The sequence below is a fragment of the Vulpes lagopus genome, chromosome 12 (assembly GCF_018345385.1).
Source record: "Vulpes lagopus strain Blue_001 chromosome 12, ASM1834538v1, whole genome shotgun sequence".
NCBI classification, from domain to species: Eukaryota; Metazoa; Chordata; class Mammalia; order Carnivora; family Canidae; genus Vulpes; species Vulpes lagopus.
In genome coordinates, this window is record NC_054835.1 from 56,539,061 (window position 1) to 56,818,976 (window position 279,916).

A 279,916-nucleotide genomic window follows, 5' to 3' on the forward strand; every position below is an offset into this window, starting at 1 on the left:
TGCTCCTGCACCTGGAACCCTGACCCGATGCTCCAGGAAGGAGACCCCACAAAGCCCTTCGTGTTCCTATGAACCCTGCATGGACTCTGGGCAACCCCAAGACCTCTGTGGAACTGACTTGTTGGCCCATTCTAGCCCGGAAGCTTCTTCGTGGGGTCAGGCTGGGGAGTGGCTTGGTGGTTTGGCAAGGATCCGGCACAATGAAGGTGCTGGCGTGTTGTGGAGGGAGGCCCCTCAGTGAGAAGGCAGGTCCTGCCAAGCAGTGGGCGGGACCCCTGCGACTTGAGAGTGGAGCCAGGCTGCTGCTTGTCCAGGTCCTCAGGCTAAGGATGTTATGGACCAGAGCATTTCCAAAGAAATAGTGAATAGTGACATATGGGAGTGTGTGTGCACACCCACTCATGTGCACATGCACACATGTGCACACCGACCGCACACACGCAGCCCTGGCGTGGACTATTAATTACTGTCATTTCACCAAGGGCAGAGGAAGGGCACAGAGTGTGAGCATGAACAGGAGGACAGGTGTCGTCTCTGTACAGAGAGCATCCTTCCTGCTGTGTCTGGCCTTGCGACAAGCTGGTGTCCTGCTTCCTGTCCTGCGCCAGCCCTGCCTTGTGCCCTGCCCCTGGGAGCCTCTGTCCAGGCTGGACACCTGCCAAGGGGCTGCCGTTGGTGTGTCCCTGTGTCCGGTGCTGGCCCCTGGGTTCCCACAGCAGGGAGGGAGCCCCCTGCCCCCGCTCCACCCCCGGGGCCGGCTGTGACACGTTCAGGCCTCAGGCAGGGAAGTGGGGGACTTCCTGCTTGGGACATTTCCAAGACAGTCTCGGGCGTGGGGGGAGATGCACCTGCTTTCAGAACCACTGCTCTCTGCCGATCCCCACAGACAAGTGGGAAAAAACTCGTGTTTGGAAGCCAGAGAGAGCAGGTCTGGGTTGTGCATGGGAACCTGAGCCAGGACAGTCTGTTGTCATTCTGTGACAGGTGCCCCTTGATCCTTTCTCCCTTCCTGTGTGAGCCGATCTGTGACCGCAGGAATGAGCTAGTGAGGGATGGGGCCCCACCCCTCGGCCGATGAGCCCACGGGTGGCCGGTGGATGCGCTCAAGCGGCAGTGCCATTGAGTGGCTTCTCCTGCCACCGGCCTAGACGCAAATTAAACAGGGACTCGGGTCTGCACAGAAGCCAGCTTTTCCACTCAACATGGATTCTTTAAGAGGGCAATTATTATTATTTTTTTTTTGCTAATAATGTTACTTTTTCTTTTTTTTCTTTAATTGCAAATCCATAGGAACCTTTTGAATTAGGTTTCACGGTAAAGCAGGAAAAGCCTGTGTCTGTGTTTTTGTATTGAAATAATTGTGGGGACGCTCGGGTGGCTCACTGGTTAAGCATCTGCCTTCAGCTCAGGTCGTGATCCCGGAGTCCTGGGATCGAATCCCACATCAGGCTCCCTGCATGGAACCTGCTTCTCCCTCTGCCTGTGTCTCTGCCTCTCTCTCTCTGTGCATCTGTCATGAATGAATGAATGAATGAATGAATGAATAATAATAAATAAATAAATTTTATAATAATAAATAAATAAAATCTTTTAAAAAGAAAAAAAGAAAGAATTGTGATGCAGTCACATGCAGTTGTCAGAACCAACACTGAGAAATCCCTTGCACCCTTTACCCGGTCTGCCTACGCCCCCCATAACACCTGCCAAACCATAAGGCCCTGGATCAGTCAGCACCAGCCCACCCATCTGATCCCCCGCCCCTGTTTCCTTGCACTCATTCCTGTGACCGGGTATTTTTCTCTGCGTGGTTCCCCCCACGCAGGGTCATGCATCCACCCCCACGGCCAGAGCACAGCGTTTCCACCTCCGGCCCCTCCTCGTTGCCTTTGAGGCTACACTCCCCTCCTGCTGTCCCCACCCCTCGGCACTCTTCTCCACTTTGGGAGTTTTGTCATTTCGAGAGTTTTGTCATTTCGAGAGTTTTGTCATTTCGAGAATGCTCCCGGAACCGAACCCCTCAGTCTGTGACCTTTCGGAGACGTGCGCCGCGGACCCCGCGGTGCGTGGCCTGTGGCAGTGCAGCGAGTGCCACGCGGCGCCCGTGTCTGGCTTTGCCTGCCGTGTGAACAGAAACTCCGCGTCTCGGGGCTGAGAGCCCGAGAGTGCAGTTGCCGGGTCGGTTCGTCGCACGTTTGCTTTTCCAAGCAGCGGCCAGACTGCCCCGGCGAGGGCCCGTCCGCGTCCCCGGGCACCGGCCTGCTCCCTCTGTCGGCCTCCCCGAGGGGTGCGCGCCTTCTCCCGGCTGTCGGCCCCCTGTGCCGCCTTCCTGGTGAAACGTCCCTTCGTGACTTCTAACTGGAGTCTTCGGGCGCCTCGCTGTCGAGCCGCCAGTCCCTTGTCCTGTAGGTACTAGCGCTCGTGGGACGTGGGGTCTGCAGCGTGTCTGCTCTGGACACAGAACCGTGGGCCGCTGCGAATCACCCGAAGGGCCGTGAAGGCGTCGGCACCTTCACATCACCCCCTTTCCTTCTAAAACTGCGGGTGGGTGCTCTCAGACCATGGCAGTGGCCGGTCTCCAGAGGCCTTTTTGGTTTCGAGGGAGCCCCTGTGCTGTCCGGGGTCCCTGACAAGTCACGGTGTGGCCGCCGGCCTGACGTGTGAGCACAGGCTGTGTTTGAGGGGCCGTCCCCTCTCTGCTGTATCTCCCTTAACCGGAGTCACTGTCCTTTTTTCAGTATGTGTGTGGTTGTTTTTGTTTTTTGGTTTTTTTTTTTTTAAGATTTTATTTATTCATTTGAGAGAGAGAGCGAACGAGCAGGGTGAGGGTTAGAGGGAGAGGGAGAAGGGACTCGCTGCTGAGCGGGGAGCCCGACACGGGGCTCCATCCCAGGACCCTGGGATCATGACCTGAGCCGAAGGCAGATGCTTCACCCACTGAGTCACCCAGGCGCCCCTCAGTACGTGGTTTTTATCACAAGATTCATGGTTTTTATCATAAGAAAATACTTCGTCATTGTCGTGGTGAAAATCCAAACAGAAGAGAGGGGAGTCAGGCGTCTCCCGGACCCTGCGCCCCCCCTCCCAGCGCCCCCGGCTCCCCGGAGACAGCTACTCTGACCTGCTGGGTGATCCCTCCGGACCTTTCGTGGTCACGGGGAGGCACACACGTGTGTAATGACGTGTGTTTCTGTGTGTGCAGACCACACGCTGCTTCACTCCGTCCCTCGTGCCTCATGCTCTCGCCGGGCCACCAGACAGCCCCGCTGCCTGCCCACCCACCTCCTTGCTGCATTTCTTGATTCTGCTCTTAACCCTTCTCTCTCCCACTGAAGAGCACCCTCTGTCTGCAGGGCCATGTCCTTCCATCTCCCTGGGCCGCAGATGTTTTTCCCATTACCCTCTATTCCTTTGTTCAAGTCACACCTGCTGATGCTCCCCGTGGGCCCTGGCTGTTCTAGGAGGGTGGGTGGAGCCGCACGTTGTGACGGGGCGCGCGTCTTAGCTTGGTGGCCAAGTGCGCCCCCCAGAGATCTGAGTCCCCCCAGACCGCATCCCCCCCTTGGGCCCCACGACCTCTCAAGTGACCCTTGATGCCCTGAGCCAGCCCACCCTGCAGCCCCAGCTTCCAGAAGCCCCTCCGCCTCTGGGTGAGGAGCTCCGGCCTACAGGTGGGAGCCCCATTGTGTCCTTTCCACTTCGAACGCCAAATAGCCCGTTTCCTGTATTAAATCCTTGTGTTTGAAACAGCTGAGATGATCTCCTTCTTCCTGACTGTTGTCCCAAATGGTGCAGGAGGAGGGGGCGCGCATGAGGGGTCGCAGTCTTCAACAGGGTGATCAGGCAAGGCCTCACTCGAAGGATTTCCAGGAGAACATTCTAGAAAAAGGGAAGTGCTAATGCAGAGGCCACGGGACAGGCGTAGGTTCAGTCTTCAAGACACAGCATCAAGTCAGTGCCACTGGGTGAGTGCCCGAGAACGGAGGAGCTGGACGGCTGTGGCAGAGAGACCTCGGCTCGCCGGGCACTGTGACCGCCCGTGCCTCCCAGCCCCCTGCGGCCCGTGGCCCACGTGCTCTGCTCCGGCCATCTGCCACGGAGTGATGATGCCACCTCTGGGGGTGGGGAGGCCCTCACCCCGGACGGCCTGGGTCGGTGTCACCCCGTGGTGTGGCCGCTGCCCTGGAGAGCCGCCCGAGCCTCAGGGGCTCCTGTGAGTGGGAAGTGAATCTGTGCTGCGTTGTGCCATGACGTCGGGGTTTGTCTGTCACCCCTGCAGAAGGGAGCTCATCCTGACAAATGGCCAGAGGTGGGGGCAGGGCAGCCAGGCCCCAAAAGGCACCAGGGGTCCTTCGGGGCCACCAGCTTGCAACTTCGACTCTGCACGAGATGGGAGCAGCTGTCTTCTGTCTGTCACGTGGCTTAGACTTTTTGTTTGACTTTGAGCAGAAAATTTTTTATGACATGAAACATATTTTCCTTTCCTTAATTGCCTCTGGCTTTTACATCTTATTCAGAAAGGACGTCCCCAGGTGAAATTCTCCTACATTTTCTTCGGCTTCTTTTGTGGTTTTATTCTTTACATTTAAATCTCTGGCGCATCTGATGTTGGTTTTTGTGACACGATGACTTCATTAATCCTGAATGGGTCTCCAGATTTGGTGGCTCTAGGACAAAACTCACTTCCAGCTCTTTAGAACCCTCTTGGGGACGCCTGGTCGGCTCCGTCGGTGGAGCGTGCGACTCTTGATCTTGGGGGTCATGAGTTCGAGAGCCACACTGGGTGTGGAGATGACTTCAAGATAAAATCCTTAAAGAAGCCTCTTGAGAAATGCTTAGGGACTGTGGCTGGTCGGGGCAGGAAGGCAGAGCTGGACGGCCGCCGGCAGCGGGGAGGTCCGGAACCAGCCGGGCAGCTGCCTGTGGACAGTGAGACAGTCGTAAGTGTTGAAATAGCACAGGAAAAAATTGCAGCACTAATGCCAGGCAGGCCCGGCGTCCCCCTGGACACCTTCCATGGTGGCCCACTGCAGCCAAGAGGGGCCTCGCATGGACCCGAAGAGGGCTCTTCCCCGTGGGACCGTGTCCTCGGGCCTGCTGCTGCCTGCGCAGGTTGTGCAGCTCGCAGGCCCTCCCGTCAGCATTCCCAGGTCAGCATTTATTCAGCAGAAACATGCAGCCTAATAACCAACAGGCTGTCTTCCGAGAACAAGTGATTTATTTTATTGCCTCATTTTTAAACACTTCAGCGTGCCTCCCAAGAAGCTGTTTGGTTTGGAAAGTCACAAGAGAAGATGCAAACTGAAGTGGGGAGCACTTCTCTGCACTTGCCCGGGACGCCAGCCTGCTCTGCGGGAAGGGTGGGGGCACGGCCGTCGGGGCCGCTGGACTTGGCGGACCATCCTGCGTGGGCTCTGACTCCCCAGTGAAGGTCTGAAATGGCACATGGGTTGTTGTGAAAAGGAAATAAAGAGTATGGGTCTCTCTGCCTCTGGAAACAGGGCGTGCACGTGGATCAGGTTCAGGGGGTGTCGTGGTGTTCGCCTGCAGGGGCACCTACCTGGGGGCGACAAACCAAGGCAGGATGGACAGGGCCTCGGTCGCCGACACTCGCAGGATCCCTGAATGGGACATTCTGCGCTCTTAGCCATCAGCCCTTACCTATTCTCTGCTGTTCCCAGAGCGGGAGGAGGCTCCTGGGAGGTGTCACCAGACTCTCTGGAAGGCCGCAAGGACCGTGAGAACAGGCAGTGAGCCTCGACGACTTCCCCAGCTTACATCCCGTCCTGTCGTCCCAATAGCCTGGTCTTGACTTGTCTTCTCCAGAGTCTCTCGACCTCGGCACTGTTGACATTCCCGGTGGCATAGTCTCTTGCTGTGGCATAGTCTCTTGCTGTGGGAGCTCTCTGGTGCATCGTAGGATGTCCAGGGGTATCCCTACCTCTACCCTCAAGATGCCAGTGGCATCCCCTGGTGGTGACAACCAACTGTGTCTCCAGACATGGCTCACTATCCTCTGCGAGGGTAAAACCGTCCCTGGTGAGAATCACTGTTCTAATCCAGCTCTCTTAGGACTGGGAGGAAGAAACTGAGGCCCGGAAGGGCTAAGACGTGTGCTCAAAGTAACACAGCGAGTCCATAGTGGTGCAGCTGGGGCTTGGCCTCTTGCCCTGGGCTCCCAGACGGGTGCTCGGTCCACTGCAAACAAAGCAGCAGTTGTGACGAGCCTGGTTTTAACAAAAGGTGTAACTGGAATTCATCCAGGGTCCCATTCTCCCCTAGAAATCACTGAGGTTGGGAGCGCTCGGGCGGGGCAGAAAGCTGACCTCGTCAGCTGTGCGGAGAGCCAAGAGCGTTTGACTTCCAGGCCCCAACGCGGACCCTCTCCCACCCGACCCTGCACAGAGAACACAGCCGCCCAGTTGGGGAACCTGGACATTTGGACAAAATACTGAAGAGCCCCCCTCCCAGTGGTGCCAGCTTTCGTCCTCAAGGATTTTCTTTTGCTTAAGCTTCACGATGGTGACTTCATCATCATCATCATCGATAAATACTGCAAACTCCAAGTGCATGACGTGTTGTTGCTCTTGTGAAACAAGTGGCCTGCAGTCCGCTCAATAAACACCTTCCCGGGATATCAGATCATGTGTTGAAATGTGTTCTGGGAAAGGCCGTTGAAAGGAACCCCCAGTAGGAAGCCTTTCATGATGCCAGATTTCCCTTGTGATTACTTCCTGATTTTTGGTTCAATAAATGAAATTCAGCATCGTATGGAGTTTTCTTAAAGCACCAACACATTTATGTGGAGGTGGGGCTAGAAGGTGTGTGTGGGGTGTGTGTGTGTGTGTGTGTGTGTGTGGTGCGGGGAGTGGGGGGGTCAGACGTACCCTAAGGGCTGAGTTTGTCTATACTGGAACAGGATACATAGATTCAGTCACGCGGGTGATTTTGCAATCCCAGAGTTAGCGGCTCTGGCACCCGATATGCGAGTCAGAGGGATATTACAATCAAATGAGCAAACATCGGTTCTATTTTCAGCCCGGGTTCCTGCCTCCCTGGGGATGCCATCTGACAGCGCCATGTGGGGGCTGCTTACCTCTGTCCCAGCACCTCGAGGGCCCCGGGGTCCGCGCTGTGCGTCCTGCCTCTTGACGGCAGCGTTCCTGCAAGCCCGGCTGGACGTCTGCTGGCCAAGAGGCAGGCAGCCCCGGCGTGGCTGATTTTCTTGCCAGGAGCCAGTGAATGTGGGGGGGCTCCAGTCCTCAGCTTTGCCACTGACGATATGACACCGGGGAAGCTCTCAGACCCCTAAATGGATGGGGTTATTCTCTGGATGCAGTGAGCTCACGTGCATCGGGCCTGGCACACACGCAGGAAGAGTTCTAGAACTATTAGCCGCCGTGCGGAGGCAGATAATGACAATGATGCCAGGCTGACGCCAGGCCCTTGCCGTGGCGCACGCTTGGAGGTGATCACATCCGACCCGAAACTCCCAGGGCTCTGGGCTGCAGCTGGGACCCTAGAGCCGCTCCCGTCGCGCAGCCCCAGCCCCGCTGGGGGCAGTCACAGGCTCTCTGCTGGGCCTTGCTGTCCTCTGGGGGTCTTTCACAGCTGATGGCGTCCGAGGGAAGAGAGGGGGTGAGGGAGTAAAACTCGGCCTGCGCGTGCACCCAGCGGGCGCTGGCAGCTGGTCCTGCCGCTGCGGTCCTGGACGGGGCCACAGGATGGGAAGGCGGCCCAAAGCCCGCTGCGTGTGGCCACCCGGCCCCTCACAGCCCAGCACAGGGGGGCTCCCCTGGCAAGGCGCTCAGGCTACCTCCAGGGTCCCTGAGACTTGCAAGCTACTGAACACGACGACGATACAGAGGTGAGCACCCTCCAAGGCCTATTGCTGAATTGCTTTAGATCATTAAAAATCAGCGAACCTGGCCCCACAGACTGGCACTCCCTGCTGGAGACGCTACCCTTGATGGGGGGTTTCGCCTCACGCCCTGGAGTTCCCAAAGGGCCAGCTCCAGGCTTGTTCACCATCCAGCACTTCTGGGCCTTCAGGGTAGATGCAGAGCCCCGGCGTTGAGCCCCTGGCACCCACGAGACTTCTGTCCTTACACCTGGTTTCTGGGATGGTGGTCGTGGGGACAGCTCACTGTGCGTCCTTTTGTGGACAAGGACAGCCAAGCAGCTGCAGTGCCGTGGCCTGGGAGGACCCACGGACCAGCCAGGCTGCTGCATCTGCCACCGTCACCAGGAAACTCCCAATCCAGTGACTTCTGTCAGAGGCTGCCGCTCTTCAACACTTCCTGGCAAGGCTCCCACAGCCCCAGACCCTTGGGAACCCACTGAGAGGCTGTTAAACAGAAATGGCTCAGGGGAGCCCAGGGTGTGTGGCCCTGTGCCCCAGAAGGTTCCACCAGCCTCAAATGACAGCTTCTTTCCAGAAACAGAGCCCATCGTCCCCAGGAGACTGGAGGTGAGTCAGGGCGCAGGCCTGGTCTGCAGAGGCACGTGAGTCCAGGAACCCCCTGAACTCAGCTGGGAGCCTCAGCAGGTGCACGGTGGCCCGGCCTCGCAGCAGGGGCAGTAAACCGATGAAGAGAGCTGAGGTCTCGGGGTGGGGAGCTGATCGCCAAGGACAGTGGCCTCCTCGCAGTTCCAGAATCCTCTGGGCCGGTCCAAGGCCTGGGCACCGCCTGGGCTGTCCCAGGTCACCCCGGGTGGCTTCTGCGGTGGGTCGCGTGTATCTGAGAAGGTGCCGCCCGGGGGCCCCAGGGGCTCTGTCCTCTGACGAGGACCCATGTGGGGTTTCCAACACAGCCACTCCCTGGCCCCCTTGGTAAGAGCCATAAATTGCTCTTTACTGTTGCCACTGTACCTTTATTCTCGATCCCACATCCTCCGTGAGATCTGTACTTGATTTATATTATGTTTGAAAACTATCATGCAAAATTTCAAACACATGGAAGAGTACAGAGCCACATCTCGAAGGCCTCCATATCCATCACCTACATTTAACAGTTGCAGACACTCTGACGTACTCGGTTCGTTCTGGAAAAATCTAAATCATTTTAAAGTGAATGACTGTCTTTGTGACATTTCCACCTAAAGTATTCGAGGACACATATCTTCACAAAGTGACAACCAACAACATGGACCATAATGCCCTGATGCCGTTTACCGGCCGGTGCATACCCACCGCTGGCTGTTCGCACCAGGACCCGATGGAGGACAGTGTCGTGCGCCGACCAGCGTCTCGTGTCACTTGTCATCTGGAGCAAGACCAGCCCACTTTGGTTTTTATAACCTCGACCTTGGAAGAGACTGGGCTGGGTGACTGGCGGAGCGACCCCCTTGGGGGTTTGATCGTTTCCGCTCGCCGTCCGTTGCTTTGTCGCCGCATGTTGCCATGAACAGGACGTTAGATAGGAACGAGGTGTGAGTGGAAGACCTCTGGCGGGAATGTCTTACGGCGGACACGCCGCACGCTGCCACTGGTGCCTCCACACCTGGGGACCCCAGGCTGGTCCCTGGGCTCTCAGTGCCAGGAGAGTGTCTGCAGCCTCGATTCCAGACCTCAGACCAACCTGTTTATGATGTTCTATCAACTTGGCCCCTTGAGAGTCCACCTCGGGCCTCTGAGCTGCTGCTGGGGGTTCGACTGAATCAGAGCAGTGAGAAGGGACGGTGGCAGCGTGGGGCAGGGGACCCAGCCAGGGCTGGTGGCAGAGTGTCGAGACCCAGGGCAGAGTGCTGGGGGCGAGGGGGAGGCAGCGCTCGGGAGGGAATGTGGAGGCCGGAGGGATCCGTGCAAGGGAGGGACGGGCAGCTAAGCTCCGTGAAGTTCAGGGCAAGTGGGGAGCTGGGGGCTGAGACAGCGCATGGTGAGAGCAAGGTTTTCCAGTCCGCCCGTCCCAGGCCATGATTGTCTAGCGGTGAGGCCTCGGGGAGCCGAAGTTCTCAGAAGCTCTTGCCCCTTATCTGCAAAATGGAGCGAACAGCGCCCACTGCCCAATATGGGGTGGAAGGTCACCTGGGCCAATGCCCGGTCTCTGGTATAAATGTGCTTTGTGAGCAGCTAACACACCAGCCCTGTCCCTGGAGAGCCTCTCTCCTGCCTCCCTACCCTCCCAGAGCAAGTCGGGCTGGCCCCTGCCCCAGGGCCTTTGCACCTCCCCATCTGTGGTATCCTCTCCCAGATCGTCCCTTCTCCGACTGCCTGATCTAAATGGCACCGTCCATCCAGGCGCTCTGGCACTGTCCTCCTGTGACCCAAGTGTCTTTCCCCAGCAGACTCCCGACCCCCGAGGGCAGGAGCCTCAAATGCTGTGTTCAGTGCTATGGCTCTAGAGTCCAGAAGAACCTCTGACGGGTGGGAGCGGCTGGTGGGGCAGTGGCTGAAGGTGGGTGGTCCAGGTCCTCAGGTGCGTGCGAAGGCTGTGGGGGCGGGGGCCTGGGTCTTCAGGCCCTGCAGGGGTCTTGGGGCTGCAGACCGTGTGGTCCTGAGCGCCGGCAGGGGCTGGGGCATTGGAGTCCCCCCCTGTGGGCCCCGAGTGAGCCTCTCACCTGCCCGTGAGGACCTGCAGGTGAAACCCCGGAAGGCCCTTCGGCCCGCAGGGCACACGGCGTGGTGGCCCCTGTGTCCTCGCTCTGCCTGCCGCCGCCCCAGGATCGCCACAGATCCAGCACGTTTCACGTGGCGTTGACGCGTCAGCTCCTGCTGGGACCCCTGACCGAGGGCCACGCGGGCCACAAAGAGAAGAGGAGGCCCGGGGACCCCCAGGCCGCGCTCCTGCCGCCAGCTGTCCGCAAGCTGAAGCAAAGCGCAGTCTCCGCCAGCCGGAGGACACTCGAGGTGGGGAGCGCCCGTCGGGAGGGTGACAGGAGAGCCGCAGGACTGGTCGCAGCAGGACGTAGAGATGAAAAGCCCAGAAGCAGCGGGTCGGTGGTGCACACAGGCCGCTGTCCTCCCAGGCCGGCTCCTGGGGGTGAGACCCGCGCCCCGTCCCTGAGGGCTGGTCTCAGGGCGCATGGGACGGTGTGCCAGGGGGGCGGGGGGACGGCCGGGAGCCCCAGGGGCAGCTTCTCCGTGCCCACGCGAGCCATGAGCTGTGGGCTGCGGCGGCCCGGTGCGGGTGGAGCTCCGGTGTGAGGCGGCCTGGGGGCCCCGGGTGCAGGTCCTCACCCCGCCCCGCACACGCTGGGCACCTACTGCATCTGGGCGCGGCTGGTGCACGATGCCTTCAGGGTCCAGGGAGATCCTGCGGGCACTTAGACGCTGTGGTCGGGGCGGGAAGGGGGGCGGTGGTGAGGGCGCCCGTGGCTCCGGGAGCCCGGAGACCGCACCGGCGAGCGAGGCTCTGGCCCGAAGGGCGCCGCGGATGGCCCACGGCCCAGGTAGGACCCCAGGCGGCCTAGTGCTCCCCGTCAGCAGAGGCCTAGGTTGCAGCCCCCAAGCAGATCGGGGGTGGAAGGGACCTCCGGGGCCGCTGACTGTCCCAGGCTCCCGTATCCCACCCCCGCTGTGCTGTCCTCGCCTCCCTGTGTGCCCGGTGCGGGACCAGCCGCAGTGCACCTGCCCGCGCGGTCACCTTGCTTCCCGCCCCCCGGCTTCCCTGCTGCCACCGGCAGCCTTCGGTCGGGCATGGCGTGTGTTTGTACGTGTGTGGGCGTGTGCATGCCTGTGCACGGCTGTGTGTGCATGTGTGTCCCCACCCCTGTCCCCTGTCCCCGCCTCCTCTGAGGGCTCCAGCTCCACCCTCCGGGAGCTGCCTGGCCGCGGTCCCGTGGGCCACAGCGCCACCTGCTGGGATGCAGGCCGCGGGCCGGCCCAGACCTGGCCTGAGGGGGGCGGGCAACCCCTCGCCCTCCCCCCTGGGCCTGGGACGTCCTGGGACCCCCCCAAGGAAGGTCTGTTCCTTCTCCAGCTCAAAGATGGGAACTGAGGCCCGGAGAGGTAGAGCCAGTAGGTGGAGGGCCTGGGATTCAGGCCCAGGCTGGTTGGCTCCGGTCACCCATGGCTGCCTTAGATGCCCCCTCCCCCAGGAAGCCTTCCGTGACCCCTCCACATTAGGGTGGCTGCTCCCGCTCTGTGCTCAGCTGGCAGCCTGTATTCCCCATTTTAGTTCTCACCAGGTTGCTTACCTGGCTCAGGTTTACCTCCCCCACCCACTGTGAACTCCCGAAGGAGTCGCGTCTTGTTCACCTGCCCTCTGTAGTGACCCAAACCTTTAACCGCATATTTTTTATTTAATTATGAGGGTCAGAGAGCGATGAAGGAGCAAGGTCAGAGGGTGTCCCAGAAGCCCATCTCTTACTGCGTTTGCTTGGACTCCCCCAGAAGTGCTCCTCCCAGGAAGATGCTGAGCTGGGCTCTGAGCAGCGTGGGGGGCAGGACAGCAGGCCTGGGCTCCCACGCGGCTTCCAGGCCTCACGCTCCCCTCCCGCCCCCAGAGCCCAGGGCTCCCCACCTGACTCAGTCTCCAGCGCCCCCTCCAGGGCTTTGGGACTGGCCCGTCCCGGGGCCCAGACCCTACCATCCTGAGAAACAGCCTCCTTGGTGCCATCATCTTAGCCCTTGGCTGCGTGACATCGGCCTCCTCAACGCAGTGCGTGGCCAGAATCGCGTCCTGGCGCCCAGCCCGTGTGCTGTCACCTGCTTCCAGTTGTTCACCCAAATGCCAGTCTAGACACTGCTCTGACAGGGTCACGGATGTCCTCGGGGTCCCCAGGCAGCTCACCTTAAAATAGGGAGATTCTCCGGGGGGCCACACCTAAGCCCCAATCCCGTTCCCACCTGGGTCTCCACCGCAAAGTGAAAGGAAGGAAATATTTGCAAACACAGTTGCCTTAGGGTCGAGCCCAAACTCCTCCCCGGGTCTCAGAAGACCCCTCTGGCCCTGGCCCCGCCCGACTGTGCCCTCCTGGGCCGCGTTCTCCCCCTCAGCACACCGGGTGGCCCTCCCTGAGCACATGTGAGGCTCTTACCTCGGCTGCCAGGGCTCAGCTCAGTATCACCTCCTCCGAGAAGCCTTCCTTGGTTCCCCCAGCCTGGATTCAGTGCTGCCTCTGCTCTCCTGGCACCCCGTTACCCCCCGACGGAAGCCCCTGACCGCACCACACGTGTGGTCTCTCCGTCCCTGCCTCTGTCCGCCTGGGCTGTAAGTCCCCGGGGCAGAGAGGCCGTCACCGCTGTCGCCTCTGCACCCCGTGCCACGTCCGCCTTCGTCCCTACCTGACATGACGCCTCCTTCATGTGCGTGTTGGGTGCTGCCCGGGGTGCCGCCCGGTTCCCACTGGACACCGCTCCAGCCGCGCCCCACGTACTCCCGCACGTTGTATATTTATTTTCACTCGGCTCAGCATTTGCATTTCCTTCGAGTCTTCCTCTTTGACCCGGGGGTCACTTAGAAGTGGGTTGTTTAGTTTCCAGGTGTTTAGAGACTTTCCCGTTGTCTCTCTGTGGTTGGTTTGTCGTTTGACCCTGTTACGGTCAGAGGACGGGTTCTGCGTGGTGTCAGGCGTCAGGGGCGTGCGGAGGTTTATCTGGAGCCTCAGGACCGGCGGCTCTTGGTCGGTGTTCCCTGGGCACCTGATAAACATGAGTCTTCTCCCGGCGGGTGGGCTCTTCTGTATCTGGGGGTGGGATCCCCGGGAGGGGGTTCCTGGGGGAAATCCTGGGGATGGGATCCCGGGGTGGGATCCCTGGGGGTGGGGGATTCTGGGGGGATTCCGGAGGTGGATCCCAGGGGGGACCCCGGGGGTGAGATCAAGGGGGGTTCCCAGGGGTGGGATTGGGGGGAACCCCGGGGGTGGATCCCGGGGGGGGATCCTGGGGGTGGATCGGGTAGTCAGAACCTCATATCCCCGGAGGTTGTCCGTCCCCCTCTCCAGCTGTGCCGGGGGGCCCAGATGTATCTGTGGGTCCAATTGTCCCTTCAGCTCCGCTGCTTCGTGCACTTTGAGGCTCTGATGCTCGGCGTGCACACTCGGATTTGGGATTTCCGTGTCTCTGGCAAATTTGCAAATTTATCTCTTTATCATCATGTAAACGTCCCCCTTTGTCCCTAGTCATTTCCTCTGCTCTGAAGCCCACTTGATTTCATAGTCGTGTGGCCACTCGTGCTTTAAAAAGGAAAATCGTCGGTGTGGCGTGTCTTTTTTCCATTCGTTCTGTTTCCAGTTCACTGGTGTGGCTGGGTTTGAAGTGAGTTTTGTGGAGGGTCGCTGGGGGTGGGGGCGGGGGTGGGTGGGGGGACAGGGTCACTGGGCGACGGGCGTCAAGGAGGCCCCGTGACGAACCCTCTTACACTGTTGGTGGGAATGTGAACTGGTGCAGCCGCTCTGGAAAACTGTGTGGAGGTTCCTCAAAGAGTTAAAAATAGACCTGCCCTACGACCCGGCAATTGCACTGTTGGGGATTTACCCCAAAGACTCAGATGCAATGAAACGCCGGGACACCTGCACCCCGATGTTATAGCAGCAATGTCCACAATAGCCAAACTGTGGAAGGAGCCTCGGTGTCCATCGACAGATGATGGATGAAGAAGATGTGGTTTATGTATACAATGGAATATTCCTCAGCCATTAGGAACGACAAATACCCACCATTTGCTTCAACGTGGATGGAACTGGAGGGTATTATGCTGAGTGAAGTAAGTCAATCGGAAAAGGACAAACAGTGTATGTTCTCATTCATTTGGGGAATATAAATAATAGTGAAAGGGAATATAAAGGAAGGGAGAAGAAATGTTGGGAAATATCAGGAAGGGAGACAGAACATAAAGACTCCTAACTCGGGGAAAGGAACTAGGGGTGGTGGAAGGGGAGGAGGGCGGGGGGTGGAGGGGAATGGGTGACGGGCACTGAGGCGGACACTTGACGGGATGAGCACTGGGTGTTTTTCTGTATGTTGGTAAATTGAACACCAATAAAAATTAATTTATTAAAAAAAAAAGGAGGCCCCGTGACGAAAGGGGTGCTGGGTGTTCGATGTGACTGGGACACCCCGACCTCTACCTCTGAAACCAGTACGAGGCTCTATGTTAGTTCAGTGAATTGAAATACAATTTTTTATTTTTATTTTATTTTTTTTAAATTTATTTATGATAGTCACACACACACACACACACACACAGAGAGAGAGAGAGAGAGAGAGAGGCAGAGACACAGGCAGAGGGAGAAGCAGGCTCCATGCACCGGGAGCCCGAAGTGGGATTCGATCCCGGGACTCCAGGATCGTGCCCTGGGCCAAAGGCAGGCGCCAAACCGCTGGGCCACCCAGGGATCCCTGAAATACAATTTTTTAAAAGATGAAGTGAGGTTTGTGAGCAGCCTCCGGCTGGGGCCTGCGTTCTCCTACCGGGGCCGTGTCGCCTTCCGTGAGCCTATCAGGACCGCGTGGACACCGAAGGCTTAAGGCCGCCCCCCTAGCGAGCGAGGGACGTTCGTGCCGGCTTCTCCTTGCCCTGCTTCTCCCCTTGCCCACCGTCGCAGTATTTTAGGGCCCCGTCTTGATTTCTCTCTGGGGTTTCTGAGAACTTCCGCACACACACACCTGGCTACTGCCACACGCCGCGCATCACGACATGCTGGCCTGAGTGTCGCCGTTCCGGCGGACGTGGGGAGCTCGCACATCTTCACCCACGGGGCCCTGTGGTCCCCCCGTTAAGAGTCAGCAGGATCAGACGACTGTCACCTTGGCCTCGCCACATAGGATTCAGGACACCCACGCGGAGGAAGGTCTGCTGTGGGCAGCACGGTCGTGCTCCCGTCACCCCCACTCCTCCCGATGCTCCAGGTGCTTCTTTGATCATTTACCTTCTGCTTGAAGACTTCCTGTGGCCATTCTAGAAGGATAGGTCTGCTGGCATGAGTGCCTTTCGTTCCCTCTTTATTTCTCTTCGTCCCTAAAGGAGATTTCTGGAAGGTGCGAGGCCTGCAGCGGACGGCTGATTCCCTCAGCGCCTTTGTGGGCCGTGGCCCAGCCTGGCTTGATTGTGAGCCTCCGATGCCCCATCGCCTGGGGCCCCTGGGCCTGGTCAGGGGGTGAAGGGGGGCAGAGGGCAGGGCACCTGGGGTCCGGTCAGGGGGCGGCCGGTGTGGGGTGCACAGGGCAGGGCACCTGGGGCCGTCATGGGGCGGCCAGGAGGCAGAGGGCAGGGCACCCAGGGCCCAGTTGGGGGGCGGTTGGTGGGGGGTGCAGAGGGCAGGGTGCCCAGGGCCCAGTCAGGGGGTGGCCAGGGGGGACGCAGAGGGCAGGGCACATGTGGTCCAGTATGGGGCAGCCAGGGAGGGGTGCAGAGGGCAGGGCACCCGGGGCCCAGTCGGGGGGTGGCCGGGAGGGTGGTGCAGAGGGTGGGGCGCCCAGGCCCTTAGGTAGGAGGGGACCCCAGCTGGCTGGCTGGGGCAGAGAGCCCTCCCTGACCTGCGCCTCTTGCAGTGGGCTGTCCCTTGGACGGCGGTGTCTGTGGGTGAGTAAGGGGAGCACTTGCCTGGCCACTCACTGTCGGGGCCCCCAGTCCATCCCCTTGCTGGTTCTGCCTGGCAGGCCTGGTGTTCTGGGAGCCTCTCGCTCGGTCCAGGAGAGAAAGAGCCAACTTGGCTGCCTTCTGTGCCGGGTGGGGGCTTGGGAAGTGCATGCCCTGGTCTGGGGCGTGGGGGGCGCAGGGGGGCCTACAATACTTTGCGGTGAATTGTTCCTGACTCTTGGGGTCCCAACCGGTTCGCCTCCTCCCTCTGCTCTTCAAGATCCCCTTTGGGCTGTCTCTTGTGTCATTCCAGGGTGTGTAGCCATACTTAGCGGAGAGGGGCGGGAGGAGACGAGTCTACACCGTCTTGTCCAGACTGGAAGTCCCTGGTATGTGACGGAGTGTCTGTTTGAAGGAAGGTGGTGGACGCAGGACCCTGGGCCAGGGAAGACCTTGCTCTGTGAAAAGCAGAGTAAGCGCCTGGTGCCGGAGCCCTGAGCTCCGGGCTGGACGGCAGGGCCAGCCTCTGTCACAGCCCCCAGCCGGGCTGCCAGGAGCGGCTACACCGGCCCCGCCACGGCGTCCGAGGGAGCGCTGCGCATCGGCCCTCCGCTGAGAGCTGCTGGCCTGGGGACCGACCGCCACCCGCGGCCCAGCTTCGGGGCCTAGACGGACCGGGAGAGGCCCCAGCAGACACGCCTGGAAAACAGGCCCCACGGGGGGGCCACGGCCGCCCCCAGCTGACGGTCGCCATGGGATGGAGGGGTGTGTAGGGGTGGGTGTGAGCCTCTCAAGTGGCCCCCCAGGACGGGAGCTCCTTCCTCCCACCCAGACGGCCGCTCCCTGCTGCCCCGGGGCCCAGCCTGGTGACCTGGGGGCCGCGCACCTCCGGAGGGCTCTGGACGTCCTGGGCCGGTGTCCCCTGGGCCGTAAGCTCGAGGCCCGGGCATTCGGAGCTCTGGTCCCGGTTCCGGAGGAGATGGCTGCTGTCTTCCAGAACCCGGCAGGCCCCTGCTCCTCGCCCCACCCTGGACCCGCGTGTAAGCGCCTGGAGTGGGGGGGGCCCGGGCGGCTCCCAGGGCGACGTTCCGGGATGGGAGCAAGAAGAGAGGGAGACCGTCTGCAAGAGGCCAATTCTCTTCCTTTCTATGCCATTTCTTTCCCTAGAAAGTGCCTCTCTGTGCCCAGCTCTGTGCCGCGAGGAAGGCGGGAGTAGGATGGGGCGCGCAGGTGAGTCTGCGGGCCCTGGACCCCAGCGCGACGGCAGGTCATGGACCCGGGGGGTTTGGACACGGCCCGTCTCACAGTCAGTCGGCGCCCGGCTGGGCCGGGAGGGCTGGTCCCCTGTGCTGCCCCGAGGGGAGGCACCCCCACCCCCTCCGTGTCTCCCCCACTGGGCCCACCTGTGGCTCCCCAGGCCTCCGGCCCTGTGGTCAGCTCTGCCCTGCTCCGCATCCCTGAGCATGGGCCGCCTCCCCGGACAGGCACCCCCTGTTCCCCGGAAGCCTGTCATTTCCGAGGCTGAGTCACCGCTGGCTGGCTAGACCGGTCAGCACGCCGCCCGCACGGGGCACCCGGGTGGGCTCCCACGCCTGAGTTCCCTCACCCCCCGCGCCCCGCGTCAGGAGCCACCGGGCTCCCCTCACTAGGTTCCAGCCTGTGCAACGGGCTCTCCTGATGCTCTGGGCTTTGGGGTGAAGCCTCCACATTTCAGAGAGGGCGCTGGACGTACCCATGCAGGACTTGCCACAAAGTGGCCGAGCAGCCCCGCAGAGCACTGTGGGAGAGCCCGAGGCGTGCTGCTGCCTGGGGCCCGTGCAGGCTGGACCTCCGCGCTGCCGTGTGACCCTCGGCCAGCGACTTCACGTCTCTGTGAACGGGACCGTGATGGGGCTGCAATGAATCAGGGCATGGAAAGCACACAGGGCAGGCTGGAGACAGAGCTAGAATCTGGAGGCGACGTGGGGGGACGCGGCGTGGACAGGAGTGAGGACCCCGCAGCCTGGAAAGGGCGTGACATGACGTGTTGGTTTAGACCAGTCTGGCTCTTTTAATCTGTGACGGTGAGTGGAGCCGAGCAAAGGTGAGGTGGTTCTTAGTGCTGAGGACACGTGGCGTTGGGGGCCTGCCCGGGGTGTTCCAGGGTGGTGGGGGTGCCTGAGCCGCAGAGAAATCGAGAAATGACCCGCTGAGCTGGGCCCTGCAGGAGGCTGGTCACGCTCACCGCTCACCCTGAACTCCAGCCTGTGGAGGAGGCCGCCCAGCTGCCTTCCCTCCACTACCCTGCCTCTCCTACCTCCCATCCCCACCCCTCCCATCCCTATCTCCTCTCTGTCCCCCTCCCCTCCCCATCCCCTCCATCCTCATCATCTCCCCCATCCCCACCACCTCCACCCTTCTCCCCACTGTCCCCATTGTCTCCCTGGGCATCACCTCCCTCACTCCTGTCCCCTCCTCTATCTCTACCTCTACATCCCATTACCACTTCTTCCCAGTTTCATTTCCTGGAATAGCCCTCTTTGCCCACCCCCAGCTGTTTCCTGACCTTGGCGTGGTCCTCCCTGAAAGGCACCCATCCAAACCATCTCCTACTTGGAAAAGTCCGGGGCCTGGCCCTGCCACACCCGACACCCCGGGAAAGAGCCCTCAGCTCCTCTCTGCCCCACTGGGGGCTCCTGACCCGAGGGAGGCGGTGTGCAGTTGTGCTGCCAGGTGGGAAGGTGTCCCCAGAAGGCAGCAGGCCTGGTGCTGGGTCCTTTCTCAGTCCTCGGCACCACCTTGCCAGGCAGGTATTGTCATCCCACCCGATAGATGAAGAGCTGAGATGCAGAGGTTCGGCAGCCCCTCTGAGCTCAGGGGTCAACAAGGAGCTGCCTTCCCAGGAGCCCCTGGGCTGCCTGGACACCTTGCAGGGCCTGGGGGGGCGGGGGCTCTCCTTCACTTGCCACACTCAGCTCTGCCCCAGAGCAACCCCAGCCCAGTGATCAGCTCCCCCAAACCGACGGCCAGGCCACAGCAAGAAGGTGGGCATCCTGGGTTTGGGGGAGTATTTAGCTCACATGGACGTTGCCTCTGGGGGTGGGGGAGCGATCTGAACCTCAGTCCGCAAAGGCAGGAGGCCCAGAGCAAGCCCATGGCCTTAGTGCCCACAGAGCTGCCCCCGAGCCCCCAGCTTCGACAGGAGACTGTGATTCGGGATTCCTGCTCTTCCCACACCCTCCCCTTACTGTCACGGCCACCGTGGGTTGGGCCGAGGCTCCAGGCCTCCTCGTAGGCCCCTGGTCACTGCTCTGCCTGGGTCCTGCTGAGATGCCCTCACCGGAGCACGGGGATCCCCATGCACCCCAGGCCACCTCCCCAGGGTGCCCTAGAGCTGTTCCCTCCAGGGCGTGGGGCCAGCCCCTGCTAACCTCCCACCGACCTCTGTCCTCTTGTCTGCACACAGAGAACCCCTCTCGCTCTCTCTCAAGGCACCCCTCCCTCCTGCACCCCGCACCCCCACGCGGCCAGCAGAACTCTTCCTGAAAGGCAGGAGGGAACACTGTTTTCCATCAACGTCTGCTTCACGCCCTGCCCCGAAATCCTGACACCTTAGGATCGGGGTTTGGGGAACTAGAGGGAGAACGTGTGTAAATTAAAGTCTTGGAAAATCCTCCCCACGCAGGGGCCCTCGGGCAGCCCGCTGGTCCCTGGGGCTGTGGGCCTTCCCGTGAGCTAAGGACCGGTCCGCCGTGGGGGATCATAAGGCGATGTAGCAGTGACAGGACTGCCTGGGTCGGTCCCTCTGGGGGGTCCCATGTTTGTCTGGGCGCTGGAAGGGGCCACATGGAGTAACCTGGGGAGCGCAGGGAAAGCCAGGGGCCCGGAGAGCTGATCTCAGCTCACGTAACGTTGCGTTTACGAAAGCGACCTGAGGACAGCTGCCACGACCACCTTCCTGTCCAGAAGGCGAGTTTGCAGGGCGTCCTGGGGGCCGCAGGTGTGAGGATGAGGACGGTGCTTGGCAGCTCCCAGTGCTCAGAGGGGTGGGCAATGAATTGTCCCTTTTTTTTTTTTAATTGTGGTAAAATACACACCAAGTTTGCCACCTTAGCCGCTTTCCAGCGTGCTGTTCAGGGGCCTTAGGTCCACTGTCACTGTTGTGCAGCCCTCACCACCATCCGTCTCCAGAGCTCTTCCATCTTGCAGAACTGAATCGCTGAGCCCCTGAACCACTAACTCCCCAGCCCCTGCCCCATCAAGGAATCCCGCTGCTCTAGGGACCTCAGAGAAGGGGTGTCCTGCGGGGTCTGTCTCTGTGGTCCTTTTAAAGGTGGGCTTCCTGTGTATGTCCCCAAGTCCATCTTCCCGGCTCTTGCTCACCTGCTGGGAGGACAGGAAGGACACTGGCCCTCGGGCCCCAGCCTGGAGCCTGTCGGGTTGGGGTCACTGAACTGCACAGGTAGGACTCCGGGAAAAGGGTGGCTCAGTCGATTAAGCATCCGACTCTTGATTTCAGCTCAGGTCATGATCCCAGGGTCATGGGATGGAGCCCTGCATGGGGCTCCGTGCTCAGCGAGGAGTCGGCTTGAGGATTTCTCTCCCTCTCACTCTGCCCCTCCTACTCACTCTCTCTCTTTAAATAAATAACTCTTTAAAAAAAAACTGTCTCAGGGATCCCTGGGTGGCGCAGCGGTTTAGCGCCTGCCTTTGGCTCAGGGCGCGATCCTGGAGACCCGGGATCGAGTCCCACGTCGGGCTCCCAGTACATGGATCCTGCTTCTCCCTCTGCCTGTGTCTCTGCCTCTCTCTCTCTCTCTCTCTCTGTGACTATCATAAATAAATAAAATAAAAATAAAAAAAATAAAAGAATAAAAATTTTTAAAAAAGTGTCTCAAGCATCAGAAAAATGGAGAACCCATACAACAAACACCTGTTGATATTGCCTGGTGCTAGCAAAGGTGAGCGTCCCGCCATATGTGATTTATGATTCCTGAATCACATATAAATGCCCTCCCAATAAATGTTAACAACACAATGTCACACATAAAACTGAAGGTCACTTTGTACCCCCATGGGTACATTCTTCCTCCTTCTCCAAACCTATTTCTTATTGTCTTTGCATTTTAAATTTCATACTTTTTAAAACTTGTATAAATATCTGTAAGCAGTACCTAGCATTGCGCGTGCTGACCTTCCTGTTCACATCATTCTACATAACTGGCTTAGTTGGACTTTCCTCTGTCATTCAATTTTATGGTTTTATTTACCATGTCTCCCTGTCTCCCCTTCCTTTTTTTCTGAAGGGTTTTCGAATTCTTTTTTTTTTTTTAAGATTTTATTTTTTAATTGATTTTTATTTTTTAAAAAAGATTTCCTGTATTCTTTGACAGAGAGAGAGAGCACAAGCAGGGGGAGCAGCAGAGGGAGAGGGAGAAGCAGACTCCCCGCTGAGCAGGGAGCCCAATTTGGGGCTCAGTCCCAGGACCCAGGGATCATAACCTGAGCCGAAGGCGGATGCTCCACCACTGAGCCACCCAGGCGCCCCTGGGATTTTATTTTTAAATCAACTCTACACCCAACATAAGGCTCGAACTCACAACCCTGACTGAGATCAAGAGTCTCAGGCTCCTGCTTCTCCCTCTCCTCTGCCTGTGTCTCTGCCTCTCTCTCTCTCTATGTCTATCATAAATAAATAAAAATAAATTGAAAAAAAAAAAAAGAGAGATTCAGGCTCCTCGGACTGACCCATCCAAGCTCCCCATCACCATTCTGTTTATCTTTCTCTGTTGGTTTAGAAGCTGCAGGAGGGACCCTTTGGGTATTTAATACTTAAATTTAAATATTTTAAATTGAGATATTTATCTATATATTTAAATATAAGTATTCAGCTATACATTTTTATAACAGTTGAAAGTTACTCTGTATGTCTCTCCTCCTTTGGGAGCTTGAACTTCCCACTGAACATAATCCGCAACCCCCGCCCCCGCCCCCGCCCAGGCTTTGTTCTTACTTCCAGAATCTCAGTGTCACTCTTTGCAACACGTGGCATCAGTTACTTACGTTCATTATCAATAATAACTCAATTAACCAACATAGTTCCGTGTTCACCCTTGTTTCTTGCAGCCTTCTCTTCCCTCCCGGCTTGACTTTCCTTCTTGCTCAAATTCACCCTTTGGTACATTTTCAGGGATGCTTTGTGGGAAGAGAACTCTTTCTTAGACTCTGCATGTTGGAAATGTGCTTTGTTCTCACTGTTGAGTAATAGCTTAGCTGGCTCTAGAGTCCTAGGATGGCAGCTGGGTTCCTTCAGCCCTTGGGCGGATTGCTCCAGATGACAAGAAACCCGCTGAATTCTCATTTCTCTGTAGATAATCTTTTTTTAGATTTTATTTATTTATTCATGAGAGACACAGACAGACAGAGGCAGAGATGCCGGCAGAGGGAGAAGTAGGCTCCATGCGGGGAGCCCGACGTGGGACTCGATCCCGGGACCCCTGAGCCACCCGGGTGCCCCTCTCTGTAGATAATCTTTTGGTCTCTGATCGCATTTCAGACTTTTCTCTGTGTCCTCAGATGTGCTGCAGGTTTGCTGAAGTCTCTAATTATGAACTGGTGTTTATTGCTCTGGCACCGCACATTTCCTTTTTAGTTTTTGAAAGCTTTCGGCAATTCTGTGTTAGAACATTATTTTTTGGATCATTCCTTCTAGTTTCTTCTGAAGCCGCTGTGAGACATATTCTGGAACTTCTTGATCCACTCTCTGCATTTCTTACCTGTAACTTCTTGTCCTTATCTGTTTCATTTGTTTATTTCTGGGCCACATCCTCAGTGATGCCTGCCAACTCCCTCATTCCTCAGTGCGTCCAACAACACCTATTCTATCTGTCGAGCATTAACGTTCAACAATCATGCTTCTCACGTTCAGTTTTGCCAGTTGATTCTTTTTCTTTTAATTTATTTTTATTTTTATTTTTTTTTGCCAGTTGATTCTTTATCATGAGCATTCAGTTTTGTTTCATTCAAGCTGGTTTTGCTTTGATCATTTTAAAATTTTCTATGATGTTCCTAAACACTTTTATTTGAAAATAATTTTCAGGGGTGCCTGGGTGGCTCAGTCGGTTAAGCATCTGATTTGATTTCCACTCAGGTCATGATCTCGGAGTCACTGGGCTCCTTGCTGAGCATGGAGTCTGCATGTCATTCTCTCCTTCTCCCTGTGCTCCACCCCCATGCCCTCACCTTCTCAATCAACCAATCAATAAAATGTGTGAAAATCATTTTCACATTTCTCTATTATTTCCACGTCACCAGGAGCTATTTCGCATCTCCATGGTTGATCTTAATTGTCTTTATCAGCATTAGCTTTGCCCACGTTTTGGGGATCAGGTTTGTAGGCTCGTCTTGAGTCGATGTTTCTGTCTCCCCAATCTCTCCCCCTGTCCGTCTACCCTGATTGTCCAGCTGCCTCCACCTGGCCTCCTGGGGGACCCAATGCAGAACAATGAAGCCATTTGTTGCTGGCTCGGAGTGTCCATCTCCTGGGGGGATGTTGGGCACCCCTGGGTCCCATGGCTCAGAAACTATGGCTGGTCTCTTCCCCTTCTCCAGGCACGTGGCTGGGAGCCCTGCCCTGGCCCTCGCACAGTGCGACTCCAGCCCGGGCCTCCTTTTGGTGCCTGTTACATGGAGACAGGGATCTGAATTTTTCTTCCAGATTATGTCTTTTAGGTTACTCTTTTTATAGTTTATCTGCCTTTGCTATATGAGACGACTTGGAAAATGAACTTAAAGTGCCATCTATTTTTTTAAGCTTGAAATATTTCCTTTTATTATAAATCCATTAAAAATAGAAAACCAGTATAAATTTTCAGTTTCCTGGAATGTAATAGGTTTGAAGGTTAACTTTTAGAAATGAAACCTCATCAAGCTGACCCAAATGTGAGCTCAGCTACACTTTTTTTTTTCTCCTCCATAGTGGCAAGCCTCTGCCAGCTGCATGCAGGCAATGGGTAATAAATTAGTGATCCCATTTAAAAATTGGAGGTAATAATATCTCCTTGAAAGATAAATGGTGTAAGTTTCTATTAGAAGCCTCTTTGCTCATTGAACTTAACTTTTTTTATAAACTATTTTATTGAATTACAGTATGACACGGCAAAGGGCACACATCCTCAGTGGGCCACGTGACGAGCTTCTGCACATGGACGTACCAGGGTGGCCTCCATCCAGTCCTGAGCAAGCCTGTGGCCTTGGGGAGGTCATGATCCCCATTTCATGGGTAAGGAAGTGAAAGAGCAGAGAGGTTAAGTGCTTTTTCCAAGGTTCCCAGCTAGGAAGAGACTCAGCCAGGCCTCACGGTCCCACGTCCAGGGAACGTCTGAGAGGCCCACGTCATTGCTGGTGGCCGGCGGGGAGGGGACGGTGGGTGGGTGGTGGCATTTACACAGGAAAGGAAAATTTCAGAAGAAAGACCAGTCTTTGAACATCTTAGTCTCTTATAAAAGAAGAAAAGCAAACACAAACAAAACCAAGAAACTCACCTCTTTGCATTGTTCTCACTTGTCTCATTTTGCTTCTAACTGGTGGACTTGTCACGGGCCAGCCCCAGGCCCCAGCCTGGTGTCTGGGAACCCCAACTGGGGGACGGTCACAGCTCCTCTCCAGGGCTACCAGCCTGGGTCCGGGGACCGAGGCCAGAGTTTCCAGATTTAGCAAGTAAAAATATAGAATGCCCAGTTACATGCTAATTTCAGATAAACAATAATTTTTTAAAGTATATGTTTATGTCTTAAATACTATGTGGGACATCTCATACTGCAAAAATTATTTGCTGCTTACCTGAAGTTCAAGTCTAACTGGGCATTCTGTGTTTGGTCCTGCAACTTCGCCGAGGGCTGAGCGGAGTGCGCCCAGAGAGTGAGAGGGTGCCCCCCGACCCCGTGACCCACGGGACCTGCAGCCCCAGCCCCTGGCAGGCCCCGTATTTATTCATGCTTTTAATGAAAGCAAATTTTAAGATTCACTTTCTCTGGAGAACTGTAACATGATGGCCCTTAGGGGAAGTGGAGACACCTGGCTTTTCTCAGCCTGGCGTGTCCGGCGTGGGGCTCCGGTTCCAGCAGGCCGACCCCACAGGCCGCCAGCACTCCAGGGGCGGAAGTGTATGGAGCGCCTCTGCACCGGGCACTGTGGCGGGGTGGGGGGGCCACCTCCACTCTCACTCACCCTCCGCCTGGTGATGTGGGAGCACTGCATACAGTCCCCCAACCGCACAACAGCCCAGGGCAGCTGAGGAAACTGAGGCACAGATATTTAGGATCATGCAGAAGCTCCATTGGGCTGATATCTAATGGCTCTGGGGTGTTAACCCAGACCTCGGGTCTCCCTCCACCAGACCAACAGTTCAGGCCCAGGGAGTGCTCTGGAAACCTCCACAGCCAGACGTCCTGATGGAATGGACTGGTGGGGGGGGGGTGGGGGGCTGGTGGGAAGCTCTGAAGGCTCCTTTGGAGGTACCAGTGGACAGAGATGAATCTGGCTTCTCCCCACAAAGAAAGTCAGAGGAAGCTCCCCTGTGGGAAGAGAAGCCCCAGGAGGAGGGGGAGAGGGAGGAGGAGGAAGGAGAGGAGGGGGAGGAGGAGGAGGGAGGAAGTAGAGGGGAGGAAGGGGAGGGGAGGAAGGGGAGGAGGAGGGGAGGAAGGTGGGGAGCTCCCATGGTTCCCAGGCTGGAGGGTCTGCTGGGAGCGCAGGGTGGCCTGAGCAGAGGCGGGGAGGTGGGATGGACTCCCGGGGAGTCAGAGGGCTGAGCTGCAGTCCGGGCCTTGCCTTGGGCTTTCCCATCCATGTGGCTGGGGATTCCCAGCTACCCCTGAGCGAAAAGCACGGGTGCAGCGTCAGTGAGGATGCCAGCCCCGGGTTTTCCCATCAGAAAGCTCGTCCTGGCTCCTCCTGCAGGAGGGCAGCGGAGGGGAGAGGAAGAATGGGCAAGGCTGGCTGGGAAGAGGCAAGGGCAAAGGAGACCGGCCCAGGGTCCGAGGAGCCTTCATCTGCAGCTGATGTTGGAGCCGAGCCCACTTCCCGCCCCCACGACCTCCCGCCTCCTACAAGCGCCCTTTCCCAGAGAGTGTCCCATGGAACCGCAGGGACCTGTAACGGAAGAGTTCTGGTGTCGTGGGTTTGGGGAAGGCTGTGAACTCTAACTCTTGTTGGAGACTCACAGCATCCACAAGCACGTTAAAGGCTCTGAGAAGCCCTACAGCAAGATGCTGCCCAGTTAGTATGGTTTGATGTAAGTGGGGACACTTTGTGACCTCAGAGCCCTTCTGTATGACGAGGAAACCTATGATCATCTGGGAATGCGTCCTGGAGACAGGCAGTGACCGCTCCTGGGCGCCCTAAGAACGGTTCCCTAAGGAGGTGGGGGATGTGGATCGCTTGGATCCGTGGTGTCCAGGAGAATCTTCCAGAAGGGCCACCACTTCCTCAGGCTGCTGCGGAGGGAGGGAAGCGCTGTCTGGGAGGAAGCACTCAGCATGAGTCCAGGACGGATCTCCCCCTAACAGAAGCCTCGCTGCAGTTTTGAGGCCTGACCTGGAAGAAATCCAATAAAATCAATTAAATGCAAATTTTAAGATGCAGATTCTCAAGATCTGGGGGCCCTGCCCTGCTTGTCGGGGTGCGGAGGAGAAACCTAGCAGGCGAGCCCCCGCAACCTCGGGCCCCGTGGCCCGTATTATGGATAATGGTCTCACGGGAAAGCCACCCACTGAAATGATGCTTAACCACCCTTTGAAAGTCGGCAGGCCACGCTGCCCCAAGGTGGGGGAAAAACCTCGCTTTAGGTCCTAATAACAAGGAGTTTGATTGTAAACGATCTGAAGGTCAAAGTATACCAACGTCGACCTCAAAAAAGTGTCTATGCACACAAATAATCCACTGATATGAGTCCGTATGTGTATACGCAGCTTGGATCGCTGTTTTTTTCAGATCATGAGAGCGATACACGTTGACCATGGAAAACACAGAAAAGGACAAAGAAAGCAAGTCACGCGCAATCCCACGACAGGCAGGCACAGCCTGTGGCCTCTGGTGCCGCCTGCCCTGTATTTTAACGTGTTTCTTTTACTACACGCATCATGTGTCTGTTTTCTAGACAAGATCTCCGTGCACTACGGACCTTGCAGCCTTCTTTCTGTTTTTTTTTTTTTCTTCTTTCTGTTTTTAAGTAAATTCTACGCCCAACGCGGGGCTCGAACGCACGACCCTGAGATCCAGAGTCGCACGCTCCGCCGACAGAGCCAGGCTGCCACCTTCATTCTTTAAAAATAACCTCTTGAGGTGAAAATCACATAAAATAAAAATAACCATTTACGGCGAGCACGTCAGTGGCATGTAGCACATTCACGGCGTGCACTGTGTCTTGTTCCGAAACTTTTCTGGAGTCTTCCTTTGGCACTTGCCAGAGCTATGCGAACTCTTCCACCAAACAAGGGGGCTGGTACTTCTTGAACTCTAAAGCTGTCACTGGGCACTTACTTTAGTGCCCTGCACCCGTTGTCGGTGGGTCTGTCTGCCCAGAGGGAGGGATGGACAGCCAAGGCCCGCCTCTGACGCTCAAGCACGGAGGCCACGGCCCAGCTGATGGCTCCCCTTGGATGCTTGGAAGCCCCCCACACCACGTGCCCCAAGCCCAGTGTGTCCTCTGTCCTCTGTCTTCTCTCCCAGCCATCCCTGAGGCAGCCCATCCCCAGGCCCAGTGACTTTACCTCCGGGGCTCTGCAATTTCTCTCTCTGCGTCTCTCTGTCCGCCCACCGGCCACACATCCTCATCCCCACCCAGAGCACTGACTTAGGCTCCTGCTGGACTCTGGCCCCCTCCTGCCACTTGCAGTCCACCCAGAGCTGCCATTTCAGAGTGCCAGTATGCTCATGCCAGCCCACTCCTCCCTCCTGGAACCTTTCCAAGACCTCCCTTTCTTAGGACAAAAGTCCAAGTCTTCAATGTGCCTGTAAGGCCTGCCTCCTCCACCATCTCTCCAGCTTCTCTGGGTTCAAGCCTCCTGCGTCCTCCTCCAGTTCCTTGCAGGGACCACAAGGCCTCCCACCACAGGGCCTTTGCACAAGCTCTTCTCTGCCTGTGGTCTCCTTCCCCTCATTTCTCCTGGTTAATCCTTGCTCATCTTCCTGACCTCAGTCCCGTCTCCCCTCCGACAAGGAGCCCTCCCTGACCCCAGACCAGAGGTGATGCTTGTAGTGTTCGCTCTCATCGTACCTTCTTCTATGTTGGCTTGGTTAATGTCTGTTTTCCTCACCCGACTATAAGCATTAGAGGGAAGGGGGCCATAATGAGTAACCAAGAAATTTATGTTGAATCAGCCAGTGAAAAAAAAACAACATAATTAAAGAGGACAAAGCACACGAGTGTTTTAAGCCCTTGACACATTTTGCCAAAGTGCTTTCTGGACAGGGGGGAGCAGCGTACACTCCCACATTGCACATGCAGGTGTCAGAGTGGCCACACCTTTACCGTAAATTCTGCACACGCAGCCAGGCCTCAGTCATCTGACAAGTTGGAGCTCAGGGACGGCGTGAGTCGGAGAACAGTCAGCAGCAGACGTGCTGAGCCGAGCCGAAGAAGTGAAGTTAGCCACACGGCTGGCGTGACCGTGCCCCTCCCAGGACGGAGGGCAGGAGCGATCCATCATCCTGGATGACTTGTCAGAGCCGAGGCTGACCACTTGGGCCTGGAAACCGGGGTGGGACGACCAGGGGGAGGACCAGCAAGATGCTGGCAGAAGACAGAGAAGACACGGTGGGCAGAGCAGCAGAGCTGGGAAATGGAGGCAGCTGGCACGCGCGGTGGCTGGAGCGGGAGGTCTCAGGTCTGCAGACGACGTGGAGGCGCAGCACGGGGACCACGTGAAGGCTGGGAAGACCCAGAGCCCAGGACTGCCAGCCAGGACTGCGGCCTCCTGCGGGCAGGCTGCTTCTAAGATGGTCCCAAAGACGTCTCCCTCCCAGAACTCAGGGTGGCCACGTCCGATCAGATCACACGATCACGGATGCCAGCTTCCCAGCAGACCATTCTCCTGTGGCGGGCGAGTTGCTGTGTCTGGAGTCCCCCCCGCCCTCCTCAAGGAGCTCGGTTCTGGCTGGTGCAAAACTGAGGCCTTCAGTCTAAGAGGCTCCCAGGAGCTGGTTCAGCCCACAGCCACTCGGACCTGGATGTGGACCCTTCCCTCGTTGAGCCTTCAGATGAGACCCGCCCCAGCCAGCCCCTCGAGCGCCATCTGTGAGCCCCTCTGCGGCCCAGAGCCCAGGCCAAGCCACGCACGTGTTCCTGACCCCCAGAAGCTGCGAGATGTTGTACACGTATCATTTCAAGCCACTAAGTTTGTGACCATTTGTTATGCGGCAGTAGACAGGTAGCCCATACGCTCCCGTGTGCCTCGGCGTCCTCACAGCGCAGAACTCTGGAGCGGCTCAAGTTCAAGGGTTACAGTTAAACCGCAAGCCCTCCCACATTCAGAGTGGGAGGGGGACACAGGGAGGAACACCGAGGTCACCCTGTGGAAGGGGATGCACAGGGCGCCGCGGTTGTCTTTGGAAAATACGCTCTGACACAGCCTGTCCTTGGGCCGCAGCAACTCACAGGCCTCCCGCGTGCAAAACACACTCACCCGCCCCCAAGCCCCCGAACGTGTCTGGTCCGCAAGCTTTGGGCCCAGACTCCAGGTGCAGGATCTCGTCTAGTCCTTGAGGCCACCTGCTGCAGATGGGTCTGGGGGAGGGGGGTGCTCCTCAGTCCTCTGTCCCGCCTGCGGCTGTTCTCTGAGTCACGCTTCCTCTTTCATAAGAAAACAGAGTTTGCAACTGAATAGCTTTCTCAGCCCACCTCTTCCTCTAAAAGGCTGAGAGTCCAAAAGCCTCTTTTTCATTTTGCCTCCTCTTGATCCCAGTTAGTCCAAACCTAATTCCTTTAAAAGCTCAGGGGCTGCCTATGTATTAATTTAAAATCCACTCCTTGCAAAAAAAACCCCACCCACAAAACTTTTAAAAAACATGAATAGACTGGGGTGCCTGGGTGCCTCGGTCGGTTAAGTGTCTGCCTTCGGCTCCAGTCACGATCCCAGGGGTCCCAGGGGGGTCGAGCCCCATATGAGGCTCCCCACTCAGCAGACAGACTTCTTCTCCCTTTCCCTCCACCCCTCCCCCGCTCCTGTTCTGTCTCTCTCTCTGTCAAAAAAATAAAGTCTTAAAAGAAAATTAATAGGCTTTGTGTTTAAAGAGTAGTTTTAGGATTACAGAAAAGTGGAGCAGAAGGTACAGAGCTGTGCACCGCCCCCCACCACCCCCAGTATCCCCTCTTCCTAACTTGTGGTACATTTGTTACAACCCAGGAGCCAATTTTTTTTTTTTTAAGGATTTTTATTTATTTGAGAGAGAGGGAGAGAGAACGAGCACAAGCAGAGGGGGGCAGCCGAGGGAGACGGAGAAACAGACTCCCCACCGCTGAGCAGGGCGTGGGGATTGATCTCAGGGTCCTGGGACCATGACCTGAGCTGCAGGCAGACGCCTCACCCACTGAGCCACCCAGGCGCCCGCTGATGAGCCAATATCGATACATGATCATGAACCCAAGTCTGTAGTTCGCACCTGGGCTCACTCTTACTGTTGCACACTCCCTGGGTTTGGACAAACGCGTAGTGACACGGATCTGCCCGACAGCATCCTACACGATGGTTTCGCTGCCCCAAGAACCCTGTGCCCCCCTGTTCCTCCCTCCGTCCTGTCTCCCCTTGGCGGCCGCGGCTTACGGTCCCCGTGGCTCTGCCTCACGGGGACGTGGCTCGTCTGGGATCCCGGCGTGTGGCCTTGGCAGAGGCCGCCTTCACCGAGCAGCCCTCCCCGCGCCCACAGGAGGCGGGAGAAGCCCCGAGGCCGGCGCTGTGACAGAGGCTGTGACAGTGCCTTGGTCTGTGGGGTGAGGAGGCCCCTTGCGATTTTCCCCTGGGGTCTTCCCCGAGATCCTGCAGTCGCACCTGGGCTGCTTCCTTCCAGGCCCTTTGTCACTTGGAGAAAGCTTGGCTGGCTGCAGAGACTGTTCCGGCTTTTCCCATTTCCTCCCAATTCCACTTGAAACTCAGAGAGTCTGCTCTTGGCTCCTGTCGCTCCTTTTTCCATTTTACTATAAGCAGGGCCTCCCCCCTCGGCCTCGAAAACGCCTTAGCTGTGTCGTCACGCTCGCGAGCACGCTTGCGGTCTGTTTCCCACGCCACTGCAGGCACCAGCTTTGCCAAGCTTTCTGCCACCACTTGGTGACGGCTTCCGGCCCCCGAGGGGGCAACGGCGCTTTCTCTACTCCCCTCAGGGTCTCCTCGACCTTCTGCAAGGCTCTCAGGCTTCTTCTGCCCACTGCCCACTCCCCACCAGTCCCACACCTTTTAGGATTTAGTGACAGCAGCACAGTTAGACACTTAATATACTTTTCTTTTTTTTTATGGGGGGAGGGGCAGAGGGAGAGGGAGAGAGAGAATCTTAAGCAGCTCCCACGCTCAGCGCAGAGCCCAACGCGGGGCTTGATCTCAAGAGTGACCAGAAATCGGGTGGCTCAGTGGTTTAGCGCCACCTTCAGCCCAGGGCCTGATCCTGGAGACCCGGAATCGAGTCCCGCGTCGGGTTCCCTGCATGGAGCCTGCTTCTCCCTCTGCCTGTGTCTACCTCTCTCTCTCCTCTTTCTGTGTGTCTCTCATGGATAAATAAATAAAATCTTTAAAAAAAAAAAAAAGAGTGAGCAGAAATCAAGAGTCAGCCCCTTAATCAACTTGGCCACCACCCAGGCGCTCCTGTAACATTGCTTTTCTAATCAGTACATCCGCCTCGCAAGCCAAGTAAGATACTGTGATCCACATTTATAGGAGCAGAAACCGAGACTCAGAGAAGTCATGTGGCTTGTGACAAGGGAGCCGAGTGTTGAAGAAGAATCTTTACAAGTTGGCTAGCATGTGGCCTGGGGATGTTGCACGAAGAAGCAGCATAGCGGTGTATGAGTCGGTCACCGTTAAAGGTGTCATTTAAGATGATCTTGAGCCAAGAGAAAGGTTGGTACATTCTATTAAGGCGGGTGGTTATATGTTTTAGAGTCATCCATAAAGAGAATGAAAATAAAATTTTTGTGCTTGAACAATTAACCCTCATGCATCTTGGAAGTCACGCACTTAGCCATACAGTGGAATGGAACACCTCGCTGCCCTTCCCTCCCTCCCTCCCTCCCTCCTCCTTCCTTCTGAGTTCCGGGAATGTTCCCCGTCCAATATGCCTACAACACAGGTGTTCCTGGTTCCTGGGTGCCCAGGTACGTGTGAATTATGATCCACAGGCAGAAACGGTGGGCGCCAAGGGCGGGGCCAACCAACCAGAGAATACCCAACAGTCCTCCCTGACTCCAGGCACGGGGGCATCTCTGACTTGAGCTAAATAAAATGAACAAAGCCAACGATTAGCCTCCCGAGAGGCATCTGGGCTCTGGGAACCTCAGGCCTCAGTGTCGGGGGAGTGTCACGCGTATGAGCCAGAATCAGAACAAAGCTTGACCAGAGTGGAATTTGCACAGGTGGCAATGAGGGGTGTTGTGCTAGTGCAAGTGGCGACTGCAGGGGTGTGCGGGCTGTGCGGCCATCCCAGAATCTAGGGACGGTAATTCGTCTATACTCCCCAGGCCTGAGGCTGCCCCCCTCCCATCTTCACCCCCCCCCCCCCCCCCCCCGGTCCTTCCGCCCTCCCCCCCCCAGCCTCCACTCCCTGTGGGCCCAGACAGACTCCAGTGTCCACTCTGGTCCCCTTGCCTGGGACCTGGCCGTGGGGAAGGTCACCTGACTGCACAGATTTCTTTAAAAGGGGAGCAGGTGTGAGGGACCCACCCACGGAGCCACATGTACTTCAGTTCTCCTTGATACATACGAGCTTCCCGCTCTCTGGCAGGAAATAAAAATGCTTCCTGGGCGCGGTGGGGAGTAAAGGAGAGGGGGACAGTGTTCTGGTGAAGCTGAGCATACTTCCTCCTGCGTGCGGTTCCGGGGCGCGGGCAGGAGCAGGCAGGGTTGCGCCCTTACCAAGAATTTGCCTGGATCTCCTCCCCCTCAACTGTCTACACCCGGGGGCCTGGGCTGGCAAATCTGGAAGGGCTGGCCCGGTGTGTCTCCACGCGCCTCCGGCTCCGTCGCGCCCTTCCCCCTGCCTGGAACTGCCCGCCTCCCCAAACCCTGGCCACCTGGCAGATTCCTACTCATTCTTTAAAACCTTACTTTGGAAAAAAAAAAAAAAACAACCTTGCTTTGGCACCACCTTCATAAAACTCTGGCATCACCCTCCGGACAAAATGCATCACTTTCTCCTCTGTACATTAAAAAAAAAAAGTTTTATTACGGAAAATTTCCTTGAGGATACAAAAGCAGAATTCCTCTGTACAACTTTTGCCAGGGGATGTGCGCTGTCGTCACCGCCTGTTACACGGGCCGGCAAGACGCCCGTCCCTGCGCTGCTCTTCAGAGCCACGCACGGCACCTGGCACATAGCGGATGAGTGGGTCTCAGATGGAACAGAAATGAGCCGCTACAATGCGCCCATTTTACAGATGCGGAAACCGAGGCCCCCAGCTCATCAGAGGAGTCGATGCAGCCTACTCTTTTGACTACTAGACAGGTAGAGAGACAGGTACCCGGCCCCCCGCGCCCTGGGCGACTAAGCCAGCGTCGCGCTCCCTCCCCCGGGGTTGGTCCCTGTACCACCGCCTCCCCCCCCCACCCCGACCTGCGCGCGCGCCCGCTCCTCGCGCTTCCACCTCCTCCTCCTCCCCCCGCCAGCGGTCACCTGGGACCCCAGTCCCCGCTCCTGGACCCGGGACCAGCCCTTTACGCTGGCGGGGGCTGCCGCGGGCTACGAGGGCGCCCCCTCTCCAAGGACACACCGCGCGGGGATGCAGAGCGGAGGCCGCGGGGTCGCGCAGGTGCAGCGCGGGGCGGGGCTGGGGCCGGGCGCGCACCTACGCGGGCGGGGGCGTGGTTGGGGGCGTGGCCACGGGCGGAGCCGGACGTGAACCGCCACTGGCGGGGGCGGGGCCTGGGGCGTGGCCGGGGGCGTGACCGGCGCGCACCTCCACTGGCGGGGCGGGGCCGGGGGCGGGGCCGGCGCGCACCTCCACTGGCGGGGGCGTGGCCTGGGGCGTGGCCTGCGCGCACCTCCACTGGCGGGGGCGGGGCCTGGGGCGGGGCCGGGGGCGGGGCCGGCGCGCACCTCCACTGGCGGGGGCGGGGCTGAGGGCGTGTCCTGCGCGCACCTCCACTGGCAGGGGCGTGGCCGGGGCGTGACCGGGGGCGTGGCCTGCGCGCACCTCCACTGGCGGGGGCGTGGCCGGGGCGTGGCCGGGGGCGTGGCCGGGGCGTGTCCGGCGCGCACCTCCACTGGCGGGGCGGGGCCGGCGCGCACCTCCGGGGCGGGGCGGGGCCGGGCCGGGGCCGCCCCTCCTCCCGCCCCACCCGCGCGCTCGGAGCCCGGGATTAGCGACCCAGGAGCCCGCGCCCCGCGGCGCCGCCGCCACACTTTCCTGGGAGCGGCGGCCGCGGCGGCACCATGAAAAAGTCGTCCTCAGGTGGGCGCCACGGCCGGAGCGGGGAGGGGGAGGGGCCGGGGCCGGGGCCGGGGTCGGGGCCCCGGGACGAGCCCCCCTCCCTGGGCAGAGGCGCTGGCGGGCGGGCGGGCTCGTGCGGGTGCGTCCCCCGGCCCGTGAGCGCAGCCCCCGCCCCGCCCCGGGATCCAGGGTCCTCCAGGCCGTGACCCCTCGACGGACGGCGCTGCCCTTCGCTCCGAGGCCGCGGGGGTGCGGGGTCGGGGTCGGGGTCGGGGTCGGGGCCTCCGGCCGGGCTGGCCCGGCTGCCGGCCCCGGGCAGGGGCGCTCAGGTGTGTGCAGGGGCCCGGGGGCCCGGGGGCCGCCCTCCCTGCGCGCCCTCCTCACCCGGCGCCCGCGAGCCTCGCCAGGGGCCTCGCCAGGGGCCTCGCCAGGTGCCGCCGTCCGCGGTGCGCGCGCGCGTGCGTGTTGGCGGGCGCGGGGGGCGCCCTGGGGCAGCCTCGGGGCTGGTGGTCGGGGCCCAGCCCCGCAGCATCCTCTGCGGATGAACTGTTAGTTACCCTCTACCCCGTGGGGCAGATGGGACCTTCCAGCAAGGCCCGGGCTTGGTACCACGGGCCCACCCCGCGGGTCTCAGCGCCCCCGCCCCGCGTGCTGGCATCCTGACTCCGCGGCAGGTGTGCCCTCACGCAGGTGGGGGAGGCCCCCTGGTTCCGGTTGCTCTGAGGTCCCACTTCACAGACGGGCAAACAAGCCACAAGCATGGAAGGGCGAGCAAGGGTCATCCAGACCTCTGTCCTTTCTTTCTTTCTTTTTTTTCCTTTGTGGGTACCCCCACCCCCACCCCCCAAGGCTCCAGGCAGGATCCAGGGTCCTCCTCAGTTCTCAAATAATAACTGGCTTCTCCTCTTTTGCTCACCTTGCAAACTGTGCTCTTTCCCTTAATCTATTTGGACATGAAGTTTTCTGCCAAGGACTCATGAACTGATTTTTGCTGATAAGAGGACAACATCATGGGACTTTGTCGGAGCTGAAGAGGCCATTCCCGCCACCCCCCCCTGTCTTTGGGCCATTTCTCAGTCTCCTGCTTTCCACATTCAGGAACTGAAATGAGTAATAAAGAATAACTTGTCTCAAAGAGGGTTACTCAGAATTTCCTTCAAAATGCCCTCCTGGGTCCGGAGCTTAGAATGCCAGCTCTCACCCCCTTGCTGCAGACAGCGCGGCCCTTCAGACACCCCCTGAGCCCTCTCCGCTCTATCTTGGAAGCGTGGGCGCGTTGATGTGATGGTGGAGGAGGAGGGGGCTTCCAGGTGGCACATGCTGGGGTTTGGCACGTGGCCTCCCTTCCTCCCCAGCATGCTCCAAATACTTGAGATGATTGTGGGCATTGCCGTGTGCGGCTCCCTCCCCGGGATCACTAGCCCCGCTCTTGCCCTAGGCTCCTTGCTCCTTGCACGTCACATCCTGCTGGTGGATCTGGACAGCAGGGATGATATGGGTCCTGCTAGGTCATAGGTCCTTGGCCTCTTCCTGGGAGACTTTGAGACCATCCCACATGGGTGCCAGAGGGTCTCCTCTCTTCCACGCCTTCTCCCCCTCCCCCTGCCCCAGGTAAATTTAAAAAAGAGGGATGAAGCTTTGTGTAATAAGTGGAAGTAGAGTTTATGGGGTGAGTAGGAACCAGCTCTTGTAAAGGCAGCCTCCGTGGCTCCTGTGTTTACCTAACGGGGTGGGGCCCTGGAGGATGGGAGCCGGAGAAGCTTGGACCACTTCCAGTTTGTTCCCTGGCTGGCAGTGGTCCAGGGCGGGTTGGGTCACTCTTAGAGTTGTGTGGGATCGGGCTGGAGGGGCCTGGCCCAGGGGCGGGCTGGCCTCCGGCCTCCTCTGGGCATGCCGCAGTTCGCCTCACCCCCCACCCCCAATTCTGTAGGGATGCTTTGTGGAAGTCAGACTGACCCCTGTGTAGCGTCAATGCCACGAAATTAAGGAAAATTTGTGTGAAAAATCCCCCAGGGTTGAAAATCCTTGGAGGGCTTTTATTCACTGCCTAGATTGAGTGGGATCATTGCTTCTGAACCTATTTATGGGCTTGGAAATAAATCGAATGATGGTAATGGTGTCCTCTGCAGAGCTGGTTTGGAGCACTCATGAGTCTCTGAAAAGGGGGAGATTTTTAAGCTATGCTTTGGGGCAGATCCCAAGTGTCTCAGGTCCGTTTGCGTTTGCTGAGCACACACTGTGCGTTGGGCACGTACTACCGGGGCCTCGTGGGTACAAAGATAATTAAAAGATGGGGGGGTCCTCGCTGCTGCATTCTCCCTGGGGAGGCGAGAAGGAGACGAGACGAGACGAGACACTAGCTTGATGACACCCTCCCGACCTGAACCATAGGCTGCCAAATGCTACCGAATGCTCTGGAAGGAGGGACCCCAGGCGAGATGAGTAGGAGGCAAGATTGAACTGGGCCTTGAGAAATGAGAGGTGGGGGGTGGGTGGAGGATGAAAAAAAAGGCTTTGCGAGTGGGGAGCAAAGCAAAGGCCCAGATGGGGGCTTCAGGGCGGCAGCTCCAGTGTGGCTCTTGGCTTTCCCCGGATGCACCTCACCGGCGGCTCTGGCTCCCGCTCCGGCTCCGGCTCCGGGGCAGCAGGGAGGCCCAGGGGCTAAGTGCGGGGCTCCTGGAATTAAACCCGAGTCTGGCGCCTCCTCGACTCGATCTCGCTTCATTTGTTAAACAGGGTTGATGCTGATTTGTTGTGATGATTGCATGATCTCGCGCACAGAAAGGCCTAGAAAGGCCGGTGGCTGCTTCCATCTTCATCGTTCTTACGGGCAGTAGGAAGGCCGAGAAGGCCAAATGTCCCTGCCTTTCCCGAGAAGCCTGGAGGCTTCCTGGTCCTCCCTGCAGCTCTGTTGCTTTGGAGGCCCGGAGCGAGGCCCAGGCTTCTCCCTCTGCCCCTTGGCGCCGGAGCCGGCTGAGATCTGAACCCCCTCTGGTTTTCTGGTTTTCTGAGTTTGGAATGAGGTCACATGGACCTGGCTCCCCTGGCAATCCTCACTGGGAATCCTCCCGTGGGGCCTCACCTGAGGCCCCCAAACCACAGAAATCAGGAGCAAGGGGGGTGGGGATTGGTCTGTGTGTGCACTTGGGAGCTATTCTGAGATTCTCTGTGGCTCTCAGGACATTGGCAAAGGGCGCCCCTGGCCTACCAGGGGTTAAAAAGCTCTGCACCCAGGTGACCTCTCTAGAGGCCTGGGTAGGAGGCTGGACCCCAGAGGAATGGCCTCACAGAGGCCCCTGGAAAGTGTGGCTTTCCTTTCACCCAGTGCCCTGGGAGCTGACTTATGGGAAGAGAGAGGAACCTCCGAGAACACTTCCCTAGTGTGCTAACCCCGGGTTCCCCGCTTGCAGGGTAAGCATGGCCAGGGGGCTGAGGCAGGGCTCTTCCTCTTCTTTGTCCCCCCCCCCCCCCAAGCCAATGTGCTCTGGCTCAGCTCGGGACCTGGGCAGAGAGACAGAGCTACCTCGTGCACCGAGTCTAGCCCCGTGGACTTGTGCCTAGGACCCTGGGACTCATGGACCCCTGAAGCCCCCCAGTCACGAGCAGGAAGGCTGAGCCTGAGACCCGGGGCCATCCCCCTGGCTGGCCTGTTGCAGGAGTGGGGAGGCAGGCTCGGGCCTGGGCCTGCTTGCGCTTCTATGTGACTGTGTGGCTGCTCAGAGTCACCTGCTGGCGGCATCTCCCCAGCCAGCCCCGAGGGGTTCTGAGAGTCCTGCAAGACACACCTGAGTTTGAGGCCGCCCACCTTTTTCCCGGAAATCTGCTGCCCCTCCAAGTAACCAGTTGGAGGCAGGACAGGTGCAGAGGGGGCATGAGATTGCCCCTCCAGAGCAGAGGCCTAGAGCCCATGACCTAGGTGGACGTGAGGGCGGGCTGTGTGCTCAGAGCTCCCAGAAGGGTGTCAGCGGAGGGCATCTCACCTGAGGACCCTGCGACCCCACTAGCAGGGAGAAGGGGCTCCCCACGCCCCACCCCTCAACGCCTTGGGCAGCCCTGAGACTCTCCTGCCCATCCCAGGCTGCCCCACGCGGCTGGGGCCTGGGGGTGGGACCTCGTTTCTGCACTCTGTTTGTCCCTGCGCAGCGTTGCGTGGGCCGTGCAGTTTGCCTAAGATGTGCTCGATAAGGAGGGTTCAGCACACGGCGGCGCAGGGCCCAGCCAGGGGCGAGGAGCGCCAGTTCCTGGGCGGATCCAGCTGGTGGCCTTGGGGGAGGGAGGCCCCAGGCCCCAGGGCCTTAGCCTCTGTGTGGGGAGGGAAGTGGCTGCTGGGCTCCTGGCTCTCTCTGTTGGGGCTATTATCGTGGCCTGGGGACTTGGGGGGATCCGCGGGTGCGGGTGGCAGTGGGGCCCCCTGGGGACCTGCACAGAGCCCACGGGCTGCAGCGCCCACTGTGCTGAGGGCCCGGGTCTCCCAGAGGGACGTGGGCTGAGCAGCGGGGTGCCTGTCTCCCCAGATTCCTGGCCAGTTTTGACTGTCCCTGTGGGTTCAGCCGCTCATCCCCAGAGCGTCTGCGGGCGCTGCTGATGCCAGGCTCTGAGCGTCCTTCCTGCACGCTGGTGGCTCCGCGGAAAGGTGGCCTGCCCTTGGGTCTCCGAGGTTGAGTGTGGCACTCCGCGTGGCCCGGTTTCTCTCTGCCTTATCTCCGTGTCCCCGCCCGGGCCCGGGTCCATTGCAGGCTGCGTGAAGGGGGGCATTGAGCTGCGGCCGGTGGAGGGGGTGGCGGCTCCCGGGCGTCTTGCTGTCAGTGGCCTTTTGGAAGCTCTGCGACAACTGCGCTTTGTTCCCGGCCTAATCTGACCTGGTTCTCTGAAGCGTGACTGCTGGCAGCCTGCGAGCCTCCAGGACAGCAAAAGGGGCAGCGGCAGGGAGAGGAGACGATCCGGGTCACAGGGTGGCCCTCGAGCCCCAGCTCCCTGTCTGCTGCGGCAGGAGCGCACATCACATGTCCTCTGGTCCTCCCCCAAGCGATGCGGGCTGCAGGCCCCAGCCCCCATGTGTGGGCCCCCCAAAGTGCTGGGTGGGGAGAGGAGGGCCTCTGCCCTGCTGGCGGACGCCCCCTGGAGAGTCGTGTCTTCTGCTGGCCTGGGGTTTCAGAGTGGGGCCGAGATAGGAGGATGGGGCGGGGGCTTGTCCACTGTCCTCTCTCTGGCTGCCGGACGGGCTGTGGTCATCCCCATGGGTGGCTTACGGGGCGGGCAGTGCCACCGAGGCTGTGGCTGGGCCTGGGAACGGGGGTGCTGGTCCCATGGAAGTCCCTGCGAGCTGTGCCAGGGCCCCTCGTCCCGGCCGCGCCAGGCGTGTCGGGGCAGCAGCTGTGTGCCCGGGCTGGAGACGGCTCCTGGGGAGTGTGGTTACCGGGAGGGGCCGGGCAGGGGCAGGCTGGCAGGCCGCCTGGGGCTTGGCCTGCACCCCTACCTGACCCGCATCCGGGGGCTTTCACAGAATTCCCATGGACCGGGCCTCCTGTTTCCACCCAGGATCAGATCCCGGTGGGAGAATAATGCTCCTGTAACCCAAGCCACTTGGAAGTGGGTTAAATCCAACCCCTGTTGTCTTCTAACCTGTTAAGGACCCGGCTAATCAACCCGGAGGGATTTGGGAGTTAGTTTGCAAAACGCTGTAATAGAACCGTGACTTGGGTTCTGTAGCCGCAGGTTCAAACCTGTGGGTGTCGAGGGGCAGGTGTTAGACTGTTGTACAGAGGTGAGCCAGTGTAGACGCTGCAGGGGACACAGGCGGTGGTGCACACATCGGGGGGTGCCATGAGGCCGGAGAGGGGGAGGGGGTGGGCGTCTGGCCGAGGTGGACCCTCCGCCGCACGGGCGGGCGAGTCATTCTGGATGGCAGCGCCTTCCTGGCAGCCGGGGGGCTGGCGCTTCAGCAGCCAGACCTTTGCATACATTTTTGGGGGGTTTGTTTTCTTAAAGAAAAGCTTTTTCTAAAATACACACTGTGCATCTCGTCTTTCTCTTTGGTCTTCTTAAAATTTCTCCCCCTCTCGGTTGTTCACTTTGCTCATTACTCATCACCAACGAGAATAGGAAATTGAAAGAACAAATCGTGCCGTCCCGGCGGTCGTAACACTGCTTGTTGAGCCCCCTCCGCCACAGGCACAGGCGTAGCGTTTGATTTGATTCTCAGAGGTGTAAAACATATTTCCCAGAGGTACGTGTTCCCTAGGGAAACCACTTTAATTCTGTCCTTTCCACCTGAGATGGGATCTCATGCATGGATCGCAGGATTCTGACTTGATGGCTCCCCAGAGCGGACGTCCCTGGTTTGCTGATCCCTCCTCTTACTAGCCGCTGACCCTGCCCCTCCCCTGGGATCGTGGGGGGCCCCGAGGCTCGAATCGAGGCTTCTGTGCCAAGCCGACCTTGTCACAGTAGCCGCGCTCCTAGCTGGGGGACACGGGCTGGTTGGATACTGAACATTTCTCCAGGTAATTAGCTTAATAAAACATTGCGCACGATGACTCCTTTTTTCCATCATTCCTGGGATTGCATCCAAAACCAGACAAGTGTTCTGACTGCAGCGTTTTATAAGGAGGCCCGATGAACAGCAAATGCCGTTCGCTCTGCTTATCAACCCACGTCGAGGATTGACTTGTCTAGAAGGTCAGCCCCAGGCCCCCGTGGGATGGCATTTGGAAGCCGAGCCTTTGGGAGGCGATTTCCGTTGAGACAGTCTTGAGGGTGCGGCCCTCATGGTGGGGTTGGTGTCCCTATAAGAGGAGGAGACTGCAGTGCTCCCCCTACCTGCCATGTGAGGATAAAAATTTTTTTTAAAATTAGAAATCAATAAAAGATAAGTCCACTTGCCTCCAGGGCTTGATTCCTGTCTCTGGCTGGTGTGCGATGCCAGGGCGGCCACCCTGGGGCCCTGCTTCCCTTCTTTGGCCCCTACGGATGGATGCACCTGTACCCTAGGAGGTGTCCTTTGGCTTCTTTGAGCCAGCCTAAATGCCCTGGCCACCCCCGGTGACCGATCGCCTCTCCTGGCGACCATTCCTTATGCTGCCTCGTTACCTGTGCAGCGACTTCTACTGGACGCCGGGCCCCACAGGCCAGTCGACAGCGCTGCCTGCACAGCCGCCTGCCTAGCCAGGCTTCCCAGGGCCCTTGCACCCCTGACCTCACCTTTCTCTGGGGCGTGCCCTCCTGTCATGCTCTCCCCAGCATCCCAAGCTCGAGCGAAGCACATCTACCTCTTTGGTGACTCGGGGGGATAGTAAACAGTGGGACCCCAAGAAGACCCATGCACCTTCCTGTAATCTGGGGACGCCTTCCTACAGCTCTTTTTGGCTGCAGTCAGCAGTTTCTGATGGCTTATCCTCAATTTCCCCTAGGGTCCCTGGGCCCTTTGTTCATCTGCTCATCTTTCTTACAGGAATAGTTTGTTCATGGCTTGTATTTGGGTGTCTGACCAGGACACAGAAATCACTCGAGGACTTGGAACAGAAGGGCTTCAATGTAGGCATTTTGTTCGGGGGATGATGGAAAGAAGCAGCTAGGGGCAGATCCAGCTTGCATGAGGTCTGTATGACATGATTCCCTGTTTAGAATGAGGGAAGAAAGAACACCAAATTGTAAATTTTATTGTATTTTATTTTTTTTAAAGATTTTATTTATTTACTCATGAGAGACAGAGAGAGGCAGAGACACAGGCAGAGGGAGAAGCAGGCTTCCTGTGGGGAGCCCAATGTGGGACTTGATCCCAGGACCCCAAGATCACGCCCTGAGCCAAAGGCAGACGCTCAACCACTGAGCCACCCAAGTGCCCCAAGATTTTATTTTTTATTTATTTATTTATTTATTTATTTATTTATTATTTTCAAGATTTTATTTTTGAAGTAATATCTACCCCCAACGTGGGGCACGAACTCATAATCTCGAGATCAAGAGTCACACGCTCCACCGACTGAGCCAGCCAGGTGCCCCTAAATTATAAATTTTAAACAGCAAATACCATAAGCCCCAGAAAAGCCAGAAAAATAACAATACTCTTATCAATCAACTACTTGTCTTTTTCCCAGAAGCAATGGCTTGGCCACATACTCTGATCGCTTCTTTACATAATGACTTGGTAACATCATTTTCTCGTGAGAGACTAGAAAGTTCATTCATCTTATGGTTAATCAAAGTTTTTTTTTTTTTTTTTTTACTTTTGGTTATTTGAGATGCATTAAAAAGTGTGAGTTCAGGGGCACCTGGGCGGCTCAGTCAGTTGAGCATCAGACTCTTGGTTTCAGCTCAGGTCTTGATCTTGGGGTGGTGGGATCAAGCTATTCGGAGCTTGTCCCTCTTCCCCCATACCCTCCCCCAAAATCCCAGCTCGTGCGCACGTGCACTCTCTCTCTAAGATAAAAAAGGCAAAAAAAAAAAAAAAAAGGCAAAAAAAATCTTTAAAAGAATACTTGCTGCCCTTTAAAAAAAAGTGACTTCACCCAGAGTTTGTAGTACTGCCACAATTTTTGCCCTATGAACGCAAGAATTCTGATAAATACTATTAGGACAATTTCGATTCACCGCCTTCGGCCCAGAGCGTGATCCTGGAGTCCTGGGATCGAGTCCCACATGGGGCTCCCTGCACGGAGCCTGCTTCTCCCTCTGCCTGTGTCTCTGCCCCTCTCTCTCTCTCTGTCTCTCATGAATAAATAAATAAAATCTTAAAAAGACAAAAAGGAAAGTATGGGGCATCTAGAACTGTATATTTATTTCCGACTGGGGATACTTTTTGTTTTGACTCACGTGGAAGGGAATCAAGTTCTCTGCTCCCGACTTGTGTCTGGGGGTCGGAGTGGTTTTCCGTGGGCTGGCTTCTGCTTCCATACGTTCCACCCCACCCCTACCCCTGCTGCCCACATGTTTCCGGCAGGCACTCGGGTCATGTTGGTGTCTTATCCCTGGTGATCCTGCACAGCAGACAGATTGGAGCAGTGATTGGAAGGAGTGTTGCTGGACTTGCACCTCGGGGTGGCGCGTCGTCACCTAAGTAAACACAGAAATAACTATAAACTATGTAAATATAACCCAGCCGAGTCCAAACTACACATCTCCCCGTCCAGCCTCTCCGTGGTGGGAGCCCCCAGATGCCAGCGGCGCCTCCCCTGGTACCTTACACAGGAGCCGTGTGATGGGCAGGGCCTCAGAGTCCACGTAGACCGTGATTTTAACTGATCGGATTGAAGATATTTTCTGTTGTGCAAATTCTGCAAAAATGTGGGTATGTTGTTAGGGTCCTTCTCGTGCTAGTCGAGGGCCCTGGAGCTTATGGTTCCTTGGCTTCGTGGAGACAAGCTACAGGTGATCAGCAGGAAGCTCCCAGCCCCCAGGTCAGAGGGTCAGAGGGAGGAGCTCGTGTCTCCAGTCCAGGGGCACCTGCAGGTAGTGGGGATAAAGGTGAGCTTGCCAGGCCCGAGCTGCAGCTTTCAGCAGAGATGAGAGCTGTTGCGGGAGAAACTTCCAGGATGGATTGAGGGGGTAGAATCTACCCCGTTTCTCCCGTGCTCCCACCTTCTAGGCTTCTCCCAAGTCCCCCCTACCCCCAGCCCCACACTGGTTGGCAGACCTGGGGACCCTGTCATCTGTGGCTGACAGCCCTCCTGCCGCTCAGACGAGCGCCTGGAGGGGCAGCGAGGAGCCGAGGGATCCGCTTATGCTTAAAGATGATCTGTCGTTTGCCTGAAATTCAGACTTTGCTGAGTGTGTATTTTATATGACGAACGTCGTTTATGTAGGTGGGACCCAGAGATGGCCAGCTGGTGGGCCCTGGGGGGAAGAAGGGCTCTGCGGGACCTTGCTCAGCACCGATGTCGTGGGGCAGACTTGGCTCTCGGGTGACCTTGCTGCCTGGTGAGGGTGGTCAGAGCCCCCGCGTGCAGAAGCCGCTGGCACCTTCCCGGCCTGTGCGCCCAGGCTGCGAGCGCCGCCACCAGAGGCCAGGCCACTCCGGGTCCCTTGTTTCCCCGCTCCTTGAACAGCGCCCGGTGCAGCTGATGCTCATGAATGTTTTCATCTCGGAGATGCGCCCACACAGGCTCAGAGAGATGGAACACCCGCCCGAAGATGCAGTCAGAGCTCGGGGCGTCCCCGGGAGGGCACCCCCTCCTCCCTCGCCTGTCCAGCACACCAAGGGCGGAGGCTGGGAGGAGAGGGAGGAGCGCTTATCGCCTGATCTCAGGTTCCTCTCAGGATAAGCCTAGAATCTGACTCTTCACTCCCACCTGCGACCTTTGACTTTGCTGGAGCCTCTCCCAGCTTCTGTGGGCCCTGGGGAAAGGGGTGAAGACGGTGCGTCCCGGGGCCCCCACCCCGGGCTCAGAGGCCGAGGGGCAGGCGGCTGCGGGCCAAGGTCGCTGTGACCTCCCCGTCCTTTCCTGAGAGACTCGAACTCAGGAGTTGGAAGAAAAAAAATTGAAAATGGATTCTTTTTTTTTTTTTTTTTAAGATTTTATTAATTTATTCATGAGAGACACAGAGAGAAGCAGAGACACAGGCGGAGGGAGAAGCAGGCTCCCTGCGGGGAGCTCGACGCGAGAGACTTGATCCTGGGACTCCAGGATCATGATCCGAGCCCACCCGGGCGCCCCAGATGCTTTTCTTTTCTTTATTAAAAATGAACGTTGGTGCAAGTTTTCACAGTGCCTCCTCCTGCAAAACGGTGACTTTTTAAAAAAAATTTTATTTATTTATTCATGATAGACACAGAGAGAGAGAGGCAGAAACACAGACAGAGGGTGCAGCAGGCTCCATGCAGGGAGCCCGATGCGGGACTCGATCCCGGGACTCCAGGACTGCGCCCTGGGCCAAAGGCAGGCACCAAACTGCTGAGCCACCCAGGGATCCCAAAACGGTGACTTCTTGATTGGGGGAAGGTCCTGTCCAGACCTCATTCATTGTTGGCTCGGAGCAGAACGGGGTGCACGTGTGTGTGTTTCGGGGGGCGTCACCCTCTGCCGGGGTCAGGATGTCCAGGCTGTGCGCGACCCTGGGCGGAGTCGGTGGCTCCGAGGCTGTGCGTGGCCGTGCGCTCATCAAACCCGAAACTATCGATAATACGTGAACTCGAGAGTCTAGTTAGATTCCTTGTCTCCTCTGAAGGGTGTTTCAGTCTCGGGGGTTCAGAGCCCGACACGTCACACCTTCCTGGCGTTTGTCACTACTCTGGAGTTTGTGACCTTGTATGAAATGGCTTTTGCCCTGGCCTCGGAGTTTCTGGGGTGGCCGGGGTCTGGGAGGGGTGAGCGTCCAGATGTTGAGCCCCCCTGCCCCAAGAGTGACCGTTTTCCTCTGGATCTCACGCTAACTCACACTCGGTGCCCGTGCATGAGCGCAGGGGCAGCCGAGCTTTGTTAATTCCTAATTATAGATCCCTGGGTTCGGGCTGGATGTGGGGCTGGTGAATAACGAGCATAATAATAATTTGAAAATGATGATGATTATGATGAATATGCTACTAATGATAATAATTATGCAATCCATTGAGCGCTTACCTCGTGCGAGGCGCCCTGCCGAGTGCCCGGAGCGTGGGACCTCGTCTAATCTCGGTCACACGGGTGCGGCCGCCACGCTCCGTCCGCGTGCTGCACGCGGTGGCGGGGACCCGACACTGGATCGGGAGGTCATTCCCCACCCCGGGGTGGGGGGAGGTGCACGCAGGCACCTGGCGAAGCCTGGGTTTGAACCCTTGCTCCTCTGCCCACCGGCCGTCCCGCCTGCCGGGCCTCGGGGAACTCACGCGGCTCGGTCGGGGATGACTCCAGCCAGCCAGATTCCAGATCGCCTCCTCTCCCCCGGAATATGTTTTATTTTAAAATCACATAAAAATAACTCAATTCTCAACTGGAACAACTGAGCCCTTGGATGGCTCGGAGGCCTTTCCGGCTCCCTCTCCGCTGGGCTCCGCCGCGGCCGGGAGCGCCGTCCAAGGAGCCGGATTTCAGTAGCTCTTGGCCGGGGTGTGGCCCCGGGAGGCCGGGCAGCGGGCGGGAGCCTGGGCGGGGGCGGGGGCCGCGGCCGCCACCTCCTGTGTGCCCGGCGCCTCCTCCGTGCCAGGGGCTGCCTGGCACCGGCCGTGTGTTTTGGGAAATCGGAAAAATAAACAGCATCAATAAAACAAAAGCTCCACCCAAGAAATCTGAGACAGATGCTGTTTTGGTCGCAGCGGCCGCTGCAGCCCCACCCCGGGGCTTGGGGGGCGTCGAGCCCAGGAGGGGCTGGGGGACCAGATGCCCCGGGTGTGGGGTGGGGGCTCGGGGACCTGAATGGGACCTCTCCCCTTTTCCCTTCGCCCGAAGCAGGGGCAAGGGTGCGGGTGGGCGTCCAGCCGGCCCAGGGGATGTCGCAGCCGGAAGTGAGTCAATCCACAGGAATGCTGGGCCCATTCCTTCCCTGTGTCTCACCCCCGACGTTTCCATACTGGGGACTGACTGGCTTCAGAGGCACAGCCGTGGCCCATGGGGGCCACAGCGGGACCTCTGCGCGGCTCGTCACCCGCGTGTGCGTGTTGGGGCTGAGGGTGATGCTCGGGGCCAGTTACACGCAGTGTCGTTCCCACTCGGGTCACAGCCGTCGTGGGGGGAGGCCTGCGGAGGCTGGGGATGCTGCGCTCACGCCTGGGCAGCCCTGGGAGCGGGGCCCGCGCCCTCCGCGTCCCCCCGGCCCCGGGCCCCCACCGGAGCCACTTCGGGCCACCCTCTCCTGTCTCACAGGAGCTGCCGTCGCAGAAGCCCGATGCAAGACCCGCCGGCACGGCCCGAGGCCGTAGTTCCCGCTCGCGTCTGGCAGGCCGGCCTGGAACCCCGCGTTCTGGTTGGACGCCCGAGAACAGATGGTTTCCATGGCTCAGCCGGGAGCCGATGTCGGTCAGGGCAGGTGGCACCTGGAAGGATGCTTGCGTGTCTGCCGGGTGAGGTCACCGTATGTCAGGGTTTGCCGGAGGAGCAGACCCGCGGGGGACGGGCTCCTGTGGTGGCCGAGGCCGCAGGACACCGCAGGCTGCCGTCTGTAAGCCGGACACCCGGGATGCCGGTGCTGTCATGCAGCCCGAGTCTGCAGGCCCGAGAACCAGGGGACCCGAGGGTGGCCGTCCCCGTCCACGGGCAGGAGAAGCCCAGTGTCCCCGCCAGGCCGCGAGCATCCTCCCTCCTTTGCTCAAGCCCACAGCACCGGGGGCACGGCCTGCTGCACTCAGTCCGCTGATTCACACGCCAACCTCGTCCAGAAACACCCTGGCACCCTCACGCTCCCAGAAATACTGTGTGGCCAAATATCCGGGCACCTGGGCATGCGGTCAAGTTGACACGACGTGGCTGGGGCGGGGCAGGGGCTCTGCAGGGGAACTTGGCATCTGGGGACTTCTGAGCCTCTCTTCCCTGAAATGGCAGTGGTGGCACCTGCCTGGGGGACTGAGTGGGGAGAGGACACAAGCTGGTGACTGTCCTAGAGCCTCGGCGAGTGGACATGGCTCACCATCCCCCTGGCCTCCTGCAAGGGACAGCTTGGGCCTCCTCGCCTCCTGGAAGCCTCACTGGTCACTTTGAGCCCTTGAGTCCTGTGCCACGTGCACCTCTTGGTGTTGTTCAGGGTGTGTTCAATATCTGAACCCCAAATACTGGAGTACCCCAAATATTGGAAGACCCCAATATTGCACATCTTGGGGTCCTCCCCAGCTCCGGAAAGCGGCCCAGGCTTAGTGGTAGGTGTCTCACTACCAGACCCCGAAGGACGGACTGCACCCCGTTCTGTCGATGTGGAGAGCATGCATGTCGCCGGGGAGCTGGACATGAAGCCAGGTCTGCAGGCCGCCCTGCCTGGGGCTCTGGAACCTTCAGGATCGGTGCTGGCTACATCCACTCGCCGTTGCCCATAGTTCAGCAGCGGGTTTGTGGGACGAATGAGGGAATGAATGAATGTCACAAGAGCCTCTGTGGAGGCACTCGGGACCCCAGCATTCCGGGTGGGGGTCAGATGGTGGAGGCTGCGGGCAGGTTTCTGGCTTAGCCCTGGGCCCCTTCTGCACTCCTCCTGCTGTCTGTGGGGAGGGCCTCTGTTGGCCAACTTGGGGTGTCCCTGCAGCTCCAAAGCACGGCCTGGTTGCCCAGGCAGGCCCTTTCCGGATCCCACGGATACCCTTCCTGGCAGCCTCAAGCTTGCTCGGCTTAGCACCTCAGCAAACCTCCTCGAGTTGGGACTTGCCTGCCCTAAGCCTCTGCGGGGAGCACGCGCTGCCGCCAGGGGTGTGTGCGGGGACGGAGCACGTGCAGCACGAGGCTGTGTTAATCTGGGCTCTGTTCTTGCTCCCTCCTGGGGGTGTGGGAGAGAGCAGCTCCTCCTCCACCCTCCCACATCCAGCCTGGCTCTGCCCGGCCCCAGAGCAGAGGGGGCTGCGTCCGGGACCCTGGTGCAGGGAAATCTCAATTCACGATACGGGTAGACGTGCATGGTCCCAGGGGGTGGCTGGTGCCTGACTGGGTGCCAGCACCACTCGCCAGCCTGCAGACAGGCAGGGTGGTGCGGCACCCTTGGCCAAGCCCCGATTTTGGAGTTTGATGGACATTGGGTTCATTCTGGGCTCAACTCCTAGTAGCCGTGTGGCCTCAACCCCACTGACATTCAGCTGTAAGGTGGCAAATGTGTGCAAAGGGTTTGGCCTGGTGCCCACCAACAGCCGGCATCCAGACGGCAGTGGCTGTCCTTGCGGGTGGCCACCGGGTCTGGGTGTCACCTGGGAGGACGAGGGAGCCCGTGGCAGGAGGACAGGTGAGGAGATGCCCAGTGGTAACCACCCCACCCCCCAGCGGCCTTGTGTGACCTTTGCCCTCTGCCCCTGTCTTTAGGAGTCACGCGGACCTCCAGCAACCGTCTCCGGAAGCTTGGCGACCCCACTGGCCCAGGTAAGTGGCTTGTTCAGCCATGATCCCCAGCGCTCCGTCCCGCCTGCCTTCCCAGGTGAGTGGGGCCTCTTCCCTGCTGCCCAGGGAGGCACTGTCTTTGGTGGCTCTGCTGCAGGTGGCTTTCAGGCCCGTTGACCACAGCAGAGGCCTGGGGGTACAGGACAGAGGGCAGAGGGGAGAGGTGGACGTGGATGCCATAGGGCGCGCTGGCCGAGGTGCCCAGGGACGGGCGGCCCGAGGGAGGGTGGCTCTGACTCCGAGCGGCTCTGGGCCGGTGGGTCCATGGACCACGGCGCCTGTTCCCTGTGACCCTGCAGAATGGAGGGTGCTCCCGTGACAGAGCGGACACACAGCCTTGACCCGTGTCATGTAAACGGGCTCCCGGTGGTGCTGGCCGAGCTCTTCTCCCTGCTGCTTCGGTGTGTGTGTCGTGCTGGTGGCCTCTTGTGGAAGAGGACACTGAGGCCCAGAGGTGAAGGGCCCCGCCTCCCCTAGAGCCCACATCCTACCTCCTAGACCAGCCCTGCCCAGCAGAGCTTCCCGTGGCGGTTCCACGTCCACACTGTCCAGTACAGTGGCCACGCGCCGCACTGAGTTTTTTACTCATTCAGTCACTTGTGTACAATTACTCAATTAACTGAATTTCCACTTAATATCCACATGTAGCCGGCAGCTGTGAAGTTCGACAGCTCTGGATCATTCTGGCCGCCCCAGAATTCCTTACCCAATGGTCTTGAGCCCATTTCCGGGGCCGTTGCAAACTGCCCCGAGGGCTAACCATCGGAGTGGCACCTGCCCGTGGGCTGGGCACCCCCGGCTGGTGGGGCGGCCGAGGGGCAGCTCCTCGCCCAGGACGGGGGTGGTAGTGTCGGGGCGTGTGGGTGTACAGGCCGGGATGTCCACAGGGCCGTGTCGGAGGCCCCTTGTGGTGTGGGATGGGGCCGGGTGTGGGGAGGGAAGGGTGACGCCCGGCTGGAGGTCTCCGGGGCGGCCGCATGATTCACATCCGTGGTTAAGCAAGAGCTCCCCACTCCCGACCGCCCCCCCCCCCGCCCCGGAGCTGCGGCGGGACACCAACCACTGGACTGCCCGGCCCCGTCGTCTTTCTGGGGCAGCTTTTGTCTGGGGCTCCTTGCCCCTGCAGCCGGAGAGCTTCTCTGCCTCCCTCCCTTCCAGCAGCCGGGCTGGGTCCCGGGGCCTTGCCCCGTGATCGGCCGCGAGCAGGCTCCTGAGTTTGGGGTTGAGGTCTCAGGAGACTGGCGCCCCGGGCTGTGTGGACACCGTCTCCTCTGGCCATCGCTGCCCTGTGCTCAGCCCGGCCGGTTCTGTGCCGTCAGCACTTGGCAGCCGCTTCCATGGCTCCGCTTGGAAGCCTAAGGCATAATTTGCCAAAGCCCAGAGCTGCAAGCCGGTGATCTGGGTTTCGCTTGGGACCGCCTGCTGACACACGAAATCCTCTCTGGGGGGGCTGTGCAGGCTCTGGCCCGGGACACCCTTTCCTTGTCTTCCTGGCTCCTTCTCTGATCCCTGCCATCCGGGGGCTACGACCGGGGGCCAGGTGGGGTTCTTCCCTGGACCCCCAGCTTCTCAGCTCCCCGCAGTCCCTCTGGCCCTTGCAGGATCCCCCTTCAGAGCTGCCGCCGTCCCGCTCCTGCCCCGCAGCCTGACCTCTCGCCCACACTCTGACTGGTCTCCTGCGTCCAGGACCCCAGACCCCCAGTCCTCCCAGAGGGCAAAGGGCCGTATGACAGCGTCCCCGCCGCCGCCCCTGTGAGCTCAGGGTCTTCGCGAGGCTGTGTTTGGGCCCAGGCCGCAGCTGGCCGATTCTGGCACAAGCCGCAGCCCATCAGCTCAAGCCACATCCATGGTCAAGCCTTCGATGAACTCACTCATTTTCTGTCCTTTTTCTTTTTTTTTTTTTTTTAATGGAATTGGTAGACATACAAAACACACTATAAAGAATAAAATAACCAACCAGCCATGCACCCACCATATTCCCCTTGAGAAATAAGGGGTTGCGAGTGCGGTCTGAGCCCCCGAGTCACCCTCCCCATGCCTCTTCCCACCAAGATGACCACCTGCTTGTTTTAGAAAAACAAAACAAAACAGATTTTAAGATTTCATTCATTTATTTGAGAGACAGGCAGACAGTGAGAGAGAACACACGAGCAGGGGCAGAGGGAGAAGCAGGCTCCCCGCGGAGCAGGGAGCCCGATGTGGGACTTGATCCCAGGACCCCGGGATCACGACCTGAGCCGAAGACGGACGCTCACCCACTGAGCCACCCAGGCGCCCCGTGACCACCCGTTTGCATTCAGAACTGGGCACCGCCGGGCATGTCTGTGCTGCTGCCTGTGGACTGCACGCGTCTCGCCCTGCAGACCGGCAGCATCACATCGAGTGTCCAAGGGGAGTCGGCTGCTGGTTACTCTTTGCTTTTTCACGCGACGGGTTGACTTTGAGGCTTACCCACGCGGGGCCCACGTAGCTTTAGTTCATCTATTTTGACCGCAGGCGAAGGCAGGCAGAGCTATGTACCCACGGTTGCTGGAGGCCCACGGAAGCTTCCCTCTGTGACAGACGCTGCCGGAAACGTTCTCATGTGCCCCGTGCACACGTGTGTGTCCGCAGGCAGATGATGCCCACACTCAGGCCGCCGGAGTGGCCTCCCAGTCTGGTCTCCCACGCTCACCGACTTTCTGGGCCTCCCACGGCCTCTCTGGGCGGCTGCCTCCAGGCCACGGTCCCCGGCCAACCTTTGTCCTGGTTCCCACAGCACTTGCCTCGGTCAGCGTCCTCACCTCCCGCGGCCCGGCCCAGCCAGCCTGCCCCACCGTCCCCGCTGGGATCCCTCAGAGCCTTCTTTTGCCCTGACATCCGGTGTGCTCTGGGGTTGGTGACCTCATCCCTTCTTCTTCTCCTTCTTCTTTTTTTTTTTTTTTTTTTAAGATTTTATTTATTTATTCATCAGACACAGAGAGCGAGGCAGAGACACAGGCAGAGGGAGAAGCAGGCTCCCTGCAGGGATCGATTCCAGGACCCCGGGATCACGCCCTGAGCCAAGGCAGATAGATGCTCAACCACTGAGCCCCCCGGGCATCCCATCTCATCCCTTCTGTAGGGTCCTGAATAACGTCCCCCGCAGAATTCATGTTCACCCAGAACCTCAGAAAGTGGCCTGACTTGGAAATAGGTCTTGAGTTAGTTAGTTAACGAAAGTTAGTTAGTTAAGGATCTTGAGGTGAGATGCTGCTGGAATTAGGGTGGCCCCTGAACCTGATGGCTGGGGTCCTTACAAGAAGGGGACAGATACAGGCGCGCAGGGGAGCAGGCAGAGATGGAGTGAGGTGGCCACGAGCCCGGGGACGCCGGGGCCCGGAGCTGGAGGACACAGGAGGGGTTTTCCCCGTAGCCGCCGGAGGAAGCGTGGCCCTGCCGATACCTTCAGTTTGGACTTCTGCCTCCAGAGCTGGGAAGGGATCGGTTTCTGTTGTTTTAAAGCCTCTCGGTTGGTGGTGGTTTGTCAGGGCAGCCCCAGGAAGCGCCTGCACCGCCCCGCGGGCTGCTGCGGGTGGACGACCCTCTACCCACCGAAGGATCTCCCCGAAATGCTGCTGTCTGGGCTGCGTCTCTTCCCTTTCCACTCACGAGCAGGGGCCCCATGGGATCCCCTAGCGGATGCTCCCGCTGCTCCCCGGGTCCCCCCACCTCCATCCTTGCTCCAGGCCCCGTGAACCTCAGCCTCCCGCCAGGACACCCCGTTGTCCGCAGGGCCCAGCTGCCATTGTCACGGCCGCGTGGGCTAAAGGGGGAGAGTGTGCCTCTGTGACGGGGGTGGTCGAGGAAGACACTGCCGGGGCCCGGCTGCCCCTGGGGCTCGCCCTGGGCCCCCACAGGCACCCCTCGCTGGTGCTGCTGTGCCCACCCACTGACACCTGCTCCTCCGTTGTTTCTCTCATGTCTTGTGTGTCAGCCCGGTTCTCCACCCCGGTCCTCAAGGTCCTCAAGCAAGAAACCTCAGCGTCGTCCTTGACCTCTGTCCCACGCCCGGCACCCTCAGGTCACCGAGATCTTATCAACTCCTCTTCGTCCCCCCACATGACCCTTGGATGGGCGGCCTCGTGGCCTGGGCCTGGTCAGGCCTCAGTGTCCCTCCTCACCCGCACCCCTTCTCCCCACGGAGGCTGCTCTGCTCCCGTCAGCGTGCAGTGGCGTTTACCGAGACCCACCTGTGTGCCCAGGACTGGGCTGTAGGCTCCATCCACGTGATGATTCCACACAGACCCGTCTTGGGCCTCTTACTTAGAGAACCCTCAGTCCCCTTGTCCCTGCAGGATAAACCGCAGTTCCCGTCCCCCTTCCCGAGCTCTCGCTCCCGCCTCCTCCCTCCTTCCCACGGCCACAGCTCCAGGATCGGTCCTGCACCTTGTCACCTCCGAAGGCATCGTCTCTCTGGGGTGACTTTGCCCCCACCTGTCCCATCTCCGTTGGCAGGTTGGCCTCCCCCCCCCCCCCCCCCCACGGCTGGATGTTCTTCCGACAGCCAGCTGGCAGGCTGTAAATATTGTTGGACTGAGCTTGGTGTAGGACAAGCTTGGGACCACCGGCCAGAGGACAAGCTTAAAATAGAAGTATCTGCCTTTTTTTTTTTTTTTTCTTTTTTTGCCTTGGCTGAAAAGTAGCTTTTCTCCCTGTTTGTCTTCTGGTGAAGAAACTCGTGGAGCATGCGGTGGCCCCAGGGAGCAGGGGGGGCAGCACACCCGTTCCGCGGCGGGCACACGTGGCTGCCCTATGAGAGGCGGTAGATGGAGAACGTTGGCGTCGTCGCGGAAAGTTCCGCCGGGCAGTGCTGGTCGGGACGGTCCACGGCGCGGTCCTCAAGTCCGCTGTTCACCCAGCGAGCGTTTGTAGGGCGCCTCGTGTGCAGGCAGGATGTTGGGCCCCCATCGAGTGAGAGACACCTGCTCCTGGCAGGGGGGAGTTCCAACCTGGGGGGCCCCGGGGCAGGCTTTCCCTGGCCCGCGTACCCCGTGGGTCCCCTTGCTCCGCACGGTGCCAGCTCGGGCCTGGCTGCGGCCCGGGATGGGTGGCTGAGTGCGGGGGCCGTGCGGGCAGGACCTGGCCCATCTGGGCCTCTTCTCTGGCGCAGGCCGGCCCAGGCGGCACCGGCATCCCCGCCGCTGTCCCCAGGGCAGACGGTAGCCGCGTTGTGTTTATTTAGGTGCAGCAGAAACTTGCTGCACAGTAAGAAGCAGAGAGAAGCTTCGTGAGAGGAGCGCAGGCGGCCCGGCCCAGGATCCGCCGGCCGAGGGTGCGGCCGCCCCGCTGGTGGGTACCGTCGCAGCGGCTGCGGAGGGTCGGCGCCAGGGGTTGGCGCGTGGGGGTCGGGGTGCAGCTCTTTTAACTCCGGGAAGCAGACGTCAGCCGTTGAGTCTGGGGATGAGCAGGAAATGAATGGAAAAGTCATTTTTTTTCTTTTTTAGAGCGAGTTCCCCGTAGCATGGAGCAGATTATGGAGGACTCGGAGCTGGGGGGGGAGGGGGCCCGAGAGGCTGAGCCCAGAGCCTCAGGAAGTCTCCTTTCGGCCGGGCTCCCCTTCGCCCACCTCCTCACGGCCCCTCCTCAGAATGCGCACTGGGGACAAGTCCACGGGTTGGTCCTGCCGACCCCTTCCTGGGGCCCACGCTGCCCACATCCTCGGAAGCATCCTCCTGGCCTGGTGGCGGGAGTTCAGGGCACCCTGGGGACACCCCTTACCTGGGTGTCCCCTCCCTCCTGGGTGTGGGGGACGGGCAGGTGTGCTTCACGGAGGGGCCGAGCCGCATCTTTAAAGATAAAGCCCTGGGGATCCCTGGGTGGCTCAGCGGTTTGGCGCCTGCCTTTGGCCCAGAGCGTGATCCTGGAGACCCGGGATCGAGTCCTGCATCGGGCTCCCTGCATGGAGCCTGCTTCTCCCTCTGCCTGTGTCTCTGCCTCTCTCTCTCTCTCTGTATCTATCATAAATAAGTAATCTTAAAAAAAAATAAAGATAAAGCCCTCCTCGAACTCCTCCTCCTTACCTTGTACCGTGCCCCTCGCTGTGATGGTGACATCGGTGGCGGTCAGCAGTGTGCAGATGGCAGGTGCAGAGCTGTTGGGGGATGAAGGACAGAGATACCAGCTTGAGGACTGTCTGGAAGAGGCTGGTGGGCCTCGGTGCCCACCCCGGGGACGTGGGCCGGTGGCTGGGAGCCGGGGCCTGCCGGTTGGTGGGGGGGTCCTGCCTCCCCCAGATGGCAGGTGTCGGTCCAATTTGGGAAGTGCTGGGTTGAAGGAAGCCCCAGCCCCCTCACAGGGACAACTCACCACATTTACTATGCTAATGTGCCGGAGGAATCTAAGGCAGGCATCTAGTTTTATGTAACCGCAGAGCCCTGTCAGTGAAGGATGCAGCCACGTGGGGACCCCACTTTGGGGATGCAGGTCCGGCCTGGCCAGTCGCCTCCTCCTCCCCCTGAGTGGAGAGTGCTGGTGCCTAGACTGGCCCTGGGTGAGCGGCGGGGGGTTGGCTGCCCCCTTCTCCCACGGCCTGGCCTCACCCCACCTCTGTGCCTGGGCTCTGAGCTGGCTCATGACTAACCCCGGCCTCACTGGAGCCAATCGGCGCTGCCAGGTTTCTGGTTTCAAATTATCCCCTGCTTGGGCCAGAATGCTTGGATTTTTAGGCATGGCTGGGGGAATGGACGTTGAGCCAAACTATGCCGGGGGAGAACCCAGGGTCAAAGCTGTGCTCGGCAGCTGTACCAGCTACAGCAGGGAAATCACAGCCTGCGCGCTCAGCGCCTGCGGGAGGGCCCACCACCAGCCAGGGCCCGGCCTCCCCAGAATTTCCACCGGCGGGCCTGTCTGCGGGGCCTTCCGGGACCTGCTTGCCCCGGTGGGGATTGGTGTCGGAGAGAGTACCATGTGGTATCAAAGGGGCTGCTTCTTTTTTTTTTTTTAAGATTTTATTTATTTATCAGAGACACAGAGACAGAGAGGCAGAGACACAGGCAGAGGGAGAAGCAGGCTTCACGCAGGGAGCCCGACCTGGGACTCGATCCCAGGACCCCAGGATCAGGCCCCGGAGATGGCGCTAAACCGCTGAGCCACCCGGGCTGCCCCATAGGGGCTGCTTCTTTATGTGTTTTCTGTCGTTTCTAAATTCAATACAATGAACGGATATTATGTTTACAATCAGAAAAACCAGTAAAGAGTACTTTTTCAAAGTCAGGAAAGAGATTTAATGAGTAAACAACAACAACAAAAATCTCCATGATTCCCATTGTTTTAATGCAAGGATTGTTAGTGGTTGGTTGAACAGGATGTTTTTAGAAGGGAATGGAATGGGGGCACCTGGGTGGCTCAGCAGTTGAGCCTCTGCCTTTGGCTCAGGTTGTGATCCTGAGGCCTGGGGATGGAGTCCCACATCGGGCTCCCTGCATGGAGCCTGCTTCTCCCTCTGCCTGTGTCTCTGCCTCACTCTCTGTGTCTCTCATGAATAAATAATAAAATATTTAAAACACAAACAAACAGAATGGAATAGAATGACCAGAAGACGTTTTACGGGGCCGTTGGCCTTTGGCCCGCAGTGTCTGGGTGGGTCCCCGGGGGGGCTGGAACGGATGGCCAGGGACGTGGCGGCTTGCCACCACACAAGTGCATCCTCTCGAGGTTCTGGAGCTGGAGGTCTGAGATCGAGGTGTGGGCAGGGCTGCGCGCGGCTCCTCCAAAGGCTCCCGGAGAGGATCTTTTCCTGACCTCTTCCTGCTTCTGGGGGGACTGTGGGGTCCTCGGTTTGTGGCTGCATCCAGCCTTCAAAGCAGGGGCCTTCAAGTTTGTCTCCGCTCTCCCTTCGCATCCCTTCCCCTGTGTCTGTACCTCGACACTCCCCTCCTAAAGGAGTCAGGAGGACGGGATGGCATTTAGGGCCCAGCCTGATAATCCCGGCTAATCTCCCCGTCTCAAGATCCTTCATGTAATCCAGTCTGCAAAGACTCTCTAAATAAAAGGTCCCATTTACAGGGATTAGGATGTGATATCTTGTCACTCAGCCTGTCTGGGACCTCCCTTGGCTGAGAAACCACCCCCCCACCTTCCCTCAGCATACAGGCCACTTCTGGGGCTTCCAGCCCCAGGCTTGGCTTGGGGGTGGGGGTGGGGAGATGGTTGCTACTTGGTGGCCCCCACCCCCAAGGAGACACCCTGGCTACAAGGGAGACCACATTTGGGGTCCTGTCCCAGGCAGGAGGGGATGGGAATTTTGCCGGCACCATCCAGCAGGTGTGCACGGAGCCCCCCCTCCCCCCCCTCCCCCGTAACACATGCTTATGTGGCCATGTGGGACCCTGTGGGACTGGGATGCAAACTCAGGATAAATCAGAGCAAACTGGCCAATGCTGTTTCATCCAAGGAGGGGCAGTGCTCCTCAAACCAGCCCCTGTGGCCAGATGCCCCCTTTTGCAGGAGAACTGGGACATCTGGAGTTCCCAGCAAAATCGCCTGAGCTTCCCTTGACACGTGGGCACCAATGTGCATTTTCTTTTAATGGGGTCTGGCAGACAAAACCTGCTTCCGAGTCTCGGGCCAAGGGCTGCCACTTTTGAGCTCCCGAAGGAAAGAAGCCTGAAGAGCAGAGGGGGTGCTCCCCCCGGCCCCCCAGCTCTGACGGACTCTGGTCAGGTGCTGGTGGGGTCCCGAGGTTGCCCGGGGAGGAGCCCCAGAGGACCCCAGAGGAGCCCCAGAGGACCCCAGGGAAGTGCAGGAAGCCGCTGAGGCCGCCCCCCCCCCCACCGCCTGGCCTTGGGGGGGGCCCTCCCAGAGAAGTGCTGAGTGTGGGGAACTGTGCTGAGCAGCCAGGCTCCCTCCCCGGGGACAGCTGGGGACGCACTGACTCATGAGTCAGTGGGACCTTCCAGGAAGTCTCTCTCGCACCCGCCGCAGGCCCCCCCCCCCCCCCCCCCCCCCCCCCCCCCGTGGGACGGCCAGTGGCCTATGTCACCGCCTCCGACAGGACGGCCACAGGGGCACCTTTGCCGGGCTCCTTGTAGTCATTGTCGTCGGGGCAGGTGCTCCGGAGCCTTCCCTGGCCGCCTGCCTCCTTGGGGCCAAGTCCAGGTTCAGGGTGGGGTGCGCACCCCCGCCCCCCCAGCGCAGGGAAGGCGAGGCGGGCACGCAGGAGGAAACTAGGCTTTTCTAAGGCTTCCACCAGAGGAAACGTAGCATCTCGGGACGGGGGAAAATGAAAGACTTTGGAAGTCGCCAGGAATTTGACTGTGAGCTGGTTTCCAAGAGGCTAAGTTAAGCTTCTCCAAGTGGATATTAAAAAGGAGCAGCAGGCCTGGCGGCGGGGCTGGAGGGGGTGGAGAGAAGCCTCCGGAAGCCGCACGCCGCACCTCTGGAGCCCCGTGCACAAAGCCCAGACGGCGGTCCGGCCGGGCCGGGGCCGCGGGAGGAGCTGCTGCGGGAGGCTCGCGGCCCACGTCCCACGTCCGGCCCCCGCCCCGCCTCCGCGCCTCTCGGCTCTGCCTCGGGTCCCTTCTCCCTCCGGGTTCCAAGAGACAATGCTACTTCAGTTTGGGGCACAAACATATGATCAGCACATGGAAATGTGGTAATTTGGATGCATTCGTGATTGCAACAGATTGAAGAAATTAGACCAGACAAAGAGTGTTTTTGGAGGAGGAGGAGGAGGAGGAGGCAGAAAGAGGGAGGGCGTCGGGGGTGAGAAGGGGAGGACGCCTCTGGAAAGGGGGACGCCGGGACCGCCTGCTGCTAAATATATCCGTAGTAATGGAGAGAGACCGGATCACAGGTAGGCCACTCGCTGCCCCCTCCCCTAACCCAGAGTCCCGGCCCCGCTTCGGGAAGTCAGCGCCCGGGGTCACTCTGATTCATTCCTGTGCACATATTTCTTTCCCTCGCGACTGTGCTGAGGTCGTGGGACGCCGCGTTCCCAGAGCTGAGCTTCACCAAGTCTGGCTTTTATTGAAACCCTGCTCTCCCTCCGGGGCTCCTCTCTCTCCTTCCCCAGCCGGCCACTTCTGCATCTGTAGGCTGCGACCGTTGGCGCCCGGGCTCCGGGAAGGGGTGGGGTGGGGGGGACCCGCGGCTGGCGCCCTCGTCTGGGGTGGCGGCATTTGGGCCGCTACTTGGTTTGTTTGTCCACCGTGTGGTTAGTGTTTCTGCTGCCAGCCAAAGTCCAGTCTTCAAGGCCGCCTCGGTCTCCTCCCTGAAATAGCATTTCGGTGCCTTCCCAGGAGTTGATTGCAGGGGTGGAGCTCTCCCGGTGCTCAGAGGAGACGTGCAAACGTGTGCGCGCGCGCGTGTGTTGTGTGTGTGTCGTGTGCCCATGCATGGCATTCAGAGCTTGGCCCGTTGGGGACATTAACCAAGGCGAATGCCCTTGGGGCCAGCGGTGTCACTGGGGTCCTTGCTCACCTGGGAACCCGACAGTGGGGAGGGGGAGTGACGATCTTCTAGGGTCACCGAGGGACCCCATGGGCCGGAAAGATGAGCAGACATGGACTCCGCTCAGAACCTGGAGCAGAATCGCGTTTTAAAACGTCTCAGTGTCTCAGTGTCACGTCAGGCCACGGAGTGAGGGCAGATGGCCTGTCCTTGGGCCCTCGGGGTCTGAACCAGGGATCCCTGCTCCCCCTGGGGGTCCAGCCCTTCGTAGACGGGCCGCTGTCACCGGCAGCCCCCACGGAGCGGGCACAGAGCCATCAGGGTGGCGCGAGAGCCAACCCCAAGGAGGCAGCTCTGCCTTGAGTCATCTGGGTCAGAGGCTCTCTGTCCCTCCGCTGGCCGTGGCCGCGTCGTGTCTGACATCTCAAGTGGCTGCGTCGCGTCTGACATCTCAAGTCCCCGTCGTCACAGTGCCTCCTGCTCACGGTGTGCCCCCAGGGGGACCGGTACGCCGGGCAGGCCTGGGGCACCCCAGGGCTTCGGCTGCTCTGGGCTGACCCCTGGGCCCTGGTGAAGCTCACAATGTTACCCTACAAGAGCCACAGCCCCGCGTGTGTTGCCTCCACTGTGCGTGTCGGGGGCTCCCCAGGAACGGGTGGCCCGTCCCAGAGCTCCTCCTTGTCTGCTGTTGCAGGGGGCGATCAGATCGTGATGTGCTATCAGGGCCGATGGGGCAGCCGCTGGGAGGAGAGCCGCTGGCCGGCCGTGCGCACACGTGTGTGTGCCTGAGTGTGCGTGTGCGCACGCGTGCGCTGCTGATCGGCCACGGGAGGAGGGGCAGCCGTGGAGACCGGTGGCGGCTCAGGGACTGGGGCCGACAGGGGCTGTGGGGCCGGGGCAGGGACAGGGCCTGACAGGTCACTTCACCCGCCTGGCTTGCAGGGCCCCGCGGGGCCGTGGGTCCAGCCTTCGTTTTACAGATGACCGCGCCATGGCCGGGTGGGTGACCCCAGGAGAGGCGAGAGCCGGGGAGGAGACCCTTGGGAAGTGACAGCCCCTTCGGAACCTTCTGGGCCAGCCAGGCCCCAGGAGCTTTCCGTGAACTGAACTAAACTGCCTTTGGAGACGGTCAGCTGGGCACCTTTCCGGCCACGCCAGGCGCCCCCGCCCTGGGCTGGGACTGCCCGTGAGGGACAGAAAGGGGACTTTCTCTCAGGATGTGCCTGAGATGAAATTCCCATAAGGATGCGTTGTCACTAAAAATTACTTATTTCTTTCAAAGCTCAGTTAGAAAGTGGTTACAGATGGGAAGGGCAGTGGGAATCCTCGGGCCCTTTCCCGACACGCTCCCCAGCCCTGCTCAGATCTTGACCTTGGTCCTTAATTATAGCTGCGCTCCTAATCAGCACCCCCGCTCCCCAGGGAAGCGAGTTCCGTCCGCCCACCCCGTGGCCCCGGGCCTCGGTGTCCTAGCCTGGAGCGTGAAGGGGTTGGACCGGCGTGGCCCAAGCCGGTGGGCTTCTGAGCCTGTCCTGGAGGGGAGGTGTCCCCGGAGGCTCCTTCCTTCTCGCAGGCACGTCCCCTTGTGTCGCCCTAAGGCGGCTGTGACCGCTGCCTCGGGCCCCGCCCGTGCTGGCGCAGAGCTGGGGCTGGGGGCCAGGGTGCCCCGCCCGACCTGCCAGACGGGGGTGCCGCTGCCCGTGCCCCCGCTGGGCTGGCGTCTGCGGTGTGTCTGTCCGGTCCTGTCCCGGAGCAGTTGCTGGGGAGGGGACGGGGGCTTGGGGCAGGTGCAGGCAGCCACAGGACCCTTCCGTCTGCTCGCTCCTTCTCTTGGCAGCACTGGGCTCCTGCCCCGTCCGTGGGTCCGGGGCCTGGGGTCCCCTTCGGCCGTGGGGTGGCCCCGGCCCTCTCAGAGGCACCCCCCTGCCCCCATGGCCCGGGGAAGATGCCGGAGGGCTTGTCAGCAGGGCAGGGATGAGTCATGGAGCAGGGACTGGCCGTGGAGACACAGAAGGCCGCGCCTTCCAGCCAAGGGTCGGGTTTTTTCCCTTGTTCTGGACTGGCTTTGTGGCTTTTACAAATTAAGCAGTTTTATCTTGTTCCAAGTGCTTGTATTTCAGCAGGGAGAGAATCTCCAAGAAGGGAACTTTCGACTGGGGAGCTGTTACTTAGCTCAGCTGGGCCTCGGGGGAGGGGGGTGGGGGTGGGAACGGGCCTCTCTCGGGTGACTTGCAGGCAGGGAATGTGGCAGCTCTCTGCTGCGCCGGGGACGTTGCTGTGGGGTCCTAGGAGGGCCGCTGCCCCTGGCTGGCCGGCGTCTGCCCGACCCAGTGAGGCACGGAGCGCTCGTCTGCTCTTCTCGGGGCGTCCACGGTCGTGGGGGGGGGCAGGGAGCTGGACACCCCTCACCTGTCCCTGCTTGTCTCTGAGTCCCCCGGGCACGTCTCACCCCGGTCCTGGACGGGCAGGTCACAAGCTGCCTGGACCTGCCTTGTCCTCTCTCACTTTATTTCCCTCGTCGCCAAGACAAGGGGAGTGGCCAGGAGCCTTCCTGGCTTAGTTTCTTAGGGCTCTGACCTGGTCCCTGGAGTAGTTTCTTAGGGCTGCTGAGACCAAGGGCCACGGACTGGGCGGCTTAGCAACAGTGCTTGACTCTTAAAGTTCTGGAGGCTGGAAGTACAAATTCCAGGTGTCGGCAGGGCTGGTTCCTGGAGGCCTGAGGGGGGCGTTGTTGCCCTGTACCTCTCTCCCGGCTTCTGGGGGCTGCCCGCCATCCCCGGTGATCCGCGGCCTGTAGGAGCGTCACCCAGTCTCCGCCTGCCGTCATGGAACCTTCCGTGTCCCCAATCTCTGCTGCTTCTCTCTTATGTGGACACTCATCAGTGGATTTGGGGCCCCCTGGAGAATCCAGGATGACTGCCTCTCAAGACCCTTAACTTAATCATGCCTGCAAGACCCTATTTCCAAATAGGACTATGATCCAGGGTTCTAGGTGAGCAAGTGTTTTTTGGGGGGTTGGGGTGGGGGAGCACCATTCAAATACTCCCCCCTCCCCAGTTCAGGCCCGATGTGTCCTACATGCACAGAATGATTCCATGCCCCAGGTTCCTCCTTGTCCTACTCTGGACCTTGGGGTGTGGGGGCCACTAGCCTTTTTCCCTGGTGCCTGGTGGCATGTGGGGAGCTCAGCCTCGTGCGGAATCCAAGAGCCGGCCGGGAGACTGCCCTGCTTCCCTTCCACGCGGCTTCCTCCCTGGAGCTCCCCTGTCCCGCGTGCAGCTGTCCCGGGCCGTTTGCCACAGCCAAGCCGTGCTGCAGGGGCCTGGGATCCCCGAGATCCTGAACTCTTTTTAAAAACTGTGGTAAAATAGGCACACCATAAAAAATTGCCGTTTTAACAATTTTGGGGTATACGGTTTAGTGGCATGAATGACTACACTCATGGGGGCGCCTGGGGGGCTCAGTCAGTTAAGCAGCTGCCTTCGTCTCAGGTCATGATCCTGCGGTCCTGGGATCGAGTCCCACATCGGGCTCCCTGCTCAGTGGGGCGTCTGCTTCTCCTTCTGCTTGTGCTCTCTCCCTCTCTCTCTCAAATACATAAGTAAAATATTAAAAAAAAAAAATACACTCACATAGTTGTGCCGCCAGCCGTGTATCTGCAGAACTTCTTCACCTTCCAGAGTGAAACTCTGTCCCCATGAAACATCAACTTTCCGTTCTCCCTCTCCTCTGCCCTTGGCCGCCGGCATCCTACTTTCCGTGTCTCTGGGGTTGGACTGTTCCAGGTACCTCACAGAAGTGCAGTCCTGCGCTATTTGTCCTTCCTGGCTTATTGGTTCATCCGTGTCATAGCAGGTGTCAGGGTTTCTTTTCTTTTCTTTTTTTTTTTTTCAAAGATTTTATATATTTATTCATAAGAGACCCAGAGAGAGAGGCAGAGACACTGGCAGAGGGAGAAGCAGGCTCCTTGCAGGGAGCCCGATGTGGGACTTGATCCTAGGACCCCGGGATCACGCCCTGAGCCAAAGGTAGATGCTCAGCCGCTGAGCCACCCAGGGGCCCCAGGTGTCAGAGTTTCCTTCCTACTTTGAGGCAGAAGGAGAGTCCATCATCTGGAGAGACCACATTGTGTTTCTTCTTTTGTCTCTGGAGAGACATTTGGGTGGTTGTTCTGCCTTTTGGCTTTTGTGACAACTCCTGCTATGAACACGGGTGTGCGGGTATCTGCCCGAGACCCTGCTCCCAGACGTGCCGGCTACATGCCCAGAAGCGGCGTTACTGGATCAGGTGCAGTTTTTAGTTTTGGTGGGAAGCTCCGTGCCGCCTGCCCAGTGGCTGCAGCATTTCCCATTCCCGCCAGCAGGGCACGAGGGTTCCGGTCACCCGCACCCTCACCGACACTTGCTGTTTTATTTGCTTATTTCGTTTTCATGGACACCAGCCATCCCAGCGAGGGCGAAGTGGGGTCACGTTGTGGTTTTGCCGCGCACTTCTCTAAACGGCGAGAGATGGTGAACGCCTTTTCCTGGGCTTGTTGGCATCTGTGTGTCTTTGGGGGAAATGTTTCTTCAACCCCTCTGCCAAGTTTTTGTTTTATTTTTATTTTTTATTTTTTTCTCTGCCAAGTTTTTAATTGGGTCGTTTGTGTTTCATCGTCGGTGGTAGGAGTTCTTTACATACCCCGCATGTCAGTCCGTTATCTGATCCGTGATTGGCAAGCTGCTTCTCCCACTTTACTATTTTTTCTTTTGTTGCTCTGCTTTTGGTGTCATTCCCCTTGTCACAGAGCTTTTCCCCTGAGATTTTTTTCTTAAGTGTCGTAGAGTTTTGACTCTGGCATTTAGGCCTTAGATCCATTTTGAGTTAATTTCTGTATATGGTGTGAGGTAGGGATCCCGATTCAGTCTTCTGCTCTCACGCCCAGGCTGGCTCCTCTGGGTGGCAGGGAGTGGGGAAACCCTGGGCTGGCCCAGGCCTTGAATCCCTCAGCTCTGGCCTGGAACATAGCTGGACATGTGCTGTGCCCGGGGAAGCCCAGACCGGGCCCTTCTGGGCTGACAGTGGAGGCCGGCCTGGGATGTCACCTTGACTGTCTGTGTGTCAGAGTGTGGGGCTCCGCATCCAGTGGTCTGTCCTCGTGCTCTTCTTTTTCTTTTTTAATTTTTATTTATTCATGAGAGACACACGGAGAGAGAGGCAGAGACAGGCAGAGGGAGAAGCAGGCTCCCCCCAGGAACCCCGACGCGGGACTCGATCCCAGGACCCCAAGGTCGTACCCTGAGCTGAAGGCAGATGTTCAACCACTGAGCCACCCAGGTGCCTGTCCCTGTGCTCTTCCCAGGAAGCCTCCTCCACCCATACTCTCCTGCTCGGCTTCTGCCCCCTGCTCAGAGTTGGTCATCCCTCTCGTCTTCCCTTCCATTCCGACGGAAACTTCTGTGCGGATTCCGCTGACAGGGTCGGTTGTGGACTCAGAACCCCTTTTGAGCTGGGCATGTGACCGGGCAAAGGGCAGTGTAGGGCCTGAAAGAGCAACTGGGGAGATTTTGTCCCAGCAAGTGGCCTGCACTGGGATGGCCGTCTCGGCCACAGCCTGAAGTCCGGGCAGATAGTGCGGATTTCAGCTCCTGGTGAACACTTCTGCCTTTAGACCTTTAGGTCCTCCTTCCTTTTCTTCTTTTTTCTTTTTCCTTTTTCTTCAAACAAATGAGGAAACAATGACGAGCAAAGCTGAGTAAACAAAGCAACACGCCCCTGGGAAATGAATGAAGCGGCACCAGCTCTAAAATTTTGCTATAAAAACGGCCTGTTGGGGATCCCTGGGTGGCTCAGCGGTTTGGCACCTGCCTTTGGCCCAGGGCGTGATCCTGGAGTCCCGGGATCGAGTCCTGTGTTGGGCTCCCGGCATGGAGCCTGCTTCTCCCTCTGCCTGTGTCTCTGCCTCTCTCTCTATGTCTATCATAAATAAATAAATAAATAAATAAATAAATAAATAAATAAATAAATAATCTTAAAAAAAAAAACAGCCTGCTTTGCGGCTGGGTGGATCTGCGGGAGCCCGTGGGTGTGTCGGGGCTGCAGGGCTTGGTGGGGGCAGGACCCCGCACGCCCCGTGCTCCTCTCCTGCCTTCCCGCCGCCTCCCACCAGACCCGCAGCAGTCTGTTCTGCTTTGAGTTCACCTCCTGCCAGGCCGTAGCGGGGCTGCCGATGGCGGGACCATCCCACTCAGGTTGGTCCCGTGCGCAATTCGAGTATTTTTTGAGGTCCCGCAAGGTGCAGGCGCTCACCTCGGTTCTTGGCCTGGAGGAGCAAGGAGGATGCAGCCCTTGCTCCCTCGGGACTCTGTCTGAACTAGACGTCAAGCAGCTAGCCGATAAGCACGTGGGTAGATGATTCTAGACGCAGCCTAGAACAGGTGATGTGATCATTGCCATGTGCGCATGTCTGTGGGTGTGTGTTAGGGAATTAGCGGATGCCCTTCCCGAGGAGGCGACACTGAGCTGCAACCTGCATGACCAGAAGGACCCGACCCGACCAGGCCAATGTCCAAAGGAAGAGCTTCCAGGCAAAGAAAACAATATGCAAAGGTCCTGAGGTCGGATCATCAAGGCAACGGGTGGGGGTGGGACTGGGGCTGGGTCTGGTCCACTGGGGAGGCCTGCTGGGTGCCCCGTGGAGGGGGCCTCAGGCCTGGGGTGCCCAGTGGCTGCTGAGTCACTGTGGGAGGCCCGGAGGGGAAGCAGGGAGGCCTGGAGGGGAGGAGGATGCCATTGTCACTTTTTTGCAGCGGGAGAGGGAGGGCCTCTGGTTGTGGGTGGACCCGGGGGGTCGGCAAGGCTGCAGGTGCGCTGCCCTGGCGTCCAGCCCTGCCCTGGCGGCTGCTGACTTTAGGGAGGCCTGTCCCATCTGAACTGGGAGGATGCCAGCTGGGCGTCTGCTTGGCCAACCAGCGGGGAGGGGAGGCTGAGGCCGCCTGAGGCCTGGGAAGGGGACCCCGAGCGGGGAGCCTCCGGAGCAAATGCGGTGTGGGGGACGCAGCTCACGCCTTCATGTCCCACAAGGTCCTGAGTCTCCGGCAGAGTCGCTTTGAACGCTGATGTGACCCCACGTGCCCATCAAGGGATTGACACCCCCTCCTGCTGGTGTGGACTGAGCTCCTGTGCGTCCAGTCACCTCGCAATGGCTGGCAAGGGGCATGAAGATTCAAGGGCCTCTTTCGTAGGATGGCGGATGGCAGGTGCCTTTGTGCCCCCGGCCCACGCAGGGGACGTTTTGGGCCCGGCCTTGCTTGCTACTGATTGTGCTCCCTGAGCACCTATGGGACACCTGGTGGGGGCGCACAGGCGTGATTGTGGGGTGCAAAGGCTCACCCAGGCCGGAGACCTCACAATCCCGTGGCCTCGCTTCAGGCCCGCGCCCCTCTCTGGCCCCCCGACCATGCGCCCAGCCAGCCCACCAGGGTCCCCGTGCCCTGGCCAGGTGGCGTTTCCTTTCAAGGATGCAGGGCTCTCGGCCATGGTGCTGTGTGAGACAACAGAGGATGCTGTTACCTGGTAACAAGCAAAGATGTGGGGGCTGGAGGGGGCGGTGGGCTGGGGGCTTGGGCCGCTCCTCTGTGCTGTGTGTTTAAGGGTGGCGGGGTGGGGGGGTACTCCAGGAATGCCCTGCAGCCCCCCTCCCGCCCCCGCCCCCGCCCCAGCTTGCAGCTCTCTGGGGAGGAGGGGACACAGAGGGGCCTGGGTTCTGGAGACCTGCCTGGTGGGTGCATGGGTGCCCTCATGGCTCAGTGAGGGGCGGGGTGGGGCCTGGGGAGGGAGGGGGCCGCACAGCAGGAGGGGGGAGAGGGACTGGGCTGCAGGAAGCTTTTCGCCCAGAAGGTGGCAGCACAGGCCGCCGAGAGCCCGGCCCTGCCGGGTTCCATCCTCCCGGTATCTTGGGGAAGAGGCTGCGGGGGTGTTACTTCCCCTTCCCCTTGCGGCTCCTGCAGGCCCGGCCACCCGGTGGCGGGTGGCGGTGGCAGAGTGGGAGTCACCTCGAGGCCCTGGAGGCCCCAGCGCGGGAGCGAGGACTCCCTCCTACACTGGCTGTGGCCTCCGAGCTTTGGGGGCTTCAGCGGAGCCTGCTACATCCTTCTTCTTCCCTATTTTTGGTGGATGTGTCTCTGTCTCTTAAACTTTCCCAGCTTGTTACTGTGAAAAATCTCCAAGACACAGCAAAGAGGAGAGAATTCTAGTGCTAACCCCCCCATACGTCCATCACCCCCATGTGATGCACCTTTCGCTCTCCTGGCTGCAACTCACGTCCGTCCCTCCATCTGCCCACAGCCTGTGTGATTTGGGGGACCCCTTTTCAGAATAAGCTGCTGCTATCTGTGTGGATTATCCTGCAAACACTTCAGCTTGCATCTCATTAGCTAGAGTCCAGTATTTGTTTTCTTCTTTTTCTTTGAGATAAAACGTGTACGTGCCACGAAACTCCCCAGATCTTGAGCATTGTCCCTCTGAGTCTGGACACAGACTTACACTGTGCCTCCCAACCCCTATCGGGGTACAGAGCATCACCCCCATCCCTGCTCCTTGACAGGCGGTTCCTGCCTCCACCTTCCTAGGGGCAGCCAAAACTCAGGTTTTTCCCTCTATAGATTAATTTTGCCAGTTTGCGTGGGTTTTTTTTTTTTTTTTAGATGTATCTGTGTTTCCGCCAGCACCAGTAGTTTGTCCCATGATTGCTGAGTGGTCTTCATTTCATGTTTCCAGTGGAGACTCTTATGAATAAGATGCTGCTGTGAGTATTCTTTTCTTTAAAGATTTTTTAAAAAAATATTTTATTTATTCATGAGAGACACACAGAGAGAGAGGCAGAGACACAGCAGACGGAGAAGCAGGCTCCCTGTGGGGAGCCCGATGCAGGACTCGATCCCAGGACCCCAGGATCACGCCCTGAGCCAAAGGCAGATGCTCAAGCACAGGTGCCCCAAAGGATATATATATTTTTTAATTTTAAGTAATCTCCATACCCAACGTGGGGCTCGAATGCACGACCCTGAGATCAAGAGTCGCACGCTCCGCCAACTGAGCCAGCCGGGCATCCCTGCTATGAGCATTCTTTTTTTTTTTTTTTTTAAGATTTATTTATTTACTTATGAGAGAGAGAGAGAGAGAGAGTTGCAGAGACACAGGAGGAGAGAGAAGCAGGCTCCATGCCAGGAGCCCAGTGTGGGACTCGATCGCGGGACTCCAGGATTGCGCCCTGGGCCAAAGGCAGGCGCTAAACCGCTGCGCCACCCAGGGATCCCCTGCTATGAGCATTCGTATACGGTGGTGCATGTATGGACATACGCTGCCATCTGTCTTGTGTAAATACCAAGTAGAATTTTTGGACCAGAGGGTAGGTGGGTATGGGTTTACTTTGACAAGAAACGGCCAGATCTTTTCCTAAAGTGGCCATGCCATCTTACACGTACCATGTCCTCGCCGGCGTTTGGTGCTGTCTCTCTTTATGATTCCCTCCTTCTGGTGGGTGTGTAGCGGCATCTCATTTCAGGCTTCCATTTGCATTTTCCTGATGACTAATGCTGGCGAGCACATTTTCATTTGCTTACTGGGGACTCGTCTACTTTTCCTTTGTGAAGGGTCTTTTCAGATCCGTTGCCCATTTTCAAAGTAGGCTGCTTGACTTTTATTCTTTCTGGATGCTGGTCTTTTGTCAGATGCATATATTGGAAATATTCTTTTCCGGCCCTGTGGCCCACATATTCATTTCTTAGTGTGGTTATCTTTGGATGAGCAAAAGTTTGTCATTTTAATTTTGATGAAATCTGATTTAACAGACTGCTTTTCCTTTGTGGTCACCGCTTTCTGCAAACTTTATAAGAACCTTTGCCTGCTCCCACGTGGCACAGAGTGTCTCAGTGGTTTTTTTCTAGAAGCTTTATGATTATAGCTTTTATGTTAGGTTTTACAAATCATCTTTTGTGTAATGAGGTAGGGGGTTAAGGTTCAGTATGTTGGGTTTTGCTTGCTGCTTTGTTTTTTCAGTATGGACACCCAGTCGTTCTAGCACCATTTGTTGAAAAGACATCGCAGAACCTTGGCACCTTTGTTGGAAATCCATTGAATTTGTATATGTGGTTCTATTTCTGGAGTCTATCACATTGTACTGATATTTTGTCTATTCTCTGGCCAGTACCACACTGTTTTGATTAATGTGGCTTCATAATAAGCTTTGACATAAGCTCTCCCAATATATCTAAAACATTGCTTTACGTGTTCTTTTTATTTATTTATTTTTTAAGATTTTATTTTATTTTTTAATATATTTTTTATTTTTGTATATTTTTTTATTGGAGTTCGATTTGCCAACATATAGTATATAAGATTTTATTTTTGAGTGATCTCTACACCCAATATGAGGCTTGAACTCACAACCCAAAGATCAAGAGTCCCGTGCTCTACCGACTGAGTCCACAAGATGCCCCTAGACACTCTTGGCCTTTTAAATTTCCTTATAAATTTTAGAAGTAGAGAGTCAACCATTTTATTTTTTGGTGCCGTTGTAATTTGAGTATATATTTTAAAAATTTCATTTCCAGTTGTTTGTTGCTTGTATATAAAATGCAATTGGTTTTTTTTAATGCAATTGGTTTTTATATATAAACCTTATATCCTGTGAACTTGTCAGAGTCATTTTTTTATCCTAGTACTTGTTTTATTTATTTATTTCTGATCTTGATGCTTTTAATTATCTTTTCTTGCCATATTACATGAGCTGGAACTGCCAGTACAATATTGAATAGAAGTCAGTAGACATCCTTGTCTTGTGCTGGAACGTAGGATGTTAAGTATAGATTTTCCAAATATGCTCTTCGTCAGATTGAGGAGATTCCTTTCTCTCGCCCTAATCTGCTGGAGTTTTTAACATGAATGGATATTGACTTTGACAAATACTTTTTCTGTATCTATTGAAATGATCATTATTTTCTCCTTTGTTCTACTAATAGGGTGAGTTATAATGATTGATTTTTGAGTATTAAACCAAGCTTGGATTCCTGGAATAACTCCCATATGGTGATGATATGTAATCCTTTTTATATATTGCCAGATTTGATTCGCCTAGTTTTTTTGTAATGGATTTTTTATGTAGATCCATGAGGGATATTATCGGTGTGGTATTTCTTGGTTAGTTTGTTTTGGTAAGGCCTTTGCGAGTGGTCTTTTGGCCTCATTAAATGAGCTCAGAAGTGTTCCTTCCTCTCCATTTTTTTTTAAAGATTTATTTATTTATTTATTTATTTATGATAGACATAGAGAGAGAGAGAGAGAGAGAGGCAGAGACACAGGAGGAGGGAGAAGCAGGCTCCATGCTGGAAGCCGGACGTGGGACTCAATCCCGGGACTCCAGGATCTCGCCCTGGGCCAAAGGCAGGTGCTAAACCACTGAGCCACCCAGAGATCCCCTCCTCTTCATTTTTTGTAAAAGTTTGCATAAAATTGGTGTTCTTTCTTTCTTAAGTGTTTGGTAGAAGTCAATAAGGATGCCATCTGTCTCTAGAGTTTTCTTTCCGGAAAGCTGTTTTTTAAATAAGTTCTTGTATCAAATATGTTAAATGAGTTTAGTATTTAATTGAATCCATTAAATGTATTTGATACATCTAGAGAGTTAGTCAAGGTTTTTACTTCCTCTTGTGTCAACTTGCATAAGTTGTATTTTGAAGAAATCTGTCCATTTCATGCAAGTTGTTGAATTTATTCATGTAAAGTTGTTCATAGGGGCGCCTGGGTGGCTCAGTCAGTTGAGTGCCTTCAGCTTCGGGTCATGATCCTGGGGTCCTGGGATTGAGCCCCACGTTGCATCTTCAGGCTCCCTGCTCAGCAGGGGGCCTGCCTCTCCCTCTCCCTCTCCCTCTGCTGCTCCCCCTGCTTGTGCTCTCTTGCTCTCTCTCTGTCAAATACAATCTTTTTTAAAAAAATGGTTGTTCATAATTTTCCTTTATTATCATTTTAACATCTATAGAAGCTTAGGGATAACCCTTCATTCCTAACACCGGTGATTTATGTTCTCCATCTCTCTTTTCTTTCTCTTTCTCATCACTCTAGCTATGAGTTTATTGATCTGTAGATCTTTTTAAAGAACGAACTCTTGGCTTTATTTTTTTTTTTTTTGTTTCCTTTATTTCTATCCTTATCTTCATGACTTCCTTTCTTCTGCTTACTTTGATGTATCAGTCAGGTCCTAGGCAGGAAACAGAAACCACACCACACAGTAGTTTGAAGAGCAAACTGTAATACAAATAATCATTAACAGGTAAAAGCTAGTTTGCTATGAAAAGGGTAAAACAAGACTGTGAGGAACATAGGGCACTGAGTAAAGAAGCAGCTACCTCAGAAGGAAACACAGGGGAAGCTTTGTCACTTTAGATTTGGCAACAGTTTCTTGGCCAGGACATTAAAAGCACAGGCAACAAGAGAAAAAAATAAAACAACAACCAGATAAATTACATTTCATCAAAATTTAAAACTTTTTTTTTTTAAAATTTTTTTTTTTTTTTTTTTTTTTTTTTTATTTATGATAGTCATACAGAGAGAGAGAGAGAGAGAGAGGCAGAGACACAGGTAGAGGGAGAAGCAGGCTCCATGCACCGGGAGCCCGATGTGGGATTCGATCCTGGGTCTCCAGGATTGCGCCCTGGGCCAAAGGCAGGCGCCAAACCGCTGCGCCACCCAGGGATCCCCAAAATTTAAAACTTTTGTGCCTCAGAGGCACTCCCTGAACAGAGGGCAAAGGCAGTCCACAGAATGGGAGGGGGGGTGGAGGAAATATTTGCAAACCATATATCCATAAGGGATTAATATTTAGAATATTTAAAGAACTCCTACAACCCAACAACAACAACAACAAAAAAACATTAAAAAACTGGCAAAGGAACTCAAATAGCCCTTTCTCCAAAGAGGACACACAGGTCCCAACAAGTCCAGGAAAAGATGCTCGGTGTCCCCGATCATTAGAGCAACACAAATCAAAACGGCAATGAGATAGCGCTTTATACTCGCGAGGATGGCTATTATCCAAAAAACAGAGGATACCACGTGGGGGTCAGGATGTGGAGAAATTGGAGCCCTCGTGCTCTGTTGTTGGGACCGTAAGGTGGTGCAGCCACTGTGGGAAGCAGTATGGAAGGTCCTCAAAAACTTAAACCTAGGATCCTCACGCGATCCAGCAGGTCCCCTTCTAGTTGTATTCCCCGAAGACCTGAAAGCAGGGGCTCTCGCAGGTGTGGGTGCACGTTCACAGGAGGCCGTGGCCGGCGGGGCTGGCGTGAGGGGAATGGGAAGTTAGTGTCTGAGGGGCACAGAGTTTCAGTTTGATAAGATGAAGATTCTAGAGATGGGTGATGTTGATAGTTGCACAACCACGTGGCTGTCCGTGATGCCACGGAAATGTAGGCCTCAGTATTGTCACACGGTGAATTCTTGTGTTGTGGATGTTTCACGACACACATGCGAGGAGCAGAGGTACCTGCGGGGCTGCGGGGACGGAGCACGGGAGGAAGCGAAGGACTCGGAGCCCCGGCAGCCCTGCCTCCCTGGGTCGGGCCCCAGGCCTTGCTGGAGAGAGTGTGTGGTACCACGGAAACCCGTGGTCTCCCGGTGGCAAAACGTTCTTCCCAGAGGGTGTTGGTGGGGCTGGTCTGTAGGAACAGCTTACGGGGTGACAGAGAGGGCGTGGGCAGGTTGGCCCTGGTCCAGGGGAAGTGTTGGGGGGTGGGGTGGGGGCCGGGGGGTTAGAGCTGGTGCCGGAGACACCCAGGGAAGGGCGGGCCCCAGGCTGCCCAGGAAGAGAAGCCCCTTCCTCTGCGGTGCCCGAGGGAGCCTCTCCCTGTCTCTCCTCCCGCGCCGTGTGTGTCTGTGTGCGTGCGGAGGAAATGATTCACACCCAAGTGCAAAGGTGGGGGTCAGAGCAGAAGCCCCTGGAGGAAACGGGGTGGGGGGAGGGGGCAGGAGATGTGACAGATATGGGAGAGGCGCCCTGCACACCTAGAAGGCCGGTGGAGATTTCCGCAACGCCCAGGATGGGGCTTCAGTCTCATTTCTGAAGTTCAGTCTTGTGTCATGAGGCCCGGGATCCTTCGAGGTGAAAGGAAAGGAAGGAACAGGACTTCCCCTGCAGGGCGGGTGCGTGTGCACGTGTGTGTGCGTGTGTGCGTGCGTGCATGTGTGCACAGCTCTCCTTTCACATTTTACCATCCTCCTGACCACCACGAAGAACTTCTGCGAACCTCTCCCCCCTGCTGAGTGTTGCGCGGGGTGGGACATGTGCACACGGACATGCAGGCGTGAGTGGGCGCACACACGCACACACACACACACACACACACACACATACGCACACAGTCAGGGGCGAGCAGTCGTGCAGATTGTACCTAGGCCTGGCAGGAAACCGGACTCTGGGAAACTTCAGGCCCCACCTTTGGCACAAAACTGTGCTTTTTGTTGCTGTGCATTCAAGGGAACAGAAAGCGGGGGTGGGGCAGGGACGGTTTATGTGCAGAAGAGCACTTCTCACCAGTATCCCGTGCAGTTGGGGGCCGGTTTGGGAGGTTCATGTCCCAAGCTCGGGGGGCAGGGGCGGGGCTCGGGATCCCCATCTGAGCCCAAGGAGACTCGCAGGCCGGGAGGGGGCCCGCTCCAGGCTGGGGCTCCTGCAGTTCTAGGCCGGGATCTTGGGGTCGCCCCTGGAAGGACCCTCGGCTGGAACCCCGCCCAGTGGCTCCCCACATCAGCTCAGGGCAGGTGGGCAGTCTGTGAAAACACCAGGTCCAGGTCGACCCCCCCAGGCCGACCCCCCAGGCCCCGGCATCCAACGAGGTGGCGGTGGGAGCGAGAAGGGGCCCTGGGCAGGTGCTCCGGGGGCGCGGTGGGAAGGCCTGCGGTGCTTGCTGACCGAAGCCGGGGTGAGCCACCCCTGGGCCCCGCCGATGACATAAAATAGTGGATGCAGACCCAGGCTGCAGGAGGGGGGACGTGGCCACGGGGCCACCCTCGCTCAGTCCCTGGATGGGTGTCCTGTCATAACAGGTGAGGGCAGACCCCGGTTCTCTCATGGTTCCAGGGCCAGGAGTCCACGGTCAGGGCTGATTCCCTCTGAGGATCCAGGGAGAGTCGTCTCCGTGCTTCTACCTCGTGTCCAGTGGCTGCTGGCCTTCCGCAGCTTCTAGAAACCTCAGTACGGGGCTGCCTCTGGGAGTCTCTGCATTCACACGCATTCCCTTCTCTTACAGAGACACAAGTCACTGGGTTTGGGGCCCGCCCTCACCCGGATGCCCTCATCTTAACTCCATCACATCTGCAAAGTCCCAATTTACAAATAAGGTCGCGTGCACAGGTCTGGGCGTTAGGGCTTCAACACGCCTTTGTGGGGGACACAGCTCGACCTGCAGCAGGCTCCATCTGCCGAGGGGCCTACCCAGGACTCAGGAGTGAAGGAGGATGTGGGTGGGCAAGAGAGGGCCTTGGGTCTGGGGGGACTCAGATGCCATGGGGAGGGGGCGCTTGGAGAGAATCAGGGCAGGGGTTGGGAGGGGGCCTGTGTCTGAATAGCTGGACGGTCGTCACATGGAAGGAGAAAGGGACTTCGTTTGAGTTGCTCCAAAATGCACAGACAGTGCCAGGTCCCAGGAAGTGCAGCTTGACTCGTTACATAAAGAGGCATTTTGGGGGTACCTGGGGGGCTCAGTGGTTGAGCGTCTGCCTTTGGCTCAGGTTGTGATCCTGGAGTCCCACGTCAGGCTCCCTGCATGGAGCCTGCTTCTTTTCTGCCTGTGTCTCTGCCTCTCTCTGAGTGTCTCTCATGAATAAATAAAATCTAAAAAAAAAAAAAAAGCATTTTGCCCACAGGTTGGATTTTCTGACAATGGAATAGGCTGGTTCACAAAGTAGTGAGTTCCCCATGCCTGCAAGTATTCAAACGCGGACTGTATGGAGATTGTTCAGGAGAGCTGCAGAAGGGACCTCTGAGGTGCCTGCCGGGACCGGGTGTCTGTTATTTTAAGAGAACTTAAATCTCAAAGTGTAACGATGTGGGGAACATGCCTAAGAGGGACAGGGGTGGGGGGCCTTCTGCTCAGGCCCTACGCATTCTGCTTTGTCTTTTCGACTGGGGGTCAGGCTGGGCTTGATCCTGCAGCGCTGTCTCCTGGGCCCTTTGTCTCTGGCTGCGCCTCGGGTTCCTGGCGAAGCCTCAGCCCCGTGGCCCACCTGCCCAGGCCCCGACGTCGTAATCAAGCATCAGACGGGTCTGGGGAAACGTGTGCAGGCAGTGACACGCGTGGATGAACACCTGGCTGTGTGTGGCACGTGTGGGCACCTGCCCCCGCCGAGGCCACCTGGCACAGGGCCGCCGCCCCCCCGCCGCCCCGATCTGCTCTCCTGGGTCTCAGGCAGCTTCGAGAACGCCAGCTATTGATGCCTGCCACGTGCCAAGCTCTGCTTTAAGCACCTAATAACACGGGTCTGATGTGTTTTTTTTACTTGCTTAGCAAACCTGTCACACTCGCTCCGTGCCGGGCACTGTTCTAAGCGCTTTACAAAGGGTAACTCGTTTTCGATCCACTGTAACTCTTTGAAGTAGGCAATGTTTACCCCCCATTTTATAGATGAAGAGAGTGAGGCATATGGGGTACAGGGACTTGCCCCAGACCTGCCCCCCACGCCTCCCAGGGCACACGCGCACACGCACACAGCCATTCGGACTCACTCTCACACGTGTGCTCGACGGCGGCTGTTGTCCCCGGAGGTGAAGTGGGTCTCTGAGCGGCCGGGGCCCTGGTTGGGGTCGGCATCTCGCTGCGGACACCGAGGGGCATTCCCGTAGCCTCAGCCTGTGGCCAGGCCTGTCTCCCGGGACCTGGATTTCCCCCAGAGTCCCTGCCCGGCCTGGACGGTGGGTGCCCCGCCAGCCCCTCCCGCCACCGCTCTGCTGCCGGCGGACCCGGGCACCCAGCAGCTGTCAGGGAAGGAAGTGATACTTGAGCCTCCGGGAAGCTTTGGGAGAAGCAGCTGCGGGGCCGTGCCACCTCCTGCTGCCACCTCCCTGCCCCCGAGGACGGGCACGGATAAATCAGCGCTTGAGCGTTCCCAGCTTGGTGCCTGCTGGTCACACGGGGCCAGCGAGGAGCTGCCCTCATGTCCTGTGTGCTGGGCACACACCAGCCCAGGCTGGCGCCGCCTGCAGACACCAGCTGCTCGTCGCGCCAAGACCCGCTATTTCACGGGGAGACTGAGGCCCAGAGATGTCGAGAAACCTGTCCCGTCTCCACCAGCCAATAACTTAGCAGAGGCAGGACTTCTGAGGGCCGTGCAACCCCCAAGTCTACGTTCTTCCTATTGCCTCAGGCCCAGGAGAGGATCAGGATGGTTTTCCACGAGCTGATTATTCCATGGTCTGTGGCACTTGGCCGCTCAGCTCGTAGTTGCTCAATAAAACGCTGAATGAATGGGTGGGTGCTCCCCCGTTGGCCCGCAGGACCGAGGGCTGATGGCTTGGGCCCAAACGCCTGTCTCCCCTTGGGGTATGTGACCTTGGAAACAGTGACCCCCTCCGTCCTGCCTGGGACAGGACAGCGTCTCTTGAGTGGCGTCAGGAGAGCAGCTGGGGATTACCAGCGCCCTGTGGCTGGCAGGCCGTGCGCCAGATTCCTGGCACGGCTGTGTGGGTGATTGTCAGCCACATGTGTGTGCACAAGTAGGGCTTGGTGCAAACGCATCCTCCCCCCCCCCCGCCCCGTCCCCTGCCCTCCCGCACCAGCCCCCTGAGTGGCTGCCAAGAGTCTGCTCTGGAACGTTGGCCACCGGGGGGTCTTTCTTGCCTTGTGTCCTGGCTGTTGTGGTTGTTCATTCATGTCACGGGGCTGTGCACAGGACCCTGAGCGTGGATTGTGGGTCATGCGTTCACCCCACGCCCCTTCCCCTTGGGGCATCAGGGGGGCAGGGGAGACACCCGCCTCCAATCTCACGCACAGTGGCTGCGGCATCGGAAGGCCCTTGCGCGGTGAAGGGCTCCCGTGGGGCCCGCACGGACTCCTCCTCCGTGCCAGGGTTCTGAGTATCCATCCTTAGGAGAAAACCAACGTCCGGATCTGAGTGGTGCAGGGTGGGTGCTGTCTCCTTGCGGGTGAAGGCGTTCCAGAGAGGACGCCAGGCCAACCAGGGACCTGGGGCTTAGACTCCCGCGAAGGTTCACTTGGCAGACGCGTGCAGCATCCCGGCCCCGTCCCGGCCCCTAAATGCACGCCGCGTGCCCCTCAGCTTAGCCCGCACAGCCCACGTCCTGCGCACCTGGCCTGGCCTCCAGCCCAGTCTCCTGGGCCTCTGGAGCCTTCTGCGAGGACTCAAAGCCACAGCCCCTGCTGCCCATGATTCTGCGTAGGGCTACACAGATGGACGTGAGGTTGTCCCGGCAACTCCACGGATGGATCCCTGGGGCCTTGGCAGGCTCTTGCCTTTCTTGCACCTGTGCCCCCCATGGGGAAATTCGGGGATGGAGAGGCTTGCCTCCCCGTGGCTTCTCAAGGATTCAAGGAGGTGATAGTGCAGGAAACAATGTAATAGTAATCTTAAATGTAATAAATGCAGTGGGCTGCAGGCAACGCCCGCCCTCGCCCTCGGGAAGGAAGTGGGGCTCCTCCTCCTGCTTTCCTCCATCTGTTCCTCCTCCCCCTTACCCCCTCCCCCATTCACTAGCACTAGCACTACAGTTCCCTGGCCCCAGTGGCCCCCCCCAGTCCTGCCTTCTCTCTGGGTCTCTAAGTGGGGGCTCTAAGTGGGCTGCCCCAGCCAGGGGGCTCCGACTGGCCGCAGCCCTCAGCCTGCTTCTCAGTCGGCCTGGGGCCTGCTGGGGGCTAGGGGGCAGCCTCGGGACACAGGCCCGGAAGGGGGCTCTTGGACCAAGGGCCGTCTGGCAGGACAGAGCCCTGCGGGGAGAGGGCAGGCGCCACTGGAGGGGAAGCTATCGAGACGCTCGCTAGTGCTTTATTTATGACTTCGGATGTTTGCGGGGTGAGCAGAGCATAGTGAAGAAGTCGTTGGCCCCATGTCCAGAAGTGTCCGCTGGGTGGCTGGACCGGGCTGCTGGGGCGGGGCGTGCTCTCTGGGCAGGCAGACAAGGCACGGGGCAGGGGCTGAGGTGCGCTTGGCATCTGTCACTCTCCAGGCACTGTGCGTGGGAGGGAGCGCTGGCATCGGGGCCGGCCCACGCCCCCCTGCAGAACCTTCCAGGTGCAAGTGGGGAGGGCATAGTCAGGACTGAGAAGCCAGGGCCTTGAACCTTTAAGGCACACGCTCGGTAAGCCTCCATCTGACAGTCTTCAGGAGGAGGGAGAAGGCGCATCTGCACTTGCAGGGCTGCATTCCGACGCGTGGGGGTCTGGCCTGCCCCGACCGCTGGTGTGGCTCCCTGTACCTCTGTCCTCCCTCCGTGGATTGTGAAAATGGCCAGACATGCAGCAGCGTTGGAAGCATTCTACGGTGCACACCCGCATGCCCATCCCTCAGATTCCATCACCGGCACCCAGTTATGCCCCTCTGTCCACCTGTCCCTCCTTCCATCCCTCCGTAGGTCCCCCTTGGTGTTACTGCTGGTGCATTTCTTTTTTTTAAGATTTTATTTATTTATTCATGAGAGACACAGAGATATAGAGAGGCAGAGACACAGGCAGAGGGAGAAGCAGGCTCCATGCAGGGAGCCCGACGTGGGACTTGATCCCAGGACCCCGGGATCATGACCCGATCCCAAAGCAGACGCTCAACCACTGAGCCACCCGGGTGTTCCCCAAGTTCCTATTTTTATGCCAGACACTCACTGCCACCGATCCCTTCACTCTAGGGGATTGCTGTCCCTCGTATACGGAGGAATCGGGGACAGCTCAGAGGGGTGAAGTAACGCGCCCGCGATCCTGCTGCCAGGTGAACGGCCAGCCTGGGTCTGCACGCAGCAGTCGCACCCGGAGCCCGGGCCTCAGCTCCTACAGATGTTCTGAGGCACATGCTTTGTCTCTGACGTGGCCACGTCTGTTCTGTGCGGCACAAGCTGTTCACGTTGGTGACCTCTCAAGGTCCATCTCGACGCAGACCTTTCCAGAGCACTCCGGGCCTACTCTGGGCATGTATTGTTTAGGCGTCCCCTCTGCCTTATGCGAGCATTTGTCCTTTGTTAAGCTCAGACTTTTGTTTTCCGATTCCCGATACCCAAACAAGCAAACGGGACACACCTTGGGTGAACTGCACTGTTCATTCTGCTGTGACTACGTTTATTGTATCAGACTCTGCCAGAGGCGTAGTGCATAAAGCTTAGACCGACTGCCTTGCCCCAGACTGGCAGGATGAGGGGCACACACGCTACCAGTCAGGGAGCTGGCTGGCTGCGTAACAGAGGCTGAAACAGCAGAGGCTTACGCAACAGAGAGATTAATTTCTCTTCTGCTTCCCTGTCCACGTATAAGCAATCGTGATGGCCCAGCGCGCTGGGGACACACAGTGTGCTCCGTTGCTGCTCGGGCATCCTCCCCATGCGGCGTCCGTCTCGTGAGAGAAGACGGCTGCTGCGGCTCCTGCCATCACATCTGCACTCTAACTGGGGCAAGGGGCAGGAGGGCCCCCCATCGGCCCTAGCTGTTTGGGGAGACGAGGGGGCACTGTGGGTCAACTCACTTGCTCCCAAAATGAGCCCGCTGCGGCTGTCCGATCATGTCAGCTGGCAGTGTGCGTGCCCCTTGCCCACTCTGCGTCTAGTTACGTCACTTTGGTTGCTTGACCTTGGCCATGGCTGGGGCCGCGTCCATCACGGCAACGGGCAAATGTTATAAATCAGGCGTTTCCCCGCCGCCGATGCTGGGGCAGGTCATTCAGCGTCTCCCAGCACGCCCTGCGTCAGCCCTGTCTTTCATCCTTCCTTCACCAAGGTCTTCCTGAAGGGTTTGAGTCCTGGTCTCTGTTTTAATAGGGGGTTCCTATTGCTCAGTACTTCCCTCCTTTCGACGATCTTGCTTTGCCTCGGGGGTCACCGCTCCGCACGTCAGCCCTCCTGCTCAGAACCGAGTGGGGAGATGCGGTGCTGTGCTGGGGGCCACGGACAACAGCAACTTGGCCAGATGGGATGGGCGCTCTGCGTGTTCATCTGAGGTCACAGGTCCCCAACGGGACAACGCTGGCCTCCTTCTGGATGGGGGTGACCTAGATCACTTGCAATCGAGCGGGAACCTCTCAGGCCCCGGGCTTGCACACCCTGCTGGCCCAGAGGACCGCACACGCCACGTGGGCTCCGCCAGTTGCCTTCTCTCCAGCCGTGGGGTGGGCCAGGGGCCTGGCGAGATGTGCTGACGCCTGGTGATTCGCGGGCCTGGAATGTCCACGTTTACCTCCTTGGAGACGATGCCCCTGGTACCAAAGGCCCCGGGGATTTGTGTGCGGGTCTGCTCTCTGCCAAGGGTGCTGCGGCTTCGGATTCCCCTGCCCCGCCCTGCCCTCGGGGCCCAGCAGCTCCAGATGTGTGCTCATGCTTGGGCAGGAGTGGCGGGCTTGGGCCCGGCCTGTGGCCATGTGGATGGAACAAGCCCCAGGATCCAGACTCCACGGTCTCTGGGACCCGTGTAGACGTGGCCACCTCTGGAATATCCCCGCCCCCATCCCCGAGGGGAGAGATTTCTCTCTGCTGGAGAACATCTGTCAAGACAAGGTAGCCCATCTGGCCGGCAGGATGGCGGGGGCACAGGCAGGGGATGCCCATCGCTTCCTTCTTCCGCCGGCTGTGTCTTCCCTGTGGTAGGAGAGGACTGTCACTCCCCCAGGCTGGTTCTCTGCTCCATAAACCCCGCCTCCCGATGCCCACTGCCTGGCTTCCCCCTTCTGCGAGTGAATGGTTCAGGTCAGGGGCTGCCCCGGTGGTTGGGAAAACCCACGGGAGGGCCCAGGAGAGAGTCCCTCCACCCAGGGGGTTCCAGGGAGGCTTCTTAGAAGTGGCATCTGAGCTGAGAACACGAAGGTGTGAGAATGAGCTGGCCAAGGGATGCCTGGGTGGCTTAGGCGGTGAAGCGTCCGACTCTTGATCTCAGGTCCTGGTCTCGGGGTCATGAGTTTAAGCAGGGCATGGAGACTACTTAAAAAAAAAATTAAAAAAAAAAAAAAGAATGAGCCAGCCAAGGAGGGTGGGAGGGCCTACAGGCAGAGGGAACAGCAGGGGACAGGTACAGAGGTGTGACGCTGGGTGTCGGGAACCAGGAGCAGCTGGGTGGGAGCAGAGGCCGTGGAGAAGCACAGCGAGAGGAGGCAGGAGTGGCTGGCGGAGTCGGAGCGCCCGGCACAGCCGTGTGGGCCCCGCTGGGCTCTCGCTCGCTATAGGGAGCCGGTGACGGGTCGCAGGTGCATTCCAGGAGGGGTGTCCCACCAGCAGCTCCGAATGAGGCTGGGAGTAGAGGGCACCCTGGGCAGGGATGTCAGCTTGCGGCCTGCACGTTTCCTCCCTAGAGCTGTGGCCAAGCGTGTGAGAGGGCTGAGCGTTCAGCGGTAACGGAAGACACCCCGAACCTGTCTCCGACCTGCTGCCGTCTCAGGGGTGCCCGGGTGGCCTGCAGAGGCCTTGGGGCTGTCTCATGCCAGTTCTCTGGCCGGTTCTCCCCCTCCGCTCCCCATCTGCAGGAGTCTCCCGGAACACTGTCAGTCCCAGATGGGCAGGCACCCAGGGAACCAAAGAGACACAGGGGGGACTCCCGTTTGTGCCAGGGGCCCCGATATAGACAGTCTAGGGAAGCCTCTGCACTGGGCAGCTTTTGCCCTTGTGGCTGGTCTGTCACCACCTTGGGAGGGGCCCTCAGTCCAGTCTTGTCATCCCAGGGAGTGACTCACACTGGGGGCAGGGGGAGCAGAGCACCAGGGGGGCATTGGGGGGGGGCGGTAATAGCAAACTCATTACGTCCTCGTCCCTGAGGTCACTTCACACGAGGGACAAATGGTTCATTGAGGTTGCTCCGCTGCCGACTGGCCCCGGTGGCCCTGGCGGTGGGAAGGTTGCATTATCCAGGAAAGTGGTACCAGATTGTCGGGAGGGGACCCGGCCAGCCTCCCTCCCACGCAGGGCACTCTGTTCCCAAGGCTCCGGGCCGAGACCGAGAGGCGGCCGCGCAGGTACAGTGTGGCACCGTGGCCACCCTCCCCTGGGGGTCCTGGTGGGCCAAGGGGCGCATCTGGTGGTATGAAACCTCGTGTCAGCTCGTGGTGGGCGGGAGCAGCAAGCAGAGTCCAGCCCCCGGGTAGACCCACACGCACTTTGGTTACTGACGTCGGGCCCCTTGTCCCCAGACGCGGTGCTCAGCAGCGTCCACTGAGTGAGGGGACTGGCCCCTTTTCTTCTCCATCCTTCCGTGGAGGTGTAGAGAGGGCGACGCGTGGTCCGAGATGCTCGGGGGAAGTAAGGAGGAGGAGAAAGAAGAGAAGGGGCTGGGGGCTGAGGACCTGCCTGCTCAAGATTTTTTTTTTAAGATTTTATTTATTTATTCATGAGAAATGCAGAGAGAGGCAGACACAAGCAGAGGGAGAAGCAAGAAGCCTGATGCGGGACTTGATCCCAGGACCCCAGGATCATTCCTTGGGTGGAAGGGGGCACTCACCACTGAGCCACCCAGGCATCCCCTGGCTCAAGATTCCGTCTCAAAATATGTGTGGCTTCTTCCGGCTGAGCCCAGAGAGGCCTGGTCCGGACAGGGGCCGATGATGCACCCAGCCTTTGCCTTCGCTCTGCCCCCACAGCCCGACCCTGGGCCTGCCCCCTGGGTGGACTTCTGGAGCACCCAGGGGCCCCGAGGTCACTGGCTGATGGGGGCGGAGGGGGGCAGAGTCTGGGTGTGCCTAGACATATGCATCTCCTGCTTCTAGGGATGGGCACCAGCTCTGCAGCCCCAGGCTCACGGGCTGGCTTCTGGGGACGCTTCCCCACAGCGGCCACCTGATGGAAAACCAGTTCCCTTCCAGGCCCCAGAGCCAACCCTGGTCTTTCCCTTGCAAGCTTCCACAGTCAGGTTTCCACCTTGGCCACGGACGGATGGCCGCATGGGAGCTGGTGTCCCCTGAGGGGCCGCTCCTGCAGCACTCCCTGGGGGCCAGCGTCTCAGTCCCCACCCCAGAATGGAGCAGCAGGGGCCCTGGACTCCAGGCAAGGGCTGTGCGTGCCCCGAATCCCGAGGACCCTTGTGAGAGTGTGCGGGGTGGGGTGGTGGGGAGGCTCCCCCTTCCCTGCCCTCCCTGCGTGGACAGCTAACACCCCGAGCCGCGGCCCCCTCTCCTCCCACCTGCCTGCTGGCTGTTGGACACGTGGCCCGAGTCCAAGGGGGCAGGCGGACAGACAGCTCCCTGAGGACAACGTCCCCTCGGTCACTGCGGTGACTTTAAAAATAAGTTTGGCCACAGAGGGCCTGTTGCCCTTTCTTCTCTGCTTGGATCCTGCTCAGATCCTGTTGTGCCTGCTGACGTGGAGCTGGGGGGAGGCCGGTGACTCAGCCCTCGTCCCCACGATGCAGCGGTGGCGAGCTGCCTCCAGCCTCTGAGCTCTCGGAGCCGGGTGTCTGCTGGGGAGACGCGGCGAGGAGGTCGGGACACCGCGGGCACAGCCTGTCCTCTGGCCTGTGTGGCCTGGCCAGGTGTCCTGGCAGACCCAGGGCTGAGGCGTCTGCAGGTGGCACAGCCACTTGCTGCTTTGGGGCCGGGTGGGTGCCAGGCCGCCACTCCTTCGAGACCCCTTGTGTGACTCTGGAGCTCCTGGGAGGACGGGTGGTTTTGTTTTCTTCCCCATCAGCTGGGGTGCAGGGGATGCTGCGTGCCCCCCAGCCCATCCCTGTACCTCTAGCCTCTCAGATGGGCTCCTGGCAGGTGGGGGACTCTAGTCCCTCCCAAAGCCCCATCTTGGGGGCTGCAGTAGGAACGGACTGTGTGTAGAGGGAACAGAGCAGAATAAAGGATGAGTCACGTCTTCCTCCTCTTCCATCCTATCTGGGCCATAGCTCACCCAGCCCATGGTGGGCGGGGGGGCCCAGACACCCGCATTTGCCAACCCAGAGCCCGTTGGACGTGCCAATAAACAAAAGATGCGCCGGAGCCACAGACAGAGTCCAGCTGGCAAGGAACCATCTCTCAGCGTCACAGTCTTGGAGCACCGGGGCTCCTGTCCCTCTGTGTCGGCAGCCGCTGCCCTGCGGTGGCTCCCGTGGTCCCACTGGCTTTCACATCCCCGCAGTCAAAGTTGCAAGTGAAACTGAAAATGGGAGGGCCCGGCAGGGCTGCAGGCCCCCCCCCCGACCCCTGCACCCCCGGAGCTGCCGGGGTCCCGAGCATCTGTCAGCCCGGCCGCGGATGGGAGGGGGGGGCCCGGGCAGGGCAGCGGCCCCGGAGCAGAGAGCTGGCCTGGGTCCTGCCGGCCTGCACTTCCTTCTGGGACTCGAAAGCCTGAATTTAGAAGAGTCACACTTTGTTTAAAAAGCTCCCTTGCCTCCGAGATAAGGCCCGGGCTGCTGTGGTCAGGGTTTGCTGTAAATTCTCTGAACAAAGCGGGCTGGGGCGAGAGCTGGGGCGCGAGCTGGGGAGCCTGGGGAACAGATTAATCACGCGCCTAAGAAACCGGCATTCCCCTTTGAAGTGAAACCTTATGGTTGCATTTAAGCAGCCGGGCAGATGGTGTGAGGGTGTTGTGTAGCCTACACGCTGCTGAAATGTCAGCTGTACCCACAGACGGGCGTCACGGGGGAGACTCAAAATCCGGCAACCTGGGAGACGCGGTGGTCTGAGGGCCACGTAAAGGGAGACGTGGGGGTCCTGGAGCCGGGGTCCGGGTGTAGACGGTGCCCTGCCTGTCATCCCGAGTGCCGGGGCTGGGGCAGGTCCGCACGGTGGCTGGCAGGGAGTCCGCGTGGGTCCTGAATGTCCCCCCTCCGCTGCCCGCCGTGGGCTGATTCCCCGTCAGGAGCCACCCTGCAGGGGAGACTGAACGTCGTCTTTCCACAGGGGCTTGACAGGTTCTCGGGGAGTCGGGAGGCGAGGAAGCCACCGGAGGACCCTGCGATGGTCGCTCTGATGTTTAAGACGCTAATGACAGACAGGGAGTCGGCGGGGGCGGGGTGTGGGTCGGCGGGGCGGGGGGACACCATGGGGATGCCGCCCAGGCAGACGGAACAGCTGATGCAAATGTCCTGAGGCAGAAGGCGGTGTGAAGAAGGCGGCCGGTGCGTAGGCCAGCTGGGCAGGGGCCAGGGCCGCGGGGCCTCGGCGACCGCGGTTAGGAGTGTGCGCTTAGAGAGTCTCAGCGGGCACCAGGCCGTGGGCGGGGACTCTGATCCCACAGCCTCACTGAGATCTGGATGGAGGGAGGCAGGAGTAGAAGCAGCGAGCGCATCACTTAGGAGGCTCTGCGGGAGGGAGAGGTCCCAGTGGGACCACGGCCAAGTTGTCAAATTTTGAGGTGTTTTGCGAGCCGGTGGTTCGGCGCAACCTCTGTCAGCGATTTATTCGTGTATTCTGTGAAAAATATAGTTAATATTTTATGGGATATATAAAATTAAAAAAATAAGTTATGTAGAAATCGTGGCTTGAAATTAAGTGACACGGCATTACCATGGGATCCAGCAGTTTCCCTTCTAGGTGAATGCCCCAAAAGCCTTGGGGCAAAAGACGGGGCTCAGAGAGATGTGCGCACCCAGGTTATTCACAACAGCCAAAAAAGTGGGAGCAGCCCAAGTGTCCGTCGAGGGGCGAATGGATGGATAAACAAAACGTGTTATGTCCAGGCAACAGGGTATCAGCCATGAGAAGGAAGGAAATCCTGACGCACTCGGCCACGAGGATGAACCCCGAGGACGTCATGCTAAGTGAACTACGCCAGACACACAAGGGAAACACCGTACGGCGTCTCCCGGAGCAGCCAAAATTCACAGAGACAGAAGGTGGAGGGGTGGTTGCCGTGGGCCCGGGGGAGCCGAGGGGGACACAGGGATTCCGGCTCAATGGAAAGAGGGGTTTCAGTTTGGGCGGATGCCCGCCGTCCTGGGAATGGGCGTATGGACGGGCGCAGGGCAGCGCGGCCGCTGTTAGGTAGATGTTAGCGCGATAAAAAAAAAAAAAAAAAGATGCGTCGTAGACCTGCTGCACCGTGACGGTTACTTGCCGGAGCTTCCCAGCTGTGCCTTGGATGGTGTCACGCTGGCAGCTCAGAATTGGCCAGGGTGGGAGTATTTACACCACAGAAATAGGCAAGTGCTACGTAATTATCAGGTGGGATTTTTTTTTAATTTAAAAAATTTTTAATTTACTTTTTTTTACCCCCCAGACTCGTTGTTAAACGTGAGGTAGCATATACCACTGGAAGGGGGGGGGGCGTGGACTTGAGGTTCGAAGCAGCCCGATGACCCACAGATATTTGGGAGGTGGAAACTCAGTGATGGCCTGGATGTGGGGCTGAGGGAAACAGGCCTAGACACCTGGCCTGAGTCTCCAGGTGGATGGTGGGACCATTTACAAAGATGATGGACTTGGGGAGCGTGGCGAGGGGGGTGATGGAGCTCAGGGAAGCCCTACTGTGCGCCAGGCCCGGGCAAGGCCGAGACCATGGGCGCCTGCCCTGGACTTTGAGGAAACAGATGGTCCACTTAACAGGGTGTCCTGTCCAAAGGCCCAGGGCGGCTGGGCAGCGAGCCACCGACCTCCCTCTACTCCCCAATCCCCCGCAGGGAACCCCAGGTCATGGATACCGAGGTTGAGCCAAACGGCTGTTTCCGCCCATCGACTTCCTCCTTCCCTCTTTCCCAAGGCTCGTCCCACCGGGGCCTGACCCGTGGGGTTTCTCTCCACGCCATTCTCTCCTTCCCATTTCCAGAAAGGCTTAGAACTGGACTTCACATCACACCCTTCTTACCCACCCCTGGCCCTCAGCCGTTCTTATTAAAACGTGCCACTGGTTGCCCGAGTGTCCCCAGCCCCCCCCCCCAATCCCTTCAGGGCGGCCACCTGCTGGACAGCGTCCCTTATCTCCAGCGGGTTTTGCCGCTCACGAACCTCTTTGGGGTGAAAGTCTGTAGAGCGTCCGGGGGCCACTGTTTCAAAGGACACACGCAGGGGGCTTGACGTAGCAGCAATGTCATCTCTCACGGTTCTAGAGGCCAAAAGCCCAAACAAGGTGTCAGCAGGGCCTCGCTCCCTCTCCCTCTGAAGGCTCGGGGGAAGGATCCTTCTTCACCATTTCCAGCCTCTGTGGTCCCAAGTGCCCCTGGCTCGTGGCCACATCTCTCCAATCTCCGCCTTCACAGGGCTTCTTCACTGTGTCTCCTCCTTCTTGGGCTCTTAGAGGGACACTTGTCATTGGATTTAGCGGCCATCCAGGGTGATCTTTTCTTGAGACCCTCACCTTCATTACACCTGCAGAGATCCTCGTACCGAATCGGGTCCCATTCTGAGGTTCGGGTGGACGTGTGTTTTTGGAGCACCCACCACAGGTCTCATGGGGGACCCGGGGAGGTGGGTGGCCCCTCCGGTGTCCCCTATAATCATACTTTCCCCTTGGGCCAGGCCTACAGTCCGGCCTTCTCCATGGTGTTGGAAGAGTGCACCGTTGCAGAATGCGGACGCCTTCGAGTTCTATTTTTCTTGCCAAATTTCAGCTTGCTTTCCTCTCTGCTGCTGCTGCTGACTTTATCTGCCCAGCGCCCCCACCAGGATTGCCCGTCCCTGCCCCAACCCTGACTGTTCTGCCCTGAGAAGGGGGCTAGGGACCCCTCACATCCCCATGAGGATCAGGGCCTCCTCAAGTCCTGGAGCTGTGGGCTGGATGCAGCCATCAGAGGTGATCAAAGGCGGGAACTAGACAGGGCCGGGTGGATGATTCCAGCTGAGAAAGAGATGCCCGAGAAGCTGCCGGATTGTCTTCGAGTTTGGAGAAGGTGATTATGTGGAGGGTGGTGCCCAGCTGTTTCCCATCTCCTCTGAGGACAGAAAAAAAAAAAAAAAAAGAGGAAATAAACGATGTACAATTAGAGCAGTTGGTTAGATACAAGGGTGAACTTCCTGGCTGGGAGTGTGGCCAAGCGCAGGGTTGGGTTTCCGGAGGGAATATGGGGAATCTCCTTACCTGGAGGTGTCGAGGCCTGGCAGTGGTGGCCCCAGAGGTTAAACCGAAGGTGGGGGGCGTGGAACAGGATGGACTCTGGAGCGCAGTCATGCCAACATGGGGTGCTTTCTGGCCGGAGAGGCCGGTCCCCTCCTGCCATTGTCTTTCGGGTTCCCACAGGGGGGCATTTTGGGGGAGGCGTGCACCCTGGCTGGGCTTCCCGAGGAGATAAGCATAGGTCTGTCCAGCTCCACCATGAATGGACGTGAATAGTGCACAATAAGCTGAGCCTATGCTAATCTGCTGGAGCTCCATGCCAGTACCCTGGGAGAACAATCACATGGGTGTGTCTACAGTCCCCAGGTGCTTTTTTATAAAAACATGGGACAATAATGCTGTGGCCCAGCATCCTCCCAGGGGCCTGTGCAGTTAGGCTGCTTTTTAGGGGTGGCGGACCACCAACCTCCGAAATGCTGGGTGGACAGGTGGCCCAGAGGGTTGGGGTGTCAGGCCGGAGACCCAGGAGCTGGCTTTCAAACACCGAATGCCAGGGCTGCTGTGAAAGCCAGTGGGGCACTATTCATGCCAGTGGTGACTCCCTTTTTGAAACCTCGGGCTCCCGGGCAGATGAGGGTGTGTGCGCATCTGAAATGTCTGTGGTTTTGCAGTTCCATGTCCACAAACTCACTCGGTTGAAAATAGTTCAAAATATCCAAAGCATGAGGGAGGGAGTGACCACTTTTCTTAAAAAGAAAGAGGACGCGATCCTGTCTCCTTGATAGAGCCCACCAAGCCCAGTGCATTCCCAGAAAGAGGTGGGGAATGAGTGGGATGGCAGTCGGGCCTCGGCATCCATCCGCAGCACATCTGGGATCTTTCCAGACCGGGGTTGTGGGGGCTGGGCTGGGAGTGGCGGGGACCGACCTGAGACCCGGGACCAGGTCTTGGGGGCTCACAGGCCACTCATGAGAGGACCCGCTGCCAGCAGGAGGGTATATTCCCTGCTGGAGATTCTCACACGGGCGGGCTTGGGGCAGAGGTTCTGGGAGTCGGGTAATGAGGGGGGAGAGAGTAGGCCGGAGAGCCTACCTGCCTAGGCAGGGGAGGGGGGAGGCCCTCTCGGCTGTAGGTGCCAGCCCTGGAGGGCCCTTCCGGGGGTGGGGGGTGGGGGGCTCCATCCTTTTGCTTCTCAAGGCCCAACTGGTCCTGTTGGTCCCCAGCCTGCCTCCCTTGTAGGTGATGGACTTTAATCTGTGTTTGCGAATGGACGGGCCAGTGTCGAAGTTGCTGTCCAGGCCTGCGGGGGGCGCAGCCTGCGGGGGGCGCAGCCCCGAGCCCCCCCATCCCGGGCTCCTTCCTTCGGGTGCTAGGGAGCATCCTCGCCTTTCGGGGCGAGCACCCGCGTCCATGCTCGGCCGCCAGCAGCCCCCCTCATGGTGGGAGCTGGGCGGGGGCGCGCGCCCCGGGCTGCTCCTTCCCGACCGCAGCGCCCCCTCCAGGTTGGCACCTTCCCCGGCGCTGGGCTGGGTGGGCGGCGGGGGAGGGGAGGCCCTGGGGGGCCCGCAGCGGGGGGGCCACGCGAGTCCTGCGCGCCCCTCGCCCCGCGGCCCGTGCACGGCGGGTCCGGGCGGGCCTCACCCCTCACCCCTCACCCCTCACCCCTCCCGGGCGCGGGCAGGGGCAGGCGGCGGCGGCGGCGAACTTTGTTTGGCTGCGTCCTGGGCGCCCCGCGGAGGACCCGCGCCGGAGGGAGGCCTCGGCCCGCGCCGCCCCGGCCCACGTCCGCCCACATCTGGCCGCCGCGGGGCGCCGGGGGAGGGGCCGGCGGTCGCCGTCCCGGGGCGCCCAGGACTCGGCCTGTCCCCCCCCCCCCCCCCCCCCCCCCCGGGCCGTGACGCGCGGGCGGAGCAGCCAGTGCGAGCGGGAGGCCGGGCGGTGCGCGAACCCGATCCCGGGCGGGCGGGCGGGCGGGGCGGGGCGGGGCGGGAGCGGGGGCCGGAGCCGGAGCCGAGCCCAGGCCGGCGCCCGCCCGCCTCCCCCATTCATTCAGCGCAGCCCGGGCCGAGGCAGCTCCGCTCGGGGGCGCGGGCGCGGGGTTGGGGCGCGGGCGGGGCGCGGGGTTGGGGCGCGGGGTTGGGGCGCGGGGTTGGGGCGCGGGCGGGGCGCGGGGTTGGGGCGCGGGGCCCGGGCGCCTCCTCGCCGCCGCCTCCGCGGCCACCATGTCCGACCCCGCGGTCAACGCGCAGCTGGACGGGATCATCTCCGACTTCGAAGGTGGGTGCCGCGGGGGGCGGGGGGCGGGGGGGGCGGGGGCGCGGGGGGCGGGGGCGCGGGGGGCGCGGGGGGCGGGCGGGGCGGCGCTGCCCCCGCTTCCTCCCTTCGGCCGCGTCCGCGCGGCCACAGCCCCGAGGGCTCGCGGGGCGCCGGGGACGCCGGGGAAGCGCCGGGGACGCCGGGCGGGCGCGGGCTCCGTGGCTGCGGCGCTGTCCGCCCCTTGGCCCTCGGGCCGCGGCCCTGCGCCCGCCCAGTCTCGGGGCCGGACGCAGCCGAATTCCGGCCGGGGCGGGGGCGGGGGGGGTGGGGGTGGGGGTGGGGGTGGGGCTGGGGGCCGAGCGGGGCGCCCGGGAGCAGGGCCCCCTGGAGTCGGCGGCGGCGCAGGGGCCCGCGGGCGGGAGGGAGCGCTCGGCCCCCGGGGTCTAGGAGCCTGCGGGGACCTGGGGCCCCCTCGGAGCCGCGGGCTTCCCGGCGGGTGTGTGTGTGTGTGTGTGTGCGTGTGTGTGTGTGCGCGTGTGTGTGCGCGTGTGTGTGTGCGCGTGTGTGTACGCGCCTCCCCGAGCCCGCGTGACCGCCTGCGGCTCCGCGTCCTGCGTCCTGGGGAGTAAATAAAGCGGTGGAGGGAAGCGCACACAATGGTCTGCCCTTGGGGGCGGGCCTGCTCCGCGGGGACCCGGCGCGCCCGCCCCGCCCCTCGCAGGGGCTTCCAGGCCGCCTGGGGCAGAGCCCTCGTGGGCCGGCCTCGGGGAGCTGGGCTGCCGGCAGCCGGACAGGTCCCGGTGCCCCGCGGCGCCAGGAGGGCCTCTCCCCGCCGGGCAGAGAGCTCTGCAGCCACATGGTCCACCTGGGGTCAGCCGCATCTGTGGGGGCACTTCTGGGGGCCAGAGTCTGGCCGGATCCCAAGGGGAGATGCGGCTGCGATTTGGGGCCGGGCCTGGAGTGGTTTGAGCAGGGAGGGGTGTGAAGAGCCCAGAGGGCTGGGGTCCGGGGCCGGCCTGCCCACGCAGAGGGACCGGCCTGTTGGCGCCGTACAGGGAGCACTTTCTCGATTCTGGCACTGAGCCCTGGTCGAGGGGAGTTCTGGGGCCGCGGGCCGTGATGGCTTGTCCCCTGCTGTTTGGGCATCTCGGGTAGCGTGCTCCTCCTGGGGTCTCCCCGCGTCTGCTTCGTCCTCTTTGGCCTTCTGATGCCCAGAGCCAGGCTCTCCTGCAGCCGCCCTCAAGGGCCTTTTATGTCCTAAATGTCCAAGTGCGGGAACCAGCCGGTCCAGAGACGGCTGCCCCCTTCAGGTGGCGCGCTGTGTGTCGCCTGTGGAGTTAGGTTGGCTTGCAGTCCCGGCCGGAAAGCGGAAAGCGGAAAGCCTGGCGTTGGCAGCAGGGTCTGTGGGGAAGAGCAGTGGGACTCCACGGTAGCCCCGAGGCAGGACAGGGGGGCGGGGACGGAGGGGGTGTTGTGGTTTTACAGCTGTTAGGTCGGGGCCATGCAGGCTGTTAGCGTCTCTGCCTCGGGGTCCCAGTGTATAACTCCAGCCTGACCCCAGGCGCACCCCATCTGGAGACGCTGGCAGCCTCTGCGCTGCCTCCAGGCGGCAGCTTGACCCTCTCATTTGGTCGGAGACAATGGCCTCATTGAGACCATCCTGGTGCAACAGTTGGCAGCCCTGTGACTGCAGGGGGAGATGTCTCACTCTTGGGGAGCCCCTGGTTCCCTGTCTGCATCCGTCACCCTGCTGTGTGCACTGAAGGCAGAGGGGTCGGGCGTTAGAGCCCTTGGGGCTTCTGAGTGGAAGCGTGTGCAAGGGCCCTAAGCGGCCAGCTGGCCAGCTCCAGGGCCCAGAGTGGCCCAAAGGACCCCAGGAGCTTGGGGTGGGGTTGCTTGCTGGGGGCTGAGCCTGGGAGGGCCGGACTTGGGGAAGGAGCTCGGATAGGAGGAGGACAGCGCGGGACCGGGGCAACAGCGCCCGATACAGTGCGGCAGGGCCCCGGCACAGAAAGGTCGCGTGGAGGAGGCCGACCTTGGGTGAAAGGCGAAAGGCGGAATTCTGTTGCGGGAGGGAGGGAGGGAGGGGAGCCTTCAGGTCCCCGGGAGCCAGCAGAAGCGGGGGAGGCCGGAATGAGCTGGTCCATTGGAGAATGGGGCCCAAGGAGGGGCCAGTCGGAGCGGATCAGAGGGCCAGGCCAGGCGTCCCCGCCTGGAGTTCCGACTGTCCCGGGGAGGCCAGAGCAGCGCCGCAGGAGCGCTGGTCCGTGCCCGTGGGGCTGCCCACCAGTGTCTCAGGGTTTCTGTGAGGTAGGATGGAAGGGGTCGGGGAGGAGACCGCCAGCCCCTCAGCAGCTTTTGCGCCCCCACAGTCCTGGGGCCGGCGGACTCGGCCTGTCACCAGGCGCGTGCTCATTGCTGGAGAACAGAAGCCCCAGGGGCCACCCCCAAAGCCCAGCAGGTTCTGAGCCAGGGCATTGCTGCGGGTGATTGTCAATCCTTGGGCACTGGTCTTGGGGAGGTTTGGAGCTGGTGGTAGTGTCCGGCCAGGGTAGTGTGCCCCCTAGGGCAGGGGGGGGGGGGGAAGGAGGTGGGGTGCAGGGTGGGTGTCCAGCCAGAGCAGCGCGCCCCTGCAGGTGGGTGTGTGTGGGTCAGCTGATGCCCCACGGCCCGGCACATCTGCCCCCGGCCCTGGGGAGCGGCACCTTTCTCGCTTTGGCTCTGTTGCGTTGTCGAGGTGACGTGGGGATTCAGCCCATACTCTACTGTGGAAGTGTCTGTTGGCTGCGTGTCGTTCATGGGCACGAACGTCCCACACTGGCCTTTGCCTTCCCTTTGAGGGTGAACTCAGGGCTCTGTGGGGAACCCCCACGTGGGGGCAAGAAGAGGGTTTGCGTTTTGCTCCTGTGATTGTTTTTAGAGTTTTTTGATCCCCCTCCCCCCACCACGCAGATGGGCCTGGGACGGGGCGGCAGGAGGGGCGACTCCTTCCCCCATCGCCCTGGCCGGTGGAGGCCGGAGCAGTTGGACGGATCTGTGAGGCCCTTACAACTCGTCTTTGTGTAACAAAGCCCTTCCAAGTGCCAGCTGCCGGCCTGCTTTCCTCGGCCCTGGTTGCCGTAACCGTATTTGCGCGCGGTGAAAGAATCCCGAAAGTCCTTGATGTTTGTTGAAACGCAGTCTGGCCCAGGGCCTCGGGCACTCAGGTCCCCCAGCTGTGCCCTACTGCGGACAGGACAGGTTGTGGCCACCCGGCTCCTCGGAGGACCCTCCCAGATGGTCCTGGAGGCTCTGGCCCAGGAGAGCAGGCCGGGGTGGGGGTGGGGGTGGGGGGAGTGCCGGTGCTGGGGGAGGGGCGAGGGGACCTCACCAGCTGGCCCGACAAGCCAGCTCATCTGGGAGCCCAGGAGCCTCTGGGACGGGGGCTCCCTCGACTGCTGGATGCAGGAGCCCCTTTCCTCCCAGAGGGACAAGGCCTGTTGCTTGGCAATGGGTGCAGACCTGTCCCTAATTAATGCCCGTGGGCCTCTGGAGCGATGCCTCCCGCTTTTCAGCCAGACGCAGGGCCTCCAGTGGGTAGCGCCTCCCTGCAGCTCGTCCTTTGTGGCGGGAGGCGGGAGCCGTGTGGCGATGAGGTCACTTGGCCGGACTGGAGGAGCCCACTCATGACGCGGCGGCCCCCGAGGAAGCGGAGGTGTGCAGGTGCTGCACCTGCCCTGCAGGAGCCGGGGACCTCTCAGCCTGCCCCTTGGCGCTGTGGCCCTGCTACCCTGGCGCCGGCTGAGCAGAACAGGGCTCCCTCCTCCTCTTTCTCCCTGGTGCCCAGAGGTCAGGGGAGGTCACGCTCAGAGATCAGCCCCACCGGCACTATAGCTGCCACCCTCCTTGGTTTACTGGCCAAGCAGCCCTGGGCTCGGGCCAGTTTGCTGCTCAGAAGAGTTTTGTCGGGGTACAGAGAGAGGGGCGTACCCTGGTTTGGCAGCAAGGACCTGGGGGCCAGACTCAAGGGTTGCATGTTGGCCCCCAGACCCAGGAGGGAGTCCCACCTGCCCTGCCTGGCCAGACCAGGTGCTTCCCGCCGGGCTCGGAGCCCCCCAAGGCCACGTCGTGCGTCTTTGCTCACTGTTTTGTGGCTGGAGCAACGGCTTACATGGTGTACGCCCTCAAAGACCTGGTGGTGTGCATCGGAGGGTGGGGTGGGGGAGGGTGGAGGGGCATGGGTGGCCAGGGGCCCCGGTGAGAGGTTCATCAGAGGGTGGAAGCCCCCAGATATTTCAATTTTTTGGATACATCCCAGCAACTCGGCCGGGAAACGAGTTCTTGCGCTTTCTTTTGACAAAGCCACTGAGGAAAAATGGTCAAACAGTGGCTTTCTTTCCAAGGCCCTCTCGGTTTTTCCCAAATTTGGAGGCTCTGAGTTTTGCTTATGAGACCGAACGGTCCGGAACTCTCTGGAACACGGTCCCAGAAGCCTGAGGATTTGTAATCTCCAGCCAAACAGACCCAGCGCGGCCCGAGACGCCCCTGGCGCCTGGGGCAATTCTGGGCTCGGGCTGTTTAATTTGGTGGGGGCAGAGCCTGGAGGCTCTGTTCAGCCTGGACCAAGAGACATTCTAGAAGCTCCCACGTTTGTTGTCATTTTTAAAAGTGCTGCCAGTGCCCAGAAATTCAGGCAGGGGATCAAGAGGACAGCGCCGATGTCCGTGGAGTCCCAACGCCCAGCCCGGGGCCGGTGAAGAGCCGGGGGTGCCCAGGTGGGGAGCCCAGAATGAAGCTCCGGCCCACCTCTTTCTTGCTTGGGGTTTGCCCTCTTTCCTGTGTTCTCGAGTCTTTAACAGCTCCTCCTGGGAAGGGGAGCCTCTGCCACTGGGGCCTTCTCCCTCCACTGGGCTGAGTTGCAAAATCCAGAAAATCCAGGGCCCTGGCTTTACATGCATAAGTGTGTCCTCCCCACCCATGGCTCCGAGCTTCCTCTGTTGTCCTTGTCCCCAAGACCCGGAGCCTTTGCCTTCCAACACTTGAAGTAGCTTCCTGGGAAAGCCAGGGGGGGAGATGGTGGAGGGGGGGAAGCGCAGAGGTGACCCTTCCACCTCCTGTCCATTCCACCCTTCGTCCAGTCTCTGAGGGTCCGTTTCTCTAGCTGGGGGGTTCCATGGTTCCCTGGGTACAAGTGAGGGGCTGTGGGGAGGTGGGGGTTCATGTGGCCTGGGGCTCATTTGGATCAAGTGGGGGAATTCCAGGGCTGCTTCCCTTCTCTGCCCTGCTTCCTCGGTCTTCCAAGGAGGAGCTGAAACTCTGAGCTCTTCTGCAGCCCTTGTCAGGTCTTTCTGCATGATTCCCTGACCGTTCGAGGAGCACTGACCGGTGACTGGCTGTCTGTGCTGATGGGCTTCTGGCTGTCCCCTGGGGCTGGGCCTGGGGGTCCTGGGCACCTCCCTATGAGGGTCCCCAGGAATTGAGGCAGGGAGCCACCCGGGCCATGGGCAGCAGCATCTTTCCTTCTGGTGGGAGGAGAGAGACGTCCCCAGTATGGGCCACCTTGGCATCTCCCCTCCCCCAGACACTGACCTGGAAGGTGGAGACACTGCTGGTTCTAACCGTCGTGGCCACAGTCCGGAGGATTTCTGTACCGTCCCAGGCTGGATCTCGCTCCGTATCCGGGCTGGCCCCCTCCTCGGGCGCCGGCAGCCGGCTCGGAGCGGGGATACTTGGTCCTCCTTTCCATGTGGGTGGGCAGTTTCCCCGGGAGTGGTAGGCCAGGCCCCTGCCCCGTGTCCCCCGGAGACCGATTTTATCTACAGTAAAAGCATACAAGTTTTCCTGGCTCCGAACCAGGCCTAGAGGGGCGGTCTTCTCTGCTGTCCCCTGGCTCCTGTCCCCCGTAAAAAGTCAGGGGAAGGCGCGCTCTGCAAAGTGCCTGGGTTTTGGGTTTTGGGTTTTCGTTCGGCACAAGATGAAGTGCTGGGATCCCTCTGTTCACTGGCGGGCCAGGAGGAGGATCCTGGGGTGAGGGAAGCAATCGGCTCATTCCCCTTATTCAACAGCTCTCTGTGGGTGCCAGCTCCGTGCCAGCTCTGCTGTAGCTTCTGGGGGGGGGGCGGGCAGGCATGAGCCCAAGAGAGGGGTAGGTTCAGGAGGGCTTCCTGGAGGCAGGAGTACCTACCCAGAGTCCTGGGTGGGAGTTTACCAGGCAGGCTGGCTTCTCTCGTGATTTCTCCCAGCTTGTAGTTTCCTTGGGAGATCGTGTGGTGCCCGTGCCTGGCAGGGGTGCCTGCACCTGGTGGAGGTGCCCTTGGGGCTATGCTTGCCAGGGGGACCCAGGCTCCGTCCCTGCTCCTGGTCAGGAGGCTGGGTGAGCTGGGAGGGACTTGGGTGATGAATGATCCAGGTGTTAACTTCTCCCAGGGTGGGGCGGGGTGGGGTGGGGGGGTGCGGGGAGCAAGTTGCAGGTGGGAGGGGTCAGCTTTGCGTCCTGGGCCTTCACCACAAAACCTCAGGAAGGGCTGCTTGGCTTTTTTACTAAGCTACAAAAGAAAGCCTTGGCAGGCCTGGGGCCCCTTGGGGCTGAGACCGGGAGGGCCTCATCCATTCACACCTTGGTAGGCCCAGGCTGGGAGAGGAGGGAGGAGGGGTAACGTCCTCTCCCTCCTGAGTTGCTGTCCCCACCCCAACTTGGGGCCCTGGGGGTCGCCGGGTCTTGGGGCAGCTGGGGGGATGGGGGCACTGAGAGGGACGAAATCTTCCCCCTGCCCTGTGCACTCGCACTCGAATATTTACATCTCTCCTAATATTTAAGTGATGAAGCCAGGCTCCTGCAAACAGCTGCCCTGGAGCCAGCTGTCAGGCTCTGGCCTCCCTGCCTCCCTCCCTCCCGCCCTCCCTCCCCCCCTCCTCCTGCATTCTTTGTTTCTGACCCAAGTCCCGGCCTTTCCAGCTGTTGCCCCTTTGCTCACAGGCACTTCCTCTGACCGCGCTGGCTCTTGCTAGTGTCCATCACCATCTCCTTTCCTGAGCACCTACTACGTGCCGGGCGCTGGGGTGGCCACGTCAGATGCTCAGCCTTTCGGTCCTCCCGGAGGCCAGCAAGGTGGACGGGCCGCCGAGGCTCCGTCAGGTCAGGCTTGGCCCGAGGCCACATGGAAGGCAGACCCAGCCCCCTGTACCCCTCCTCCTGAGTCCTGCCCTCAGGCCCTCCTGGTGCCTCCCCACACGGGCTCCTGCCATCTCAGGCTACTCGGTGGCGGTGGGTGGAGACAGCGGGCATCCAGGGCCTGCGGTCTAGGGGGGCTGCCCCCCGAGTCCCAGCCTCGCTGCCCTCCAGCTCTGTGGCCACTCCCTGTGAGCTGGGAATGACGGCACCCACCTTGCAGGGTGGCAGGTGGCGTGGGCTCAGGGCGCGCAGTGCTGTTGGGGGGGTAGCTCCCCACTTTGGGGTGTGACTCTGGGGTGGGGGTGGGGCTGGGGTTAGCATGCTGGCGGGGACCTGGCTGCACCCGCACCCGGCTCTGATGCTGGGCCTCTCGGCGCCTCGCCTTCCCATCCGTGAAATGGGGAGGGAAGAAAGTCGCTGTGACTTGGGGTACCTGCGGGGACTGAACAGACTGCAGAGCGGCGCCCGGCGTGTCGGAAGCACTGAGCAACATCGGCGATTAGAAATTCAGGGCAATGGTACTTTTTGGGCCTGTAGGACTGGCCAGGTGGTGTCCTTGGCCCTGGTGGAGGCCCCCCTGCATGGCCGCTGTCACGAAAACCCGAGAGCCGGGCTTTAACCGATGCATTCATCCCTCGCAGTCCCCAATCACGCTGCTGCCCGGTCCTGGCTCCCAGACGGCCGTCTTCTCCCTGAGTCTTCACGGGGCAGAGGGGTGCTTCTATGGGACCCTGGTCTGGTCCCGAGGGCTCTACTCCTATGTCCCCAGCACCTGCAAAGGCCCCACCCTGCATCCTGTCACACTGAGGATGGGATTCAATGTGTGAATTTGGTAGTGGGACCCGACAAGCGCTCAGGGTACAGCAAGGACAGACACTACCGAGCTTTGCTTCCGTCCCCAGGAGGGTGACAGTCTGCAGGGAGGACTGTGATCCCCGTCCTGGGGAGGAGTGGGCACCTTCGGGGGAGGCAGGAGGCGGGCAGGGGCCCAGGGCACTGGCCTTCAGCTCTGTCCTGTGTTTCCTGTAGCAGGTGACTTATGCCATGTTTCGTTGTGCGGACCTCGGGCTGCCTGGACCTTCTCTGTCTCAAAGGTCAACACGGCGTGGGCCTGGGGCAGGTTTGGAGGCCTCGTGACTGACACGCCCCCTTGTCACATGTGCATCTGCCCCCAGCAGGGCCCAGTGTGTCCTTTGGGTCATGACGGATCCAGGAGCTGAGGCTGGCCGCTGCTGACCTTGGGTGACTTTTGGGGCAGGTGGGGGCAATGGGGCTGCTGAGCTGGTGTCTCCGAGGTCTGTGACCAGGGCGGCCCCCGTGATGGCCGGTGCTTAGGATTTCCTTCTTGTAGGATCCTCGGCAAGGGGTGGCGGTGGAGAGGAGGCTTGGAGGGGCCTCCCCACCTTCCCCTCTGATGTACTTTGGGGTGCCGGGCCCACCCAGCCCTCCTGAATCGGAACCTCTAAGAGGTGGGACCAGCAATCTGTTTTGTAACAGACTCCAGAAATGATTCTGACCAGTGGTCAGAGCTGAGAACGACCGGGAACCAGCAGCTTAGAACTGCAAAGGAATTCAGAGAACCGGTGCCAGAATGTGCAGAGATCGGACCCGTGTGATGCTCAGAGCGCGTCACTGCACGAGGCTGCTGTGGAAACACACGCATGCACGTCAGAAAGATCGGGACGGTGATCTTGATAGTGGGTCATGGGCTTAGAGGTTGTTTTTTTTTGTTTTTTTTGTTTTTTTCCTATTTCTTTGGGTCTAGCCGATTCTCTGCGTTGTCTGTAAGTCGCTTTTGCAGCCAGGATAAAAGAGCAATAGATGTTATCTTCGGAAGTTGATTGTTGGAGAGAGAAATCACTCATTCCACCCCGCCGCGCACCCCGGTTAGAGAGATGGGTCCCCGCGGGCCTCTCCAGCTCCAGGTTGGGCCGCTGGGTTGAGTGAAGAAGGCAGCTTGGCCCAAAGGCGACCGCTCCAGGAGTCCCCCTCCCAGGCGCTGCTCCTCGACCTCACCAGGTGGGGTGGCCGTCCCTGGGCCGTCCCTGGCCAGGCCCCTCCGGCTCTGCTGAGTGTTGGGAATTGCTGGTTGGTTCGGGAGCAGCAAGCGTCGCCAGAGCTGCCAGCAGACTGCACTGCGGCTCTGGGGTCGTCGGGTGCCAGGGCTGGACGGGCCTTTAGGGCCCTGCCCTTCTTTCTGGCCTGACCAGAGGGGCCATCTCTGTGGCCCAGGAAGCCTCCCCAGCTCTGGACGCAGCCGAGCTGCCCTGATCCTCCTGTACTGAGCAGTTATATTGACAACTGAGCTAAAAATCTCCATTTCTATTTTTGTTTTTTAAGATTTTATTTATTTATTCATGAAAAGCAGACACAGGCAGAAGGAGAAGCAGGCTCCCTGCGGGGAGCCCGATGCGGGACTCGATCCCAGGACCCCACCCAGGGATCATGCCCTGAGCCAAAGGCAGATGCTCAACCACTGAGCCCACCCAGGTGCCCCTAATTCTCCATGTTTGGTTGAGAAATGTCTGATTCCCGCAGGCAGCTTTGTCTCCTGCCCCTGGTGGGGGTGCCCAGGCGGGGTGGGCGGACCCTGTGGGGTGGTGGCTCCTGCAGAGGCGGGAATCAGGAGCGGCAGCGGGCAGCCTGGGCCCTGCATGGTGGGTGAACACAGAAGGTGAAAAGAGTAAGTTCACCACTGCCTGGAAGGTGAGGCATGGACAGGACGAGTGTGAGCCGTGGTCAGCCTGCGGGGCCTTGGGGCAGGGGTGGGGCAGGGGCTTTTGGTGAGAGAGGAGGCTGAGTAGGCCGGGAGGCAGCCTGAGGATGTGAGTTTGCCCAGCAAAGTTCCACAGGCCCATGTGCAGGCTGGTGGGGCCGGAAAGCCCGGGTCAGGAAGCCCAAAGTCCCAAATCCGGGTGTTGGCCGTGCTGGTTCCTTCTGGAGGCCCCGAGGGACACTGCGTCCCAGACCCCTGTCCTGGCTCCGGGGCTGCCCCAGGTCCTTAGCATTCCTGGCTCGTGGACGCATCACCTGCCTCAGCCTCACGGCCCCCTCCTCTGCGTGCCCGTGTCTTTCCTGTCTCTTAGAGGTCACTCAGTATTAAGGTGAGGACCCACCCTAAATCCAGGATGATCAGATCTTGAGATTTTTAATCACGTCTGCAAGGACCTTATTTCCAAATCAGGTCCCATCCACGGGTCTCGGGGCTAGGACACTGACACGTCTTTTGGGGTCCACTCTCTAGCCAGCTCCAGCGGCCCATCCGAGGGCAGCAGAGTGTCCCAGGCTTGGGATGGGAGACCAGGCTTGGAGGGAGGTTGGCCTGCCCGGGCCTCGGCCCCCACATCTGGGCACCAGGAGTGTGGTTGTGTCCCGTCTGCAATCCTCTAAGCCGCTGCCCTCGGCCCATCTGCTGGACGTTTCCAAGGGTCTCCTCAAGTTCTAGATGGTTGGCTGTCCCTGGTGGGAGCCCAGGAAGGCCCCGAGCAGGGCCCCGGAGGCCGCCTCACTCAGCCTCGCCCCGGGCTCTGTAGAACAGCCAGGCGGCCTCCCATGCAGGTGCTGCTGCTCCCTGGGAGCCCCTTCCAGAATCCTCCCAGTGTCCAGCTCTTGTCTCTTCCACACAACAAACTCACCTCCTCCTCTTAGTTTTCTGGGCCCCTCTCCCCTGCCACACCCTCGTATCCTTGAGGATAAAGCCCAAGTCCACTCCCCCGCTGGGTTGGTAGAGCCTGAGCCCGCAAGTCCACGTGGGTGCATGCAGGGCTTTGTGGTCACCGAGACTCCCCACCCACCCCCCCCCACTCCTCGACTCCTCGGGAGGCCTAGGTGCCGCTCTGACCGGCGCCTGACCCCTGCTCCCTGGGGTCACCATCCCCTGTAATTAGGCCACAGCTCCCGTTGGCCTGGGCAGCGCCCGCTTGCTGCCCGCCCCTAGGCCACGACACAGGCAGAGCCATCTGTCCCTCTGGCGTCCTCGGCAGGCGGTGTGATTAATGGAGGGCACCACCTGGGCCCAGTGCCCCCCCCCCCCCCGGGTATTAGGCCTTTTTTTTCCTTCATTTTTTTTTTAAAGTGCTTTTATCAAAAAAAAAAAAAAAAAAAAAAAAAAAAAAGTGCTTTTATCATCTCTCCCAGTGGTCAGTGAGGTGAGGAAGGAGAGGGGGGGGAGTTTCTCTGGCGGATCAGGAACAGCCAGTGCCCGGCTTCGAGGTTGCTGGGCTAGGAGCAGAGAATGGAGGAGTAACCCCCCGAGGCGGCTGGCCCCCTCCCCTGACCATGGCCTGGCAGCTTGGCCTGTGTGCAGGAGGGCCTGGAGCAGGGGGGCTGGTATGTGGGAGGGCCGGTGTGCAGGAGGGCTTGGTGCAGGAGGGACTGGTATGCAGGAGGGCCTGGTACAGGAGGGCCTGGTGCAGGAGGGCTGGTGTGCAGGAAAGCCGGTGTGCAGGAGGGCCTGGTGCAGGAAAGCCTGTGTGCAGGAGGGCCTGGTGCAGGAGGACCGGTGTGCAGGAGGGTCAGTGTGCAGGAGGCCGATGTGCAGGAGGGCCAGTGTGCAGGAGGGTCAGTGTGCAGGAGGGCCTGATGCAGGAGGGCCGTGTGCAGGAGGGCCGTGTGCAGGAGGGCCGTGTGCAGGAGGGCCAGTGTGCAGGAGGGCCGTGTGCAGGAGGGCCGTGTGCAGGAGGGCCAGTGTGCAGGAGGGCCGTGTGCAGGAGGGCCGTGTGCAGGAGGCGGGTGTGTAGGAGGGTCAGTGTGCAGGAGGCCGGTGTGCAGGAGGGCCAGTGTGCAGGAGGGCCGTGTGCAGGAGGGTCAGTGTGCAGGAGGGCCGTGTGCAGGAGGGCCAGTGTGCAGGAGGGCCGTGTGCAGGAGGGCCGTGTGCAGGAGGGTCAGTGTGCAGGAGGGCCATGTGCAGGAGGGCCACTGTGCAGGAGGGCCGTGTGCAGGAGGGCCTGATGCAGGAGGGCCGTGTGCAGGAGGCCGGTGTGTAGGAGGGTCAGTGTGCAGGAGGCCGGTGTGCAGGAGGGTCAGGTGCAGGAGGGCCTGGTGCGGAATGGTCTTCACCACCTATCTACTTGCTCCGAGGTCAGGGACAGGGCTGGGGCAGCATCCCAAAGAGCAGCACTTATGGGCCTGTGGATTTGGGGAAGGTGTGTTTGGGGGAGCGGTGGGTGGTTGGAGGGTGCAGGTAAAAGGGTGCCGGAGGAGAAGGCTGAGGAGGTGGTTCGGGACCCTCTCGTGGGGCAGGGTGGTGGTGCTCCAACCTGGAACCAGCAGCTCAGCTCTCCTTCTGGGACAGGGCCTCCTGGAGACCCCCTCAGGGTGTCTGGGGTGCCGGGGAGGGGGTTACAGGCCAAAGGGCTCTGGGCTCTGTGACCTCGGAGGCCCTTGAAGCTATGGCCTGTGGTTTCAGGTTTTGATGTCAGTCCCCTCCCGGGGGCTCCCCTCTGCCCTCCCTGGCTGCCATTTATCTGAGAACCTTTGACCCGAGGAGGCCAAGAGGTCATGTGTCCCCTCCTCTCCCTCCAGGCTGGGCCGAGCCTTGGCCCTTCTCCTGTCCCTCCCCTCCTCCTCCCCGCTGTCCAGGGAGAGCTCCACAGGCAGCCTGGCGTCCCCAGCCTGGGGCAGGACATTCTTGCCCTATCTCATCCCCATCTCTGCTGGCCACAGCCACCGCCACCGTAAGGCCAGGTGCCCCCACTCTGCTCTCTCCGGGTGGGGAGGACGACACCCTTCCCTCTGCATCACGTTGTTCTACGTGTGCACAAGCTCCCATAGCTTTAATTTAGTCAAGGAAGAAAAGGGTGGTCCAGCGTCTTAGGGGACTTTTAAGCTCTCCTAGAATGACCCTGGTGTCTCCAGACCCAGGGGGACTGGGCAGGTGGCAACAGCCAGAAGAGGCCCGTGCCCATGTGTCGTGGTTCTGCTCTGTGTAGGGGGACTTCTTACAGCAGGAGGCCCTCCGCCAGTGTCCCCTGTTGCCTGCTGGGGTCTCCCGGGCTGGACGGCTTTCACCCAAAGGCTCATCTTTAGTCTGGGAGAGATAAACCCCAGTAATTAAACCCCAGTGATGAGCCCTCTGAAGGTAGGCCGGCCGGAGAACTTTCTGCCCCAAGTGGGACGGTGTTGGGAGCAAGCAGGGTGCCCTGTCCAGCGATACTTAGACGACAGGCATGAGCTGGGACATCCTAGGTGGGTGGGAGGTGTGGGCCCTGGTCCAGGTGGACGTGGGGGAGCTGTGAGGCCGGGGGGAGAGAGAGAGCAAGTGACAGGAGGGGGCTGCCCCCTGGGAGCCATGGGGCAGAGGCTCCGTCCCACCAGGCCAGATCGATCCCGGGGTACCCGTGTTCCCCTTCTCAGAGCTGGTGAGTCATGGCGGGAAGTGGCTTTAGCATCCACAGAAGGTGGCCGCGGTGGTTGCGAGACCTCCCCTCTCCTGTCTTCCGTGTTCTCTTGGGCTGTTCATTTCCTGGGGCTGTTGGACGGCTTAGCACAGCAGACGTTTAGTGTGTCCCCTTCTGGAGGCCACAGTCCCAGGCCAGGCCGTGGGCAGGCGTTGGTTCCCACTGGGTGCTCGCACGGAGGGTCTGTTGCAGGCTTCTATCTGTTCCAGCCTCGGGGACCACCCCTGGCTTGTCGACCCGTCCCTCCGGTCCCCGCCACCGTCACAGGGCCTCCAGCTCTGTGTGTCTTCTCCTTTTCTGTTGCCTTCCAAGGACGCCTGCCGCTGGATGTGGGGCCCACCCTTATACGGGATGATCTCAGCTCGAGATCCTACAGTACTGCTGCAAAGACCCTTTTCTCAAGGAAGGTCGCTTTCAGCGGTTTGGGGAATTAGAGGACCCAGACATAGCATTTTGGGGGCCACCGTTCGACCAGCGTCTTCTGTAGACGGCACAGCGGAAGCTGGAAGCCGTTGTAAAGGAATCCGATAGGACCCTGGCCCCTTCCTGGGTGGATGGGGCTGTGTAGCGAGGCCGGGGAGGGCTGGTTCCACCTGCGTGCTGGCTTGCTTGCCACATTGCCGAGAGCTTTTCCCACGGAGAACTTAACGCAGTGAATTTGGGGATTAAGAGAAGGTCTGGGGCTTGGGGGCTGGAGTCTGGGGGCCTAGCTGCCACTGGGCTCCCTGCATGGAGCCGAGGGGTCTGTGTGTGTGTTGGGGGGTCACTGACACTCCCCTTCTGGCTTTTGTATTCTTGTGGCTGAAAAGGTCATGGCCTGGGAAAGGCTGTGGGGCCACCTAGGCTGTGTGTGGGGGGCCCTGCAGTGAGCAGCGATGGGGGACCCTGGGAAGGGAGGGAGGGGGCTCGTCTGTTGCTCTTGGCCCCATCGGGGAAACCCAGCCTGCTCTTTCTCACGTTGCCATTGCAGAGCAGGGGCCAGGCCTCATGGGCGGAGGCTGCGCGGAACAAGAAGGACCCCCGAGTGCCCGTGTCCCCTAGGCCTAGGGCACCAGGGGGGAGAGAGGACAGTGCCTCCTAACACCCAAAGCAAAAGACAGACATCAAAATAAATCCAGGCGGCCAAGAGAACACGGGGGTACCTCGCAGTCTTTGCCTGGAGCTGCGTGGCCTCCCCTGGGTGCAGGGTGAGTCCCCAGCTCTCAGTGATACTGTTGGCTGTCCCTCCCTCCCTGTACACCCCCCCACCCCGCCCCAGGGTTCCTGGGGGTCAGCCGCTTCCTCCTTGTCCAGGGGCCCCAGGCCGGATCCTTGGGAAAACCGTGCCTGGTGTGGAAACGCAGGCCTGCTGGTGGCCCCGGGGCCAGGGAGAGGGGCCGAGCGCGTGAGTCTGGGGCAGCCACTAGCCCTTCGCCGCCCACTGGCCCCCAGACGTGAGCCAGAGCCGGGCAGCGCGGGGCTGGCATTGGACGTGGCTCTTAGGCCTCGCGTGGCCCCGCAGCCGGGGGAGAGGGAGAGGGAGAGGGGCCGGTCGGAGGGTTTGGGCCCGCAGGGGCCGAGCTCTCCATCGCTCTTCCTTTGTTTGGACTTTGCCTCTTGCGTGTTGCGTCCTGGCTGTTGACCACGCGTGCTTCTCTGTATGAAATCCAGGGCCTGTTGGCTTCCCAGGGCTGGCCGTGCTCCGCCAGCGCCTGTTTGTAAGCTTTTCCTTTTGGGCTCTTTTACTTCCTAAGCAGCCCCCTTCCCCACCTGCCCCCTCAGCTGTCTCCCCACCACTGAGCGAGCCCCTAGAGGCTGCTCCTGAGACTGGGATCCAAGCGGATGTGATCCCAGGGACACCCTCCCCCCCTCCCTGCAGAGGAGGGTAGGACATGGCCTGGAGGGTGCAGCACCCACCATGTTATGCTGGGGCTCAGCCCGACTGGGGGTCCTGGGGGACCCTGCACCCCAGAGTTATTCCATTTACTGCCTAAAGCCTGCTGGCCTGGGGAGCACTGTTAACCGCCTCCTGCCTTCAGGGCTGAGTGGCACCAGGTGGCCACCGGGACAGGCCCTCCAGCTGAAGGGCAGATGCTAGCTGCGGGTGTCAGAGACATTGGTAAGGCCCGTGCAACCTTGGCCTCCTGTGGGGTGAGCACACACACCCCTGGGTGCACACCCACCTGCAGGTGCGCTGGTGAACCACCTAATTGGGGCGTGGACACCACCGTGTCATCCTGGCAGTGCCATAGTAGGACAGCCGAGGAAGCAGAGACTCTGTGATGATGGGGTCGTGTCACCCCCTGTTGGAGCTCCTACCTGGGGTCTGCGTGAGCACCGCCCCCACCCCACCCCTGGGCACCCAGGCCCTTCACCCTGCACCCTCTCTACCCGGACTTGCCCGGGACTCTGCCCTGCCCCTCTTTCCCTAGGTGGCTCATTCTTTAGGGGGACGAGTCCTGGTTTTGTGACCCCGGGTTCTTTTCCTTGGGAGGATTTGTTGCTTAAATGACTGGGCCTTGTCCCGTCTGCTGTGCCTTCCCTGCCCTACTCGGTGGGGGCTTCTCGAGGCCCCCGCTGCAGCCCCCAGCTCCCGTCTTCTGCGGCGAGACGGTGCTGTCCCCCCCCACCGCCCCGCCGGAGCCCTTGACCCGGAGCCGGGGCTGTGCCAGGGCCGGCCCTGCTTGGGAGGAGAACCGGGGGCTCCCAGGCTCGCTCTGCATCCTCACGGCCGAGCACTTACGTTCGTGGTGGCGTCTTCCTGGGGCCTGGCCCTGCAGGCTCAGGATGGGGAGCAGGGCGGTACCCTCTGCCCGGTGCCCTGGGCCCCGCTGCCGGCTGGCCTCGCTGTTCGGGGATAGAACCTGGACGGGGCTCCCCGTTGGGCCGGGGCCGGCACTCCTGGGGCCCGAGCCCAGATCGGTCCCCACGGTCGGCAGTGTCCTGGGCGGCCCCTCCCACGCGAGTTGTGCAGGGGTTCGCTTTGACGTTGGGCTCTAACGTTCTTTGCGTGACATTTGTCCCCGGAGCCGGGCTTAGTGGCCGCCCAGTGGCTGCCCGGGTGCCCCCTCCCAGCCGGGGCCAGCGCCGAGCGCCGGAAGCGGGGAGAGGTGGGCCGCAGCCTGTGGTCGGGGCAGGCCCTTCACAATGGCCCCTTGTGCGCCGCGCATTCCTCCCTAACCAGGCCCAGACCCCGCCGCGGCTGCGTCGCCCCCCGTGGGCCCGGACGCGCATCTGGAGGCCTGGGCCGGGCCTCCCCCGCCGCCGCAGCCACGGCTCTTTCTAAAAACCCTGCTGACGGGTTTATGCCCTGGAAGTCGTCAGCCAGCCGCGCTGGGTGCAGGACGTTGGCAAAAGGCAGGAGCGTCCCAGGGAGCGAAGCACCCACCCGAACACCCAGAGCCCCCGCCCCCGCCCCCCCCCGCGAGCGCGCGTGTGCGCTGCACATGTGCGTGTGAGATGCGGTCACGCCCTTGCACACAGCTTGCATCTTGCTATTTTTACATCATATTCTCAACATTTCTCATCTTCAGAACCGTGGTTTTGATGACTGCTCAGGACTTGGGCATATGGGTTTAGGAAATCGATGTGAACCCCAGTTGTTTCCAGCATTTGCTCTTTGAACGCGGATTCAGATGTCCCCATCCGTAAATCCTCTGCGCTTCTATTTATTTCCTTGGGGTAAATTCCCAGCGGCAGGCCAGGGTGCACGCAACCGTTTTCGGGCTCCTGGCGCCCACTGGGCTGGGGTAGGGGGTGGGGGGTGAGGAGGGCCTTGGGGAGCAAGTGAGGTTTGAGCCTGGCTTCGCAGGGGCGTGAATGCAAAGGAGAAGGAAGCGGGGGGCGATCGTGTTTTGGACACGGTGTATGCCGAGCGGGGCACCTCCTGCTCTATGGAGGTGGCAGTATTTCCCCCGCCCCAGTTGCTGGCCTCATACCCGTCCACTGCTCAGAGGCATTCTGGCTTGTCACATCCAGCTGGGGACGTCTGTCGTGACCCCTGATGGCAGTGACATCCGGCAGACAAAGGGGAGGCGGCCCAGTGTGCAGCCCACTGTTCCCCACTGGTCCAGTGAAGGCCACTTTTCTGCCCTACGGTCACAAAGGGTCTCAGAAATGCCAAATGACCAGCTCCTGAGCACTCTTGCTGGCCCCTGTGGCTGCTCGTGGACACCCTTCGGCTGTCTCTACACCCTTGCAGGGAAGAGGAGGTGGGGAAGGAGAGAGGCCCCTGCCGCCGTGGTAGGCCACCCCCAGGCTCCCTCGGAGCTGGTGGAGGGTGTTCCCAAGGACAGTGGCTGGACGTGTGCACCTAGGGCCCGGGCTGTTTTTAGGACTCCGATGGGGGAGGCTACATGACAGTCTGCTAATTTTTCCCAGCTGGGTGCTGCTCGTGTCACGACACCCTCCTTGGGGAGGCAGCTTCGTACGGGGTGTCCCTTGCAGGGCCTGCCTTACACAGTGGTCTTGTTTCATCACCAAATAGCCCGCGTGTGGATCCAGAGCAGCATCACTCCCCACGACGTCTCCTACCGTCTGGGGTCTTGCGTGATCCCAGGAGAGGGAAAGGGAGCTGGCTTTTTCTCCTGGGCCCCTGGAGAGGGGCTGGGGTGCTGGGCAGGGTGGCAGTGCCCTCGGGTGAGCCCGGACCATCCTGGAGCCCAGGGGTCTCACCCTTCCAGCCGTCCCGTGGTAACGTCATGGGGCCACCCTAAGACATGACCACAGACCATGAGGCTCAAACCACAGAAATGTAGTCTCACGGTCCTGGAGGCCTGAAGTCCAAGGTCAAGGTGTCGGCAGGGTCAGGCTCTTTCCTTTCTGCTCCTCCCGGCTTCTGGTGGTTTGGGGCTGCACCTCCCCGGTCTCTGCTGGTCTCACAGGGCGTCTCTGTGTCTGGGCCTCAAATCCCCCCCTTCTCTCTTGTGTAAGGACATCTAGAGGAGTTAGAGCCCATCCTAGATTCAGGATGATGTCATCTCGAATCCTTACCTTATCTTCCCAGGTAAGGTCCCCCTCATAGGTTCTGAGAGTTGGGACCCAGGACATACCTTTTTGGGGTACACGGCTCAACTCACTATGGAACCTTAGAAGTGGAGCTTGTCTGGGGCTTCCCTGGGCCCTGTGCCCACAGCTACACACCTGTGACCTGGTCCCCCCTTCCGGTCGTGTAGAAGCAGCCCCTGAGGCCCATGAAGGGACGGAGAGGTGGCTCGTGGAGTTAAGAAGGAGAGGATGTTTACAGGGACCCCAAACACACCCTGTCCCCGCCCCGTAGCCACGACATGGCCTGGATGACACGGGAGGGACAGATGTGAACTGCGTGGAGCCAGGGCAGGAGGCGACAGCGAGCCTGGCTCTGGGGTGTACTTGAAATCAGAGGAGGTGGCGGCGCGGGGGTCTGCTGCTTTGGGGGGGTTGGCGTAGATTGTCAAGAGTAACCCTAACAACTTGTACATTCTGCTGCCAGTCACCGCCCTGGGGGTGGGGATGGCTCTGGTTCTCTCCGAGCCTAGGACTAGGAATGGGATGGGATGGGCGGATGTCTGGGGGTGAACACCTAGGTCGATCATGTAGCCAGACGATGAGCACACAGGTAATGGGGGGCCAAGGGGTGACGTGTGGCATGAAGAAACACAAAGCAGCGAGAGAGAAGAGGATGGCGGGTGGGGCCGGGCGTGTGCGTCTGCAGAGATGGCCATGGCAGTGACCTGCGGGGGCAGTGGCCCACCCGGCTGGGCAGTGATCTGCGTGTGGGCCGGGTTCGAATGCATCACCCCCCAGGACCTTCCGCGCCCGAGTCAGCGGGATCTTTGCTTCGGTGCAGGGTCTTCACTCGTAAGTCAGTAGTTGAGGGACCCTCCAAGTGGGCTTCCCAGAGAGGGGACCCTCCAAGTGGGCTTCCCAGAGAGGGGACCCTCCAGAGGGGGTCACAGACCTCCCTGGACCCCCAGGGAGAAGGTCATCTCATTCTGGGCCAAACCCAGGAAACGTCCCACCCACCTGATGTCTGTTCTCTGATGCGGCTGCACGAGTTCACCTGGAGGTGGGTGGGGTGCGGACCCCTCCTCTAGAGAGCTCCCAGACAGATGGAGCCACCGTGCAGGGGGCGGTTTGGACGGTGCTCTGGGGGCTGGGGGTAGACCAGAGGCCCCCCCCGGGACCCACATGAGGTCACGGTTTCTGGATACGCCCCTGCCCTGTCCTTTGTCACCTCAGGCTGCCCTGGAACAAGCGGTCTGTACTCTGTGGTCACCTGAGGGGAGAGGGCCCCGGGAGGGGTGCCGGCATCCCTGCTTTGGCACATCCCTGCTGCTTGGCACGGAACCCCACTGCCCTTGGCCGCGATATCAAGCAGAGGTCACAGGCCAGGCCCACGGGCCACCTGCAGCTTGTGGATATGATTTGGTTTGACCACACCTGTTCTGAGAGGGTGGTTTCCCCTGTGCCAGCGCATACGGATCAGGAGTTAGCACATAGAGAATGCAGATTCCCAGGTTCTCCCGACAAGTGCGTCGCTCTGGCCACAATGGGCTCACAGGCCTGCGGGGCAGCAGGTGGGCCCCTGAGAAAGGCCGGTTCCCTCTGACCGGGACGTTTCTGTCCCGCGGGGCCTCTGGCAGGGCTGAGCTTTGCAACTCAGGATGTCGTGCCGTCTGTGCACCGAGCAGGCTGTGTGCCCGGGGCTGAGAGAGGTCCCGCCTGGGTGCCATGTTTGGGGAACTGGTCGTTCCGGCAGCCAGATGTCAGGGATGGGGCCTCCTCTGCTTCCTGTCTCCCAGGACGTAGGAGCACAGGCTCCCCTGGCCACCCCCACCCAGCCACCCAGCTGCCCAGCAGGCCCTGGTCTTCTGGAGGAAGCCCCGTCCACGGGGATCAGACAAGGCTGTGCTGGAATTTGGAGGATGGAAGACTCGGGGTTGGGGTGAGCGGCGCTGAGAACAGGCCCACGTTGCTGTTGCTGGGGTTGGGGACAACCTGGCGAGGTCCCAGGAAATCCTGGGCTCGGGGGTGGCGGTGGTGGGGGCTGGGCAGGCGAGGTGGGGCGCTGGTGGGAGAGACCCTGTGGGCTCGGCCAGGAAGGAGCTGGTGAGTGTTCCTGCCATGAGGGCCCTGCATGCTCTGGTCTTTATAACGGGAGCAGCTGGTTCTTGTTGGGAGCCCGGCTGCAGGGACCGTGGGGATGGCCGGCAGCTTCCCAGGCACTGTCCCCTGGCCTTGGAGGGAGCAGGTCCCGGCAGAGATAGTGGGCAGCTGGGGTGGGAGTCAGATGCCTGGTGTCCCTCGGAGGCCCAGGTCGGGCTGGGGCAGGTCGCAGAGCACGGAGGCAGCCGGGGGCGAGGACCCGAGCGGGTTGGAGGGTGTGGATGCGCCAGGGCTCTGTCATCCCACCTGCATCAGGGCAGCCACGTGGTCAGAACGCTGGGCCCTGCATCTGGACAGATGGCATCTTCTGGCCACTCTGTCTCCACGTCATCGGGCACATGGCTTAAGCACCAGGGCCTCAGTTTCCCCATCTGTACCAGGGGTTAACCGCAGTATTCACAGGGTAGGGTCACGGGAAGAGTAAACGGATGCAGTGAACCCGGTGCCACTGGCTGTTCGTGCTGTGTTGTTAGGGTGACGTCATTGCCGTCGTGATTCCGGCAGGTGACGGTTGTTACTGGGGACGCCCCCCTCCCGCCCCCGTTGCTGCTGCTGGTGGTGTGGCTTGTGTCTGGCCGTGTCTGCGTGGGGTGGAGGTGAGGAGGGACCAAGGAAGGCCACGACGAGAAAGAAGCCAAAGCTCCCCTTGAGCCAGGACATCTTTATAGAAAACGTGGCTGGCACGTCCACGCCGTGGCCCTGGAGGACATAGAGGCTGCTGTGTCCTCCGAGCTCCAGCCTTTTCGCTCTGTGTCCCAGTGCACGAGATTGCTGGTGCCCGCGGCCCCTGGGACGGTGGGGCTGTCCCCTTTGTTCCCCCGAGGTGGAGGGAGCCCGAGTCCTTTGGGCCCCCGCCGCAGCACCCCCGCCAGCTCCCTTGGCGTAAGCGAGTTCCCGGACCATCCGCTCCTCACGTCCCCCTCTCTCTGTTTTCCAGCCTTGAAAAGATCTTTTGAGGTCGAGGAGGCTGAGACGCCCAACTCCACCCCGCCCCGGAGGATCCAGACCCCCCTGCTCCGGGCCACTGTGGCCAGCTCCACCCAGAAGTTCCAGGACCTGGGCGTGAAGAACTCTGAGCCCGCAGCCCGCCATGTAGACTCCCTCAGCCAGCGATCCCCCAAGGCTGCCCTGCGGAGGGTCGAGCTCTCGGGCCCCAAGGCCGAGCCCGTGTCCCGGCGCACGGAGATCTCCATCGACATCTCGTCCAAGCAGGTGGAGAACGCCAGCGCCGCCGGGCCGTCCCGCTTCGGCCTCAAGCGGGCCGAGGCGCTGGGCCACAAGACGCCGGAGCCCGCCCCCCGGAGGACGGAGATCACCATAGTCAAGCCCCAGGAGTCGGCCCACCGGAGGATGGAGACGCCCGCCTCCAAGATCCCCGAGGTGCCCGCAGCCCCCACTGCGGACGTAGCCCCCAAGAGGGTCGAGATCCAGGTGCCCAAGCCGGCCGAGGTGCCCGCCTCCCCCATCCCACCCCAGACCCTGGAGAATTCAGAGCACACCCCGATGTCTCAGCTGCAGAGCAGGCTGGAGCCCAAGCCCCAGCCCACCGTGGCCGAGGCCCCACCCAAGAGCCAGGAGGGTGAGTAGCAGGAGCGGGGATGGGGAGCTGGCTTTGCCCTGGAGTCCCAACGTGGGGGGGGTGTAGCAGGTGGGTGGGGGCAGGATTCCGTGGCAGCCAAGAATACACTGGGGCAGGGGGCCCAAGGCTGGTGGTGGGGGGACTCTGCATTGGGGATGGACCAGGATGCTTGCGTCGGGCTTTGGACAGAATCTTTGGGTTTCGAGGGACCCCTCTATGGGTCAGAATGCGCCGTAGTGTAGAGCGTGCGTTGTCTGCCCCGAACAGCGGGGTCTGCAAGTCTGGGAAATGAAGAGGCGGCAGGCTCATGTGAGACACGGGGGTACGATGGGTTTGAGGTCCAAGGATGGGCTCCCATGTGCCTCTGATCACCAGGCCACGGGGGTGGGGTGGGGCAGGCAGGCTTCTGCTCAAGAGGGATTGCGGGCTGCCCCATAAGTACCCAGCCGGGGCAGGAGCCTCAGGTGGGGGGCCTCGTGGCCCTCCTAAGGTTCAGTCCTGGGGGGTCTTCCTCTAGCTCCTCCTCGGGGAGGGAAGGTCGTGGCCAGAGGCAAGGGAAACGAGAACGCCTCCTCTCTGTGTGCCCGGGTTCTTGGGGCCGCTGGGAAGGGATCCTTGGGCTCCAGACGGGGTGGGGCGCTGGATGGGACCAGTGCTCCTCTCGCTTCAGTGGGAGAAGCTCCCTTGGTTTGACTGAGCAGGTGGCAGACGGGGGTGGGGGCCAAGACGCCCGTTTGTGGCCATGCTGGGCCTCAGCCCACTCCCCCATCTCCCTAAACTGGACCCTGCAGAGCCACGCCCACCCACTCAGACACCGCCGTGTTGGAAGGACGGCGGGCCCCTGCACGGGGAGTGGGCTTCTGTTGGTCCAGGGCCGTTGCCTCCAGATAGGGCTCCCTCCTGTGGGTGAGCTGTCCTGCCCGTGGGTGAGGTGTCCCGCCGGTGGGGGAGGTGTCCCACCGGTGGGGGAGGTGTTCATGCCCGGCTGAGTCAAGCGGGACGTGGTTGGGGATGCGGTCATCCCAGGGCCCGTCCACGTCCAGATTGTGATGGCAGCTGGTGCAGGATGCGTGAGGACGGGGTCCTGGCTCTGGGCGACGGGCAGGAGGGTGTCTGCTCAGGGTGGACCCGCCCTGGGTCATCGGGGCAGGCAGGGCACGGCCTCGGGGATGCGAGGATGTCTTCCTTCAGCATGTAGACGCGGCTCAGGCCCCGCTTAGCCCCGCTTAGCCCCGCTTAGCCTCTAGGCTGTGCTGGGAGCCGGGGCCGCTGGGCCCAGTCTGGCTTTGCTCAGGAGCAGCCGAGGGGGCCGTGGGGGGTCTTGAGCCGGCCTTGGAGGAAGTAGAATTTAAGCAGGCGGGGAAGGGGAGCCAAGGCAGCAGCCCCGAGGTGCCCAGGAGCCTGGAACTCAGAGGGAACCGCAGACTCTCGCCGTAGAAAAGAGTTTAAATCTCCAAGCCCGGCACGAGAGCTCCGCGGTCAGCCGCCCAGACCCCGGGGCCCCTCAGAGGGCAGATGGGCCCAGCTCCTGCGCCCAGTGGCCTCCTGCCGTGGAGCATACTCTGAGGAGTGGGGGGCTGTGTACCCATCACATGAGTACACGCCTGTGCCCCGACCCCCCGTGTCTCATCGGCTCTCCGGGACCAGTGCTCACAGGTTGAGGGCCTTTGGGCTGGACAGATGCAGTTAGGAGGGATGCTCGGGGGTGGGGGCTGGAGGAGGTGGGGGCACAGATGGTCCTCGGGCCTTGGGTGAGGGGGTGGGGGAGGAGGAGGAGGAGGAGGAAGAGGAGGAAGCAGGGCCCCCTGTGGGTGGGAGATTAGCCTTGACCGGCTTGGCCATGGATGTCCAGTCTTTAAGTCCCTAAAGCAAGCTCAGTGCAGGGCAGGGCCTTCCCTGTGAGGCTGCAGTCCTGGAATCTGCTGTAGCAGCTTCTGGCGGTGAGGTCCCCTGCTCCGGGGCTCCGTCCGCTCCTCTGGTCACCGCCTGCCCAGTCCATGCAGACACAGACCGGCTGTCCCTCAACCTTGCTTCCCATCCACCCTTCCCCCCCTCCTGCCCTGACCTCCTGACTCCTGGCCCCTGACCTTCTTCCTCTTTTTTGAACTCCTATGCATTCTTCAAAGCCCAAACAGCACTCTTCCATGAAGCCCTCCCGCTAGCCAGAAATGGCCTTACTTCCTTTGACTTCTGTGCCTTTTTGCTTTTTTTTTTTTTTTTTTGATGTATGATATCTCGTGTTTGGCTTGGAATATTAATTACCTGTGTTGTATGAAACTTTTCTCTGCTAGACTCCTCACGTAAAAATAGTTCGAATTCAGGGGATCCCTGGGTGGCGCAGAGGTTTGGCGCCTGCCTTTGGCCCAGGGCGCGATCCTGGAGACCCGGGATCGAATCCCACATCGGGCTCCCGGTGCATGGAGCCTGCTTCTCCCTCTGCCTATGTCTCTGCCTCTCTCTCTCTCTGTGACTATCATAAATAAATAAATATTTAAAAAAAAAATAGTTCGAATTCAGAAAACGTAGAAGTTAGAACCTAAAGTTCACCTGTAACCCAGCGCTATCCATGTTCAGCATTCATCCTGTATTTTTCAGAATTCCCTCCGTGCGCCCTACTGGGTTCTAGGTTGAGGGTGAGGCTGGTGCTAGTTTTTTTCAAGTTTCTTTTTTTAATTTATTTTTTAACTGAGTGACATGGATGCAATAGGTGCTCAGTGAAACGATGTTGGAGGAGTGAGATGGTTTTTTGTGGCCCCTGGGGGCAGACCCCGAGGGCCCCCTGGGACCTTGTGGGGACCAAGCAGATGCTTTCCTGGTCAAGCCAGAACCCACAGGTTGTGACCTGCTCTGCTCTGGTGCATTGGGTTCTTTGTTTCTGAGGCTGCCGGCCCCTGGCCCTGACCCCTGACCCTCCCTGTCACCCTTTGGTCATCCCTGCTTTTCTCTTCAGGCTCTGGGTGAGTGCGGCTTGTCCCCTGTCCCACGTCCCTGCTTTCCGCGGCCCCTGCATGGGTGGCTCCGGGTGGGGCAGGACCACAACCATGCCTGTGCGGGGAGCGCCTGGCTCTGCCTCCACCCGGGAACCACCCGCCTCTGGCCCATGGCTGACACCGGCCAAGTTTCCCCGAGGCTGCCTTATAAGGCGGGCATTGGCTGCTCACTCCTGGGTCTGCTGCTTTGACGTCTCCGGATGCTAACTAGAAGCCACGGGGGAGGCTGGGGCTGACGGGGCAGGGTGGGGACCGAAGCACCCTGGACCGGCTCCCGCTGAGTTCTTATCTGGGTCCCGGTCCCATCCCACGGGCCAGCTCGTTCTGAGCCTTCACTTTGCCGCCCCCCACCCCCAGCCTCAGTTTCTTGATCTGTCCACTGAGGGAGTGGTTGGGGCCCCTGTCCCGAGGCAGTGCACTCAGAACCACGTTCCACGGTGGTGCCAGGCATGGCTGGTGATGATGGATGTGAGCCTGGGGTGGGGCAGACTCACCACGTGTCTCAGGAGGGTGTCCCTCTCACTAGAAACGTCTAGAGATGTTCTTGGCTGTGGGTGGAGCTTGGAGGAAGGTGACGGTGGGTCCCTAAGCTTCTGTTGCTGGGCGCAGAGTCTTTGCACACCTGGTCTTTGCACGCCTGCCTGCCTTGCAGGAGGACCCGGGTGCCTGCTGCACTGAGTCCGCGTTAGGGGCTGGGACAGAATGAAGTTGGTCTCAGCTCTGCAGGGGACAGCAGGGGCTAGAAGCACAGAGCTCCTGGGACCCCCAGTGGGGACATGGGAGGAGGAGGAGGCTGGGCCGAGGAGGAGGCTGGGCCGAGGAGGCTTCAGGGAAGGACAGGTGTGTGCTGAGCATAAAGGGGGGGACGGGTCAGCCAGGGAAGTGGGCGGGAATGTGCCAGGCTGGAGCAGGGAGATGGGGTGAGGGGGGACCACTGTGCGATTTGGGGGGAGGCCCAGGCTCTGCAGAGCCTCCCTAGACTCCTGCTGTGTTTGCAGAATGCCCCACTAACTGGGGTCCACTCTGGGCCTGATGCTGGGCAGTAAACTCCCTGGGGAAGTCCCATCCCAGCACCCGGCATACAGCAGGAGCATGATAAGTGTGCTGAAGCAAGCAGAGCAGTGGGCTCGCACCTCACCAGGCCCTGGCCCCTCACCTGCAGAATTTCCTTCTGTGCGGGGCTAAATGTTTGTTTGTTTCTTTCTTTCTTCTTAAAGTTTACTTATTTGAGAGAGAGTGTGTGTGCACGTGCACGTGGTGGGTGGGGGCAGAGGCAGAGGGAAAAACAGGCTCCTGGCTGAGCAGGGGGCCCGACGTGGGGCTGGATCCCAGGACCCTGAGATCATGACCTGAGCCGAAATCAAGAGCCACCCCAGGTGCCCCTCAGTATTTCTGTTGTGGCAGGACCGGGCCATGCCTCCAGCATGTTCCTGACCCGGCCCCAGGGGAGCATCCAGGCACCCGCTTACTTTTTGGGGATTGGGTCTCCTCCTCCTGCCCCCTGGTAAGAACCAGCACACTTCCCACCTGTGTCTGTGCAGGAAGTCCCCGTGCAAGGGCGGGGGGGGGGGGGCAGGTGGACAGCGGCCAGGGCAGGTGTGTGTCCAAGGTGAGGCAGATAGGGGCAGCAAGGACAGAGCTGGGCTCCGGGGCCCAGGCAAAAGCAGCCGCCTCCCCTCGCCAGCCCGCCCGCTGTCTGCGGGCCCAGCCCAGGGCTGAGGAGGAACGAGGGCCCGTCCGGGGAATGCAACCCCGGCAGCTGCGGAATGCCCTCCGCGGGGCCAGGCACAGCTGCGGGGAGGGCAGGGCAGGAGGCGGGCGCTGGAGGAGGCGGCCTCAGCCCTTCCCCGCTTCGGGGGCTGTGGCCCTGGCCACCCAGCCTGGCCCCAGGATGGAACCCGGGCTCCCAGACACATGGCGCTGGGTGAGGTCTCCCGGGCGCTTGTTCCGGGAACCGGCGCAGCTGCCAGCAGAGGAGCCGGGTCTGCATCCACAGCCTGTGGGGCCCGGGACAGCTGCCGGGAGCCGGGGTCGGCACAATGGGGCCGCTGTGTGGGGAATGTGCCCGAGCCAGACAGCCCCGCCCTGTGCGGCGTGGGCAGGACACGTCAGCGCTGGGGGAGCACGCTCAGGCCTCCACCTGGTGCCCTGAAGTGTGGGCAGCCCTGGCCAGACTCCAGGTTCCGACAGTTGGCCTGCAGGACGCCACTAGGTTCACGCCGGCCTGATGAGGCCCGATGTGGACCTGCGGTGGCGTGTCCGAGAGCTCGGGTGAGGGGGAGCCATGGAGGCTCTTCTCTGGCAGGACAGGCCTTCCTGTCCCCGTGTCTCCCTGGGCTCTGACCTGGGGCTTTCTGTGGCCGTCTCGGGTGCCCCCTGCCTGGAACCCCAGGGGCACCGGAGCTCTGGGATGTGGCTGATGAGCAAAGGCAGCTTGTGCCCGGGACTGAGCCTCCCGTTCCTGGAGCAGTGGACAGGGACAAAAGTGGATGTGATTTTTTTTTTTTTAAAGGGTGGAGGGGCGTGGAGCTCCCATGCTCAGCCTCCCTTCCCCATGCCCTCCGCCGCCAACTCCCTCCTTCCAGAATGACCCCCAGAGGTTTCAGCGTCGAAGCATAGCAGGTTAGGTGACAGGGGTCACCTGGGGGGCCTTGCCCAGTGTGTGGGGGCAGGGCTGACGGGCATGGGCGTCCTCCCCGGGCCGCCTGGGCCCCCGCTGCTGCCCGCTGCAGGCCGCGCCACTTCTGCTCTGGCGTCCGCTTCCCCCTCGGTGCGGTGGCACGATTCCTCCCACATGGCATCGTTAGGATGGAAGCAGTGCAGGGTGACGATGGCCAGTGCGGAGCCCCGCATCCGGAAGGCTTTGGGGGAACAAGCAGGTGGACGAAAACCAAAGGTAAAACCTACTTAGCGGACGGGGGTGGCTGCCCATCGCCCGCTGCCCTCCCTCCGCGGGCGTGTCCGCTCCGCACCCCCACTTACCTTGTCTCCTTCCAGAGCGGCGGGGCTGGTGTTCGAAGAGAAGAAATAGGGGCTCCTGGGGGGGGGCTCAGTGGTTGAGCGTCTGCCTTCGGCTCGGGTCGTGATCCCAGGGTCCTGGGATCGAGTCCCACATCGGGCTCCCCGCGGGGAGCCTGCTTCTCCCTCTTCCTGTGTCTCTGCCTCTCTGTGTCTCTCATGAATAAATAAAATCTTAAAAAAAAAGAAGAAACAATGATCATGGGGACTTTGAAAAGAAAGCCTGTCTTTCTGACCAACCCCCCCATCCCGTCCTTCCCGGGGCAGCCTGTGTTACCTGCGGGGCACATCGCGTGTCCTTCCGGGACTGGCACGTGGGCACCGTCCTTGGGCCCACGCGGAGAGAAGTCTGTGTGTAAATATCTTAGAGACTTTGTGAGAACACAAGTGAAACCGGACTCCTGCAGCTAGCTTTGTATTCCTTCTCTGATGCTGCCTTTGCGCCCAGCGGGTCCCTCTGGTCCTACCGTCCCTGCCCCCCCTTTCACCGTGATGCTCGAGGTGTCCGTGAACGTGCTCGCATTTAACATCCGTGTGTGTGTGTGTGTGTGTGTGTGTGTGTGTGTTTGGGACGGGGCTGCCCCGACTTCAGGAGTGGGATTTCTGCACCACGGGACGTGTGCATTTAAAATATTGATCCACCCTGGAGGCACCTGCGGGGTTCGGTCGGTCAAAGTGTCTGCCTTCCGCTCGGGTCATGATCCCTGGGTCCTGGGATCAAGCCCTGGTCGTCAGGCTCCAGGCGCAGGGGTGGGGGGAGCCTGCTTCTTCTCTCTCTGTCCCCTCTCCCTGCTGGTTCTCTCCACCCCCCCCCCCCGCCCTCCCTCTTGCTCCACCTCAAATAAATAAATAAAATCTTTAAAATAAAATAAAACGTTGATCCGCGTTGTCAGACTGGCCTCCGAGCGGTCACACCCGATTTCAGCGCTAGCAGCACAGCGGCCCTGTGCCCTCGCTCCGACCTGCGGGGCTGCAACGCTGTCGCTGTCGGGCTGGGGCTTTATTTCACCCCTCTTTGGTATGAAGGGGAGTGTCTTCTCCTTATTCCAGGCCCAGGGCCCTGGGTTGTCTGTGAGCGGCTCCTCCCTGCCCTTGTGTGCACGGGGTGGGCTGCCCATCCTGGTGGCCGTGACATTTTCTTATCCACACCTTTGTTGTAGCTGCTACAAGTGCTTTTCCCCAGTTGTTGACTCTCGATTCTATTTATAGCATGTTCTTCCAAACAGAGGTCTTTAACCTGTAGGTTGTCAAGTGCATTCTTTTTTTTTTTTTTTTTCCGTCTTCTGTTGGGATCCACACCCTGCTTGGAAGCCTCCTGCATTCCAAGATTATAGAAACCATGCCTCCAGGTTTTCTTCTAGCACTTTTATGGTTCGCTTTTTTTAACATATTGCCGTCATTAATCTATTGGAATTTATTGGGGTGTAAACAGTGAGGTAGGGACATACGGTTTTGCACGGATGTGTGCACGTGAGCTGGCTCCGCTGTGGGTGGGGTGCGCTCCTGCGCGCTATTTTTGTCAGTTTTGGTGACAGTGTCCCGCCAGCTTCACAAAAAATAATTTGGATGTGTTTCTTTCTTCCTCTGTCTCCGGGAACATTTTAAACAGCAACACAGTTGTCTCCACATAACAACTTCTAGAGAATTCACTCGTGAAACCATCGGAGCCTGATCCCTTCGTAGGGAACCTCGTACTTCAAAAACCGTAACCAGGTCTTTTCCATTAGTTTGTTTGAATTCTTGTTTGTTGTTTTTCTCATATTTTATACCTTCTTTCCCTAGAAGATCATCCTTTAAGCCATTTAAAATCCCTTAGAGAGGGCAGCCCCAGGTGGCTCAGCGGTTTAGCGCCGCCTGCAGCCCAGGGAGTGATCCTGGAGACCTGGGATCAAGTCCCACGTCGGGCTCCCTGCGTGGAGCCTGCTTCTCCCTCTGCCTGTGTCTCTGCCCTTCTCTCTTTGTGTCTCTCATGAATAAATAAATAAAATCTTTAAAAAAATCAAAAATAAATAAAAAATAAATAAAATCCGTTAGAGAGGTGGTAGTGTGGCACCATTGCTCCGGGCACCTCGGCCACTATCCTGGACCATGTCCAGAGATGCAGTGGATATGGCCGCTGTCCTGGAGATGCTCCTTCTGACATGCGAGCAGGGCAGCGTGATGAGGGTTTGGAGAGAGACCAGTCCAGAGGGTCGTAGCACCCCAAGGAGAGAGCCCCCTTCTCTGCTGGTGGACCCCTCTTGGTGGTGGTGATGGGGGAGACCTTGGGTCTCGGGAACGGGGGTGGCGATGGGCAGAGTGGTCCAGGCAGGTGAAGGGCCCACGTTCCAGGAATTGTGGATTTGATGTTGCCCAGAGAGCACCTTTCAAGCTTTGCTGGGCTGCAGCTCCCGGTAAGAAACACATTTTGTACCACAAACCAGGACGCGTGTATGCGTAGATCGATGCACGCGTGTGTGGGGTGTATCCACATGCAGCATTTCCTGGAAGTGATCCTTACCTGCTACACTCTGGTGGTCTCTGTCCTTTTCTCTTTTTGGGTGGGAGGAGCTTTGCTTATTCCTTCCAAAGCAGCTTTATCGAGATATTGAGATACACTTTCCATACCTCGCAGCGCGCTCCTCGGAAGGACACAGCTCCCATGAGTGGGGCAGGCATCGCCGCATCCAGTTTTAGATTATTTCCATCCCCTCAGACACACTCCCCATACCCTTTAGCCGTCACCTACTCTTCCCCCCACCGCTTCCTTCAGCCCTAAGCGGTAACAGGCCTTCCTGTCTAGATCTGCTTATTCTGAACCTCGGGACCCAGGACCAGGGGCACCTGGGTGGCTCAGTTAAGCATCTGACTTTTTAAAAAGATGTTATTTATTCATGAGAGACAGAGAGAGAGAGGCAGAGACACAGGCAGAGGGAGAAGCAGGCTCCCCAATGTGGGACTCAATCCCAGGACCGCAGGGTCATGCCGTGAGCCAAAGGCAGAGGCTCAACCATTGAGCCACCCAGGTGCCCCAAGCATCCACCTCTTAATCTCAGCTCAGGTCTTGATTGTAGGGTCCTGATTTCAAGTCCTGCATTGGGCTCCATGCCCAACACAGCGTCTCCTTAAAAAAAAAAAAAAAAAGAGAGAAATAGGCGCGGTGGTAGGTGGTCTTCGCTGACTGGCTTTTTCACTCTGTGAGATCCATGCTGCGGTGCCCATCAGTGCGTCATCACTTTTGACAGCCGAGTGCCGCTCCACCGTGTGGCTAGAGCACAGTTTGTCCATCCACTCATCAGCTGAGGGCCACTTGGGCTGTTTCCCCCCTTTGCCTGTTGTGAATGTACTGCATTAAAATGTGTGTTTATATTCATTTTCATCTGGGGGCTCTCTTAGGTATGCCCCCAGGCTTTATTCCCTACTCCCAAATATCTCATCCTCAGTCTCAAATCCTCCGATCCCTGGGTCCCAGGAGCCCAGACTTCCCAGTGAGAGCATCTGCTGCCCAGGGCTTCCAGCGTTGGCTGTGAAAGTTAAGGAGGAAGATAACGTGTGCTGCGCCGGCGAGATCACAGTGTTGGAGCCCCCGACTCACAGGTTGGGCTGCCCCCAGGACGCAGCAGAGGCCTTTTGGTCGGCTTCTGGACCAGGCCGAGTTTCTGGAGAGGGTGGCCCGCCCCAGGGGTAGCCAGCGGAGCTGATGGAGTAGCCGTGCCTCCTCTGGGAGTTCTGCTGCAGCGGCAGAGCCGGGGCCGGCCCCTCTCCTGCTGACGGTGGGAGGCTGCTGCCCACTAGGGCCTCCCGACCTGGCTTCCTTTGCCCGCTGGCCTTGGCTCTGCTTGCCTCACTGCCCCAGCGAAGTCTCCAGTTGCTCTGCCAGAAGCACCTCCTTCAGGAGCATCTTGAGCTGGGAAAACAGCACATTCGCTTTCCAGGCAGCCCTGGCTCAGCCGGGCTTTAGCAGAAGCACAGTCCTGCCATCGTGTGGGCCCTTGGGCCCCGTGTGCCTGCTGGACACCCCGTCTGGCTGCTGGGGCGTGTGTGGTCCGAGGCGACCCCCCCAAGAGCTAACAGTTCCCCCTAGAGACCACTGCTAGGAGTTGGGCAGGCCGGGCTGTCCAGTCCCTACTTCTGAGCTCCTCGGTCCCCTATTCCCTGGGCCCCGGGGTCCAGCCTGGAAGCCGCTGTCCTCATTCACAGTCTCCAGAACCATGTCCTGGGTCTGCACTGGGGCTTCAGGCCCTGCCCCCCTTCTGCTCAGGCAGAAACAGGAGACCCCATGGGGCTCCCAGAGGGGCGTGAGGAGGCTGCTGTTTGAACAGAAGGGCTTGGGCTGCAGGAGTTTTTCTCTCTGTTCCTCCCCTTAAGGTGGGTCATACTTACAGGCATAGCCTCCTGGTCCAGGAGAATTTGGGGTGTCGGCTCCGTCTTGTGCACGGGGATGGGGGAGCTGTTATCAGCTGAGCCAGAGGGAGGTGACACCCACGGTACCGCTAGTGGCTGGTGACCCCAGAGCATGCCTGAGTCATGGTGTGATCCCGGCCCCCCCCCCTCAACTCCCAGGGGACAGCGTCTGCTTCTCTGCACCATGGTAGCCCAGCCCAAGAGAGAGGAGAGGGGGCTGTTTTCATCCTCAGGGTGATCCCCACCCCCACCTTAATTCTGGTCTAACGTTGGGCCTTCCTTAGGTCTGTGGCTGTCTGCCCGCCTGCCTGCTGACTAATGCGGATCTGGTGCCTGATAGGAAGGGCGGCACGGGGAGGCAGCAGGCCCCTGTGACGGGGCTCAGGTTACCGAGGGTGGAGGCATTTCCTAAAACAAGGCCCCAAAGCCACCGACCCTCCACCACGGCCTGGACTTCAGGCCCCCGGCCCGACACCCGCACCAGGTGAGTTCCGGCTGGGTGTGGCAGGATGAGGTGCGGTGGGTTTCTGGGCTGGGGTGGAGTGTGGCTAGGGAGGCTGGGGTGGATGAAGAGGGCAGATCCCCATCTGCCCCCTGCCCCCCACCCCGGGGAAAGGGACTAGCCTGGCACCTGGCCCTCCCTTCTTCCTGTGGCCGCCCACGGGGCCTTGGACACTCCTTTGTCCCCGGGGAGGACTAAGCAGTCTGGTTGCTGGTGCATGCACGGGGCCACACCTCGAACCCAGACCCCAGCGCTGCCTGTGGTTTACCAGGGCTGCTCTGTAAGTGCACGTTCTGTTCTGGGGAGGCAGCCCAGCTCAGCGAGTTAGAAGCCGAATTCCCTGGGATTAATTCAGCAGCAAGTTTGCCTCTGCCCAGATCCTTGCTTATTACGCGTGCCTGTTCTTGGCAGGTATTGGCCCTGCTCTCTGTGGGTGGTGGGGGCCCCCAGCCGCCCTGGCCTTGGTGTCTGCCCCAACCCCAGTGCCTGCGAGCCTGCGAGACACTTGGCTCCGGTGTGGGTGATTCTGTTTGGGCCCAGAAGGTCTGGGAATGTGCAGCCTCAGTATCCAGAGGAGCCTTTGGGGGCTGGGGGCACTCCGCGCAGTCTTCCTGTCACATGGTCACACGTGGGGTCCTGGAAGGGTCCTCCCCTTCCCTCGCCTCCTGCACATCCTTGCCCCTCCTCCCCGGATTTTCCTTCCCTCTTCCCCTCCCCGGAGGCACTTCATTTGGCACAAGCACCTCCCTTTCCGGATGGGACAGGATGGGACTGGATGGATTCAGGGATTGGAAGACTTTCCTGGTCCTTCCAGGTCTAGATCCCTGTCACAGCCTTTCCAGAAACCCTTATCTCAGCGGGGAGGCATCCATAGGGACCTAACAATTCGTGCACCTTGAGGCTAGCTTCCGGCCACAGTCACCCTCAGCATCCCATTTTCTAGGTTAGGAAGTCAAGTCCGAGAGAGACTCCAGCTGCGTGCCGAAGGCCCAGCAGCTGCTGACAGTCTGGACTTGAGTCCTGGGGGGGCCTGGCTGCCCCGCTGGCCTGGCAGGGGACGGCTGCGGCGACGGGGTGGAGCTGCCTGGGGCCCCCGGCCGGTGCGTGAAGCTGGGTCCCTGCCCTAAGCTTTGGCCAGGATGCAGGGGAGCCCAAGCCGGACCCTCCTTTTGCTTCTTTCTTTCGCAAGGCGCCAGGAGATGATGAAAGAAAACCCCATTTAGGAAGGAGAGACTCTGGTATTCCCCCTCTGCCTCCAGCCCCTTAGCTGCCCTGGGTTTTGAAATAAGATACTGCTTGTCAGGGGCTTGAGTGGGAACAGATTGGGAGTCCCGTTTCTCTGCCTGGGATCACAGCTGCAGGGAGCCCCGCGTGGCTGCTCACCACCGCTCTGGCTGGGCCCCCCAAGCTCAGTGCGGCCCTGCCCCGCCCCCTGCGCAGCCCCACCGCGCCCCTGCCCCTGCCCATCCTCCCGCCCCCCTTCCAAGCCCAGCCAGTGCTGCTGCAGAGCCCAGGGAGAGGTTTGGGCAGGGCGCAGGTGGGGGTGTGCCTTCTTGGTTGGGGAGCGGCTGCATTAAAAGCCCGGCTGGCCCCGGCTGGCCCGGAACGGAACAGTGGGCAGGCACGCCAGCCTCCTGCCTGCCAGCTTTGCTCCCAGGCCTCGGAGCAGGTCCCTGCAGGTCCAGGGCACGCCGTCCTGTGCAGAGATGGCTTCCACAGGCTCGCCTGGGTTACCGACTTTCCTGGAGCTTGGAGTAGTTCTCCGCCGTCCTGATTGGGCTGCGCAAAGTGCGGAGATGGGCGAGGGCGAAGCTTTCTTCTCTCTCTCTCTCTCTCTCTCTCTCTCTCACACACACACACACAGGCTCACACACACATGCCGCCAGGGTGAAGGTTGGGAGTGATGGGTCCCCCTCTTCGGGGACCGGTGGCTTCCATACTTATTTCAGAGGCCCCGCTGAGCCCCCAGAGTGCTTCCAGCATGCGGGCACCGGGCCCAGCTCTTGACAGGTGTTCCCTGCTCACGTGGCTCAGCCCCTCGGGACATCAGAGACAGTGTCAGGTGGGGAGGCCAGCTCCTCATGCACGTCTCCGCTCCTCGGGACTGGGCAGGGTGGCCAGGACCCTCGTGTGGCCACATGGCTTCCTGGGAGGCCAGGCTGTCAGCATGGCTCCGGGGATGGGGTTGGGGAGGGGAGCTTCCGTCCTTGGGTTGCGCATTCCCGTCTCGGCCTCGGGAGCAGGCCCCCAGAGTTCTACTTGGGGACACGAGGTAGAGGGAGTCTAGGGTGAGAGCAGGGGGCTGAGGGTGCCAAGGGCCCATGGAAAACCGTCCGTCCTCACCCCTCAGGGCCCTTCCTTCCCCTGGGGGTGCTGAGGGCTGGTGCCGGGGAGCAGGCTGCTGGCCCCACATGATCATGGGAAGCTGATGCGCATGAGGAGTCTTGGTGGCAGAAAGCTGATGGTTGTCCGAATGCTGTCCCCTCACCTCCTGGGCCTGAGTATTCCCTTTCAGGCTCTAGATAGTTCTGAATCTGAAATGCAGCTTTCTGGGCCCACACTCAGCCCTTTGGAACCAGGGCCCCTGTGAGGGGAGCTTACTGAACCCCACTGTGAACCGACTCCCCGCACTGTCCAGCTTTTTTTTTTTTTTTTTAAATTTATTTATTCATGAGAGACACAGAGAGAAGCAGAGAGAGAAGCAGGCTCCCTGCTCCCGGGGGATGCGGGATGCGGGACTCGATCCCTGAGCTGAAGGCAGATGCTCAACCGCTGAGCCACCCAGGTGTCCCTTGCACTGTCCAGTTCTTCCTCCGTGCCTCTGGGGTCTGGGTCAGGACTCGGCTCCAGGGCCCCGGGTGACAGCCGAGGGCTCTGAGATCGCACCCGCCTCTGGCCCAGGCCGCGGGCAAATGTGAGGAGCTGTAGCTCCTCTGAGCGAGTCATCCACACCGTGCTCAGGAGCCCACCGCGGGGACCCCGGCGAGTGGCAGACTTGATGCAGTGTTTGTGACCGTGTATGGGCAAAGTCTCTGCCCAGGAGACTGTAGAGATACAGCCCCCGGCTACCTCCCGATCGGGGAGTTGGAGGGGGAGGGCGAGGCTGGCCTGAGTCATTGCCCAGTGACCCAGCGCCCCGAGAGATCGAGCTCTGCGGTGAGTAATCCTGCCCAGCGCCACTCCCCCTGCAGTGAGCAGCCACATGTTCCTGCTGCAGAGAAACTTTTCCAGGGAGCCAGCTGACACACTTGGCCTGGATCATTTGTTTTTGAACAGGACTGAAAGGAGAGAGTGAGTAAGAAAGTGTGGGGGGGGTAACTGAGTAGGGGAAGGTCAGAGAGAGGGGAGGAAAGATCTGGAAAGTCCCGACATGTGCTTTGGAAGCAGGTGCCAGCCCTGAGATTCTCTGGAGGGTGGGGCCTGCCTGAGACCCGGCGGGGGTGGGGGGGCAGGGGTGGGGGGGCAGGGGTGGGAGCGGGGGATGTTCTGCAGGGGGACGGTGGCTGGAAGCCAGACCTGGGAGCCTGCCCTTGGCTGGCTCTCTGCTGCTCAGCAAGCAGAGTTGTTTCCATTTTAGGGACACAGCGGAGAGGCTGTCATTCTCCTAGGCTTTATTAAGATCCCATTAATCATGGTGACCGTTCCAAGTGCTAGACTCCGGGTTTCAGCTGCTCCGGGGATGTATCTGCACAGCAATCTTAGCAAACACTTAGCGTTACCTGTTGCAGAGAAGGTGCCAAGCGCAGAGAGGGTGAAACTTAGGCTGGAAGTGGCAGGTCCTGGTTTTTTGGTTTTTTGTTTTATTTTGTTTTGTTGTAAAGATTTTATTTATTCATGAGAGACATAGAAAGAGAGACACAGAGAGAGGCAGAGACACAGGCAGAGGGAGAAGCAGGCCCCATGCAGGGAACTGGATATGGGACTGGATCCCGGGACTCCAGGATCATGCCCTGGGCCCAAGGCAGATGCGCCCAACCACGAAGCCACCCAGGCGTCCCAGGTCCTGGCTTTGAATTTGAATGGGGGTTGTTTGAGTCCAGAGCCGCAGCGGGTTTGTAACGAGGTGCCCGGTGTCTCTGCCACTCAGACAGCTTCTGGTTGGGACCCAGCTGTGCCGAGGTCCCTTCCATGTATGGGCAGCCCCAGGGCAGTGACCCCATGGCTCAACTAGTGCTGGGACAGGAAGGGGCCGCAGCCACAGTCTCACTCCCGGTGGGCAGCTATCCTGGGGACAAGGCCACATCTCCCCCCGCCCGGCCCTCTGGAGCCCCCCGGTCCAGGTCGGGGCCGCCCGCGCCAGGCGGGAGCGGGCCCCACAGCAGCAGGCCCTGGGAGTCCGGCCTGCGAAGCCTGGAGGCTTCCGGAGGAGCTTCCTGTGCAGCTGGTTCTCCTGCACACTCGGCCCCCGGCCTGCACGACCTCCCACATCTGGGACCGGCTTCTCGGGCTGGGTCACGTGGTGCGCGGGTCAGCGCTGCTCCACGGGGAGGGCAGGGTGCCAGGAACAGCCTGCAGGGAGGGGGCCGCATCTCCGGGAACAGAGCGAGAGCTCACTTTGGCCGAGTGCCCACTCTGCACGGGGGCGGGCTGGACTCCCAGCTGGGGTCACTCAGTGTCACCCAGCTCTGCACAGGGCCTCTTAGTTACCCACCCGTCCACCTGTCCATCCGGCCGCCTCCCGACCCGCACCCATCCGGTAGGCGTCCGTCCGAGCGCTTGCGGTCTGCGAGGCTCGGAGCTAGAAGTTGCGGGGTTAGCCCAGCTCTGCTGGCCACTGGCCACGTGACCCTGGATGGATCCGGGCCTCCCCGCACGAGGGCCCTGGTCTGCCGTCGGAGGAGGTGTGACGTGCCGGGGATGTGCCGTGGCCCAGGTGTCGGCCTCCGGGAGAAGTGAAGGTCTGTGTTCACACCGGTGACACAGAACAGTGAATTCGGATGCGCAGCGGCTTGGGGGTGGGAGGGCACAGCTCCCAGCCCAGCGCTTCCGGCACAATCCGCCGTCTCCTCCTGAGCCCCTGCCCCAGGCCTCCCGGGCAGGAAACAGCGCCCTGCTCGCCCACTGAGATGTGCCTGGGCCTGAGAATTCGGGCATCATCTGCCGCACACAGCCGTCTCCGAGAGATCCCGGGCAGGGCCCCGGCTGGGCCCACGCTGGCCCCACAGTCCGTCCACCCCCAACGCGGCCTACGAGGCTCCTACGCCTTCCTACATGTAACGGGCGTGAAGCTTGACACCGCGATGCTGGCAGTCCTGAGTGATTTTTCTGAACGGTTCAGGTCGCTTTGCATCTCAAACCTCCCCGTGGGCACCTCTTGTCCTGGGGACACTCACCCCCAACCCCCATCATTGGCGTCCGGCCCCCTGGCTGCCCCAGGACACAAAGGCTTGTCCCCACTGAGAGCCTTCACCTTGCCTGTTCCTTCCTGAGCCATCTTTTCCTGATTCTTCTCCTGGCTGCCTCATTTGGGTCCCTAAGTGCCACCCTCATCAGAGAGGTACCTCCCCTGTCACCCCAGCTAATGTGGCTCTCTCATGGGCACTCTCAGTGGGTGGCTTTCTGCGAGCGGAGCGTGAATAGGTGACACGTGCATCCTACACCTATTGTTCACGTGGAGTGCAAGCTCCACGACAGCAAGAGAAACGGCTTGTGTCCCAGAACAGCATGTCACCCGGGCTCAGTTAATGCCTGTTGAGCACTTAGCCATAGAGGGCGGCCTAGGAGAGGAGCGTCCATCCAGCTGGAGCAGTTGTGGAAGACTTCCTGGAGGAAGTGATTGATGTGTGCTGAGCCCTGCAGAGTGACGGGTTTGTCTGGCGCAGAGATGAGGGTAGAAGGCAGAAGGGCGTTGTCAGGCCTCAGCGGACAGCCACGAGCAGCGAAGACCGTGCCACAGGCGGGGCCGAGGGGGAGTCGGAGATCACCGTGTGCTGGGGTCCCCGGGGAGGCCAAGCTCCCGGCCTGAGCGGAGGCCCTAGGTGCGAATGGCACCTGTGGGTGCAGCTCAGCATTGGGGGGGCCTGTCTGGCCGGACGGCTGGAACTGGGTCAGGATAGGCAGCCCTAAGCCCCGCAAGCACGTAGGTGTCCCAGGAAGGCTGAGTGGAGGCGGAAGCCCCACTGGGGCCATCATACCCCACGGGCCAGTCAGTGAGAGCACAGGGAGGCCAGGGGTGCTGGGTGGACAGGACACCTTGACAGCCCCCAGGCACTGCCTCAGTTGTCACTGGAGCGAGTCCTGAGCCGCGTGAATTTGTCTGACCAGCACCCCGTCCCTGGGCTCATTTGCCATTTTGGTTTGATCTCTTCATTGTCACCGCGGTCCTCACTACCCCACAGCTGGCTGCCGGATATCCAGCCCCTCTGCATGCCAGCCACTGCACTCGGAGCTCTCCGTGCATGTCCTGTAGCCTTCTCAGCAACCCAAGAGGTACAGAGAGGCCGAGTCATTGGTCTGTAGTCACACAGCAGGTACCGGGGACTCAGCTGGACCTCTGATCCCAGGGCCTTTGCATGCGGGGAGTCACTCACTCAGGCACCTACTTTGTGCTGGTACCTGGTAGGACCTGGGTGCGGAGAGGGGTGGGACGTGCTCAGGGCCGCGCAGGCTTCGGGCACCCACTCTGCTTTGGGGTTTGCCTCCTGAGTCGTGGGTGGGCCTGGCTATGGAGCAAACACTCACCTGGGGGGCGGTCCAAGTGAGCCCCAGACGCCCCGGCACCTGGCCAGGGCCCACGGCACGTGTGAATGTGGTGCCCTCCTCCCAGCATGCCTCGTCGCTTGCTTCCCCAGGCTCGCCCCTCAGACTGCGGCTGTGCCTTGCGGGGTCCTAGCCCATCAGAGGTGGGGCCTGGAGCAGGAGGGGCACGCACAGGGGAGGGGGCTCTCCTCCTCCCTCCACCCCATCCCCTCACACTTGGTCCCAGGAACAGGCTGGCTGGCAGGTGTTCCTGGGTTCTGTTGGGGGGGGCCCCGCCGCCTCCTGCGGGGAGTGGACCTGCTGCTGGCTCTGCGGGGTGTGCTGTGCAGGCAGGGCTGCTTGCTCCCCTGGGAATGGGTGTCCAGCCCCCTGGGCGGCCTGGTTTCGTTGCAGAGGAATGAGGACAGTGATGTTTGCGGAGACGGGAGCTGCCCTTGGGGAGAGGCTACCCTCCGGGGCCCGTGCCCGCAGCCCCACTCCCTGCCCGGCTCTGCCCCCGGCCTCCCTGGGCGCCCTCCCCACCCCGTCTTCCTCCCTGAGCCACAGCCGGGCAGTAGGGGGCAGCGGAGGTCTCCAGCGGATGCAGCAGTTTCTCTAAATCTCTCCCTGGAAAGTCTCTCCGGATCACGCCCCCAGTGGCTTCCCTCCCTGCTCACATCTTTCCTGGGGTTGTCATGCCGGCCGGGGCAGGGGGTCCCCACCAGGCCGGGGGTGAAGCCGAGCTGTGTTGATACAAACTCCAGTTGAACCCACATCCTCCCTGCAGCCCGGCAGGAAGTGACCTCATGGCAGGGTCTATGCAGCGCCCACCGCACTTTCCACCAGTGGGTCCTGGACCCGGCTCTGCGCGGGGGCGAGGGGACCCGGCCCCTCCCAGCCATCCCGGGAAGACCCGGCCCAGGGCCTGGCTGACAGCTCTGGAACGTTCTCTCTGCTTGGCTGGCGATGCCCGCGTGCCGTCACGGGGCTGCTGAGAAGCTGAGAAGCATCTGTCTTCCTGATTGAAACCAAGCCTTATTTTTTGTGATTTAAAAATTATGCCGACTCACGGCAAAGAAAACCAGATTAGAAAACTGCAGAGAATACGATCGCTGATAATTGCATCCTGCAGAAATCACTGTTGGCGTTTTTTCCAAGCTGTTTCTCCATGCGTATGCTAAACACGAAGGGCTTTAAAAAAAAAAAAAAAGACAAACAGGATCTGGATCTGATGCTTCTTTTTGTCACATACGAGGGTGTTCCCTCCCCAGGGATTTTCCTCATCCTGCCCCGCATCCGGCCTCGTAAAAGGCCGGGCCCCCTGGCTCCGGGAGGGCACAGCAAGTCAGAGGACCATCGTGGGGTCAGCGGGACTTGGAAGCGGGCTGGGAGCTTCCAGCAGAGGGTGGCCCCTGGCTGGGGGCGGCGGACCAGGCCTGGCGCCCCCTCCCCCATGGATGCTTCTTCCTCTTTGTTCCATGGGGTTATCTATGAGTGGCGTGGGCAAGGCTGCGGCCACAGCGCTGGCCCGCGCGACCTCCCTGGCAGCACGACCTTGGCTGCAGGACTCGGTGTGCCCCTCTGTGAAATGGGCTTAGAGAAACACCCTCGGGAGGCCTCAGTGAGGAGCGGATGCGTCCATCCGAGCGGAGGCCCAGAGCAGCCCTGCCATCACGGTCGGTGGTGTCTGGCTGTGTTCGGTCCTTGTCCCCGCTGCCCACCGCCGCTGTGTGCTGTTGGCTCTCATGCATCCGTTCCTTCACCTTCTGGGGCGTGGGGGGTAGAAGCTGGGGTTTCCGAGGAGAACGTGAGGGTCTCGGGGACCCGCCCTGCCGCCTGCTCCTCCGCGGGTCCCTACACGGCTAGCAGGACACGGGGCCGGCTCCTGCGCCCCCTCGCTGTGTGGCCCGGGGCAGGTTGCCGAGCCCTTCTGTGCCCCGTGTCCTCATCTGCCGGAGGGGGGAGGAGAGCCACGGGCAGGCTCCGGTCGGGGCGCCGTGAGGACCTGAGGGGGATGCGTGTGAAGCCCTGGGAACGGTGCCTGCAATCCGTAAGCTCTTACTCAGCTCGTCTTGTTGCCGTTCTGAGAATATTCTTGGAAATCGGGACACTGACGACCGTAGATGGAATGGGAGCCATCGAGGAGGGCCTGCCTGGGAGCCGCTGCCTGTTCTCAGGGGGGAGGTGGCCCGCTCTGGGTCCCCCCTCTCCCGGAAGCTTGTGTCCCGGCTCTGAGAGGCGGTGGCGGGGAGAGGTGGCCCTTTGTGGGGATCTGATTCCCCAAGGTTTGGATGGTCCCTGCTCTGGTGTGGAGGGGCCTCCCTGCCCTGCCTCGTGGGCTGCCCCCCACTAGCAGGGGCCGTGCAACAGCAACCCCAGCTCTCAGTGGCCCGAGAGCATGCTTCGCACAGAGCGGGGAGTCTGGAGACCCGGGCGGCTCAGGGATGCTCCGCGGGATGCTCCGCTCGGCCGCCCTCGGGTGTGGCTTTGCTCTCTGCGGGTCCCCGTGGCTGCAGATGCTGCGGCATTCGGAGGAGGGGGAGCCCTGTCCTGTGAGCCCTGCTCCAAGCTGGGGACCGGTACTCGAGCCCCTCTGCGTGTTCCCACTTGTCCCCTTCATCCCACAGCTCTGCCCCTCGGCCCCATGGCTGAGTCCTGGCGGCTCCTGCCCTGTAGCACGAGGTTTCGGGGCTGAGCAGAGAGGAGGGTGAGCCCCTGACCCAGATGAGGGTGGGCCGGGAAAGGTGGGGTTGGATGGGAGACCCTCCTTCAGCAGAGGGGGCAGGGAAGAGGCTGTCGGGGTGAGCCATTGAGGCGGGACCTGGTTCTGCCAACCCCGGGGGGGGGGTGCGGACACTGCGGCGGCCCCCCCACTCCAGCCCCAGCCCTGTCCTTGCTGGAAAAACAGCAGCTGCGGCCCGAGGCAGACCGGGCTGGCTTTCTGGGGGCTGGAGAGGGTGGGCTCAGCTGGAGCCTGACCTCGGGGCCGGATCCAGGTGTCCCTGGGACGGGCTGTGGACACACACACTGGGGGGGTGGGGGGAGGCCTGGCTGCACCTCTGCAGGTTTGGCTGGGAGCGCACCCTGCTCCTTCCTGGTCCCCCCACCCGCCCAGCATGTTCCGCGTTGGTTTCCTCTCCTGCCCCCTCCCTGCGGCTCGGCTTGGCGCGGCGTATGGTAGTGATTAAGTCCTCCTGCCTGCTCGCTGCTCAGTGGACGAGAGCAGAGCTTGTGTGGGGCCTCCCCGCCCCCTGGGGGGGTCCCCTCGTCCCCTGGCCTTCAAAAACCAGACGTTGTTGCCGGTGCGTGGAGGTGGAGGTGGAGGTGCCGTGGAGCAGCCTCGTCAAAGCCGTTCTGTGCGTCTGAGCTTCTCAGTTTTGTGCTTGGGGTTCACAGGCCACATCCCCAGCCCTCGCTGGGACAGGCAGGGCCCCTTCCGCCTCTCCGGGCAGCTCCTCTCTGGCCTCTCTAGGGAAGGTTCCCCGGAACGCGGGCCCCACTGTGGGGTGGCCAGACCTGCTCAGGCCCTGGGCTCCGGCATCTCAGCTCCTGTCACTGGAGGGGTAGCACCTTCTGTCGCCTGGGGCCCCGAGCTGCCAAGGCCGGACTGAGCCCCCCGAGATCGTGACAGTGGCGTTGCCATCCGTTCATGGTAACTAGGGCTTCCCGTGGGCTCTGTGTGGCCTTGGGGGGGTTTAACGTGGTGTATCTCCTGTAGTGTGGTGAACCACAGCGTGAAGTCAGTTCTGTTAATTCCCATTTCACAGGTGAGGAACTCAAGGCACGGAGAGAGGTTACGTAACCTGCCCGAGGCCACACAGCTGGTGCATGTGACAGAGACAAGGTTTGGGTTCAGGAAGCCTGACCCCAGAGCCCCTGTCCCTAACCACCGACCGACTCCGCTCTCTGGTTGTAGTGGAGACCCTGAGGCCACGAGAGGGGCAGTGGCCTGGCCAGGGTCACACAGCTTCGTGGCAGAGCTGGAATCCTGTATCTCAGGCCCTGTTCTGTGGCCTTCCCTTGGTGCCTGTTTGGAGGCGAATGGCCTGTCCCTGGGGTGGGGCTGGAGGTGCCCCCGGTCACTGCAGCCCAGTTTGCACACGTCATTCCAGAAGGATGTCCGTACAGGATGGGGCTTCTGAGGGACACAGACACCCTTTGCGCTCATGACCATGGTTGTTCGTCATTGGCTTCGTTAGGGCAGTGGGGGTGGCTTTGGGCCTCGCATCCCTGTCACCGCTCACCTGGCCGGCAGTGGGTCGGTGGGTTGCCTTCCGTACAGGCGTGTTGGTGTGTGACGCGCAGCGGGAGTTTGCTGGAGCGGCGCCGTGGGTGTCTGAACACCTTGGGGTCGGAGCCCTGCCCCTGCGTGGCGGGCGAGGCCCGAACCTCTTAGCCCGCCCCCCCCCCAACTTCCTGCGGAATCTGCACACCTGCCCTCCGGCAGGGCCGAAGAGCCCAGGAGCCTGGCCGCCGGACGGACCCAGGCGGTGTTCTCGTCTCTCAGCCGTGACCGTGGGCTCCTATGTGGCCGGCCGGTCGCTGCTGCCCTCTGCGGTCCCTGCCCAGTCCCCGACGTGGTGGGAGGGAGCCAAGGCGCATGCCCCACCGGCCTCGAGGCAGACCGGGCAGGGAGGCCTGCCCGCAGGAAGCAGGCGGGCCTGAAAGAGTTAACGAGGGATCCTGGCTGCTCCTTCTTTTCCCAGGGAAAGGGCAGGAACGCGGCCTCCGCAGAGGAAGGGGTGGGTGGGGGTGGGGGATGCAGTGAGCCGGGCTTCTCTGTGCAGGCACCACGAAGCCACCCTGCATATTGAATTCCAGCGACTTCTGCAGGCCAGCTGTTCAGAGCGAGCCCAGAAGGTGGAGAGAGAGCTTCCAATAAGCAAAGAGGATGGAATGAATGTGGGATTCATTACTGGAATTTGGCAATGCAAGGAGCCTCACTTTCTCCCCCGAGATGGGACGGGGGCGGGGAGGCTGGGCTGGAGCCATGGGGGGGCTGTCAGGCAAGGGCCCCTGCCCATCCCCCCACAGCTGAGCTGGGCTGGCGGTGGGGGGGGGCTGGGGGGGGGCCCTGCTTCCCTGGGCCCGGGCTCGCCCTTCCCCTGAGAACTGCAGGCTGGAGTCACGTGCCCGGCTTTCCTCCGCTGCCCCGGCCTCTGCTGGAGAGAATGGCCTGGCCTCTTTGGCCCCTGCCACCTACGGCCTCCTGTTTTGCTGCCCTGGCCTCTCTCACGGAGGCCCGGGGCGGGCGTGGGCAAAAGCCGCTTCCCGGCAGCCGCCCTGGTCCTGGAAGCAGCTGAGATCTGCTGACGCCCCTGCAGGGGTGAGCTGCCCGTCCGGCCTTCGAGAGGGTTCCAGAGCCGTCCCGTGTTGGTGCGATTCGTGGAATCCCGTGGCCCCACTCCCTCCGTTTAAGGAGGAGGAAGGGAGAGGCCCGGAGAGGCGCATGTGGGATTCTGACCTCCAGAACCGTAAGGTGACAGGTTTGTGCTGTGCGTCGTTCAGGTTGTGGCAGTTTGTTACAGCAGCAACAGGAAGCTGATACATACAGTCCGGAAGCGGTGATCTTCTGGAAAAATTCCGGGGAATTCTCCGTGTGCCCCAGGCCCTCCTTGGGTGACGCGGAGCTTCCACAGCCTCTCCCAGATCCAGAGTCCGCAGGAAGGCTCCCCCAGGCAGGGCAGGCAAGAAACCAGTCGAGAAAACGATTCCCTTTTTCACAAGCGAAGGCTAGGGTGTGAACCCCCACACCCGCCTCATTTTTGTGGCTTTTTTTTTTCTTTTTCTTCTTTTTTAAGATTTTATTTATTTATTCAGGCCAGAGCGAGAGAGAGGCAGAGACACAGGCAGAGGGAGGAGCAGGCTCCATGCAGGGAGCCTGATGCGGGACTCGATCCTGGGACTCTGGGATCACGCCCTGGGCCCAAGGCAGGCGCTCAACCCCTGAGCCACCCGGGGATCCTTTTTTTTTTCTCCTGAGAATTCTGTAGCTGCAAGAGACTCTAGGGTTCATCTGTATGATTTGCAAGTGAGGAAAGGGAGGCAGGCCCTGGGAGCTTCCGTGCCAGGTTCAAGGGCACGCAGGAAGTTCAGGCCAGATTTTCAGCTCGTCTCTTCAAGCACTTTCTCCAGTGGTGGACGGTTAGCGGACCTCACGGAGCAAACTGGATGGGCCAGGGGAGCTGGGGGAGCAGGTGACCTGAGGCCTGCATGGACTGCTTGCCTCCGCACCAGAGGCTGCCCTGACCTGAGGGCTGGGGCCTGGCTGAGGGTGGGGAGGGGTCAGGTGCCCTGCACGGGCGTGGGGGCCCCCTCTGCAGACTGCTGCTGCCCTCACGTCCTGCAGGTGCCTCCAGGCTGCCCAAGGGGCTCCCGGAGACCTTGGCGAGTGGGTTTGCAACCTCTGTCTTTCCCCATCGGCACCCTGTGGCCAGCAGCTTGCGAGAATTAGGCTCTTCCATGTGGCCATGGAACCGTTACTTCCTGAGCTGAGTTGGGGACCCGGTGAGCAAATTGCCATGATGGCCCTATCCTGGGGTCTGGAAAAAACAGCTGGGAATGACACATTAGGACAAGTGGGGGCCTCTGGCCACCTTGCTTTTGGCCCCTCGGCCTCTCCTGACATCAGAGCTGCTTCCCCAGGGCTTGTGTGCAGGTGCCCCTGCCTGGAACACCTGCTTTCTCGGGGTGTCGGGCCTCTGTGAGGATTCTTTGAGAAGAGCCTCGGCGGACCCGTCTCAGGTGCCTCCACCTGGCTTCTGCCTACCGCTGCGTTTTATCTCTGCGTCTTTCTCCCTGACCCCGAGACCTGAGCCTGCAGGGTCCCCACCGCACCTGGAACAGAGCCTGCGCTCAGGACACCGTCCAGACACTCTGCACAAAGAGACGAAGGGAGAAAGGCGTCCAGTCCCTGTTTCTAACTTGTGCCTTGTGATCGATACTCCTGGCCTTTCCCATTTTTGATGTGTTTTTAAAAGCCTTATTTTGAAAAAGTCTTAGACTCCCAAGACATTGCACAAGTCCCGGTAGAGAGTTCCTGTGGCCTTTCCCCCAGCTGCCTCCCCCCCCTGACGTGTTACAGGACTCGGTTCGTTAGCAAAGCCAGGAAACGACGGTGCCGCAGTATGAACTCAGCTGGGGACCTCGTTCGGCTTTCACCCGCTTTCCTGGGCGCTCAGTTGCTTGTGTGTGTGGTTCTGTGAGCTTTCGTCCTGGACACGGACTCACGTGCCCACTGCCGTAGTCGGGAGACAGAAGTGCGCCGTCCCCACACAGAATTTTGCCCGCTTTTGAACTTCCCTAATTGTCCTTATACAGGATGCTTTTATATATTTTATTTATTTATTTTATCTTGACTTCTTTCATTGAGTATTGCATATTTATTCCTTTTTTATTTTATTATTTATTTTTTAAAAACATTTTATTTATTTTTTCATGGGACACACACAGAGAGAGGCAGAGACACAGGCAGAGGAAGAAGCCTCAATGCGGGACTGGATCCCAGGACCCCGGGATCACACCCTGAGCCAAAGGCAGATGCTCAGTCACTGAGTCAAACAGGCGTCCCCCTTCATTTTCCTTTTTTAAATACATGTTTAAGAGAGACATTCCCCAGAAGGCCCTGCAGGTGCACTGTTAGGGTTTCAAAGCACAGATGCTCACAGTGATCACACTTCCCTGTCCAACAGTTTCTGCTCCTTCCTGCTTTCACTTCCAGCTCCGAGCATCGTGAGTCTAGAGGCTGGCAGATGCTTGCTTCCTCTGCTTCCTCCTGACTGTTCCTGGCCCCGCGCCCACGTCAGTGTCGGTGGAAGATGGGTGGGCATCGTTCTGGAGCCCCTGCTTGAGTGCAGGCCCCACGCCGGTCTGTGCACGTAGCGCCTCTTTCCTTCTTCCCCAGTTCCGGCAGGAGGAAGGACCCCTTTCCCCTCTTGGTGGGTAGGAAAGCTGCTTCCAAAAGGTTTAGAAATTTGCCCAAAGTCCCTGAGCTGTGGGTGGTGGAGGATGGAAAGCAAAGTGGGGTGGCTGTTGAGCCCACAGGCTCCTCAGTGGGATCGCTGGCTCCCTCTACCCCCAGGCAGAGAGGGTCTGGCACTAGTGGTGCTCCAGCTTGTGGCGGGAACCCGGGAGGGTCAGCGACCCCTCTGTGAATAAACAGCCGGAGATGATGTGCCAGCAGCTTCACAGCCTCCGAATTTCCGGAGCTCCTGGTTCTGGGGGCAGAGAGGAAAGAGCGGGGCTGGCTTGGGCTTCTTCCTTGACGTGAGCAGTGGTTGCACCTGCACCAGTCTGTGTCCTATGTTAAAGGGATGAGGGTGGGGATGGGGGTCAAGAGCCCCTCACTAAGAGCTGGTCTGGGCTGACAGAAACCTCATGTCAGGGGTCTCTGGGTGGCTCAGCGGTTGAGCATCTGCCTTCAGCTTAGGTCGTGATCCCGGGGTTCTGGGATCGAATCCTGCATCGGGCTCCCTGCAGGGATCCTGCTTCTCCCTCTGCCTGTGTCTCTGCCTCTCTCTCTGTGTGTCTCTCATGAATAAATAAATAAAATCTTTAAAAAGAAAACTGTCCTGTCAGATATCCTGAGCAGCCGGCAGAGACCAAGGCCTCTGCCCTGGAGGAAAAAACAAGGTTCCTTTGGCTGGGGTGTTTTATGCCAGGTCATGAAAACAGGCCTGGAGTCGCGGGCTCCCCGCTCTGGGTTAGAAGCTTGGTGTGGTTTTCAAAGCCCTTCGAGGCTGTTAGCTCGTTATCATCCTACCCAGAACCCCATAAGGGAGGGCAGGAAGTTTGAGCAGCCTCCTTGCAAGCAGCCAAGTAGCAGGTGGGTTCGTGGCCCTCGGTTTACAGGGGAGTAAGCTGCGGCTCAGGGAGGCTATGCCTTTAGCAGTTAAGTCACAGCCTTGTTATTCCTGGGGCCTCCAGAGATTTCTTTAGTTTTTAACCAACGTGCACCATCCCAGGCAGCGGACACCTGCGTGCCCCTGTCCAGCCTGAGCGGCAGGCAATAACCAGGCCCGTTTCCTTCCTCCCTCCAGATGTGCCCGCATCCTGCACTCAGGTTCCTCCTTCCCACGTATGCCTTAGAACTTCTGCTGTGTAGCTGTGTTTCTCAGACATAGCGTTGTTTTGCACCTTGCATAACTGGGGCATATAAGGTATAAGCACCCTTTTTGCAGCTTTTTATGTTTGGAATCGAGGTTATCTACCATCTTGTCTGTAGTTCTGGTCCGTGCGTTTTCACTGCCGCGTGATCATTGGTGGGTGGATGTACCAGAGCTTTCTGTTCTCCCCTTTAAAAAAAAAATAAAGATTTTGTTTATTTATTTGAGAGAGAGCACAGAGGGAGAGGGAGAAACAGACTCCCCATCCCAAGACCCTAAGATCATGACCCAAGCTGAAGGCAGATGCTTCACCGACTGAGCCACCTGAGCATCCCTTCTGTTCTCTCCTTGATGGACATTGGGTTGTTTTCAGGTTTTGCCCTTATAAACAATGCCACCACCACACATTCTTGTGTTCTCTGATAACTTAGGAATTTGGGTTTAAAAATAGTATTCCAAGCTCTCTAGCTGCCTCCGGTAAGCCGTCCTACCTGTGGGGCTCATGGTCTCTGCTCCCACCCCAACCTGTGTCCAGAGGGTCTGGACCGATCTGTGATGAGGTCTGGCCTGGAACAAGAAGAGAGAGCTGCTGACGGGCTAAGTCCGAACCAGTGTTTCCAGATGGCCTTCTCCCTGGGACCATTCGTAGGTGTTATAGAGGCAGAGTGGTTCCACGGTCCAACAAGTTTAGGAAATAGTTTATTTATTTATTTATTTATTTATTTATTTATTTATTTTTTAATTTTTTTATTTATGATAGTCACAGAGAGAGAGAGAGAGGCAGAGACATAGGCAGAGGGAGAAGCAGGCTCCATGCACCGGGAGCCCGATGTGGGATTCGATCCCGGGTCTCCAGGATCACGCCCTAGGCCAAAGGCAGGCGCCAAACCGCTGCGCCACCCAGGGATCCCCAGGAAATAGTTTAAAATAAACTTAAAAAAAAAAAAACTTGCATCATAGAATATTTTTTCTATATATTATGCTGGTAAATACTTGTAAACATCAAAAGAGGGACAGTGGAGGGTAGCAGTTGATACATTTATCTGTGGAAACCTTTTAGGATGGGAGTGCTCTGCAGGACAAATTGTCCTGCTTTAACAGAATTTGAGAAACAGAGGTCTAAATTGCTGGCGGGGGATCCCTGGGTGGCGCAACGGTTTGGCGCCTGCCTTTGGCCCAGGGCGTGATCCTGGAGACCCGGGATCGAATCCCACATCAGGCTCCCGGTGCATGGAGCCTGCTTCTTCCTCAGCCTGTGTCTCTGCCTCTCTCTCTCTCTCTCTCTCTCTCTCTGTGACTATCATAAATAAATTAAAAAAAATAAAAATAAAAAAAAAATAAATTGCTGGCGGGGGGTGGGGAAAGTGTGGATCTGCAGTGAGGCGAGGGTTTGGTTTGGTTTTGGTAGGTGCTGTCGAGGAAAAAAACTTTTGTCTATCCTCTTAGGTCCAGTTCGTGGGGGTCTGCAAATTAAACTGCCTCCCCTCCCCACCCCCCAGAATTAAGCTGCCAGGAGCCATATTAGCAAGAGAAAAGAGCTTTAATCACATACACACATGGGACTTTACAGAAAAATGTGACTCAAAGGGGCTGTTAGGATTTGAAGCTTATATGCTCTCCTAGTAGGGGAAAGGGCGGGGGAGAGGAGCCCTTCCTGGAAAACAAATGACTTTTTGGAAAGATAAATGGCCCCTTAGGAGAGTAGATGGGAGGTAGATAGTTTTGTGAATGTTTAGGTGTGGTGTGAAGACTTCTCGTCTTCTGTGATAGTCCGATAGTCCATCTTCCTTGGTTGCCCAGAGGAGGGGATTGATGACCACGGACTTCTTTTGGGAAGTTCTGCCTTTAGTCAGATAAGAGATTTCAGGAGCTCAATTGTCTTCTCAAAGTCCCTTTTATGCCACTGGGATGTACTCTGGACCCGTTCCTAGATCTCCTTTCTTCTTCGTCTTTTCCAAGTCCCAGCCAGGCAGCCGGCAGCGTGGAGACACTTGATCAAAAGCCCGAGCCTTGCCCAGTGAATGGCCAGGGCCCCTCCAGCCCGGGCCCCTTGCTGCTATTTGGGCAGCAAGAGCTGCGCGGACCTTCTGGGTTTAAACCAAGTTCTCTGAGCTGAGGGTTGGTTCTGTGCGGGGTTCCTTTGGTCCTGAGGCGGGATGAAACCTCTGGAGGACACACGCTTCTTTGGGCAGTTGAAGGAGCTGTTGACCCGAGTACCCCACTCGTCCCGTGCATGCCTCTTAGGTACATTGGGTTCAGGATGCTCTCACTGGAGATCCCAGGATCTCGCTAGGTCCCAGGATCTCACCAGATCCCAGAATCCCAGAGATCCCAGATCTCACCAGGTCCCAAGATCCCAGAGGTTCCAGGACCTCACCATGTCCCAGGATCCCAGACATCCCAGATGTCACCAGGTCCCAGATGGTATCTGTTAGTCCCACGCGGTGCTTTCCAACCCGGCCTGCACGCTGGAACCCCCCGAGAAGTTTTCAAAGAAATACCAACCCCTGGATTCGTGAAATCAGAACGGCGGGGGCCGGGCACAGGCCTCTGTATTTCTTGGAAGCTCCCCTTTAGAATGGGATGCATTGTGAGGATTGAGAACCTGTTTCCAGAATCTAGGCACCCTGGGGTGTCAGAGCCTCGGCCCCCCCCACTAACAACTAAGCTGCGGGTTGTCTGACTCAGGATCCCACCATCTTAGCAGCTGGGCTTCTGGTTCGGGCCCTCGTTTCGGTGGGAGGGAGGGCGAAGGGAGGGCGAAGGGAGGGCGAGGAGGCCGCGCGCCGCACCTAAAGCCAACCTGGAGCGCCCCCACCTGGCGGTCCTCCCTGCTGACACCCCGAGAGAACGTGCGGTTGACACCTTGGTTTTTGTCTTTGAAATCGATGCAGGGTCGGGGCTCTTCTGTTGCTGGGTGTCTAGGATCCTGGCTTTGTGTCAGCGGGGACACGCGGGCGGCCGAGGGGGGGCGGGGGCGGGGTGGGTGCGGTTGGCAGCGCGCCTGGGGCTCCTCTGATCCCCCCGAGTGCCCCCCCCACCCGAGAACGGAGCTGGCTGCCGGGCAGGAGCACAGTTTTCTGAAGTTATGGTATCATCATGTAATTTCTAAGACACTGCTGACACGATAGCTTTGCAAGCGGGGAAGGAAATGTGTATCAAGGTGCCCCGGCGGGAAGAGGCGACGGGTGACCGTGGGGGGGCGCGCACTTCTTGGGAAGGAGGAAGGGGGGGGCTTCCTGCCTCCACGCTCCGCTCCGGGTGAGTGAGCCTGGCAGGTGCTCCAGGTCAGGGTGCTCGCCGGGAGGGCTCCTTGGAGGCAGTGACTTTTACCAGGGGAGGGGATTCTAGGAGGGGTTTGGGCAACTGCAGGGCCTGGAGAAAACAGTGTGCCCTAAGTCACGGCCGAGCTGGGAAGGCCTCTTGGGGACAGGCCCCGTGAACCCCTGCCTGGGGGGGGGCAGGAGAGGATGGTGCTCCAAGGCGCCTTTCCAGGAGGAGGGGCGGTTAATCCGCGGCGTGGGCTGGCCCAGGTCAATGGGTGCGCCTGCATGTTGGCGGGGCGCGTTCTCTCAAGAGGGTGGCTTTCTTGAGGTGGGCTGAAGCAGACAGCAGAGGGTAGGTGGGGGGGTGGTGGCAGCCACGGTGCTGACCACTGTGAAGAGGTGGCAGTGGCAGTGGCAGGCAGCGGCGGAGGATGAGGCTGGGCCCCAGTGGGGACTCGTTTAGGTGGCACAGCCACCACTCAGGGGGGCAAGAGAGGCTTTGGAGGCGCCCTCCCCCCCAGGCTCACCTGAGCCCCCACTCTGGGGCCCTCGGGAGGCCCCCCGGGGACAGCAGGGCCGGGGCAGGCTCCCCTCTCCGCCCAGGGGTGTGTGGCTGCACCTGCTGCCAGCAGCCTCTCCCGGGCAGCCCAGCCCCCGGCCTCCGGGGCAGAGGGAAGGGTGTTTTCTCTGGGCCTCTGATGGCAAGTATCTGCTGCATCCCATGGGGGTTGGCCCAGGGTGGGCTGGAGAAGAGGCTGTGGGAGGGCTGAGTGTTGTGTTTACACCCAGGCTTTGGGCTTGGCTGGAGAAAGGGGGTGGGGGGACTAGGGCACTGGGGTGTGTATGCACAACTGTGCATGTGTGCACATGTGCCTGAGACGGGGAGGGGTGCTCTGTGACCACTTCCCTTCCTTGTTGTGCTGCCGCTGTGGGCGGGTGGGTCGCAGCCATCACGTGGGTGCCCCCCCATTGCGCACAGGTGACACCCCCAGACACTGCATTTCCCCCAGTTGGCCTATTTGGAGGTGGGAGCCGGGACAGCCAGCTCCCTGACGACCATTCTGTTGGGGTGTCCCCCAGGTAGGCAGTGGACCCCACTCCCCTCCACTCCACGGCAGCCTGGTGTCCAGCCAGGGGGCTCCCTTGGCTTTGTGGGCACAGGTGGAGATCACAGTATCCCGAAAGTGACAGCCTGGGAAAATCTGACCTGGACACCCCCTCAAAGGGGCCTGGGGGGGAGGATCCTGTTCCTGCTTCTGGACTGCCTTGGCCAGAGCAAGTTTCAGGTCTGAGCGTGGGTTTCCACATTCGTGGGAGGAAGCTCCTACTGTACGTACCGCGGGTCAGGTCAGGACTGCGGGGCTGTGTCAGTGTCCAGGGGCCAAAGGTTACCGTGGCCCTGCGCAACAGCACCCCACTGTCCTGCACTTCTGGAGGCCCCAGATCAGGGGTCAGGGCCACCAGGCTACGGCGAGGCGTGGGCAGGGCTGGCTCCTCCCAGAGGCCCCCGTGGGGAATCCGTTCTTGAGTCTCTAGCTTCTGTGGTCTCCACATCCCTCCTGCCATATCTGGTGACCTGTCTCAGCTCCAAGCGGGGGACACAGCTCAGTCTCCCACCCCACCCCCACACCTACACTTTGTCTTGGGGCCCTTGTGGTCTCCAGGTAGGAAACAACACGATAAACCGGCTCGAGAAGAAAAAAAGGATGCACTAAACTCTTTTTCCTTTAAATATGTTTTATGATATCAGATACCAGAACATGAAATTTGCCCTTAATAACACTGAGCACATTCACTGTGTTGTGCAGCATCACCAGGAGCAAGCTCCAGAACATTCTCGTCCCCTCAAAAGGAAGCCCCGTGTCTATTAAGTGGTCAGTTCCCACACCCTCCCCCTCGACCCTTCCACCCCTGTCTTCGCAACCACCAATCCGCTTTCTGTTTCTATAGATTTTTCCCTAATCAGTGTGGCTGTGTGTGACTTTGAAGTCAGTAAACAGGAACGGGTCGGTTATTGGAAGGACATAACGTGCGAGGAAGTCGGAGTGTGGAAGGCCCGGCTCAGAAGGGGCAGGGTTTGCGGGAGCCCCTCTCCACTCCCTTTCTCTCTCCTGGGGTCTCCTCCTCTGCTCCCCACCCCCATTCTCTCCTCTCTCCCTTTGCAAATGGCCCCAGATAGCTTCCCAGCCCTGAAGTACATGACCTCAAGCTCTTGGACCCTCCGGGTGGCCCAGCTCATCACTTGTGTGAGCCAGGCCTCAGGTCAGGGGCTGGCTGCCTTCGAGCCAGGAAGTTCACCCTGGCCTGAGCAGCGGTGCACCACATAGGGGACAGAGAGCCCCAGAAATGGGTGGTGGCCCTAATGGACGTCTTCGGAACGTCTTCTGACTGGTGCTTAGCCCAAATCTAGCGAAGTCACTTCTTGGGAGAAGTTCTGCTCTTTCTGATAGTAGAATCTGGGAGAAATATCCCCAGGAGGGGGACGCTGTGATCACCTGCTGTGGGTTCCATCAAGCTGTATCCTGTAGCACCCCCAAGTGAAGTTGCATTTCCACTACTGAAAATGAAGTGTAGGGCGAAAATAATACGGTCTATACAGCTCTCCAAGGATCTGGCTTAACTCCAGGGTAGAATCGAGACTATTGAGAGAATTGCCGCCCAGTACAGTAGCCACTGGCCACAGCAGCCAGTGACAGATGTGGTGTGTGTACGCTTGCCTTGCCTTCTGTTTCTGCTGGGAGATGCGGTGGGCGGCTGGGCAGGCCTCAGGCTGTTCTCTCTGCTGTGTGTGCTGAGCCCAGAGACCCTGAGCGGGTCCGGAGGGCGGGGCTTCTGGGTTGGAAAAGCACCCCTGGTCTGCAGGGTCTTGTCAGGTGCAGGGATTCCCTCTCCTGTGCTCTGGAGAACCCCCTCCATCCCGTGGGCCATGAGTGAGGGAATGTGTAGAAAGCACCCAGGCCACCTCCTGGGCCAGGGCTCTGCAGGGGGGAGTAGGGAGACGAAGAGGCAGGGCAAGGAGTGGCCTTGGCGAGCTGGCGGTTTGCCCACCTGGCACTCAGGAAGGGGTGATGGGCCCTGGGGGACACAGCCAGGTGAGCGGCGGGGAAGGAGGTTCCAAGGGGAGTGCGGGGAAGGCAGGCCCCTGCCCATAGGACAGGTGTGGAGTGGAGGTGTCATCTCCAAGGTTCCACGTGAACCGTGACACCCGGTGTGACCGGAGTCCTTCTTGGTGGGCATCTGGCAATGGTTCTTGGGGCCGGGCCTGCCTTATTCCCAGTCCTAGGAAACCACCTTCCGGGGAAAGAGAAGTGTAGATTTTGAGCAGCTGCTTTTCCTCGTCCTGGACATCATGTCTCACCTTAGTTCTTGCACCTAGAGTTGATCGTGCCTATTTCACGGGTTCTGTCCCACAGGGTTGGGTGGTGAACCTAAGCTACGTTGAGTGAAGGGGGCCTGGAGTCTGGTGTCTGCCTCCCGGGCCCACATCTCTGGTCTGATGGGGGAGCAGGAACCCCGGGCATGCAGGCCGACCCTCCCCTGACGCTCCCAGCAGTCCCCGAAGCCTTTAGGGCAAACCCGAAGACTTGGGAGGCCCCGGGGAGGACGTTGGCCAGCCAGGGTGGGCAGCGGTTGGACCAGCCAATGGCTGCTGCTAGGGCGAGCTTGCTTCTGAGGGACTGGAGGGTGGACCAGCTGGACGCGGTCAGCCTGCCCGTGTGGCCCATGGGGTGGGTGCTTGGGGGCCTCACCCACCGGCCATGGGGAGGGGGTGGGCAGGGGAAAGGAGAGAATGCCTTGGGAGCGGGCACTGGGCCAGAGTTGGCCCTCCAGGGGACGGGAGGGTGGACCTCCCTAGGACAACCTGCTCAGGGGTCACTCAGGGCTCCTTTGCACTTGAACTTCCTCGCTCCTTGCCCCTGCAAATTCCCAAAACCTGTGGGAGCCCTCTCCTGGTGGGGAGTAGGCCTGGGGCTGCCCTGGCCACGCCTGTGCTTGGGCGGGACTCACTCGGGGTCAGGGGTCGGGGCACAGGATGGGTCTGGCTGGCGGATCCCAGGGATCCCAGCGTCCAGGCCCAGCCCCAAACAGGGTGGCTCCCAAGCTCCTCCCTCTGGGGACCACCTAGCCCACCCTCCTCAGGGTCTCGGCGTATGACTGGGGTCTGCAGGGAGGGTGACTCACTGCCCAGGCCCTTAGGGCTGTAGAAGCCGCAGCCCCGAAGCCGAGTTCTCAGGCTCCAGGAAGAAGAGCGAGCACTGGGTGAGCCGGCCCTGCCCCAGTTCCCCTTCCGTGGCTTCTCCCCTGTGGGTGTTTCCACCCTAGAACCCTTAGGCAGTTGATGGCCAACGGGGCTGGCTGTGCTCCGGACCCCAAGACCGCTCAGGACTGCTTTTCGGGGGGGGGGGGGGTCTGTGAGCGGGGGGAGGCCTGCCTGTTAGCCTGGGCATGTCCTCTGAGCCGGCCGGAGGTCAGGACCCATCTGGGGCTCACCTGGGAGAGAGGGGGCCCCTGGGCAGTGTCAGATTCCCAGCACCGCCCCGCGCTCCGGCCGGCCTCACCCGGCGGGAGGACAGCCTGGGAGGAGGGGACTGGTGGCTCTGGCCCGGGCAGCGGGGCTGGACGTCCAGGTGAGCCTCCTTCCCGGGCACCGTGTCACTTTCCTTTTGGGGGTGACTCTGGCGGCGGCTGGGGAGCTCGGCTCCTCGGCGTTCCTCGCACAGAATGCACCCCCGGCCCGGCTTGGTTTCAGGCCTGCAGCCGCGCCCCCACCCGTCCCCCCAACTCCGCTCCCCTCGCCCTGCCCCCGAGCCTCCGCTCCCAGCCCGTCCCTCCTACCTCTGCCCGCGCTCTGGGAGGCTCCTTGTTCCGCGGCCACAAAGCCCCTTTGATCCTCTGCTCGGCTCGGAGCCATGTGACCCGGTGGGCGGGCCGCGCTCTCCGGCGGCCAGCGCAGCCCGACTCAGCTGCTGGGTGAGTCCTCCGCTCCCTTTGTTCCTCGCAGCCGCGCGCCGGCGGCGGGGGGCCCTCAGGTGCCCGGCGGCCCCCCGGAGGCCCGGTGGCGGGGCGGGAGCGGCACCTCCCCGGGGCCCACCCCGCGCCCCCGGCCAGCGGGACCGGCTCCGGGTCCCCGGGAGCGAGCGAGGGGCGGCGGGAGCGCGGTCTCCACGCGGGGCCCAGATTTTGGGCCGCGGGGCAGAGGACCGGGGCTTTGTGCGGGGCTTTGTGCGGGGCTTTGTGCGGCCACCGCTACGTGCCCGCCCGCTGAGTGCCCAGGTCCTCCCGGCGGCGGGGCTTTCTCAGGAGCCCGATTCCCGTTCGCAAGGGGCTGCCCTGACTTCTAGCGAGGCCCGGGCTGGGGGGGCTGGGGGGGCTGGGGATCGGATTGGCCACCGCCGCCCCTTAAAGTCGTTCGGCACAGACTGTCAGCCGTTGGGGCGGGCGGCTGGGGGCCGGGCGGCGTGAGCTGCAGCAGCCGCTCCAAATGCGGGGTCCGACGCGCTGGGCTCGGCTCCGGGCTCCGGGGAGGCGTGGGATGGGCGGCCGGTCCGGGAGCCGGAGCGGGCGGGGGCCGGGGTGCGTGTGCTGTGCTGGGCCAGGCTGCTCCGCGGGGACCCGCCGTCGCCAGGCCCTTCCAGCTGAGACGCTGGGAAGACCCCCAACCCCCAGCCCCACGGCCGCCCCGGGCCCGGCCCGCCGCCCGCCGCCGCCGGAGAGCCGATGCCATCTGCTCCTGAAACTTCATCCCACACGTCCCCTGGGGATCGCTCGGCCTCCGGGTTCCATCCCGTCTCTCTGCCCGTCCTCTCCGCCGGGAAATCTGCGGGGCTTTTCAGAGCTTTGGGGGTGCATCTCTGCTCACCCAAGAGAAGTTTGAAATTCCGTTCCGGGAGGAAAATAAGAAATGTGCCTTCCAGTCAGTGGGTTTCTGGCTGTAGGGACGGCGCCCCAGTAGGAATTTGGTTTAGATCCCCCGTGGAAAAGCCTGAGAGGCGACGAGGGAGAGAAAGCCCCCGTTCCCTTAGGCTCCCTTGCATTCCCTTAGAATTCCTTGGAATTACATGTGGGTTTCCCACTAGATTCATCGTTGGTTCGCCTCCACGGGTGTCTACATAAATGTCATTTCTCTTTGGTGGCTCCTCGTGGCAACCCACGGGGGGCCCCCCTTCAGGAAATAGAAAGGAGAATGAGTTTAAGCATTTGGGGCTGGAGGCCCAGTGTCTGCCTGAGGCCTCTTCCTCTCCCTTTGGGTCTCCTCGGGGCCGGGGTGTGACCGCAGGCGGAGACCTCTCTTCTGTGACGGACCCCTTTTAACAGTGGTGTCTGGGGACCCGCGTTGTCGCTGACCGCTCACAGGCCTCCCCCTGCCACCCCGATCGCTTCCGTGTTGTGGCACTTGCAACGCTATTGTGTCTGCGGGCTCGTGTGTGTATTTCCGCCAGCCTGCTCCGGTGCCCGGCACCGCGTCGGGGACCACGGCCAGGTGGGTTGGGGCGCGGGGAGGGCCGACACTGTGCGGGGGACCCAGTAGACTGTTTTTGATGGGAAGGGGGCAGTCTCAAGGCCCCCCTCGGCCCCCCACCCTGTCCCCTGTCCCCTGGAAGCCAAGGACAGCCCAGGTTGGGGCCCAGGGCGGGAGAGGGGTCATTCCCTGGGAGCCTGGTCCGTGCCCCAAACCTACAGCACAGGGTTCATTCACAGGGACTTTCACCCCAGGAGCCCCATCCCCGTTGGGTGACTAGACTCTCTGGGCCCACATACCTCCCCACCCCTCCCCACTTCCCGGCCACATACCCTCCCCTCTTCCTGTTGTGTCACTGTCTGAGCTGCTGTTGTCAGATAGGACGTGGGGCACGGTCCCCAGGGGCCCTCCCTGCAGGGGAAGAAGACCCCATACTTGAGAGAGCGCCCCCAGCACCCCCAGCCAGCCCTGCCCGGCTTCCTGTGTCGTCCAAGATCTCAAGGCTGTTCTTAGGGAGCCATTGGTTGACTGGCTGAGCTTCCCTCATCCCATGCCCCCTGCACATTTAAGTCTTGGGCCGGCTCCCCCGTGCCACCCAGAGGTTCTGGGCTCCCTCCTGCTCTCCACGGCCAAGTGCACAGGAAGGATGAGTTTATTCCAGGGCCGATGATCTCCGGAGAGCCCCGTATCCGCAGCTGGGCTCTTGGGGAAGGTGCTTCCAGCACAAATCACAGCCCTTGGCCAAGACTCCATGCCCAGACTTCTGCCTTCCAGCGGCAAGCTTTGATTTGTTTATTGAGCGCCAACCTGGTTCCTTGGACAGGTAGGGACCTGTTCTCGGGAGCTCAGTGGAGCCTTAGGAGGCCTCCCCAGGACCGCTCCCGGGGGTGGCAGGCCGCGCAGTGGGCTGTGCAGGCGAGAGGAGCAGGCTGGGAAGCCAGGGGAGGCTCACGTCTGATGTCCGATTACAGGCCCTCTAGCCTGACCGCCTCTCAGCCGGCTCATCGGGAGCCTTGTTCCAGTTCCAGGGTCGCCGGAGGGGCGGGTGGCAACATCTTGCCCACCTTTGGCTCGTCCCTGGGCTGTGGGTGGGTGAATGGGGTCCAGACGCCCCTCTCCTCTCTCTCTTTGTGCCACCCCTGGGAAGCACGGGCTGCCAGGACCGGGGGTTCTGAGTTCTGATTCTGACTTTGTGCAGGGCCCTGAGCTGCCGCTTGCCCTCTGGGCTGGCCGTTCCCACCGTAAGAGCAGAGTTAGTGCTCAGCCCGTGGGAGCCGGTTTCCGGGAGGAGGGCCTGGGCCTTGGTTTGGGGGCGGCAGCTTCGTGCGAAGGAAGGCTCTGCAAGGTGAAGGCCAGCCTGTCAGCTCACTCCCCTCTTCCTGGCTGTTCCAACCTAAATTGAATTATAAATGTTTCATTTTCTTTGTTCGTTTTCAAGATTTTATTTATTTATCTATTCATGAGAGACACGGAGAGAGGCAGAGACACAGGCAGAGGGAGAAGCAGGCTCCATGCAGGGAGCCCAATGTGGGACTCGATCCCAGGACCCTGGGGTCACGCCCTGAGCCGAAGGCAGACGCTCAACCGCTGAGCCGCCCAGGCGTCCCTCGAATTATAAACAATTTTGGTTTGAATTCAGTAGCTGGACCGTGGCAGATGTACCCCCAGGTTTCCTGCCTCCACTCTGGAGCTGGGGGTGGGGCACAGCCCCTGAGCACCTGTGGCTGCACGTGGAACCCCAGCTCTGGTTTGGGGGTGAGTCACCAACACTGACCCCCCATTTGGCCTTGGGGAGGGGCCTCACCTGGCGCCGCTGTGGTGCTCCTCCCTCTGTTCCATTGTGCCTGGCGAGGGCCTCCCCTTGCCGGACCTGTGCCTCCAGAGGCCTCCCCGCCTCTGCCGTGCCCTGCGATTGCCAGGCACCAAGCGCCCCGTCCTCTGGACAGTCATCGGAACGGTGTCCTTGCTGGTGTCCCCAGGCCTGGTACTGGGTGCCTGTCACAGGCAGGCCTCTGACCGCAGATAAGGTTTTCCCAGCCCGGAGCGGGACTGTGAATTCACCCTCCTGCCCAGAGGACACCGCCCCCGCCACCCCCATCAGGTGGGGACATTTGTTCCTGTCTGTCTTTGGCCAGACCGTGGAGACCGGGGCAGAGATTGTGGTTTATCGATCTCGGGCTCCGGGTGCTGGACCTCCCAGGAGCTTGCTCAGTTAATATTTGAATGAATGTACTCGGTCAGCACGATGTGACTGCAGCTTTTCATCTTCTGTCCAAGTCCTCTGGTTTCTGGACAGCTGGCTCGAGGGGGCCTTGCGAGAACAGCCATTGGGCCTGCTGTCTTTATACGCGCTCTTCTTGGAGCGTTTCCCAGATCTGAATACATTCTCCCCGGGGCAGGGGACTGGACCGACCAGGTGACCCTGGCCCCTCCTCTGTGCCCTGCTTTCCGGGAAGGAGAGGCCTAAGGAAAGGATCCGTGTTGCCATCCATTGTTGGGTGTCGCTTGTGGGCTCCAAAGGCTGATGACGGGGACAGTGGCCCCACGAGTCAGAGGGAGAACCACCGTTGGTGGAGGTAGTGGGGGGCGGGGGGCACAGGTGGGCAGTGCAGCACAGACAGCGGTGGAGGGAGTGTCGATCTGTGGCGAGGCCACGTGTCCTGCCAGGAATTCTCTACCTCTCGGCCTCGCTCAGCTGCACCAGCCCTGCCCCGCGGAGAGCGTCCCTGGAGCAGAGGGAGGCTGTGGTCACTTTGCAAACCACACGCTCTGCTACTGCTACTGAGGCGCTGACCCAGTCACCCGGAGGCTTGGCTGTCGGTCTGCTGGGGCCGGGCCCTACGACGGGCACCGTCATGATGACCAGGGTCATCTCTGGGCCTGGGGCCCGGAGCCCTCCGTCTTCATCTTGGGGCGTTTAGGTAACAAGGCTGCCTGGTTCCCTCCCTGGAAACAGGCAACACAGTGAAGTCATCCCCGAAGTGTTGTAGGTGGGTGAGAAAGTCTCTTCTGAGACCAAAAGTCAGGTCACCTAGTAGAAATAAGTTTATTTATTACAGATGGGAATGAGCTTTAAGCTGATCCCTTGGGCCACCTCACCCCACAGCAGAGATACACGTGCCTCCCCCGGGCGCTCCTGCAAGGACCCCACCCGGCGGGGGGAAGGGCTGCGTCAGGGCACCTTCCCTGTGGAAGGGCCTGGGTGGCCAAACGGTGCCCGGGGGACGGCTGTGCCGGCATCGCCCAGGTGCGCGCTGGGGATGTTACGGCTCATGCCCTCCTGTGTTCCTCCCCTTGGAGGCCAGGGCGCAGGCTGGGGAAGCAGTTCACACGGCCCCCCATGGGGCAGGGGAGGTGGGACCCCCCCTGCCTGTGAGTTCCCTACACAGGTTTAGTGTGAGCCGCTCTTAGCACTCTGCTTAGGGCCCCCCCACCCGGGCTAAGGACCCTGGGAGGCCGGAAGTGGGGGCCCTTCATATCCAAGGGAACACAGCCCCCCTGGGTGAGGCCTGCTCTCCCAGCGAGGGTGGTGGGGGACACCGGGTGGAAGCCGGGAAGTTGGGGAACAGTGAGGGGCCCGATTTGGCTCTGACCGGAGTTCCTGCAGATGAGGGGAGAGGAGGACGGGGGCGGGTGGCACGAAGACCCCTGTCTCTGACGTAGCCTGGGGCCCACATGCCAGCTCCGCCTCTGCTAACGTGGCCGGGGCACAGGCCGGCCCCCTGAGGACCAGGTCAGCCTTTGCTGAGGCTCCTGGCCATCCGCTCCCCAAATTCAGTGATAGCTGTTCCCTGGAGGCAGTTTCACAGGTGGGGCCGATGACCTGCCCAGGGGCCCCCTGTGCACCTCGATGACCCTGTGGCCTTTCACATGGGACTCGCCCCTTCTGAGCCACAGCCCGGGGTTCAGTTACCAGTTTGCAGGGTCGGCGTAGGACGGACATGAGACAGAAGAGGGGTCTGGGATGCGCTGCGTGTCTGGCACCCCAGGGCAGCTGCTATCTTGAGTTCCACCCCACATGGCAGCCCTGGGCCGAGCGGCATAGGGGAGCACATGAGGCGAGCCTTCCAGAAGCTTCCAATCCAGTTAGGTGGTAGGTACATGCCAGCTCCAAGATGAGATGCTCCCGGAGCGTGGAGGTGCTGTCCCCGGGCTGTCTGGGATTTCACCCAAGACACAGAGGAGAGCGGCTCCGAGGTCAGCAAGTGGGAGGGGCCCCAGGGTGCGGTGCCCGCCTGTCCTGGGACAGCCGGCGGCCTCCAGGGTAGGGCCAGTCCTCCGAGCTGCTCCGCAGACCGCCTGCGTCGCTGAGCCCTCCGCACAGCACCCTCCGCAGCTGCCTGCTTCCTGCTTCCTGCTCTCCTGGCACAGATTCCTCAGCTGACCTTTGCCATCCTTCCAAAGGTCTTGGCGGCCTCCCCAGCCTCCTCCAGGGCTCGCAGTGGAACCGGAGCGCCTGGTCTGTCTCCCCGAGGCTCCTGGGACCTTGCCTGTGTGCCAGCAGCCACCTCTGTCTTTGTTATTTCCTCCTACGTTCACCCAGCCGTGCGCCTTGGACACCACTCAGCAGTAAGGTGCACAGATACGTCTGGGCCTGAGACCCAGGCCTGGTCTGCAGAGAGCGTCGTGCTGCCGGCTTCTGGGGTGCAGCTGGGGCCAGGCCCGTCGTGGGCCGTGGGAGGGTGAGCCAGTGGCCTCTGTCTGCACCTCACTTTCTGCCTCCGGCTCAGCCGTAGTTTGCAGGGTTGTGCGGGAGACGTGTGAGTCAGGGATGGGACTGGTTCTCTGAGGGTCCCGGGGGTGAGGGGACGCCCCTGTGCGTGTGCTGCTCTGGGCTGGCTCCTCCCCATGGGGCTCTCCAAGGGCGGTTGGGGACTAAAAAGCTAATTAACACCACAGGGCCCTGGGAGAGACTCGGTGCTGATGAAGTTATAATTAAACCTTGAGCCACCGGAGACCCCTCTCCCTCTGGGGCCTGTGCCGCCCCGTAAATGTGGGGCTTTAGTGAAGTCTCTCTGTGACTTGTCTTCGTGGAGCCTCTTCCAGCAGCATCCTTAGAGTCGGGGTTGTGGGGAGGGAGAAGCCTCGGGCCTCTAGCAGATTCGGGGTGGGTCCTGCAGAGATGGCTCAGGAAATCCGGGGGCCGCCCCTCAGCAGCTGCAGCCTCCTGCAGTCACTTCCTCAGGTGGACTGGGCCTGCGCAGAAGGCTGAGCACCTGCCCAGTGTGTGTGTGTGGGGTGGGGGCGTAGTGCTGGGTCCTGCTGCTGCTCACAGCTGGTTCTGGTGCCTGGAAGGGGTCGCCAGGGTCCCCACATCGGGAGGGGATGCTTGAGTGGGTTTTCCCTGGTCCCTCCTGCCTGCCCGGAGGCCTGGGATGAGCCGGTTCATCCTCTGTGGTTGCTGATTGGCTGCATGTTTCTTCCCAGCCTCCCCTCCTTTTGGGTTGAGGCTTGGGGCTTCCCTCTATTAACGGGGCCTGCTCCTAGCTCACTCTGACTTATGGGTTCCAGCCCGTGGCACCGAAGGCCCTTTTTTTGATATTAATGGTGAGGTCTTATGAGCACTGGTGGCACGAGGAGCAGGGAGGGCGAGCAGGAAGTCACAGGGCTGGGGGCTGGCCACCGACACAGTGCCCGCTCTTGGTTATTGGGGAGCACTGGTCACCGGTGCCATCGTCGTTAGTAGCTTTGTTGAGATGATCACTCACACGCCGTAAAGTTCACTCTTCTGACACATGGAGAAAACTCTGCGGTGTTTCAAATGCATTCACAAAGTTACGCGGTCATCGCTGATTCCAGAACATTCTCATCACTTGCAAAGGGACTCCGTACCCATCTGCAGCTCGCTGCCCACAGCCCCCGGCACCACTAATCTTCGTCCTGTCTCTGTGGGTTCACCTGTCCTGGACATTTTACACCAGTGGGAGCCTAACAGGCGGCCTTTTGTGTCTGGCTTTTTTCACACAACACGACGGCTTCAAGGTTTGCATCATGGCAGGTGCCCACGGGCTGGCCACGGCGCGTTTCCCTGTTCACCAGTAGATGGGCATCAGGGATGTGCCCGCGTTCTCGCTGTTCTGAGTGAGCCACGCGGCCCTGAACACATGTGCCCTCGTCTTGGTGAGGACGTGTGTTATCATTTCTCTCGGGAAGCTCCTGTGGTGTGGGAGGTGGTTGGCCTGCCCCCCGGGGTGGGAGTGGGGGAGCCCTGTGTGCCATCCTTTGTGCGTTTCTTGCGCTTTCTCCCATGACAGGTCCTGAATCTGTCCGGGCATTTCGCCAGGGGTCCTTTTGTTTCCTCTTGAGCCCAGGGCCAGCTCCATGGGATGCGGTGAAGGGGCCCGTGGGTGGATCGGGGGTAGGCGTGGGGGTATGGAGTGGCCATCCGGTCCCCTTCCTCCGCATGGCCTGAACTGGGCAGGTTTGTATGTCCTCCTGGGGCGATAGGGGAGCTGCAGCCCCAGCTCCTGCTGCAGTGAGAGAGAGGAAGTGGGTGGAGGGAGTGGCTGGGTTTCGTTGTGGCCCCCCCTTCCCCCTCTAGGAAGCTGGGGGAATGGACTGGGGTGTGGGAGCGGCCTTGCTTTTTCTTCCCTAGGGAACGCACTCCCCCTGCCCCCACCAGCCGCGGCCCCAGGGACACACGTCCTTCCTGGGAGGGTGGACGTGCCGAGGGCTGCCCCTGGGATCCCGGGATGGGGTGCGGGCGGCGGGACTGCAGAGCTGCAGAGCGTGTCCCACAGAAACATTAGGCTCAAACAAATGTGTGTCCATTGTCATCGGAAACCACCACGTGAGTGCAAACGGCGAAGGCCCTTTGCCCCGCCTGCACTGGGGCGCCCCCCCCAGCACCGCCCCCACTGCAGCCCAAGTTCAGGAGGGAAGGGCCTGTTGGTGGGGCTGGGACGTGGTCAGGGGCGGTTGGGCTGGGGGGCCAGGCTCCCCTCCTCCCCCTCTGGCCGCAGCTGGAGGAGCCTCTGCCGGTCGCCAGTTCGCAGGCAGAAATTACCATATGAATGTGGCTCCTTCCCGGAGCCGGAGCCAGAGCTTCTGGCTGAGGGACCTGGGAGGAGACGAGGGGACAGGCTCCTACCCCCAGGGCCTCCTGCTTCTGACCAGTGGCCTCCATCGGGTGGAGAACTCCGACAACACTTCCGATCCACTGGCAGGTACCCCAGGGTGTGGGGGTGTGGGGGTGCCGGCAGGCTGGTGGGCAGGGTCCCATGAGAGTGGGACCCCGCAGACAGTCACGCTTCCTGGCTCAACTTCATTCCGGCCGAACTTGTGTAAGAACCCCATACTGTCATCCTCTTGCTCTCGTTTCAAGAGTCGCAGCAAATTACCGCAGGAAACGTGGACCCTAAGGAGGGACTGGAAGCCAGGACCCTGTGCCATAAAGCAAATTCGAGCGCGATGTAGACTGTAAAGTGTCCGTGCACGACCCAGGGCTGGCGGTCCGCGCTGCTCCGGCGGCTGCTCCGGTGGCCCGTGTCTCCGTGATTAAGTCCTCTTTGCCAGTCCCAGCCACTCTTAAGTGTGGGCTGGACGTGTGTCACATGAACAGCTGGGCTGCGGATTAAGCGGCTGCAGGAAAAGTCACCTTCGTGCTGTGAAACTAACTGGCGGGCCCCAGTGCCAGGGGCACATCTTCCTTCTGGGGCTGCTCAATGACCGATGGCCTGGTCCCTCCACACAGGGGATCCACTTGTCACTGTAGCGCTGGCTGGGCCAGCTGCAGCGTGGGGAGCGGCTTGGGGCAGTGCCGGGGTGGCCTCCCCTGTTCTGCTCCGAGTCCTGCCCACCGGCCGCCTGCCCAGGCTCTGCATCTGCTGTGCCCCTAGGAGAGCCCGCCACCTGCCCCTGGGGTGAGGATGGGGCTCGAGACTGGGCCCTGCCACAGGCCACCGGGCCTCCCCGTGTCCCCCCTCCTCTCCTCCTGGACGGGCCCCCTTCCTCTTCACCCCCCACCATTTCCTGAGCAAAATTTCCTGACCGGCAGGAGCTGTCCCCGGAAGTCCGTCCTTCCATCCCTCCTTCCTGTTTGGTGCTTTGTGGCTCCAGAGGATGATGGAAGCTGGAAATGGTTAACGTCTCGGTCACGGGCTGCCACACATTGCAGGCCGCGGGGAAGCCCGTGGGAAAGGATGCAGGCCAGCACTTTGGGGGCCAGGGCGGGAGCATGGCCGGCCCCCCACGACGTTCTGAGAAGAGCCACAGCCACAGCCGAGGGGGAGGAAGGGCAGCAGGGCAGCGAGCTCCCTATTCATTCATTCCTTCATTCAGCAACCTGGGGAAACAGGGAGGGTTTCTCCAGGAGCAGCGGGGGAGCGGCTCCTTTTGCAGAGCTGATGGGAGCCCGGGAGACCGTCCGTGCACCCAGGCTGGAGAGCTGGGCCCGGGCCTGTGTCTTGCTAACCACTATAGAGCGTGGAGTGTGCCCGCGTGATTCTGTGTGTTTCGTAAATGACCTTGCTTGATTCTCCTAGTGCTCTTGGGAGGCAAATATTACTGTTCCAACATACACGTAGGAAAATGGAGGCACAGAGAGGTTAAGGGACTTGCTCAGGGTCACAGCGAGTGTGGTGGTGGGGCGGGTGAGGGCGAAGGCGGTTGACAGTGATGGCTTGGACTGTGGCGAGGAAGGGGGGCGGGACGACCATGGGGTGGGGAGCAAGGAGACGCGCCTACAGGAATGTTGGGTTAGAAGTGGTAGGGATTTGGGGTGGGTGATGGGTCTGGGAGATGGAAGGGGAAGGTCAAAGACGGCCCCCCAGGTTTGTAGCTGTAATGACCGCATGCACGAAGGGGCCACTTACTCCAAGAGGGACGTGCGGGGCAGGCTGGAGAGTCGGAGTTTGGCTCAGGGCATGTTCAGTGCGAGACAGCCAGGCTGCGCTGGGGCCGAGGCCGCAGATCCCCTGTGCTGGGCTCGAGGCCTGGCCGACGTCGGGCTCCGGGCATCTCTGTCGAGCCATGATGGACGTAAGGGAACAGTCAGTCGGCTCCGGTGTGTGAAGGACAGAGGCTGGCATTTAATGCACGGAAGACGGGCAGAGTCTCCCGGGGACGGTGTCCAGCCAGGGACCAGGGCTGATGCTGCATGTGGAGGAGGGGCTGGCGCGGAAGCCGAGAGATTTCAGGAAGGGAAAGGCTGGGGTGGTCCGGGCGCATGTGCTGCAACTTGGGGTGAGGGGTGACCCCTAAGTACTTTGCCCTGCAGACGCCTGGCCGCTGTGTCTCCTCAAAACCCCAAGCCCCAGGGTGCATCACACCACAGCCCAGATGGGAGAACGGACCTCGCCTCTCCTTCCTCTGTGGTGTGACCCAGCGCTGGGCTCAGGTGTCTGCACCCCGCCCACCTCCTGCCAGGCAGGGTTACGGGGGTGATGGATGTGTCTGTCCCGAGGGCTGACTGGGCCGCTGTCCCTGCTCACCGCTGTCCCTGCTCACGGCTTTTTCCTGGGGCGGGCCTGGGGTAGGGAGGTGGCTGTGTGTCTGAGACCCCGCGGATGGGCAGGCAGTCCGTCCCACGGTCCCTTCAGAGAGCTTCAGCCGTAGGTGGTGGGCCTGGCGCACCCTAGGATGTGCCCTTGGGTTTCACAGGGTCTTTCTGTGGTTTATTCACCAGATGAGCAGTGGGGTCTTACTTGGGGACATGGAGGATCTAAGCAGCCCCGCTGGCAGGTGGGCTGTGGGAGCCGTAGGAGGGTCCCTGCCACCCCCCGGGCCCTGAGCCCACTGCTTCCAGCCCCACTTCCCTCCTGAGCAGGGAGGACCCAGAGGCGGGAGAGCAGTGACTCCGGCTCTCTCCCTGCAGCCCAGAGCTGGAGCCGCAAATGGATGGGTGACCTGAGTCGAGGTGGTCCGGAGTGGCTGACCCCGCGCTTGCTTCCTAGACCTCAGACCCTCGGCTGGTGGCACGAGATGGCCAGCTCCCTGCTCCGGGGTCATCGGGCCAGACTTCTCTCCTAGCCCAAGAATGTGCCGCTCCCTGCTCGGCCCCCTCCCAGGCTGGGCTCCGCCTGCCTCAAGTGCTCTGGGCACGAGGTCACCTTAGGTAGCACCCCCCACCACCCCACCCCACCCCACCCCACCCTGGGCCTGACCAGGACTGCACAGATGCAAATCGTTTCATAACTTCGGCCAGGGAGGGGGGTGAATTTTTGATATCTTCCTCTACATAGCCCCTGGGTGGGGGGGCTGCGCTGTTGCACCCCGGGAGGCCTGTCTACTTTTTGTTTTCTCAGATGATTTCATCAGTGGGGGGAGGCGGAACCCCAGCGCCCCCAGCTCTGGTGAGGATCTGCTGACAGTCCTGCTGATAGGAGAGGGGGTGGGGGTGGAGGAGAGGCCTCAGCCCCCTCCTTAGGGGGACGTCCCTGATAAGAGGAAATTCCACTCGGTGACAAATGGCCAGTTTCCACCCATCCACGGGGGAGGATCTTTTCTTTCTCTTTTTAACTTGGCAAATATTTGCCAAGAACTAACGGAATCTCTGCGGTCAGCCGGCGCCCCTTCGGACTTGGTGGGCGGGCGGGCCGGGGCTGGATTCTGGGTTTGCTTTGGGGTTGGGGGTCTTCATGCCGGAAGATTCTCTGGGGTGGGAGGATGCTCCGTGGCGGGGTGCAGGGGGAGGCACGGTCCCTGATCCTGCAAGGACAACGGGGCGGGTGGAAAATTAAATAATAAATCCTTGACACAGGAAGTCGGAGGGCTCATCCCTGGGCCCCGGCTGCGGGTCCCTGCTGCAGGCTGCTTTTTAGGAAGGGAGCATGGGCGGCCTGCAGGTTGGAGCTTGCTCTGGGCGAAGCCTGATGTCTCGGTGGGGCCGCGGAGCCCGGCTGGCCCAGAGGCACTGGAGGAGGAGGAGGAGGAGGAGGAGGAGGAGGAGGCCGGGCCGGGCCGCAAAGAGAGAACAGAAGAGGGCCTCTTCCCGAAGGGGGTGGGCTGGCCTGGTGAGAGGTGGCCGCTGTCCAAATCTGACTCTTGCCGACTCGGGCCAATTGAAACCAAGAGCTTCTTGAGATTCCTCCCTGCACAATGGAGGAGAAGCTTGCTTTCACGCGTTTGGCGGGAGCCGAGCCCAGGAGCCTTGGCAGGCAGTAGGAGTGGGGGACCCCCCCTCCCCGCCTCAGGGGCGCCTCCGGCCCCTGAAAGAATGAATGAGCCTGAGCCGGACGGGCATGGCACTGTCCCTGCTCTGTCCCCTCCCGGGTCTGCGGAGGGCACTGGGTCCTGGGAGATCTTGATTCGGGCACACCCCCACCAGGTCTTCTCTGGCTGCAACCTTGGGCCTGGTTGTTGTTCTTCCTCCCCCTCCTCCTCCCCCTCCTCCTCCTCCTCCTCCTCCCCCTCCTCCTCCCCCTCCTCCTCCTCGGGGGAAAACGGAAGGAGGAGCTCTTAGCTGAAGAAAATGCAGCCCTTTGCATGTGCAAATCCCTCCTTTCTGTGGAGAGGCACGAGCCTTTGTGCTCCATTTCCAGGCGGAGTTTCAGGACAGAGGGCAAAGTCTCAGATTTCTGGCATCCCCAGTTCCTGACCAGACTCTGACTAGACGCTTCCTGCCTCGGACAAAGTGTGAAGTGTAATGTGATTTGGAATTACTTATCGAATTAGATGAGGCTTGTGCGCTTTTTGAAATCCAGTCCCTCTGATCCCCGCCTGCACAAATTTGCAAAATTTGGTCGTTTATATTCAGTGTTTCCATCTTTAGAAGGGAGCAGGAAGTTCCCCTGGGACATTTCTGGGGAGTGTGCAGCGGCCTGGGTAGGTGAACGGGGTGGGTGGGGGTGGGGACTAGGAGCAAGGAACGGAGTAAATGGGAAGAGGTCCTGATTCCCAAGCCCTGAGGGGAGAGCGAGGCCCCGCACCCTCCGGGCCCACTGCTGCTGATGCCCATTGCTGGTTCTCACTGGTCCTGCCTGCTGCAGCTCAGGGAGGGAAGCCCCCTGGCCAAGGAGTATTCGCTGAAACGAATCTGTATTGTGGTCCTGGTCCCCTAGAACCCTGGGATCTTCTTCTAGGATTATTGTTTGTGCCGTTTCTTGCACATCTTGTTCCAGGGCAGCTCTGTAGCCTGTGTGTGCTTGTGTGTGTGTGTCTGGTCCTTCACCTGCATTCCCCAATCCCAGGTTGGCTAACAAGAGCATCTCCCTCCTCTCCCTGCCACTTACACCAGAAGTGAGGAGTCCTCTCTGAGGCCTCTGTGAATGTCAGCTCAGCCTGGGGTGACCTCCAAGAGGTGGAGGGTCCTAAAGGATGAGAATGGGCACTTTGACGTCTGCTCAGATGGGTCCATGTGGGAGCTTTGGCGGGGCAGCAGGTGTGCCAGGCCTCTGGCGTGGGGCCTCCAACTGTACTAGGGTTTGCGTGCTTTGGCGCCCCCGCCTTGGGAGACGATCTGGGTAAGCTCAGCCAACGGCATCGGTTTTACCCCCAAGAACTTCGTCTGGGGCCTGGCTGTGACGCTGGGGCGACCTGACTGCCCCACGTGGTACCACGTGGCTGCCATGGCCCCGACAGAGCTGCTTCTGTGTTTGGCAGACGAGGATGATGTTTGGGGAGGATGGAACTTGGGACACTGCCGGGATGCAGAACAAGGCAGCAGGACAAACAGGGAGGCGGCAGGCTGGGGGGGTCCCCTGGGTGTCAGTTTCCAGGTCAGGCCTTGCAAGCCTGCCGTGGTGAGCTCTCTCTGCAGCTGCCCTGGAGCTGGGGTGGACTGTGAGTGGCTCCGGAGGCATCCCCCACCCCAAGAGCGGGCTTCTTTCCAGGGTCGGCCTCCCAGCCAGATGAGCAACCCACAGCCCCAGGTCCTGTGAGCTCCCTGCGTGATCCCATCATCCTTTGCAGGCCCTGGGTCCGAGCAGAGGTGCTGAGCAGAGGTGGCTGGCTCCGGCTGGGAATCACAGCCCCCGCTGGGCTGCGGGCACTTGGGAGAGGGAGGTCCCTGGTAGGGGCTGGGCAGAGCCCTGCCCGCACTTCCTTCCTGCTTTTGGACCCTGCCACCCACCTCCCGAGAAAAGTCCCGCCCAGCAGGTGTGCGTGCTGGAGGAGGGGGTGGGGCTCACCCACAGGGAGTGGTAAGTGGGCCAGGGGCGGAAATGGGGACCTGCAGAGAGATCGTCTGCCACCCCCGGCGTTGCCCTTTCTGGGAGATGCAGGGCTCCGACCCGGGGGGTACCACCTGGCAGCTGCGGGGCTCCAGACCTCAGGCCTGAGCGTAGCATCTGGGGCCCAGCTGTCCTCTGAGCTGTAGAGCCGGCTGGTGGGCACTCATGGGCACAGTTGGGTTCTTTTCAGTCCGGCGCCACTGGCAGCCTCTGCTTTTCTTTCTTAATTATGACAGCTTTATTGAGATGACGGTTCCCACACCAGACAATTGACCCATTTAGAGCATGCAGTTCGGTGGCATTTATCCCGAGTTGTTTGAGCGTCCCCTCTGTCTGCTTCCAGAACATTTTCATCACCCCAAAAGGAAACCCCTTACGCATGAAGCAAGCACTCTCTCTCCCCCAGCCCCTGGCATCACTCATCTACTTGGTGTCTCTGTGGATTTGCTGATTCTGGATGTTTTGCATCAGTGGGATCGTACACGGGTGACTTTCTGCGACCAGCTTATTAAAACACTGAGTGTGACGTTTGCAAGGTTTGTCCACGTGGTAGCAGGTGCCGGGTCGTCACTGCATTTTATGGCTGATACTCCCATTGTGATTTTTATCCCTTCATCCATCGCTGGATTTTAGATATTTCTCGAGTGCCGCCATCTGGGCTCAGGAGTTAGGGATACCACTGAGCAGGCCACAGTGTCCACAGGTTCAAGGGGCTTGCAGAGGAGGGGGCGGTGGTCAGGAAGCGGGTGGCCCATCTTCTGCCCCTGTGAGCAGTGTCAGTGTAGCAGGGCGGGGAGTGGGGGCTTGCAAAGGGCCACATGGAGCCAGGGCCAGAACCAAAGGCCCCTGGCATCTGCCGTGCCGCCTCGTTTTCACCGTAGGATGACCGTGTCTGTTGCTGTGTCTTGCTGGGGGGTCACCTGGGTTCTATTCATAGTTAGGCTGGATCCCCAGAAGAATTCATCCACCGACGGGTGAATGGATACACAGTGGAATGTTACGCAGATGTGAAGAGGAAGGACGTCGTGGCACCTGCTGCAACATGCAGGGGCCCTGAGGATGTCAGGCTCAGTGAAAGAGGCCAGACACGGGACCGTGCTGCGACCGTGCTGCTGAGGTCTGTAGACGGGTCAAGTTCACCAAGTTAGCAGGTGGGCTGGAGAGGCCCCTGGGGGAGCAGGGGGACAGGTTGGACTTTGGTGGGGGCAATTTCTGTCTGGGGTGATGGAAACAGTCTGGAGGTAGACGGTGGCAGTGGCTGCGCGCCGTCGTGCACGGGCCGCGGGCCGCGGGAGCAGACGCTGAAACACGGTTTAAACGGTCGAAACGTTCTGTGTGTGTATGTTTACCACAACAAAGGAAAGAATTAGGCTGGAGGAAGGTATGAGCCCGCGTGTAGGGTCACCCCAGCCTGGGTGGTCCTGGGCCTTCCTTCCACGGGGAGGTCGGTGTCCTGGTGGGCAGTGACGTCACCGTGGGCCTGAGAGCCTTGAGGGGAGAGCTGCTGGCCTGTGGCTGCTGGGCAGGGAGGGAGGCCGCACCGGGGCCCATGCGTCCAGGGCACACCCGGGGTCCCCTCCTCTGAGGTGGGGAAGCAAGAGCGTGTAGCTTGCCCTCGCGCCGCATTGCCCTGCCCGAGAGCCAGGCGGGAGCAGGGAGAGAAGGCAGGCAGTGCTGCGTGACCACAAGGACGTTACTTAACCTCTGTGATCTGAACCTGAGTTTTCCTCTTTCAGAAACGGGGCTCCGCTGGGGCTCCTGGCTGGCTCAGTCCATGGAGCATGTGACTCAACCATGGGTTGTGAGTTCAAGCCCCAGTTGAGTGTAGAGGTTACTTAAAAACAGGATCTTCTTTAAAAACCAGCTCGGGGCTGCTGGGTGGTGTAGTTGGTTGGGCATCTGACTCTTGGCTTCCGCTCAGGCCATGATCTCGGGGTCGCGGGATCAGGCCCCGCATTGGGCTCCACACCCAGCATGGAGTCTGCTTGGGATTCTCTCTCTCCCTCTGCCCCTCCTGCTCATGCACTCACTCTCTCTCTCTCAAATAATCTTTTTAAAAAATGGGGCTCCCTCTTGTTCTCTTAAGCTGATGAAGGTGCAGACAGAAGTATCTGGGAGGTGAATGCGAAACCTTTTTTTTACGTGAAGAACATCCCTTTCCTATTAATAGCATCTCAAGAAGTTGGGGTGTGAAACAAGACCTTAGGTGCCAGGGCCATGGAAAGAGGATGAGGCCCCAGCCGCAGGGAGAGGTCACTGGGGGACGTGGCCTGGATGCAGGTCTGACCATCGTGGTGGAGGGGCTGCGGGCCAGCCTGGGGCAGCACAGCCCTCCTCCACCCACCCCACACCAAGGGGACACTCCCAAGACCCCCGTCACCCCATGAGTATTGATTGTGTCCCCTCCTGTGCAGGTCTGGAGACCCGGGGCAGGGAGGGGGGCAGTAATCACGCGGCACAGCGGTGCAGGGGAAGCTTCAGGGTCGAACAGATGGAGTGAAGGTCGCAGGTCATTGGCCTGACCTCTTTTGATGGCGTCTCAGGAAGAGAAAAAAAATTGCTCCGAGGACCTCAGTTTCCCCATTTGTGAAAGGAGTAGGTTGACCTAGAACTGTGTGCTGTCCGGCATCTTTGTCGTTTGCCATGTGTAGCTTTTTAAATATAAACTAATTAAAATCAGATCAAATAAATAAATCTAGTTCCTCGCTCGGCCGGGCTGCATTTCAAGGGCTCAGTGGCCCCCACGTGAAAACAGCTGGCAGTTGCTCACAAAAATCAAAGATGCTGATGCCATGCGACCCGGCAATCCCACCTGTGGGGATGTCCCCAAAGGAGGCAAGAAGCAGGGTCCCTGGCTACTTGCACACCTGTATGCGGAGCCGTGTGCGAGAGCAGCTCCGGCGTCCGTGGAGGGATGAACAGATACGCAGGACGTGCTCTAGCCACGCCGGGCACTCGTGCTCAGCCTCGAGAACGAAGGGTGTCCTGACACCTGCTGCGACATGTGCAGACCGTGAGGACATTATGTCACGTGCAGTAAGCCAGCCCCCAGTGGGTGAGCGCTGTTAAGATTCCCCTTTATCGAGGGGTCCCTGGAGCAGCCAGTTGCACAGACAGTAGGATGGGCCCCCCCGGGGCGGGGGGAAGGAGGGGGGTTCAGGTGTCGCGGGGAGAGAATCGCAGTTCCCCGAGGTGGAAAGCTTTCTGGAGATCGACTGTACAAGGTGAACGTATTTAACGCCACCGCACCGGACACTTTAAATGGTTGGTGGCAAATGTCAGGTTTTGTGTATCTCTTACCACGATTAAGGAGACAGTCCCAGTGGCTACAGCGTCAGACCGCGCAGGGGGCACAGAATGGGGGCCTCTCGGACGGTGGTGGAGGAGACGGAGGAGACGGCCCCTGTCATCGCTCCGGGCCGGCCGGAGCAGGTCCCTGGTGGCTCTCCGTGGGAAGCAAGTGTTCAGAGAAAGTGTCCCTGGGCCCGTTTGCCTGATGGGGCCTCTGCTTTTTCCACGCAGAGGCCCTGGAGGCAGACCCCACAGCCTGCCACCTCCCGGCCGGGCAGGACAAACTGGGGTGGCTGCCCCCGGAGAGGAGAGGCTGGCAGGATGGACCCTCACCTGCGTCGCCGAGGGAAGGATGGGGCTTGTCGCTTTATTATTATTATTTCTCGAGCAGGGCCCTGGGGGGCAGGATGTTTGCTTTGTGGTTTGAGTTTCTGCAGTGGATGTTGGCGCCCACGGAGGGGGCCAGCTGGAGCAGAGGCCGAAGGGGAGGAGGGAGCTGGAGCGGAGGGGTGCAGGGGGGAGGGAGGGGGAGAGAGGGGAGGGGGTGCCCAGGCCCGGACAGAATGGCTCCCAGACCCACAGGCAGATGGAAGCAATTTGAGGTCACGTGGGGCCGGGCTGAACTGCTGGCCTGCAAGAGGAGGCCCCACGGCTGCCTCCAGGAAGCAGCCCCACAGCCACATGTTCAAGGCCAGATGCAGCGCTTGTCTTTGTTTATTTAAAGATGCTGGAGCTGGGGACAGTGTTTCTGAAGAGGGAGCAGAGGCAGATGCCTTCTGGGCGCTGCTGGGAGGAGGCCCGAGGCTGTCATCGCTGCCTCCTGGGTCCCTTGGCTTTCGCTGGCCTGGGCGGGGGGCAGCGGGGGTCCCCGGCGCTTTCACATGTGCTCTGTTATTTGCTCCATCCCCCATCCGGCGAAGTAGGAATTACCCACGCTTTGTGGGGCTGAGAAAATGGAGAAGTTGAGTGACTTTGTGCGGATAAGCCGCCCACGCTCCGATTTCTGGGACTGGTCAGCAGATGGTCCCTCCTTGTCGTGGGTGGGAAGGGTGCCTGCCCCCGCTGTCCGCGCCCTCTGACACCTGGAAGACAGAGGTGCGAGCCGGCCGGGCCCACTGGGGTTTGGTGGTTGCAGGAGCGTCCGGGCACTTCCCCAGGAAGTGGAGGCACAGTGTGTCTGAGACCCCCGCGGTGGCCTTCGGGCCGGGCAGCCCGTGCCTGCTGCTTCCTCGGGCGGGACCGGGAGGACACGACCCTGTCGTCCCCCCCCCCCCCCCCCCCCCCCGCCCAGCACACACCCGGGAGCAGGGGAATGGGGGTTCCGGGGCTGATGCCCAGGGAGCCAACCAGCCCCACCCTGCAGGGACCCGGGAGACGTCGAGGTGCACCGTGTGCTTTCTTCCCGTGAGCTTGGGGTGCACCGGACAGGCCCGTGAGCGCCCCCGGGAAGTGGGGTGGAGCTGACATTCCTCCTGAGTGGTCGAGAGGTGGGAAGGGCCTGGATGCACCAGGGCAAGGGAGGCCGCCAGGGGAACTGAGAGGCTGCCCAAGGAAAGGTGCGGCCAGGCGTGTGTGGTGTGTCTAGGGGCACACCGGGACGGGGTGCTCCTGCCAGGCCCTGGGGGGGACCCGCATTGCGGTGAGCACCTCTCACGTCCCCACTGGGTGCCTCCTGGTCGTCCCTCCCTTAGGCCTCTGACCGGGACGTGCAGACTCCCGAGGGCGGCCAGGGGAGGAAGGTTCTGACCTGCAAGCTGCAAAAGCTTGAGTTGCTCCTAGAAGCAGCTCCGTCCCATCTGCCCGTCCACAGACCTGAAAGCAAAAGCTGTGGTTGTGGGGAACACAGGTGCTGGGCTGAGAGGAGAGCCCGCGGGGCCCAGTCCAGGGTGGGGGGCAGGGAGCTGCCCCGGGGCCCTCTCCGCCTGCCCTCCTCGCCCGGGAACAGCTGGGCCCCCCTGGAGGAGCATTGCTCGGGGCTTGAACACACCTTGCCCAGGAGGGGCAGGATAGTGAGGACTCGGGTCCTCCTTTCAATCCCAAGAAGGCTGTCCCCTCCTTTGTCCTGGTTCACAGGCTGGCCCCAGACACTCAGCTGTTTGGCCCCAAGGGTCTCGAGGCCCCCAGGCTGCAGCAGGTGCTGGGGCCTATTGCAGCCAGGTGCTGGAGGCGGAGAGGGCCCACCTGGGTGCCCTGGGGCAGGGTGGAGGCTGGGAAGAGGAGGGCTGGGGTCAGCGCTGTATTGGAGCTGAGGGAAGGGCACCGTGCAGGGCGGCCTTTAGGTCTGGGGTGTTCCACAGGGGTCTCAGTTTCCCTGTTTGAGAAGTGGGGGTGGTGTAGGTGCTTTGCAGATGCCTGTGTCTGACCCCCGACACCCCCACTGTCCCCCCACAGCCCCTGAGGCAGCTCCCGGCTGCATTGGCGACATGGCCGACACCCCCAGAGACGCTGGGCTGAAGCAGGCGCCCGCGCCCCGGAACGAGAAGGCCCCCGCGGACTTCGGCTACGTGGGGATCGACTCCATCCTGGAGCAGATGCGCAGGAAGGCCATGAAGCAGGGCTTCGAGTTCAACATCATGGTGGTCGGTGAGTCTGTGCCCCGCGCCGGGACCCTGCACCGGGGGCTTTGGGGCTCAGTCTCCTCTTCTGAAAACCGGGGTGGCTGCATGCGGTCTGCGAGGCGGATCGCCCTGTGTGAACCCTGAGGTGGCAGGTCAGGGCGGGCCCCCGGAGCCAGGCAGCTGGGTCCCCCTATCCCCACGCTGGGCTCTGTGCCCTAGACTAGATCCATGACCCTCGTGAGCAGGAGGGGCCTTCCAGTCACAGCCTAGTCCAGCTCCCCCCCACCCCCGTGCCCTCCACCCTCTGTCCTCCAGTTGTGGGAGGGGACTCGGTGAGTGAGGTTGGGGCACACGGCAAGGCCAGGAGCGCTTCTGGGGCCCAGGCACCTGGGAGGCACGCAGGAGGTGGTCTGATATCCTGGGGGCTCCCTGGCCAGTCAACCTCTCAGCGGCAGGGTCTGCAGTTAGGGGACCAGCCAGCGGGTGTCCCGTCCCTGGCAGTGAGGCCCCAGCTGCCCACCGTCCAGGGGCCCCTGTCCTGCCCCAGAAGGAACCGACTAGGGGCTTTTCACCAAGCCCAGGGGTTGCCCGGCTGCAGGCTTTATGCTGAGCGTGCCTGCACTTCCCACCCAGATGACCCCCAGAAACTGGGAGCCCGGCCCTGGGGTCTTTGGACCCAAACCCAGCAGCGTGGGTGGCCTGGCCGTGGTTAGACCGTGGTAGGTTTGCAGAGCCTCCTGGTATGTCGAGCTCTGGAGAGGAGAGGTGCACGGGGCCCCGGCCCCCCCACATGGCCTCCCCCAGGCTGCTCTGCATCTCGGCTCCTCTTGGGCCCTCTGGGTCCTGCCCTGCTACAGGGCACCACAAGAGCTGGGCCACTGCCTGGGCATCCCAGCCCTTCCTGCCTCCGGAGCTCCCCCCTGCCCCGGGGCCCCCACGGGAGGGGTGCTGGGGGGGCAGCACCAAGGTGCTGCTGAATCGCAGGGCCCACTGACCGGCTCCCATTCTCTCCGCAGGGCAGAGCGGCTTGGGGAAGTCCACCTTGATCAACACCCTCTTCAAATCCAAAATCAGCCGGAAGTCGGTACAGCCCACCTCGGAGGAGCGCATCCCCAAGACCATCGAGATCAAGTCCATCACGCACGGTGAGCGCTGGGGTGGGGCTGGGTGAGTCGGGTCCCCTGGGCTGGGTATGTTGGAACTCTGGGTCGGGGATGCTCTCCAGGACCCCTGCAGGCCCTGGTCAGAAGGAGGCCCCCCCTCCCTGCCCCAGATGACTGAGTTTGCCACCATGGGCAGCAGCTGCCCAAGACGACCGTCACCAGCCCCTGCTGGGCTTTGCTGCTGGAGGCAGTCATCTCCCTGGCGTCACCTGGGGAGGGGGGTCATCGCTGGTTACCCATGTGACCCCGGGGCCTCGGGGTGGGGCTGTAAGGGTCCGGAGTCTCCCCCTGAGCCCGGTGGGTGCTGTGATTCTGTGCAGATATTGAGGAGAAAGGCGTCCGCATGAAGCTGACCGTCATCGACACCCCGGGGTTCGGGGACCATATCAACAACGAGAACTGGTAAGAGCCCATCGGGCTGCTCCTGGCCTCAGAGGCCCCCAAATCCCGGACCAACGCAGTTACCCTGGGAATCTTGCCCTCGCCCTTCCCCTGGGGTCAAAGGTCAGCATGGGAGGCTGGTTTGGGAGCTCAGGGAAGGCTGCGGCCTCTGCTCAGAAAGCCCAACACCCCCAGCCCTTGTACCTGGAAGGCTGGGTACCGGGCGGGGAATCGGGAGACTGGCAGCCTGCGGGAGGGGACGGGGCAGGAGCCGTCGCCTGGTGCGGCCTGATGGGGCCTCTCCGCGCAGCTGGCAGCCCATCATGAAGTTCATCAACGACCAGTACGAGAAGTACCTGCAGGAAGAGGTCAACATCAATCGGAAGAAGCGCATCCCGGACACGCGCGTGCACTGCTGCCTGTACTTCATCCCCGCCACCGGCCACTCGTGAGTCCTGCGCGGTGTTGCCTCTCCAGGTCCCCGGTCCTGCGTGGTCAGGGCGGCTCTGTGCAGCCTGGTTCAGGACCCCGGGCTGTGTCTGTGACTGCTGCTCTCGCCGGGGCGGGGGGAAGAGCGGGCACAGCTCTGCCCCAGGGTGGGAGGAGGGTGCCTGCCCCTCGGGGGCCCCGCGATGCTGCCCCACACCTGCTCAGGGCACATTTCCGGGTGGCGGGGGGCTGTTGAGGGCCAGGGCCTTAACCGACGTCAGACTGCGGCACGCTGGAGCCGGTGTGCCCGGGTCTGGGGGCGCCATGGACAGCAGCCTGTCCCGGAGGCTTGGCCGGGTGCTTCCTCCTGCCTGTCCCTCCCAAGGGAAGCCCCGCAGCCTTCGGAGCAAGAGTAGCCCCAGCTGCCTTCTCGGAGAGGACACCCCAGCCAGGACGGTGCTCAGAGCGGGCCTGTCCCCAGCCTGCCCAGCCCGGCCTGGCTCGTGTCTAGGGAATGCCCCTCTGCCCCTTTCCTGTCCCTTGCTCAGGGCTTGGCTGGCACTCGAGTCATGGCCTTGGCCGGCCTGGCACGTCCCCGCCCCGGGAGCCCGCACGGGCACCCTGAGGGCCCTCTCTCAGCTCCAGCTGGTGCCCCTCGTTCTGTCCCCGTCCCCGCCGCCCCTACTCATCCACGCCGTTCCCTTCCAGCCTCAGGCCCCTGGACATCGAGTTCATGAAGCGCCTAAGCAAAGTAGTGAACATCGTTCCCGTCATCGCCAAGGCCGACACGCTGACCCTGGAGGAGAGGGTCTACTTCAAGCAGCGGGTAGGGCTCCCCGCCTCCACACGGCCGTCAGACACGGCATGCGGGCTTTTCTTAGATGGAAGAGAAAGCGCAAAGGGGGTGGTCTCCACCGAGGGGACAGGGGGCCGGGGCTGCTGCCTCCTCGCAGGCCACATGTCAGAGCCACTCGGGGCACCTGGGCCCTGTAGACCCTCCACCCGGTGGGCATGAGCCAGGAGGCCCTTCTGTCTAATCCCCGAAGCTCCGCATGCCTGGCCCCCTGGCCTCGGCCCACAGCCTCAGGTGTGGGGCTTCTCCCAGCATGCTGAGGGGGGACTGCCCTTGCCATGGCCGTGTTGGCTGGCGGAGGAGCCTGCGCACGGCGGTGGGTCTGTGCTTAGGGCAGAGACGACGGCCGTGCACGGGAGTGTCCCTGTGTCTGCAGGAGCTGGTGCCACAAAGGGTAGTGACAGTCTTTACACGGGCAGGTGCGTGCTGGGCTGCAGAGGGCCTGCGCAGCATCCGGGGCCCGCCAGGACAGAGGGCTTCCGGGTAGAGCTCGAGGGTGACTCGACAACCCCAAGCTGCCATCTTCAGGGTGCGATGCGGCTGGATAGGCAGGACGGGGAGCCGTTTAGGACTTGGGCCTGCAGCTGCCCCTCCTCCGCCCAGGAGGCTCCAGAACTGGAATATCAGGGTCACCAGCCCTGCAGAGCCCGCCCTTCACCCCAAGCTGGGCCCCCTCACTTTCTGGAGGTCACAGTGGGGGCGGATCCGGGGCGGGGGCAGCGGTCCAGCTGGCTGTGTGGACGGTGCCCACACCTCCCCCCTCTGGATCCCCAGATCACCGCGGACCTGCTGTCCAACGGCATCGATGTGTACCCCCAGAAGGAGTTTGACGAGGACTCGGAGGACCGGCTGGTGAACGAGAAGTTCCGAGTGAGTGGGTGGGCCGGATGCCGTGCCCAGGGGCCCCTCGATTCCTGCTAGAGGGCGCGGCGGGGCAGCTCCTCCCAGGGGCCCAGGGGGCGCACCGGCCTTTGCACACAAGCCTGACCAGTGCCGCCTGTCCCTCCCCCAGGAGATGATCCCGTTCGCCGTGGTGGGCAGTGACCATGAGTACCAAGTGAATGGGAAGAGGATCCTCGGAAGGAAAACCAAATGGGGCACCATCGAAGGTAATCGCCAAGCCGCTGAGGCCCCTGGCGGATCGGAAAGCTAAAGCCGCTTCTGCTGACCTGAAGCCCATGCACCAGAGCCCCAGCTGGGTGCTCCTGGACCTCATGGGTCACGTGGCCCCTCTCGGCCACAGGGAGGGGGACAGGTAGCTTCCCCCTTAGCTGTTGGAGCTCTACCCCAATCCCCCAGAGAGAAAGGAGCTAGGAGGGGTCCTGCCAAGTTCTGGTGCTGGTGTTTCATAGCCACACGGTGTGACCCTGGACACCTTGCTTCACCTCCCTGGGCCTACGACAGGGCTGGGCCCTGTGGCTCCGTCCAGCTCTGAGAACCAGACGCTCCGCCCCCTGCAGAAGCTCCCAGGACCCCCACATCTTAGTGCCCTGGGGGCTGCTTGAACAAGTTAGCGCAGACCGGGTGGCTTGAAACAGAAATTGATTCTCCTAGTTCTGGAGGCCCGACGTCAAGGCGTCAGCAGGGTGGGTTCCTTGCGGAGGCCCGGAGGGGGGACATGTCCCCCCAGACCTGTCTCCCGGGGGCTGCCAGCCGTCCTCAATGTCCCTTGGCTTCCCCGCCTGCACCCCCGCCCCGCCCCCCGTCTCCGCTTCAGCTTTCTGACTGCGCCTGTCTTCTCAGAAGGACATTTGTCGTTGGCTTAGCGTCCCCCTGAGATCCAGGATGACCCCCTGTTATGGTCTTTACCTCAATCACATCTTCAAAAACACTTTCCAAATAAGTTCTGCGTCACGAGTAGCGAGGAGCTGGGCGTTGGGCGTGGTGTGGGCGGCACAGTTCACCCCCGTCAGGTGCTGGCGCCCTAGGTGGGCCCCACCCCGGGTGTTTCTTCACCACCCGCTCTGTTTCGTCCTCTCTCTTTGGGACAGAGGAGGGAGGAAGGATGGATTGAAATGGGCTGCTTTGTTCTTCGATCCTGGGGCCGATCCCAGGGCCGATCCCCGGCCGAGGGCCCAGTATAGAGAAGGTCCAGAAGGCCCTCCCCCCGCTGCCACCCTCGCCCCTCTGTGGAACTGGGCAAGTCCCTTAACCCCAAGGGCCTCCATGCTCACCATCCTTAAAATGGGTACCATGGGCCAAGATTTTAGTAAAATGCAGAACGTCCCAAGGACTTCTGGAGCTTTTAGGGCAAACACGCTGCAAAAGTGAGGGCCGTGAAAACCGCCGGTCAGGGGGCTCTGTCTGTGCCCGCTTCACAGGCATTATCCTGCTGCCTGCCTGCCCCTCCTGCAGGAGGCCGCGCTGCGGAGCCCCAGGGCCCAGCCCTGCTCTGCTGAAGCCTGGGCGAGGCCTGGGCGGACCTGCCTCGGGTGCCCACGGGTGCCGATCGGGTGCAGGATGGTGTTTTACGAACCCACCTCTGCCTGGGTGTTTGCTGGCTCCGCCTGCTGCAGATCTCCCCTCCTGCAAGGGTTGTGACCCCTGGGGGGGTCTCTGGGGGCGCTGCTCACTCACAACCAGCCTTTCCCTGGGCTTGTCCTGCGTTGGCTCCGCCTCGTCTTGAAACCTTGCTGTTTAGGAGCTGGTTCACGGACACACCGCTCTGGAGGGCGAAGTGTGGGATAGGAAGGGCCCATGGGGGGCGCCTGGGGGGCCCAGTCCTGAAGCCTCTGCCTTCAGCTCAGGTCATGATTCCAGGGTCCTGGGATCGAGCCCCTCATTGGGCTTCCTGCTAGAGGGGAGCCTGCTTCTCCCTCTGCCGCTCCCTGTGCTCGTGCTCGCTCGCTCTCCTGCTTGATCTCTCTCTCCAATAAATAAATAAAATCTTAAAAAAAAAAAAAAGGCCAGAGGCCACAGAGGCTTGGGGGCAGCCCAGGGATGGACACGCGTCTGCTGCCCCCTGGCGGCCTGCTCCGGCCTGCTGTGTCGGGCCCTAGATCCTATGACCCGTGTGGTGGCACCTATAAGGACAGTGGTGAGGTGGCGGGTCTCCTGCTCCCACAGCCCGTATGAGGGCCCTGGAGGGCCCTGGAGGAGCTACGTCAGCCTAGCTCAGCCTCCCCAGAACAGGGCTGGCTCTTTATCTCCGGGACCGTGTGTGCTGATAGCGGACCTGAGGGATGCTCTGTGCTCGCCCCTGGCAGCAGGCGCTTTTGCCTCATTCTTGCCCACCCCACCCCACCCCACCCCGTCCCTCCCCATCCCTGGTCCTGTTTCCTTGATCTTCCCTGCCACTTGGGGTGCACCGTCCTGAGATATTCCGCTCATCCTCGGAAACGGCCGGGTGTCTTCGGGAACTGGGTGGGGTGTGATACCGCACACAGTCGGCTCATCCAATGCTCTCGAGTCCCTGAGATGTGGGTGACCTTTGAGCCCCCACTTTACAGAGGAGGAAACCGGGGGTCAGAGAGGCCAGGAGGACTCAAGCCAAGGCCAGGGGAAGCAGCCACACTCATGCTCACACTCCCAGCTTGGGGCTCTGCTCTTCCCGCCCGCTCTCCCTGCTTGTAGCAACGCCATATGGGAGCCGGTCGGCGGAAGGTTCTAGTGCAGGCACAGCCCCGTGCGGGTGGGGGTGTCAGAGGCGCATGGAGGGCGGAAGCCAGGCAAGCAGCAACTGGAATAAGATCTAGAGCTCAAGGGCTCGGCAAGGCAGAGGCACTGGGGCTTTTTCTCCGCAGCCCTGCCTGGCAGCTTACCGGGCAGCAGGGAGACAGACTCGTTCCTTGCCCTCTGAGCCCCAGTTCCTGAGACTGCAGGGGAGGGGCCGTGGTGCTGGCTTGTGGGGTGCGAGGAGATTGGATTAAACGTGCAGGCCCCCTGCACCTGACGCCTCTCCGTGCGTGCTCTGTGCCCGCCTCCTGCAGTGTAGACGGTTAGCGGCCTGCCGGTGCGCGACAATCACATACCCCGGTGATGCGGCTTAGTGATGAGGCCAGCAATGAGACTGCCACCAGCTGCGCCCCCAGCCACCACGGGGGTGCCGCTCGGGTCCTCATGGGGGACCTGGGGGCCCCCTCCCTTCCCGTCTTCCCATGTCCCCAGAGCTGTCCCCTGCAGCCAGAGCGCGATGTGAATGCTAACGCGTGTGGGAGAGCGCCCGCTGGGGCACAGGGTCTTTAGGACGCCACCTTCGACTCCTGACCCTGTCCTGGCTTCAGGGATCCCCTGGGACGTCCTGCTCTTCCCAGGAGCCTCCCTGGTTCCCAGTGAGGAGCTGTGGCCCCACCGCTCCGGCCAAGGTGTTATGTATTTACTGGGGAGAGAGAGAGAGAGAGAGAGAGCAAGCGCACAAGCGGGGGAGCGGCAGAGACACAGGCAGAGGGAGAAGCAGGCTCCCCACTGAGCAGGGAGCCCGATGCGGGGCTCGATCCCAGGACCCCGGGATCATGACCTGAGCTGAAGGCAGATGCTTCACCCACTGAGCCCCCCCAGGAGCCCCCAACCCCGGCCCTCCTGCCCGTAGCCCACTGCTGGGTGGAGGGTTCCTGTGTCCTGTCACCACTCAACCAGAACCTTCCGGGGAACAGGAGCCCTGTGGGGCCTGCCACGGTCGTATCTGCAGAGCCGGGTGCCCGTGAGGGACCCAGTGCTCCCCTGTGGGGTGGTGACTCCCATGCCCACCTGCCCAGGCTCCTCTTGGCACCAGAACCCCTCAGGGAGGGGAGCGGCAGGGCTGGGGAGGGCCTTCGGGTGACATTAAAGCTCCTCTGTCTCTTCTCCTCAGTTGAGAACACCACCCACTGTGAGTTTGCCTACCTTCGGGACCTCCTTATCAGGTGAGTCAGGGCTGTGGGCTGTGGGCTTAGCCCCCTGAAGGCCCCGAGAGGCCCCTGAATGAGGAGTGTGGGCAGTGGGGGAGCAGGCCTGGACAGCAGCTGGCCCGACCTCCCCCAGGATGACCTCCGAAGTCCGTTGGCCTAAAACACTGCCATGGAAATGAAGCAGGAAGTAGAAATTCTTCCTCTAGATGATGTCACCTGGGTGGGAAGGGGGCCAGGTTCTCATCTCTGCAGCCTGGATCCATTAGATTCAGGGCCCAGGGGCCTTTGGTGCCAGGCATGGGGGCGGCGTCCCCCACTCCCATCCCAGTGTCCTCTGACCGCACTGCTTTGACCTAGCTGAGGCTCCTTGGTGTCCCCTGGGCAGCCACCCCTAAGCCTATAGAGCAGGAGTAGGGGTGGGGGTGAGGGGCTCCCGCTGTGGCACCAGGGGCTCCCCACTTCTCAGCAGGTGGATGCATTCTAGGAATCTAGGAATGAAGTCAAGGGGAGGGACAAGGGATCTCTTGGGGCCTCTAAGTTGGGGGGATGGGCTGTGGCTTCGGGGGGTGACCCTACCATGTTGGAAAGCCTGGCAGCAGAAGACACCGCCCCCCCCCCCACTTTCCAGTCTGTCCTGAGGGCCTGGGCTGCAGGGGAGGGAAAACCCGAGCATAGGACCAGTGGGGTCCACCAGCACTCCAGCTCAGGCCCTGGCCCCAGGACGACTGGTCCCTGCCCCGCCCCGCCCCCCCCCCCCCCCCGCCCAACCTGGCCAATGGCCTGGGGCTTCTAGGTGGCAGCAAGGACATTCCAGTGTTGTCCCCTCTGAGTTCGCACCCAGCCCCTGCCCTTAGACTTGACACAGGGGGGACGGGGGCACGAGCAGTGGGAACGTTTGTGTTCTTGTGCCTCGGAGACAGCACCCACAACCCCGCCAGGCCTGGGCCCCGGCCCACCTGCTGGCCCCTCCTGGGGGGGCTCCCTGAAAGCCAAGGGGTGGGGACTGGGGTCGGCCCCATCTTGTGACCTCCCTGTGTCGTGTCCCCCTCTCCAGGACACACATGCAAAACATTAAGGACATTACCAGCACCATCCACTTCGAGGCCTACCGGGTGAAGCGCCTGCACGAAGGCAGCAGCGCCGTGTCCAACGGCGTCGACGAGAAGGGGCCCGAAGCCCAGGAGATGTAACCCACCCGCCCTGCCCCCGGGACCCTGCCCCCCAGTCCTCTCCAGCACCACCCCCAGGCCTGCCCACGTGCCCCGTCTTATTTTATATCATTTCCTCCGTTCGTCATCGTCCTCCGCCCCCTGACACGCTGCCGAGTAACGACACGCCGTGTGCCCTCCTGAGTACGCGCGTTATTAGCCGCTGACTCCGGGGCCTGGACCGGCCTGGGCTTCGGAGAGGCCGCGCCCCTCTGGCTGTCCCCGAGGTCTGGGGGGGCAGGAGGGGCCCCCCATTCCGCGTCAGTCCCCATCCCCAGGCGCAGCTCCCGGTCGCCACAGCCTCCACAGCCTCCACAGCCTCCGATCGGGGCAGGGTGGTGTGGGGGGGAGACCCGGAGCCCCCTCCCGCCCCCTCCCTGCGCGGCCCCAGGCCCTAAGGGCCTAACTCAGACCCGGAACTCAGAGAGCCCCTGCCCTTGCCCCACCCACCGGGAGAAGAGTTGATTCCATGAGATGCAAGTTGCCGATTGCTTAGACCCAGCGAGGCCCACTGGCTGCCTGCTGCCCGCCCCCCACCCCCCCACGAGCCCCCATGAGCCCGTCCTGGAGCAGAAAGTGCCTTTATCTCAGCCGTCCACGAGCCAGCGTCCTATCCCCCGCTGTCCCCTCTGCCGGAACTGGGGACAAGTCAGGCAGAGAGAGGTGTGCCTCCATCTCTCCGTCGTCCCCCCTCCCCCCAGGATTTGATTGAGCCTTCAAGGGAAGGAAACGGATGCACCCCACTCCAGCCCACCCCCATGATTCTGGGGAAGGTCCAAGCAAGTGAATCTGGTGGAGGAGATGAGGAGGAGGTGACTGTGCCAGAAGGAGGGGGCTGTGGACCGAGCCTGGGCCTGTCAGAGCGGCCCTAGTGGCCCCGGTGTCTGCCCTGCACCGCCCCACGGAACTGGGAACTGGGAGAGAGTGTGTGTGTCCGTCTGTCTGTTTAGACACCTCTTTGGCCCAAGATGCTCTGGTTAAATTATGCCCAGGCGGCCACCCCAGGTACACATGCAGCCCTCCCGGGCCAGGCCTTGCTGACACCATAACCCCAGGAGCTTTTCATGGCCCTAAATGTGCCTCGGCTCCTGCGCCCCAGAGCCCATCGTAAAGACACCCTCACCCCTCAGAGAAGGAGAGGTCAGGAGTCAGGTGCACATGGCCCATCGTCAGGCTGCAGACGGGATTTTCCAAGCAGGGCTGTGCTGGTCGCTCCTGGTCCTGCTCCTTCACCCTCTGTCTCCCCCGAGAGACAGCCGGGACCCTCGCACAGCAGAGGGCAGGTGAGATGAGACCCAGGTGAGGTGCACGTCTGTCTGCCGCCCCCCCCCCCCGCGCCGGCTCACTGCAGCCCGTGAGAACAGTGGAGGAAGGGGGTGCAGAGAGGCCTGTGCAGAGGTGTGTGTGTACGCTCGCCTACGATGTGCGTGCATCACGTGTTCACTCCCCACCCAAGACAGGAAGGACCCCTCAGTGAAACCGTTGACTTGCCGACTTGCCGTGTTTTTGCCAAAACCAAGATTGCGAAGGACACCTCCACCTCCAGCAGCGGGGCGCGGGGCGCGGGGCGAGGGGCGGCCTCCCCGGCCGGGTGGACTCGCTTTCCTTCTCTGTAGCCAGACCTTGAAAAAATTGTGACTTTCACTGGGATCTGTTCCGCAGTGGCCTTTTGCTATGTGCCTCCTGAGAAATTCGTCTTTTTGTATAAATAACAAAGTTGAAAATGTATTTCCTGAAATAAATGTCCGAAAGCAAACCTGGAAGGGGGGATGTGTTCCTCTTCCTGGCCCCGGAGGCGCGGCCTTCCTTCCAGAGGAAGCCGGCACCGGGGTGCTTGCAGGGTGTGGGGGGCTGTTTAATGGTGGCGGGGACGCCGGTTTCGGGGAATCCAGAAGCACTCGTTTCTCTGGAAAGCCAAGGGCAGAGCTTTCCTAATTTATTCACTGAAGGAGGCTTGGGAGGGTTTCCCACGGGGAGGCGCTGCCAGCTGCTTCTGTTCCTATATTGTTGGAAATAAAGTTTTTCTTCTTAAAATCCGCCCTATCAGATTGGACCCTATGAACTGGTCAGTATTTGACAGTATTTCCACACCGGCGAGTTTGTGCCTAGAGAACGGGGAGGAGACCGGTTCCGGAGGGTGCCGTGGGCAGGGGGCGCGAGCCCCAGCGTTCTGGACCCAAGCCCTTTGGCTTGAAACCACCGCAACCCCCAGGGCGCCTCTGCGTGTCCAGGGGATCTCTGGGGCTGCCTAAAACGACAAAAATTCACTCTCCCAGTGCTTTTTTTTTTTCTTTTTTAAGATTTTATTTATTTAAGAGAGGCAGAGGGAGAAGCAGGTTCCCTGCGGGGAGCCCGGTGCGGGACTTGACCCCAGTGCGGGACTTGACCCCAGGACCCCGGGATCACGCCCTGAGCCAACCAGGTGCCCCATACTGTGACTGTTCTGGAGGCCGAGAGCCCAAGATTGGGGTGTCTGCAGGCTGTGCCTGGCACTCCCATTGGGTTTGGGGCCCACCTTAATCCAGGGTGGCTTCATCCTGTCCTTACCTCCCATCTGCAAAGATGCTGTTTGCAAATAAGGCCACGTTCTGAGGTTGTGCAAGGACATGAATTCGGGGGAAGGTGGGTGCTGTTCCAGCCCAGGTGTCCCCTGCCCTCTCTGTGGGGCAGGTTGGCTCCTTTTGCAGGAGGTAAATGGGTTTCCTGCCCGAATGAATCAATGGAGATGGACAGTGGCCACGTAGAGCCTCTGCTTCCAGGCTTCTGGGGTGTGTCACCCACAGCTGACATCTGCCGGGAGCACAGGAGGACAGGGTCCACGGGGGGGGGGGAGCAGTTCCTTGACCCCGAAGCCCTGTCCCTCCTCCAGACTAAAACGGTCCCCATTTCCACCCCTGCTGGACATCCCTGTCCGGCAGCTGCTCTCTCTGGACCGGACCCTCTCCAGGCCTTGACCTCAGCTCAGGAATCTGGCCCCTTCGATGTGCCACTTTTAGTGCTAAAACCAGGAAGGTCCTGGGTGAGCTGGACAAGTTGCTCACCCTCTGTAGACCCCATACCACCCCGACCCTTCTCCCACCGCCCAGGGTCCTGGTCTTGGTCTTCTTTGGCCCACGGGGCTCCTTAAGAAGCTGCATGATCTGGGCTGAGCTTGCCAGACATCCTGGGGGTGCTCGGGAGGCCCCAAGGACCAGCCATAGCGTCATTAGGACTCTGAGCACCTGTGTGGGGGTGGGATGTCCCTAGGGGGCTGTGGTGACCAGGTGTCCAGTGCTCACGCCTTCCCTGCTCTGGGCTGCGGGGTTTGAACAAGCCAGAAAAGCGATTCAATCAACAGGGGTTTTTTTTTAGGGTGACGGGGTCTCCAGACCCTGCTTGTGTGTGCGCGTTGGCATCCGGCGAGGATCCATGGCAGGTGGCCTCCACCTGGGGGAGAAGCCAGATGGAAATCAGCTAAGGGGTCTCCTTTTGGATCTGTATTAATGGCCTTGCCTCCTCTCGTCTTTAAGCATTACTTTCTGGCTACGAAAGTAACGTGAACACAGTAGACAATGTGGAATGTGGAAATGCCAGAAAAACAAAACAAAACAAAAAAAACACCACAAGGAAATACAAAGCCCACCGTCCTTTTCCCCAGCCCCAACTCTGGCTGGGGGGAGGGGAGGGGAGGGGAGGGGAGGGGAGGGCTGGCATAATTACCATAATGCTTCCTGGGCGTGCTTGTATCCTGCTTGATTGGGTGTTAGGGGTGCTGGGGAGAGGATGTAGGGGGGCAGGAGGGAGGGTAAGAGCCATGCAGACTCCTGGGCCGGACCCCCATGTGCTCACTGCCAGGGAACTGCTGTAGCTTCCCACAGTGCTGACAGTCGGAGGCATCCTGTGCCAGGTTCCACCCTGCGGGGTCCCCCGCCCCCACTGAGCCCAAGCAGGTGGCGCTGCTGACTCCGAGCTCAGGTGAGGCCGCCTCGGCCAGGCAGGAGCCCTCTGTCCCCGGCCTTCCCCTTCCCCTCCCCGCCCCCAGCTCCCTGCTCCCCCATTGCTCCCCCTGAGGGAGGAGAGGGGAGACAGGCTTCCAAGTAGGTTGGGCCCAGCTCGGGTGTCCCGGATGGTGGAAATTGGGACTCACTGCGCAGACCAGATGCATTTCCTGCCTTGGCGCCTAGAACGCTTTCCAGATGTGTGCGCCGCCCAAGGCACAATCAGGAGGGGCCCGGGCAACCAGAACCAGCTGTGTCAGGGACGCGGGCCTGACGCCAGCACATGGGTCTGTCACTGATGGAGAAAAATGTCACGGTGAGGAGCTGAGCCTGAGAGCCTGTCCCCCGGGGGCTGTGGTCCCGCTGCTGACCCCTGACCCCGGCTGGCTGCACACCCAGCCCTGCCCCCACCCCCAGGGCTCTGGCCTTTACAGAAAGTCAGATGTTCTGGTTTTCCTCCGATAATATTAGCAATACCTGCTTTGCGTAGAAAGTTTGAAAAGTAGAGAAAAGCCGAGAAACAACCACTGTAACAGTGAACACGGGAGCCACCGGCCCACGCACCGGAGGGGAGAGGTGCTTTTATTTTATTTTATTTTATTTTATTTTATTTTATTTTATTTTATTTATTTTATTATTTATTATTTATTTATTTGTTTGTTTATTTATTTATTTATTTATTTTGGAGAGGTGCTTTTAAATGCTTCTGCAAACTTTGTTATTTGTTTTTCTAAAACTGAGCTCAGAGGGAGCAGGTTCCTTTTGTAACCTGTGCTTTCACTTACCCGTGAGGATTTCCCCACTTCCGTATGTTTTGTTTTGTGTTTTTTTTGTTTGTTTGTTTTGAAAACAGGATTTTAATAGCGGTACATTAGAGCATCCTGTACATCTGTCTTAATAAGTGAGAATAGCTACGTTTTTACAAGTGGGCCGCGCCCCGGAGCCTGGAGGTGCACAGGCCATCCCTGTCCTCAGATGAGAAAGGCGCCTGGTTGCCAGGAGCTGCTGGAAACCGTTCGAAGCCCCGGCTGGAAGGGTCTGTGTAGACCCAGACGCAGGAGGGGCCCCAAGACTGCTGTTCCCTCGGCCTCCCCCCTCTGCCCGGCTCCACCGGGCCGCTGTCGTCGCTGCAGGCAGGTGGGCAGAGCGTCCTGGGGAAGTCCTGCGAGCCACCATCCCCTGCGGACTGCGGAGCTCGGGGCCGCGGCGGCACAGAACCCTGGTCGACTCTGTTCCTGAAACGCTCACTTCTGAGCCCCTTCCCCACGCAGACTCCAGTGGGCAGCGGGCGGCTCTCGAGTGGGGCCCCAGGAGGACCCCAGCAGGTGCCCCCTCGGAGAGCACATATTGAAGTTCCAGGCCGGGAAGGTGGTGTGATGGGGGACCCACCCGTGATGGGGTCGGCGTCAGATGGGCTCCCTTTGTGCAAAGGCCTGAGTCGGGGGGCGCAGAGCTGGAAGGGACCCCGAGCCTGGGAGGCTGGAAGCGGTGGGGGGCGGGGGCAGGGGGCTGATTCCAGCCAAGCCAAGCCCTTCCCTGCACCCCTGCAAAGCTGGCCTGGCCACCCTCCTTCCTCCTGCCTGTGTGAGCCCCAGCCCTCCTGCCGCGCCCCTGCCCGGAGCTCCCAGAGGACAGCAGGGCGGCTCCGGGGATACCCGATGTCCCAAGTCCTCCACGGGAGTACCCCACTGGCCTTCCACGTGCCGGGCAGGGTCCTGGGGCCGCCGCTCAGCCACTGACCTGCGGGCAGACCACCGTCCCCATAGAGCAGTGGGACCCGGGGAGGAGTGGGGCCCAACGAGTGCCCCGGTAATGAGGACAAGAGGGAGTGAGGGTAACCACAAGGACCTTGAGTGTCGCCTGATTCATAGACTAATTCCTCAGAGAGAGTCACTGCCAGGGAGCTGCTGCACCTTCCCTCAACGCCCTCCTCCCCCTCCTCCCTCTCCTCCCCTGCCTCCTCCCCTCCCCCTCCTCTCACTCCCTCTCCCCTCCTTCCTCCTCCTCCCCCTCCCCCTCCCTTCTCCCCCCTCCTTCTCCCTGTCCCCTCTGTCCTCCCTCCCCCCTCCCTCTTCCCCCTCAACCCTCCTCCCTCTCACCCCTCCCCCTCCTGCCTGTCCCCTCCCCCCTGCGCCTCCTCCTTCCTTCCCCTCCTTTTTCTTTTCTTCCCCTCCTCTCCCCTTATCCCCTCCTCTTTCCCCCCACCCCCATCTCCCATCCCTCTCCCTCCTCCCTGCCCTCCCCCTCCTTCTATCCTTCTATTCCCTCCTCTTCCTCCCTCTCCTCCCCTCCTCTCCTTTTCTTCTCCTCCCCCCCCATCCCCTCCTCCCTACCCCTACCCCCATCTCCCCTCCTCTCCCCCCTCCTCCTTTTCCCTCTCTGCCCCCTCAGGTGCCAGGGACGCCAGCATCAGCTGATCACCTGGCACGCGGAGAACCGCCATGGCCCCTCCACCTCCCTGATTAATGACTTCTTCGGAGCCTGTCCCATGAAGAAATCTAAGTCCCCCGAAGGAAACAGCCACATGGAGGGATGGCGCGGGGGAGGCTCCAAGGACCGGCCCAGGCAGGGCGCTCAGGAACCCCAGGGGCAGCCTCTCCAGCCCAGCCAGGGTGAGCAGCAAGCAGGAGGGGCTGTGACCGCTGCTGGGGGCTGGGGGAGGTAGGACCAGCAGTGCCTCCTGGTGGGTCGTGAGCTTCGAGGGTGTAGACTTGACCTGGGGTGGGGGTTGCTGAGTCTCAGGACTTGCAACCAGAGTAACCCAAGGGGGCCACTCATTACAGGACTCAATAGCATCTTTGGAGCTCCACTGTTGGGTGGCCCGGGCACAGGCCCGACCGGACCCCACTGCTGTGGGAGGGACCTGGATCCCGGCTCTGGCTCTGGCTCTGGGGCAGGTCTGCAGCCTGCCTGCTGCTCAGTGGAAGTTCCTGCAGAGGATCCCCTCCCCAGCCAGCTCTCCATCCTTTGCCTTTCTCTGCCCCCCTCCTCCTCAGGGTCTCACCTGGATCTCCTGCTCCCCAGAGCAGCTGGGGGTACATGGGGGAGACAAAAGTCTTTTCCTCTAACAGAGAGCCCTGGGTTTTTGTCCAGCGCTTCAAGCTTTACGGAGATTCCCACTCAAGTGGTGTCTTTGCAGGAGCCACATCGGGGGCTGCTGGTTCCACCTCCCAGATGAGGAGGCAGGTCTTGCAGCGGGGTGGCGGCAGAGGCCTGGCTCCCAGGGTTCCTCCTTCAGGTGCCGCGTGCTCTGGGTACCCTTCCTCTGCTGCCTCCCTCCCTGGGAGGAGAGGGGCTGGAACACAGCCACGTTATTAAATCTCATTGCGCTGGTCCGCCTGTGGTCTCAGAGTAGGGCGCGTGTGTCTGTGTGCACACCTGTGAGCACTCCAGCAAACACGCGTGCCCCCGAAACATGGAATACAGGGAAACCCGAGGGATCAAGAGAGCCACTGGCTTGGGGGTTTACTCCCGATGGTGAGTGTTGGGGTCATCTGCTCTTTGGGATTAGGGCCCAGAGACTGACATCGCAAGTGTACAGACGACTGGCTGGGAGGTGAGCCCTCTGGTGACAGGCCAGCAGTGAGTATAAAACCTGTGTTACAAATTCAGCCCTGCGAAGCCCAGTAAAACGAAGACTAGCGATATGCACTGATGAAGCAAAAGCCCATCTGCAGAACTCCTACAGTTGTGCCCCCTGGAGACTCAGCCCTCAAGCAAATGTGAGGAGGGTAGAGAATTCTAGGTTGCAGTCCTATGAGCTGCTTATCTACATTTTCTTTTCTTTCTTTCTTTTTTTTTTTTTTAGAAGATTTTATTTATTTACTCATGAGAGACACACGGAGAGAGGCAGAGACGCAGGCAGAGGGAGAAGCAGGCTCCACGCAGGGACCCCGATGTGCGACTCGATCCCGGGTCTCCAGGATCATGCCCTGGGCCGAAGGCAGGTGCTAAACTTCCGAGCCGCCCAGGCGTCCCACTTTTTATTTTCTTAAAGGCTCATTTCTCTAGGTAATGCATACATCTGCCCCCTTAACTTTTTGCAGGTCCTTGGGCTGTGTACATTTGCAAAGATCATCCAAGGGCAGTGTTCTCTGCAGCTGGCTTTGAATATTGGTTCTTCTACTTACCAGCTGGGTGACTTAACCTGGGTCCATGCCTCAGTTTCCCCATATGCAAAGTGATGGGGAAACAATACCTAGTAACTGTTCGTGTGAGATGGTTCGTGTGAAGTACATAGAATAGTGTCTGGTCAGTAAAGACGGCGGCACAGGTGTTAGCCATCAGCATCGCCAGCACCAGCAGCAGCAGCATCACTCCTGCTGCAGGCTGCATGTCTGTGTCCCCCCAAATTCATGTCAGAGCCTACCCCCCAATGTAATGGAAGTTGGAAGGGGGGCCTTTGGCAGGTGATTAAACATTAGGTTTAGATGAAGTCTTGAGGGTGGTGCCTTCAGGACGTGATTCATGTCTTATAAGAAGAGACAAGATTGCTTGCTCTCTCCATGTGCACACACTGAGCAGAGGCCATTTAAGCACATTTGATCATAGTGAGAAGGCAGCTGTCTACAAGCCATGGAGCTGACTCTCACCAGGAACAAATGTCAGCACCTTGATCTTAACTCCCCGAGGTACAGAAGTGTAAGGAATGAATTTCTGTTTTTAAACCACCCAGTCTATGCTATTTTGCTATATCTGCCCAAGCAGATGATGACAACTACCATCATCACCATCACCACCATCACCAGTACCATCACCACCATCATCACCACCATCAACACCATGACCAGCACCATCACCATCGCCACTATCATCACCATCCATCATCACCATCACCACCATTATCACCAACATCCTGAAGCTGATGGGATGGCTTCAACTTGCTTCTCTGCCCTGGAATCAAAAGGAATGAAAACCAAGGATGCCTGGCTGGCTGGCTTAGTCATGTGACTCTTGATCTCAGGATTATGACTCAAGCCCCAAAGTAGTGGATATAGAGATCACTTAAAAATAAAATCTAAAAAAAAAAAAAAAAAAAAGGAATGAAAACCAGCCAGAAGGTGGAGGGCAGAGCTGACAGCAGAGGAGATGGTGAGCTGTTTGCAGTCCCATCTGGTTGGTGCCCTTTCTGCTGCCCTATTCACCTGCTGCCTCCTTCCCTACTAGATCTTTTAACATCTTTATCATAAAGTCCTTGTCCAGTTATTCTAACATCTCAACCATCTCTGGGTCTACTTCTACTGACAGTTTTTCTCCTGATTCTGGGTCACATTTTCCTGTTTATTTGCATGTAATTTCTTATTTACCCCAAATGCTATATGTAAAAAAGCCAGGAGTGTGCAACATAAATACATTTCTCCTGGAAAAATTAAATACATTCCTCTTGGAAAAAAGAACACGACCCTTCTTCTTTCAGGCCATGAGTGTGAGGGGCTAAGCCATCTAGTGTCCAGTTGAGCCGGGTCTGGGCTTGGATGTAGCATTCATTAGATTCATTTTGCCACTCGCTTCTGGTGTTTTGAAGGTAAGCTGAGGTCTTTCTCTTTAGTGTTTGGGAGAGAAGATGACAGCATGATAAAGTTAATGTGTGTCTCTACGTAAAAGGTAGGTGGCATGTGCCCATCTGTGGCTGGCGTGGCGGCAGGCAGGTGTATGGAGGGGGAGTGCTATATAACAGGACACTGAGCTTAGATGTTAAGGCTGTGGATAGAGAAAATGATGACCGTCAGCCTGATGAAGGGCCTTCTCTGCTGAATCCAGGGCCCTCAAGGACCCCGGGACACATCTCAGGATTTCTAAATCAACTGGCCACAGGCCACGGCTGCTTCCACGTAGTAGGAAAACGTGAACACCCCAGTTCTACCTCCAAACCCCAGCACATGGTACATTGTCTACCCCACCCCCCACATATGAATTCATAACTAGAAAACAGAAACTGCCCTGGTCTTGACCCAGACTTCTGCGTCCCAGCCTCACCCACAAGGGGGGCGCCCATTAGCCCCATTCAGCTCCCTGCCAGACTTCCCACAGGGCTTTTTGGCTTTTGTCAGCTCAAGACAGCCCTAGAAATCGGCAGAAGCCGAGGGGGTGTGTGTCTAATAAAGCTGGAGCTCTGTAATTTAGCAATTACTGTAACCCACACTTGTAATTTCGGGGGCTTCTCGTAATTCTTCTTTATACTCTCTCTCTTTTAAAAAATACGCAGCTTTAATAGCTTTCTCTCTAATGCTCCAAAGGCTGGTGTTCCCCCCTACCCCAGTCAGCTGCAGAGCACACAAAGTGTGCAGACTGCATTTGCGCCGCTTTTCAAGGATTAAAAAGGTTAATTTAATGTTCGGCAGCTCCCAAAGGAAATTGAACTTGCTCTTTGCAATCGTGCGTGCCTTCAAAGCCCTGAATCCATCCAGTTTGATCATCGGTGTGGACTGAAACTGCCTCAAGGTGGAATCTGCCCACCTCCCAGGCTCTGTTATCAATCAGTCCCTTTACTGCTCCCTGAACACATGAGCATCACTTGTGCTCCTTGGCCTCCATTCATGTGATTACCTGTTTGTTCATTTAAGGAATGTTTGTCTTGAGAACCTCTGTGTGCCAGTAATATGCTTCCTGTGGGGAATCTAAGTCATAAAAGGCAGGACCTCTTCTCAGGGGTTTGTAGCATGGTGGGGAAGACAGATGCCCGTCTCGTAACTATAGTTCAGAGCAGAGTTGGCCCAGAGGCTGTGGGAGCCAGAGTGGGAAGGCCAGAGGGATGCTGGAGAGACAATCTGCCCGGGAAGAGGCAGCACTTGGTTGAGGGAGCGGTGAACATCAGAGCATCAAAGAGACGCAGTGCACGGTGGTCAAAGACAAGCAAATAATTCCCTGGAGCTGGAGAGGAAATCTGGAAATGGGCAAGAGAGAGGCCAGCATACAGGCAGGGACCACGTTGTGAAGAGCCTGGAGGGCCATGGTGAGGAATTCGAGCTGTGCTTTGCAAACCGTCAGAGCTACTAAAGGCTTTTCCTGAAGGGAAACAACAGAGTTAGATCTGCATCTAAAACAGAGCTGTGCAAAGGAACTTTCTGCAGCCACATCAGAGTTTCACGGTGGAGCTGTCCGGTGCAGCAGCCATGAGACCCATGTGGCTACTAAACATTTGAAAAGTGGCCAGGGCGTCTGAAGAATTGAATTTTTAATTTTACGTAACCTCGCCTACCGTATTGGGCGGTGCAGTTTTAGACAGGGATCCCTATCAGCTGCGAGAAGACTATGTCGATGTGAGATGAGGGCAGGTGACGGGCCAGTGAGAATGATATGTGACGATCCAGGTGAGAAACATTAAGAATCTGGCATAAGGCAGAGACTGAAGAGGAAATGATAGATTTGAGAGGTATGTCAAAGAGCCAGGCACTGGCTATTGATGGAATGAATGGAGCGGGGAGCTTAAGTGACTTATGAATTTGTTACTGTGTGCCTGGGTGGATGGTGGTTCTTGTATCACAGAGAAAATCGGACAGGCACACACACACACATGCACAACTATACTTTATATTTTATTAATACTATTATGATTTATTATGTATTAAAAATATTTTATATGTTATACAAAATATGCATAGGTATATTTTATATGTACATAAAATACATACTTATATAAATATTTGATATATATGCACATGAAAATAACAGACCTAGAGTAATAAAGAGAAAAAAAATATTGAAAACGATAGCTAATGATATTTAATAATATAGTTAGGACCGCCTATTTCATTTATATCAATTAATGTAAATGGCATAAATCACCCATTAAAAGGAAAGGACTCTAGAATTGGGTCGGAAAACAAACTCAGTTATACAGTGTTTATAAGGAACACATATTAAACAAAGCAATTCAGTCAAGTTAAACAGAGAAGAAGGAAAAAACATGCTAGATCAACCAAACACAAACAGAAGTGTCAGGGTCATAATACTGGTACTGGAAAGCGGTCAGCTCAAGGGCAGAAGTGCTAAGTGGAACAAAGGGGCTGCCAGAGTGGAACACGTGCCCCCCAAACAACGTGGCATGAGATCTAGAGGCCCAGGTGGACGAGCCAGGAGGGTGAGTAGGTCAGTGGACTATGCATGGCTTGCCTCTCTCCACACATAACGGGAAAAGCAGACTAGAGATACGTAAGATGCTGGAGCTGGAGCTGACGGGGGTACGTTAACCATCCCCTGGTGGTAGTGTATTTTTTCTGAGTGACCATGGACATGTATGAAAGCTGATTCTAGGCTGCGCCGCAAAGAAAACCTTAATAAAATCCCCAAAAAAGAACCATTACTGACTACATCTGACTTCAGTATAATAAGATGGAGAATTAGTAGCAGAAATTAGCATTACAAAAATTAACTATTAAAATTGTGGCGTTAAAAAATAAAATAAATAAAATAAAATAAAATAAAATTGTGGCGTTAACTAATACAATTGTAAATGTTTTATTCTTATTCTGGAGGCCAACAACGTAATGGTCCAAAGTTCACAGAGACTGTATTTCCTGGATTTTACTATAAGCTTGGCTATGTGCTGTGTTCCTGGATTTAGCTTTATCTATCCCACATGAACAGAGCAGAACTTGCTGTTTGTTGGGAAATAGTTTGGTGTCTAGATCACACGTACCCTTAAAAATATATGGCTTGCTCCAGCTAGCAAATGCAGCGCCTAGCACATTGATACTGCCAGAGTGGGGTAGAAATAACCATCTCTCAGTTGTGTCCGTGGGTGGAAAACCTGAATGTGGCAAGAAATGGAAAGAGTTAAAGAATTTTATGCATTCAAAATATTTAAGCTACGTCAGCAGTAATGTGCAGTCAAGCCACATATCCTCTTAAAAAATAAATACCCTTAATGAGAGGATAAATCCATACAACCGCCACCCGATATTGGAGCCAGATGTTATCATCTTGACTTTTAGGCGACCGTAACGCCTCATCGCAGGGTCTGGCAATAATTTTCTTTCTTTCTTTATTTTTTTTTAAATCCGGGTATAGACATTCCTTATCAGATGTGACCTGTACGTGGCTAGAAAAGAAAGCACGTGGAAAAGATCTACTTTGTGACCCAATGTATAATCAATTGTGTAACCTCTCCATTGATGTTCAGAAAGAAGGCATATTATGAAAAACCTATTTTTTCCCACCCATCTATTAGTCATCTACATAACGAATTATTCTCAAACAGTAGCTTCAAACCAACAGGCAGTAATTCACTCCCAGGCTCTGTGGCTCAGGAGCTGAGGGGCAGTGGACGGGGGAAGGACTTGCCCAGGGTCTTTCGAGAAGTGATGCGATGTTGGCCAAGGCAGCTGCCACGGGAGGGCTTGACTCGGGCCCGAGGATTTGTTTCCAAGACGGCTCCATTCCTGTTGGCTGTTGGCAGAAGCCATGTGGGTTCCTTGCCACGCGGGCCTGTCTTCACGTTACACCTGGCTTCCCCCGAGGGAGTGACCCACGGGGAAAAGAAAGAACACGACCGGAACAGGAGCTGTGATGTCTCTCATAGCCCAATCTTGGAAGTGCCGCACCCTAACTCCTGTGTGCTGGGCTGGTTACGCAGACCATCCTCAGCCCCACGCGGGAAGGGAGTGGACACACGGGTCATCTTGGGGGCTGGCTACCACACTCTACCTCCTGGTCTATTTATAGACATGGGGAGAGAGTAATTTAACCTTATGAATTGTGTCATTAAAATACTTGGTCCATTTTTTTTCATCCACTTGACTCTCAACCGAGAGAGGTGGTCATTGCCGACCACTGCCCTTCTGATTCTTTTTGTATTTGGCTACTTTTTTGTTGATACGTTTCAACTCCAAGTTAACCTGCGGTATGACGAATGGCATAACGTTTCCCGTGTGGATTCTATCTTTGTGTTTTTTTTTTAAAGATTTTATTTATTTATTCATGAGAGACACACACACAGAGGCAGAGACACAGGCAGAGGGAGAAACAGGCTCCATGCAGGGAGCCCGACGTGGGATTCGATCCCAGGTCTCCAGGATCACACCCTGGGCCAGAGGCAACGCTAAACCGCTGAGCCACAGGGGCTGCCCATGGATTCTATCTTTTTTTTTTTTTTTTTGGATTCTATCTTTGATCATAAAATAACTGTCAGTCTCCGTATCTTTCGCTCTTGGCGCTGTGCTGAGGACGTTCCCACCTGTGCGCTCTGTTTGCCTTTACCTGCTCGTGTTTGCTGTTTTAAATTTCCATCTCTCCTTAATATTTGATTTCTCTTTTGTTGTGGAAGTGCTTCTGGTAAACAGCATGTACTTGTAAGTTTGTTTGTTTTTAAATAAGGGAGTTTCACTCATTTACTTTTATTGTTATAACAAACACATTCGGTTGGAATGCTTTTGTCTTCTTTGTCTCTCTGGTTTTCTCATGAGTGTTCTAAGTCTTCCGGATTTTTCTATATAGATTGTGTTTTTACCTTCCTGGCATATATTCTAGATCTTTGGAAGGTATGTCCTGGTTATTAATTCCGTATTTGGTTGTAAACGTAAGAACGTTGAAATCGAGATGCTTTTTTAAAAAAATTTTTTAATTTTTATTTTTTTATCTATATGCTTTCAAAATGACTTTTTAATGACATTAACATGGGCGCCTAGCTTTTTACACGTTCGGTAATATTAAAGGGAAAGTAGAAAAAGTCACGAGGTTCATGCCCTTTGTCTCTGCAGTGAAATGAATGTGTCCCTCTCCCTAAAAGGCATAGGTGGGAACGTGAGCCCGTAAGGTGATGGTGCCTGGGTGGTGACCAGGTCATGAGGACAAGTCCCAGGAGTGTGCTCAGGGCCCTTCACTAGCAGCCCTTGATGCCGTCAGAGGACCCAGTAAGAGGATGGTCTGTGAACCAGGTGGGGACCTTCACCAGATGCGGAATCTGCTGGCAGCTTGACCTTGGACTTCAGCCTCTACAGCTATGAGACATTCCTTTCCTTCCTCCCTTCCTTCCTTCCTTCCTTCTTTCTATTTGCTTTCTTTCTTTCTATTTATTTATTTAAGATTTTTTTTTAAATTTATTTATGATAGTCACAGAGAGAGAGAGAGAGAGAGAGAGAGAGAGGCAGAGGGAGAAGCAGGCTCCATGCACCAGGAGCCCGACGTGGGACTCGATCCCGGGTCTCCAGGATCACGCCCTGGGCCTAAGGTGGTGCCAAACCGCTGAGCCACCCGGGCTTCCCTCTTCCTTTCTTCTTAAAGATTTTATTTATTTGGTAGAGAGAGAGAGCAGGAGCAGGAGGAGGGGCAGAGAGAGAGGGAGAAGCAGACGCCCCAGTGAGCAGGGCGCCCGACGCGGGACTCCGTCCCAGGACCCCAGGATCATGTATGACCTGAGCCGAAGGCACACGCTTCACGGACTGAGCCCCCCCAGGCACCCCAAGACATTCATTTCCGTTGCTTATAAGCTCCTCTTCTTTGGTACTTGGTGACAGCAGCCTGAATGGACTAAGACGTCTTCCCACCTCACCTCTGAGGTCCCTTTTTCAAGCATATTTCACCTGGTTTTGGCCCACGTCTCCATAACGGACTTCTGTGACGTTTCTTGACATTACCCTCAACATCCCGTGGCGGAAGATGAAGCACCATCTTTCCCACCCCCACCCCCCTTGCCTGCTCTCTGTCCATCTAATAGGGCGCACGTTGGGCTAAAAATCATTACTTAGTCTTTGGATTATTGGGATCATGCAATAAGGGCTTAGGGAAAAAACCACGTAATTTTCACCACCGAGATAAATGCTATGATTATGGCTACATTTCCTTTCTTGTGTCTTCGAGTTAATATATATATGCGTTAATAATGTCTAATTAGATATTATTATTTGGTTACACAGTTGACTAGGTCTCGGCTGCAATTTGCTCCTAAATTCCCTGACACCACACTCAATGTTCCTTACGATGGTTACATCAGATGCCTCATGAGTCGCTCCCACCCCACCCGATGGATCCCCCGACGCCCCTCCTGAGCTCTGGCTGTTCCCTGAGGTTGCCACACCCCCTCCTCCCCAGCGACGTGCAACTTCTCTTTCCTTCCCATGGGGTTGTGGCTCCTGGTTCCCAGATCAGGTGTCTCCCAGGGGCTTCCCAAAAACCCAGAGAGGTACGTTTCCTGAGGCTTCGCCTGGCAATGTCTTGGTTCCGCCTTCACACTTTGGTGTGGAGTGCTCGTTGAAAATCAGTGCTCTGGGGCACCTGGGGTGGGGTGCTCAGTTCGTTAAGATTCTGCTTTGGGCTCAGGTCATGATCCTGGGGTCCTGGGATCGAGCCCCGAGTCAGGCTCCCTGTTTGGAAGGGAGTCTGCTTCTCCCTCTCCCTCTGCCGCTCCCCCTGCTTGTGCGCTCGCTCTCTCTCTCTGTCAAATCAATAAATAAAATCTTAAAAAAGAAAAGGAGAGAAAATCACTCCTCTGGAAACTGATGGTGTTGCTCTTTGGTCTTCCAGGCCCTGCTGCTGGGGTAGCCTTGGTGCCACTTCTGTCCTTGGCAAGCGGCCTCTCCCTCTCCGAGGCTGCTCTGGTCACTTCTCCAGCGCTGTGGTTCAAATAGCATCGCAATGCACCTTGTGCTGGGGCCTTGCTAGGCCCTTTCCTTGTGAGTTGACCTCGGGGACCTCAGGGACCTCGGTCACCACAGCCGCGGGCTCCTTTTGGGGGACACCCGTGGCCACGAAAGAAGTCTGAGGTGGGGAGGGCTGACTGCTCCATTGCGGGTTTGCTGCCAGATGCTGACGCCTCCGGGCTGGGAACCAGGGCTTCCGCGGCTGCAAATGCTCGTGAAACAAACGCCCTTCACGACAGGCACCGGAGGGTCAGGGCCACATGTCCTGGACACATGCTCAGCTCCCAACGCCTGCGTCCACTGGCTCCCAGCCACCCCTGGCTGGACGGCTCACCCCCTGCACCTTGAGCTTACGAGTCTGTGGGGACCCCCTTCCTGCCGCCCCATCAGGTCACCCCGCCGCCGTCCTTGCTGACCTCGCTCCCAGGGGACAGGGGCCCCATCCGTACCTCCAACCCCACCACACTGGGCACTAGGATTTAGCAGACGAATTTTAGGGGGACACAACCATCCCAGTTCATAATGGAAGGCCTTGTCGCTCACCATGATGCGAGACCCTCCGATTCTGACAACGTTCCTGTCAGGGAGAAAGAGGATGTGAGTGGCCTACAGAGGAGGGCCCGTCACGGGGGACCCGTGTGTCCCGTTTCTCTCTTCCTTCCCGGCTCAGCCTGGAGACCCCAGCCTGGCGCCCCAGATGCTGCCCGAGAGGACACGTCGGGTCTGCTCCCGAGGGCGGAGATGCTTGTCTCAGGTCAGGCTGCAGGCACGCAGCGGCGGGGGCGGGGGTGGCCGTATCCCAGAGCCACCTGGGAAGTGGCCGCTCACATCCGAGCAGTTTAAAGCCCAGGCTATGGGTCCCCGGTCGTGATCTTCGAGTGCAGTCTTACATTTGTCCTCAGGGGAGTCATCTTGTTTTGCCGGGTTTCTGTGGCCCCCACCCCGGGGACTCAGACTTGGGGGCTGTTTAAGGGGGACAACCTGCCTCTCGCCGACGAGGACTGCGCCGGCGATGCTCACGCTCCGTGTTAGGGACAGAAGAGACCCACGGGGTGCTCCAGCCCCAGCAGGCCCCAGCACCTGGCCGGGCTCAGGACCGCGCGGGATGCGTTTCCAAGGTTTCCGATTGGCACCTGCAGAGACAGAAGATGGTGGCCGAGCCAGGGCCCCCCTCCCCTCCTCCCTGCACGGGGGTGGGGGGGAGCACCGCAGCCCCAGCCCCCCCCCACACCCCCACTCCGCGTGATGGTGCCAGGGGCTTGCATTGTGCGAGCCACATCTGCTGCTGCAGGTAAGCCTCCCAAGGCAGAGGAGCCCCGCCCCTGCCATCTGCGGGCCGCCCCTCCCTCCTCACCCCTCTCAGGCTCCACCGGATCCTCGTGTAATTAATTAATACTGCATTCATCAGAGCTTAATTCTGGTCTTGTAATATGCAGGATTTAAAAAAAAAATCCTACCAAGAGAGCAGTGATGGGCTCCGGCGTTCCGGGCTGTGAGAGGGAAGAAGGAGCCCCCGCCGCAGCTCGTCTGGCTCGCCGACCTTCCCCACGTGGGGCGCGGGAAGGCTGACCCTGGGGACCCCCCCCCCCCCGGCGCCTCCCCCCTGCCCAGGAACACCGAGCCTCCCTCCCGGGCAAGGGCTGAGCTGGGAATGCCTGCGGCCTCCAGGGCAAGACAGGCCAGGGTGCGGGCCCAGCCACCAGGGTGGGGGGCTCCCGCGCAGGGCTTCCGCAGAGATGCCCCAACGGGCTCTGTGAGGCCCCTTCCCTCCCCCTCTCTGCCACCGTCTGGTGCCACCGCAGCGCGGGCTCCTTGCCAGCCACCCTACAGAAGAGCCGGGAAAGGAGCCGTGGTGCCCCGGGGTGTGGGTCTTGCCTGGTGCCCGGCGTGGTGGGGCCTGGGCCACCGAGGGCAAATCCCCTGGGGTGTCCAGGGGCCCGCATCTGGGCACCCAGGGTGGACGCCGGCCCCAGGCTTGGCTCAGAGCTGCGCGGTGCACCTGGGCTGTGTGTGTGGTCTTGGGGGAGACCCAAGGGTTCCAGCCAAGCCTTTCCCGTCATGTCCTCCCAGCAGAGGCCCCTCTTCCTCTGGTACCCGCCCCCCCACCCCGGGGACCTTGCCTCCACTTTGGAACACGGCTCAGTTATGGGGGGTGGTGGGAGAAAGAAGAAAAACAGTGGTCACCTGGGAGGCGGGTGCGGGAGGCAAGCTGGGCCCTGCCTTTGTTTACCTGTCTGCTCCTCTCTGGGGCCCAGGATGCCTGGGAGGACCCCTTCTCTCTTCTCTCCTGCAGCACACACACCCCTCCTCCTCTCCCCTGCTTTTTAACACCTTCCTTCCCGCAAGGTTCTAGGTGTCAGCTCCCTGTCCCCCACCCTGCGGCCTGCCCGCCAAGGTGCTCAGTGCCGCCACCTCTCTGTGCGCTTCCAGGAGGCCCGCGGGGTGGGGAGAGTCTGGAAGCGTCAGGGATGCTCAGGGCTGGCCCCCCATGAGCTGTCACACCACGGGCACCATCCTTCCCTCCCTCTACCCCTCCCCTCACTGCTCCCTCCTGGGGTGGGGAAGACAAAGGGGGGACAGAGGGGTCAGGGGACAGAGTGCCCATTGTTGACAGGACGGTCCACCTGGGCCCACTCGGGAGGCCGCAGGCAGAGCTGCCTGGGCCAGAGCCAGCTGAGGAAACTTCTGGAACACCCGCTCATATAATAGCAGAGAGCATTTCTGAATGGGCAGGGGGGTTGGGGGGGGTGAGAATGTGCACTTCCGTTCTCTGTCTGGGTGCAGGACTTGAAACGCCCAAGGGCTGTGGGGTAAACAGGTAAGCATGATGACAATAGGACAGGAGGCGGGGCGTGGCCGGCCCCCCCCCCAGGCCCTGGGAAGCAGGTTTGTCCTCTTCTCTCCACTGCCGGGGAGGGACGGGCCAGCCAGGAAGGTGAGGGCCGCTCAGGGGGCCCCCACCCTTCACCGCGCTCTGTTCTAAAGTGGGGGTGACGGCTGCAGGGACCGTGCAGTTGGTGGTGGCCCTTCCACCGACCTGGGAGAGCGGGGAGGGGTGTGTGCTGTTGGGGATGCCTGCCCGGCATCATTAGGGGTGTCTCTGTGCACCGCTGGCACGGCCAGAGGCAAGGGCGCCAGAGAGGAAGGTGTTCTCAGGAGAGCTGGTGATTGGATCTGACACACGTCAGAGAGGCTCTGGCCTCGGGCCTGTGTCCCCCCTCCCTGGGGAAGAGCTAGGAGAAGCACCCCTGAAAGCTGGGGATGGCTAACGAGCCCACGGAGGGGCTGCCCCCTGGGTGGGAGGTGGGGGGGAGCGGGCAGGGGCGGTGGGGGCCATCCCCCGCTGGCCAGGCCCTGCAGTGAGGCCGCCCTCCCTCCTCTGCTCCCGGCCACCTCATGGGGCGTCTAAGGTTGACCCTGGAAATCACCTGTTCCCCCATCAGGACAGTCCTTCAAGTGTGGAACTTTCTGGAATGTTTTCTCTGCCTTTGAGGCATGTATTTATCATCATGTTAAATCACCCTCTGGTGTATTTATCCTTAAAGATAAAGCCAGTGGCTGGACCCAGGTGCTCTTACAAGAGAGCCCTGGGAATGATGCTGGACACGGGTCCACGGGTCCCTCGTCCCCAGGCAGCACCAGCTCGTGGACGTTGGCTGGTGTGGACTGGATACCCTGCCCCCTTCAGACGCCAGCACCTCAGGATGCGGAGACAGGGTCTTCGAAGGGATCATCAAGGTTAAGTGGGGTCACGAGGGCCGCCCTAATCCAGTACGACTGGCGACTGGCGTCCTTATAAAAAGCGGAGCTGGGGACACACCCCACACACACAGAGGGAGAAGGCGGCCGTCTGCACGCCAAGCACACAGGCCTCAGAAGGAACCAGCCCTGCCCACTCCCGGATCTGAGTCCAGCCTCCAGAATTGGGGGAAAATAGATTTCTGTTGCTAAAGTCACCCAGCCTGTGGTGCTTTGCTGCGGCAGCCTGAGCTGAAGGGTATAGAATCTCTTGGAAAATTCGATTCCCAAATGTATTTCCAAGGGGCGCCTCGGTGGCTCAGTCGGTTGAGCATCTAGGTCTTGATTTCGGCTCAGGTCATGATCTTGGGGTCCTGGGGTCGAGCCCGTGTTGGGCTCAGCGCTAGGCGTGAAGCTCGCTGGGGATGCTCTCCCTCTGCCCCTCCCCTCCTCTCTCTCTCTCCCCCTCCCTCTCTAAATAAATAGATAAACACGTAAACACAAAAATGTATTTCTAGCAGCTATATCCCAAGTCCCTAAAAACATCTGCTCTGATAGGAGGAGAAACTTCCGGAATGCGTGTGCTGGAACGCGCCAAGATGTTTTCACGCTCCGAGCCCCCTGCCCAGCACATTCCCCCTCAAAGATGTTTTCTCAAAACGTGCTCTTTTAGAAATCTATTTACACAACAGATCAACACTTAAATACATGTTTAAGGAGCAATTATGACTATGTTCACCTGTCAGAGTAGGATGGTTTGGCTCATGGGTTTCCAGTTGGTTGGATAAATAAATAATCAGCTTGCATGTTGTTTTTTTTTTTAAAACCTACCACCTACTGTAATTATGTATTTACCTTTATGATAATACCACAGCGCTCTCGGTTTTAGCGACGAATGGGGGGTGAAGGATCCCAGTAAAAGAGAGAGGAATGACCGTTCCACCTCCTACAGCTGTTCGTACCTGTGGCCCACGTGCTGAGAGGGCCTCCTGGTGTGGGGACCAGGGCATATGTCCCCGCCACCCTCGTGGCCACTAGGGAGGGTACAGGGCGTGACTGCTCCCGGGGGCCTGGGTGGCTGCGGGCGCTGAGTCTTGACGCCACGTCCCGCAGAATCACGTGGACTCATTCTTCACAACCTCCCTCCTCCGCTCACAGAGCCTTGGGTGATGATGCCCACCACGAGGAGTGACCTTGCCTTCCTTTAAATTTCCAAAGCAACCAGGATCTTACGCCTTTACTGCCAGTGAGAGACCTTGTGTCCTCATACCCTAGACTCTGGAGTAGATGAAAGAGGTCACGTCGTGCCCATTTTACAGATGGAAAGAGAGAGAGAGAGAGAGAGGCAGAGAAGCTCAGAACATGGCCCAGGTCAGGCACTTGTGACTTTTAGGCCCCCCATATCTGGTGCTCTTCCAAAATATTCCACCGTGGAAATTTGGGGACATGAAGCCATTAAATGTTAGGGTCATGCATCTAGGGAGGCACTACCGCTGTAGGTGTCAAGAAATTCTGCTTTTTTTTTTTTAAAGATTTTATTTATTTATTCATGAGAGACACACACACAGAGAGGCAGAGACACAGGCAGAGGGAGAAGCAGGCACCCTGCAGGGAGCCCGATGCGGGACTCGGTCCCGGGACCCCAGGATCATGCTGGGGTTGAAGGGAGGCACACTGAGCCGCTCAGGTGCCCTAAGAAGTCCGCTTTAAGACAATGTTCAGTCCAAATCTACTTCCCGAGCAGGTCAGGGATGGCTGTTTTCACGAGGAAGCTTATCTACAGGACACGCTGGAGCTAGGAGTCCCTTCACGTGCTTTGGTGGCTGATGTCACACAGCGCACGCCGGAGGCAAGTGTGCACGTGTGTGTGTGTGGCAGGGGGAGCACGGAGGAGGCGTCCACCATTCTCATCACCTGGGCTTTCTCAGACAGTGATTACGAAAGGAACTGGAAAGGCTAAAGTCAAAGGAAATGGGGGAAGTTTTTTTTTTTCTCTCTAATAGCAAAATCAGGCAGAAAAAAAAGCTCCAGAGTTTTACTGCTTAACTAGACCTTTCCAGGGACCCACAAATTGGAGTCTAAATCCAGGCGGGTGTGGAGCTGGAATCCACACGAAGGCTTCCAGAGACCTTGTGGGAGGTGTCCTTAGACGAGCATTTGGAAGGGTCGGCTCCGGAGGCAGCCTGGCGGCGGGATGTGCCGGGAGGGGCCTGCCCAGCACCCCCCGATGGGCTCACCTGGCCCCACCTCGGAGCCCTGGGTGCCAGTCCCTCCCGGACCATCACACCAGCCAGGTGCCTCCGAGCATCTCTGAGGAGGTCCTTGAATATTCACAAAGCACAACTAATTGCAACAAAAACCAGGTCAGCCAACACCATTAGACACCGGGAAAATGCACATCGGAACCACAATGAGACGTCACATCACACCTCCTCGGATGGCGTATTACTGGAAAAAAAACAATCCCCCCCCAAAACAGAAAATGACCAGTGTTGGTGAGCACGTGGGGAAGTTGGGGCCCTCGTGTGCCGCTGGGGCTGCGGGGTGGGGGTGTAACATGGTGCAGCCGCCCGGCCAGCAGTCCGGCGGTTCCCCAGTAGGTCACGTATAGGGGCTCCGAGACCCAGCGCTTCCACTCCTGGCTATGAGCCCCGGAGAGCAGAGAGCAGGGACTTGAGTGCACACGAGCAGCCAAAGGGGGGGAAACAACCCCAGTGTCCACCAAGAGCAGAACAAGCAGGGCGCCCGGTGGCTCAGCGGGTGAGCGTGTGCCTTGGGCTCAGGTCGTGATCCCCGGGGCCTGGGATCGAGCCCCGCGTTGGGCTCCCTGCTCAGGGAGGGGGTCTGCTTCTCCCTCTCCCTCTGCCTGCCGCTCCCCCTGCTTGTGTTCTCTCTCTCTCTCTGTCTAATAAATGAATAAAATCTTTAAAAAGAGAGAGAGAGAACAAGCAAGACGTGATGTGTCCGTACAATGGGATACTATTCAGCCTTAAACAGGAATGAAATATTGGTGTGAGTACAACATGGACGGACCTCAAAGACCTTACGTGGGATGGCTGGGGGGGATCCGACCGTCCTTCTGTCTGGGGGCTTAAATCCCCCCCCCCTCAGAGGAGGGAAGGGTCGTCCACTTCCTCCCCATGCTTCTTGGTCAGCATCGAAGCCCCTGCTGGGTGGACGAGTAAGCCTACGGTGGTCTTCCGCCCTCTACGGCTGCCCCTGGCCCAAGCCGCCGGCCCTCCCCGCTGCAGTTACCCACATCTCCTACCACGTCTGGCTGCACCCCCCACCCTCCCTCTAGCGGCCTCCTTGCCGCAGATGTGAGCCTTTTACAAGTGAGATCAGGTCGGTCCTCTGCTCCAAAGCCCCCATGACTTCCCGTCTTATAAAAAAAAAAGTGCAAAGTCTTTGCCTTGGCCTCTGAGGCCCTGCAGTAGCCAGTCCCGGTTTATTCCTTTCTGAGCCGCACTGCCCGCTTGTGTTCCTTGAACACGTGCGCCCTGTGCTGCCTCAGGGCCTTTGCACAGGCTGTTCCCTCTGCCTGGGATGCTGTTCCCTCCCTGAGTTCCACATGTCTCGCACCAGCATCTGTGTCCACTCAGCAGAGAGGCCTTCTCTGGCTCTACCCACCTTGAAGCAGCTGCTTTCACTCCCCGTCCGCATGTCCTGCCTCGTTTCCACAGCTTTTATCCCACCTGACATCGCTTATAATTATCTCAGTTACTTGCTTGCTGTCTCTCTTCCCCCCTTTGTGAGGGCCAGCACTTTGCTTTGGGTGTTGTGTCCCCAGGGCCTGGCTGGTAGGGGGCCCTAACACAGGTAGGTTGGAGGAAAGAGAGTGGCCCAGAGGAACAGGGCCTTTGCCCGGCATCTTGAAAAGATCTGGGCTAACTCTATCTATCCATCCTCTACCCATTCATTTATTTTTAAGGAGGCTCTACGCCCAATGTGGGGGTTGAACTCATCACCCTGAGATCAAGAGTCACATGTTCCACAGGCTGAGCCAGCCAGGTGTGCCTGGGCTAGCATTTGAGATGTTAGGGGACCCAGGAGGTGAGAGGTCAAGCCCTCCCAGCACTTGACTTCCCCTTATGTCTCTGCTTCCTGGACTCTGGGTGCCTTTTCCATTATTTTTATTTAAAGATTTTATCTATTTATTTGACAGAAAGAGAGAGAAGGAGAGAGAGCACAAGCAGGGGGAGCAGGAGAGGGAGAAGCAGGCTCCCTGCTGAGCAGTGAGCCCGATGCAGGGCTCGATCCCAGAACCCCGGGATCATGCCTGAGCCAAAGGCTGATGTTTCATGATGGAACAACTCAGGCGCCCCTCATATTCTCCTCTGAAGGCAAGAGCCCCAAGATGCCAGCCGGGAGGTGATCTGAGCTCCGTGGGGGCATCAAGGAAATGCCTAGAATCCAGGGTGTGGATCAAATTTGCAAATACTCTGCACGTCATCTCTCAGGGGGTTTGGCTCCTGGCTGAATGCCTGCGTCCCCCCTCTGTGTGGGTACCCTCCCCTGCATGTGGGGACACCTCACTACACCCTGTCCGTGTCTGGACAAGAGCCAGCCCCCCTAGCAGAGATCCCTGAGAACCTGCACCTTCGGGAGGAGGTGACCTGGAGGTTCCAGAAGCACAGGTGTCCCGGACACCCCACTATCCTTTCAGCAGCCCCCACCTGCGCCCAGGTGCCCCGTGCTTCATAGCCTACTGTTCCTCGGGCTGAAAGCTGGTTTACATAGGGGAGGAAGTGGGTCCTTGCGCTGGGGCGGGCATGGTGTAGACGGCTGCTAGAGATCCTTCCAGGGAGAAGGGCTTCCTGCAGCTGCTCTCCAACAGCCGACCGACCGGCAAAGCAGCGGAGGTGCTTTAACATACAGATTCCCAGGCCCTGCGCCAGGACGCCGGCCAGGAGTGGGGCCTCGGATGCTGCTTCCAAACGCTGCTCTGGCCACTGACGGGCTCGCCGAGGTCAACAGGGAGCTGCGGGGACAGCGAGACGGGGCCGGGGGGCGCCCATACCTCGCCTGCCTGGGACCCAGCCAAGAAACCCCTTTCTGGCTTGGCTGTCTCAAAGGGAGGACAGGGAAATCTGACCGGCCCGAGAACCCCAGGGGTTCCCTATCTGTCGCATCTGAAAGGACAGGGGGTTTCATCAGCCAAAAGTAAACCAAAATTTATTCCCCAAATGTGAAACTCCTGGGGCTGAGGGCACAAGGCTGAAAGTCAGAGCATGGGGAGCTGCAGGCTCCGGCCTGGCCTCCTGCCCGCCCCCCGGCTTCTCTTCGGGGGTCTGAACTGGGAAAGCAGTGCCCGTGGGCTGCGGCCTGCAGGGTGCCCTTGGTCCCGTCCGTGAGAGGCAAGGAGGGGATAAGCTTGCCGGGGGATGCACAGGAGGTGATAGACCCCGTGGGAGCCGCATGGCATTTGGGGACAGGGGTCTGCAGGTGGGGGTGGCAGCCCATCAAACACCCGCCCTTGGTCCCCAGCACAGCCTGAGTGGGGGGTCTGGTCGGGGAGTCCTTTCTGCCATGTTCGGTGTCTTTACATTAACCACTTGAGGAGAGAATTTAATTTGTAATAAATCTGTATTACAGCAGAAGTTCAGCGCCCCGATGGCTATAAAAATTAATCCCTTATCCTAAACATTATTATATGGCTTTTACAATGAGTTGGCTTGTGGTTGGGTTCCTGGTTCGGGCCATTATGAGTAATTAGTGTCATCAAACAGCATCACGTGATATGTCCCCTCTGTCTCCAGCCCTCCACTGGCCTCACCCCGCGTCTCGTTGCCAAGTGGATCCCATTAAGTCATCAGTCTCGTAAACGGGCTACGCTGGGTCACAGCTGCCTGCTGGCCCTGATGGCTGGGAAAGATATTTTCTTTCTGTTCTTGAGTGGTTGGTTCTGCTCTCTGCATTCTCTCTTTCTTTCCAAGTACTATGTGTTCTCGGGGAGATCATGATCGTTTTCCTCCGGAGCAGATAAGGACCGTGACACCTGTTTAGGAAGGAGGGCTCCTTAGCCCGGGATCCAAGGGGGGCTTCCGGAGGTCTTGGAACCCCCTTGCAATTGTCTGGAAAATATTGCGTCCACATGCATGGATAGGCATCTGGTTTCCCTCTGAGGAATCGGGAGGTTTCTGCAGACAAAGGGAATCCACATCCCAAAGAAGAGTGGCTAACATTTATTGAGAAGCAACACAGACCAGACCGCCGGAGGTCCCTAACCTGCCATTCATGGACCTGTTGGGGTCCAGGAGCTTGGATGAGGCAGATTTACATTTTTAGTTTCATCAAAGTTCTTTTTTTTCTTTAAAGATTTTATTTCTGGGACACTTGGGTGGCTCGGCTGTTGAGCATCTGCCTTCAGCCCGGGGTGTGATCCTGGAGACCCGGGATCGAGTCCCACATTGGGCTTCTCACATGGAGTCTGCTTCTCCCTCTGCCTGTGTCTCTGCCTCTCTCTCTCTCTCTGTGTGTCTCTCATGAATAAATAAATAAAATCTTAAAAAAAAAGAATTAAAAAAAAGATTTTATTTCTTGGGGATCCCTGGGTGGCTCAGTGGTTTGGTGCCTGCCTTTGGCCCAGAGCATGATCCTGGAGACCCGGGATCGAGTCCCACATCAGGCTCCCTGCATGGAGATTGCTTCTCTCTCTGCCTGTTGTCTCTGCCTCTCTCTCTGTGTCTCTCATGAATAAAGAAATAAAATCTTTTTTTTTTAAGATTTATTTATTTATTTATTTGTGATAGACATAGAGAAAGAAGCAGAGACACAGGCAGAGGGAGAAGCAGGCTCCATGCAGGGAGCCCTGATGCGGGACTCAACCCCAGGATCCCGGGATCATGACCTGAGCCCAAGGAAGAGGCTTAGCCACTGAGCCACCCGGGGTGACTCAGATTCACCAAAGTTCTACTGTACATGAGCATTTCCTTCCATTATAAATGGACTCAACACATCACTGTGGTTTTCACAGCCGTTTCTTCACTACATTAAAGGTGTTGCAGTATCTCAAAATATTCTTCATGCTCGTCATCACTTAGATCTCATGTTGGTTATTAAAGCAGCAACTATGTTTTATTTAAGGCATTGATGAAAAAAAAAATAAGGCATTGATGAAGAAGCACAGGAATTCTACTATCTTGATCTTTACAACAGATTTTAAGATCGGACATTCAGTGTCATCGGTCACCACTGTAATTCTATGTACTTCATTTTCTGCACTTCTAAATATTATTCTTGAGAAGGGGTCCACGGGGGAGCCACAGTTAGGCGCCACTGGTGTGCACTAGAGCAAGTGCGTGCATCTGAGGCTGTGCTTGTCTGAGTTTGGCCATCCTCTCCCACTTCACGGATGCCTGGTCTGTGCCCTGCTGGTTCCCCTTGAAATGGAAACAACAGCCGCCAAACAAGGATGCTGAGTGGTTAGCAGAGCTCGTACAGGTGAAGGCTTTGAGGCAGCACCAGGCACTATATCATGCTCTTGACCCTGATTTTTCTCATTGAATCCCCCTGCAACCCTATAAAGTCAGCCCTAGAATTATTCCCATTCTACAGATGGGGACACTGAGGTTCATTTTAAGGAAGTGCCTGAGGTCACGTAGCTAGGAATCGGAGGAACTGAGATAGAAGCCCAGGCCGTCGGACACCTGATCCCTGGTGCAGCACGTGCTTTTTTATATTTACCCCTAATATTTACCATGGCTGGTGCTCTTGATTTCTTCTTGCAGATCTGAATTCTGTGTGGCAATATTTCCCTTCATCCTGAAGAACTGCCTTAGGCATTTCTCGTCAAGCCGGGTTCCTGGAGAGGATTCTCTCAGAGTTCATTATCTGCAAATGTGTTTGTCTCATTCTCATTTCTGAAAGCTATTTTCACTTGATGTAGACTCATGAACCAACAATATTCCCCCTATCTCACCCCCACCCCCAGTTCTTTAAGATTTTTGCTCCCTTGTCTTCTGGCTGTGACTATCCCTGTTGAGAAAATAGCTATAATTTTTAACGTTGTTTCTATGTAATGCATCCTTTTTTTTTTTTCTGCCTGCTTTCAAGATCCCACCCCTGTCTCATTCTCGCTTTTTAGTAGTTTGACTCTAGTGTACCTACGTATGGGTTGCTTTGAATTGAACTTGTTTGAGTTTTTCTGAGATTCTTGGATCTGTAAACGAATGTTTTTTTTTTTTAATCAAATTTGGATAATTTTAGCTATTATTTCTTCTGTCCCATTCTCTTTATCCTCTCTGTTATAAACTCTACTTGTATTTTAAAAACCCTCTACTTACATATATGCTATACCACATAATTTTGTCCAACAGATCATCAAATCTCTGGTAGTTTTTACAAAATCTTTTTCTCTCTATCCTTCAGGTGGAATAATTTCTATTGACCTGTTTTCAAGCTTACTAAACCTTGCTTCCATAGTCTCCAATCTCCTACTCGGTGAATATTAGATAGTTTACTTTTAAGTTCTGGGATCAATTTGGTTACTTTTTAATAGTTTCTATTTCTTTTTTTAAAAAATATTTTATTTATTTGTTTATTCATGAGAAACAGATATATATGTATAGAGAGAGGCAGAGACACAGGCAGAGGGAGAAGCAGGCTCCATGCAGGGAGCCCGACATGGGACTCGATCCTGGGTCTCCAGGATCACACCCTGGGCTGAAAGCAGCACTAAACCACTGAGCCACCCAGGCTCCCCAATATTTTCTATTTCTTTACTGATATTCCCCCTATTTTGTTTATGACCAACCTTCATTTAAGTTTGTGAACACATTCTTAGTAGCTGCTTTAAAGGTCTTTTCTGCTAAGGTGGGTTAGCTCAGACCTTTTTCTATTAATTTCTGTTCTTTTCTTGATATGGGTCATATTTTTCTATTTCACATGTCTAGTAATTTTTTATTGTATGCTGGGCATTTCAGAAGATACATTGTATGGTGTCTATATTGTCTTATCCTACTTTTAAAATATGTTGAGTTTTGTTCAGCATGTGGTTAATTGTTGGTGAATCCTTCCTTTCCTGCAAGGTTTAGTTTTATTCTTTGTCTGGGTGGACCTGCTTTGGTTTTCAACTTGGATCTAGGGTGTGGCCCTCACTCTAAGACATGGTCTTTACTGCTAAGGCCTGACTTTCTGGGGCCTCAATTTAATGATGCTTTCAATGAAAATATAGGCTATAGGTTGATATAAGCTTCTGTTTGGGCCTTTGAGGGCATATCACAAAGAGAAAATCAGTTACTCTAGGTAAGAGGGTGAAGATAAGAGTATGATAAGAAGTAGGTTTGCCTGGCTGTTGGTAGAGATCTGCTGAGTATATTAAGATGCTGAGGACAGAGAGAATGAAGAGTGGTTACAGATATAAGTCCAAAATGGAAAGTCACAGGACAATACACGTGAATTGCAGGTATGGATTTGTGACAGAGCTGCTTCTGGTCTAGGTAACTCTATATAGAAAAATTCAAGGATTTACTTATGATTTGCTTCAGGGTCCTTGGAGCAATGCTGTGGAGATGAGCTGGTTATGGGACATTTTAAAAGAAACACTGCTGTGTTATTTTCAAGCACCTGTAGTGACTACTTACTTCATGTATTCAAATGTCTCAAAGTTACTTGGTAAGGACCAGAACAAACAGATAAGCTCACTTTGTGATTGGAATGCTACCTCTTTATATGCAAATACATGTTATAATAGATGTACCTGAAGACAGTTTCAATTGAAAGTAGATTTTCCCCTGTCATCTTGGGTACATTATTAAGTTGCTTAGGTAACTCCTTAATTCAGACAAATCAGGCAAAGAAAAGATACTCTTCACCTTAGCCCAGATGGGAATTTGGAATGAGAAATATCTGAATTAATAAATTCAGATAACAAATTAATACATTTTGAAGGTAAAAGTGGTAATATCCTTTGCCATCAGAGGGACAAGGTTGAGACTGATCATAGGTATTGTTCTGGTTCCCTAGTATTATCTAATAAACCCAAACTTAGGGGTTATTTAAACAATGAGTGCATTAATTTTGTTCATGGGCTCAGTGGAGACAGCTTTTCTTTACTCTGCTCAGCATCAAATGGGATGGCTCAAAGACTGGTGCTGGAATCATCTAAAGGTATGTTTACTTACAAGTCTGATGGCTGATGCTGGCTGTCATCTGGGACCTTAACTATTGCCTCTCCATGTGGCTTGGTTCCAGGCAGCAGTTGTATCACTGACTAATTTTTCCCTCTGGCCCACCGCTATCCTTTTTTCATGTCCTAAATGTCCTGTATGTCCTCCTATAGTCTAAGCAGCCCCTCCTGCTCCTCTAGATGGGCTCAGATGGGGACAGCCAGGGCTTTCTGTGCCTTGCCCTGAGATAACCGGTGACACTTAAGGAAGGGCCTGAGTCCTACCACTTGCCTGTTCTGATGGGCTCTGACAAGGATAAACTGAATCACTTCAATACTGTAGAGGTGCTTTTGCTTTTCAAAGGAACCATCAAAGCTGGACCCCCATATCAGCAGGGCACCCCCGTCCCCCAGGTTCCTAAGGTCCAGACCCTTCCCTGATGCATGGCCTTGTCTTGGTCCGCTGTGCTGTATTCTCTGCTGCCTTGATGTCTCAGTAGTTCCTGACCAAGCCGAGGGATTTGAAGACTTCTTGCTTTCTCTAAGGTCTTGCCTGTCAAGGGGAATTAGCTTGAGAGGAAATGGGAATCAGGACTTGATGTGAATTTAAGGTAAAAATCTCCAGGATATGAAGAGGAGTGGGTGTGACCCATGCAGCCTCCGGGACTCCCATGGAGGCGCTCACAGGGGTGCGAACTGTGCGAACTGTGCGCTGACCCCTGACAGGAGAAGCACCTGCTGGGGCCAATTAGTATCTCTCTTTCTGGGCTGGGTTCATTTGCATACAGTCTGGGCCCCCAGGAAAAATGTTCCAAATGGCCTTCTATTCTTTGCTAAATGGAATAGGTTCCTCTTTATCAGCTGTCAGCTCACACTGGCTTCCTGGGCCAGCTCATGCTGGCTCCTCAGGCCAGGTCTCCTCATTTGGCCCCGTGCCTGTGCTCTCTGCCTTCTCCGCCACCCACCTCAGCTCATCATTGTTTGTGCTTTTCTCCAGCACCAAGGACAGGGCCTTTGCATTGTTTAATCGCCATTGGATAGCCCGTGCTTAGTGCACAGTAGGTGTTACTTGCTCGATGAACAAATGGATTTCCTTCCAGGACACCTGTCTGCCCCCTTGTGAGCCAGACCCTATATAAGATCACTCATGGGCCATTCTGCAGGGGGCTGGCCAGTTGCAATTTTCTTTAGCTTTTACCATGGGTTAAGTCTCTGCTAGTTTTTGGGCCCGCCCCTTAAGGAGCTTACCGCTGAGCTGGGAAGATAAGATGTAAGTACATGAAAAGATTATTTTTATTTTTGGAAAGTTGAACGATTTAAACCAACATCCCATGAGGCTGCGGGGGTTCGGCTGGAGGTAGAAGAGGCTTATCCAATTTGGAATCACTGAGAGAGTTCCAGGAAGGGCTTAATTCTTCATCCCTTTTTATTTTTTAAAATTCTGCAGAGATTGAGATACTGAGGTTAGGACTGGGAGAAAAGCAAACGTTGAAATGTCAAATGATGTGCCGGAGCGAGTGGGAGCTTTCAAGATAACGCCAGAGGGACCGGCTTTTGGGGGCCCTGTGGGACATCGCAGGGCCTGGCTAATGTGTGTGATCAGAAGACCACTCATGATAAGCTGTGTGCATATTCTGGCTCCCGCTTCTAAGCTGATGGGGCATCCAGTTGCCGGAATCTGGGGTATAAGTGGCACACAGTAGATGCGTTCTCAGGTGCTGCCTTTGTCCCAGGGAGCTCGGCAGAAGGCGCTGGAACTTGTAAGGAGGAGCGGACGGCCAGCGGAGCCGGAGGAGCATGAAGACAGAGGCTCCGTGGTGCAGAGATCGCAGGCCGCTGTGTGGGAGCTTGAGGACACAAGTCACCGAGTCCTCTCATCTCCTTCCAGGGAATGCGGAGCATCCCAAGGAAGGGGACAATTGTGCCGAGCGGCCATGGGGTGGCGGTATGGAGCTAAATCCCTGAGCCTGCTCTGCTAACCGCGCAGATCTTGAGGGAGATGCTCCTGGAAGCTGGGTGCTCAGCCCCATGCAGGCTGCTGGGAGTTGGGGCAGGAGCCCCGGGGTTCTTCTCCCTTAATTTAATCGCCCCGTGCGCTGAGCTGGGAGCACGTCTGCGATCTCTCAGGTTGGGCAGCTCCCCTTGTACGGGCTTTGGGGCGCCTATTCGCTGGGCTGGGAACACGCTGATAAAAAGTTAATTTCTATTTGCTGTTGCTCGGTAATTGGATGAACATGAAAGCAATTAAATATTAAAACATACAAACAAATAACTAAGTCACTGTAATTAGCCAAAGTTTGATCACTGTCATATTTATTTAAGAAGAGGTGATATGTCTCAGCAGGTGACATTTTAAATACCCCGGGCCTCTCTGGTGTTGTCTTTGGAGAATGCTGAATAATGTACGGAGAATTTAATTAAACCCTGTTGTAAATCAGCTATGATGACAGGGAAATGACAGCCACATGTTGAAACGAGAATTAGTCCACAGCAAGGGATATTAATTAACTCCTTTTCTGAAGGCCTTTGGCACAGAGTGGCATTTAAAAAAAAAAAAAGAAGAGGAAGCAACCAGCGCCTTGACGTGGGGAGGAGACTGTGCCTGTTATTATTTTTGTAATCATCATTATTTATGGCTGGAATTTCTTCAGTCGCCCAGATGGAGCTAATCATCAGGACACTGTGCAGTGAGATCAAACAATCCTTTCCCTGGGAGCCAGAGATGCAGGTAGACACACCAGCAGCACAAAAGGGTGCCCGGGGAGAAGTTGGAAAACACAAGCATTTTTATCAGCGGCCGATTAACTCTCTTCCAGATTCGGACTCAGGGAGAAGGTAGAGAGGTGTTGCAAGCAAATGCACAGACCTCGGAGCAGAGAGAGGCCACAGACACGGGGCCTCACCCCACTCACCTCCTAAAGGGGGAGAGGAGGCCCAGGGAGGTTCAAGGACGGGCCCAAGGTCACGGACTGATCCAGGCAGAGTGGGGGTGCAGCATGACCCCGGGCCCCGGTGAACAGAGTTTCCACAAACTGCTTCCCCAGAGTTTAGAAAGGCTGAAGCTGTGGATGTGCTGGGATGGAAGGAGGTTTCTGGGAGCCACCAGGTGACTGCAATGTCACGTTTGTCCACAGCTAAGGCTGTAGGTGCAAAGTCGGGAACAGATGGGGTGGCGTGAGGACCCTGCTCCACCTTCATCTTACCCGGAAACAAGAGTGGGTGTGAAGACCAACACCTGCAAGCAGGTGCCCCTCCGCGGGGAGGGGACATCATAGCTCCAGGAAGAACTTGACCCTCCACTGAGGATGGGCCACCCTGCGCATCCCACCGCCTCAAACCGTTGGAACCCTCAGCTAGCTCCACCTGGGAACCGGGCGGGGAACAGGCTCCACCAGCCGCCGGGAAGTGCAGTCACCTGACTGTTCCAGGTGAGGTGTGGGGACGCACCTGTGTGCACAGTTCCAGGGCGGCTCTGCCTAAGTAGCCGCACTAGGCGGTGACTTCATCCTGTTGACTCCCTGGTCGGGGATGGACGCCTGTGTCAGCCAATCAAGAGCCCGGGACGGCGGACCGTCAGTTGCGGGAGAGAGCAGCCCAGGTGGGCCTGACCCCTGTGCCTGGGCGGACAGACCGCCTCCCAGTCCCACAGAGATGGGAACCGGCCCCCGAAGAGGTTGTCAGGACACAGGCTTTGTGGCCCTCCCCAGGGTCAGAAGTGGCTGGTTCAGCTACAAGCCTGCTGCTTCGGACAGGTGGCTGCCGAGCCTTCAGCGTTGCAGGTGTGTGTGCGGGTGTCCCCAACGCTGGGACCCTCTGCTGTCCCCAGGGGAACAGTGCTGGGAGCAGACGTGGCAGTCAGGCTGACAGCTTCCTTGGCAGCGTCTGAGATGCATTTGTGTCGAGAGGAGAACCGCAGTGTCCCGTGGGTTTGGTTTGGATGATGTTATCTGGAAGGTCAGGGACTTAACAGAAGCTTAGCTTAATCCCCGGGGCCCTGCAGTCCTTGTGTCAAAGTCACTGACCCAGAGGCACAGGCCCTTGGTGGGGCCTGGGGAGCCCATCTTATCTGGGTCGGCCAGAGCCTTACACGCAGGGCAACAGCATTTTTGCTGCTTCTTAACAGACTTTGATGGGCGGTTAGAAGGAAAGAAGCCAGGCTCCACAGCTCAGCTGTTCGTGGTCTCCGGTGAAGTCTCGCCGGACCTGGGAAGGCTGGGGAGGGCAGCTCCAGGGGAGCACAAACAGGTGGTAGAGCAACCGCCAGTTCTCACCCCCAAAGTCTAAAAATCAGCACCAGCTACTGGGTGGGGGCGGTGAGTTCAGAGGTGAGCAATCCGGGTCTTTCTGGCCCCGTCTTACCTTGCAGGATTCACCTGCAGCTTGGACACTTCCCTCCTGCCCGTCACCAACACCTGTGAGCCTGGTCCCCGTGCCCCACCCTCTCCCCAGGTGGGCAGTCTTAAGCAGGCCCAGTCCACCTGCTCTGGCCTGGTAGGAGGCCCTGTCTGGAAGCATCTTCCTTCCTGAGCGGCCTGCCTCCCAGAGGTACCCCGCTCCCCCTCCCCTGCCGTTCTGACCCCTTTCCTGCCCTTTCCTCAGCATGGCTTGGGGTTCTGGAGTCCCTAAAGCAATGGAGACAGTTGACCAGTTCAAGGCTGGATCCAGTGGGTGTGTCCAGTGGCTCCCAGGACTGACCTGTGCTCTCTTCTGCGAGAGGGCCAGGTGTGGGTTCTGTAGGGATCAGATCCCTTTTCAAGGTTCCGTAGTTGATTTTGACAGGCAGCCAGGGCTGCATACGCCAGGGAAGGTTCTGGAAAGAATTCAGAAATGGGGTGACTTCTCTGGAAGCTGCCCTACCAGGAGCACTGTGTGGGGAACACAGATTTCAGACGCCAACATATCTGGGCTTGGCTCTTCACTATCCCTTTACTGACCATGTCACTTTGGACTAGTGACTTCATTTGCCAGTGCCTCAGAGCTTATCAGTAAAATGGAAATAATCGCTCAAGGAGCAGAGACTGCCTGAGCCAGCTCAGAGAAGCAAGAAGGGTGTTGATTATAAGAATGGGAGGAGCCCCTGGAGCCACGGGTGACACCCTAGTTCAGCGAGTCACTGGCCAGTCCTCTGGTCCCTCTGGAGGTAAATGCACAGACCAGCCGCTCAGAGCAAGACTGAACCTGTGCATGCCGATTCCCAGTTCCCAGGTGGGGCCCCTGTCTGTCCATCTGACAGTCTGTCTGTTTGCTCCCAGAACATCACCTCTGTACCCAGGACTGCTGTGGGACAGGCAACTCTCCTGAACGTTGGGAACATCCTGGGAGCAGGAACACACCCTCCCCAGGTAATGGTACATTCACTTAATAAAGCAAGAGTAGACTGTGTGGTGGCCCCAAGTGTAGAGAGGAGAGAGCTGGGCCTCCCCTGTCCTGCCTCTCACCCCCGGGGCCGGGCACCAGCGACCTGAGGGGAGTCTATTACTTTAAGTGGAATGAAGAAGGTCCCTTCCCAGGGCTCCAGGCTTTGCAGACCTTTCCTTAAACAAACATGAGAATTTATTTGTCTTCAGTCAAACTACACGGAGGTCAAGGGGCTGGTGACCCCTTTTGGTTGGGAGTGATGGGGTCACTAGGTTATTTGCTCATGGGCCGAGATGATCCCCAGTGCGGGGGAGAACTGGCTCGTGGGTGGTTAGACCTCAGCCCTTTGCCTGCTTTGCTCACATAATCCTGACAGAGCAGACCGCCGTGACGGTGATGGGCTGCTAAGTGGCACCTGGCACCACTTAGGTGGCCTCCACCTCTTCCCTCCTGACAGGCTTCTCAGCGCACATTCTTCCTTTTTTAAGTCCCCACCTCTCCTCTTCTTGGTCGTCTGCCGCCCCCACCTATTACCCGAGCTGTGACCCATCTGCGCCCTCAGTGTTTCTCAGCAGGCTGCATGACCCGCAGGATGTTGGCGCATCTCAGGTGCCCTCTCGGTGGGTGGCACAAACCTCCAGTGCAGGAAATGCCAAGGAGGTGCTGCTCGAGAATGTCAGGCCCCTGTTCGCCCAATGCAGAGCTCCAACCTGCCCTCAACCTCTGTGTAAGTTGGAGAAGACAAAAGGGTTGTCTTGAGAGCCCAAACGGCACAGCTGTGGAATAAATGGTTTTGAAAATAACTTGATAATATTAATTGTTTGCTATTAATATTAATATTAAAATAATATTAATTGTTCGATGTGGCATTAGCTCCCTGACTTGAACAACCACCACGTTTATTGATAATAAATGTTACCTCCCTGTTACAAGTTTATATATATATATTTTTTTTTCTTTAAAGATTTTATTTATTCATGAGAGAGAAAGAGAGAGAGAGAGGCAGAGACACAGGCAGAGGGAGAAGCAGGCCCCATGCAGGGAGCCCTGACATGGGACTCGATCCCGGGTCTCCAGGATCACACCCTGGGCTGATAGCAGTGCTAAACCCCTGAGCCACCCAGGCTGCCCCTACAAATTTATATTTTTTAAAAATACAAAAATATTATAAATATATATAAGTGGTGGTCAGTCTGATCATATTCTCTCTCTCTCTCTCTCTCTTTTTTTAAGTCCAGTTCCTGGGGTAGAATTTGCATGCGGCAAAACTTACCCTTGCTAGTGGCCAGCCCTGTGAGTTTTGGTGAGTGCATACAGTTGTGTCAACGGCACCACAGTCAAGCTGTGTAACACTCCGTTCCCTTAGCCCAGCAAAAGCTCCCCTCCCCCTTGGTCTCTGGAAACTAATAATCTGTCATCTCTTCCTATAGTTTTACCTTTTCCAGATTGTGCTATTAACAGACTCATACAGCGCGTAGCCTTCTGAGTCTGGCGTCCTTCCCGTAACATAATGCATTTGTGCATCATCTGTGCTGCGTGCATGGTGGCTCGCTCCTTTTATTGCAGAGTAGCCTCCTCTTGTAGGGATTTGCTGCGCTTCTTTATCTGTCACCAGCTGAAGGGCATTTGGGATGTTTCCAGTTTTTGATGGTGGTGAAGAAAGCTGCTGTAAACACTCACACACGGGTGTTGGCGGGAACACACATGTCCAGTACGGATTGCTGGGTCGTCTGAGTGTGTGCCTCCGGCCTGTGATCCAGCGCGGAGAGTTCCGCATCCTCACCAACACCTGCTATCGTCAGATTTCAAAAGATTCCTAGCTGTTCCAATATCTGTGTTGTGATATCTCGTTGTGGTTTGAGTTTATAATTTCCTGACAATTAGTGACGTTGAACAACTTTTCGTGGGCTTAGTTACCATCCGTATCCCTTCTTCAACAAAGTGTCTTTTAAAAATATTTTGCTAAAAAAAAAAAAATATTTTGCTTACTTTTAAAAATTGGGTTGTTTTCTATTATGAAGTTCTGAGAGTTCTTTAAATATCCTGGACGTGAGTCCTTGAACAGAAATGTGTTTTGCAAATATTTGCTCCCGGTCTGAGGCTTGTGTTTCTGTGTTCTTAACAATGTTCCTCAGAGCGTGGAAGTTTTTAGTTCAGAAGAATTCCAGTTCGTTATTATTTTTTTTCTCTTATGGAGTATGCTTTTTATTTTGTGTCTGAGAAATCTTTCCCTAATCCAAGATTTTTCTCCTAGGTTTTCTTCTAGAAGTTTCGGTCTGCATTCATTGTGAGTTTGTTTTTATATATGGTGAAAGATACGGGTTGAGATTCATCTTTTTTGCCTATGAGTATCCCGTTGTTATACCACCATTTCTTTAAAAGACTGTCCTTTCCCCCAGTGAAATGCCTTCATGCTTTATAGGAAATAAATTGACCATACTTCATTAGTTTTTAAAATTTTGGCTTAAAAAAAAATTTTTTTTTTGGCTTAATGTGACTTGAAGGTCTACTTCTGAATTGTTTATGTCAACGCTTGTTTGTGGTGATCCTAGGTGGAAACAAGGCCTCACAAATATGTGTAGACCCAAACAGCAAAAGCAAGTTGAGGACTGCAGCTACTAAATCAAGATACTTGTTTTTTAATCCCTTTTTTTTTTTTTTTAGATTTTATTTATTTATTCATGAGAGACACACAAAGAGAGGCAGAGACACAGGCAGAAGGAGAAGCAGGCTCCCCTGTAGGGAGCCTAATGTGGGACTCGATCCTAGGACCCTGGGATCACACCCTGAGCCGAAGGCAGATGCTCAACCACTGAGCCACCCAGGGGCCCCAATCCCATCTGACAATTGTGTGATTTTTTTTTTTAAATTGAAATTTGTTGGTTTCATTTCCATCTTTTCTTATGTCAATCAGTTGTTCCCACAATCTTGGAAAGTGTTGCACATTTCATATCTTTATTTTTTTTTACATTTCATATCTTTAAAGATGAATTCAAAACCCGTAATACTCTTCATATAAAATATTTTTTGAAACTTGTTAGGAAATTGCTTCTGGGTCATATACACATGTATGAGATAATTTTTGAACAGATGACATTGTTTTTGACAATAATGATACCAACTTGACTCTACCAAGGATTTTTCTACCCCCAACAAACCTGTTAAAAAATGTTGATGAAGCTCTGCATTTGGAGATTGGGAACATGATATTCTCAAATAGTATCTCCCAGTTGCCCTGTTTCCTGTTTTGGTGGGCACATTCCTGGCATTCCTTCCTTGGGGAGATCGTGTGTTTCTGAGGTTCTTGCTTCTGTGAATTCTACTCTGTTCCTTCTTGTAGGTCCCCCCACCTCCCAGAGACTTTAAGAAAAAAATATTTATTCATGAGAGACACACAGAGAGGCAGAGACATAGGCAAGAGGGAGAGGCAGGCTTCTCGCAGGGAGCCCGATGTGGGACTCGATCCCCACCCCAGGATCATGCCCTGAGCCAAAGGCAGATGCTCAACCATTGAGCAACCCAGACATCCCCTTCCAGAGACCTTTATCCAGCGTGTGTGAGGCTGTCTTCGACCATACAGCTGAACGCATCGGACAGTGCCAGAGACAGAGTGTCCTCTCTCTCATCCAGCAGGTACTGGAGAGCAGGGGCACTCTGGGGACAGCCTCACTGAGAGCCACACCTGCTTAACCTGAGTGTCTGGGATGCAGAGATGAGGCTCCTCAGGGAGCCTACCTATCAGCATTGGAGTGGTAGGTCTGCACACCCTCTCAGGTTTCCTGTGGCTCACAGGCTGAATTTAGGATTTGCATACTTTTGCAGGCATCTCCAGCCCTTTATTTTACGAGCTCGGAGGACATCTGCCCCAATTCACAATACCAGTGAGTGCAAAGTTGCTCTTCTCTGGCCATGCCTTTCCTTCCCGTCATACCACACCTTGGTTCTTGGAAAGGCGCCTTGGAGATCTCACTGTGACGTTGGCTTTCACGAGTTCTACAAAGCCCTATGAACCCACCAGTGCCCAGCAACCACTTGAGTATAGACTTTTACGAGCTCTGCAGGCTTAACGGCTCAGGCATCCTGGAGAGCAATGCTATGCAAGAATTTCCATGCTCCTCTTCCCTCCTGGGTGGGATGTGGCCAGAGAACACAGAAACGAAACAGGGAACGAGGAGAATTTGGTCTTCTACTTGTGGGACTGCAGAGAAGCTAGGATTTGCCTTGGAGGGGGCCAGAGGACAGGCCATCTGGCTTCCTCAGGAGTTGGCAGCAACAGGAGGGCCGCTCTGCTTTGGCCTGTCTGGATGTCTCCTGCTCTTCTCGAATGGAGAAAGCAGATCTTGGAGCTGCCCAGTTTTTGAAGAGGAAGCTGAACTGGGGCCATCTGCTGGTCACTTTTCCCGACAGTGTCTGTGTGCCCCGGAACCAGGACCATCTGACCCACAAGAACCGTGGCAGTTAGAATGCATGGGTGTGAGTTGTGCACACATGTGTGTGTTTTCATCTCTAATTTCTGTCCCTAGAAGGTCCCTGATGGCTGCTGGTAGCTCCTTAGGGCTCCATGCTTTCATGGTCATATCTGGTAAGAAAGACCCCTTTGTCCCAACGTCCCAAGCGGAGGTCCTGAGCTTGCATTAATTAAGCGGGGTTGGCTAACGTGCCCACCTTTGGACGAATCACCGTGGCAAAGGGATAGGAAATACACAGGGTGACAGCCCACGTTGTGTGCTTTATCTCTAGACCCGGCAACGGAGTCAGGTTCCTGGGATGCAGACGGATCCCCACCTTGAGAGATGGAGGCTGTTGGGAAGGGGGCGCGAATGTTAGGGGAGCAGCCAACGGGGCTCCATCTTACTAAGGTTAGGAAGACCAGAGATAGATGCCCAAGCACCGCAAGGCAGGTGCCCCCAGGAACCAGGCTAGGGTCCCCTCGGAGGAGTGGAGGTCAGTGAGTTTGTGGGGGGCAGGGGTAGGGGGGCCCTGGCCCACGGGCTGTTTAGCCCCCTCGTCAGCCCGCTCTGCCCATGCTCCTCCGCAGCGTCCGACGACCTCCATTGCCAGCCTTTGCAACGCAGCAGGCCCATCTCTTGAAATTCTGCTGCTGCTTGTTCCGTTGACACTAGGCCACGACACTGGGATGGGTAGTGTAGACGTCCTCGGGCAGGAGGCTAGACTGTCTGGTTTCAAATACCAGAGCCTCAGCGTTCTCCCCAGAGAAGTGGGTGTTCTGAAGAACATCCGGAGGACTTGGCAGGCTGACGGCACATCGTCCTCGTGCATCGGGGAGGCCGTAAGATCACCGCAGACCGGGGGCCGTGCTTCTCACGGCGCTGGGGTCGGGGAGCCCAAGGTCAGGATGCCTGCAGATTCAGAGTCTGGTCAGGGCCCACTTCCTGCCTCTCTCTGTGTCCTCACGTGGAGGAAGGGATGAAGAAGCTCTTGGGGTCTCTTTCCTGAGGGCACCGATCCCCATTCACAGGGGCTCCACCGTTGTGATCTCATCTCCTCCCGAAAGGCCCACCTCTAAGTACCATGTCACTGGGGGGTTAGGATCCAGCCTCTGAATCCCAGGAGGACACAGACATTCCATCTGCGACACACATCAAGGGCTTAGCCGGGCGACAGGGGGACCCCGGTGCGGGCACAGGGGGTGGGGCAGCTTCACTGGCTGTCCCCTGGCCGCGGGCCACAGCCCAGAAGAGCGGGAGGTGGTGGTGTGTTTGCTGAGAGACACGGAAACGGAGACACCGGGAGGTGGGCACTCGTGCCCGCCTGGCATGTCCTCTGGTGCACCGGGTGCAGCCGCTGTTAAAAATAGAACCGTACTCTGCAGAGATTCTCAGATGACACCCACCAAGTGCCCATTAACTCATCAAAGTGGTGATTCCAAATTGATTATTTCGAGTGTAAGACATAATAACATGTTCATCATGGAAAATAATTAGCGGTGGAGTGGGGCCCGGGATGGCCTGCCGCCTGCCTGGCGGGCTCCCCCACCCTGCTGCGGCGGGAGGGGGAGACGGTGGGCCTGGGGGGCGGGGGCGGCTCTCAGCAAGGGCTTCAGTGCCTCGGGGTCAGCCTTGCCCTGCAGGCCGGGGCCTCTCTGGGTGGGGTTCGCGGTGCCCCAGCCCCCCTGCCTCTGTCCAGCCTCCCACAGTCTCCCAGCCCCCCGCCTCTGTCCAGCACCTCCAGCCCCCCGCCTCTGTCCAGCCTCCCCTAGCCCCCAACCCTCTGCCTCTGTCCAGCCCCCATCCCCCGCAGTCCCCCAGCCCTCTGCCTCTGTCCAGCCCCCCGCCTCTGTCCAGCCCCCCCAACCCCCCACCTCTGTCCAGTCCCCCAGCCCCCAGCACCCCCGCCGGCCTCTGTCCAGCCCTGCTGGGGGCAAGGCTGTCTGGGCACCAAGGGGGCAGTAACTGGCTGGGCTGGGGCTGGGAGCCTGGGCTCCGCATGGGCACCTCCCTCCACAGTGCGCCCCAGCCTTCCCGCGTCTCCTTGGAAACCACGTTGCCCTGGCAGCACTCCGCAGTGACTCGCACACATGCACCGTGCACACGCACACCACACACCATGCACACCCCACCCCACCCACACTGCAGTGCCACAGGCCATGTCATCATGCCCCCAAGCCCGTGCACACCCCCACGGGGCTCAGTCCTGCAGGTGCAAGAGGGCAGGGGAGCTGGGTGCGCTGCTTGGGAGGCCAACTGAGCACCAGGTCTACATCGCTGGGAGGGGGACCTCCCGGGGTGCAGGCCGGTGGCCCCTGAAGTGGGGGCTCTGGAAGCACCCCAGTTCCTCCTTCACGGGGCGTCCTGCCTGGCCTGCTGCCCCTGCCTGCCTCCCCCCTCCCCTGCCCACCTCTTCCTCTCCTGCCTACCTGCTCTTCCCTTTCCACCTCTCCCCGCTCTCACTCACCTCTCCCCACCCCCTCACCTCTCCCCCCAACTGCCCACCTCTGCCTCATTCCCAGGCCCTCACCGCTGCCTGCAGAAAGCACTTGTAGTGGGCAAGGCTCAGGAAGGGCTCTCTTCCTGAGGGTTTGGGGTGACGGCCACAAGAAGGCAATCTGCGTAGCATGTGCTGCGGCAGCCCCCAGAGCCCCATCTGGGCTTGGGGCTCACTCGCCCCCAGGGCTCAGTGGAGTCCTTCTGGGAGAACAGAGTGGCTTGTGTGCCAGTCTGGGGGGGGGGTGGGTTGGAAGCACCTGCCTCAGCCAGGCACCTCCGGCGCCAGCTCCAGGGCTCCCGGTGGGGCCACCAGTCTTCTCTGAGCCTGTATCAGCTCTCCAAGGGCATGGGAGATCTCCCGCACCCCAAAACTCTGTCTCCAGCCTGCAGCCCTGCAGGCTACCCATGGCTGGGTGTCGGCGCACGATTTCTGAGCACCACCTTTCTTTCCTTCCGTCCCTGCTTCCAAAGTCCTTGGACACCTACTGTGTGCAGAGCACCGTCGACCAGACAGGCCAAGCTCCTGCTCTCCCGGAGCATCCGTGCAGGCTGGTGGAGACGGGGAAGACAGACAGTAGGCAAGACATCTGAGAGACAGACGTGCTCTGCACAGTGAAAAAGGTGACGTTCTGGAAACTGGCAGGCTGAGGCTACTGTACTCAGGCGGCCGGGGGAGGAGGTGACATCTAACCGGACACTCGATCCACGGGACAGGCCAATCCCATGAAGACCTTTCCAGGCACAGACAGCAGCAAATGCAAAGGCCCTGGGGTGGGGACAAGCCTGGTTGCATTCGAGGAGCCAAAAGAGGCCTCTAGGGGTGAAGCAGATGGGGACACATTGCAGGGCAAGACCAAGTGACCTGTGTGATTTAGTTTGTGCTACTTATTGTTTCATCGTGGTAAAAAACACTTGCTGTTTTAGCCACTTTTTCAGTGGACAGAGCAGTGGCATTAGGTACCTACACCCTGTGTGCGCCCATCACCACTGTCTCCAGAACTTTCATCTCTTCCCTAATTAGATCTCTGTCCCCACTAAGCACTGGCTCCTCATTTCTCTCCCCTCCTCTTGCCCCTGGTAACCCACCTGTGCATCGGGGTGCTCCAGGCACCCTATGGAAGTGCAGGCATGCAGCGTTTGTGTCCGGCTTATTTTGCTGAGCAGCACGTCCTCAGAGTCCATCCCCGGGGTGGGAGGTGCTAGGGTCTCCCTCCTTTTTAAGGCTGGATAAGATTCCGGCGTGTGGCTGGACCACTTTGTGTTTCTCCACGGGCGGATGCTTGGTGGCTTCCCCCTTCGGCTACTATGAGGGGCGCAGCTGTGATCGCGGCTGCCGAGCGGGGCAGTGAGTGGTGAGGTGGCAGTCGTGTTTTAGCCAGATCTCTGGAGACGATGGATCGGGGGAAGGATGGCCGACGGGTCAGTGAATCATGGGCAGAGGGAGGGGGCCTGGAGGGGAGGTCGGTCCACCTGGGGCTGGGGGTGAAGCCCGCAGGCCTGAACAGGGGGTGTGTGCGATGCACCGTCTTGCCCACTGTCCCGACTTCCAAGAGAATAGATGAATTTGGGGATCCCTGGGTGGCTCAGCAGTTTGGTGCCTGCCTTTGGCCCAGAGCACAGTCCTGGAGTCCCGGGATTGAGTCTCGCATCAGGCTCCCTGCATGGAGCCTGCTTCTCCCTCTGCCTATGTCTCTGCCTCTTTCTATCATAAAAAAAAAAAGAATAGATGATTTTTTGCCTTTTTTAAAAAAATCACGTAAATAGGATCATACAGTGTGCCCCCTTTTGCTTCTAGCTTCTGTTCCTCAACGTTTTCTCACATGTGGTGTAGATGTCGCATCTTCATTGCCGCGAACTGTGCTGCTGTATGAAGGAGCCATACGGTATTTATCCATCCATCCATCGGTGGATTTGGGGTCGTTTGCAGTTGGGGGTTATTCTGAATAGTGCTGCCGGGTACACCATTGTCACATATTCTGGCTAACATGGGATGTATTTCTGTGGGCTGGGAGCCTGGGAGTGACCTAGCAGATACTAGTGGCATCTATTCCCATGGGTTCTCCACGTCCTCCCGACGCTCGATGGTGTCGGGCTCCTCCCGCCCCCCGCCCCACAGTCACCCTGCCGCGTGGGTGATAGTGGGGTCCTCACGGGTGTCATTTGCAAATCCCTGGTAGCCGGTGAAGCTGGCCGCCTTTCCGTATGTTTGTGGACCATTGTCACTTCTGTGCAGTACCTGGCCAAGGTTTTGGCTCGCCGACATATTACATTGTCTGCCTTTTTCCTAACGGCTCGTAGGAGTTCTTTCTATATTGTGGTGGCTGATTTTTTTTTGTTTTGTTTTGGTTTTTGTTTTATTTATTTTTTATTTATTTATTTTTAATTGAATTTTTTTTTCTTTGTGGTGGCTGATTTTATGTGTCAACGTGACTGGGCCATGGGATGCCCAGAGTCCAGCTGGTTCGTTGTTCTTTCTGGGTGTGTTCGCCCGTGTCTCTGCCTGTCTCTGTGTCTCTCATGAATAAATGAATAAAATCTTAAAAAAAAAAAAAAAGAATTGATGGATGAGTAAAGTAGACGTTGAGCCCCAGTGTAAATGGGGATCATCCCCTCCGCCCTGGGCCCGAAAAGAACAAGAGGGTGGAAGAAGGTTGCAGTCGCTGGTCGGCTGCTTGAGCCTGACATCAATCCTTTCCTGCCCGCAGTGCTCCTGGTCCTAGGGCTTCAGACCCAGGCTGCCACCTGCGTTATGAGCTCTCTGGCTCTCAGACCTTCCAGCCGCGCCACCAACTGTCCTGGGCCTCTGGCTTGCGGATGTCAGCCCAGGGGACGGCTCAGCCTCTGCAGGCACGTGAGCCAGTCCTTGTACTAGCCTGTTCCTGTGTGTGTATGAGAGAGAGAGACAGAGGCAAACAGAGAATGTGTTTTTAGTCTGTGGCTGGGCCTCGCTCTTCCATCCTCTTAATTGTATTGACTATTGATGAAGAGAAGTTCTTAATTTTTATTTATTTATTTATTTATTTATTTATTTATTTATTTATTTAATCAATCAGTGAGGTCCACGCCCAGTGTGGCTGGAACTCAAGACCCTGAGGTCGAGACCTGAGCGGAGATCAAGGGTCGGATGCTTACCCGACTGAGCCGCTCAGGTGGCCCCAGAAGTTCTTGACTTTAACAAATATCCCACGTGGTTAGCACTTGGTGTCTTGCACGGGAGAGCTTGGAGTGTCCCCCACCCCCACCCCCAGTGTGCAAAAGGCAGCAACATGTGTGCAGTGATCCTGCCCCGCGGAGTCCCCCTGGTGTCCATGGGGTGCGGGTCACCTAGGCATGACCGGAGGTGCGAGAGCCCCAGAGACAAAGTGGGTGTTTACTTAGCATAAAGCACGTCGTTGGCGCCAAGGGCCGGGCGCAGGGAGGCACAGGCACCCTTCCCGGGAAGGAGCGGGGCTGGAACCGCGTGCCCTGCCCTGCCACCGCCACCCTCCTGGGGCCAGGGTGCCGCGCTGCTGCCAGATCGGTTCCTTTTTCTTGCCTAGGATTTTGTGCCTTTCGTGCCTCCTGCGGGGGGACCCCCAGCCCCCTGCTCTGGGTCCTGGCCTGCGGGGAAAGGACCGCAGCAGCCAGAGTCCAGCAAAGTGCCCAGCAGGGAGAGGTGGGGCGGGATGTGCGGCGGGAGCCCTGGCGGGGCTGGCACCTGTCCTCTGGCATCTGAGGGAGCCTCCGGCCGTTCCTTAACACACCACAGCACACACACACACACACAGAGCACACTCACGCCCACACACTCACACGTGGCACAGCACACTCACACAACATACACCCACACACCACACAACACACACACAGCACTGACGCTCACACCTAGACCCATACAGCACACATGACACACACACTCACAGCACACCCTCAGAGCACACACACCAAGCAGTGCACACCCACACACGGTGCACACACACAACACAGACACACACATGGCACCCCACAGAGCAGGCGGCCCTAAAGCTCTGAGGCTGAGAAGGAGCACCTGGGGAGGGAGGGGTCGCCAGAGGGGAGACCCTGCTTCTTCTCCCTGAGTGACAGCGGCAGCCCTGCGGTCCCCCTGCCAACTCGGTCAGAGGCTCCGGGGCAGTGCCTCCCCGTGCCCCCTAAGAGAGTTCCCCCACCTGCAAAGGGACCCTGAGCGTGAGGCTTCCTTGGAGCCGCCACCGTCCTAAGCATGTGACCCTATTATCTCAGTTGGCCCTCCCACGCCCCGTGGGGAGGTACATGTTTCAGAAGGGGAAAGTGAGACCCAGAGAAGGTCACTTGGCCAGGGTCACACAGGACTGGGTACCAGGCTAGCTGGCTCCCGAGGTCTGAGCACCCTCACTGACTTCAGATGACGCTGCTGTTGGAGGGGGACCCAAGGTGCAATCTTTTTCTTTCTTTTAAAGATTTAATTTATTTATTCATGAGAAACACACACTGAAAGAGAGAGGAGGCAGAGACACAGGCAGAGGGAGAAGCAGGCTCCATGCAGGGAGCCCGACGTGGGACTCGATCCCGGTCTCCAGGATCTGCCCTGGGCTGAAGGCAGGTGCTAAACCGCTGAGCCACCCGGGCTGCCCCAAGGTGCAATCTTTGCCCATTTTCCTATGACATCCAGTCCCTCAGGGAAACCCTGAGCACTTTTAGCCCGTCATTTCCTCGCGTCCTCAGCGCGGCCTGCCCCCGGGCACCGGTCAGAGGAGGTCACCCAGGGCAGTGGGTCCCTTCCTGCTGGCATCATAGTCCTGCTTGTAATCACTAACCTGGTTCTCTCTGTCCTCACACGGTGGCTTGGGCCTCTGAAGGAAGAGGGAGGAGGAGCTGCAGCCAGGACGGCAGTGACCGCAGCCCAGCGCCCAGTGCCAGCTCCAGCGGGACACACGCCCTCCGTCGTCTCGTTAACGGGGTCAACAGGTAAGGACGTGGAGGCTCCAAGGGGCTCAGCGATTTGCTCAGAGTCGAGGTGTCAAAGTGGGGCTGGCCCCCAGCCTGCTGGACCCGTGGCTCCCAACCCCAAAGCCCACTGCCTCCCATGGGTCCCTCCCAGTAGACACCCACCCCAGTCGTTGGTGCCCAATAATTGCAGCTGTGAGGATGAGTGCTGGGGAGTGGGCACGGCCAGCTCGTGTCCCGGGGGGCTCAGCAGGTCTTTCCTGGGTGAGCGGTGTCAGGAGAGGGCCTCCCACTGTGGCTGCCTCATAGAGCCTGAGAGAGTGTCGTGGTTGGAGGTCCCAGCTCGGTCCCAGCAGGTGCCTTTGGAGTGGGGACGGACTCTGCCCGGCGGCCCCTCGCTTTCCCACGCCCTTCTCATCCTGGGGGAGTCAAATGCTGCCTCTGAGCTTGCCCACCGGCGAGCCCCACCGCACACTCAGTCACCAGCGAATTCATTTTGTCCTTGGCTGCTCTTCCGAGGCATTTCCCCCGACTCCTCCCACAGGCAGGAGGGCTGGGTGGTCACCGCACTGGAGGTCGCAGCTGGGACTCCCGACAGAGGGGCCGTCCCTCCCTCCTTCCGGCCACTCGCTGGGTCTTGGGCTCCAGTGCTTCTTCCTGCTGCTCTCCTTCCTCCACTCTCCCCTCTTACAGAAAGATGATCGTTCTAGGGACGCCTGGTGGCTCAGCGGTTGAGCATCTGCTTTGGGCCCAGGGCATGATCCCAGGGTCCTGGGATCAAGTCCTGCATCCAGCTTCCCATGGGGAGCTTGCTTCTCCCTCTGCCTGGGTCTCTGTCTCTCTGTGTGTGTCTCTCATGAATAAATAAATAAAATTAAAAAAAATATGATTGTCCTTGATCAAACAGCAAGGTGGAGGCTGAGTTCTTGGTTCCATCCACCTAGTTTCTCCCACTGTACCTAATCCTGCTCCCTCCCTTGGTGAGTGAACTTCCTGGAGCCCGGCTGTCCTGGTTGTCTGTCCCCCTCTAGGCTCTGGGGAAGAGGCCACACCTTTCCCTCTCCTGTGTGAGGGGCGAGCTCTTCTGCCCCCGGGTTGCCAGGAACCACTGACTCTGTGTGGGGTCCTTAGAGACCTGGACAGATGCCTTTGAGAAAGAAAGCTTCGGGCTGGTCGAAGGGGTCCAGGCTCTCCCTGGCTCCCCGGGGCGCTGGGAAGCAAGTTCCTTCGGCCAACAGTCCTTGCCTGGGGAGCAGTCCGTTTCCCGGGCCCTTCGGAGGAGGGAAGGCCGGCTGGTGCCTGTCTAGCGGCTCAGTCATTTCCTGCCCCTTGTGTGGCTGGAACCGTCCGAGTGTATCTTGAGCCCAATAGGGTATAAGCACCGCAAAAGGCAGGATTCTCGTACATTCTGTTTGCTGCGTGTCTCCAGCCTCTGCAACAGCACGCGGTGCAGGGGAGGCCCTCAGTAAACCAGCAGGGAACTGACAGGGCTGGGGGGGCCGGGGGGGGGCAAGAAAATACTTTGGGGGCAGCCCTGGTGGCTCAGCGGTTTAGCACCACCTTCAGCCCAGGGTGTCATCCTGGAGACCCGAGATCGAGTCCCACATCGGGCTCCCTGCATGGAGCCTGCTTCTCCCTCTGCCGGTGTCTCTCTCTCTCTCTCTCTCTCTCTCTCTCTGTGTCTCTAATAAATAAATAAATAAAATATTTTTTAAAAAAAAGAAAAGAAAATATTCTGGGGACCCTCCCCACCCCGACCTCTCTCTTTTACCTAAAACACAGTCTGCATCAACGTGAACGAGACAGTGAACTTGGCTAGGGAGGGCTGTGTCTCTAGACCTTTGCATGGGCAGCAGAGCTGCTCCTGGACCACTGTCCCCAGTGGCAGTGGCTGGACCGGCCCGCAGGAGCCGCAGCCTTGGGTTCCGGGAGCCCGCGGAGGGGGCCGCGGCCGCAGAAGACCCTGACCGCCGGCGGTAACCCTTGATGGACGGGGAGAGCGTGCCTCCCCCTCCGCCCCTCTTCGAGATCCCCGGCGTTCTTTATGGCTTTGCACAGGTAGATCATTCATTGCCATAAATTTTCTTATCTCCAGTGCTTTTCCAATTATGGATAACAACAGAAAAGCAGTCATTGGTTTCTAAAAGGTCATCAAGATATAGAGCCCGTTTGGGAAGGGAATGACTTATCAGTTGGCTTGTATAAATCTGGAGAAGTTTTATGCACAAGTTGGACAAGAAATGTAAGTGAGATTCATAAAATATATAAAGATTTATGGCGCCTCGGCTGATGAAAATTGCCTCCCCTTTTGCTGTTTGTGTGGGGATTATTTGTTCTTTCCGGGTGTTTTACATATGGCTCAGGAGCCAACAAGGACTCGTGCGGCCCCCATGCAAGTGGCTGGTGGCATCCCGAGGGCGTAGCGACAGTTAGTGATGGCGAATTTGAACCACGGGCTGGAGGGGGGTGTCTCAGAAACCACGGCTGGTCTGAACACCAAAGATGCTCAGGTATCTCCATGCAGCTGTTGCACTTTGGGCACCTGGGGACGGAAGACACACACGCGTTCACAGGGATGTCCCACCAGCTGGTCGCTGTGTAGCCCCTCTGAGATAGCAGGTGGGACACGGGCTGGGGGCTACTTAGCGTTTCTCTCTTTTTTTTTTCTTTAAGATTTTATTTATTTATTCATGGGAGACACAGAGAGAGATGCAGAGACCCAGGCAGAGGGAGAAGCAGGCTCCATGCAGGGAGCCCGATGAGGGACTCGATCCCGGGACCCCAGGGTCACGCCCTGGGCCGAAGGCAGACACTTAACTGCTGAGCCGCCCAGGTGTCCCTCACTTAGCGTTTCTCAAGGTGGTTCTCAGACGACCTGCCGTGGCCTCAATGCAGATTCTCAGGCTCAGCCCCAGAGAGCTGGGTTTTCCTGGTGGAGCTTGGGCCTGGGCACGTGTGTCCCACAGGCTGCACAGCTGTTTCATGAGCAGCCCGAGGTCTGAGAGCGCCCCACAGAGCACCCCCCGCTCTGTACCCCCGTTTTGTGGATGAGAGATAGAGGCCAGAGCAACGAGTGGCATGGTTAGTGCCGTGGTTGGGCCCCTCTGCCACCTAGGGACCTCGAGGAGTAGAGAGGAGGAGAGTGCGAGCGCGGGCAGTCACCATCACGAGCTCCAGGTGAGTGAGTGTGTCCTTCTCGAAGCTGCTAAATGCAGGATCGTTAGGAAAGATCATTGCCCCTGGAAGACCCTCAGTGGCCCGGCCTGGGCCAGGGTCTCTGCTCCTCGTCGGCTCTCCCTCGCCCTGCCCTGCCCTGCCAGCAGTGCTGCTCACCCTGGGCCCGACACAGTGGGGGAACTTGGTGGCATCATGCGTGGGGCGAAGTGTCTCACAGCTGGCTTTCCGGGGAGAAAGGCCCTGAGGTTGGCCAATCCCCATGGTGTAAATACTCCCACCCTGGCCGATGTCGCTCGCGCTCACGGACGAGACTTTGCTGATGGTGGACTTGGGAAAAACTGTGCAGGTTTGGCTCTCATGAGCTGGCCTGAGCCGGCCCCAGCCCACCACTGCACCTGTGTCCCAGGAGAAAAGGGGGTGGGGGGGGGCAGGCAGAAACGGGCAGGCCTGAGAAGGAGGAGGCTGGCCCATCCTCCAGGGCTGGGCAGATGAGGAGTCGTGTCCAGGAGGCCAGCTGCGGGGTTACCCACATGTGCGGGGAGATGGCCAGCCTCAGGGTCCAGGGCAATCGTGTAAGCTCAGGCGGCACTGGGGATCATGGTGTAACGCTCCCCGAAGGGCACAGGAGGGTCGCTAAGCCCTGTGGTCTGGCCTCCCAGCCACAGGGCTGCCTGTCACCAGGTCACAGTAGGGGCGGCCTGTGCTCCTGGAGAAGAAGAAAGGAGAAGGAGAGAGAAGCTCCTGTCCCTTCCCAACCAGGCTCCACACTCTGGTGAGGGCAAGGGACCCAGGGAGCCCCCTAAACGGCAGGGGCTGCCTGCCTCCTGGGTCTTGCTTAGGCTGTGCCTTCCACTTGCAATACCCTCCCCACCCCGCTTTGGGTTTGCAGGAACCCTCGGCTTTCTAGCGGCTTTCTGCAAGTGTTACCCCTTGGTGAGGACCTTCCCAGGCCCCCTCCACCATGAAGGACCCCCCACCTTACCCTTGGCCCTAAGACTGGGAGCTTTTCCAACAGCGTGGATGACGTCTGCCCTGTGTGGTCACGCGCCCTTTCCGGTGACCTTGATGATGTTTCCCTCCTCGGACTCCAGGTCAGGCAGCTCCCCGACCTCTGTGGCCCCCACAACACGTGGGCCAGCAGCCCGGGACCCAGCTAAGTTCTCGTTTTATCCATTAAGTCAAAAACAGTTTGCCAAGGCTAGCAGGGCTGGGTGGGTGGGCCGGGCAGGCCCTAGCTGAGCCCTCAGGGCACCCCATGGGTAGCTACTCCAGGCACGTCTGTCCTGCTGAGCAGTGGCTGAGGCCCACGGTGACGACGGACAGACCTGCGGTCCTGGCTTGGACCCGTGCCCACCTTTCTCCGGAGGCCTCTTGGGCACCTCCTTCCCTGAGACGCTCTCCAGGGCAGGTGCGGACTCCAGCTGCCAGCGTCAGGCGGGTGGTGGCTCCTCTCTGCCTCCGAGAGATGATTTGTCGGGATGTTTGGGGACCCACTACAGCCACCCGGCCGTGTGGCAACGGGTCACAGCTGCGCCACAGCCAGAGCCGCTCCTTGAGGACAGCCACAGCCCTCCCTGCCGGGGCTCGGGGACGGCCCCCGGGATCGGCGATGCTGCTGGGCCCGTGTGAGGGGGAAGCACCTCACTGTGCCCAGCACACAAGAGGCACCTTACAAGCCACTGCACCTTCTAAGAGTCTGGGGGCAGCATCCCCCCGTGCCTAGCACAGAGCTGGGCACCTAGTGGGTCGCCCGTTACAGAGCTGGGGGTTTAGCCCGGTACCCTCGCTTCCTCCCTCGCCGTCACCCTCATCACAGAGGCTCACAGATGTGCTCCAGGAGACGGTTCTGTGTCACCCACGAAGGCAGGGGAGTGAGACGTCAGGAGAAACAGGCCCTTGGGCCTTGGGGTGAAAGGGTTCCCTCCGAGCAGAGACGAGGAGACGGGGCTGTCTCCCGAATTTCCCTCCCATGTGATGCCCCAGTTCCAGTCCGCCTCTCACTGCCCTCCCCACCCCTGCCCCTTGGGTCGGGCTCCGGGTCCGACCCCAGGCCGGAGGTAGGTGTCGTCTGACTGGTGTGCATCCGTGGGGGACGGGACGGGGGACAGATTGTCCCCACCGGGGCTCTTCTCCAGGACAAAGGCCAGCCACGGGGCAATGTCGGCTGGCAGGCTGACGCGACGCTGCGGGACGGTGTGCAGGGGCATTTGTCACGGTAGAGAATGACAAAGAGGAAGCAGGTGTCTGACCTGGGATGACACAAACCCAGAGCAGGGGGACAGGGGGCACAGACACAGTGTCATTTTTCAGCACAATTTTCTTCCGTTTAATGTTCCCATAGATTCCGGGACCCCATCATCTGATGGCCCATAGAGATGTTTTATGGTGTCAGGGTGTCAGGTTCCAGGAGAGGGAAAAATTAACTGTGAACTTACTGTCCTACAAAGACCCTCGTTGTCTGCGGAATACCAAGTTGATTTTGTTTTGCTTTTCTTGGAAATGTACTCAAGGTGAGGAAGATAAATGGGATTGGCAAGCCTCCTTCCACATGGAAAGAAAATGAAGAGGCTCTTCCCCCGACCTTCCTTCTGGCATCTTCCCACTCCCTCCGGGCCGGAGGGCAGAGGCTCCTGCAACAACAGAGCGTCTGATGCTAAAGTTTTCTCTAAACCTTATTCCTCTAAAACCTCCCGCCACAATTCTCTCTCCTCGGCTCTGCGGTCGGGAAGGCCTGAGGAGGGAGAGAGGGAAAGTTCTCTGTCTCACAGGGACCTCGTCCTGGGAGGTCCACACGTGTCCGAGGGCCCCGCGTGCAGTTCTCGACTCCGTGGGTGAGAATCTGTATTCCAGAGCCCCATGTCTTGGCAGAGAGGAAAAGCAAAGAGACCCAGGTCACATGGGGACCGATGTGCATGCGATAGACACCCAACGTCATTGGTCATCGGACAAAGACAAATGGGCAGTGAGACAGCACGTCACACCCGCGAGGAGGGCTGGAACCAAGGCCCGTAGTAACAGGTGCCGACCAGGATGTTCAGACAGTGGAGCCCCCCTGCGCTCCGAGAGGGGACGTCTTACGGCGTGGCTGCTTCGGAAAACAGTCCTGTGGTTTCTTGAAACGTTAAACACAGAATTACCTGGGGCCCAGCAATCCCACGCCGGGGTATAGACCCCGAAGAATTGAAAGCGTGTGTTCAAACCAACACGTGTACACGCGTGCTGGGAGTAGCACTGTTCCCAGTAGCCAAACCCCAGGGCCTGTCCCTGGATGAGCGCGTGAACAAAATGTGCTGCGTCCACACGGAGGGGAATTATTCAGCCACAAAAAAGGAAGGAAGCGCTGACAGCTGCTACGATGTAGATGAAGCTCGGAAGCATCGTGCTCAGTGAAAGCAGCCGGTCACCTGGTGTCTGAGTCCACTCCCACGAAGTATCCAGAACAGAATAGGGGCAAATGCAGACCAGGGTCTGGAAAGAGGAGGCAGTGGGGATGAGTATGGGGTTTCCTTTAGGGGTACCCTCTCTTCCTCCCTTGCCCGTCATCCTCATCACGGCGGCGCACAGATGAGGTCTGGGGTTTTCTTTAGGGGTGATAACATTCTGGAAGTACGACATGGTCCATGTTCTAAAAAGCACTGGATTTGTTCACTTTGAAATGGTCAATTTTTTGTTATATAAGTTTCATCTCAATTAAAAATACATTAAAACAGAATTTCAGGGACACTTGGGTGGCTCAGCGGTTTAGCATCTCCCTTCGGCTCGAGGTATGATCCTGGAGACCTGGGATCGAGTCCCACATTGGGCTCCCTGCATGGAGCCTGCTTCTCCCTCTGCCTGTGTCTCTGCCTCTCTCTCTCTCTCTCTCTCTCTCTGTGTGTCTCTCATGAATAAATAAATAAAATCTTAAAAAAATAAAACAGAATTTCAGGTAGGGCCCTGAGAAGCAAGCTCCGGGAGCCAGGCTGACTCAGGGTGGATTGTTGCAAATGGAAGATGCGTCGCCCCTGTTTTCCTCCAGAATCTCTTGCTTCCCCCCTCCCAGGAATGGAGCTTGGTGAGAACGTCAGGTTATGCATCAATTCCACCCTGGGAGAACCTCGGGAACCGGGAACCGGCTGGGACGGAGCCAAGATCCCAGGGGACACAAGAGGGCGATTGTCTCCCCGACCCTGCCGCAAGCCCCCCACCCCACCCCACGCACACACGAGCACCTGCCCAAACCCCCGGGCTCCTCTGCCTGGGCCAAGCGGGTCGGTGAGAGCCGGCGCGGGCAAGGGCGGTGGCAGCCAGCGTGGTGCCCCTGGGTCCTCCTCCCATCTGCGGGCTCCAGGAGGTCGGCCCAGTTTCTCTGCCTCCCTCCCTTGCAGTTGGCCCAGGGACGACCTTGAAGCTGGCTTCATAAATGGTGTCCGTAGAAGGAAGAATGACGGTGTCTCCATTCTGGATGGCACGTGGGGCCCAAGCGGCTCCTAAGATTTTTCCAGAAGGATGGTGGGTATCTTGCCAGGTCATTCTCCCTGGGTCCCCTCCTTGGAGCACTCCTTGTGGGAACCCCGCCGGGGACTGGGACTCTGAGAAGACTTCACTGGAGTCTTCACCCTGATGCCTGACTGTCCCCTATTCCCTCCATTGCCCCCATCTCCATCCCTGGTCTCCAACTACAGTCTCCCCAGGTATCTCCTCACGTCCCTCCTTCCTCTGCGACCTCCCTGCCTGGGGAGATCCCCGGCCTCCTGGGGCCTCAAAGAAACCTTCTTGGGACAGAAGTGGCTCCCTGGGGTCATACTAAGATAAGCTTTTTTTGCGTTAACCCTGAAAGAGAGAGAGACCCCACGATGGACGCCCCAGACGGGAGGACCCAGGTACGGACATGAAAAAATCGCACTTGATCTTCATCAGCTACAGCCCTCACCCCACCCCCACTGCCCCGAGCAACGGAGCCTGAGTAATCCTCAGCAAGAGAGGATAATTAATTCGAAAAGGCCCACATCCCGGGGCCTCGGCCCTTTGACGAGTGAGAGGAGGGGAGGCAGGGAGAGGAGCTAAGTCTGTCGGAATAATCCCTGTCTCGGGGCAAGATTGTTCCAGTCCTAATGAGACCCCCGGGCATTATCCCTGCGTGTATTGTCTATCTCGGCCAGGAAAAGGGCGAGACCAACTTTATTTCTGAATTTGGGCTGACTTAAGGAGGTGGCATCACATTTGAAGGGCACCCAATCAATCTGTTACCCTCGCTGCATGAAATTGTATTTGCTTGCCACTTCCTATCTCGCTGGGCGCAGCTGGGCTGTAAGTCATTGGTGATAACATTCTTTATTATGCCGTCCTGTTTATGAACTGTGCCTGGAAAGAGATGATAGAAATATGCAGCAATATGCAAAGGGATGGGGGGGGGAGGAGGGGAGCAAATGCTAGTTGCCAGGGCAACAAAGGGGCTATTTTGGGCATCGGATTTTGCGGATGATGAAAAACCATTTTCTTGCGGTGGTTGGACTCTCCCCTCCCTGCCCCCTCCCTCCTGGAAGTGATGAACACAGAACCGAATATTTAGGAAGGGGAAGGCTTAATTTCTTAATTAAAAATTATTTTATTCCCCCTTCTACCTCCTTTTAAAAATGGATGGAAAAAAAAACCCAACAAAACCTAAGGCTGTTGATAAGCATTCTTGAGTGGAAGGCGAGCTTTCGTTCTGGTAGAGAGAGATGTGTGAATAATTTACTAATCTTCACTGATCCCCGCCACCTCCCCCACCACGCACACCCACCTCTTTTTACCTACACCGACTTAACTCTGATAAACTCCCCGAGCAAAATCCCCGAGCTCTGGACCTCAGCAAAATCTCCAAACCTGCAGGTGTTTATAAGCAGCCTGAATTCCAATGAGTTTCTTGCGGTTTGGCTGCCAAGGCGATGGCTGGGGCTGAGCGGAGCCCGCCGCTCTGGGCACGGGCGTCCAGCCGCGCAGACAAAGGGGAAGAGCCCTGCGCCTGCCCCTCCAGCCCGGCCGCTGGTTCCCCTCCGCGGGCGCTGAGCACCCCCCTTCCAGAGGCCGGGTTCGGCCCGTGCCCCCCGGATCTGTGCCCGCGGTGGGCCATCCCCAGCTCTTGTCCATTTTCATGGAGTGGAGGAGCTGGTGGGTTGCGACCTTGCTGCCTCCTTATTGTTGCTTCACTGGTTCTCAAAGTGGGGTCCCCTGAGCAGCAGCAGCACATTGCCTGTTACCCCTGCATATTTGGGGAGGCCCACTCCAGATTTGCTTAATCAGAAATTGGAGGTGGGCTCAGCAACCTGTGTTTTAACGCTCCTCCCCGCCACCCCCTGCTTCCCACGCAGTGATGCTGAGAGCCGTCCAGTGTGCAAACCGCTGTGTTAGACAAAGGTGGTGCCCCCAGCACATCCCCTCGTGGATGCAGGTGCTCAAGAGCTAGGTGCTGGGTGGATGGAGCTCGGGGGGCAGCCCTTAAATCCAGCCTCCTGGCCATCGGCACAGCACACCTGCTCCCCAGGGCACTCAGGGGTGTGTGTGCAAGGAGAGGAGGGCGGTGGGTGCCGAACTCCCAGACATGCTCCGCCTGCCTGCCGAGCTCCGGTATCAGGTCGAAGAGATGTTCCTGGGCCCAGGGAGCATTTCGCAGGACCAGGTGTTTCTGGAAGATTCTATAGGTGTCAAAATTGATGGGATGGCAGGGGAGGGGTGGGGGGCTCCTGTACTGTGGTTAGAATGGGTTTGTGCCAGTTTTTTAAAAGAAGATTTTACTTATTTATTCATGAGAGACACACAGAGAGAGGCAGAGACACAGGCAGAGGGAGAAGCAGGCTCCTTGCAGGGAGCCTGATGCAGGACTCGATCCCAGGACCCTGGGATCTTGATCTGAGCCGAAGGCAGATGCTCAACCACTGAGCCACCCAGGTGCCGAGGGTTTGTGTCATTAAAGTACTTTTTTGTGCCTCTGGCTTTGAGACAATGGGCCATGCTGTGTCCGCCCCCCCCCCCCCCCACCGTGGCTCCTTCTACCCTCCTCCTCCACCAGAAAGAAATCCCCTGAAGGTGTCTCCTGTGAGCTCATTGTGGGGAGATTCTTTACGATAAATCAGGGGAGAAGGTGACTGGTGGCTTCAGATGTGAGGTGTCCCCGCACGAGAGCATCATTGCCCGGAGCCCAAAGAGAGCGCCGGGATTTAAACTTTCTTCTAAAAATGAGCTTTTAATTACACATCATCGAAATCATAGACTCGCGCAGAAAAACCGGAAACTAGAGCACAGCACCAAGAAGTAAACAAATTATCTATACTTTTCCTGTCTGGAGAGAAAAGAGAATATTTTTCTGCTTTCTTGTTTTGTCTCCTACTCTTCTCTCTGTGTTTATTTCCACAAACTTGAGATCATATTGTATTGCCTTTTTCTCCCCCCCAGCTAACATCGTAATGTGAGCATTTCCCCCATCTCCTTAAATAGCCTTCGATACGTCCTTTTATTATTATCATTGCTATTTTTTTAGTGGCTGCATACTGTGTTATAACGTGGATGGGTCATAGTTAAGCCTCTTTCTGTGAATCCAGCATTTTCCACGTCGCTTTCAGGGTGTGGAAGTGGCGCCTTGTGATTTTAATACCAGAGGAAGCCGAGGCCGGAGAGGCAGAGGTGAGTCCCTTTGTCTCTAGGCCCGTGGCCGCGGCCGATGGTGGCGGAGGGGAAGCCAATCAGTCAGCGGGGTTTGAAGTGAGTTTCTGCGGTGACATTCGGGGTAAGAGATGAAATTACTTCCCCCAGGGCAAGTGGCAGCGTTTGGCATTTCGAAGGTTGGCAAGGAGATAAAGGTAGTAAAATAGAAGCTCACGCAAAGCTTCCCTTGAACTCCCTAGAACGGGGCTGTCGCAGGCGGGGAAGGGGAGCCCAGGTGGGTCTGGAGGGGCCCCTGCGTGGGGACCGCTTGTCCCTCGGGGACCGGAAGAGGCAGGGGTCAGCCCAGGCTCTGGCAGGGGGTGGGGTGAAATATCTGCCTCATCTTACCCCCTCGGCGACCACATCCTGGGGCCATACACCTGCGACCAGGAGCGAGCGAAGTGGGAATCTCTTCTACAAACAGAATCCCGGGTGTCAGCGGACACCCCCTCTGCCCTCCAACGGCGCCCCCGAGTGTTCGTGTCCCCTTGGCAGTTCCGCTGTCCCGCGAGTTTGGACCTGCCCGTGGTCTCCAAAGCCAACCAGCCTGCTTCTCCCCTCCACCCCCTGTTTCTTCCCACGGTTCGCATCCTCGGCCACCTGCACTAGCAGGGGAGCCCTAACACCACCCCGTTAAGGGGGAGAAGCAGCCCCGAATTCGGGGGCTCCCCTCTCCAAGGGGTTGTGCTTGCTGAATGTGTTGCTGAGCGAGTGCCAATGCCCCGGGGACCCTCGAGGCCGGGGCTTCTCAGCTGTGACGCTGCTCCCACCTGGGGCCCCAGGGCCCTGTAGGAGGATGTGAGCGGCCTCCCCGGTCCCCACCGGCTCCGCAACAACCCCAAATGCCTTCAGAGGTGTCAGGCATCCCCTGGGGCACGCACACCCACCTGCGCCTGGTTGAGAACCACCCGTGGAGGACGGCGTTTCCCGAGACGTGTTCCGGGGACACTGGGTCTCACGGGGCGCTCATAAACAACGGGGTTCCCGGGTGAGCCAACTGGAGAAGCCGCGGGCTGGACCACGTCAGCAGGGTCGGCTCTGCTCGCCCCTCCCGTGTCCCTGCTGGCGTGCTGATCCGGGGTCTCAGGGGGCCTCGCCCCCCCCCTCCTGCGGCACCTTCGTGCCTGCACGGGGGTCCTTGCTGCTGTGCTTCTGTCCCCGTCATCTCTGCGCTGTCCCACATCACGGCCACCTCTTCTCTTGTCTCCCCTGAGCTCCTGGATCTCTGATTTGTTCCTTTGTGTTGGCGAAGTCATCGCCTTAAATTCTGGGGAACTTGGTCGCACTTTTCGTCCGATCAGTGGCAACATTTTTGCTGCGACACTGTGAACACTCTACGGCCCGCTGGGCGGCTGCTGGTGACCTGCCTCGAGCATGGGGTAGCCACAGCCTTGGTCTGGCGCCCGCTGCTCCCTGCTCTTCCTCATCTGCCCAGACCTTGGCCTGGATCTCTCTGCAGCTCCCCACTGCTGCTCTCCAGGGCAGAGGCCAAGCTCCCTACAAGAGCCCTGGGGCACCCCCTCCAGGCGGCCCCTCTCCAAATCATGGGGAACCTCACACCTTCTCATGTACCTGCGATCCAGGTATGCACCCTCCAAGCGTCCAAGGCCCCAGATGCCGCTCTGGCTCCCTCCTTACCTGGCAACTTCCTACTCACCCTTGAGGTCTTAGATTTGAGGCTCTTTCATCCAGGAAGGCCGGGTGCCTGGGCTCAGCCTGTGGTCGTGGCGCATGATCCGGGGATCCCTGGGGCCTCAGGCCTCACCCGGAGGGACCCGTCCCCTGTGGCTCCAATCTCCAGGCTTGCAGGGAGGAAGGAGTGGCTGCTGCCAACTGGCGTCCAGACACACGCCAGCCAGCTTGCCAGGCTAGTCCAGGGCAGGGTTGGGGAGGGCAGGGAGCTGGCCTTTCCGGAAGAGACTGGTAGTGTCCATCTCTTGCATCCAATTCTTCTGCATGGTAGCTCAGCTCAGGTTATGAAACTTGCCTTTTTTGGTCACCCTCATCCCCACCCTAGAGGTCACCTGGCATCAGACTGTATCATGCTTCTCTGATGCCGACTGACTTTCCGTATCATCCCCCAAAACCCTGTTCAGCTTTGTGAGGCCTTGACCTATTTAATTATGTTCCTTTCCTTTTCTTTTTTAAAATCAAGACTTTTTTTTTTTTTTTTTAAGATTTTACTATTTGTTCATGAGAGACACAGAGAGAGAGGCAGAGACACAGGCAGAGGGAGAAGCAGGCTCCATGCAGGGAGCCCCATGTGGGACTCGATCCCAGGACCCTGGGATCACACCCTGAGCCTAAGGCCGACGCTCAACCACTGAGCCACCCAGAGTGGGTTCACAGCAATATTTGAAAAGAACAGATTTCTTGCATACCCTCTGCTCCCACTCATGCACAGCCTCCCCCACTACCAACCAACCACCACCACCTCCCACCCCTGAGGGTACATTTGTGACAATGCAGGAGCCTCCATCACACATCCTACCACCCAAAGCCCATACTTTACATTCAGCTTCACTCTTGCTGTTGTATGTTTTATGGTTTTGAACAAATGTGAAATGACATGTATCCACTATGACAGGATCACACAGACCAGCTCCGTTGGCCTCCAAACCCTCCGTGCTGACCCCCCACCCCACCCCCAGAGGCCACCCATCCTTTTACTGTCTCCATAGCTCTGCCTTTTTCCAGAATGTCGTACAGATAGAATCACACCGTCTGTAGCCTTTCGGGATGGGCTTCTTTCACTGAGTGATATGCACTTAAGGTTCCTCTGTGCCTTTTCATGGCTTGATCGCTCACTGCTTTTGATGCGGAATAACGTTCTCTCACCTGGATGGACCACAGCTAACTTCTCCATCACCTACTGGAGGCATCCTGGTTGCCCGCCCCCTCCCCACTGAGTTTGGGTGATTATGAATAAAGTTGCCATAAACATCCATGTGTCCGTTTTTGCGTGGACACGAGTTTTCAACTCCTTTGGGTAAATACCAAGGAGCACGATTCCTGGATCGTTTGCTAAGGGAGCGTTTAGTTTCATAACCTCCAAACTGGCTTCTAAAGTGGCTGTTCCATTGCACATTCCCATCAGCCATGGATGAGCAAGCTCCCTGCTGCTCCACACCCTCCCCAGCACGTGGTGGTGTCGGTGCTCCAGATTTTGGGCCATTCTAGTCAGCGCGTAGCGGTATTTCATTGCTGCTTTAATTTGCATTACCCGGATGACGTACTATGTGGAGCGTCTCTGTGATCATTCGCCATCTGTGTATTTTCTTTGGTGAGGGATCAAAGTCTATGGCTCATTTTTAATCAGGTTGTTTGTTGTCTTGTTGAATTTTAGGAGCTCTTTACATATTTTGGACCACGGTCCTCTATCAGACGTGTCTTTTGCAAATATGTTCTCCCAGTCTGTGGCTTGGGAGGCTTGTCTTCTCATTTTTTTGACACTGCCTTTTGTAGAGCAGTGGTTTTCAATCTTGATGAAGCCCGTTGTGTCAATGATTCCTTTCGTGGATTGCCCTCAGGTGTTATGGCATAAACTTTTTATTTTGAAAAATGTTTAGATTTCTAGAACAGCCCAAAGAGTTCTGTTTGACAGTGGTTCTTAATTGGGAGCTCCTCCCGCCCCAGCAGGGGACATTTGGCAGATTAAGGAGACATTGTGGATTGCTGCACCCAGGGGTAGGGGTGCTTCTCACGCCGTACAGGCCAGAGATGCTGCTAAAAACCCTACAATGCACAAAACAGCCCCAAGAAGGATCTTGTTCAAAATGTCGGTAGAACAGAGGCAGAGATGCCTTGCCACATGCCCTTCGCTGGCTTCCTGAACGTTACCGTCTTAAACTAACCATGGCACATTTACTAAAACCAAGAACAATGGTACGTTTGCTCTTTTTTTTTCTCTTTTGACAATTTTTGAGTGTCCATAATACTACCGTTAACCACAAGTGCAACGTTGTACAGACATCTCTAGACCTTTCTCAGCTGCAGTTCTTGAGAGAGCTCATATAAATGGAATCATGTGGCATTTGTTCTCCCGAAACTGGCTTATTTCACTGAGCTCAGTGTCCTCCAGGTTCTTCCGTGCTGTAGCAGGCATCAGGATCTCCTTCCTTCTTAAGACGGAATAAATACTGTTCCACTGCCTGGATGGACCACGTCTTCTGTCAAGGGACGTTCAGGTTGTTTCCACGCCTTTGCTATTGTGAATAATGATGTGATGACCCCAGGAGGGCAACAATCTCTTCAAGGTCCTGGTTTCAATTTTTTTTTTAAAGATTTTATTTATTCATGAGAGAGAGAGAGAGAGAGGCAGAGACACAGGCAGAGAGAAGCAGGCTCCCTGCAGGGAGCCCAGTGTGGGACTTGATCCCAGGATCCCAGGATCACACCCTGGGCTGAAGGCAGGCACTAAACCGCTGAGCCACCCAGGGATCCCCAGTTTCAATTCTTTTGGATAAATCTGTGTGGGTAAGATTGCCTTACCAATTGTAGGTAGTTCTACTTTTAATTTTTTGAGGAACCTCCAGGCTGTTCTCCATGGTGGCCGCACCATTTTACGTTCCCACCAACAGCAAGTGCACAAGGATCCTGATTTACACCCTCATTAACACTGGTTTTTATATATATTTCTATATTTATAATGGCCATCCTAACAGATCCCAGTGAGCTGGTTTTGATTGGCATTTTCCTGATTAGTGATGTTGGGCATCTTTTCATATGCCCATGGGCCATTTTTCTTTTTTGGAGAAACGCCCATTCAAGTCCTTTGCCCATTTTTTAAAATTTTTTTTTTTTTTTTTTTTTTTTTTTTTTTTTTTTGCGTTGGAGTTGTAGGAGCTCCTTATGTGTTATGGGTATTGGTTCCTCATCATATGTGTGCTTTGCAGATACCCTCTGCCAGTCCTTGGGTTTTCTTCTCTCTCTCCTGGTCGTTTCCTTTGCCGTGATCACTTGGCTTTTTTTTTTTTTTTAATTTTTTCAAGATTTTATTTATTTATCCACTAGAGACACACACACACACACACACACACACACACACACACACACACAGAGGCGCAGAGACAGGCAGAGGGAGAAGCAGGCTCCACGCATGTGGGACTCAATCCCGAGACTCCAGGATCATGCCCTGGGCCGCAGGCAGGCATTAAACTGCTGAGCCACCCAGGGATCCCCTCACTTGGCTTTTTTTTTTATAGAATTTTTTTTTTTAATTTTTATTTATTTATGATAGTCACAGAGAGATAGAGAGAGAGGCAGAGACACAGGCAGAGGGAGAAGCAGGCTCCATGCATCGGGAGCCCGACGTGGGATTCGATCCCGGGTCTCCAGGATCGCGCCCTGGGCCAAAGGCAGGCGCCAAACCGCTGCGCCACCCAGGGATCCCCTCACTTGGCTTTTTAACTCAACACTTTCATTTTCTTTCTTTCCGCCTCTTGTACCTCCTGGTCTCCCTTAAGTCACTGGTGGCCTGAAACAAACTCTAAGTGCCCAGAGGAGGCCTCCTCCATGGGGTGCTCCCTTTTGTAAAAGAAAATTTTTCTGTTGCGTGGATCACCTTCGCATCATCAATTTGTTTGGTAAAACTCATGCGAGGCCCAGCTTTATGAAACCAGAAGCCAGGTGCACTTCTGCCAAAACATGAACAGATCTGCATCTCAGAGGTGAGAGGTCTGGGTGGCAGGACACAGAGGGTGAGGACCTTTTTGGAAGACGCTAAGTCCATTCTCTTGAGGACAGGCCGTTGGGTAGAACTCGAGTCTGTAGGAGCTGCTCCCATTCATCCCACGGTAATGACAGGCTCATTCACTCTTTAGTATCCCCAGGCCTCGGGCTCTGAGGGCGTCACAGAGGGAGCCAGGTGCTCCCTGGCCTTGGCAGGGTTAGGTCCCTGGCGTGCCCAGTACAGAGGAATCAGCTCCCAGGCTCCCCACCCCACCAGGCTGGAGAGAGGTCTGGGGAGGAACCACCAATCACTTCCATCTTTTTCAGTGTCTCTCCCGGTCCCGGGTGTCACCGCAGATCCCAGAGAAGCAAAGCCCTGAGCCCTGCTCCCCACACACTGACCCTAGGTGGGCCACAGAAGGAGCAGCTCATTCAACAGCCGGCCTAATTGTCCCCCAGAATAAGTGCCCCAGACCAGCGGTCTCAGCTCAGAAGCACACAGCCTCCCTGGGTGTCTTGCTGAAGGCAGGTTCTGATTCAGTAGGTGGATGGGGGCTGAGGGTCTGCGTTTCCAACATGCGACAATGATGACGGTGCTTCAGGTCTGGAGTCCCCCGGGAAGGCCCGTGACCCACAGGGAGCGAGGCCCGGTGAGCTGCGGTGACCCCGCAAGGAGCGGGCGCTGCCCTGAGCCTCGAAGGATGGACAGAATGGGGGTCCTGCTGGTCGCTGGGGCAACCTTCCATGGTCCTCGAAGCAGAGGTCTCACTTGCACCGACCCAGAAGGTGAAAACCAAAGGAAGGACGGACGGACGCGCAGGCTCCTCCTCACTTAATTCAATCGCTTTCATCAGAGACACTTGAGCCTGGCAGAGAGTCTATCTGGGGACTTTGGGTGAGGCTGGAGGAGGGCCTTTTCAGCCAGGCGGGTTCCTGACAGCTGGAGGGTGAGGATCCAGCAGTGCACGGCCGAGATGCTCAGATGTCTTTGCCTTTAGGCAACCAGCGGAGCCCCGTGCCATCCAAGGGCAAAGTTTGTGCTTTTAGAAATTTCTTTCCATGGAAGCGATTAGCCAGCCAGACCTGTTGTCCTTTTGCAAGCAGCAAATTACCCAGGAAAATGTAATTACCCATTCACTGTTATTAGCGCACAGCTAAAGAAGATTGGAGCATAGCCCCTTTCATGGTATTTCAAAGCTTACTCACACGATGCGTCCCTGATATTAAACACAATGAGACTTTTTTGAATTCAATTAAGCATTTGCCTACTGTGACTCTTTATTCATTGCAAATTGTCTCAGTAAATAATCTTCATCAAAAGTCAGAACCAATCCCCATTAGTTGTTTAGATTAATTAATGGATCCCCCTGGAGCCACCCAAATGAATTCAATTCGAACGTCAACAACTTGGCTCTGGAGTTTCCCAGGTTGGCATTAAGACAATATTAAACCTGCAATAAGTCACATTTAAAATGTTAATTCAGAGAAGCTCTCCATTTAGAGCATTTAATTAAATCCTTAAATAAACTGCATGGGCTCAGTACCAGATGGTTCTACATTTTCATTGCAGCACCGAGCCGGCACGGTGAAGATAACCAGGATATATAGAGTAATAAAATCTAATCTCGTTTCCAGCGGGGAGATTCAGTGTATGTACACAACCCAGGCTCAAATTGTAAGTTAATTACATTAACCCCAGTGTACTCCGGGATCTGAGCAGCCAGAGATGAAATTAGTCTTTTTCCTATCATAAGATTCTTTTCAACTTCACTATATTAATTTTTAGCCAAATACTAACTCATAAGGAAAATTGAAGTTAATGTAACCAAAGATAAAGTAATGCAGCCTTAATATTCTGAAGGGATTATGGAGACCCGTGAAAATACACTCTGCAAATGTCATTGACTCGGAATGGATTTATGGGGTGGGGGAGAGGAAATGAAGATGCCAAGAAGGCGCTGGTCTCCGCCCACTTCCCCCTCCAGCCCCAGGGTTAATAAAGGACTTAATCTAGACAACTCCGTCCCCGCAATCACACAGGCTCACGAGGCTAGTGGAGAGTGTCTGTTGGGGGAAGGGACGCGTGGCCGCCAGGAGAAGTCACTCCATCATCTGCAGCGGGCGAGGGGGCCCAGGTGTCACCCGGCAGTGGGATTACCTCCGCCGGCCCCCGCGTGCTCCGTAGATTTCCGTGGCTCAGCCTCTTAATCTCCCGGTCCTCCCAGCATCCCTCCTCCGTGAGGACGGGCGAGGCAAACGGCTCTTCCCAGCCTCTTTCGCGAGGTCCTCAGGGGGGACCCTGGTCCTCCGTCTGCCAGCCCAGAGATATCACAGTCACGTGGTGACTACCGATCTGGGGCAAACCTGCTTTGGAGGGAGTTTCCCCTAAAAGCCTATCAGTTCTCAAATAACTGAGACAGTCTGGCTGGCGTTCTGGAGCAGCTGCGTCTCCCAGGGCCGTCCCCCTACAGGGATGGGGAAACAAGGAAAACCCCAAAATACCTTTTACGTTTGTCTCAAAAGAGCAATGTTCTGCTCCTACAATTCCAACCAAAGCAGCAGGAAGTGTATTAAATTTCCAGGGGCCTCCGTCCTAGGAAACGACTGTAATGGGCTATCATAACCGTGCGCTCACCTTCACTCGACCTCTGATTCGCGCTATCAGACTTTCACTTATAAAGCTTCCTTTTTCATCCTTGACCTTGGCCGTTACACTTGTCACTGGAGGAGCTCACGCTGAGGTCGCGAGTAGATGTCAACCCCACGCCGACTATAACTGACGGGAGCTCTCGTGAGTGCCGTAGGATTCTGAGCCTGACTCCAGTCTGCAAGAGGAAAGCAAGCCGCGTGTCGTTAGCGAGAACCATTGCGGATGTGGGCGTATTTGTGGGTGTGTTTACACTCTGAATACTTCCCAATTTTTTAAAAGATTTATTTATTTATTCATGAGAGACATCGAGAGAGAGGGGCAGAGACACAGGCAGAGGGAGAAGCAGGCTCCACGCAGGGAGCCCGATGTGGGACTCGATCCCCGGACTCCAGGATCACACCCTGAGCCGGAGGCAGATGCTCAACCGCTGAGCCGCCCGGGCGTCCCTGAATACTTTCCTATTTTTAAACATATTATTGAGACTATTTCCATGGCTAACTGTAATTTATATTGATCGTATCCATTTTTGGTTGTTTTTGCCTTTTGCTTTTTTGCTCATCAGGCTAAGTGGCATATCTTTGGGTGTGAGTCTTTGTCTCAACGTCTCACCCTTTATTCAGACTCCCAGAAGGGGGATTAGTAGATCAAGGATAAAAAAAGGGGGAGGGGAAGACCAAATTATTTAATATTCCATATATGATGAGCATAATAACTTAAACAGGCTTTCCTGATGACTTGAATTGAGGGAGAACCCAGGGAGAGCAAGATTTATGAAATAAGCAGGTGGCCGTCATGTGTTCTCTCTAATAATCCTTACTTTCCATGATTCCTGGTCATTGAATCAAAGGCGTTAGAGTGGAAAGAAAACAGGAGGTCAGGGCCGGCCAGCTCTTTGGACAGAGGAAAACGGAGCCTGGAGACGTGACGTGGCTGACCAAGGCCCCAGAACCAGGTGGTGGCGGGCCGGGTGCTGCTCCAGTGGTCTGGCCCCCGCAGCGTGCTCCCAACCACACCTGTTTGCACACACCCACCTCCCTGTGGTCCCGTCTCACACCCACTCGGAATCCACAGCATGTGCTCCTCCTCACACCTTCAGCCGCCGGCGCCTCGCTGCCGATTCTGACGCTCGGTCGGTTGTCCCTGGGGCTTCCTTCTGCGGTGCGTGGCTAATGCAGCCGCCTCCAAATTTCCATTGTTCTCCTCCTCTACCCCGTGGGAAGAAATACGTGCCAGTCGTGCTGTGTCTCTGCATTGGCGTGTATGTACGGCCACTTGTCTGTAAGGTGAAAAAATAAACCAGGCTTGGCTTGGGTTTGGTTTGGATCCGTTTTGCAGAGAGCACCGTGTCCCCACCACAAGGACTAGGTGGAAGGAAAGTGCAGGTGCTTTGCAGCAACCTAACGCGGACCAGAGCTGCCTGCCTGACAAAGATGCCCTCTCCTGCCAGAAAGAGCGAGCCCGCAGTTCTGCAGGGAGTGGGGGTGGCAAGGGGCTGAGTGGGAAGCGGAGATGGAGACGCAGCTTCAAGTCTGGGGAGCGGAGTGGACAGGAACGGCTGGGGGGTAGACACAGAATCTGCATCAAATGCTAGTCTCTGGCGTGGGCCGGGGACCCTTCCTGGTGGAACTCAACATGGGGATTGTTCCTCTTTTTTTAGATTTTATTTATTTGAGAGAGAGCAAGAACAGGGGAAGGGCAGAGGGAGAGGGAGAAGCAGACTCCCCGCTGAGCAGGGGGCCCGATGCGGGGCTCAGTCCCAGGACCCCGGACCTGAGCTGAAGGCAGACGCTTCACCGACTGAGCCACCTGGGCACCCCAGCACGGGGATGGTTCTTGTCCCGCCCAAACCCAGGGCAGCTGCAGGGCACATGGGGAGAAAACAGAGAAGCCACATCCCCGGGGAAGAGGAAGCAGGTCCTTTGCTGGGCCTCACGAGGGCCAGCCGCTTGCCCGCCAGCATGCCGGGGTCAGTGCTGCCGGAGATGAGGCCCAGCGAGAGCTGAAGCTGCAGCGTGACCATCTACAGGGACACGAGAGTTGGCAACTCTGAGCGGATAGCACGAAAAGTCGGGGTGTCCTTAACATCTATGCCCCAATGCAAGGAACTGGTTAATTCACTTCGGGCCACAGTGAACCCAGCACAGCCCGGGTCCCAGAAGGGGACCAGCCCATGGGGCCACCCCAGCAGCTTCAGGAAAACCCCAGAAGCCCTTCCTGTGACCCCATCACGGAGGTCCCACCAGGCATCTGGTGGAGGGGGATGGGAACTAGCGACAGAGCCACCTGTCTGTCATTTGAAGTGCGGGCGTTTCTCACTTCTTCCAGGAACGAGCAGCGCAGCACAATGCATCCGACTCCCTCCGGGCGTCCGGGCGTTTATTTCTGAAGTGGCTCCCCTGGGTGGCCCTGGCTGTGGCTCTGGTTAAAGATGACCGTGGCTATTTCTTCTCTAGTGAGGCTCATTCCTTCCTGGAATGTCCTTGTGCCTCACAGCCTGCACCTTTCGTCTGTCTCGGGAGAGGGTAATTCCTTCTCCTCGGCCACGTCAGCGCCTCGGCCTGCAGCCCGTCCAGCGTCTGTGTAAACAGACGGCAAGCAAGGGACTGGGGAAGCCCGGGTCCCTGCAAATCAGCTGCGTCACAAGGGTCGTGCGGGCCACAGGCCACCGGGCCCCATGGCTCTGGTCTCTTGCTGCCTGGAAGCCAGCTGGATCTAGCGTTGGCCGGGACAAAAGAGAGCCAAGGCCTAGCGGGTTTTGTTTTCATCTTGTCTTGTGTGTTTTGTTCCTGAAATACAAAAATGGCATCAGACTCCAAACACGTGCCCCCTCCTCTTTATCCAAAGGGAACAAACAGGAGAAGCGGCCATCGTGACCGGTCCAGGCCTGAGCTCGGCGAATAGTCGAGATTCCTTTGCACGTGGGCCTCTGGTCCAGGCAGCAGGGGAGGGGGAGGGCGGTGAGCCCAGCCCTCTGCCTCCGGGTGCGGCCTGCCTGAGCTGGGGGGGGGGTGGGGGGGGTGGGCCTGCGGCTGCCAGAATCAACCTCGTGATGACAAGTGGTCGAGGGGCCGGTGAGTAGTTGGTAGAAGCCATAAGATAAAATGCTGCGTAGTTTTTATGACCATGACCTGGATTTAGCCTGTTCAGGAGAGCAGGGCCACGATCGCCTCTGTGCAGGAACAGGGGTGCTGGGGGCAGGCCTGCCTGGACAGTCCTGGGGCGAGCCCCCGACAGAAGCTTCTCGGCAGGTGTTATGTTGGGGAAAATTTTATTTGGGAGCAGAGTGGGGCCGGTCTCCCCAGAGGCACCAGCGTCGCATCCCGCCCTCCGCTCGGCCCCGCCACCCTCTCGGCTGTGGTCCCTGCGCCAGGTGAGGCACAGTCCCGGGCAAACCCTGCAGCTCTCATTCCAGAATCAGCCCAGACCGATTCTCCCGGCAGGCCACGGCTCGGTCAGGACACGTCGTTCAGGGCAGCTCTGAGGCCCTCCCTGCCCCATATCCTTGGGTCAGAGGGAAGCTGTTGTGTCCCCCGGCGGGCGCTGCCACTAGGAGCCCCTCCGAGCTGAGCCGGGCACCAAGTGTTAAAGAGGGTCCTGGGGGACCTCGGCCGGCGTGGAGCAAGCAGAGGACCGGGCGGCTGGCCTCCGGGACCTGGGGCAAGAAGGAGCTTGCTGTCCAGAGCCAGATTCCCGCCCTGCCCCATCACCAGGAGCCTCAGCCCCAGCCCCCGGCCCAGCGTGGTCAGGTCGGGCAAGCGAGTCTTGTCACCAGAGGCTCTAGAACCAGAAGGGCCTGTGAAGCCTGCCATCCGGTGACAAGCTGGGCTGAGGCAGATTTTGGAAACAGGAGAGAGTCACAGAGTCACCTGTGAGCCTCACTGAGGACAGAAGTTACGGGAGGTGTGCTTCTTCCCTCAGGAGAGGTGGGCACGGGGACCAGAGCAGGGCCCGGAGCTGGGCAGGCATGTGTTCATTGTCCCTTGATGCTGGTCCCCATGGGCATGGGAGGATCCGCCCTAGGATGTTTGTATTTATTTATTAATTCTTATTTTTAAAGTTTTTATTTATTTATTCATGAGAGACACACAGAGAGAGAGAGGCAGAGACACAGGCAGGGGGAGAAGCAGGCCCCATGCAGGGAGCTCGATGTAGGACTGGATCCCAGGACTTGGGGATCATGCCCTGGGCCGAAGGCAGGTGCTCAACCCCTGAGCCACCCAGGTGTCCCAACTCAGGATGTCTTTAAAGGGGCATATCCTTGACAGTACTTTCCCTCTAGGACTGCACCTGCTGGGGGCAAACTGTCCTCCCTTTCTCACCCTGCCCACGGAGGCAAGGGCAGGATTCTTTTGTTGGAGGGCGAGGGTCCTGGATGGCTTGGCAAGGACTGTCCTTACCCGTGAGGTTGATGCCACCAGCCTGGTCCCCGGAGGTGGACTCTGTTGGCATCTGGGGCCTTGTCCCCAAGCATGCTGTAGCGCCAGTTAAAGACCCAGAGGTCCAGGTCTCCAGCGGCAAGGAGCATGTGCTTGATCGCGGCTTTTTAATCAATGGACATGAGCTCAGAATTGTGCTTCGTACAATAGTTACTGAATAAACAGCGATCACCTACAGTCGCTTACTGATAGTGGGGGTTGGGGGGGGGAAGCAAAGATTTTAGGATTTTAGGATTTTAGGATTTTAGGAGTAACCTTTGTAGTCACAGGCCGGTGCGGCCTTGTTGTCTTATCAGCTGTTTCTCAGCTTAGCTCAGACCCAGAAGGTAAGAAAAAAAGATCATGAGCTTTTGAATTAGACCAAGCCTGAGTTCGTCCCGGTTTCTTCCCATTCTGGCGGAGTGGATTAAGTGAGAACATGCATACGAAGTTCCTAGCGCACGGTAGGGGCTATATTAATTGGGAGGTTTTGGCTGCATGTGATTCAAACCCCAAATTCAAATAAGGAAAAGGAGGATTTCTTGGCTCCAACAGCTTCAGGTATGGCTGGATCCTGGTGCTCAAGCACTATGTGGTCAGGACCAGCATCTCCATCTCTGAGCTCCTCTGTGTTAGCTTCATTCCCAGGACCCATGGTGGGGCCTAGCCGCTGCAGACCTTCGACTTCGACCAGCTTCAAGACCATCTGTTCTTTCCTAACAGCCCGTTGGACAGACTTGCAGTGATCACAGAGCACACCTGACGTATGGATCCTTGTGGGGTCGGGCGGATGGTGAGGGAATAACAGGCACTTTCCGGCCCAAATCCTCCTGGCCCCCCAGGGATCCCCACGGCGGTGCAGGGGTACAGGTAGGCCCCCCCCCCTCCTGTGTTCTGTCTCAGGGCTTCTTCCAAAGCTAAGGCCAGGTGCCCTGGCTAGGGGCAGTTAGCACCCCCCGGGAGCAACCCTCTGCCAAAGTGGGGGTGAAAGTCTGTGCCCGCTGAAGGACAAACTGAGGTGAAGAGTCAGCCCCACCTGAGAGGAATTCTGGATGAAGGGGAGGGCAGGATGCCAGGCTGCTGGCACTGCGGGGCTCAGTCCTTTGCCCCCTTCTTGACCTCCTGTCTGTCTGGGGGTCAGCAGGTCATTTCTCCTCTGCCTCTGGCCTCCACATTTTAGTCGAGGGTTCCTGTGGCCCTGTCCCTGCCGGCCTTCTCCTCGGGGTGGTCAGCCCAAGCCCCCTCTGCCTTTCTCTTATAAGGACACCTCCTCCATTGGCATTTAGGGGCCCCCAGAGATTCCAGGGTCATCCTCTCATCCGAAGCCCCTTACTCACATCTGCAAAGACCCTTTTTCTAAATAAGGTAACATCTCGGTCTGGGGATTAGGATCGGGGGGCCTATTTTGCAGCCTACCACACCCTTTGGAGTTGAGGCCAAATATCTAAATCACTCTCTCCCATTTTCTTTGGGAATCTTGTTTTTTTAACCTTCTGAAACTTACAATGTAATTTTATTTTACTTCATTTTTTATTTTTTTAAAAGATCATTTATTTATTTCTTCCTAAGAGACACAGAGAGATAGGCAGAGACACAGGCAGAGGGAGAAGCGGGCTCCCTGCAGGGAGCCCGATGCGAGACTTGATCCCAGGACCCCAGGGATCACACCCTGAGCTGAAGGCAGATGCTTAACCACTGAGCCACCCAGGTGTCCCTCAAATGTAATTTTAAATGTAACTGAATGTAAGGCCCTGGGTAGAGTGTGTGGGTCCTCCTGGTATACAACTGACACAAAGCTGGGGTGGTCCAGGATCATTAGGCATTTAGTGAGCACCTACTGCATGCCAGGCTCACTCACCCTCTCACTATGTCTCATCACCCCGATGTACAGATGCAGAGACTGAGGTCTGAGATTGTAAGGAGGTCACACAGCCAGTAAACGGCAGGGTAAGACTTGAGGTCCACGTCCTCTGAGGTCAGCTGCAGGCTCTTGCTCTGGGTCTGGGGCCACTCACTACACTGGACCCCCACGAAGCACTTGTCGGTATCCTCCCGTCCAGACTGGACTTCCTGTATGTTGCTGGGACACTTCCCACCTTCCCCAGACCGGTTTCCCTCCTGGTCTCTTCAAAGTCCCCGGGGAGCAGACGCCTTCCTGGGGGGGGCACAGACCTTCCCTGTCCTAAGGTCCCCTGCTGGCACAGCTTCTCCCCCTGCTCCCTTCACTGCCCGCGTGGACCCCAACTGTCAAGGATCCCCCTGGAGTCCCCAGCCCTCCCATAACTCTGCCCCCGTGTCACATTCTAAGTGACAGCACTGACCCTTCCCTTCCCCCTCTGAAATGTGAACTGTCATCTCCTGGGGCTGCTCCTGCCCACCTGGGTCACCCTCCCTGCTAAGAACACAGAAGCATTAAATCTCCCAACTTGGGGGGCCTGGGGGGCCCAGTTGGTTAAGCATCTGCCTTAGGCTCAGCTCATGATCCAGGGTCCTGGGATCTATCCCTGCGTCGGGCTCCCTACTCAGTGGGGAGCCTGCTTCTCCCTCTCCCTCTGCCTGCTGCTCCCGCTGCTTGTGTTCTCTCTCTCTCTCTCTCTCTCTCAAATAAATAAAATCTTAAAAAAATAAATTAATTCTCCCATCCACTTCAAAGATCATTAGCCCAGAGCAAGCTACAGATGGATTTTCCTTTACTTCTTCTGGTCTGGCTAAACACAGGGACTTCGGGCAGCCGTCGGAGGGCGGCCCATTTCCGAGGCTCTGGCTTGCCTCTTTGACCTTTCCTTCCGGAGGCCTCGTGATTCCTGCAATGCCCCCTGACGTGCACGCGCCGTCCCAGGGCCCAAAACAAGGCAGCCTTGTGCTCGTGGGAGGGCGGCAGTGGGGGCACGGGCCGCTGCCCTCTTCCCTGGGCCCTGTGGGTCTAGCCAGCCCATTGCAAAGAGCCTTTAGGATGTTTCTCTGATTCTTACAATGTTCTTTTCCCAGAGGTCACCAGTGAAATACTTTTTCTCTAGGATATTTTATGCTGTTAAACAGACCCATCCAACTGAGTGTCCCCGGATCGGGATCTGGGCTCGCTCTTGGGTCTCGCCCGGTGTTTGTGCTGGAGACAATAGGCCTAATTGTGCTCTTCTGAACTGCAGCCGAGCCTGCTCCCCGGCCTGGACCACGCCGGCTCTCCGAGAGGTCTGAGGGCTGGCCCTGCTCCGGACCCCATCCAGGGGCGCGGGGCCCACACAAATGTGCTCTGTGCCCTTAAGAGTGGCAGGCCAGTGGCAAATAAAACCCGATACTCTGCTCGGCGTAGGCAGCCTTCGCCGGGGGCTCTGGAGCCCGAGCCCCAAAGAGACTCTTTGTCCGACGTGTCACATGCTCCCTCCATGCAGATTCCGTGGTGGCTCCGAGGAGACCTGTGGGGAGGGCCGCGGGCTGTTCCAAGCCGCCTCTATAAATAGCAGCCTCAGGAATTTGCCAGGCGGATGGGCTGTTTTCACAGGTTTGAGACTCCGCGTTTCCAGTAATGCAGCTGAGCGCTTCTGGGCTGGGGCCACGGCACGGGAAGGCCCCGTCCGCGCCCGCCCAGGCAGGGAGCTGGCAGCGGCTGGGGGGCCGATGGGGGCCCCGGGCTGCCAGCCCGCTTGGCTCGGGGCCCCCGCGCTGCCTCTGGCGCCGTGGCCAGCACGGGACTCTGGTTATCGGGGACCAGCCGTGGTGCCCAGGTCCAAGCATCTTCCCCCCGGGCTGGTCCCTGGCCTTCACATCTGGTGAGCATCACAAGCAGACAGAGAACACCGTGTAACAGGAACCAACTCCAGGCCGTTGCAGGCGGTCCTGGTGGAGGAAACCCTTCCTATCAAGTCTGAATTCCTCTGCTTTAGAGCAAGCTGCGGGCGCTCCTCCCGGGCAGCCGGTTACCAGCCAGCTGTGCGAGCAGCGCGGAATCATGGCCCATGGGGTTTTGCTTCCTCATCTCTGAAATGAGGGATGTGGCCCAAGGGGTCTCCAGCCCCACTGGATTCAGCTCAACAACCTTGGTTGAGCACCGGGACTCTAGACACTCAGTGAGCTGAGAGAGGGGCGTGCTGTGGGGAGTGCGCACCAGGAGTGGGGTCCTGGGGACCTGCAGATGGGTGGCCGGGGGTGGAAAGGGGCCACCAAGGTCATGGCAGGGCTGTGTCTGCTTGGAGGACCACAGGGCACAGAGACAGCAGAAGATCTGACCTCTTGGGGAGCAGGGTCAGCGGGCCTGGAAGAGGATGGCTCCCAGGGAAGTGACACGGTGCTTCTGGGGACACGGAAGCCGAAGTGCTGTCTGGCTGGAACCGAGGCTTGACAGCACGGTTCTGCATCAGAGAGGCCTAGAACGGTCAGACAAAGACCAACAGGACCAGGACGCAGTGAGGAGGCCAGCTTGCCCCCCAAGCAGCCCCCAGCCCCAAATCTCTCTCTTCCCTGCATGACTCCTGACATCTCTGCTCCCGTCCCTGGCTTCATTCGTTCATTCGGGAAATAGCTATCCAGTGCCTCCCATGATGCCCTGCTGCCACCTCCGTCCAACCCCTGTTCACACCTGCCACGGACCCTGGTACCCGTGTGGACCCCACCTCCCTCCCCCAGCACCACTCGCCTGCGCCTTCTCGATGTTGCCACTTGCAGCTGCTCCGGGGAGACCCCTTGGCTGTATCTCGTCCCCCAGGGCCACCTGGAGCACTGACCCAGGGCAGCTGGGGCCCAGGAGATGGGACCCTCGGGCGGTCAGCGCGAACAAGGCTGCCAGCAGGAAGAAGGACCTTCCATCCTCCTTCCCCCAGGGCCCGAGGAATGATGGGTTTGGGGTGATGGGTTCTTTAACAAAGCAGCAAGTGGTATTAACAGGGAAGAAATAAATCCAGATGGAGGCAGCTAGAGGCAGAGATTAGCTAAATCTTTACTCAAAAGGAAGATGAGGGAGTGAGCAGGCCTCCTTCCCCTGTTGGTGGTTTGTCCCTGGTTCTCTGGGCGACCCTGCAAGGGAGGGTCTCAGCCAGGCTCTCGCGATAAGCTGCCTCTCACCCAGCTTTGCGGTGGCAGGTGAGGCGTGACTGCTGTTAATGTCATGGCTAAATCGTGCCAAACAGGACAGCTCTGCAGCCCACATCCATTTGCCTGCACACAGCCCCTCGCTCTCGAAGGGAGGCCTGCGGGCCCCGGTCCCCATCAGCTGTGGGAGCGTCTCGAGTGGCTAATTCTGTTCCCGTGGGTGGGGCCCAGCAGACCAGCCTGAACTTGAGCTCTGCCATTTGCCACCGTGTGCAAAAGACGGCAGAGCTGGCCTCCTCACGGGGCTGTGACACACTCGATGAGACGGTGAACGGGCATCGCTCAGCACAGTCTGGGCACATACACACGTCCAGCAGGAGCCCCTCGCCATTCTTCGTGGATGGCTGTCACGGGAGCGAGGCTTGCGAGCTCCCACAGACAAGAGGAGGAGGCCCGGTGGTGGTGGTGAGGGGCGACAGAGGACACCAGCCCAGAGGACACCGCGGACGTCCCTCAGGTCACAGGTGACCCGAGGAGGGTGATGGAGAGCAGGTGTGCACCTGCGCCGCTGGCCAGGCTGGATGTGGGGCGTGTGCCCACCTTTTGGACTGACATCGCGGCGTCGGAAGGCATCCGTGAGGAAGGGCCTCCTCGACACCCGGGCAGCCCTCACTTTGGGTCGCCTCTCCCCCTTTGACTAATGGCTGACCTGACATCTTTCAGCGAGTGACCTTGTTGCAGCTGGTAATTCAAATATCTTTCAGCGTCAGAAATAATAAGCGCTACCGCGAGATGAACAAGCAGGGCTTAAGTTGAGTGCAGATTAATGGGGTTTTAATATTCCTAATTTAATCACTCCTTTCTGTCTCACTGTGGGCAACATGATGTAGCAGCTAATTATTTTTTTAACCATGATGGGGATCTTTCCTAATCAATTTTATATTTAACATGAATGAAGGGAGGGCAGTGATTAATGAGAGAATAAATCTCACCAAACAGGCACAAGCAAGCAATCAGTTAAAAATACGGCAGGATGATTTTTTTTTTCTTCCCCTTCTCGTGGAGCCAATTCTGCAGGAATGGGATGGAGCCCCATGGTAAGGCTCTCTCATCCTGAAAAGAAGAAACACATTAAAGTTTTTAAAGATGTCTTTTGGAAAGAAAATGCACACCTGAGTTCCAATCTGAAACGTTGTATCCTGAGAAGTTAGAGCCGCGGTTCGCCGGGGCTGCCGCCCGCAGAGAGCGCGTTCCAGGCCGCGACCCCTTATCCACCGGCTGGATTTCCGCACACATGATCCACCTGCAGAGGCGGCATCAGAAGGTCAAGAGTAGTCACAGCGCCGCCGTCACTCACCTCACTCCCCGGGCGGTTTATCATCCCACTGCGTCGCCAGAGGGAGGTGGAGTGCAGGACAGCAAGATAGAGAGGCCACATTCACATAATTTTTATTACAGTATATTGTTCTAATTGTTCTATTTGATTATTAATGTTGTTAACCTGTTCCTGGTTACACTCCACGCTATCACAGGTATGAATGTAGAGGAAAAAGCACAGCACATATAGGGTTCTGTACCATCCATCATTTCAGGGGTCCCGGGGAGGGGTCTTGGAACACACCCCACACCCAGCACAGAGGCCAACATGGGGCTCGAACTCACAACGCTGAAGTCAAGACCTGAGCTGAGATCAAGAGTCAGTCGCTCAACCGACTGAGCCACCCAAGCTCCCCTTCATCTCTGTGCCTTCTTGGGACCTGGGGAAGGCCCAGTGGGTGAAGGTGCACAGCACTCGTGTGACATGTGTGTGTCCCCATTGGGCTATGGTTCACGGGACCCTGGAAGGTGTGTCGCTCCAGGCTGGGGCCCCAGGAGCAGGTCCTGAGATGAGCGTCTGCACCCCAAGGGTTTGTCAAGAGGTCCCAGTCGGGGGCCTGGTGGGAGCAGACTGTGAACGACTGGCCCGTGTGTCCAGGGGAAGGGGAGACATAGATTCCCAGGCACTTCCCAGCCTCTTGCCAACCCACTTCCAGCGGCCTGGGGCAGCCTCCCGGGTGAGAGACCCTGGTGCCATTTGTTGAGTGTGCACAAAGAGGTGAAGGCACTCAAGGGGACATGGGTAGAGGCAGACGGCCACTGCCCAGGAGGCTGGGCTGCAGGTCCCCCCCGTGGGAGTATGGACAGGCGCAGAGCCCTGCCCGGGGAAGGAGTTCCTTGGGTCACAGGCGTTAGCATCCTGGGAGCCATGGGTCCCTGAAGGCCCGGGGTGATCTCTGTGCCCTGTGTCCCACCCAGGAGGGGGCCCAAGGGCAGACATCAGACCCCTTTGGCCCACAGGGCCCTCCCCTCAGCATTTCTCCCAACAAGCAGAGTTGGACATCTTTGCTAGTGTTTTCACTCCTTCTCTTAACCTTTATCAAATGCCTACAGGCCCGGCTGGAGGAAGAAGTGCTGTGCTGAACCCGGCCTCTGGGGGAGCTAAACGAGGAGGTTCCAGCCAAGATGGGCAGGAGGTTTTGGAGAAGAGCGGTCAAGGCCGAGGGAATAGCCAGTGCAAAGGCCCAGAGGCAGGAACCTGCCTGGCCCGCAGGAGACAGAAGGGAGATGGCGCAGCCACAGATGAGGGCGTGGGGAGGGTGCAGGTCTGGGGGAGGCCCTGGGCCCTGTTGAGACGATGGTTTCCCTCAGAGTTGGGGGGGACCCTCCATTGGAGGGTGAGAGCCAGATGTGCCATGTTAAAACTCCGGCTGCCGTGTCGCCGTGTCGGAGAACGCCTGCAGGTCAGGGGAGAGGACGGTGGCCACACCAGGGTGGGTTCTGGGTGGAGTTGGCAGGGTTTGCTGACCGATTAGATGTGGGGTGTGCGGGACAGAGGGGAGTCAGGAGGAGTCCAGGTCCTTGTGCTGGGGCAGGTGGAGGCCTAGAGTTGCTGTGAGTGAATCCAGGTGGTGGAGTGGGTGGGGGCCTGGGCTGAAACGGAGGCCACGTAGGGGTCGGGACCTGTTCTGTCTAAAGCAGCCATCAGGCATCCAAGTACAAATGTCAAGCTCGTAGCTGGATTCTGGCGGGGGGGGGGGGGGGGGGTTGACGCCAAGTGGACGGTTTGGCAGCTGTGTGGGGAGGGCCCAGCTCTGTGGGAGGAGGGCCCGAGGCCATGCAGTCAGACCTGCCCTGGTGCCCGGATCCGTCCTTCCCAGTGGGGAGGGCGGAGCTGCTCAGGAAGTGCTGGGGGCTTGTTTTCTCACCAGGAGGGAAAGAGGTAGGAGCGTGGAGACTAAATCGCGGGGTTCTCGGGGTGCGTGGCCACACCCCTCGGCAGGTGACAGACAGTGATGAGCACTGGTGGGTGCTTAATAGTTTTTCAAAGCCATAATTCTTTCATATACATTTAGCTTTCTAAACTCACTATTAATTCACTTTCAAAAAAAAAATTCACTTTCTGTCCCCCCCCCCCCCACCATCCAGACAGGAACGGAGGGGCGCGGCTTGCTGGGGACCCAGGCCGCTGCCGAGCCTGGCGTGAGCCCCGCGCATGCTCCCTCCTCTCCCCAGAGCGCGGGACCCCAGAGCGGGCAGGGCTCTAAGTTCTCGGGTCCTTCTGCTTGTTTCTCGGTTGACCTGAGAAGTTTTATGTAAACACTGTCTTGGGTTTAATTTCCTTTGTTTGGGGAGGTCAATTAAAGGTCTCAACATAATTCTATTACGTCGCTTGTCTCCCGAGTGAACGTTCGGTTGAGGCCAAGCTATAAAACTTTGCAAGGGGGAAGCGACGGTTGCCTTGAGCCGCCCTCTTCGCCCGGAGGAAAACCCCAGGAAGGAAACATTCTGCGGAGAAAGAGCGCAGTGATGCAGCGGGGTTCCTCGTCCGCTTTCTCATTCGTGTCCTTTTGGCCCAAAGGCAGTCCACGTGAACACGGGGGCCTCGGTCCCTGCTTGTCCCCCACCCCGAAAATTAGCTCCTCCCTTCTGGAACCAGGGTGCCCCAGAGCTGCTCTGTCCACCAGACAGGAGGGGGAGGGGAGGCTCTGGTGCCCGTGGAGGGGGTGCGGGGGGATCTTCCCACACGCAGGAGGAGCCCTGAACTCAGCGGGGACATCTCCCTGAGCACTTTTCTCCCTTGGTTTTCAAGCCATTTCTGCTTTAAGGAAATTGAATCCATGTGTGTTTGGATTAATTGCTTAACTCCTAAAAACGTTGTTTTGTAAGAGCAATTTGAGGTCCAAGAACCTTTAAAGTCACTTTCCACCCTTTTCCCATGGCCCCAGTCGGGGGTTCTGAGTGAGCCCTCTTGGGCCAGCGCCGTGCTTACAGCTGGATCCCGCTAATGAGGAATTAACAGCCCCACGGGCCGTCGGGTTCGCCCCCAAATAAGGTGGGCTTCCGAGCCCCAGCTGCGATCCAGGAAGCTTCTGCGTCCTGCTGGGTTTGGGCTTCGGGGAGCAGGGACCCCTTCCGTGGTCTCGTGTTTAATCTGAGGTTTCCTCTCCCTGGGTCTGAGTTCCGGAACTCGGCTGCCTGTCTGGCGGGAAAAATTGCCGTGGAAGAGATTTCAGGAAACTTGAAAGTTCGAGCTTCTCAAAGTTCGGAGGTGCTGCTGAGGGCCGAGTCCTGCCTTCAGTTCTAGAAACCACGGCGATGCTTAGGCATGGAGACTGAGGGACAGCCGTCTGTCGCGGCTGGAAGAAGAACCCGCCTTTCTTGGGTGGTCGAATCCATCAGGAACCGGGGTGTGTGTGTTGGGGGGTGTTCATGCCCAACCCAGGTGCCTTCCTCACTCTACCATCCCCAGGCTCCAGAGTCCCCAGCTGCTAAATGGAAGTAATGTCTGACCTCAGGGGGTAAGCACCCCGACCCGACCCCGGGTGCCTCCAGACCTCAGGCGCCCTCCCCCTCCCTCCCGGGGCCACCTACAGGCCCTCCTCTGGTCTGGCCAGACCCACCTGGCTTCTGACACCCCCCTTGATGGCTTCCCTGGGGCTCGCCTTCCATGCCCCAGCGACGCCTGTGAACCACAAAGATTAGCACCTAAACATTTCCCATTAGCTCCTCGCATGCACCATTGCCTTGCCAGGAGGAGGACAGGCCACCCCCCCCCCCCCCCCCCCCCGCCACATGCTCCAGAGAGGCCCAGGACTCAGTCCTGGATCAGCACATTCCCTTTCGCTGGTGAGCTGCCCCGGTAGATGGAGGTGGGGTGTGCTGGGGAGGGGCTCGCCCTAGGGTTCTGCTTTGTGACCCTGAGAAGGTAGGTGTTCGTGAATAATTTCTCCTACTGACTTGGCGTGAGGCGTGAGACAGGCACGATGGGCCAGTGCGAGGTACATGAGCGCCAGGTTGTGGGCGCACGGCGTGTCAGGAGCAGGTCAGGCCAGCTCGTGAGATGGGGAGGAGGCAGTACACACGGACGGGGGTATCGGAAGCACTGACACGCGGGGATGCACCTGGAAAACGTGACAACGCCAAGTGAAAGAAGCCAGACACGGGAGGCCGCACAGTGTATGAGGCCCTTTATAGGAAACGTCCAGAATAAGCGACCATAGAGACGAAGGCTGATTGGTGGTGGCTGGGGCAGCGGGAGGGAGAAATGGGGAGCACTGCCGATGAGTGCGGGGCTTCCACTTGTGCGATGAAAACGGTTTGGAAGAAGAAGGTGGGTGGAGCTACCAAGGATTTTTCAGAAGAGGAGGGAAGGTCACAACTGACTTTTAGAAAGCTTCCCCGGGGTGCGGTGTAGGGGACGGGGAGCCGCAGGGAGCATTAGAATGCTGGCTCAAGAGTCCAGATGATGGGGTGCCCAGGCGGCTCAGCAGTTGAGCATCTGCCTTGGGCTCAGGGTGTGACCCTGAGGTCCTGGGATCGAGTCCCGCATGGGGCTCCCCGCAGAGAGCCTGCTTCTCCCTCTGCCTGTGTCTCTGCCTCTCTCTGTGTGTCTATCACGAATAAATAAATAAAATCTTATAAAAAAAAAAAGGGTCCAGATGAGAAATGAGGCCTGAAGCCAGGAGTGGGTTTCAGGGAAAGGATGGCCTAGGATACATAGGATGACCTATTAGGGAATAAAATCTTCCCTCTGTACCAGGAGCACATTTGTTCCCCAAGTGGCGTGTGAACTGAAACATCCCAGTGAAATGCTTTGCCTCATTGACTTTATTTACCTTTTGCTGCCCGCCAAGCCTTTATGGTGTGAAGCGCAGGGCTCACAACCTGCCTGTGACGGGCCACCTGCCCTGCTCCACTCCGGCCCGGCACACCTGTGTCTACAGGGTCTCGAGTGGAGCCAGAGATGGCACACGTGTCACTCTGAGTCTCCCCTGACTTTGCCTCCAGAATCGGAGCTAGAACCAGTCCCGTGCGCAGTCAAGCAGCTGTGATAAAACCCTCCGTCTTTCCCCAACACGACGTCCGTTATCTAGTCCGAAACCTCTGAATAGTGCTGCCCTGCCTGAAGCCTGATGCCCTTTCTGAAGAATACTTTGTGCTTATTCTGTATGCCAGGAATTAAAAAAAAAAAAAAAAGATTTTGGGCAGCCTGGGTGGTTCAGTGGTTTAGCACCTGCCTTCAGCCCAGGGTGTGATCCTGGAGACCCGGGATCGAGTCCCACATCGGGCTCCCTGCATGGAGCCTGCTTCTCCCTCTGCCTGTGTCTCTGCTTCTCTCTCTCTCTCTCTCTCTGTATCTCATTAATAAATAAATAAAATCTTTTTTAAAAAAGATTTTATTTCAGAGAGAGAGAGAGAACACAAACAGACAAACAGGGGGCTGGAGCAAAAAAGGAGAAGCAGACCCCCCAAGAGAGCAGGGAGCCTTCGGGTATTACACGGTCCCAGGACCCCAAGATCATGACCCGACCCAAAGGCAGACGCCTAACCAACTGAGCCACCCGTGCACCCTTCTGTGTGCCAACAGTTTGGAAATAGCCTTTGGTCCAAAGCAAGAAAGTTCTGGCCTCATCTTTAGACAATTACGTTTTTAAGGAGGGAAGCACAGTACTTAATGATGTGCAAGCGACTCTAAGTAACATGAATGTCGGGACTGATAAGAATACAGTTAGGAGGGAACTCTAGGCAATCCGGTAAGGTATCTCTAACGTCAGCTAAGGTACCGTTTGCCCAGTGTTTGCTGTGTGTTTGGCTCTCCTTGCGTCGGGGACACTCAAGAGGTAGAGTTGTGGATTCTTCTTCTTTTTTTTTTTTTTTTTAAAGATTTATTTATTTATTTATGATAGACACAGAGAGAGAGGCAGAGACACAGGAGGAGGGAGAAGCAGGCTCCATGCCGGGAGCGTGACGTGGGACTCGATCCCGGGATTCCAGGATCGTGCCCTGGGCCACAGGCAGGCGCTAAACCGCTGAGCCCCCCAGGGATCCCCAAGTTGTGGACTCTTCTAATGGAAACTTGTCACATGTCAGTTGCTCAAGTCCCAGGCCCAGGGGGAGCTGATGTCTACCCTCCTGCTCACACCTGCTCCATATGGGGCCAGCGGGACCCAGGCCTGGCCAGTCAGTGAGCTCTGTCCCCTTAATTTATTCCAAGGCAGGCTAGTCAGGTGGAGGAGGTGAGTCAGCCCAGAGGCTCTGCTGGGACAGAGGATAAGACGTTCTCTGCCCCGCTTGCCAGGCTGGAGGGATGGAAGCCCAAAGATGCTGTCTCTGCTGCTGCTTGAGGGGGGTCTGCCTGGAAAGGAAGCTGGTCCGGAGGAAAGCAGAGGTGAGACCCAGAGCAATTCCCGAAGACAGGCTTTGCACATCGAGGTCCAACCGTATAGCACGTTCCAGACTTTTCAGTTATGGGAGCCAAAACATCGCCCTCCTTTTTTTGACTTCAGACAATAAAACTGGTCTTCAGTTCTTATCATCAAGAGGCCCTCCAGCGCCCGGGTCACGTGGTTGCTTTTCTTTTTTTTTTTTTTTAAGACTTTATTTATTCATGAAAGACACACACACACACACACACACAGAGAGAGAGAGAGAGAGAGAGAGAGAGAGGCAGAGACACAGGCAGGGGGGGAAGCAGGCTCCATACAGGGAGTCCGATGTGGGACTTGATCCCGGGACTCCAGGATCATGCCCTGGGCCAAAGGCAGGCACTAAACCCCTGAGCCACCCAGGGATTCCCTGGTTGCTGTTTTTCTACTAAAAACCACGCAGGGGGATGCCTGGGTGGCTCAGGGGCTGAGCATCTGTCTGCCTTTGGCCCAGGGTGTCATCCTGGAGATCTGGGATCGAGTCCCACGTTGGGCTCCCTGCAGGGAGCCTGCTTCTCCCTCTGCCTGTGTCTTTCCCCCTCTCTCTGTGTCTCTCAGGAATAAATAAATAAAATCTTTAAAAAACAACAACAACCCACGCAGGGATCGAAGCCTGCTCATGTGGGGTCCTGCCCACCTTCACGTCCCTCTACCTGGCTTCAGAAGGCTCTCCCCACCCGGGCCTCCTCTGCACCCTGATTCCGTCTAGGCAGCAGCACCACGCTTGTCCCGTAAGACCTCTCTGTCCACTGAGCTTTAAAAAAGCTTGACTCAAACTTGGATTCGTTGGCCTGTGGGCCCCCGCCTCCGTCTGCAGCTTCCTGAGGACTAGGCCTGGTGTACAGACATCTCAGCGTCCCCCACATTATCCCCTTACTGTCCCCTTGGCCCACGAACACGGGTCATTCCCGCCAAGCCTTATCCAGAGGAGCAGCTGCAGGGATGTTTGCGCTGGGAACGGAGGGAGGTTCACACCACGGCACATCCAACAGCCCACCCGGGTTCAACCTTACAGGGCCCCTTCCTAATCCTCCTTTGGCTTCTCGGCCAACTGGGCTCCCCGCCCACCCCTGACGGCCCCAGCCGGTGGCTCAGGTACCCGCATCCCTTTGCTTGTGCCCTGCCTGCTTCTCCCCAACTCAAGCCCCGTCCAGGCTTCTCCGGCCGGTGCACCCCACCCCTGCGGCTCCACACCAGGGCCCCTGCCCCGACTCTGACAACCCCCGACCCTCAGCTCAGCAGGACAGGGCGGGAGGCAGAGCCTGGTATGGTCCATCTTTCTCCTCTGCCCTCCTCAGCAAGGGGACGGAGCAGGTGAGATGTATTTTCCTGCCCACGGGATTTATACCGCCCTCCCCGGGAGCCAGGCCCAGCCTCGCTCACTCCGGCTTTTCAATAACCATCTGTTTTCTTCTGCAACCTGTGATGAGGTCCCCCCTCGGCCATCTCTCCTCCAGGTCCAGCGGACGCCGTCTCTCCATCATTCCTCCTCTTTGTAGACCCTTCCCCCTCCGGGCATCTCCCCGGGACGCGCTCAAGTTTGCTCGTGTCCTTCTTAAACCAAACGCTGGCTTCTGGCTGCAAACGTGCCGGTGGCCTGTGCTCTCTACGAGCTGGATCCACGGCGCCGCTAGTGGAGTCCAGGCTGCGCTGGCTTCTCTTCCCAGCAGTGTCGCCCTTGGCTCCCGTGACGTTTGCCACCCCTGCGCATTGTCGGCCACTTCCCACGGGGCATCCCCTCTGTAGGGCCAGGCCCCTCTGGCTTCCAATGATGCGCCAAGAGGAGTGAACCACCTCTGGCTGTGTTTGAGCCCCTGGTTTTTTGCGCCCCCGTGACACCATCTCATTGAATTCATTTTGAATCTTGACTCTATCATCATCCATTGTAAGCATCCCTCCCTCCCAGGGTTGTGCCATTTGCAAAATTTGAAAAGCACACCCCTACTTCTATCCACTTCTACCGTAGAAGCGCCCACGGGCACCCGGACAGAGCAGAGCCCTGTGGCCTTGCACGAGGGCCCTCCCTCCAGGCTGACTCCTCGCGAGCAGCGTCCAACGAGCTATCATGTGGGTCTTGTCTGACCACCTAATCTACAAATGTCTATGCAGATCCGCGTATTTGCCCGAGATGTTCTTGGGATCTATCAATCTAATAACTCATCGAAAATGGGGAAAAAGGGCAGCCTCAGTAATTCAGCGGTTTAGCGCTGCCTTCAGCCCAGGGTGTGATCCCAGGGTCCCGGGGTCGAGTCCCACATCGGGCTCCCCGCAGGGAGCCTGCCTCTCCCTCTGCCTGTGTCTCTGCCTCTCTCTCTGTGTGTGTCTCTCATGAATAAATAAATAAAATTAAAAAAAAAAAAAAGAAAATGGGGAACAAGATTCATGCCATGTTTTAGTCTTAGTTTCCAGGCTTGTGTGGCCTCCCTTACGCATTCACGAACCGACTCTATAGTATGGTCTTATCCTTCTCTAAAGATTTACAACACATTTGCTGGCCTATTATTTCTAGAATTTTCTGTCATTTCTTTCTCTTGGAAAAGCCGGTCAGGAGTGGTTCATGGGCAGTGTTTCAACACCTCCCTTGCCCTCCATAATTTTTTGAAATTACCGGTAGTAGCTCTGAGATGATGGCTGCTGGCTGCTTAAACACCCGGGAAGGCAATTCATCAGAGTCTGGGGGAAAGAACTCATTTGTAGCAGCTCAGGTAGCGATTTTTTCTCTCTTTGCTTACATCCGGTTGCAATCCCGTGTTTGCATTTAATTCCACAAACAGCTCCTGAGCTCGCGTGACGTGCCCTGTGCTTTGTTTTAACCTTTCCAGGGTGAAGACCGTTCTCTTTCCTGGAACAGGCAGGCACAAGAGGAGAATTGCACTTTTCTGCTTTCTGTCTTTTTTTTGAGGGAAGACCGTGGGTGTCCTTGTTCACCTTGGTCTGAAGGTCGCTTTTAAGGGTGTGTGTGTGTGTGTGTGTGATGTGTATTGTGTGTTTGTATCTTGAAGCTTCCTTCCCTGGCTCTGGGAGGCTAGCCATGAAGTTCATGCCCTCTTCTCTTTCCTCCAGCTCTTTGGGGTCATTAAAAACAACAAACGTGGGGATCCCTGGGTGGCGCAGTGGTTTGGTGCCTGCCTTTGGCCCAGGGCGCGATCCTGGAGACCTGGGATCAAGTCCCACATCGGGCTCCCTGCATGGAGCCTGCTTCTCCCTCTGCCTGTGTCTCTGCCTGTCTCTTCTCTCTCTCTCTGTGTGACTATCATAAATAAATAAAAATTTAAAACAAATAGGCTTTTTAAAAAAAAAAAAACAAATGCTTAATTGAGGCATGACTGACACACAAAAAGCTGTATATATCTACTGTATGCAGCTTGACGTGCTTGGAGATCGGTACACGCCCCTGACACCGTCACCGTAATCTATGCCACAAACATATCTCTTCTCTCCAAAAGTTTCTTCCCCGCTTCTTTACTGTGGTTATCATGACATTTAACGCGGGATCTACCCTCTTAGCAAATGTTTAAGTATAAAAAACAGTATTGTTACCTATGGGCTCCGGGATAGCCTATGACGTACCGTGGATCTTAGGACCTATTCATCTTGCATAACCAAAACTTGGCACCCTTTGACTAATACTTCCCCAATTTTCCCTCCTCCCAGCCCTTGGCAGCTACCATTCTGCTTTCTGCTTCTATGAATTTGATTATTCTAGATTCCTCACATAAGTGGCATTGTGCGGTATTTTCCCTCTGTGTCTGGCTTATTTCACTTGGGCATACTTGTTTGGGTCTATTTCTGGGTACTCTGTTCTGTTCCATTGATCTATGTGTCCCATCCTCTGCCAATGCCTTGATTATATAAACAGAAAAAAAGTCCCAGAATAGGGTAGATTGATTCTTCTTTTTTTTTTCTAATTCTGATTATTGAAATTTTTTTTATTTTTAGATTTTATTTATTTATTCATGAGAGACAGAGAGGCAGAGACACAGGCAGAGGGAGAAGCAGGCTCCATGCAGGGAGTCCAATGTGGGACTCGATCCCAGGACTCCAGGATCACACCCTGAGCCGAAGGCAGGCGCCAAACCGCTAAGCCACCCAGGGATCCCAGATTGATTCCTCTTGTTTTACTCTTTTTCAAAATTACATTAGCTATTCCTTTAGTTTTCCATCAAAATTTTTAGAATAATTTTGTCTACAGCTATGAAAAATCTTGCTGGGATCTTAGTAGGAATTGCTTCAAACCTGTGTCAATTGGGAAAGAATGGATGGACATCTCTACTATGTCCAATCCATTATCGTAGTATGTCTCTCCATTTATTTAGACTTTTTAATATTTCTTTGATCAACCTTGTGTGGTTTTCAACATAGAGATCCTATGCTAAATTTTGTTAGATTTAGGGATCCCTGGGTGGCGCAGCGGTTTGGCGCCTGCCTTTGGCCCAGGGCACGATCCTGGAGACCCGGGATCGAATCCCACATCAGGCTCCCGGTGCATGGAGCCTGCTTCTCCCTCCGCCTGTGTCTCTGCCTCTCTCTCTCTCTCTGTGACTATCATAAATAAATAAAAAAAAAAAATTAAATTTTGTTAGATTTATACCCAAGTATTTTTCTTGTTTTTTTTTCTCTTTGAATGGTTGTACATGGTATCATCTTTAAATCATGGTGTCCATCTGTTTCTTGTTAGTATATAAAAATATAATAACTTTTTGTATGTTTATCTTATATCTTGTCACTTTGCTGAACTCACTTATAAGTTCCAGGGTTAAAATATATATATATTCCTTGGAATTTTCTAAGTAGTCAACTGTGTCATTTGCAAATGGATAGTTTTATTTTTTCCTTTCAGATCTGTATGTCCTTTATTTGCTGGTCTTGGCTTATTGCACTGGCTAGAATTTCCAGGATTATGTTGAAAAAGAGTGGTAAGAGGTGACATCCCCCCCTTGCTCCCAGTCTCAGCAGGAAAGCGTTCAGCCTTTTACTAATACGTATAATGTCATCTGCAAAGGCCCTTTTCCCAGAGTCCTGTTCATAGTTTCCCGATGGACATGTCTTTTTTGAGGACTTCCACTCACTTCATTGCGGGTGGTGACTTGCTTTGGGTGTGCTTGCCCACACCTTGCCTTGCCAGTGTCCAGTCGGGGGCTGACCACTGTGGCCCGAGGAACTGAGCAAGCATGTGAAGTGGGCCTGTCTCTGAAGAGCGACCCCTTCACACCAGCATTAGAGGCGGAAGGTGAGACCTAGCTGTGTAAGGTGGGAATGTTTTGTAGGCAGAAGGGATGGGCAGGATTGCTGCTCCAGGAACCGGGGCTGTTCCACCTGAGAGATGGGGATGGAGTAGCTGGAGCCTCCCTCCTCGGGTAGAAAGAATGCTACGCTGGGCCTTGGGGAGACCCAGGGGAGACTGCAGACACTCAGGGCTTGTCAGCAAGGTCATGAGCTGGGCAAGGAGCAGCTGGATTTGGGTAGCTGGGCAGTTCTTCTGAATCAAGATATTTTTCACTAAGACTTAAGTCCTGAGCTGGACACCAAGGAGGACTCTATCTCCTCACCATCTGTAATTGCTTGAGACCTTATAAATCCCCTCATCTCTGTAGGTCATGTTTATCTCATTCCTGTTAGCTGGCTGGAGGCTGGGTTGTCATCTACCATCCCCAAATAGTTATCGAGTCTCTATTCTGCAGTAGACGCGATAAAATACAGTCCCTGTCTACAAAAACTCCCTGCCCTGGAGGAGAGGGGAAAAAAAAAACCATCATCCGAAGGCAGCTAGCTAGCTCAGCACTGTATCAAAGGCTGCGTGTGGATGGCTGCTGGGGGCCAGGCCAGGGGCTCATACCCTTTTTACAGATGTGGAAACCGAGACTCCCAGGGGCAAGGCCACTCCCGTGGCCACACAGCTGCTAGTGGCGAGGCCAGGATTCCACACACAACCCATGTGTTGTCAAAGTCTTACTCTTGGGCAGCCCCGGTGGTTCAGTGGTTTAGCAATGCCCTCAGCCCAGAGCGTGATCCTGGAGACCCGGGATCGAGTCCCACGTTGGGCTCCCTGCACGGAGCCTGCTTCTCCCTCTGCCTGTGTCTCGGCCTCTCTCACTGTCTTTCTCTCACTGTCATTTCATGAATAAATAAATAAAATCTTAAAAAAAAAAAAAAAAGTCTTGCTCTTTCTGGAACCACATGCTGCCCATGAGTGCAAGGGGAAGGAGGCAGTGACACTGTTGGGGGTGATGCCTGCGTGAGGCAAGTGCTGAGGAGCAGAAGGGGGCAGGGAGGGCCCCCCATTGGATGCTCTTTCCTGAAGCCTGGGGGGTTCTCAGAAGTGAGCTCTAAACTGAGACCTGGGGCAGGGGAGGGGAAAGCGCTCTGGGCAGAGTGAGCCTCGGAGGCTGGTCAGCATGAAGCTGTTTCACTGTGGTTAGAACATTTCAGGGTGAGGGTTGCACGGCAGACAGGGCCGGGTCAGGAAGAGGACTCCTGAGCCATGTTCTGGAATCTGGCCTTTAACCTGAGCCATGGAAGGGCCCTAATCTGGGGTGCGAGGTGATCGACCCCCTCCGGAGGGGCTGGGGTGTTCTGGAACATGACGGATGGGCCTGCTGCCGGGCTCCATCTGGAGGGCAAGCCAGGCCCACTGCCCACCTCCACCTGTTCCTTCCACTCCCCTCTAATTGCTTCGGCTCAGCGCCCAGGCCCCCAGCTGCAAGTCCCGGTGACCCATGCTCCTGAGGAGGCCACCGGCAGGGATTGGGGCCAAGGGAGCAGAGGGTGTGGAAGTGCAGAGGGGGCTGTTGTCTGGAAATGACTGTGACGCCCACCTTGCCACACAGAGCGGCGGCCACGTCTGACAGGCCAGGCCGCGGCACCCAGGTAAGGAGGTGCAGGTGTGGGGCTGGGCAGGAGGCAGAGACAGTCCGTTTGGCCTCTGCTCTGAGGAGGGAGGAGTGGCGGGAAATGCCACAGAGCATAAGGCAGCCTGTCTTTAAATCCTCTGCACCCCTATTGCCTCCTGGGGCAGGGGGGAGGCTGGGGCTCTTACAGAGCCTGGCACAGGCACCCCTTCTCCTCCTGGGGGGACTCGGATCATGTTAGAATTTGAACTTCCTCCTGCGGGTTGATCCCAACCTTGAGAGGTCCTGCAGTTCATGTCCTGCCTGGGGTGGGACCAGACCCGTGCGGCGCCGGACTGGCCAGGTGGCCCCTCCTCTGGGCCCCCCAGGGAGAAGCTCCCAGATACCATCATCGGCACCCACCCCCACCGGGTGGAGAACGCAGACCCCCAGCCCTGGCCCCTCAGCCTCCCCCTCTTCAGCCGCAGGTTGCCGTGGTGATGGGCCACCGAGCATCTCCCTTAATGCCCGAGTCTTTCCCGGCTTTGCCCTGTGTGGCCCCCAGTGTGGCCCTGGGTGGTGATCAGTAGTGAGGGGGGGAAGTGGGCCGGCAAGGGGAGGGAAGGGGTCCCGGATGGCCCCCAATCCGGATGCCCCGAGAGTTACTTCCTGGGGGATGGGCCTGGAAGATGCACAAAGCGAGGAGTACAGTGCTCGGCTGACTTCTCTTTGGGGTGGAAGGTGGTGGTGAGAGGCTGGGGCCTATAAATGCCTATGGGGCCCAACTGGCCGAGCAGGGGCTCCCCGCTGGGCCGGCCTCACCTCTGCTCACACCTGGAGGAGCAGGGGGTGGGAGCCTGCAGTGCTCCTTCCTACCCTGACCCGCATGCTCAGTCCTCACCCGGCCGCCTCTGCAGACTCAGGTTTGTCACCTGCTAGAGCGCAGGGCAGGGGAAGTGGGCTTTTCCCTCTGGCCAGCCCGCCTTGTCCAGGCGTAAGCTAGTCCACACCCTTGGTGGCGGCAAAGCTGGTCCCCCCACCCGGGGCCTCCTAACAAGCAGGGCAGGTCCATGAGCCACGTGCTGGGTACCCACAGAGGTGGATCCGACCGCCGAGGGGGGGTTAAAGGGATCTCTTTCCTCACCTCTGGCTATGATTTCCAGAACCCCCTTCCTCTCTCTTGCTCCGGTTCTCTGCTACGCCGCACTCCCTATGTCGCCAAGGCAAAGTTTCGTCTTGTGTGTCATGAAACATTAATCCGGGTGCTGCTGCGAAGGCGTTTGGTAGATGTGGTTAATGGGTACAGCCTCCCTTCCAAAGTGGGGGGTGGGCCGCACCTAATCAGCCGAACGTCTTAGGAGCCCAAACTGCGATCTTCTGGAAAGAAGAAATTCTCAAGACTGAGGCAGCAACTCCTGCCCGAGTCCCACGGGCCGGCCCTACAGATGCCAGACTCGCCAGCCCCACTTGAGCCAATTTCTTAAAACAAACCTCTCTCCGAAGAAACCTGGCTGATACACGGGCCCTGTCGGGTGCCCAGGCAGCGGTCTGTTCTCTCCTTCCTCCCCTCTCTCTTCCCTTTCTCTCCTTCTCTCCTTCCTTCTCTCTCTCTCTCTTCCCTTCCGTATGTCTGTCTCTCCATCCCAGCTTCTTTAGGACTTTTCTGTTATCTCACCAACTGCTCCGATTCAACAGCAAATAAAAGCCCAGGAACAGACCCCAGCAACAGGAATCCACTTCCTCCCCACCCCAGTGTCTGTGGTCTCTTATTTCTCTCTTCTGGTGATTCTGTCCTTGGGGGGCCTGAGCTGTCCTCGATGGTGGGAGGCCGGGCGGAGCAGAGCGGGATGAAGCCAGGGAGGGGGCACGCGGGTCCTCTGTCACCAAGGTTTTATTTGGAAATCCGAGTCTGCAGCTGCAGGGAGCTTGGACGCTGCGGCTTCGGGCCAGCCCTGGGTCTAGGCTGACGACCGAGGCCGAGGGAGGCACGGGACTTGAGGAGGCCCTGGGGGTGGGTAATGTGGGACCGGGTTGGCACCGGGGCTCGTCCGACCCTGAAGTCCACGCTCTTCCACGGGGCCGCCTGTGCCCAAACCAGCTGGAGGAAGGTGGCAAGTATGAGCAATGGAGGGACACAAAAGTGGGGTGGGGGTGGGGTCCATGGAGATGAGGCCCCACCCTCCTGAGGGAGGCCGGAGAGGCTTTTGGGAAGAGGTCACACTGGAGATGACCTCGAAGGGCGGGTGGGCTGTGGCCTTTAGAAGGTGAGGGGAGAGGTCACCATGGGAGGGGACAGTAGGAGCAGAGCCTGGAGGTCGGGGAGCAGACTGGTCCCCCTGTGCTGCAGCTCAGCATCGATGTGGGGGTGGCCAGAGGAAAGACCGCAGGGTTGCTTGGGCCACACGTGGATGACCCTACCCTTCGGGCTGCTGGGTCTGTGCTCCGTGTAGCAGGCAGTGAGTAAGTTGGGGGTTTTGAGCCTGCAAGTGGCTTCCCCGGGGTAGGACCCGAATGGGGGGACAGCCTGGGAGGGCAGCTCGGACCAGGACGTGGGGAGGAGGAGCACGGCAGAGGGGAGATGTGGCCTTGAACTAGGGGTGGGGGTCTAGCAGTTTGGCCAGGTGGGCCCGGGGGGAGAAATCTCACTGGGGGTCCCCCCCAGCTCCGTGAGGTTTGCAGCTGGTACCCGAGGTGGACAAACAGGGTTTCTGTTTAGCAGAAGCTGCTTGCAGAGCAAGGAATCATCTTATAACTACACTATGGCCAGACTATGTGTTTGTAAGTTTGGATTTTGCATTTAGACTTATTAAAATATCAGGGCCTGCCTGTGATCTGTGTTGGTCCTGGGCATCACTGGACCGTTCAATCCCCCAGGCCCGAGCCCAAGAGATAGAAAGCAGAGCCCCTCGCTGCACTCCCGCCAGCCCGGCCCCGGGGTTGAGGGCAGCTGGCAGGGCCTGGCGCCACGGGGCTGGAGCAAGCTCGGCCTGCAGCTTCCATCCGTGCCACATCACAGAGAGGGGAAGGGTGAGCTCCTCTGGCACTGGGGACATCTCCCTGGGCTGCTGGAACAAACCACACAACCCGGGCAGGAAGGGGAGGATGAACACAACAGAAAAGGATTCTCTCTCTTGAGGCTCTGGAGGCCACTGGCCTGAGATGGACGTGTCCGGGCCGCGATCCCTCCCAAGGCTCCAGGGCAGTGGCTGTCCCCACCGCCTCCAGTTCCAGTGGCCACTGGCCTTGGTGGGGGGGGGTCCTCCTGTGGCCGCCCCCTGCGGGTCTCTACCTTCCCCCCCAGTCCTCACACATTTCCTTCTTCTGTTTCCTACTAGGACACCGGTCATTAGATTTAGGACTCACCCAGATAATCCAACAGGACCTCATCTGAAATCCCTAACTTGACTATGTCTGCAAAGACCTTTTTCCCAACTAGGGCCATGCTCACAGGTTGTGGGGATTGGTGTGGGGACCCCACCAGGACACTACTGCACCCCTCACAGGCTTGAGAGGAGTGGGCTGTGGGGCGGGACCCGCCCAGCCCCACAGGAAGTGCGAGGTGGGTGCCTCTCTCCCCCGGAGCCCCCCGACGCCCTCCTTGACCGGTCGGCCCCCTCCCCTGAGACGCCCGCACCCCGGCCTGCCCTCCCTAAGCATACATCGTATCCCCGCACCCCACCTTCCAACACAGCGTATTTTGCACCCGTCCTTTCCTCTAGTGGACAATCCTGCCCTCATCTCGGGGTTAAGCACGTGTGTATTCCAAGCAGGGATCGGATCCGGGCACATAATCAGACGCGGGTTTGAGTCCCGCCTCACAGGTGACTCCACCGTGTGTTCAAGATCAAGCGCGTCACCTTCCAGGGGCTTCCTTCTCTCCCTCCATAAAATGGCGATAAGAAGACCCTTGTCTTTTTTGGCTAAAAACAAACAACAAAGAAAACCAGTTTCTGGAATGTATTTCATCCCACTCCAACCCAGCAATCTCCCTCCACTAATAATAGACTTAATTATCTAAATTTAATTTGTTACAGGTTTGGTATTTAATTTGAAAATCCTAATGAATTATTAATGTTTAATAAATAATAAAACGTATTATCTATTAACTCGGGTTTATATATATATAAACTATTTAATTTCTTAATTCAGTGCCTTTTTAAAAAAAATTTAAAAAAAGGAGCCGTTAGGAGCTGTTCGGAGTGTTAGAGCCCTCAGAGCCTGAGCACGTCCTGCAGCGCCCACGCCCCGGGCTGTGTCCATGAGCACGGCCGGTGGGCGTCCCTGCGGGTCCAGGCCGCCTGTGTGTGCAGGAGGGAGAGTCAAGAGGAGGTCACCCCCCTGCCTCCCCCAGACCCGGGAGGAGTGTGGCTCAAAGGAGGCCGGGACCGCTGACCAACAACGGAGCATCACCGACTAGTACATTCCCAGAGGCCCCGGCCCTCCGCCTCCCAGGGGCCCCTGCAGGTGTGGCTGCGGCAGGTTGGGGGCGCGGGTCCCCCCAAGGCCAGGGCCGGAAGGAGGCCGTCTCAAGAATGAGGCTTCTGACACGGGGATCAGACTGCGTACAGATAGACGCGCCCCGCTTTCCGTTTGAGTATTAACTGGCATCGATGTGCGGCGGCGTCTGGTGACACCCGGGATGAGTTACCAGCGGGGTTCGGGGCCAGCGCGCTGCTCCTGCGACTCTGTACCGAGGTTCCTGGAAAGCACGTCGGGGCGCTCCCGGAAGCACCCATGTGATCCCATCCCCGTCCTGGGGCCGAGGCCTCTTCTGCGTCTCCCCAAAGGTAAATCACTTGCTTGTCACAGGGGCCTCGTGCTAGGTGACAAGCCACAGCACCGGTTCTAATCATGCCGCACACTTGGAACCGTTTGGGGGGGTGAGCCCTGGGGGTCCTCTAACTGATCCTTGGTTCGTGGCCTTAAGGCAGATGGGGAAGAGTCTCCCTGGGTTCCTTGGCCTTTAAGGAAGCCTCGGAGGAAGAGATGGGCAGCTGGGCCCTGAGCCTGGAGTCCCGGGCAGGGTGGGGTCCTGGCCCAAGCACACAAGCCCCCTGGCTAGGCCACCCCCCCATCACCCCTCGCCCCCGGTCCTGAGCTGCTGAGTCAGCAGGGCACAGCTGCCCCAGGACCTCCCGCCGTCAGGTGGGCACAGCCAGCCGTGGGTGACACTGTCCCCTCCTGTCACGGCCTGCACGGGGACCATCTGCTCCAGACAGAAGCCCTTGGAGGGCACCTGCTTTGCCTGCCCACCTGGTCCGTCCAAGCCTTAGCACAAGGCCTGCCAGGTGCTCGGTCTTTGGGAAGAAGGAGACTCAGAACCGGGAGGCCAGAGCAGGGAGGCTCCACCCTCTCAAGGAAGTGACAATTAGAACACATGGGGCTGGGGAGGGGGGATCCTCCATCACAGATCCCCCGGGAGGGTCGCTGCCCACGGCCCCCCAGCCAGCATCCCCTTCCCCCCGACCCCACAGGGGTTCTCCTTCCTTCCGCACCACCCCTCCCACCCCAGGATCCAGGGCCAGTATCCCACTGCAGGGGGCCCACGGGGGGAGCCCATCAAAGCCCGTCACCGTCACCGTCACAGGGGCCGGTCCTCCCACCTGCACACCTGCCTCCCGCCGCCGCGCCGCCCTGGCTCTCTGAAGGATTGCGGGGAGTTTTAAATGGGGGAGAAGGAGCATTTCTGATCTCATTTTCCAGTATTTCAGCTGTGCCATAATCTATTTACCACACAATTTGTGTCACTTTGATAAGCGGCTGCTTCAAGACTGCAATTATTAAAATCAAGAGCGGGGACAGCTTTCAAGTCTCTCAAGAATTGTAATAAATGTTTGAAATTAGTCATTACGGTGTTTGCCATGGTTCACATCATATACTCCATCTTGGTGACAAACAATCACATCTCGCACATGCTCTTTTTGGCGACGGTAGCGAGGGCCTGGCTCTGAGGCTCCTGGTGCAGGAGGGGGCAGGACAGGTGCGGGCTGGGAGCCCGGCCCTGCAGCCCCTTCCTGGGGTCCCAGGCTCAGCCCCGTAAATTGCTCTCAGCCTGAGCTCCACGCTGGAAGGACAGCCCAGGAGCATCTTTTGCTTTCCTTCCTCTCCTTTGCCTCCCCCTACAAACCATGGGCTCAGTCACTCCAGGGGCTGCATGGTCTCCCCTCCACCCCCCACCCCTGCCCTGCGGTGCGTCCTCTGGGCTTGTGCAGCTTCGGGAAGTAAGCTGGCCTCAAATACGGCCCCTTCTCATGGCCTCTAGGTCCGCAGAGTGCTGATCCCCAGGGGAGGGAAGAGGGGGGTCCTCGCAGACATCGGAGGGCTAGGGCGCGGACCAGGCATGGGAGGCCCTCTGAGAACCGGGCTCCTGCCTCCGTGGTGCCTGGTGAGGCAGGGGGTGCAGAGGTGCATCTCAAAGTGACTCAGGGAGATGATGGTCAGGGCATGAAGGTGTTAGAGGTGCCAAGAACGGGCCCAGGGCGGCCACGGCTGCTGCTGGGAGGGAGGAGGCGGGAAGGGCCAGGGTAGGCATCTTTCTGACTGATGGGGAGACTTACCTTTTGAGAGGTCCCCAGAGCTGCTGGGGTGCCCTCTGGGTGCCACCTGTCATGGGAACTGGTGAGGAGCAGGTCCCCTGGGGCAAGGGAGGCACACTGGACACAGGGTCAGGGTGGACAAGGCATGGGGGCGCTACTCTGGGCGACAGGCTTCTGTCCTGGGCAGGGGCCGGGAATACACCTGAATTTTGTTTGTGAGAAGCTGGTAAGAGGAAGTCCTTTGTGTCCCATGATAGGTGTGCGAAATGGGCATTCCTCGCCTTTGAGAAAGGGTGTTAGGAGGGCAGGGCCCCAAAGCTCCCGTGGTTAAGCGTCCCTGCTGGCGAGGGGTGGGGCTAAGACGGACGGACAGACACCTGTAACTACAGCATCACAGAGAGGCCTCAGGGGCCCACTCGCGGCCTTCGGGTTTCCCGGCCTGAGTTCCATCCCAGTGAAAAGGCTTTTTCTTTACTCTAGTTTCATTTCATTTCATTTCATTTATTTATTTTTAAAGATTTTATTTATTTATTCATGAGAGACACACAGAGAGGCAGAGACACAGGCAGAGGGAGAAGCAGGGGACCCCGGGATCACGACCTGAGCCAAAGGCAGATGCTCAACCACTGAGCCACCCAGGGGCCCCTCTTCACTCTAGTTTTATATACAAAAAAGGAAACATACCCTCACTGCAGAGAATTTGGAAAACTCAGAAGAGACTGAACACAAATACGATTTTGCAAGGGAGCTGTGTTTCACTCACCCAGACAGGAACATGGTGACATTTCTTTTTTTTTTTTTTTTTCATGGTGACATTTCAATGTGTATTTAGGTGCATCTCTCTGCCTCCTATGCAGTTTCGGGTCTTAGTCTTCGGCTCCACGGCGGGAACCCTGACCCCCTAAAATGCCTCCCTGCATGGTGGCAACACCTCCAGGGCGATGTGCTCAAAAGTGTGAAAAAGCGTGCTGGTATCGTGAGGTCTGCCCTTGGCCAGCAAGAGGCCTGGGTTAGTACCTACCTTCCTGCAAGACCCGCCGCAAGAAGTGGAGCCTCGGGACTGATGGCCAGGCCTAAAATCACAAAGGGCAAAGGAAGAGCTACACGGCACAGTGCTAATGGCCTCACCTGCAGGCCGGGTGTCCTTCCAAAGGACGCGCCTCGGTGACATTGGAACCACAGGGGGTGTTGGGTAAACAGGTGGTGTCTGGGCCCTGTTGGGACCCACTGAGTCAAAGCCAAAGTCTCTGCGTTGAAGCCACATGGCATGATGGAGAAGTGCCCCAGGGAAACTCAGGCAAGACTGCCAAGTGCGTCTAGTCCCCACGGACATCTAGTGACACAGGTGACTAGCCTGTAAGGAATTGTGAGCTTGGAGAGGGGAGCAGCTTGGCCGAAGTCACCCAGCCAACAAATGGCAGAGCAGGACTGCATCGTGGCCTCTGGCCCTTCCTGCGGGGGAGAGAGATGCCCGTGACCGGAGGCCGCTGCCCTGCAGGCAACTGCCTTGAAGCCAGAGTCATCGTCATGCCATCTATTTTTTAAAAAATAAACCTTTTATTTCAGATGTATCGAAAAAAAGTGCCAATGACACAGAGTCCCCATGCACCCAACGCCTGGTTTCCCCTACTATCAGCGTCTAACATTAGTACCGTACAGTTGTACAGTTGTTCAGTTGTTAAAATCAGTGAGCCAGTGTTGATACAAGATTATTTTTAAAAGATTTTATTTATTTATTCATGAGAGACAGAGAGAGAGAGAGAGAGAGAGGCAGAGACACAGGCAGAGGGAGAAGCAGGCTCCATGCAGGGAGCCCCACGTGGGACTCGATCCCTTGACCCTAGGATCACGCCCTGGGCCAAAGGCAGATGCTCAACCTCTGAGCCACCCAGGTGCCCCTACTTAGTAAAATCTTAAATAAATAAATAAATAAATAAATAAATAAATAAATAAATCCCATGATTCGTTCAGATTTCTGTGGGGTTTCCCCCCTCCCCCCCCCCCCCAATGCCCTTTCTCTGCTCCAGGATCCCATGCAGGACACCACGTCACACTTAGGTGCCATGTGGCCCCAGGCTCCTCGAGACTGGGCCCGTTTCTCATCTTCCCTTGTTGTCGACGACCTTGATGGTTTTGTGGATAATGGGTCAGGTGTGTTGTACGACGTCCCTCAGTTTGGATTTGCCTCATATTTTCCCCAGGATTAGACTGAGTCTGTGCATTCCGGGGAGGGGAGAGCACGGGGGTAATGGCTTTCTATCAAGGAGCCATCGCCCCTGGCTGTTGAGGAGGAGCTCGTCCAGCTGGCTGACCTGGTGTTCCTCTGCTTTCTCCAAAATAAATTTACTATTTCACCCTTTTCTATGCTGTGCTCTTTAAGAGGAAGACGCTAGGTGCAGCCCATACTTAAGTGACGGAGCGGGGAGCATCTACCTAAATTACATTAGGAACTCTCCGGCAAGGGGGACTTGTCTGTTCTCTAACTTTTATTATTTATTCAGTCATTTATTTATGTCAGTATAGACTCCTAGGCATTTATTTTACACTTCGGGCTATAATCCAATACAGAATTTATTTCATCGCTCAAATTGTGGCAGCTCTGGCTGCTGGGGGCCAAGTGGTACAGCCACTTTGAAAGACAGCCGGGCAGTTTCTCACAAAACTAAATATATAAAAAAATAAAATAAAATAATTTTAAAAATTTAAAAAAACTAAACTAAACTAAATACATTCTTACCATGCGATCTAGGAGTCGTGCTCTTTGGTATTCACCCAAAGGAGTTGGAAAGTTATGTCTACACAAAAACCTGCGCATGGACGTTTAGAGCGGCGTTATTCATAACTGCCCAAACTTGGGGGCAATCATGATGTCGTTCAGAGGGTAAATGGGTGAACAACGTGGGGCCCATCCGGACAATGGCATACTATTCAGCACTAAAAAAGAAAAGAGTTAATAAGCCGCGAAAAGACACGGAGGAAGCTTAAAGGCCTATCACTAAGTGAAAGAAGCCGATCTGGAAAGGATCCGTGCCGTATGATTCCAACTCCCTGACATTCTGGGACAAGCAAAACGATGGAGACGGTGAAAGGATCGGGGTAACCAAGGGGTTGGGGGGGAGGGGAAGGAGGGATGAATTGGCAAACCAAAGGGTTTGGGGGGCGGTGAAACTACTCTGTATGACGCTATAATGGATACTTATCACTATTCCTTTGTCTAAACCCACACAAGGTACGACACCAAGAGGGGACCCTACCGTATGGTGATATTATATTTCAAGGTAGGCTCATCATTGGTGACAGAGGCACCTCTCTGGTGGGAGACGTTGATGGTGGGAAAGGTTGTGTGTGTGTCAGGGCTCAAGGGTTTATGGGAAACCTCTGTGCCTTTCTCTCAATTTTGCTGCAAACCTAAAACTTCTCTAAAAAAAAAAAAAACAAAACTCTTTACAAAAATAAAACTAGAAACGTATATACCTATGGAACTACCACCACCGTCAAGATACAGACCATTGGCCTCACCTCCAAGAATTCCCTTGTGTCCTTTTGAGGATGCTCCACCCCGCCCCTCTTCTCCACAGGCTTCCTGTCCCTATAATTTTGCTGTCCCTAGAATTTTCATATAAACTGAATCATACATGATGCTTTTCTGGGTCTGGTCTTTTGTGGGTCACACTATCTCTGCCTTCTTTCATTTAGTCTAATGCTTTTGAGGGGTGCCCCAGCTGGCTCAGTTGGTGGAGCATGTGACTCTCAATCTTGGTTTTGAGCCCTCTGTTGGGTGTAGACATCATTTAAAAAATAAAATCTCTTAAAAAATAAAGCTTTTGAGATTCATCCTCGTCTCATGTATCAGTAGTTCTTTCCTTTTATATCAGAGGGTAGGCTTCTGGTGAAAGGACGTACCTCACTGTGTTGACCTAGTCACTAGATAATAAACATTTGTGTGCCTCCAGTCCGGGCGTATTATAAATAAAGCCACCAGGAAGGAGCATTCTTACCCAGATCCTTGTGTGAAGACGTGTTTTCATTTCTCTTGGGCAAATTTGTAGGCCTGAGGCTTCTGGGGCATATAGTACGTGTATGTCTAGCTTCTCAAGGAGCTGCCAAATACCTTTCCAGCGTAGCTGTGTCATTTCACATTTCCACCAGGGATGGGTGAGACTTCTGGTCGCTCCACATCCTTGCCAACACTTAGAATCGTCAGTCTAGAATTTTAGCCACTGGGTGTGTAGTAGAACCTCATTATGGTTTTAGTTTCCTCTCTCTCATGATCAGTGATACT

At 58.2% G+C, this 279,916-nt stretch overlaps 1 protein-coding gene and 1 long non-coding RNA gene across 8 annotated transcripts; one reads left to right on the forward strand and one right to left on the reverse strand.

Annotated features, from left to right (window-relative positions):
- The first annotated feature begins 35,013 nt into the window (after positions 1-35,013).
- Positions 35,014-178,617, forward strand: SEPTIN9 (septin 9). Of its 7 annotated transcripts, XM_041723918.1 has the most exons (12): positions 35,014-35,088; positions 49,968-50,024; positions 113,444-114,085; positions 169,278-169,469; positions 170,461-170,589; positions 170,928-171,009; positions 171,299-171,436; positions 172,126-172,243; positions 173,045-173,140; positions 173,283-173,379; positions 177,060-177,111; positions 178,151-178,617. In XM_041723918.1, the coding sequence occupies exons 1-12, from the start codon at positions 35,070-35,072 to the stop codon at positions 178,284-178,286; spliced, it is 1,758 nt and encodes a 585-aa protein (XP_041579852.1). In that variant the 5' UTR covers positions 35,014-35,069; the 3' UTR covers positions 178,287-178,617. The 7 variants fall into 7 exon arrangements, with proteins under 7 accessions (XP_041579852.1, XP_041579854.1, XP_041579853.1 ...); XM_041723920.1 differs by lacking the exons at positions 35,014-35,088; positions 49,968-50,024 and adding an exon at positions 59,188-59,856; XM_041723919.1 differs by lacking the exons at positions 35,014-35,088; positions 49,968-50,024 and adding an exon at positions 91,601-91,854.
- LOC121472652 lies at positions 169,470-171,327 on the reverse strand. The gene is made up of 3 exons (XR_005982966.1): positions 171,193-171,327; positions 170,440-170,630; positions 169,470-169,573 (listed from the first exon to the last, which is right to left on the reverse strand). It is a non-coding gene; the product is annotated as an uncharacterized LOC121472652 (long non-coding RNA).
- Positions 178,618-279,916: the final 101,299 nt, after the last annotated feature.

Coding starts and splice junctions, on each gene's coding strand:
- SEPTIN9 (XM_041723918.1), top strand. Junction 50,025..113,443: donor TGGCGACCCCACTGGCCCAG/GTAAGTGGCTTG, acceptor TCTGTTTTCCAG/CCTTGAAAAGATCTTTTGAG. Junction 169,470..170,460: donor GTTCAACATCATGGTGGTCG/GTGAGTCTGTGC, acceptor TTCTCTCCGCAG/GGCAGAGCGGCTTGGGGAAG.